The following is a 288,358-nucleotide window of genomic DNA, read 5'->3' as shown; positions in this document are numbered from 1 at the left end:
TCTGCAATCCAAATGGCAGAGGCAGACTATGGGTCCATTTGGATAGAACTTATTGCTGAAAACTGAAAACATTGTAGCAAAATAATTTTTAAATGTGTGAATAGTGCCGTGAGATCCATTTTTAATGAAAAAGTTGCTGAAAAGTGAAATTTGTGGGTCTCATGAACAGTTCACGGTGCACTGTTCACAGGAGAATTGGTTAACAACTGCTGCTACTGTTCATGAACAGTGCATGAACAGTAGCCGTAAGTGAAAAAGTTGTCGTGCCAAAAGAAAAGGAAGAAGAAGGAAACGCGCGTGTATCCAAACGGATACTATTTCTCCTTTGTTGTATTTATTTTGAACCTCATAGTAAATAGGCTTCTAGATACACAATGTCCCTATTGCCATACTCTTGAGTTGGATCAATAATATCTGGTCGACAAGCATTGCATTCAACCTTGGTGGGGTCCATCTTGTTGAGTTATAGTCCTTGCATGTTAGCAATAGCTCCTCTTTTTATTCTTCAGTCTGTTTGCACACATGCTCTCAAAGACAAGAATTATTATTAACAATCATAGGCTATCATTTGGGTTTCCTGTTTATTTTATTTGAGTTTAATTGCTTTGTTCATTTCCATTTACAAAACCGATTAGTAATTAGGTTGATCTGATCCTGATATATTCTATGACTACATTTGTTACCTCAACAGGTGGAATTGATCCTCACACGCACCTAGCTGTGGAGCATAGGGGTTTGGAATCAATTGATGACTTCTTCAGTGGTCAGGCAGCAGCATTAGCTGGTGGAACAACAATGCACATTGACTTTGTTTTTCCAGTCCGTGATAGTTTAACGGCAGGTTTTGAAGCCTATGAAAAGAAAGCAAAAAAATCTTGCATGGATTATGGTTTCCATATGACAATTACAAAATGGGATGAAGTTGTTTCAAAAGAAATGGAAATCATGGTTAAGGAAAAAGGTTGCTTTTCTTATATTTTCTGTTTGTATTGTACAGATTTCATCTTACATTGGACCTTTGTGAACACTTCTTTAATTTTCTTTTTGTCCATTTCACACGAAATCTGTTTAAGTTTTCATGTATGTGCCAACTTATAGGTATAAACTCTTTCAAGTTCTTCATGGCCTACAAGGGGGCAGTTATGATTAATGATGAGATTCTATTAGAAGGATTGAAGAAGTGCAAGTCCCTTGGTGCTTTGGCTATGGTCCATGCGGAAAATGGAGATGCTGTATATGAAGGACAGAAAAGAATGATAGAACTTGGCATTATTGGTCCAGAGGGACATGCTCTTTCGAGACCGCCCATGGTAACTTTTAGAATTATGTTCTATATATATATATATATATATATATGTACCATGGAAGCTATTTTCTTTCTTAAATGTCTAATGGAAAAATATCGATGTACCATGAATATCTTTGAAGAGATTCTCTTTGCATGATTTGGCTTTAATACCTTTACAGCTGGAAGGAGAGGCAACTTCTCGGGCAATTCGTTTGGCAGGTTTTGTGAATACTCCTCTCTATGTGGTTCATGTAATGAGCATTGATGCTATGGAAGAAATAGCTACAGCTCGAAAACAAGGTCTTAAACTATCTTATCTTTAAATTTTATTTGATTTTATAAATTTATTTGATGGCAGAATTAAGCTACAATTATGGAGAATCATAAATACATACATATGTATGTAATTAATATTGGAATCTTTTTTTACCTCGTAGAAATATAATACAAGTAGGAGAAGAGGCTAATTCTTATTGCAATTATAAATTTTCAATTAAGCATTAGTAACACAGTTCCCCTTAGTTGGAATCTGATAGCCTCAAACTTATTGCATCCCACAATGTTCAAAAGAGCAAGAACAGACAACAGGATTATGAAGATTTAATACAATTATTTGGTCCTTTTTTGTTTCACTTATATAATACATTTTGATTCTTAAATAGCACGATAGAGGAACATTCCAATTGAATTTTGAGATAGAGAAGATGTACATAAATTAAAGATTTAACTTTATGCTTTGGCTGTAAGGAGAGGAGGAGACAAGATAGGTTTTATCATTTTAGATATAGTTGGTCTTAAGATAACTTTCTACAATGAAAGATAAGCTTGGTATATGATGTGAATGCTATTTCCAAAATTAAAATTCCTCCACTAAACAGCCTAGTTAGGAACCTACAGCATTATGGGCTAATATCATTTTCCATTGCAGCTTGTTGATTGCATAAAATAGCCCTAATAATGATGAAAAAAATACCCATAGAATTCTCTTGAAGAAGCCATGATATCACCTGTACATATTCTGCTGACTTGATTTCAGCCTCATGGAGGCTCTTACTAGCCCATATTTCTTGAACGCATTGATTTGATCCCATAAGCAGGACTGCCACCCCATAGCATGCTGCTGCCAGAGGTTCAGTTGTTGTTCCACTTTGACCCACAGAAACTTCTTTGATCAATTTATTTCCCCTGTTGTTAAGGTGGAGAATTGAACCAAGAGTTCTCTTTCTTTATTGCTAACCAAATTCCAATTGAAATGAAATGTTTATGATGAATCAATGCTATTTAGGAGGACCTTATAATAGTTCATTAATTCAAATCCTTGATTTTCAAAGTTAAGGGATGCTTATATTGGCAAACTTCAAGATGCTATTCATGTCCTGTGACAACCTCATAGGGTGATACAAGTTGAGATGAGTGTAGATAAGTGTTTGCCATTGATTTGGATAGAAGGAAAATATGAGAAAGAAGGAAATGGAATTAAGAGTTACACACCCTCTTTGACCATGGATCTATTTCTTTTAATAAATCAGGAGTGCCTTAATTATGAATTAGTTCCTTAATTGCAATGTTATCGAATGGTGCAAATATTGCAATAAGTCCCAAATAACTTAAATATTCAATTAATTGTGCTCTGCTGAACTTCTGGCCATTCAACCCTATTTGAAGCCATATATTTCGTTTAAATCTTTGACAAACTGACTCTTTCATTTCTTTTAGCCCTTTTCACAACAGTCAAGTTGAATAATTTTTTCTCCCATCAGTGCCAACATAGCTTTTCTGAAAGTGATTGGACCACTTGATATTACTTTCCTTCAAATTAACCTAGATTGGCGCCACTACCTCTACCCTCTTAAGAATTTCTTCATTTTTATTCCTACTTTTCCTTTTGTTACCATGTATCACCATCTTATTACTGTCATTTGTCGACGTGGTTTTTCAATCGGCCAACATCTGCACGTTAGATTATATCTAACCTTTAGCAGTCCTGAAATTTATTCCTTACTTTATGAGTTTTCTACAATCACACAATACTCCAAATTTTCTCCATTTCATTCACTTTTTTTTAATCCTAGGGGTAACATTCTCTGCAATCTTCCCTTAACAAAATATTAATCTAAAACACCAAAGATGATTGTCATAGGATGTGACTATAAGTTTAACATCAGTTGTTAACATGCCAGAATCATCCTCCTCAATATGGCCAGAAAGGCTGACGTTGAAAGAAATGAGAAATACAGACACAGACACTGATATAGACGTTCTCTCAAACAGGCCGAAAAATATGATATGTTGGCTTTCAGTTCTAAAACTTATCAGTGCTGATCTCCTGATGCTTTTTCTTTTCTCTAGATGATTTATTGTTTAAAGAAGATTAATTACTTGTGTTTAAACTGCAGGGCAGAGGGTTATTGGAGAGCCGATAGTTTCTGGGTTAGCCCTTGATGAATCTGGGCTTTGGGATCCTGACTTCGTCACTGCAGCAAAGCAAGAACCCATTTTACTTTCATTTTTGTTTTATTTTTATTGTCTTTTCAATCTTTGGATAGATTCTTTCAGCTTTAAGAAATTCAAACAATATGATCTTACTTGTTTCAGGTTTGTCATGAGTCCCCCTATTAGAGCATCTGGACATGACAAGGCCCTTCAAGCTGCCCTCTCAACAGGAATTTTGCAGGTTTCTACCTCATCATTAGAGAAGATAGTGCAATCATAGCTTCTAGGACCTGAAAGACGTGAACATTTTGTTTATTAAGTAATATGAAAGTTAAGAAAGTCTGCCAGGAAGAATATTGGTGTTCTTATCCGTTTAATACACATGCAGTCTCCAAAATTTTGGCTTATAACTACGTGCTACTAGCAGACTATATATCCTTGGATTCAGAATATTTTTTTTTGATTGTCAGATTGCCTAAGCTGTGACCTTTAGTATATTGGTTTTATGGAGATCTTTGAACTTGTTTCTCATGAAACCTTTTCATTTCGCAGCTTGTAGGAACTGATCATGCTACCTATAATTCTACACAGAAAGCTCTAGGGATTGATGATTTCCGAAAAATTCCAAATGGTGTAAATGGTAATCATGTATTTAGTTCCCTGCAATTCCTGAAATGATGTATGGTTCTTAGTCATTATTTGGGGCCAATTTATGCTATTCTACTTTGTAATGCTTCTCTGTCGCATTTGGTAATTTTCAGGTATTGAGGAGAGAATGCATTTGGTATGGGATATAATGGTGGTAAGTTGCAATGGATTTCTTGCTCATTCCTTCAAAATATTCAGCTTAAATTAGAAGCTATTCTAGAAATTGCTCCTTTTCTCAGATTTGTGTATTCATGCAGGAATCTGGCCAAATGTCTGCCACTGATTATGTTCGGATAACAAGCACAGAATGGTATGCTCTCTGGCTATTTAGATAATGTAAGAAAACTGAATGAGTATGTATGGGATTATGCATTTTATGATCTAATCCCCACTAAGTTTTCGGACATATGTCAAGTTATCTCACCATCTGCAATTTTTTCAGTGCTAGAATTTTCAATATATATCCAAGGAAAGGAGCGATTTTTCCTGGATCTGATGCAGATATAATCATACTCAACCCAAACTCGAGCTTTGAAATAACTGCGAAGTCCCACCACTCTAGATCAGATACAAATGTTTATGAGGGAAGGAGAGGAAAGGTAATATTTGTATCTTTAATGTAGTTGATCTGTTGATAACGAATGCATTATGAAATAGGTTAGCAATTGTAATGTGAGAAAGATCTAATATCAGTTTGATTCTTATTTTATTTGCACGTATCATTTGTAGACACAATAACTCACAAAACAGCCTTATACCTGTCCTGGTGACTTGATAGTATTGAACATATCACATATGTCTTATTGTATTTGGAAATATATTTTTGCAAGCAAAAGAAGAATAAATGGTAAGAAGGTGATGAAAGTAATTATTATGTTGAGTTACTAGACAAAATATGTAACACACTCGTAATTCTGCCGAGCATATGACAATGAGAATTGCTGAAGTTTGAAACAAATGTAACTCTGAAATTCTTTTGAGTTTATGAATGAGTGTTGGGCACCAGTGGCATGATTGTCACATCTTTAAATGCCTGACATGCCAAATTTTCAATTATTGAACAATCCTAAAATAATGGGTTTGCGCTTATGAAGGCAAGGGCAGTGAGTTATATAATCTGTGGACAAATACACAATTGTTTGCCTGTCATGGACATGGCAACTTTCAACAATATCGATAGGGCTATATGTATGTACAGATTGTGTTTCTGAAACCTTTGCAAGTAATCTTACCACCTAATGCTTTTCAGTTGTCCCCTAAAAATAATAAAAAAAGGTGTCTAGAATGAATGGATGAATAGTTAAGACGAGATGATTGATGTTTCCAATATGATTTTTGGTTTATTTGAAAAATTATGCTGTCATGTGAGGGTGCAGAGTGTTGGCAGATTCACTTACATTGATGTGAAATGAAGATGCTTGAATTTTGAACAACTTATTAAAGGGCTATGATATGACCATCAAATTTGATTGTGTTAAGGGATCTTTTATAGATTCCATATTATTCAATGGGTTAGCCAATGAGAGTAACCACGAGCTTTGCTAGTCAAGAGTTGGTTTCCTCCTTTATAATAAGTAGGAGAGCTTGGGTTAGTTACTGTATGATTTGGCCAAAGAAAACAAAAGAACTATAATAAGACAATAATGTTACTTTTACAATTCCCCAGTCCCCACTGCCATTTCTTATACTATGTAAGGACCAAAGCTTATTTCATGATCAGTTACCATGAGATATAGATTAAAACTTAACATATGTTTTACATTTTTCTGTATTTTCATTGATATTGGGGTAATCTTTGCATATTTGGTGGTTTAAGCATATCCATTTGTCTCTATTTCTTTTTTTACTTCCTAATGCAGAAACATGACTGCAAAGTCATGCCATTGCAATGTTCAACAACTACTACTATAAATGAATGTATATGTATGCATATACCACTAGAAATTGCAGTTTAAAAGACTCAATCTAATATTTAGTCTTGTCAACCATATTTTTTAACTACACTTCAACTTGGTTATTAATTCTTGCAGACCATCTTTTCCTTAAATAATCCTGTATATTTTGCACTCCCATCAGAACTTCTCTGGTCACAATTAACTGGTCCATATTTGCTTGAATTTGTAAAATTTTAGAGTCCCCTCTCTCTCACTGTGAGAGCATGCACATTCATATATCCTCCTAAACTTTGCCATTTTATGTAAGGTTTCTAAAAGTACATATTTGTTCTCTTAGGGAAAGGTTGAAGTGACAATTGCTGGCGGAAGAATTGTTTGGGAAAATGATGAGCTGAAGGTTGTTCCTGGTTCTGGAAAGTATCTAGAAATGCCACCTTTCAGTTATCTATTTAATGGAATTGACCAGGGAGATGCTAAGTACCTGTCTTCCCTCCAAGCTCCAGTAAAGCGATTTAAATTCACAGATTAAATTGCACTTTCTATCATTTTTATGATCTTTTTACTTTCTTATTGCCTGGAGGGTAAAGAATACACAATACTCAAGTATATATGGCCTTGAGTTTGTATAAAAGAAAAATAAATGAGAACATTCTACTAGCATCACCTCACTGGGCGAAATGTATATCTATGGATGTACAATTAATGAAACTCTAATATTACTGTTTCTGATTTTCTTATATTCTGATTTCGTTTCTTTATTTTGCCAAATCTGAAGAACTATAAGCATGGGAATCTGGCTTATGTGGCACACTTAGATTACATAGTATATAGCATATATAGCACGCTTCGATTACAGATTTTTTTGAAGAAAAAGAGAAATTACAACAGGTGCCATCTATAAATTTATCGGCCAGAACCCAAAATTTAGTTTGATGGTACAAGATTGAAAGGCTTGTGTCCTTAGAAATCAAGGCCTAATGCAGCAATTGATGTAGGTCAGAATCTTCTTTTTCCTCTGCATGGCAATACAAATAGAATGATCAGAAAGAAGAATGTGAGGATTGCATCAGAACCATGATTTTATTGTTGCCAATTAAAGTCTCAAACTTATGAAACAGTTTCATTTTGAATCCTCTGTCCATCTCTACTATTCATTTTTGCTATTGTGCATTAATGAGCAGAGGAAATGGGAAAACATTTTATTATTCTTTGTATTTAACCAAGTAACCAGTTTCAATTTTCTGGCAATCATACACACCAAGAGCTTTCTAAATAGAGCTTTCTCTTTTTACCATTTTTGTTCGGTAGTTGCCAAATTGATTTATGAACAACCTTAGATGAAACACAGGGTTAAATCAAGTATTTCCTACATTTCTTTGCTCCATTATTGCTTAGATTAATGGAGATGAGTAGTGGTATAAATTCTGGATCTTTTTATGTCGTTTTCACAATTTATTTGCTTTGTGAGGGCATACTCTATTAATGTAATGATCCATGTGCATTGACCATATGGACCAAAACAAGGTGAATATGATATATTCCTTTCTTTTTATTTTGGAATGTGAGTATGGTATTTGCCCAACTAAGAAAACATATTCCCTTTGCAATGAGTGATAGTGAAAAAGAAAGACTAAATAACAATCATTCTATAATTACCTGTCTGGAAAAGAAGATCATTCTATAACTTTGATTCAGTAAAATGGAGACTCACCATAACCGGATCATCCTGATGATGATGATGATGATGATGATTATTAGCATTAATGAGCTCTCTTTCATTTTCAAGGTTTGATCTCAAGTCACTCAAGTCTGTCTTCAGATGCTTTCTATTCGCGCGAGCTTGAGAAAATACCACCGAATAGTTGGGAGAAGTTGGGGCCTTTTTATCCCATCCACCAAATTCAGGAACAGACAACCAGAGATTCTTCTGCAAATGGAGAATAGAAAGAAACTCATATGAGCAACAAGGCTATCAAGGAGCATCATGTTGATATTGCAATTACAAAGCAATTTCTTCTTTAAAAACAAGGAGCAAGATCAAGTGCAATAATTGATGGTTGAGATTGAGAGTTCAAAAAAGCAACTTTCAATTGCAATTATTGAATAAAAAAAGTGAGAAAAGGTTAAAAAATGAAAGTAGTAAAAATGATATGTGAATGGAGAGGAGTAATTGCACCAGGTGAGTATTGCACTTGATCCTAATCCTAAAAGCAATTTGTACGTCATCTTGAGATTGCATTGGGCAACATCCCCTTGGTCAACACACATTGACCAATACATATTATAATTATAAAACAATTTCTTCTAACATTAAAAAAAAAAAAAAAAAAAACTTCTTTAAAAAACAATTTGTATGCCATCTTGAGATTGTTCCTCAATTGCTAAATATTTTTTGTCAAAATAACATTACATTGAGCAAAAATAAGAAACAATTCAGATACAACTAGTCATAGCGACAATATGACATTGAGTTGGAAACTGGCTTAACGAAGACAATTTACAAAAGTAGGAAGTAAGCTGTTGGTACATATTTAGGTGAATTAGAAGATTGTTTCTTAATCATTGAAGACTTAGAAGATTGTTTTCAGCACTGAGCACCACACCCACTTTGGTATGGTGGTAAAGACCATACCCACCTCCATCTTCCCTCCCTCCCTCCCTTTCCATTCAAAAAAATGAAGATAAAAATAGCAACTTAAAATGCAACTCATTTTGTAACTCTTGTTGTATTGCTTAAACAATGAAATGTGGTTGGACAACTGCTTCATGAAGATGAAGAGGCATGTTACTAGTCTGAGCAAGTGGGGCTTTAATAGTTTTATGTACAGCTTGGCCAGAGCTTCGAAGTTCAGATTTTAGCTTTTATGTACATTTTTTAAAAACTTTAGTTTTTCTTATTTTTTCAAAATACAAATATATTTTAACATACTTTCAGCAAAAAATTAATAAGCTGTGAATAAGTGTAGATGAAGAATTTGAACTCAAATTCTATGGGTAATGTCACCAAGATACAATGTTGCTTACTATGTATACTTTCTTGTAAATCCTAAATATTTACCCAAAAATAGCATTTTTGTGTGCCCGCATGCCAAAATTTTCAAAAAGAAAAGGAGAGAAGAGTACATGTTTATATGCTTTGATTTATTAATACCTTTCTTTCTTCAGATTAATAAGTAGGCACTTTGTTTCAATCTTAGAGCAAAAGTAAAATGGAATACATCGTTCATCTCATGCATAGAGAGAGAGAGAGAGAGAGAGAGAGAGAGAGAGAGAGAGAGAGAGAGAGAGAGAGAGATGATTTTCATTTTAATGAATTGCCCGCATGAAAATGAGTGTCATCACAGAAATTGAAGATGAAAATGGCAGGAAACCCCTTAAAATGGGGATAAAGCAAAACAAAGATCTGAAAATTAAAGAAAAAAACTTCGGCATGTTAACATTACATGTGAAAGCTTTATCAATATTTTGTAGTTGTGTAAATGGATTTGACATGAAAAGCATCACACTTACATAAATACACACAGATTTAACAACAAGAAACACCACCTTGACAACAAGAAAAAAATTATAACACAGATTTTAATTTTAATCTTTTCATTCTAGCTTACGCGTTGGAAATGTATACACACTAGAAAATGCATCCATATTTCTAAAGAATCAAAATCTTAACTATAATATCTAAAAAAAAAAAATTAGGGAACAATTAAAAAAAGTTTTGAAAATTTTTCGTTTCTTTTCCAACATTATTGGAGATGGGGAAAATCTTGACACACTCGCTATTGGACACGATTTCAAAGAAAATATGTATAGAGTATAAAATAATGAACGTGTGATAATCATTATTCGTTAAGATAATCAAAAGAGTCTTTGATGCGAATATTGCCAAAATATGCTACAACAAGAAAGAGACACAAACTAGCCTAATAGATAATTAAAAAAAAAAAAAGAAAAAAAAAAGACTAAATGCTGGTTGAAAACTAAGCAATCAGAAACTCAAACAAAAGGAAAAAAGATATGTTTTTGTGTTTTTAGCTTTTGAACATAATTTTGGGGCGTACCTCCTTCCGATCACTCATTGTTGAGTCCAGAGGAGAAGGTAGAGGGATTGGCACAGATTGTATTGCTTGGTAATTATAGTTTTCACAAATCTATATTTATAAAATGTGTGTGTTATGCAGAGAGAAATACTGAAAGTTGCTCTACAACATGGCATGGTGTTATTGGGCAGAATGAACATCAATTTTATTTTTAGCCATTCACATAACGCAATTTCAGTTAGAAACTCTTGGTAAGTACGAGGCAACAGAGAGAGAGAGAGATCCAAAGCCAATGAAATTGTGGCTAGACAGCCAATGCAGTTGCATGAGATCTGTTAGAACTATTTGTTTAATTGTCAGATGTCCAATAAATAGATAAATGACCAAACTTAGATCTTGAATAAGTATATTTTAATGTTTGTCAGTTGTCACACACACACAAAATAAATAAATAACATATATATATATATAGAGAGAGAGTTCAAATAATTTTTAATTAAAGGAAAATGTTTATTTTTACAAAAAAAAAAAATTCTATTTACAATTTTTTTAATAGAAAGTACAGAAACTCTTACAATAAGACACATATAATAAGGGCAATAGTATCTTGTGAGCCTAGCGCATGAGACTTATTTTTCACTAACATGTGGACCCTATTGGTGTGGGGTCCACATGTCTTTTAGAGATTTAATTATGTACATGGTTCCACATTATCTAAAATCTCATTTTATCAAACAAAGAGTAAATTTTTGGAAACTTTACTATTAAGTTGATCATTTATCTTTCAGAGACAAATGGATCTTTATCTCTATTCCAAGATCCATCTCATATGAGGATCACTAGTGGACCAAGATTTTATGGTGAAAAATTATCAGGTACTCTTGAAGTGCAAAGTAACATAATATTCTCTCATTTCACGTGAATGATAGATTCTATTATAAATTTAATTAGTATGATCTAATATCATGTGAAAGGAGAGAGTACTATGTCATTGTAGTCTCAAAGGCATTGGATAATTACTAAAATGTAAAGATTATGGATTGTAATTAAAGGAAACACGTCTCATCAAGTATGATACCCCAAAATTTTGGGTTGATTCTTTATGAATAAGGGTGATAATATTTTTTTTTTTTTTGAGAAACTAAGGGTGATAATATTTGACACAACTAGTGAATACAATATGAATTTTTGTAGGTTAATGTTTAGTGTAAGTTTCATTTTAGGTCTAATTTTAAAATGGGTTGAAATGAGTCATCTTCAAATTAAGCCAATAAATGTTTATTAAATGAATTGTGTCTATGTCAACCTAACATAACCTATAAATTAAAAAGAAAATGTTAAAGGTATTAGAAATTTTACAATATAAAAGTTACAAATTGATATAACAATGAATATAATCAGTGTACTTCAACCATCAAATGAATGAATCCTTGATTTTTTTTTTTGGTGATTTGTGACATAGCTTTTTATTTTTTATTTTATTTTTATAAATACAATAGAATGTCAACCTATGAGGTTTGTTTCATGATAACTACTCTTTATTATATGATCAAGACATCAATTGATTTTTGGTATAATTGAGGTTTAAACTAAAGGTCTCTTATTCAATAACAAAAGATTTTATCAATTAACCTAATTTTAAAAAAAAATTTATTATAATAAACTTATAAGTATAATGTAATTTGGACTCCATTGGAACACTAAAAAATGCCAAGTGACAATCATTAGGCTAAAAGACTCTTGGGTATCGATTTAGTTAAATAAAGCATACTATTTGTAAAATATTATCAATTTATGAATAATTAATTGGTTGCCTTAGTGGTAAAACTTGGACCAACATGCCTTTATTGGAGATTGTAATATGGGGATAAGCCTTACGCTCAAGTACGGAAGTCACACTGATCACCTTACTCTTAACAATTTTATAAATTTCTCAACAAAAAAAAAAAAAGCTTGTTAGTGGACCCTTAAGTATGTCGGTTATGATTGGGTCCAACTCCAAAGCCCAATTGCTAGATATAATAAAGAAGCAAAAAAAATCCAACTCCTAAAAACTCTTCAGCCAGAGAAGGCCGAAAACCAAAAAGCAAGCAACAATGGCGAGCATAAGCCTTCGCAAGGGAAACACGCGGCTACCACCGGAGGTGAACCGCGTGCTCTACGTTCGGAACCTGCCGTTCAACATATCGAGCGAAGAGATGTACGACATATTCGGCAAGTACGGCGCCATTCGGCAGATCCGAGTCGGCACGAGCAAGGACACTCGCGGCACCGCCTTCGTCGTCTACGAGGACATCTACGACGCCAAGACCGCCGTCGATCACCTCTCCGGCTTCAACGTCGCCAACCGCTACCTCATCGTGCTGTACTACCAGCAAGCCAAGATGAGCAAGAAGTTCGATCACAAGAAGAAGGAGGACGAGATTACCAAGCTTCAGGAAAAGTATGGTGTCTCCACCAAAGATAAGTAGTACTTTGTACCCTTATACGCTGTCTTATTTTCTGGAAATTTGAAATCTAGGGTTTTTGTTTCTTGTATGTGGACACTGAATTGAAATTTTAGGGTTTTTGTTTATTGTATGTGGATGTGTTTCGTATTTACTGTTGTTCGATGTGTATTTGGTTTCCATTTCGTGGGATTGATTGTTTATTTTTATATGTCTTTAATTTCTAACTCTGTAGAATTAGGGTTTTGTTTTGGGTTAAATTTTATTTGGGAAAGTTTAATAGTGAAGTTTTATGTAGTGGCATTAGTTAAGTGGATGATATTATCAGATTAATGGGACATTATTTTATGGGGAATGGTTTTGTGATATGGGTATGACTTACTTTTTCTATGTGTAATGAAAAATTGAATCTTTTTTAAGCTACAACGTGCATAAGAAAATGGCCTGGTTTTGTTGGATTTCCTGCAAACCAGTTCTGATGTATTATGCTGCAAGATAGTCTGTTATTGATTTGATATATTTATGTGGTTTGCGTGATTCATTGTATGATCACCTGTTGTATACTCCTGTATAATTGCTCTATTTTTTATGTCAGTAAAATTATATTACTTATCAAACAGGTATTATGCTGCAAAATAGTTGCTTTGCTCCAATTTGCAAATTTCCTTATAATTATCCTTCACTTTGAGGTACAAAAGGTAAATCCTATGCTACTTTGACATTGCCATTTCTTAAATAAGCATTCGACTGATCAACTAAATTCACAGCTCTTTTAAAATGAAGATGGAAGTCCAATAAAAGATGGTTTTGACCCATTCAACTGCTTAGACATTTGTGACAATGAAGCCTTAACACCATAGTTTGCCTCCACAAATTTCTTAAATACTGCCTCCCAAGGTTGAGAACCAATTTTTTTTTTGGCAACTCAACGGATTTATTAAATGTTGCTTCCACAGGGCTTGAGACCTAACTTTTCTAGAAATTGGATATGTCAAGTACTCCTCCATGTCAAGAGCCACTTGGAATGCATGTTCCACTCTAGAAATAGATTGTCTAGGCATCTCCCCTTGTGTATCATCCCTATCTTAAATCGAGCTAGTGTTTGGCAAGGCTCCTTAACAATTTGTGTATACCCAGGCATTGACATGTTGCCTTGTTTCAAGTTAGCAAGTTGTTAACACTACTTATTACTCTAATTAGATGGCATATACTTCTCTCAAAGTTTTGCCTTCATATCTTGCCTTGTGTCTATGGGTGGTTGTCTCAATCTCCTCATATTGTTTCCAACACACTCGGCCACCACACTTTTGTCAGGCATACAAGCACCATCTTAGCAAACCTTACTCTCTAATCGTATCAAAATACTATCTGCAAATAACCAACCATACCTTTGAAATTTGAAAGTTCCATCTTAACATTCTTTGTGATGTCACCAGCTATATCATATGGTTCAAACCGCCTTCTTTTTAAAAGGAATTAGATCTTGTAGCACTCCATGGGCACAATACCCATTGAATTGGCAGATGACAGGAGAGTAAAGCTTGTTGGCTTGGGGACTCACATCTAGTGGCTCTCTCCCGATGTTTATAGATTCCCTTTGTTCTTGTATATAGTCTTGAGTCTTTACTGTATGTTTTTGGCTACTGCATGTTCCTTTCCATGAAGTAGTATTTTTTTCTGAAAATTTATCTTACCTATTAAAAAAAAAAGCTCGTAGGCTTGGCAAAACTGTGGTGGTTTGGTGTTGAAAACAATATGAGGAGATTGGGGCAATCACCATAGGTACATGTCAAGAGATGAAGTTTAAACTTTGAGAGAAGATTATGCTATCATCATGATTTGATGAATTAAAGGCTAGGGTATCTTTTTTATTATTTTATTATTTTATTATTTTTTATTTTTTTAAGTAAGACTAGGGTAAAGTAGTTAAAGAGCCTTGCCAAACACTAATTTGATTTAAGATTGGTTTAAGAGCTGATATGCTGAGGGATATGCTTAGACAACCTGTTGATAGTGTGGAAAATGCATTTCAAATGGCTCTTGACATAGAATATTACTTGAGATTCCAATTGCTAGAAAAATTGGGTCTCAAGCTGAAGAGGCAGCCTCGCTGCCTTGGAACGGCCTTGAAACAACCTCAAATACCCCCACAAAGAGCCAAAAGGCCATTTACGGTTACTGTTCATAGCCTTGGAACAATAATTTAAATCTTAGTTTTCCCCCTTTATATCATCCCAAGTCCTATGATTCCTTTTCACCCTTAGAAACCGTATATTCTGTTTTATAAAAAATAAAAAAATAAAAGAAGAAGAAGAAGAAGAAGAAGAAGAAGAAAGTAACCCTATATTCTGTACTACATTCTAACCAGTTTCCTACAAAACACTAACTCTAATTCCTTAAAGATCTCAGCTGCCCAGATATGATTTTGATTTGTTCCTATTTGTCCTAGGCCAGCTCTTCCATGAGACTTTTTTTTTTTTAGCAGATCTATGAGACTTTGTTAACTGTTGTTCAATTCTTTTGTTCAATTCTTTTTTACTGAGACTATGCCTTCAATTCCATTCAATGTTTCCTTTAGTCACAATATTTTTGTTCCACCTAACCTAACATGTATTTAGTAGTCCCACAATTCCCTTCAATGTTACCTTTACATGCAATATTCTTGCTCTGTCTAACCTGACATATATTTTATAGCCCGGCTTCACTCATTTGAGTAAGAGCTTTTGTTTACCATGCTAGACCCTGCTAGTCTCTCAAATCTCAATCATCATTTGAGTAAGAGCTTTTGTTTACTATGTAAGTAGAGGGCCGAAATAGGTGCTAGACCCTGCTAGTCTCTCAATCATAGATGATCTTTGGGATTTAAAACAACCTTGAGTTTCATTTTGGTAAATGATTTAGTTGAAATATTGTTTTGTGCCTTCTTTTATTTATATTTTATTTATGTTCATGGATGCTAGTTTTATTTTTCATATATAAATGTATCCTACAATCTTAATATATTCCTCATTCTTGAACAGTGAATATTTTATTTTATTTTTATGATTTGGACCCAAAAATGAAATCTTAGTTTGGCGGCTGCTATGGGATGAGAATAGGGATTAATATGTTGCTCCCCTTATGGATGCAGTGGGCACAACTGTGCAATGCCCTATGATCTTTTAAAAAAAAAAGGATAGTTAGGGGAGAAGATATTTGAACTCTAAACATTTTTCATTCGAAGCACGAGATACCAATTAAGCTATAAAATTTTTGGCTTCTCTAACTCATTTTGCTACTTTGAGTAATTACAAATTTTGAAGTTCCACTCTTTTTTCTTTAAAAAAATTAAAATTAAAATTTTGGCTAAAATGCAAATTGTGCTCTTTAGTTTGATTGAAATTCATTTTACTTTGATTCAATTGAGTTCTCTAAGTTTCAAATTTATTTAATTGATTCAATAGACTTCTTTAAGTTTCAATTTCGTTAGAAAATTGCCATTAAATTTTTTTTTTTTCACATGAAAAAAACTATAAAATTATTAAAAATTTCTTATAGAATTTTTTATGTGAGATTTGTTTAAATGAAAAAAATATATTTTTTCAGTTAATTGCATATTTACGGCAATTCTAGAATTGGACAAAAAAATCTAATTAAATAAATTTGAAATTTAAAGAACTAAATTTGCATTTAAGCTTAAAATTTTCAAACTAAATAAGATTTTTTAAAAATAAAAATAAAATCAATGCACGCCATGAATTAAAGAATACTTTGTGCTATGCATCAAGCATCTCATTTATTATTAATGATATTCTCAACCCCTCCCCGCCCCCAACCAAAAAAATTATTCCCCCCTCCATCTAGTGTTTGATTTATAAAAGCCTATTCATTTTGGGGACTAGAAAATGTGTAACTGGCTTGCTTATCCTAAGATTTTGAAAACTAGATTATTCGCTCACTTGAGTAATATTAATTAAAGATGCAAATACAATAGCTTTCATTGCCCATGATATGGCCTAATTCTATGGTACTCCTTTTTTCTGGGTACCGTACCCATTAGTTGATAACTTGGTACGGCAGATGATCAAAACATCATATTGTGACGATTTTATCTTCATATTGTGTAGTTTTAACATCACATGTGACAGTTCTTTTATTACATTTGGTGGTTCTTTTATTTATTTTTTTTTTCATATTTGACGGTTTCATTCTTATATTGGGCAATTTCAATATTGCATGCGACTGTTTTTTTGTCACATTTGGTAGTTTTTTTTTCTCACATTTGATGGTTTCATTATCACATTTAGCAATACTAACATCACATTTAGCAGTACTAACATCACATTTGACAGTACTTTTGTCACATTCAATGCTTTCTTCATTTTTTTCTCACATTTGATAGTTCCATTGTCACATTAGGCAGTACTAATATTACATATAATCGTATTTTTATCACATTCAGTAGTATTTTGATTTTTTTTTTCACACATTTGACAGTTCTATTGTCACATTATGCAATATCAACATTACATGTGACCGTACTTTTGTCACATTTGATGTTCCAATGTCACATTAGGTAGTATTAACATCACATATGACTGTATTTTTGCCACATTTGACCGTTCTATTGTCATATTGTGTAATACCAACAATACATGTGACTGTACTTTTGTCACATTTGATGTTCCAATGTTACATTAGGTGGTACTAACATTACATATGACTGTACTTTTGCCACATTTAGTTGTTTATTTATTTATTTTTCTTACATTTGACAATTTCATTGTCAAATTGAGCAGTAGCAAAATCATATGTGACTGTGCTTTTGTCACATTTGATTATTCTCTTATTTTTTACTCACATTTAACAGTTTCATCGTCATATTAAGTAGTATCAACATCGCATATAGGCATAGCCAACCCAACTCAACCTTACTAAATTACTTAATAATCAATGAATATATATAACAAAAATACTCCTAAAACCTCTAAATTTTTTGAAATATCATTAAATATACTAAAATTACCAAAACACATCCTATCACTTAAAAATGACCAATATAACCCCGAAACTCTAAAAAATTACTAGGATATCAAATCTAAAAAATGATTAAAATGACCCTAAAACTTAAAAAATGACTAAAATACTTTCTAAACTTAAAAAATGATCGAAATTTTATTAGAACCTAAAAAAATGACTTAAATGACCTTATAACTTAAAAACTTACTATAATGCCTTTAGAACCTAAAAAACGACCGTTATGTACCTTAAAATTAAAAAATGGCCAAAATACCCATTGAACCTTAAAAATGACCAAAATGACATAGAAACCTTAGAAAATTACCGAAATACTCATTAATCCAAGAAAATGACCGAAGGACCCTTGAAATATAAAAATGATCAAAATACCCCTTGAAACCTCTAGTTGCAAGACCAAAATGACAATAAAAATTTTATATAACCACTCTATTTGATTGATTTGAAACGCATTAGTTTTCAAATTAATGGATTTAAAAACCTTGATTTGAAATCTATTGATTTTTAAATTCCTTGTTTGGGTCTTTTTATATAATGAAGGATTTGAAATTCCGTTGTTTGGATACTTAAATTTGGATTTGGATTTAGATTTAAGATCAATAAAATATGTTTTTTTCAATTATTATTTTCTTAAACCTTCTACATTTTAATTTTGGTAACAGTTTTTAATAAATACATAAGGTAATGAAAAAACTATTGATAACCAATTGACAAAGATGATGACTAAAAATTTGTCATCATAGCCAACTAAAAAAATGTCTTATCAACTATTGTCAACTAAAATGTTCTATATCAATAGAAAGAGAGAACCCTAATACATGAGTTTTTTCACAATATTTAAAATCTCAAACTAAAAAATTGTTTCGAAGTTCTTAATTACTAAAAAGTTAGATATCAAGAGAGATGATAAAATACCCAAAATATGTCTTTTACATGAAATTTTAAAAAACAAACTAGCACTCAAAATATGTGTCATCATCAAGTTACTCTTGTCTTGTTTTGGATTCAAAACATAGAACAAAATTTATAAGCATTATGTAACACAAATTTCAATTCTTCTTCTTTTCTTTTTTTTTTTTGAAAAAAAAATTACAAAGTACCCTACAATAGGAACATCAAACAAAAATCCAAGTCCGCTTTCTTCGTCACTGTTTCTTTGAAGAATTCCATCATTCAATTCAATTGGGAAGCTTATATTTTCCACATTTTCACATACCATCATTTGAAACATAGTTAATCTCTAATGGCTTGATGTATTGCTCCTTCATATCCCAATAACACCTCATTCTCTTATTTGGAATGCCAAACTTGTCCAATATTTGCCATGACATTATTCAGGATTTTGGAATTTAGCCATAACTTGCAATTGATTCAAGGATAAATTCTTTGTCCAATTTGCAGCTAGGTTGCATCGACGCACCATTTTTGGCTCGGTACCGATGTCCGAGCAGTGTGTGTTGTATTTTTTTCTTTTTTTTTTTCCGCTTCTCTGACTCGGCGTTGACGCGGCTCCGACATGGTGGACATGCCAGTAGTGAAAAAAAAAAACAAAAAATCACAAATTTTGACAAATGGACAAATCTATACCATTGATTTTGTGATATACCCTAAAACAAAAAAGCTTGAGTCTGAGAAAACATTACTATGAAAGTTGAAACCCACAGAACAGCCCAACCTTCTCTTCAGTCTTCTCCCTCTACTTGCTGCCCTCTGTCCCTCGCCGATGCTAGATTAGACTGATCGGCGAGTTGTCGTGCCCTCTGCCCCTCTGTCCCTTCCGATCTCTCTTTCTCTCGGCGTGGACAAGTTTTTCTCTTCTCTTTCTGTTTCGCGATTTCTCATTTATCTTCCTTTTTTCTTCTTCTTTCTTTTATGTTTTATCTGCTTTGGGCGTGTTACTTATAAATTATAAGTAACATGCCACAATACACTACACTTTTTTTTAATCCCACTCTCACTGACTCACTGCTTTGGGCGTGTTTGGGGTATATTTTTAATTTCTTTTGTTTCTTTACTCTGCCTTTTGCCTTATAAATTATAATGTTTATTATGAATTCAGAGATTTTTGTTTTTGTGTCCTGCTATAGTTTTATTTATTTATTAAAGTTAAATATTGTAGGTGATTTTACTAAAATGAGTATTGAAAAATTAACTGAGTCAGCTACTCCTCTATGAAAAATTGGAAATATATTACTAAGTTAGAAAAGGCAAGTGGTGGTGGTGAGAATGTTACTTTTAGATGTAAATATTGTGAAAAAACTTTCAAGGGGTCTTATGTGTATTATTATACTATTTTAGATGTTAGTTTACTTATTTGTAGTTTTTACATAATTTAAATTCTAGACATAAACGTATTTTATGTCTAAAGATATTAAAAAAATGTCTAAATATAAAATTTAATTAATTATTTAATTGCCGTATCCACGCTGTGTCGTACTTTTATTTTTCAAAAATTTATATACCCCTACATCCGTATCCGTGTCGTATCTATACCTATGTCTTTGTCCGTGTCCGTGTAACTTAGATTTGCAGCTGTTCTAGTAGCATCCCCTTGCTTATAATTCGCAGGCTAAAGATACCAGGTTCACATGAAATAGGAACTTTGAATAAATTTCTGTCATTTGATTGACTTCTGGTGCACATCTCAACTTGAGATCCATTAACTTTTATCTCGTACAAAATCCAATGGGTTTTTGACCTTCTATCTTAAGCTACATCCGTTAGTATCTAAAATAATACCACGGTCCTTCTAGCAGCCAAGGCTTCCATGACTTCAATGCTGTTAGGAAAAACAATGTTCTAGCTCATTGCAAGCCAGCCGAATATGCCAACAGCAAAAGGAACAAATAACCAATAATTATAAATATAAATTACTAAGACTTCAGTCACTGGAATATCACTGGAATATTCAGTCAGCAGAACCAGAACTTCTATTTATAATTAAGGACTGAACATATTTTTTATTCAATTCAAAAATTAAAAGGGGTACCAAAGTGGTAAGACAGTCACGCTGCTCATCTGATAGATATCATTTATATAAGAAAACCTATTGCAAGATAGAAAACATAAGATTTTTGAAATAAGTGAGCTTCAATTTAATTGTTCCTCCAAAAAGACATAATCGAAGACTCTATCATTATATGCAAAGCTCTACGAATACAACCAAGGACGGAGCCAGGAGTTTTATTGAGGGGGGGGGGGGGGGGGGGGGGAGTATAAAAACATTTTTTTTTCTTGAAAATTCAAACTAGCATCCATTTAGTATAACAAATGGAAGATGCAAATAATTATTTTTTTAATAAATTACGAAACAATTATATATCAAAAAGGAATATAGCCTTCTTGTAAATCTAAAAAATCATCATAAGTAAAATAATTATTTCAAACCAAGCATGACAATTTTCAACCATAAATTTATAATTTGGAATAGCTTGAGCAAAGCATCAAACACCACTTCCTTGTACATAAAAAATCTCATTAGAAACGTTAGTAATTGTGTCTGTGTGCATCAACCATTGAACAATGTGTAGTGTGTCATGATTCATGACTCGCTTCGGTGTGGCATTTTTAATCTTACTATCTACTAATTGCTAGACATAACAGTAACCATTCCACTAAACAAAAAGACAAAACATCTCAACTGAATTAATTGTTCAATTGCAACAGAGCAACTCCCAAAACGCATTATACACCACTTTATAACTATTAAAAAAAAATTCATTTCAAAGTCGAATAAAGTGAAGTAGTAATAATGCCGTTCAGAGAAAGATATTAGACAATAAGAAATTAAACGACACAAAAAGAAGCAGAGAGTAACACAGCCAAAAAAAGGGTAAAAACTAGAGTCAGAGCAACTTAGCAGATAGGAGATTGGACACACAGTCTCACTGATGAAGTAGAAATGGCGGCAGTGTCATGAGTGGATCAAAGAGGGCAAAATCACACACACTCTCTCTTTGTTCGACTGGTATTTGTATTATCTTTTTTAGGAAATTTTTTCTTTAAAATTAATAGAGCTGAAATTGAACTGTTGATTTGAAGATCTGATTAATTTAGATCTAATAAAATTATTAAGTGCTTTTTTCTTGTTTATTTGGGCTTTACTTTTTATGTTGTTTGGGCTACTTTTTCTTGAATGTTGTTTGGGTTAATTTTTTTTGGTTAAAGAGGTCAAGGTTATATTTTCAGTGGGTAGAAGGGGGGGGGGGGGGGGGGAAGAACAATTTACTTAAGCCCAAATTCAAAAAACTCATAAAATATTATATACTTCTTTTTTGTTTTATAAATTCCAGGGGGGGCCATTGCCCCCCAAGGTCATCAAATAGCCCATATTTGCAATTTTTTTTTTAAAGTGAACTATCAGAAAATTTTATTTAGATCTTTGAACGGCTTTATCAGTTTTAAGCACTCCACTTGGTCTAACATGCAAAAGCAGCCAACTTAATAGTAGTCATGCTCATTGATTTGCTAATACAATTCACACACTAACAACCAAAAAACTGCTACAACAAACCATATCTATGACATTAACCAAAAATTAAAAAGAGAGATTGAAGTACCTGAGCTTGGTAATTATGTAGATAGAGTGTGAGACGTTACAAATGTTGATCCACCAAGAACAAAACTGGGAGGTCCCCTATTCTCTTGTCCTCTGTTAGAGACCAATCTTCCCTGACATTTATGAGAAAAGCCACACTCCCATCCTTGGTACAAAGTACAAACCAACCATGTCTCGCCTGCAAGCTCACCTGTCCTTCCCAAAATTTTATCACCTTCCTACCATTGCAATTGTCTTGTAGGCCTTCAAAACCAAAATCAGAACAAACCCAGAAGTCTAGCACATTGTCATCCTCGTACACCATATCAAATAGACAAAAATCATTTAAAAAATTAAAAATTAAAAATCAGAAAGACAAAACTTATCTCTCCCTCAATTCTTCCTATACCCAAAATAATCATTTTACTACCTTCACAATTGCTGTTAGAGATCTGTGACTTTTCCTAATATGGGGTGTTGCATTGACATGCTTGACATACCTTATAACATTAAGGAACAGAGTTGCAGAACTCTTTTATGAGGTAAGCTCTAGCAACCATTCATCATCTAATGATGCATCAAGCAACTGCCACACTAGTGAAAAGATGAACTCAACCACAAATAGTCCCAAGTTCACTATTTTTAAGAGCAAATATCAGGGAGAGCTGAAGAATAGTATCTATTGATTGCATAACACAGTATAGAAAGATACACTAGTAATCATAAATGAAAAACCAGAATGAGTGCAATGATTTATATAATGTGTGGGGAGTAAAAGGACCCAAGCGGACATTTGGGCTTTTGGGCTCTAGCAAGGAGGGCCGATTTGTTTTTGAGCTAAGAATTTGTTAGTACTGCGAATCGGCCCATACGCCGAGGGTCCGAGGACACATCCGAGGGTGAGTTTCTCCTCGGACAGACCCCAGAGAACTCGGAGATTCACTACGAAGGTCAAGGCAGAATTTCGGAAAGACTGTTGGTTAAGAGGGGGAAACCCTGAACCTTCTAGATACACCGGTGTTAGAAAAATATCATGAGCAAAGGCTGCCACCTCCACATTAAAGACTCTGCACCTACCTCCCTAGCCGCATTAATGGGGAAGTGACCCCTGAACAGTAGAACTGAAACTTCTGGTTACTATTCAAAGGCACTAAGAGAAGAAATATCTAGAGGGGAGGGGATTTGAGCAACACGTGGATAAAGCATCAGGAGAAGAAGCATTTAGGGGGGGCAGTCTGTAACCAAGAGGGGAGGAATAATTGTAATCTTTGAGAAAGAAAGAGAAATAATACAGAAGTAGTCCTCGGCTCACGTCCGAGGAGGTCCTTTTGCAATTATCATTCATTATTTACAAGTGTTTGCACACTATAGTCTGTTATCAAGTTCTCAGTACCTCTAATCTAGATTTCAAGCCCACACTCTACAAATTTTATTGTTTAAGGCTCATTGGGCCTGAGCCCATAATTGTCTTTGGGTCCAGGTGCAATTGTGCACTTACATAATGAAAACAAATTTTCTATATAAGAAATGAATACGTAAAAATTAAAGTTTCACATTACACATTTGCTGAAGGATTCTTCAAAGGAAAGTTTTCACAATTGCAAGTGACTTGGTTTGCAGTTTGAATCTACCTATTACGAAATTTTAGTTCATATTTCACAACATTCCTAATGCTAGTGCTCCAAAATACCTAGAGAAAAAAAAAAAACTATCAAATAGGCCCAAAATAAATAATAGAAAAACTTTTGTTAAACCTACTATGAGTTGAGCTTGATAGAGAGTGAAGAAAGATAGAGACTACATAAAGGAACTTTCACTCGAAATAAATCATTAAACCTACTATTCAAAACCCCAAATCTCGATGATAAATTCAAGGAAAAGGGATGAAGAATGGCTACTTGAGATTTTTACGCAAATGTGGTGAAGATCGGCGAAGAACTATGAGGAGGAGCAGAATCGAAAGGATGCAAGATATCGATGGAACATAAGAGAAGTAGAGAATAGAGAGTGAGAACGTGAGATGGTGAGAGAGAAAAGAGACTTCTGTTTTTAGTGTTTAATTTTATACATTACTTGCTTAACCGGTAACTGGTATTTCATTAAAATAACATACACGGCTAGGATTAAAACAGGTGAAACCAATGGCTAGATCAATAAGTGACTATCGTACTTACAAAAAAAATAGATGGATACCGTAGGATGACCCAAACGTGAAATCTTAGGTTGACGGCTAAAATGGGATGAGAATAGGGATTAATAGGTTGCCCCCCTTATGGATGCAATGGGCACAATTGTGCAATGCCCTATGATCTTTTAATAAAACTTTTAGATATTTGAACTCTAAACATTTTTCATTCAAAACATGAGGTACCAGTTAAGCTATAAACTTTTTGGACTCATTTTGTCACTTTGACTAGTTACAATTTTTGAAGTTCCACTTTTTTATTTTTTCAAAAAAGTAAAATTTTGGCTAAAATGTAAATTGTACTCTCTAAATTTAACTGAAATTCATTTTAGTTTACTTTGGTTTTCAAATTTATTCAATTGGTTCAGTTGACTTCTCTAAGTTCTGATTTTGTTAAAAAATTGCTATTAAAAAAAATTCTCACATAAAAAAAAACTATAAAATTAATAAAAATATCTTATAGATTTTTTTACATGAGAATTTTTTTAAAATGTTTTTCATTTAATTGCATGTTAATGGCAATTCCCAAACTGAACAAAAAACCTTAATTGAATAAACTTGAAATTTAAAGGACTAAATTTGCATTTGATTTAAGCCTAAAATTTTCAATCTAAATAAGTTTTTAAAAAATAAAAATAAAATCAATACACACTTGTAGGTACTGCATTTTGTACCCGTTACGACTCGAGTCCCTATTCCCCAATGATGTTGAATTTTAAGACCTTAGGTTGGTTTAGGGCCCAATCAGATGTCAAATTGACTTGAGAAATGTTAAAATGAAAAATATAACTTTTAATGAGCAAGTAAATCTATTTTTGGAAAAAAAAAAAAAAAAACAAGGAAACCCTCGCTATGCTCACGCAAGAATCAGCCTGCGCACGCAGCTTTCTGCATGCGTACGCAGACCCGATCTTGCGCACGCATAGCAAGTTCCAGAATTCTATTTTACATGATATATCATATTGTCAAATTGATATGACTGAGGGGAACGGTCAAAAAATAAAGCTTGAAGAGCTTTTGTTTGAGATATTAGTCTAAACTTTTCCTTTCCTTTATTATTATTATTTTTTTTTTTAACGCTTTAATCTTTTTGTTTGCCTTAGTTTCTTGTTGTAATATGCTTTAATCTTTCTGCTTGCCTTAGTTTCTTGTTACAATATGCTTTAATATGTTTATCTAACTTAGGTTTATGTAGTTGTATGTTTTAAAAACATGTTAGGATGTAAGATTTATCATTTTGAAGTTATGTTGTATTTCTAGGGTTTCTGGGCAGAAACTCACGTGCGCATAACCTTTCTTGCGCACACACTCTTGATTATGCGCATGCACATTTACGTGTGCGCATGAACTTGCCCAGAAACCCTAATTTTTATTTATTTGTTTTTGTTTCTGCTTTCACATGTATATTTCTATATAGCCTCTTTGCCACGTTTTATGCTTTTAAAGCATCTGTTTCACATGTTTGATTGCTTGTTTGCTCTCACATGTTAAAATTAGGGTTTTATTGTTTTAATGCTATAAACATGCATTCACATACTTATGCATAATGTCATAGGTGCTGAGTTGCTGCAAGGTAAGTAAAGGTAAGTCATGCATTCGTAATGTACATGCATTTGTGATATGATTTCACTTAGGTCTGATATTATGATTGTGATCCTGATGCCCTGGATGATGACATGTTTGGTTAGCTTTTTTTTTTTTACCTTTGATCTTAATGCTCACATGTTTTTGCCTTGGATAGCTATGATATGGTGATAGGGTTTGTAATGAAGTATGATTAGATGTATGATTAGGGTTTTGTGTTGTGATGAATGTCTTGATGCCATAACATGTATGCTAGATGTATGATAGGTTGTTTGTTAGATGAATGCTAGGGTATGCCATGATAAGGTGTATGGTTAAGGATGTTTGATGCCATGTTGATTGTTAGATGTATGTTAGTGTGTGTGTGTGTGTGTGTGTGTGTGTGTGTGTGAGTTAGAATAACAATATTGAGTGTGTCTTCAATAGGGTTAAGACATAAGACACAATGATGGGAAGCCAACCTTAGGGTTGAGTGATTTTGGGTGCCTAACACCTTCTCAAGACCGTACCTTAACTCCAAACCCATATCTCTGGTAGTAAGATCAAAAGGTCCTTCCTCGAGAGGATGCTATATATATGATTCCTAGGCCATTGCAAAAACTAGGTAGTGACTCCTAAACCCGTTGTGTCCATAAGGCTATAAATTAAAGAATACTTTGTGCTATGCATTAAGCATCTCATTTATTATCTATGATATTCTCAACCCTTCCTCACCCCCCTTGAACCAAAAAAAAATTCGCCCCCCCCCCCATCTTGTGTATGATTTATAAAAGCCTATTCATTTTGGGGGACTCGAAAAAGTATAACTAGCTTGCTTATTCTAAGATATTGAAAATGTAGATTATTAGCTCACTTGAGTAATATTAATAAGGGATGCAAATACAACAGCTTTCATAACCGATGATATTATATATTACAATTGGAACCCTTGTCCATTATTGATAACAAGAACAGGTCCTTGGAGCTTTCTCCACAACTAATGCCATTGGTTATGGTTCCATAGTGTCTCCAGAGTTTGATTCTTAGGGAAACTATTTGCAGTTAAAGCATCTTTTCTTAGCCTTTCCTGTAGCATGCATGAAGTCCAACCCAAGGCATTTCTTCTCCATATACTTTTTTTTTTTTTTTTTTTGTTGAGAAAATCCTCCATATACTTCTTTGTACAGAAAAATGGGATTACATTTTTTATTATGTGCAAATTACTATGAGTGAAAAAAGCTATCTTTATTTATTGATTATTTTTTCATAAACATGAAAAGATATGAAATGAAAGCTAACAGAACATACAATATTGCTATGATGTGCATGGTTTTAAAAACCGGATCGAATCAGCCGATTCAACTGGTCTAACCGTGAACTAGTATGTATAACGGTTTAGTTATCAAGGTCAAACTGTTTTCCAACGGTTCTCTAACTTAGCTACAAAACCATGGTTTTAAAAATCGGTACGGTGAAAGAACCAAAAAAGGAGCTAATTACCGGTTTTATGGTCAGACCGAGATTCGACCAATAGTCGAACCAGTGACTTCATAAATAATTTAATTATTATTTATTAACATTATACAAATAATTAATAATTTTTTTAATATACTAAAACTAACAAACCAATAGCAATAAATATGTTTCCTATAAAAAAATACAAGTATATAAGTATATAACATCTTTTTAAAGAATTTAACATAATAACATTACAAAACACTTATCCTTAACATAATAAACTTTCAACAAAAACTAATTAAAATAGTTTTTTAGTCATTACATTTACATCCAAATGGAAAATAAAAATAATGCTCTATAAATCAAATCCACAACATACACAAAATCCACAACATACTCTGTAAACTAATAATTGAAAGGAGAGTTAATGATAGAAGTTACTACTTACCAGTGAAGTCATGGAACAAAGAACCTGAGATGAAGCCGAGAACATTAACGGAGAATCGGAGCTGAAGCCGAGAGAAATGAAAAAAAAGGAAAAAAAAAGAAAAAAAAGAGCAGAGCTAATGAAGCCAAGACATATAAAAAAAACAAAAACAAAGAGCAGAGTTGATGAAGCCGAGAAGCAAAGTGCAGAATCAAAATCAAAATCAAAAGAAAAGAATATTACCTGATGAAGCCGAGAAGCAGAGAGCAGAGACGAGAGCTCAGAGGGAGAGGGTGAAATCGAGAAGGAAAAAAGAAAAACCTTCGGATTTAGAGATTTTGGTTGATTTTGTCTGTGGCTTTGACGAGGAAGAAGATAGGGTTGTTGGGGTCTTCGGATTTAGAGATGAGAGTGGAGTGGTTGATCGTTGATGAGAGTGAGTTTGAGTTAAGCTTGAGTGAGGCAAAGAGGCAGAGAGTGAGGCGTGACTGCGTGTGCATGAGATGAGGTTGAGGGCTTGAGGCGTGAGATGATGAGAGTGTGAGAGTGTTTAGTCAGCTAGGCTTTAGGGTTAGTTTTTATGTTTTAGCCAAAACGACGTAGTTTTAGGCTGGAAAAGGACAAAATATCCCAACCGGTTAGTAACTGGTTCGACCATGCCGATTCCCGGTTCTCAGGTTGAACTGGCCGGTTTTCACAATTTCCTGGTTTTTAAGCTATTTTCGATTTTTTGCCATAACCAGACCGGATTAAAGGCTAGTTCCTGGTAAAACTGACCGGTCCGATCCAGTTTTTAAAACCATGTACAAAACTACTTAAAAAAAATTACCAAGCCAACATCGCCACCACCTCAAGAAAAATGAGTAGATTAGAACTTGGGTCTAATGTCTTTGACTAAAAGATATTTGTGCAAAGCTTTCAAGTTTCAAGCTATACAGAGAAAAAAAAAAAGGTTTTGAGGGAAGAAAAAGAAGGTTGTGAAAACTTGGGTCTTAGTACCGTACTTGCACTTGTGAAAAAGTCAAAAAACAACCCAGGGGTGTTTGGTACACCCACTCAAACACACATTTTCAATTTTTAAATAACATTATACGCATTTCTATATACTTTTTAACCCACACATATTTTCACACATGTTTTCAAACATATTTTCAAACACATGTATCAAAGACCTTGAAAAACTCAAAACCCAAGTATCAATGAAAGGCATAAAAGGCCATCTATTAAAGTATTAATGCTTGGCAGTTGGCACTTGGGAATTGGGTTGGGTACTTTGGGAGATGTACAACCATGCATGTTAGCCAAGTGTTTCATTTTTTTATCTTTAGTGTGTACCGTACGTTTGTGTTACTTCTGTTTTTTTTTTGCTGAATAACTTTGTGTTAATAACTTAATTTTGATTAATAAAGGGATACAGATACATAACATAGTTTTTAAACAAAAAAAGAATGATTTGTATTTTAACAATTAGGCTACTATCATCTAATTAAACACCCTTTTATTTAGAATATATCTTTAAAGTGAAATTAAATTACTTATTCTTAATACCGTTGTTAAAAAAATGATAAATAAAACAAAAAAAAGATATAACATTGCTATTATTTTTGTAATATTAATTTTGATTATTTATACTTTCTTTCCCTCTCCCATCTAATATAAGATATGAAATTCATTTATAATTATATATATATATATATATATATTTGTTTGGATATATTTGATGAGTTATTATTTATTTTATAATTTAAAATAATTAATTAAATTATTTATGGCATCATCAGTTTGACCATTGGTTTGACCTTGGTCAGATCAGAAAACTGAGAACTACTACCTTTTTTGGTTCCGTCACCGTTCTGAGTTTTAAAACCATGGTGATGTGTCCACAATTCCTGTATTGTCTTTTGTTTCTCAAAAAAAGAAAAAAGAAGAAGAAGAAAATTCTAAATTAAATGATCAATACAACATCATATTTCACAAAGCAATTGCTATATTATTTCTTTATGGCTTATGGTCGCATGGAAGAAAAATTAATATATATATATATATAGCATGTTTTCATTTTAAAATAATAAAGTGTCATTATACATCTCCAATTTGCAACGGTACAATCTCTCAAATTCAGCAAAATATAAAACTAAAGGGTTTCTCCTGTTGTTACATACTTAGTGATAGTACTGTAGGCAAAAAAAAATTTTGAAATTAGATTGTGATTAGTAAAATATCACTTTCGAGAAAATATATCTTTTGCGTCTTTCTTATGGAGCATGCTTCTCAAAAGCTTGTGAATGATTAATAAGATACCACTCGCACATGAGAAAAAATATCTCATGTATTTGTCCAATGAAGCGCACTTCTCACAAGCTTGTGAGTGATTAGTAAAATACTACTCTCACATCAGAAAAATTATCTTTTAAGCTCATCCAATGATAATTAGTAAAATACCATTGATATTACTTTTAAGATATACCAATTATGTTTCACCTAAATAATTATGACTAAAGGTAGGAAAAATTCCATCTGTCACTTTAGCTTAAGCATCATATTTTTATAATTTTTGTTAGACAATCATTTCAACCCCCCACCCACCCAAATCAAATCAACAACTAATCGGAACTCCAAATCATCCAATAATTCAACAAACAACAAACTCAATTTCTAACCAACATTCAAAAGATTATATATATACATACAAATTTTACAACTAAAGCCAAACATATTATCATTAATTCATTATTGAACTCAAAAAGAAGAAATAAAGAAATATTGGACGAATGTGTGGATTTGAATTCACCATACTATTCAAAGATCCAAAACTTCAATCATTCACTTTAGGATGACTTGAAAGGAGCATAGGAGAGGGCAAGCTTCTTTTTTTATTTTTTTATACTCTGAGATAGAATTTTACTTTAGCCTAATCTAAATGTGTAAGCGTATAAAACTCCTTCTTGGAGACTTAAACTCTGACCCTTTCCCTTCATACTCCACAAGTCCTTATATTTGTGAAGTGGTCATCAATGGTGCGCAGTGGTGAGACAGGGCAAGCTTCTTAATCTTTAGTGAGATTGGTAGTCCTCCTAGTCACATGAAGACTGAGAGATACCAAGGTCTTATCTCGCTACCATTCGAGCTCCATTAAGCTACCATCAAATCCATTCCACCTACTAGCCTTTGAAGTCAATAGATCCTCATCCTTGTGCCATCATGAGTGAGAGAAATGAGCAGGAAGAGAGAAGGTGTCTAATGCATCTAACATATACATCATCATTCTCACACTATATGGATCTCATACAGTTGTGGACCATATATAATATGAGAGGAATGATGTATTTTATATATAAAATGTATAAGATAATTAGTTGAATGGGAGAATCCAACTGAGAAATGAAAAAGTAGAAAATGGGAAAGTGTTTGCGTGTGTAATGTGTATAAAAAAAGAAAGAATAAATAGATATTTAAATAAACTAGAGAACAAATAAAGAGTCTATTGAGTGTGAATGTTTTTTTTTTTTTTTTTTTTAAATTTTATTTCAAGAAAGCATGTGGCAAAAGTAGAAAAAGCCATTTGACTAAAATTGAGGTGAAATTTTGACTAACCAGCTAAAAAAAAAGACCTCTTGGTTTAAGGCACTGCTTAAATAAGCCCCAGCAAAAAAATAACAACATCATAAGTTATTTTTATGATTTAATGATAGAGGTCTATATATTTTCAAAAAATATTTAAAGGAGGCCTTCTTTATTAAAAAGAAGTTGGAGGGAGGGCGGGGGGTTAAAGTTAGTTGGTTATTATTATACGATCTTATACAAAAGTTGTGATTTTTTTTTTTTGGTTGGTTGAAGACATTATTAAGTGTTAGGCTTAATTAATTGCAAATAGTGATGAAAGGTCCCTGAAAGCCTTGAAAAAGAGAAGAATAGATCAGAAAGGTAATTATAGGATTTTTTAATTTATTAAATAAAACAGTATATTCAAAAGTTTTGTAACTCAACTGAGGCGTGCTAATATTTTTATTAAGACATTTGATGCACATAAAATATATGCAATAAAGTATTTTCATATTTTCATATTTAGTCCTTTTTCTATGTTAATTTGTTATTGATTATAAAATATCTTTATTTTATAGGCTATAAAGGCTTTATATGCTAATGACAATTAGTAGAAGACAAAGAAAGAAAAAAAGCAGCTATTCTCACAATAAGTAAAAATTAAAGAAAGGGGTCCAGTATGCAAGAGTGAGAGTGAAAGCAAAAGAAAAAGTGACAGTTATTTTGGGTTAAGTAACTAAAACATGGTTTAGCACCAAAAAAAAAAGTAACTAAAACATGTCAATGAGTGTCACTTTTCTGCCAATAAGTGACTATAACATGTCAATAATTCTAGAATCACAACATATTACACAACAAATTTTATCACTAAAAATAACTATATGTAATAAGTTATTAATGATGAATAATAAAGTAGTGTTATTTGTGAGTCTTGACTCACAAGTGACAATTATTATAAAGTTCATTGCGAAAAATGTTGTTTACTGAGCATCCCTTGCAGTAACAAAATTAATCCGTCTAGAAACCAATAGTTGAGTGATCTAAGGGGACCCAAGGGACTACCTCTGCACCATTAACCGTCAAATTCATTATTTACTCTCATCTTTTATGGTCCCTTCTGCCAAATTGTGACAATGGGACCTTGTCCAGGAACTTCATCTTGTCTCTGAACACAGGGACGATCAAAACTACTGGACCAAATGGATACTATAGTCTATACATGCCCAGATGTTGGATTATCCTCGTACAGGAAACAGTATAGCCATGTAATAACTAGGCTATGAAGCACTTGACACTCCCTGTTTGGTAACGGTGTTTAAATAACGAAAACTGTTATTTAAACACCACAACATGTATTTCCACATTTTTTCATACATACGTATTTTCACAAAACTTAAACAACGTTATTAGAAATCTTTTACCAAATGGGCCATTGGACCAAATGGCTATACATGCCTAGAAGTTAGAATCTTAGTACAGGAAACATTTTAGGCATTTAACTAGCAAGGCTAGGAGTAAACTTAGTACTGCTAGAGTACAGAGAATAGTGCTCACTCCTCTTACATTCATGGTGAGATTTACTTATTAAATTTATGGTGGGGTCCATTATAAATATAAGAGAAGGGAGTACTATTTATCCATGCTCCAGGAATACTTAAAAATTTTCCCTCGGTTGGAGCCCTTGACATTGATTTACGAGTAATGCTACGTCTACAATATTTTCATGACAAATTTTAGGTGTTAGGTTGTTATTAGTTTAAATCTGGGATTACCATTCATAGACTGACATTATTTTTTTTTTATCTACCAATAACAATTTGTTAACTAAGATTTGTTATGATTTATGAAATTGTTGTAAAAATATTACGGACGCAAATTCCTATTCATATATTGGACTATTCAATTCTACAAAATAAATAAATGTTGTTTCAGCCACCATGATTGCGGTTGTTTTGCGCCTTCACTTTCAGGTGGTGGGAGACAACAAGACAAAACTTTAAAAAAAAAAAATTGATTATTATTATTAATAAAAAATTAATTATTAAAAAATTTATAAAAGTCATGGAAGGAAAATTTGTGTTAAGACTGTTAGGAATAGCAATAGCATGCATGCCTTCACCTAAACATGAATATGCTTTTTGACTAGTAGTCGAGGAAGCGATGGCACGTTACTATTTATAGTAATGCAATTGATAGATTTCTGTATTTGCCTTTCCACAGTCTTTTATTTCCCGCCCCCCCGGTTCTACCATAGAAAATTTTCTTGTTTTGAAGTTCTACCGTAGAACTTGAAAGTGATAGATAGATTTCTGTTTTTGCCTTTCCACAGTTTTTTATTTTTTCCCCCCCGGTTCTACCATATATAGAAAATTTTCTTTTTTTGATGAAAATTTCTACCGTAGAACTTGAAAGCGATAGATTTCTATATTTGTCTTTCCACAGCTTTTTTATTCCCCCCCCCCCCCCCCCCCCCCCCGGTTCTACCTTAGATTTTTTTTTTAATTTTTTTTTTAATTTTATGAAAAGTTCTACCGAATTAGGTGAAATGTGAGGCTATAGCTAAGAGCATCCACATCAGTATGTGCAAATTTTTTTTTATTTTGCACATCTAAAACCTTTTTTTTTACACACTTATTTTTACAAAATACTCACATCAGTTTGTTTATTATACACATATATTCAAATAAAATATTCATTTATTTAACACTGTGAACAGTAACCGTGAGAGTGAGGTGAGAAAGGAAATGAGAAAAAGACTGATGTGGGGGGTTTTTGGGTTAAAGTGTGCAAAATTGAACACTTTTGTATTTTAGAAGACTATCCACGAGCTGGTGTGGTTACTCTAATGCCCTATGGTCCCTATCTTTCGAAAAAATGGCTTATTCTTGGAATTAATAAAACTATTTTTTTTTGTTTTTATTTTTGACCCTCCAAAGTTATGAGTTCTCCATTAAAATAAATATATACTTCTCTTACATTCAAAATTTGAAATTTCGAAGAAGCAAAAATTATGTCATAAAAAAAACTATAGATGTATTATTTAAACCTTAAAAAATGTCAAACTAATTTCATAAGTTAAGTGAGTATTATATTACAAATTTTCAATACAAACTTTTAATATATGTTATAATTCATTTAATACAGGTTACCAGAAAAAATTCATTTCATACAAACTTATAATTTAATTATATTTTTTACCACTGCACACCCTTGGTGTGATGGTCACTTCACAAGTTCAAGTGCTTGCGGGGTGTGAAGGGCAAAAGTTTCACACATATATATACATAGATTAGGCTATAGTAGAATTTCTATCTTGTATAAAATATATATATAGATATTAAAGTATGGCCGTCCAAGCAAACAGTTGTGGTTTTGAATAGTTGGTTGCATATATAATTAGTTTGAACTTTAAGAGTTTGTTCGATTTAGCTTATTATTTGTCCTATGTATAGTTTTTAGAACTGTATTTTTTTTTCTAAGTACAATTATTTTTGTTCAGTTTATTTTTTAAACAAAATAAACCAATGAAAATAAATAAGTCAAAGATAAAAGTTGGTTAATCCTTATAGCATGGATTTAAATATTTTTGGCTTCTCGTAATATCTCAATGTTAATAATAAAAAATGAGATGAAATATTAAAAATATTATTAAAAATTGCATTGGTAGATGTTTCACCTTTATCAGCAAAAAAAAGAAAAAAAAGATCACAGATATCATAAAATAAAAATAAGAAAATAAACAAAACATATGGGTTGAACATATGAAGTTTTTTGGGTAATAATATTGGGTTTACTTGTTTATTTTTTTTATGTGAAGATTATGAATTTTTTCATTAAGGAAAAAAATAGAGAAAGTACATCGTGGAGAAGAGTTTATTCTAAGAAAAAAGAACTTTATGCAATTCAAGCAAAAAAAATTATCAATACTTATGGCATTTTTGGCTAAAAAATGTGCAAGGTTATTATCTTGCGTGGGTACATGAAAGAAGATAACCGTACGAAAGTCATATAAGGTCGACAAAATGTCATAAATAACCAGAGCCACTGAAAGTGGGGAAGGAGTTTGTTCATTCAAAGCCACAAATTTCCTGAATGTCCACATCTTTAGCAAATTGGAAACCAGCTTCAAAAAGCCTTTGCTTCCAAACTTATATAAGGAAATACCAAAATAATATACAATCAAATATTGGTCATTATGAAAATGATCTAAATTCAGTAAGTTTTCTTAATTTGTAAAACTTTATGCTTACACATTTCACATATTCTAAATGTATCAAGGAACTAACAGGTCAACAAAATGTCATAAATAACCAGAGCCACTGAAAGTGGGGAAGGAGTTTGCTCATTCAAAGCCACAAATTTCCTGAATGTCCACATCTTTAGCAAATTGGAAACCAGCTTCAAAAAGCCTTTGCTTCCAAACTTATATAAGGAAATACCAAAATAATATACAATCAAATATTAGTCATTATGAAAATGATTTAAATTCAGTAAGTTTTCTTAATTTGTAAAACTTTATGCTTACACATTTCATATATTCTAAATGTATCAAGGAACTAATTGCTTCACTAAAGGTCTTATTAGTTGAATTGGCACCTCCTCATGTATAAAATGCTTAGGAGTTTAGGGGAAAATAATTCGAGTTACGAGATTACCAGCATGTTATAATTATCTCTAAAAAAAAAAAAAAAAAAAAACTAACAGCTTCTTTCCAACGTAGTTGCTTGTAAAGTAAAGGAATACTTTATTCTAAATTTATTGCTGGCCTCAAACAAGAGAAAGAAACAAACATAAACATTTCCATGAGTGACTTCACATGAACATTAATTAACCTATCTTGGATCTAGCCTTATCTACCACGGTCCAACAAGTGAGGTAGGCAGATTCATGTATTTGGGTATACCCTTGTCTCCTTTATTTAACTAAATATCAATGAGACGGGCTAGCTGGTCCTCCAATTTTTGGGTACTTTTTTCTTCTTTATTCAGGGAATACAAAAAAAAGTTTACATGGTGGGCGATGTTTATTTCGCACTACACGTCGTACACATATATCAATTGAAAAAAAAATAGAGGGTGAATTATGTATTTGATTCTAATCATTTATATCTATTTTAATTTGGTTTCTAACTTTCAATTGTGTCGATTTGATTATTAATATTTCAGTATTGTATTAATTTAGTCTCTGTCATTATTTTATAGATGGAAATTGTTCACGTGACTAATATCTAATATCTAAAATAAAAAATTAGTTTTAGTTGATGTGATAATAAACTAATTTTTTATTTTGGCTATTTGTCATGTCATCAATTTCAATCCAATAAATAACATCAAATACTAAATTGATACAATATTAAAAGGTTAGGAACTAAATTGACACAATTGAAAAGTTATGGACTAAATCAGTAATAGCTCTAGGATTTTTTTCTAGGGAGGTCAGCAATGGTGAAGCTATAAATTTATCATGGGGGCAAATTAAAAAAAAAAAAAAAAATTTTTTTTACATGTTAAATTTCCATATTACATACATTATACAATAATCTAAAATAGTATTTTAAATATAATTTAATATAAATATCAATAAGAAAACAACCATTGAATGCATAAACAAATATAATTATATAACTAATAATACACGTGGTCAATCTCTTAGAGCTAGACTAATGGTAAATGTGAAACTAAGAAGAAAATAATAGTAACAGATATAAGTTTAAACTTTTGAAGTGTATGACTTCTTAAACATATATGTGGCCAGTTTCTTGAAATTGGAGCAAGCACTAAAAGACTTTTAGGATTTGAAAATATGTAAAGCATTTATCAAATTATTTGATCAAATAGAGAGAAAAACTAAGAAAACATAGAAGGGAAAAAGAAAGATAGAGAAAATGAGGTAAGAATCACATATATAGATACAGATCTGTTGGTTTTAACAATGGTGTACTTTTTTTATTGATGAAGAAGAGAAGTGCAAGGAAAAACAACTTTTTTTTTTCCTGTCAATGGAAAAGTAAGCCAAAGTCTTGGGAAAAAGTTTTTCTTTTTTTAAAAAAAATGAATGAGCAAGAATTTGAAACATTTTTCTTTCTTTCTTATAAAATTAAATATTTTAAGAGTAGTGTTTTTGACACAACACTTTCACAACAAAACCTATGTGTCAAGTTGTTGAAGGTAGGAAAAAAGTGAGGTTAGTTGTAGATCCTAATAAAAACTAGTTACAACTTGTCACTTTACTTTTATTGTTAAATTATCGTGAAAATATTGTAAAAGTAGCATTAAGATGGTCATATTCAAACTTATATTAGTTGGGTTTAAATGAAATTTAGGATCAGGAGGTTCAAAATTTTATTTTACGGGTTAAAAAAATTTATTAAAAATTATATATATATATATATATATATATATATATATATATATATATATATATATATATATATATATATATGTGAAAAAAATTATGGTCTAGTCAGAGGGTTCATTACTTCATTTGACCCTTTTGGCCTTAAGCTAAAACTGCCTCTAGACTAAATTGAAATATGTTGTAAATGATAAAGATCAAATATATAGTTTATCCAAAAATAAATTATGTACTATATATTTAATATCGTTTGTGCACTAATGATTACCCTTTCATTTACTAATGCGGTTTGGTTTTTGACCTTCACAATGTGGTAGGTGGGTGGAACGTGGTGATCTTGGTTGATAGGTGAAAGAGACGAACATCTTGTTTTTTTTTTTTTTTGATGAGAAGGAACCTCTTGTTCATAATTCATACTTTCAATAGCCTAATAGCCTAAGAAACCAGGCACAAAGTGATCGTGATTATACCTCGATTTGAAAGTTTTCATTTATTCACATTTTAAGTGGAGAGAGGGATTCGAACGTGTCTTTTTTTTTTTTTACACACATTGAACGTGTCTTGGTTGAATATATATAATGGATTATTTTAACACGATTAGTTGGGATAAATTTGGATAATGTTTAATATGAGATCACCTATTATATTATGATAAAACAGGCCGACCAATATAGAAATATATTGTCTTGATTCAATTTGAAATCCTTTGAAATTTACTTATTGGATTTAAAAAACAAAAAAGTTTAATAAAAGTATAATGGTTTCCGGTAGCAGCTGTTAAGCATTATTAGTCCTTAATTAACGGGGCTGGATAAAATATGATAATAATTTTTTTTTCTTCTTTATATATACACACACACACAATATTTCTAGCATATATTGTAATATAAAAGAATACTATAAAATAATTTAAAATGTAATTTAATTACTTTATAAATCAATATATGTATTATAAAAAATATATTTATTAGACTTGATAAATTGTGCTAATACTTAGAAATTAACCTATCTTTAATCTGTGGGTACTTAAGATTTTCACCTCGGACCAAGGGCTAGCCTTGTAATCTCGTAGGCTTGACACCTTTGTGTCCCACATCGAAGAGAATTTCCTCCACTTTCTGCCTTATAAGCTCTGAAGCAAAGGGGTAGTTATTTGACAACTACATAATAATAACTAGTCTCCGAGCATGCACGCTATTCTTTTGGGGTAAAAGTTAATAATTTGTATAAATTATAATTGGAGATTAATATGTTTTTCAGTCCCAAAAAAATCTAGAAGGTGTGATAAGTGTTAAGCATTTATAGTGAAATAATTTTATATGATGTGAGTAGTTTTTTTTAAAAATTTTTATGAAGTTTTTATTTTATTTTATTGGAATCGTTGGTAGTTTTATATATATAGGAGCTGTGGGTGAGTAGCCTTTTTTTCTTATTTTTGGTTAGAAACGTGGGGTTGGGAAGTAGGAAGTGTGAGGGTAGTGGAAAAATTTTAGTTAATTTACCATCTTAACCTTATTTCTCTTTTTAAGGAATAAGAATAGTTTAATTAAATTTGGAGTATTTTTTACAGTAAAAATAATAATATTTAATTTTTTGAATCCTTTTAATATATACAGATAATAATACAAAATCTACATTTATATGTGTTTATTATAATTTTATGAATGTTTTTTTTTTTTTTTTTGGAAGAAAATTATGCATTGTCCAATTATTTTAAGTATTTAATTTATACAATATATCACTAATGAGATTGCAATGAATATAAATAACGTTGACCCCAATTTAGATATATATTAGTCAATAAACTTAAATAAACTAATATATATATATCAATTAGTATTAGTTATTTGAGGAAGAACCTATCGTAATTTTATTAAGTAAAACCAGCTATGTCAATCAATACAACACGAATTAAAAGTGGTGAAACATCTTCCATCCATACCAAAATATCTAAAACACAAATAACATAACGAGCTAACTTGTGAGCAACAATATTACCCTCTCTCTTTACATTGGAGTAGTGTAATTCATTAAAAAAATTAACCTTATCATCTAGCACTAAACCCACAGCAGATAGGAACTTCATGTCATCACGCAAGGCCTTCACTAGCACAAGCGAGTCAGTCTCAAGGATGGCTTGATTGAATCCCAGGTCCGCAGCAAATTGCACTGCTGTGTTGACAGCCATCGCTTCAATTTCCAGAGGGCTGTATGCATGGGAAATTTGCTTGGATAGTGAGCCCAATACCATACCTTCACTGTCCCGAATGACTACCCAACTCCTGCTCTGTTTTCCTTTGCAAACCTGGCACCGTCGCAATTAATTTTTACCATCCCCTGTTCTGGCTGCACCGAGGAATGGACAGCTCGAAGAGATTGAGGGAGCAGATTAACAGCTTGGAATTCCCTTAGGCGTTCCATTGCAAGTGAGGGAATAGAGTGCGATCTACAGCTGGGTTTATTTAGCCGGATCTGGTTCCGTTGTGTCCAGATAGACCATGTCGTGACTGCAAAGAGCTCCAGGTGGTGCTGGTGTTTGGTCAGTCATGACAGCAACTCTTTTAAGGTGATGAAACTCAGTGAATTTCGGCAGCTCCACACGGACAAGTCCTCCCAAACTACATCCAGCTCACCACACGACCACAACGGATGTTAATTTGAATTATTCTTACATGTACTGATGTGTAACATGACTTTGAACATAGTTACATATTTTGGTTTGAAAAGAAAGTCTATTTCTTATAAAAAGTAATGCATTCATTGTCAAAGAAAAGTAGTCAATATTTCTTGTTCACTAAGGAAAAAGATTTTGAAAGCTTATAGTATCATAGTACAGTAAAAGGCTTGATAATATTGGCTTAAGGACGCTCCCATATGTGAAAGAAAAGAAATTGAAAAAAAAAAGAGAAAACTTTAAGAAGAAGAATTTCTCTTGATAGAAGAGAAGACTCTTAGAAAAATGATAATTTGATAGTTCCTCTGAGGTTGAAAGGATACTCATGGTGAGAGCTATGTAACTATAGGTAAGATTAGGCGTTTTAATCTTTATTGAATATAGTTGATTTGATTTCTTTCGTTACATGGAGGTAGATTGTTTATCGAACTACAAAAACTCTTGTGTTCTCTACATTTGCATGTGCTTGTTGATTTATTTACCTTTTCTACTATTTGTTAAAATCCATGAGGTTATTGTATATCAAGTGATATCACAGTATCGCACAACATTAATCAATGCCCCACGAAACTAGATAAGGTGAATAAATTTGTCAATATTTTTTTTTTCCTCTCAAAAATGTCAATATCTTTAATGGGTATCAAAGCGTGACTGACAAGCTGATAGCTACTGGTTATCTCTAACAATTTCCCGAATCTTCAATATATAAAAATCCAATCACACGTCATATATAGGTTATTCACTTATTTTAGTCCTTAATTTATATATAATTTTTTAAAGTCTAATAAAAATATACTCCTCCAAACACAAGCTAAAACTTTCACGGAAAAATATTGTGCGATTACTTTTTACTACTAGGCTAACAGGGTTTGTATTTAGATTTGAACTCAATTTCCTTATTTAAAGACAAGATTTTATCAATTGAGATTACTAGAATACAAGTTCTTGCCAATGAAGAGTGTCGATATAAAGTTCACATAGTTCTCAAATTAAAAGCAGAAGGAATTCAAATTTTTACAATACTTTTTATGATTCATGAAGAAACATAACATTACAATAAGATAGGCATAGATAAAGCAGCATGATGATCATAAAGCCACGTGACTTTTTTCAACAAAAAAAAAAAGAAAAAAAAAAGAGAAATTATGGAAGATCAGTAGATCGACTTATTAGGCTGACATAAATATAGAGACTAGAGAGCATGCTTAAGCTAAAGCTTAGGATGATGAGGATAACCCATGACTTGACTCTAAATAATTAAGCTTAAAAAGCATATGCACTTAAAGACAACCTTGGACTAACGATAGCCGAAAGGGGTACTGCTTTTTGCAATGCAAGTCCGAAGGCCTCATCCATATTTAGCTCAACAACCCCATTTGGCAATTTCCAATCAAATGAGTGCACTAATGTGCCAAGAATGTACTCTACTAGCACAATTCCCATCCTAGTCCCAGCACAAATCCTCCTTCCAGCTCCAAATGGAATTAATTCGAAATCATTTCCCCTTGGATCAATTTTTGCATATTTCCCACTTAAAAATCTTTCTGGTGTGAAATCTAATGGGTTTTCCCATACATCAGGGTCACGACCTATTGCCCATATGTTCACACTAAGCCTAGTGTTCTTTGGAATGTAATAGCCATTCACTTCACATGCCTCGGTTGAGACTCTAGGTAAGTTTAGTGGTGTGGAGGGGTGCTTTCGCATTGTTTCTTTGCATATGGCTTGAAGATATGGGAGCTTTGCTATGTCTGCTTCCTCTAGACGTCGATTTCTTCCAATTACTTGATCCATTTCATCATGTGCCCGCTTGAGGATGCTAGGGTTCTTCAACATCTCCGTAAGTGCCCATTCAATTATGCTTGATGATGTGTCGGTGCCCGCCGTGAACAAGTTCTTCAAAAACATAAAGAAATTCATCAGAAATAGAAGGAATAAAAAATAGTGGTTTTATTCAATACAATAATAGTAGAGACACTACCAATTTTATTTTATAAACCATATAAATTGATGCGTCAAATTTTTTAAATATAAAACAAAAAAGTAATTAAAAAAGTATTTATTATGTTATTGAAATTGCATCAATCATATTTATTGCTATGTTATTTTGTAAGTCTTTTCTAGTAGAATTGATAATAACTTTAACATTTTCTTTTAAGCCAACATCGGACAATATAAAAAAATCATATTATTATTTTTATGACACGATATCATAAATATATAATTTGAACCTTGAAATAAATCCATCTCAAATTAAGATGACCTTTTGCCAAAAGAGGGAATGGGAGGGGAGGTGTAAGAGAGTTTATAATATCTTTTAGGTGTCATAGAAAGATTTTATACGTGATTTTATATTCTTTTATTTTTATAGATAGTATTTTGAACCAAGACATTAGTTAGTTTTTGGTGTCAATGTGGATTGAATCACAAATCTTTTATTTGACGAAAAGAAATTTTACCAGTTGAATTAGCTGGAACTTAAAGTTTATAATTATTTTTCATAATATGTTAATATGACAGGTTGTGATTAGCAAAACATCACTTTCACAGCCTACCAACTCAATCACACACTTTGATATGCATGTTAAAAATATAAAGAATATGCAATTCAATAGTTAAGTTTTCAAAATATGTAATTATGTTAATTAATTTAAATAGTGGGTGCTAGAAGTAAACTTTGTTTTTATGAATTGTGTATGAAATAATAGATATCAATTAACTAGCGTGAAAAAACATTTTCATACGATAGTGTTAGAAATACTAGTTTATATATAGTACTGTCATTATGCATTCTACTTCACATGTTTATGGTCGAACAAAACCTTGATTAGTGTAATGTGATTATTTTGGCAAAAACAAAGTGTTATGTGATTATAATAGTAGTCAATAGTCATCGACAGTCAACAGTGGACTGCACGAGTCTTGCTTTGATTGGCGTTATGTGACTATAAAAATAGTCAACCATCTGTGAGTCCTGTTTTTAAAAGGCATATACCGCATGACCCAAAGACAGAAAGAATCGCTTTCCTGAAATAGAGAGATGCATACCTGAAAGATTACAGAATACTTTATGTAATAAAAGGAATTAATACAGTATATACTATACCAATAGAAGTGCCTTAATGTTGGTCAAATTAAGCCTTTCTCCGTCGGAATTGTCTTGATTAGCCACAACAACGTCTAAGAAATCTGGCTTCCCCTTACGCTCATGAGCAGAAGCTGTGTGCTCCTCAATCATCTTTGTCAATAACACATCGAACCGTTTATGCAACTTCTTCATTCCACGCTCAATACCTTGCAAGTCCAGCCACGCAATGGATGGTATAAAATCACCAATGTTGAAGAACCCAGCTGAAGTCATGAGCTCCACAACCATGTCCTTAAACTCATTAGACTCCTCACCATGTGTCACAAACACACGGCGACTTAGTATCACTTGGCCTATCATGTTCGCCATGGCATAAGTCAGCAATTCTGGCACCACCACTGGCTCACCTTGTTTGCTAGACTCATACATGGCTTGAACCATGTGTCCTAGCTCAACAACACGAACTTGAGCCCAATCATCAAGAGCTTTCCCACCAAGCATGTGTAAGTTGCTTAATTTTCTAAGCAACTTCCACCTTGGTCCATAATGAGCAAAAACCATGTCCTGAGCATCATAGGCTAAATGGGTAGCACCAGCATTTGGGGGCCTATTAGAGAAATTGATATCAAGGGTCTTGAGAAATGCTCGTGCTGCATCTGGTGTAGATGCTACGGCCATGTCACAAGTACCCATTTTAAGGTACATAACAGGTCCATATTGCTTTGCCATTTTAGCAAGAGCAACATGAGGCATGGTTCCTAGAAGTGGAAGTGCACCTACAATAGGCCAGCCTTTAGGGCCTGGTGGGAGTTTCCTAGAAGGGTTTTTGAAGAGTAAACGAATGGAAAAGCGGGTGATAAAGAAGACAACAATGGCAGCAACTAGTTCTCTGAGAAGAAATGTATCTAAGGCCATGGTGTGTGTGTAGTGAAGGGCTTCGTCACAATACTACAATGAGTATTAGGATTGGGTTGTGTGACAAAAGGTGGTGCCTCAATGCATTACATATATAGCAGCCTAGGTGTGTTAGGTGATGAATTACACGTGACTTACCGTGTGACTTCTCAGCTACTTCTCTATCCACTAGAATATATATTCTTTATATTCGTAGTTGAGAAGCTAACATTTCTTTATAAAATATATATTTTTTATAAAAAAAAATATATACTTTATAAAAAAATATATATTTCATAAAGAAATGTAGCAAAATTTAAGGGCCATTTGGTAACATTATTCTAGTAATGTTGTTTGTATTTTTTGAAAATATGTGTGAGTGAAAAAATGTGTAAAAAAATGTGTAATACTGTTTAAAAACTGAAAACATGTATTTCAACACGTGTATCAAACGGGCCCTTAATATGAATTTTTACTGTATTCTTTGCTTTATTGATTTAAAGTAATGCTAAGTTCACAATATTTTTACAATAAATCTTAAGTGTTTAATTGTTACTAATTCTAATCTAGGTTCGCATTAACATCATTTTTTTTATTTACTATCAATAATTTGTTGTAAACTTATCATTATTCTTCGTATATATACGTATATGGGTTGGGTTCAAGTTGCACTTGATGTAACTTTAAATAATGTTACATTATCTAATAACTTGTTATAAAATTTAAATTTTAAAAATCTCATCGTTAAATTACATGTTATATATATTCTTAACATTCATGTAAATTGGATGTTATTTACCATTTGATCTATAAACTCATCTTTTATGCATTATTTTAAACTAAAAAGCTCGAATTTAAACAATTGAATGATAACATGGCTATTAATCTTTGATCACCTTGAAATTTTTCAACCATGAATAATATACGAAAATAATGTAATTTATTAGTAGATTTGTCAAAATTTGCATAAAATAAAAAAAATATCAAGTGGTGTAATATTATTTAAAATTATACCAAGTATATATATAGGGTACGGTCCGGTTAATAAGAAACTTTTTAAGTCCTTTATGGCATATATTAATTATCTATTTTAAAAAAAAAATTGTAAAAAATTGTCAAAAAAATTAGTCATTTTTTCTACAAAAAATTTTCTAAAATATTTTAGGAATATATGTTTTAAGGACATATGTTAGTAATACCTATATAACACAGATACTATCTATGAGGATAAGATTAACACGTCATAATTAATTATTTTAAAAAAAAATGTAAGTAACACATCATGGTTTTTTTTTTTTTTTTTTTTTTTTTTAGACAAACGTCATGATGTTGAAACTTGAACAAAATTTGTTATTTTATATCAAGAGGGTGAGATAAGTCGAAACCATTTTGATTGTTTTCATGACTCTCGCAAGTGGCACCACTTTGTTATTGCTGAATAGGTGGCTGAAATTAATAAACGAGACTCATCCATTTTATTTATATATATTCTTTCGGTCCATGTGCCATTAATTATCATGGGGCAACAATGAACAATCGTTTTTGGATATACGTATTATTGGATATTGACCGATGGTAAAGTAGTCACTAAGTTACTTGCTTTTATATTTGTTAGAAAGAGAACTCTAGAATGGAATTTATTGGAGAGAGAAGAAAAAAAAAACTTTTAAGGCCCAAATTTTAGGTATTGTTATTCAAAATGATGTGAAGATTGTGGTTTAAAAAGTGTTATGAAAACATGTGTTTATAGTACTCATAATGCAATAAATCATTGGTTTTAGAGAGGTAATTTGTTAATTACGCTGAATACATACATTCTTTCTTCATACCCTATTACTTGTTAGTTTAGTATATTGTATTAAATCATTGGTTTTGGAGAGGTAATTTGTTAATTACGCTGATTACATACATTCTTTCTTCATACCCTATTACTTGTTAGTTTAGTATATTGTATTAAATCATTGGTTTTGGAGAGGTAATTTGTTAATTACGCTAATTACATACATTCTTTCTTCATACCCTATTACTTGTTAGTTTAATTTATTGGTTTTGGAGAGGTAATTTGTTAATTACGCTAATTACATACATTCTTTCTTCATACCCTATTACTTGTTAGTTTAGTATAATGCAATAAATCATTGGTTTTGGAGAGGTAATTTGTTAATTACCCTAGTTACAAACATTATTTCTTCATACCCTATTACTTGTTAGTTTAGTATAATTTGGATACTTATATGCTTTTAGTTTGGATTTTCAAATTTTATTATTATTTGTAAGTAGTTATAACCTATACAAACATACTTTTTTGGGTGCATGTTTCATCCAACAAATTAACTCATCCAATCCCATGGGGTTGATGGTTGACCTATTGACTTTAGCAAATATCTCGGAATCATACTAAGGGATTTCTCCTTTAATTATTTGGTATATGTGGAACGGAAGGACCACACACACACACATATATATATATATATACACACACTCGGAATACTAGATTTTCTTATAATATGATATGTGCTCTCGCCATTTCCATCATCTCTCCCCACCTAACCCTCTCTCTCTCTCTCTCTAGAAAGGAGATTTTTTTCCTCACAATGGTTAATTTTTTGCTTTGCTCACTTATCAAATGCAGCGTTCAAATGTTTTAACTCACTAATATGAGTGCTCAACAACAACAACAAAAAAAAAACATTGTTCAAAAGGGTCTTCACATTTTTTAAGATAGGTAATAGATTTTATTTTTAGTAAGACAGTTGAAATAATGTAACGTTAAACTATTTTAAAATTCTTAACATTTAAATAAATAAATTTTAAAAATTAACGATATATATTTTAAATTCGATAGTTATAATAAAGGAAGATGATTTGAACATTAAGTGTTTTTATTAGATATATTAGGAAATGTCAATTGAACTATAAGATTCTTGACAACAATATGTAATCTAACTATCTTTTTTTTTTGTTTTTGAGGAATTAATTGTTTTTATTTTGGAGAAAGTGAAATTAATTGTATTTGTTTTAATTAGAGGAATCATTGCCAAAAAATAATGGGGTTAGTCGAATCCAAAGTCTAAAGCCTAAAGTAAAGGAAAATTCTTAGGTGCTCCTGGAATACGGAGAAATGGTGCTTTCTCTTTTCACATTCATAGTGGACTCCACCATAAATTTAATGAGTGGACTCCACCGTGAATGTAAGAGGGGGAAACATCATTCTTTGTACTCTGGGAGCACCTAAGAATTACTCAAAGTAAACTTACCTCTTCAGTACAGTCCAAGCGTTTGCTGGCTTGGCGTTATTGAATAGTTAAACTTTTTTAAGTTTTTATTTTTTTTCAGGAAAGTAATGTATATACTTTCATATAACATTTCCATATCAATTCCTTTCTTCCATTCCTTCTCAAAAAAAAAAAATTCTTTTCTTCCATAAAAACCCTTTATTTCTTTGTCTACATTAATGGGAGAGGTCTTTATCAATTGTCAATTACGATGGGAGCATCTTGAGATGCAGCATGTTGTTGGCAAAACTTAAAAGTCATTTTATTTTACTGGGTCATGCTAATAAATGTTCTTAAAGCATTAGTTAATCATCTATTTTAGAAAAGTTTTGGCTCTACTTTTATGAAAAATGAAAAAAACTGTCAAAACATTAATTGGTTTTTTTCTTTTCTCATAAAAACTTTGTTTAAATAGATTATTAACCAATACTTTAAGAGCATTCGTTAGCATTTCCTTTTTACTATTCAATTTATTTTTACAACTATTTATGGGCCTCATTGCACTTTTTGGTATTATTCATAAGTTTTACTGTATTATTTCAGCTAATTTTTACCTTTATTTACAAGACTTTCAGCAAAAAAAATTCAATTTTAGCAAAAGAAGCAGATCCAAATAGTTAGCTTTAGTACGTTTTTCTCAAAAAATAACGTTGGCTTAGTTCCTATAATACCAGAAGTATATGGAAGGATGTAATTTGACATTTTTGCAATGGACATTTTCAAAAATGGGCAAAAAAAAAAAAACATAAAAAGGAAAACAATACTTGTAATGAATCATGATTTTGAAAACTGAATTGCGATGATGTCATAATTATTTAAAATATAAATAAATATATTAAAGTAATAGAAATAGATTAAAATAATCCAAATAAACATAAAAACTATCTTTCAAATGTATTTTTTACATCACAACTTTCATTATAATGTTTCAAAAATCAATATAATATTAACAATTGTTAAAAAACACCAATAATATTAATAAATTAGTAGTTTACATTATACTCCTGTCAATATAAGATTTATATTATAGACTAAACAAAAATGTACAATATTTTAAGCATTTATTTAATCAACAATGCAAATCCTAAATATACCAATGGGTGCATTTGCAAAATTGCAGGTGTAAGGAAACAATTTGAGCCCGAACTCACAGTCAAAAGGGAATGGGCCTAAAAGGCATTTTACAAAAAAATTTATAGAGAGTGAGCTTAAAATCTAGGTTCTAATGATGTTAGATAACAACAATGATGGACTTTGATCACAAAGATATACACAAGGAACTGTTTCTATGAAAGAATCTTCTCCTCGGACACAAGCCGATGATGATTTATATTACCTCTTCCTAATACAGATTACAATTATGGATAATGAGGTCTACAATATTTTTTCTCCCTTTCTCCCGATCTCCTCTCCTCAAGATCCCTTCCCCATTTTAGATCCCCTCCTTCTCCTCTTTTTCATGCTCCACGTCAAGGTTAGATTGCTAGTTTAGATACTTATCCCATCCACCTCTCTTGAAATCTTTGGAGACAGGAGACAAGAGCCAAGTTAAACTTTGATGCTCAGGTCTCACTAAGATAAAACTGTTACCACTGCCCCCACATTGAATACTCTGCGATCAAAATAGTGGTAACAGTTTTATCTTAGATATTCCACCGCCCTTCTTTTTATCTTCCATATTTACCATGTTTACCCTTACCTATAGGATTTTCTAGAACATAGCTTGTGGATGTTAACTAGCCCTTCTTCTACCTCGGCTATGTATAGGTGAGGACATAATCTTTCTCGGACTCTCTTCTTGAACATACTTGCTCAGACATCATTTCTTTTTTATTTAGTTTTGCTTTAGGAATTAACATTCATACATCCTCGGACTATTCAGTGTCCTCGGATTGGGCTTTTAGCCTAAACAATACTTTTGGGCCACCCTACACATATTCCCGAGCCAAATGACACTACAGCAAGTATTAAGAAGTAATGTTAGAGCATCCACAGCAGATGTTGCAAAAAAATGTCATTTTGCAACACCAAAACTCTACTTTATTATTTTACCACATCATTTTACAACATCCCATTTATCAAATGTTGTAAAATTCAATTCTATACATTAAATTAATATTTACTACACAATAAAATAATATATTATCTATACCTATTATCATCAACGACAACAACAACATCGACAGCAACAACACCAACAATCCAACACCAACAAATCAACAACAACAACACCAACAACACCAGCAAATTTCAAATCCAAAAACCTCAAAAAAAGAGGGGAAAAAAAAACTCAAACAGACTCAAACTCAAACAACGATCTGAAGATCGGCGATGAGGGCTGTGGATTTCGGTGGCGAGCGCTGGAGCATGAGGTGGCGAGATCAGCGGCAAGCTGTGGAGAATGAGGCGGCGAGATCAGCGGCAAGGACTGGCAAGATCGGCGGCGAGGACTGGAAAGTGAGGCAGCGAGGACTAGAAAGTGAGGTGGTAAGATCGAGATCGGCAGGGAGGAGCTGACAGAGGCGAGATCAAGATTGATATCAACGAGATCGAGACTGAGATCGGCGAGATCGAGATCGGTAGGGAAGATTTTTGAGTTTAATTTAAGGTGCAAAGAGAGAGAGACGTTTGAGGTTGAGGGAGGAGCTGATCTGATCTGAAGAGGGAAAGAGAGACCAGTTGGGAGAGAGAGAGTGAGAGACAGATTGTGAGGAGAGAAAAAAAAATCAATTAAATAACTGAGAGGAGAGAGAAAAGTCAATAATATAAAAAACCCATTTGCCACATTCGTCCGTACCATGGCAAAAATGCAATAGTATGTTCACTGTTGTATAAATATGGCACATTTGACACATCTGATAATACTTCGTTTTTGTATTTAGTGTGTCAAATGCGCCAAATATTTAGCATTTGTCACATTTGCAACAACTGCTACAGATGCTCTTAGTGTACAATTTTAGTCATAATTTGTAGAGTCCAAATCTTTTATTTCACTTTTCTTGCTCCACTCTATACTCCACCAATAAAAACTTGCCATGTGTTACCTAATTAATTAAATACTATCATTATTGACTTATTAATGTTATCAATTAGGTGAACACGTGGTAAATTTTTATTGGTGGAGTATAGAGTGGAGCAGGAAAAGTAGGACAGAAGATTTGGACTCTAATTTGTGATGTATTGAGTTATGTGTGATGAAAAAAAATTGGTGAATTTATGAGGTTAATTATTTCAGCACTTACAACTTCACACATGGGACCACTTGTGGTAAAAGTTATGAAATTTGGTGTCACACCAGCTTAAGAAGACTAAATTACAGACTATCATCGGAAAAAATAATAATAATAATAATAATACTGGATCACATCTTTCAAAGTCAATTTTTCAAAGTCACGTTAATACCAATACATAAAGCAATCATATGAAAGAAGACGGTGCAGACACGGCCAGATGTCCAACTCTTCACATGGGGAGGGGTGTTAGACATGACAACTCATTGAAAATTTGGGCTTGAAGCTTGTCTTTTAGTTTTGGGCACTGAACAGAAGGAAGAAGGAAGAAGGAAGAATGTGAAAAGAAAAGGTTTGTCCTTTTCATTCTATTTTATTCTATGCGAATTTAGTATCCAGATACTGTTTATTTGTCAAAAATTAAAATTTTATTGTTAAAAATACTATAGTAAATCATTTTTAAAGATGTAAATAATATGGTGAGATTCAAAAATGTATTAATATAAGTGTTTTTTCCTGAATCGTGAACAGTGCCATGGTTGTTATGTGTGCTAAAAAAGAAACAATTTAAAAATATATATGAAAAATTAATATTTTAATGAAATGTAAGGTAAAATAAATAATTTAAAGTATAATTTTTTGAAAAGTAACCAAGTATAATAGAAAAAATAGTTCTTATTAGGGGCGACTCCAAAAACAGCCTAGGGAGTTCAAATAAACCCCTTTGGTCCAAAATAAATATTATATATAATCTAAAAATATTAATCAATAATAATAACAAAATAAATAAAAAATTGTAACTTCAAGTATATCTTTCATATTATTAAAACAAAGAAATAAAAATAATCAATCATAGTTACTAAAAACCAGAGTGAGAAATTAATTTAAATACATAAAATTTAGACATAATTTGATTGCTTAAAATAAATAAATCAATCTACAAAAGTTAACTATAGAACCTATTAATTGAATTGTCGTACAAACATAATTTTTTCACAATAAATTTTAAAATTGTTAAAATAGTGGACGGTGAGTTGTGAAGAAAATAAAGTGGTTGGTCCATCAATGTAAGTTGTTTACCCTTCACAATTAACCATTTTCACAATTGTGAAATTTATTGTGAGAAATATTATGTATATAGTATTATAATTATAATAAGAAAAGAAAATAAAAATTAGAATAGGGAAGAAAAGTACTGTAAACAGTATAATGGATGGGACAAGATCAAAACTACTTGAAATAAATACTATTTAAGAATAATAAAATAGGTGAAAGTGTGATTATTGTGTGAGGTAATTGAGAAGGTTTTTTTTTTTTTTTTTCCATTCTTTCTTTCCGGTGTCAAGGCTGTTTCATAATAGTGGGAGTGTTTTTTCTATTTTTTACACTAACAAAGGGCAAAGTACTTAAATGCACATCGCATAGTAGGTATCAAGGCATTTCTTAAAGGAGTGGGGGGCAATTGCCCCCTCTCCCCCCCCCCCCGCTCTTGGCTCCGCCCCTGTGTCTACCCTGCCGATAAATTTCTGGCTTTGCTATTATTGACCTTCTTAAAAAAAAATTCTAGAGCCACCATTGGTTCTTGTGCTAAAATAAATAAAAATATTTATATGAACCAATGTGAATGATTATGCAACGGTGGAAACAAGGCTTAAAATTTAGAAATAAACTATAAAGTAATATTAGGATATTAGGATTTAGGCCTGCATGTGTTTTGAGTCTTTTGACCTTTAGAATGGTAGGGTGCAGTAAGCCAGTAACTAGGGTACTTGTGCTCTTATGGTGTGGAGATTTTTGTTTTGGGTAATGCTAAGTTACAATATTTTTCATAAAAATTTTATTTGTTTTAGAATTATTTTTCATACCAATTAGTTGACAAACTTGTCAGGTGGCATAATCTAAATTATCCCAAATTTTAAAGTGCACGTAATTTGCAATTTAATATAACTTCAAGTTATTCTGACTTCTGAGCAAGTCGGGTACCCGATTGGATTCAAGTCAAAAACTTAGTTGGCTGAAACAAGTCGCTATTCCTATAACATGAACATATTTATATCCTATGTTTTTACTTTTTAGTTCAAAGTTCGGATGGTCCAAATCCAATTCTTCTCTTTGGAGTCCATATTACAATGTACAAAGTACAAACTCACTTTCTTGAGATTCAGCAAAGAAGAAAAAAAAAAAACTCACTTTCTTAAGGAAAGTAATTGTAATATGTAAGTTTGCTGTGACAATTTCAAATCAAACCTTCTATTATTTTTGGAGTTATTTGCATTTGTGTAATTTTGGTATTGATTTGTCAGTTGTGAAGTTGGGTTTTACCGTTTTACTGAAATTTTTAACAAATTTCAGTCGTTGTCGTCACTCGGTAACAAAATTCATTACCAACGGTCATGTCATGTGCTCTTTTAATTTGTTGAAGAAATTATTATGTGAGTAGGGCATGAGTGATTTCAGTAATTTTTTATTTATTATATTTTTTTTCATTGATAAATTAGTTTTTTTTTTTTATTTATTAGAAATCTAGATAGAACTTCATTAGACCGAAACATGATACAAATTTGTTACATCTTTGAGCACTTGGTCAGCAATAATGGGCGGAGTATCTTCTACCTATATTTTACAATCCACAATAGATTTGGCCATCCTAGCCATCACATGAGCTGCTACATTTCCTTTTCTGCTAACATGGGATGCAGTCCACGCCTTAAAGCAGCTAAGGCTTTGCAAACAGCCCTCAATTATTTTCTAGATAGACCACGGGCAAGACTCAGGATTTAGCAAGGCTTTGATAACTACTTGGGCGTCTCCTTCAATTATGATCTCCCTCAACCCCAGCTCCCATGCTAGCTAAACCCCTTCCTACATTGCCCTTGCCTCTGTTTCCTAGGCCTTCAGAGGTAGCTCCACCCGTTTGCTCATAGCTCCCATCATCAGCCCCCCTTCATTCCTTATGACCACCCCCACCCCGCAGCTTCCGGTCTCCATAAAAACAGCCCCATCCACATTTATTTTATACCAACCACACCTAGGGGGAGACCAGTGAGACTTAGGGGGAATTGAAGGCTTACTTGGGCTTTGATTTTTCTGCCTAAACTCCTTTACATATTCTGATACTTCTTTTGTAATTCTGTTTGCATCCTTACGCAAACCCCCATGCTTAAGTGCAATTCTATGGTTCCAAAGGCTCCAAGCCGTGACTGCAAAAGTATCCCAATCAATGTCTAGTTTCCTCTCTTTAATTTCCCATACTATGTCGAGGAACTCTTGCGGCTGGTTGGGTATTGCTGGCAGCTTGAGCCTTGAATTACCCCAAACCTCCTCAGCAAACTTACACCCCCACAATACATGCCCAGTTGATTCACCCATCCCACAAAGCTCACAGCCAACCTCAATGTTAATTCCTTTCGCTTTCAGACGTTGCTTTGTTGGAAGGATGTCCCTACACGATCTCCACATGAATTGCTTGATTTTGTTGGGGCATTCTAACTTCCAAATTAAGTTCCAGAGGGATCTCATCTTATGGTTTTTCGACACACCCCCAGCATCCACTTTGAGACACCTCTCCTTCAAGCATTTTTGGGCAACCTTGTATGCACTCTTCACCGAGAACCTCCCATTAGTTGTCCAAGCCCAAATTAAGGAGTCATTCAGCCAGCGAGGACTCATGGATATCCCCAGAATAGTTTTAGTTTCATGGGGGAGGAAGGAACTTCTCACTTTGCTCACATTCCACGACCTCTTCTCCCTATCTAGCAACCAGGCAACTTTGCCTGACTCAAGAGGGATCTTCGGGCTGACGACCTTGAAGGAATCCAGGCTGGGCAACCACTTATCCTCCCAGATATCAATTTTTTCACCATTTCCCATAACCCACCTAGATCCCGAAACCACAACATCCTTGGCTACAAGAATGCTACGCCAAGCGTATAAGGGCCTCCTTCCTAGCACAGCCTCCTTGAAAGGTCTATCCGCAAAGTATCTTGCTTTGAATACCCTGTGGAGTAAAGAATGAGGATGTTGGATTCTCAATCCTTGTTTTGCTAGGAGAGCAAGATTGAAAGCTCTCAAGTCTCTAAAGCCCATGCCCCCCTCTTCTTTTGGAACACTAAGCTTTTCCCATGCTATCCGCGCCATTTTTCTCTCCTTATCTTTCTGCCCCCACCAAAAGCTGCTCAACATTGCATTTAATTCCTTACAAAGCGAATCCGGCAACTTGAAACAACTCATCGTGTACGTGGGAGTGGCTTGGGCAACGACTTTGATTAAGATCTCCCTACCGGCACTTGAGAGCAATTTCCCTTCCACCCCGCAATCTTCTTGCCCACTTGGTCCTTAATGCGGTTAAAAGCCTTCCTTTTCCCCTTCCCCACTAGAGGGGGCAAGCCAAGGTACCTCTCATGATGTTGGATGATTTGAGCCCCAAAGATCAACTTTATTTGTTCTTGAACCTCTCTCTTTGCATTCTTGCTGAAAAATAAAGAAGTTTTATCCTTATTTAATTTTTGCCCCGACTCCACCTCGTAATCCTCCAAAACTTTAAATATTTCCGTTAGAAATAATAAAAGATATCGATTGAGATACAAGACTGTAGGTAATTTTTTCTATTTTTTGTTTTTTATTTTATTTTTTTCTTAATTCAATAGTTACATTATGATAGGAGAATTTGAACTCTATATAAGTAGATAAGAGCTATGTCCACAATATTTTCACAACAAATCATAAGTAGTTAGAGCAATTGTATCAGTGGGTGTATAAGTGTGTATAATAGAAAAAGTGCTCAAATTTACACATTTTTGTTCAAAAACAACCCACATCAGTGGGTGCATACGTGTGTATATTTACACATTTGCTACAGTAACCGTGTAAATATACACGATTACTGTAACTTTGTAAATCAATATTTTATACTATTTTCTTGTCACTAGTTAGATCCCTCTTCTTTCTCATTTCACTCTCTCCCTCCCTTTCCCTCTCTTCATCTAAATTGGCACAACCGATCAACCATCCACCCACCACCACAATCCAGTACCACCCCACCACCACCATTACAACACATAATAATCCAACCAAAAAATCAATGGAAAATCAAACAAAAAATCAACAGAAATGGAACCCAAAATCAATGAAAAAATCAAACCAAAACCCATGCCAAAGCTGCTATCACCGCTGCCATGGAAGCTTGGGTGGAGTGTTCGCTGCTGCCATGAGAGAGTGCAGATTTGGACCACTGTTTATGGCGGTGTTGCAGTTGATCTTTGCTGCCACCGATGATGGCATGGCGAAAGATTTGGGGCTCTCGGCCCTAGACAGAGCTCAAGGTGAGCTCTGGCTATGGCTGATCGTGAGAGAGGGGGGAGTTTGGCAACAAAGGATATGGCTGATCGTGAGAGAAGAGAATGTTGTTCTGAAAAATGAGAAAAATAGGGAGGGAGACCATGTGTGGTGGATATTGTGGGTAGTAGGTGGGTAAGTTAAATAGTAAAATGATATATTAAATGATTATTTAAAGAAAAGATAGTGTATAATAGATGATCAGATGTGGATGTTTGTAAAAATGTTGTAAATATAACATTTCTCATATAAATATGATATTATTGTGTCAACAAAACTGTGATACCATCTTGTTACATTAACACTTTGTTTCGATATGCTAGAAGAGAAGAGAAGAGAATGGATTAGAAAGGAAATGACTCAATTTCCGTTGTTTGGTAAGAATGATGGAAGGGCAGCAGAGACAAAAAGAAAGGATTGTGTTTCTCTTGGGCCCACAAAATTGTGTCCTCCCAAAATGGAAGGAAATGGAGGGAAGGGTGAAATTGTGTGGGGTTGGTTTTAAATGAATTACTAAAATGCCCATGTTTTCTCTAGAAACAAAATTCAAAATTCAAAACTGACTCTCCCTATATAATAAGAAGGTGGACACTAGCAAAGCAGAACACACACAACAGTGACAGCCTGCAAAGAGAGAAAGAAGCAGAACACACACAACACACAAAGAAAGAAAGAGCTAGTTCAATCTCACATTCATCATCCAACTCTATCTCTCTCTAAACTAGTCACTTCATTATGTAATTTTATCTTTTGTGATTGTGCATTTGAAATTAATGAAGAGCTTTCATTTTATCTTAATATTATTTACTCATAATTGCTAGGTGTTGGAATGGGTAAAATGAGATTGGGGTTCTAGTTTTTTTTTTTTTTTTTTTTTTTTTTTTTTTTTTTTTTTAAATTTTGCAATACCCAAACCAACAATTGATTGCATGGTAGATAGAATGAAGAAATGAGGTTTAGGGCATGGACTGAGATTGGGCTTTAAAATTTTTTTTTAATTAGTTACAATTAACGATATGATGTGTAAATCTCAAAGCACTTGTAAAGCTTATTTTCCTTTCTTTTTTTCTTTTTTTGGTAAACTTATTTTCCTATTTGTTGTTAAGTTGTATATGTTGCAAGGGCCACTGAAACAAAAACCCAATCCTTATAGGGATGGATTGGGTTTTGTTTTAAAAAAATAGCTATAGTTAATGATATGTGGTTGTAAATTTGAATGCATTTCTAAAGCTTATTTTCCTATTTGATGTTAAGTAGTATATGTTATAAGAGCAAGACTTGGGTACAGTACTTAGTTGTCATTCCTTAGGTTCTCCTTTTAAAATTCTGTCGATTTTTATCATAGGATAGAAGTGTATTTTTTTAATTAAGTAGCCACATGGCTAAATCTTAAGAGGGAAATCTAAGGAACAATACCTATAGTACTGTACCTAAGTTTTGTCCATGTTGCAAGTATGAAGAAAGAATAATATCTTAGGTCCCTGAAGTTAAGAAATAAAAAAGGTTAAATTTTTTCTGGAAAAAAAGAAAAAGAGAGAGAGAGAGAAGTAACCTAATAAGAGAGTAGTAAATATGAGAAAGAGAAAAAGAAAGAGAGATAAATTGGTCTCCAGTATTAGTACTTGGTAATTACTGCAAATGTATTTTAGTTTAATTTCATAATTACAAACTAATAATAAAAATTTATTTTGGAGTGTTTACTATTTGCTTTTGTAGTTATTACTTTTCAATGTTATATCCTGCAAGTCTTGTAGATGTTAGTTTTCAATATTATTCTTTTCTTATTTTTCATTTTATACTAAAAATATTATTTTATTTATTGGCTAATATTTGGGTTTGCTTAATACTATTACAATGAAAAAAAAAATCCTATTGATTAAAATTTGAGGGCCTTTTTATTATTATTATTACTTAGGGCCTTAAGCAATCACATCAATTGCTTATATAAAGAAGCTGGCACTATGTATTTTTTGTATATTGAATTCTAGAATAGGTTAGGTTTGTATCTAGTTATTGTAATACTATTTAGATATAACAAGTATTATGTGTACTTATCAAATAAGCCTATTTTGTGTCTTGCTAATGTTATGGAACAAGGATGGCCACGTTGTTATTCTGAAGAAGAAATATTTACTGGGTAGAAAAATATTGGAGTTCCTGATCACCTTTGGATTGAAGCCTTTCTTTTCTTGATTGACTCTTAATCTAAAATGAGAGAATTTTTTGGTTGCTCAGGTGAACAATGCAGGGAATTACTACTTTGTATGATGTATGGTTTAACAGCTGCTTGACTTCAATATAATAGGTGGTAAGACATGAAATTTGATGAATTGTATTTTTTGAATAGATAGTGCTGGAATGAACATCTAGGATTGATCTTTTGATAGAGGCTTGACTAAATGGGACCTTTTGAATGTATATAACTGGATATGGTCCCTTTTGGAGGTAGGTGTTGTAAGTTCCTTTTGGATATTGATAGTATAAAGACACTAATGACTAAACCTACGGTTCCTTTTGTGAAGTTATGGATTAATGTAAATGCATTATTACAATATGCTCCTAAAGGAATGTAAATATAGTGTAAAGAAAGTGAACCTATGGTTCGTTTTTTGACATTTTGGATGGATCTAAGTGTATTAGAAAAATATGCTTTTGAAGGAATATATATATATATATATATATATATATATATATATATATATATATATATATATTGTTGTGTATTGTAATGTAAAATAATCACACAATTTGTGTTATTAACTTATTATGTGTATATATTTTGGACATATCACCTAATGAAGTGTAAAATATTCTAGAACATTCACAATATTTGCCATCGTAAATGCTAAGTTCCCAATATTATATATACAACTATTAGACTACATAACTCAGTGCAGTGACTTGGGCATATTGATAGGAAACAATTTATTCTTTCCTATTCTATTGTACATTAGCTTGTATATATATTCATATTAACGGTCAATAGAATACACACTTTTTAGTCAAACTGTCATATATGATTGTCCTCTGGCATCAAAAAATGTTTACAATGATGGTTTTTTTTTTTTATAACAATTAGTTAACAAATGATATGCTTTACAAAAAATTAATTTCAAATTAAATAAAAATGTTTAGAATGATGATTTAAAAAAAAAAAAAAAAAATTGTGTCACAATTTGCACCTAAACCCAAAAGAGGGAAGGAAATAGGCTCAAAAAGCCCAATACAATGAATTTGTAGAGAATGGATTGAAATCTAAGTTCTAATAAGTTATATATTAATTGCAGTGGGTCAAGATGACTATAAAATAAGAATGAAGCAATTTATGTAAGGTAAATCGTCCTCAGACCTAATTCGATGAGGCTAATGCTTCTATATATCTCACTTAATGATTAATTACAAATATTGTTCTTTGGTCTACATTGTTTTTCTCTCCTTCTTCACTGATCCCCCATCTTAGGTGTCTCCTCTCCTTTTTATACCATCCTTCCTCCTCTCTCTAGCCTCCACGTATGGGTCAGATTGTTGGTTTGAATATTTGTCTCATCAGCACCTTCCTGAAGCTTTTAGAAGTAGCTGTAAGGCTGAACATTGCTACTTAGGCATCACTTCCTCATTAATGCAGCTAAAGAGTCAGCTGCAAAGCATTCAATGCGATGGTAGCATTGCATTGAAAGTAACCCTTCCTTGTCCTGTATTCTCACGATGTATATTCATATTAACAGGATCTCCTAGAACATTGCTTTTGGGTGGCAAACCGCACCTTCCAACCTCGGCTTTGCTTAGCCAAGGAAGTAACCCTCCTTGGACCATCTTCTTGGATGATCTTGATCAGACTTTACCTCTTTACTTACCAACACGGATTCTTAAAAAGATATTTTCCCGTCCTCGGACTACTTAATGTCCTTAGATTGGGTCTCTGGCCCAATAAATATATAGATATGTACTCTTGGGTCTATCACCCCGACAAAAACAATTGGTTAAAAAATGATGGTCTTTTTAAAAAAAAATTAATTTCAAAGTAAATAAATATAATGATCAATCATATAACCAAACACAAAATTCGAAAAAAAAAAAAAGGGTCAAGAACTTGCAAAAAATTATATCATAAAAAGTGGGAAAATGTCAAAAATAAATAAGGGTATAAATGTAAAAATACACAAACTTCTTTTCCCTCTCCTTCTTAAACCAAACAAAGGAAAGGAAGGAAATTCTTTCCTTTCTTTCCTTTCTTTCCTATATCCAAACACACCCAAGGAAGCTCATTTTCCCTACCCTTTCTGTTCTCTTTCCCTTCCCTCTCTTTTTTTCCTCTCTTTTCCCTTCCTATAACTACAACCAAATAGCGTATAAATTTCTGTAGATGTGAATTAATTAATTAACCTCGAAAATAATAAAATAAGTTTTATATATATATATATATATATATATATATATATATATATATATATATATATATATATATTACAATCATTAGATTAAGTTACCGTTTAGATATAGATTGAATGCATACTTACTCTCTAAACTACTCAAATTTTCCACCACATTGGAAAGTATTTACTTCCATTATCTTGATGGCTTACCATTATGTGCTTTTTTTTATTTTTTTATTAGGTAAGAGATAGAAAATGGCTTACCAATATGTAATTGGTCAGTTTCTCAACAAAAAAAAAAATGTAATTGGTCAAACTTCAAGAATTAATATGTTGAATTTTAATCGACTTAAATATTTTTTGACTTTTGATTGCCATATTTGGGAATCTAAAATTTGTTTAAATAAGAATACATATTTTGGCCATAATCTTCGATTACAGCTGTATAATTAGGATTTAGCTGCATTTTATTTATTTTTATTTGATTGCTTCAAATGGATCCGTCAATTTTTCGGGAATAAATTTTTTATATTTCAATCCTAAGAATTTTTTTTGGATAAATATCTAGTAGGGTATTTATTTTATTCACACAGACCCATCAATTTTGTGAATCTAAAATTTTGTCCATAAGGATCCCGTACTGTAATATTAGGATTTAGCTAGCTGCATATTGATTGCCCGAATCAAGTTGGGCAAATTGATACTCCATTTGCAACAATTGTGAACTATTCATACTCAACTGAATGAAGATGGTCTTCTTCTTCTTCTTCTTCTTTTTTTCTTTTTTTGACTGAGAATGAAGATGGTTTTTATTTCAATGTAAATTGAGAGAATCTATTACATGGTGAAAGTGTAGTTTTTAATATTTCAATACAAAATAAGAGGAAATCAATTTCATGATTAAATGGTAATTTTTTCAAACACGCCTATAGGTCCTCCTTAATATATATATTATTCGGCTGGACCTATAGTTACATTTTTAAAACATGGCAATAGGCCCTATCCACAAAAAAAAACAAAAAAAAAAAACAAAAAACAAAAAAAAAGCTACTGAAAATACTTACGAACGGGACTATAAAATTAACCTATAGCTACAGTTTAAAAACACGGCTATATGTCAGAGTTTAAGCTGCATTTCTTAAAAACACAGCTATAGGGTTAGCTATGGCCGTGTTTTTTTTTTTTAAACATAGCTAAAACAACGCGACTATATTAATTATTTATTATTTAGAATTCGGATAATATGTGCCCTTAAGGCATATATTAATCATATATTTTGGGAAATTTTATAAAAAATTTAAAAAGTTGTCAAAAAAAAATCAATCATTTTTTCATAAAACACTTCCTAAAACAGTTTACTAATGCATGCCATACGGTTTGAAAAATCCTATTATTTAAACCACAGTACTTAGAGTAGAGTAATTGCAATCTGTAGTTTGTTGTAACAATTTCATATCATATTCATACCACACTTTTACAGGAGAGTGATTTCATATCAAACCGCACTTCTTATTCTTAAGGAGTGTAATTGTAATCTGTTGTTTGTTGTGACAATTTCCATATCATAACACACTATTTCTGCAGCGTAATTGCCATCTACAGGTTTGTTGGGACAATTTATTATCAATCATACCCTCAATTTTTTTTGGAGTTAATCTATCAGTTGTCAAATTTCATTTTCCTTAAAATCAGGTTTTAGTGAATTTTGTCAACAAATTTAAATCCTCGTACGTCAATGTCATCATTTGGTGACAAAATTCATTACCAACGGTCATCTCATGTGATCTTTTGTTGAAGAAATTATTATGTGGGTTGAGCATGGGTGGACTGCATTAATTTCAGTCCATCTTTTTATTTAATAATTTTTTTCCTTTGATAAATTAGTTACAGTAGACTCTACAGTTGGAGGAAGATTTAAATTCTAGTCATCTCCGTTAAAAATACCGAGATACAAGTACAAGAATGTACAAAGCTTTTGGTAATTTTGTCAATTATTTGTTGTTTTTTTCCCCCTAAATTCTATAGTTACAATAAAAAATTGAGATTTGAACCTTATATATCTTCACTTGAGATATCAAGAATTGTCAATCAATTGAGTTACAACTTACCAGGCTATTTCATTCTTAAAAAAAAAAAAAAAAATTACAAGGCTATTAAATTCGTCCGTTATTTGAAAACTTTATAAATATGATATTATTATGTCAAGTGTCAACGTAACTCCAATATCATCTTCTTACATTAAATTATTGTATAAATAGGTTATATAAATATTACAGTTGTTAAATTAAATTAAATTGCCGTCTACATAAAGATTGAATTAATTAAATAACCTAAAAAAATGAAATAAAATTAGATTAGAATACTATCTACACTTTACAATTAGATTACATTAATTAAAATCTTAAACAGTGCTTTTGAAAACCAAAAAAATAAGCATTAAGTCCCTAAAATTTGGGTTGGATTCTATTTTAATTCTCGAAATTTAGTTTTTTTTTTCTTGATAATTCGATAGTTACAATATAAGATAGAGGATTTAAACCTTAAACATCTTTATTGAAAACATTATAAGATGTTAATTGAACTACAAAACTCTTAACTTGAAAATCTTATGTTTAGTTCTCAAAAAAACTGTAAACGTATCATCCTTCCATAACTTTACCCTTATAATTCTTACTTACATGGCAAAATTAGACAAAAACATTCACTCAATTATCTAGCCGATAAGTACTTGTGTGGTGTGGGGAATATTAAAGGTCAGGGTTCAAGTCTCCCGGAAGAAACTTCACACACATATACACTTATTAGATTATGATAGAGTAGAACTTCTAACTTGTATAAAATTTAAATAAAAAAACAAAAAACAAAAAACAAAACAAAACAAATAAACTTCTAGGTTATAAGATATGTTTAAGGTTTTTATTTTTAGGCATTATACCTAACCAACTAAATGGTCTAAAATTTTAGCAAAACTTCACCATCATGGCATCATACATTAAAAAAAGCGTGAAATCGTCCTACCAAAATTTCTGCCTTACCAAAAATAAATGTCTTAATTCAGTTTTTGTTTGTCCTTTAGTTCTTGTCTAGGTCACTATTAATTACCAAAAGAAAAAAAAAAATTTACCATTCTTTTTTTGTATTAGACTAATTTTCCTTCACACTGGAAGAGATTTCCTCCAATCCATTATGTATAGATTTATAAAACTATACATACATATTAAATTGCCTGTTCCTTTAAATAATACAAGTAGATTGTCTTTCAAACTGCCTCGTGATAAGTTGTACAATTTTTTTTTTCAAACTAGTTTAGAGAAAACTGATTGGATTTACTTCTATTATCCAGACAGCTTACCAATATATAATTGGTCAAACTTCAGATCTAATATTTTGACTTTTAATTGGTTAATTATTATTTGATTGCTTCAGATGGACTCGTCAATTTTTGGGAATCAAATTTATTTATTTATTCTTTAGCCACAATCTCTTATTCTCCTTTTTTTATTGGGATAAATATGGGATCATTTGGTAACGTTGTTCTAATAACGTTGTTTGTATTTTTTAAAAATGCGTGTGAGTGAAAAAATATGTAAAAATACATTTAATATTGTTTAAAAACTGAAAACATGTATTTAAACAAATGTACCAAACAGACCCTATTTAGTTGTGTATTTATTTTATTGTTATTCACATGGACCCATCAATTTTTCGAATCTAAAATTTCGTAAATAAGGATCTCGTAGCTGTAATATTATAATTTAGCTAGCTGCATATTGATTGCCCGAATCGAGTTGGCCAAATTGATACTCTATTTGCAACAATTGTGAACTATTTATATACTCAAATGAATGAAGATGGTCTTTATTTCAATGTAAATTGAGAGAATCTATTACATGATGAAAGAGTAGTTTTTTTTTTCTTTTTCTTTTTTTCCATTTCAATACAAAGTGGGAGGAAATCAATTTCATGATGAAATTGTAATTTTTTCCCATAGTTATCAGAATAATATGGAGTGGTGTGACGATGTCATTGGTTCAACTATTACTATTGTGGGGAGTAGAAGAACCTAAATGGATATTTGGGCCTTGGGCTTTATCAATGGGCGCTAGTTCGTTCTTGACTAAAGGCTTTTAGAGCCATGAGTTGGCTCACAAGCCGAGGGCCCGAGGATTCATCCGAGGAAGAGTCACTCCTCGGACAGACCAGTGACTACTTGGAGATTCACTAGAAAGATCAGGGCAGAGTTCTAAAAGGACTGTAGGTTACAGGGGAAATCGAAATACCCTCTAGACATTTCGGTGTAAGAGAAATATCTCAGGAAAAGGCTGCTGCCTCCACATTAAAGACACTGCACCTGTCTCCCTGACCGCATTAATGAGGAAGTGACCTTTGAACAATGGAGTTCAGCCTTCTAACTAGTATTTAAAGATTTCAAGAAGATGGTAGAAGAAGATTTTGGGGTGACACGTGGATAAAGGGAGAAGGAAATGAAGTATTTAAGGGGAGAAGGGGGTAGCAGAGAAGGGAGGCTTTTGGAAAAAGAACTGAAGAATTACTAGAAGCTGTAATCTTTATAAGAAAAAAAGAGAAATAATATACAAAGAGTCCTCGGCCTACATCCGAGGAGGTTCATTTTTCTCTATTTGTCCATTGTTTATAAATATTGTAATAATTTGGCATGTTCATCAAGTTTCGAGCACCATCGAATTAGATTACGAACCCACACTCTACAAATTGAATTGTTTAAGGCTCATTGGGCCTGAACTCACGTATATTTTTGGGTCCAGGTGCAATTGCGCACTCACAACTATTAAATTATGGATTAATTTATTTTTATATAAGAAAAGTAAAAATACAATCTACGCTGGTGAAGAATGGTTATAACTTGAGACTACAACTTTACTCAATAAAATAAATATTACTACATATTTTGAAATCTAATCGTTGAATTACATGTTCTTTACGCTCTTAATATACATGTTAAATTTTGTGTCAATCAGATATTATTTACTATATGATTTATAAATTTATATTTTATGCATAATTACAAATTACAAAAATTTGCAATTTAAACAATTTATTAATGATATAGTTATTGATCTTTAATTTTCTAGAAATTTTGCAAGCATAGAGTATATAAAAAGAAAATATAATTCAGTGGTGAATTTGTCAAAATTCACTTCCAATAAAAAAATATTGAGTAAGTTGTAGCCTAAGGCTACAATATTACTCAATAAAATAAATATTACTACTTATTTTAAAATTTTAATTGTTGAATTCTAGGTTCTTTACTCTCTTAATACATATGTCAAATTTTTTATCAATCGAATATTATTTACTATAGGATCTATAAGCTTCTATTTTATGCACAATTTTAAATTACAAAATTTTGGAATTTAAACAATTTATTGATAACATAAGTTTTGATCTTTAATTTTCTATAGATTTTGCAAGCGTGAAAGATATATAAAAATAAATAAATAAATAAATAAATAAACGTAATCTAATGGTGAATTTGTTAAAATTCACCTCCAATAAAAAGTTATTAAGTAAGGTTATACCCTAATTTGTAACTAAATTTTGTCATAATATATATTAACCTTCTAATGGACTCATTCAATTTGTTTTGAAAAGGAGATGATAATTTTCTAAGAGAAACATTTTTATTCAAAAGAAATTTTAAGTAAATTTCACATAATTTCGAGCCAAAGTTTGAAATTTGTATAACTCATTTGCATTAGAAGCCACAAAAATTTATCAAAATAGAAACTTTAAAATTACAAAACAAAATGTGATAAACCCTTAAGTTAAGTTTATTCTAAGTCCAACAGATTAACCTAAAAGCTTCATATCTCCTTCTTTCTTTTTTTGTTTTTTCTTTTTTCTTTTTTATGCCAAAGCTTCATATCTATAAGTAAAACAGTAAAACAAAATGCTACACATAAAGGAAGATTGAGATAAATGATCATAGCATTAGTAGAACTCACTAATCACAGCTTAAGGGACAAGTCCAGTTCTTGCAGTTCTCCTTCAAAACATTCGTGACCAACCTCTCCATTGTTAGCAGTATTGGCATGAAAATCACTGAAACTCATAATCTCATTGCTACACTGAAGATTTCCAATTACTCCATTTCTCTCTGTGGCAGGTTGTGAGCTCACCATAACATAAGTAGGTTGCTTGGTCACGAAAACTGGACAAGGATTTAGATTCATCATAGATGATGGAATTTGATGTGCACCATGGCCGTACCAGGAATTAAGCTTGATGGGTTTATGAATCTTAGACTTGGGATGGACCCCTAGGGTTGATCTATTGAAAGGCATGTGAGAAGTAGTAGTTGTTGGAAAATATGGCTAAATAAACAAGTTTTTATTCAACAATACAAACCCTAAAAATTTAGCAATGACAAAATTAAATAGATAGAGTTAGAAAGATCTCACAAACTATAGAATCACGTAAAATGCGTTGTCTTTAAAGGTTGATTCGTGCCACTCGGAGTAGAACTCGGTGTGAATGGCTCTCTTGGCCGAACAACCCCCAAGATTAGACTATAGTAATTTCTTCAGGTTGATCACACACTCAAGCAAGAAGAACTAGGAACAACCTTACTTGCCTTTCCTTTCTTTAAGAAAAATGAAGCTGAAATTTTCTATGCAGCCACAAAAAAAAACAGAACAGAACAGAGAGAAAGAGAGCTGCTATGGCTGGAGAAGATGAGAAGAAAATGTGATGAATAGTGGTGTTTTGTAGGGTTTATAAACTACTTTGATGGGAGGGCTGGGGGTGCAGCACAATTAATGCCCCAACAGGCTGAATATTAAATGCCACCCAAGAATCAATTAACAAACCCAAGCCCAAGTCAACACCTAGCCCATTATGTTCCAACTTTACCACCTAAGATGTGCAAAGTCTTATAAACTCATATAACAAGACTTATTCCTAACCAATGTGGGACACAAAACAAATGTTAAGTGTTTTGAAACACACTCACTCTAACAGTAGTACGTGCCACAATATTTGTGTTATAATTGGCATATAAATCTCTATAACCCAATATTTCCAGTGCTTGCTTTTGCTTTTGCTTTTGTAGTAGTATTCTCTCTTGCTCATCATCTGGTATAATGATCATACGTGATGTTGTGGGGAAGTTGGACAAGAGGTGTTTGACATGTTCATGTTAGGATTATGCTTGTCATGGAGTGTTCCAAAAGCCATTATTTCCATGGCTCGCCTCTGTCGTTGCAATAATCTCTCCAATTTATCATCGCGGTACGCGATCATATTTGATTTTGCTGAGAAGTTGAAGTTGGGTTTGAAAGAACTAGTATAATTTGTCATTGCTCTGGCTATATGTATATGAAATTGTGTGAGTATATAATGTTTAAAGTGATGGTGCTGGCAATTGTGATTGAAAAAGAATGAAAGGCTTTTATATATATATATATATATATATACACACACACACACAAAGGCAAAAGCGGGAAAATCTTTTTCTTTTTGGAAGAATTTATATGATTAAATTCTGTGACACTGTAATACATTCATTAGATATGGACGTATTAGTAAACTACCGAAAATTAGAGTTAAAATTGCTTGATGACAAAGAAAGTTTAATGGGACAACTGTCATGACTTTTATATGGAAAATATTGTAAATAATAAATCCCACAACTAAAAGAAGGTATTTTTTCTCTTTTTCTTTTTTTGAAATTCACTAATTAGGGAATGTCTTTTTTTTTTTTTCTTTTTTTATATATAAGATAGAATTTCTACTCTAACATAATCTAAGTGTATATGTGTGTGAAGCTCCCTTTTGGAGATTTGAACCCCGGCCCTTACCCTCCACACCCTACAAGTATTTATATGTATGGAATGACCACCGTACCAAAGGTGCGCGGTGGTACTAATTAGGGAATGTCTTAATAGTTGATACCATAGGGATTTTACTCATTGACCTTAATATCAAGAAACTGCGGTGTTTTATTAACTGCTTGATTCATAAAGGGAATGGTTCTATAACTATGCTATAAAGTTTTTTCTTTTCTAATTATACACTCTATTTTCTCTTACTTTGATCCTTCATTCATCATATTCTCGTTGTCATTTAGAAAAGGAAAAACACAATGATGCTAACTGGCTAACTGCTAGGAGTAAAGATGCGCCATAAATAAGATTTTTTTTTTATAGAATATTAAGTATTTTTTCAAAAAAAAAAAAAGGGTATTTTTAACACACACATATTGAAATAAACTCAAGTACATCTTTAATTTTAGGAAACATGTATGATATCTTATGTGATACCTAATACTTTCATCCGAGCACGTACTAGTAAACCATCGAAAAGTAGTGTTCAAATTGTGAAACTGCTTGATGACAAAGAAAGGATAAAGGGACAACTTCGTCATGACTCTTATATGCAAACAAAAAAAAGGGTGTAAATAAGAACACCACAGAAATTAAAGAATTACCAATGAAAATGTTCAATATATATGTCGTGTAATAGGAAAATGCTAAAATATCTATTAAAAAAGCTTAGCTATTATAAATTTTATAAGATTAATTTGTATTTGTATTGGTTTATTAAAACTTACATATCTTTTTTAATAAAACAAATAATAATAATAAAACAAATAACACCATCATCGTTTCATTAGTTTATAAAGTGATGCTTAGTGACACTAGCATTTTTTTTTGTTAAAAAAAATTCTGCATTGGTGCTTTGTTAATTTCAAGCAAAAACAATTGTGGAGTTTGATGTACTTTATATCAAATCATGATAAACAAGGCTTCCAAATAGGCTCATGTATTTATTTGAGGAAACACACACACATATATATATATATACACACACACACACGTTAGACATAAAACACACTTGGAAGCTCACAATCATTGAACTTTAGAAATATCATACAAAGAATATCAACTCTCATTAATTAGCAAGTCATCAACAATAACAGTAATTATGCCTACACTAATGGCGTATAAGAAAGATACACTAGAAAAGGCCCATAGAATTAGCAAGCCTGACTTTTCTGGAAGGTCACAATTTCACAATAGGGAGAGAATTGACCAAACCAAACCCTTTTCAAACTTCGTAACCCTCAAAATGCCACCAATATATTTGTTCTTGAGCCACTCCTCAACCCATAACCCCCTCACATTTCCTTCACCTATCCAAAGATAATGTGCATGACCTTCCATCAAAATTGAAATTTCACCCACTTTGCTTCTCCAAAAATACCAACAAAAAAATAATAATAAATAACTAGGGTGACACAAATGGCAATCTTTCTCTTTTCCTCACCATGGACCATTGCAAATTCAAAGATTTAGATTATCGCGTCGCTTCTTCGGGTTTGCTTCTGGGTTTCCTTTTCTCATCATTGCCACAAATTCATCATAGTTGATATGGCCATCCTGCAAGCATTGGTATAAATAAATATATAAAAATATTTAGAACATTAATCAAGAGAAGAAATTTAATACTTTAGCAATAGAAGGTTTTCCCTTTGCTACTTACATTATCGGCATCAACTTCAGAAATGATTTCCTTTATGTCTCTTCCATCATGCATGCCATACTCGTGGAGAGCTTGCTCTAGCTCATCAATTGTGATGTACCTGAATATTTCACAGTTATAACATGAATGACCTCCATATATTGTTTTAAAAATTAGAAAATGCTAAAGTTTCAATTAAAATGTGTTATTAATATCATGTCAATAACATAATAAATAATTTTCTTTATTCTGTATTTAAAAAATAGTTCATCAATTAAAATGTTATATAATAAAATCTATAACAGTTATAGCATATCACTCATAAAAATTATAATTTGAATTTTACATAGGTTGTGAAATTAATGAATGATATATTTACCCGCTGTTATCCTTGTCAAAGTATTGGAAGGCAGTATAAAGATGCTCTTCTCTATCCATCCTGTTCATGTGCATCGTTGCTGTGATGAACTCATCATAATCTATAGTCCCATTACCATCAGCATCAGCCTGATTTTCATTAAATAAAAAATAAAAAAATTAAAGCGCCTTTAATTCCACAAGAAATATTCTTATAAAAATTATACATAATTACCTTTGCAGCAACAATGCTAATTAATTGGAGTTTAAAAATAAAGCAGAAAGTTGCAAAAAGTGAATAAATAAAATAGAAAAGAGAACTTACAGCTTCCATTAATTGTTTGACCTCATATTCAGATAATTTTGTCCCTTGCTTAGCAAGTCCATGCTTTAGCTCTTCAAGTGTTATGGTTCCACTGTTGTCAGTATCTATACCCCTGAACATTTCTTTCAATCCTATGATTTCTTCCTCTGATAAACAACCAGCAATGACCTACAAAATTTGACAAAATAAGCAATATGATGATGAACAACAAATAAATTCAAATAGCAAGTAGCCTTAGTTTAATTAGGTCCAATTGTCAAAACATGTCCACGCGCATACATGATGAGTAGTACTATGATTTTGGGATTAAGGTTTGGTTGTCGTTGTAATGGAATTAATCAAAATCCCAAGCTTTAACATACTTGCTTATTTCAAATAGAGAAATAAAGCTAGAATACCCGAAGAGCAACTTTCTTGAACTTATTCATAGCTCTGAACTGTTTCAGTCTATTCAGCACTGCATTGTCAAGAGGAGTATCAGGAGCTTCTCCATCCTCTTTGATCCATGGATGATCTAGAAAACACCAAATAAACATGCTAATTTATCAGTTACATTTGTAAGAACTTAGCAATACATATATGACATTTTGTGCAATAATGATCACTTTTTAGAATTTCAAGTATACTTACTGAGAACTTGGAAGGCTGTCAACCTTTGCTTGGGGTCTGAATTCAGCATTTTCCTGACAAGGTCTTTAGCTGCAGGTGAAATGGAGGGCCATGGGTCGCTTGTAAAATCAATGTGGCCACGCAAGATAGCATTGAAAATACCCTGTTCCGCTTCTGTGATCAAACCAATCTTCTCTTAATTAGTTTCAATCTAAATACAATTCCATAGCTGGGGTAATGGTGGCCAAAGAAAGAAAAACATATAAAGAAGAAAATGACTTACCAGCCCAAAAAGGAGGGACACCACATAGAAGGATATACAGCATGACACCAACACTCCATATATCCACTTCTGGTCCATATCTCCTCTTCAAGACCTCAGGTGCAATGTAATATGCGCTACCAACAATGTCTTTGAATACTTCTCCTGTAAAAAATTGGATAAAGCATTGTTATTAAATGTTGCAAGTTGCACCATCTGCAGTCTCATCCTTTGTCAAATATTTGCCCTGGTTACTATTTCTTTTATTGTATTCACATAAGAATTCATGTGCTTATTTTAATCCTATTGGTCATTTGGGATTTTTTAACTTGTTAAATAGGAGGTATAGTGAGACACGATTCAAACTTAGCACCATCTTACTATGATAACTTGTTAAGAAAATGTGAACATAATCAAACATTTATTCTAATACACCCACCGGACCATTACGACTATAATTTTTTGAGATACCAAAAAAAAATGACCTCCAATTTAGATTACTATCAACCAAGCATTTGGTCAATTTAAACATTTCATACTTATATATAGACATTAAAATACTTACATGGTCATGATTCTATATGCTAAAAGTTAACTTAATTAGAGACTTTTTTTTTTTTTTTTCTAAAAAAACCTAAAGGAGTCTTGGATTCAAATCCTCCTCCCAACAGTTATATAAATAAATAAAAAAATAATGATTCCATATCACTAAATTCAGCATCAATTACCAATTAGCCTAAACAAAAAATTTTCTTTCATTCATCATTCACTAGTTGCCCCTAAGATATTTCTCCTACCATCAGAAAAAGGGGATTGTGATTTTCACTCATTAAAAAACCAAAAATCTAATTCAAAATATGAGAAAAAAAATTCAGGATATGTGAGAGATGATTAAATTTTATGTAACCTTGTTTGTAGAAAACAGATAGACCGAAATCCGTAGCCTTGAGTGGTGAATTCTCGTCCTTATTCAGCAAGAGGAAATTCTCAGGTTTGAGATCCCTATGGATGACTCCCATGCAATGACAAGTGTGCACGATTTGAACAATTGTTCTAAGCAACGATGCTGCAGCACGTTCAGTGTAATGACCCTTTGCAATAATACGATCAAAAAGTTCTCCTCCAGCACACAACTCCATGACCAAATGGACATTATGCTTATCTTCATAAGCACCTTTGAGTTCCACAATATTAGGCTGACCCGTCAAGTGGTGCATGATTTGAACCTCTCTTCTAACATCCTCAATATCTTCCTTATTCACAAGTTTCCTCTTGGCTATGGTCTTACAAGCTAGTTGCTCGCCTGTCGCCTTGTTAGTACACAAATGCGTGACACCAAATTGACCTCGGCCCAGTTCTTTTCCAATGGTGTACAAGGACCGGACATCTTCCATAGGCCGGCCTAACACAGGGCCTATCGGGGCAGCCTTAGGAGGCGCCGGAGGAGTTCCCGGGGCAATAGAAGAAACAGGCTTTGCATGGCTTGTTGTGGAGTTTGTGCCATTGATGCCTACATTGTTCTGATTGTTACTTGGGATGGATTCTCCCTTTTCGATCTTGGGTGGGGCATCATTGTTCTTGCCTTGAGAGCAACAGTTGCCCATTGCATTCAAAAAAGAGAGAAAAAAAGAAGATTGGTGTGGAGTTGCCAGGGCAGGCAGTATTGGGTTTTAGGGAGATGAAGAATGTTTGTTTAGAAAGAGATGAAAAGAAAAAAAAAATGAAAGAGAAAATTTTTTTTTTGTGGAATATGATATAAGGTACAGCTGGGATTGTTGAGAGGAATTACAGAGGGATTGATTGTGAGGAATTGTAGGGGTAGGTTTGTTTTGAAATAGTCTTTGGCTTGTCTTAGATGTGGGAGACCAGCTAGGGTTTCTCTTTTGTTTTTGGTTTTTCTTTTGGCACAAGGATTCAGAGGATTTATAGGAGGGGAAAACGTACGGTTTGTTTGTCTGTTGGTGATTGGCTATAACAAGGTGTAACGGTAAAGTGGTTTGCAGATACAAAGACGTATTCTTAGAATAATCTTTTGATGTCCAGGGGAATTAATAGATTTACAAGTCATCCACACCTGTGAGTGAATTTTATGTATAAACTATAAAATAAAATAATGTGCAAGTCCCAGGTCTCAACCAACTTAAATATGTACCCAAAAAAATTTTATTTTAAAAATTATTTACCAAAATCAAAGTGAATGGAAAAAAAATATCTACCAAAAAATAAAGATAAAGACAAGAAGAATTTCATGGATTACTTAGAACCCGTTTGAATAGGTTGTTGTAAAAGCCTTAGCACACGTTTTTAGTTATATTTGCGTTTTTAAAATAATATATTTTTGCAATTTAGGAAAATAAACTTATTTATACCTATTTAGATATGCCTGATTTGTAAATTTTTACGTTTTTACACTGCTTCTTTAGAAAAACACTGGTTTTGACAACAACCTATGCAAACAGACCTTTAGTAATAATAGGAAGTTTGAATTACCTCCAACACTTTTTTATCAGGACATCTCTTGTTGTTTTAAATATACAATGGTAATATATTTTAATTTTCACATTTTATTTACTTAGTGGGTAATGTGGCAATTTCTCATTAAAATAAAAAGAAATTCCAATTAAGAAAGTATTAGATGTAAGCTAAATCCAAAAAAAAATAAAAATGGAAGAGATATGTTAGAACTATTCTGACGTTTTATTCTCACGTGTATGGGAACCAATAGACTTTTTCAAAAATCAAACTGCATCTTCCTCTTAAACTTTACGGGACTATGTTTTAATCTTTTTCTTATGAGAAAAGGAAAAATATGATGACATTCTTTCTTTTTGGCAACTAAACTTTAGTGACTTTTAATTATGTTATGTCATGAATTTTTGAAATATTAGAAATGATGGTAAAGGCTATAATTTAAAACTTTTATGATTTCTCATTAGCAAAAACTGAAATTGAAATGGATCCTCTTCCTCAATTCACAAGGTATGTATCATCCCATCTACTCTCCTCCTTAGCTTACCATTATCTACTTAAACTTAATCCCGCATTTTTATTATTATAATAATTTATTAGTTACTATGTTAGCTACAAAAATGGAAAATGAGGATTTTAACCCTACAATTAAAAATCACAAAATAAGAAATGTTAGTTGAGTTAAAAAGTCTTAACTAATCCTGAAGCAACAGGACTTTGGGTGAGTTTATTTTAAGCTTAAACAAACTTTTATTGAGACGAAGCTTCAAGGTAATAGTATTCTCACCTTACATTTGACATCTAAGGTTTGGGCAAAAATAAAAGTATGAAGATTTTATCCAAAAGATAAACCCTACACACATAGGATATGCGAGCAATTTTATGAGTAATGCATCATCAGTTTCTCTTTGTGTTGAGTAATAATGCAGAAATCGGATCAATTAAAGCTTATTTGGTTAGCTAAAAAGAGCATTGTTTTTTGTTTTCATTTTCAATTTCTAGTGGGTCCCACCACTAAAAAACTCGCTTGGTTTTAGCATGTGCACGTATTCAGTTTCCATTTTCATTATCCTAAAAATTGAATTTGAATACAAAAAAAGAATACAACTTTTCAACATTTTCATTTTCAGTAAGTACAAATATAGTGACAAATCGTAAATGTTTTGAATACACAAAGTTACTTTTTTTTACGATATGATCTATTTGAGTGAAAAAAGTTACTATTTAAAAAATAAATAGAAAACAAATAAACAATGATCAAACCTAGTTATAATATATTCTATACTCAAATTATGTATTCAAAACAACTTATCCAACATTACCACATGTGCAAATAAGTATTTTTTTTTCTATATTCAAAATTAAGAATTTGAATATAGAATAAAGAAAATAAAAAGTAGATACACCACTTTTTAAAAACTGTAATATTTTATTTTACTTTAATGGATTAGATAAATGAACCTGACCAACCGTATACATTGCTTTTCTATGGAATAAAAATTCCGATATATTCTAATATTAGTTAGAGGAAGGTGGACAAGTTCAAAAGAGGAAGATAAGAGGAAGAAGAAATTAAGGGATAAATTTACCTACAAAATCTTAAATATGCAAATATGTAAATTTGAACGAAGTCTTAACAATTCCACTTTAAGAAATCTTTCTATTTTAAGAAATTCAAGTATAGTATTTGAAAATTTGTAAACTAAATTAGCAAACTGTAATGGTACGTAAATCTCATAGGATAAATTGTAATAGTTTTATTTTTATTTTATTTTTTTGGGATTTTTAATAAGGTTTATTGATATAATTTTTTTTCCCATATACCCTCAAGTATACATGAAGTATTCCTAAAAATTAGGAAGAAAGAGATTTACAAACGAGTAATACTACCGCTACAAACTATTTTACATCCAAGGTCATGACTGTCATCACTTTTTAACTTACCAATAACCACTTACTATATCAACAATTTGTAAAAGTTCATGTAAAAAAAAAAATAACTTTAGCATTTTCCTTTACAAACAAAATGAAAAAGAATCAATGAATTCTACAGCATAATTTCCCTCCCTAGGACCCAACAAACAGGACCGATGAAAAAATGATTTTTTGACACAAAGGCTTCAAGCCAAGATCTCTACATGTTCAAAAGTTCAATGACTCCTATCTTAAATTCCAAACAAAAGACAAATGTTTACCAAACCAATTCCTCCATGATAGATCAGCTACACTCTTTGCATAAACCAAATGAATCCCAAATTCAGGTAAAACCAAAAAACAAAGGAACACATTTCATATGCAATGTCTAGTGCAAAAGAAAAACGGTCCACACTCTCATCACTTCTCTTACACGTGCAGCCCCAGCATATTATAGTAATTACCCTATTGAGATTATTCCATATTAAAATCTTCCCTCACATGTTCACATAAAGAATGCAACTTTTGGAGCCTTGGTGACTCAAACTTTTCCAAGAGGGAAAGTTACATCATTGAGGTATCTAAATGCCTCATGGTAAGAGTGAACACCAAACTTGTAGTACGTTCAGATTAGTTTTTTTCCTGTTACTTATTATTGTCAATTTTCAGCAAATATCAAACAACCAATCCACCCACTACATTTCCCAATATTAAAATTACAACAACAACAACAACAAAAATTTGATGTTCCATGATCTTGTCCTCCCTCCTTTGTGGCTTCCTAAATAGGTATTATAATTGAGGTTAAGTACTCGTTTTAAGGACTGTTTGGATTTAACACTTACAAACTCTATCCACCCGCCTACTTCTTTAATACCAAGCAAGAAACTCATCAAATAAATCCAATACTAAGAAATTAAATCCCAGACAAGATAATTGTTGGTTAGAGTGCAGGTTAGATCCATCAAAATCCAAGAAAAACCAGAAGAGCACAAAGAAATCATAACTGCTGCATATGCAAAAATGAAAAGAAATGAGTGATTGCATAAATTATTACTTCATAACTCATAAGGGATGTTGACAAAATTTCAGAACATGTATTTAGAATACATAATGTAGAAAGAGGAAGACGGGGGGGAGGGGGGAGAGATAGAGAGAGAGAACCAATGAAGGTGAAAAAGGCAACTCCTTTGATGTAAGGCAAATGAATATTCTCAATAAGTAGGAATGGACTGATCAGCCTTGACAGCATATGCATGGATTCCCCCGGATACATTAAATATTCTTTTAAAACCCTGAAAAATTGAAACTAAATAAATGAAGGGGCATAGTACATTTAAATAGTTTATTTCTACTTTATAGGCAGCATATCATAATCATATATATAAAAAATTAGCTAATGACCTTTAAGTAATGTCCTAATGTGTCCTGAATACTTGGTTTTAAAAACCGAACCGGGCATCGAACCGTTTTTAAAAATCCGGTTCAACCCCGGTTGTTGACCAATTTTGGAGGTTTTTAACCGGACCGGACTGGACTGGCTTCCGTTTCTTGGTTGAACCGACCGGTCCGGTCTGGTTTTTAAAACTATGCCTGAATATGCAAGTAGAAATTAGGTGCTATAAGGCAATGAAATTGAAACCACGATTCCATTTTCATGAGGTACCCAAAGAACTGAAAAAATAAATAAATAAATAAAAATAAAAAATTCAGTCACAGTAAATGACTACAAAAGAAAAGGTTGTACCTGTGTCTGCAACCACTTGGCAACCTGTAATGATCGCATGCCATGGTGACACTGCAGTCCAAGACATGATTTGTTAGTACTCTATAAACAGATGCTGTTATGAAGCAAGCAAGGATTCACATTCAATGATAATGGACGACGAAAAGAACATGTAAACTTAAACTCATCCTTGGAATGGATCACACTGGGTTATTCCTTAAAAGATGAAAGTTGAGAAACTCATATGAAGCAATTTTAGAAGGGATCATTACCCAGTGCTGAGAATTAAAATAAAATAAAATATAAAAAAAATGGAAGTCTTTGCTGTCCGTTAACCAAAGGGAATAACACTCAATCCTCCAGGCTTGGAAGTAGGAACTGAGTGTGCAAAAGGATGAGCCTCTTCACATTGGTGCAATCTGAAACCTAGAAGTGAAGCATTTAGATCTTCACATTGGTACTCTTCACTATCACATACACCACTACAAAACATAGATCAGCACCTAGCCACGTTGCACACACCATGCACTGAGCCTGTTTCAGTCATGTTCGTTGAAGGCCCTCTGATATAGCATTGGTAATTTAATGGTCATAGGGTTTATTTCATATCTATTTTAAAATTTCTTACAGGCCTTTTTTATGCTATTTAGGAGCATTTAACATCAATCGATCTCCCTAAACTTCTGATATTTTTCTGTACCTACTCTTGCCCTGACCAAATATACATGCTGGCTCTATGCTCCCTTTTGCCTCCATAATAATTAAAACATAAATATAGAGAGGTTCCAACTGGATCAACACCCATGATAACAGTCAATGACTGAAAAATCAAGATGTGAATCAGAAACCCATATAATAATAATAGAGATGCAAACAACCTAGCTAAAGCATCAGACTGATAAATTTTGTATTTCTAAGCAATGGTGCAAGTTCTTGAGAACGGGAGTAATCAGCTCTTCCTATTTCCATTATTTCTTGATTTTTTCCTTTTCAATTTTTCATTCTTTTCTTTGAGTGGCATGAAGGAGGAAATACTGGAGCATAGGAAATAAACCCTCATTCTTCCCTTCTCATATTATCTTTTTTTTAAACATATTTTATATTTTGACAAAGTCTAAAGCATAGCAAAATGCCAAACCACTTTACTGATGAGACTATAGGGAATCAGGATAAAAGGAGGAGTGGCTACCTCACCTGCAGGACCACTAGTGAGGCATCAAGTGCTACAACATAGAGCATCACTTCTTTTTTTTTTTTGATAGATAATCAGGAAATTTTTATAAAAGATAGAAAAGAGAGGAATACAAGAAATTCATGATGATGAATAGCAAGCAGAAAAAGGAACAAACAGCACAACAAACATACAGAATCAGGAAACTAAGCTAAGGAAGGACAAAAACTCAGAGAAAGAAGAGCGATTAGTGAAACCCCAACACCGAGACCACTCAAAAAGACTACGATGGCATAAAAGCTTTAACTCATCCAACGTCTTCCCTTTGTCCTCAAAGGATCGACGATTTCGTTCCAACCACACAATCCACATTAAGCACCCCGGAACCAAGTTCCAAAAGTTCTACTCTACATACAAGAGTAGACATCATCCTCCACTTTTTATTGAAGAAATTGGAGGAAATATTTTGCATTCAATTATGAAAAGTCCGTATAGCTTTTTTGTATGTTATTATGTGCTACATAACTTCTCACATCTGAACTATGGTGACTATTTGTAAATAATCCAAACTACAGTGTCAACATACCATAACTTTTTGCATCTGAAAATGTCTACATACCATAACATAAGTATCCTTTTGAGGATCCAACTTGGTAGTTATCTCAGGTCCCCAGATTCCAAATTGTTGGAGAGGAAAAACCTGAAAACCTGGCAAAGAAGCTCGGGCCCTGTCAAAGAGAGGAGACAGAGCAGTGAAAACACAAACACGTGGCTAGAAATATAGAGAGATAATATGCACTACCAAAGCCAAGAGCTCCTTGATTATTATTCTATTATTGTGAAGGAAAATTATTTCAACCCTACAAGAATAGTGTTGCTTAGTCGATTTGACTATAAACATTCATGACTTATTTTAGATAAGTTATAAATACTCATGAATTATGCTAAAAAAAGGTAGTGCCACCAGGTTTGCATAGAATTGAAATACGTTAAAGAATCAGCTATTGAATACCAACTTTTCTTTTCCTTTTTTGATATGTAATAATTTTTATATACAGAGAAGATCACTTCATGTTCACGATGATGAACACAAAGTATCTTAACGAATACCAACTTTTCTTGTCACTTACTAACTTCCAAAATTCTGAAAACAACACCATACTGTGACTATTTGTAAATAATCCAAACTATAGTGTCAACATGCTGATTGCATTTAGTCAGTTATAGAACTTCAAAAGAAATAAAAAAATAACGATTCTCTAGCTAGTAAGCGTACACTTCATCAGGTTCTCGAACATCAATCAATTGTGCCTCTTCCAAGAAATTGGGATCTTGCATTTTTGCATGAAACTCCTCGGTTTGAATATCTTGGAGTAAGGATTCTTCCCTAATAGGACAAGGTGCAAATACATAAGAAAATAGGGGCATGCCAAATGAGAACCAACACTTGCAACCATATGCAACTAGAGATGGGTTTTTGGAACATACCTCTCAGAGAGAACTTGCAACAAGTGCCATCCAAATTTTGTTTTACACCTTACAACTTTGTTTAAAGGTGCATTAAATGCAGCCTCCTCAAACTCCGGCACCTAGTACATTCCATCATCAAAGATCTGGCAGATCACTTTGGTGAAGGCAACAAAATATCAAATGCAAAATGAATTCTATATTCCAATCCACACATTGAAATTTTACATTATGCATCATCCTTTTCGGTGTCAGATAGTAACATATCAATATATCATCATCATGGTCATTTGGCATGCATGCCATCAACTACTAAAGTACAATTACAAAATATCAAGGCAGTGCTCTTCTGATCTAAGCAGCAAACAAAATTAATTCCACTTGCAATGAAGATTGACTAGATTCTGATGTTACAATTACCAAGTTCATTCTAATAATAAATTTTGCAAAAAGTTTCTTCAGTTATTTTCTTTTATTTGTACAGTGCTGCACATATTGTACTCCAAATATATGGGAGAAAACGAAATGCGAGACAAAGGATATCCTACCTAGCCTTAAATAACTATTAGAAAACAAGATTTATCATGGATATGCCTTTTAGGTGGCTATAATTGTATTCAAAAATTTGACATTGATTTTCACTAAGGCTTTTTAAAACAAGTAAATAAAATGACAAATATATATATACACACATCTTGCACTCTCAAAGAAAAGTGAACTCCTAAGCTACTTAAATATTGCAAAATCTCAAATCCAAAATAGTTACACATCAGTAACATCACGCAACTCCATGGCATTATCCAAATGTACCTAAGATAACCACAAGTGTACACAAAGAAATGTTCCCCAATTTACTCAAGGTTTTGTCCCTTATGATCTAGAAGTATTTGCAAGACAATTATATATTTCATCAGCATACCATTTGCCCCTTTCTCACCCAACCAAGCATTCCTCCCTCTTCTTTAGATGGACAAATTGAGTACTCCACAGCAAGATCACTAAGGTCTTCACCTAAATGTAAAAAATGGCAATAGCAACATTGTAGCGTAAGAAAGATAAATCTAGAAAACAACATCCAAAAAAACTGTACAAAAACAACAACTTCCAAGCCTTAGTCCCAAAACTTTGAGGTCAACTATAAATCCTCAAAATACAATATCCAAAACAACTCTAAACTTTAAAAATATCAGTCTAATAATCAAATAATTAATTGCTTTTATTTTGATTAGGAGTTCAGATCTCCAGAGCCAAATGTAATATCCAACATTCGTGTATTAGACAGTGATTGAATTTTGATTTAATTGGACAACAACTGCATAGAAACAAACCTCCTGAAACTCTCTGCTGAAGATCCAACAAAAGCTTTTGGTCATCTTCTTTAACAAGCAAGTGCTGCACCAATATCTCCCTGCTGCCTTCAGAGTTACCCCCAGCACTAAATGAAGCTGAAAGGGAATAGAATATATAACTCCTTGGTTTCAGAAAAGGAAAAAAGTTTGGCTACAAACTTGGTTGTAGCCAATGACTACAACTCCTTCAATATCTTGTTGTTGAATGTGAATTTAGACAAATTCCCCATTAGATTACATTTTCTTCTTATATACTTCATGCTTGCAAAATTTCTAGAAGCTCAAAGATCAACAACTATGTCATCAATCAAATATTTAAATTTCAAGTTTTTGTATTCTAAAATTATGTATAAAAAATAAGTTTATGGATTAGGCGTGTGTGCTAAGAACATAAAAAACATGTAATCCAACAATTAGATTTTCAAAATACCGTAGCCATATTAATTTTTAAGTGGGGTTGTTGTTGTAGCCATGTGGGTAAAACCAAGTTTGTGGTCAAACTTTGTCCTTCAAAAAATTACAAAATTACATACAGTCGAAGTTTTTAATTTTTTTCATCAAACAGTGATAGATTAAAAAAAGTTACAAATGCAATACTTTTTTTGGTGGAGAATCCAACAATCCCTACACCTTACTTATCAGAAGAAAGAAGCAAATGAGGAAATGGGATTGAAATAATACATAGAATTACCAAAGATAACTCACTTATACAATGTGTACCGCTAATACCATTGGCTTTTTAAGCATATTGTAAAATAACCGCTAAAATATATTAATCAATCATGGAAAATGACCCAACTCTTCTCTTTGCACCTTTTACACACCAAACAATATATAAAAAAAGATACTAAATTTAATAATAGAAAGCACAATCCTCAACCCATAAAAAAAAAACAACTTTATCAGATTCTGAGAAATTTAAGCAACAACACCAAACATAAGATAGATAACAAGAACAATGAAAGCAACAGAGACTGAAAAACCATGAAGTAAATTGTGGGTTTTGATAGAATGACAGACCTGCGCCCTTGGGGCATGGATGACCCTGCATGGGAAAGACCCGCTTCAAGCTCCAAGGAGAAAGATAAGGCGAAGTGGGTGTGAAGGTTTGGGGGACAGAGGTTTGAAATGGTGCTAATGTTGAGGCTTTGTGAAGGTTTGAAGGTGAAGAGAGATGGAGAGAAGGAATCAAAGAGAGTCTAAGAGCACACAGAGCTGGAGTTGCTATTGGTGGGAAATGACAAGCTCTCAACATTGCTTCCTTTGATTCTTTTTTCAGAGAAATAGAGGGGTTGTATGAGCAAATTGCAGGAGCTGGTTCTTTAGCAAGCAGTGAAGAAATTGGATGAACAAAATAACTGGGTGTGGGTTTTGGGTTAAATAGTATTATTTCAAAAAAACCCCAAAAATAATAATAATAATAATGTTAATTTCTTTAAGTCAAAATTGTTTTTAAAATTAAGAAATTAAAAAAGCTGTCAAAAAAAATTTTCAATTTTTTCATTAAAAATTTCCTAAAATTAATTATTAATGTATACCTTAATGTATACATTACTCATACCCTTAAAATTATTTGCAAAAATATGTGTGTTTTTATTATTATTAATGTTAAGGCTATTTTTAAAAGTGTGTGTCACTTGTTTCAGGAAATAGACTAACAGTAACACTAATAGCATCATTTGTTGATGTCTCATCTAAACTTGATCTCCTCCTCTCCTATTATCCTCTATAAAACTCAAAATGTGTGATTTTTAGTTTATCTCATAATATTTTTATTTTTTTGAAAAAAAAATTCATTAATTACAACGAAAAGGGAGAATTTGTCAAATGGAAACATGAATCTCTTATAAATATAAGGAAATGCTGACCAATTGAGCTACAAGAGTCTTAATTGCTATATATCTTTTTGAGTTATATATATTTAAACTCTCGATTAGAACCTTGCTAGGTACATTTTCTTTAAACAATATAATAAATAGTTTTATATACAAACATAATTTTAATAAATTATTATTAATAACTATCATATTTAGAACCTTGCCATATCATATATTTCTTTAAATGATGTAATAAATAGTTCTATATACAAACATAATTACAATAAATATTTATTAATAATTATCATAATTAGATATGTAATAGTCGCATATAAAAATATAATCATAATAAAGACCTATTAATAACTATCATAATTATCAAACTTCATATATAATCATTCATTAACAAACACAACCAAAATAAATGTCAATTAATAACTATTATAATTATCAAATTTCATATTTATATGTATATAATAAGAGAGAGAAAATCAATTTTATCATATTGCATGGATTACTAACTAATATTGTGTGGAGTCTATGGCGGAGGCGGAATTGAATTCGGGAAAATCAAGGGACTTGGCCAATGTACAGAGTTGGAGATAGGGCTAAGGCTTTGGTAGTGGAGTTGGAAGCGGACAAACATATATGCATTCCAAGCTCGAGATGGGAAGCACGTTGGTCGCCTCCACCGGAGAATTGCTATAAGGTAAATTTTGGCAGCTCTTTTTGATTGTTATGGGTTGTGTAGGCATCAGGGTGGTAGTTCGAGATCAATGAGGAGATGTTATGGTAGCACTGAGCCAAAAAATTGCTCTCCCGCAGTTCTTTGGCAAAGGCACAGACTACCCATAGAGCAGTCACCTTTGCTCAAGAAATGTGTTTTTTTCGTATTCAGGTATAAGGGGATTGTGTTGGGGTTATTCACGCTTTGCAATCTCAAGCACGATGCAATACCTTGTACAAGCATGTGGTTGATGATACTCGGAGATTAGGATTTGCCTTACAGTCTTGTTAGTTCCATCATATTCAAAGGGAAGAAAATAAGTTAGCTCATGAATTAGCTAGAAGAGGAGCAATTTTATCTGTAGATACTAATGTATGGGTAGAAGATTTGGATGTTGTATTCCGATCTGATTTTTATTAATGAAATTTTCTTATGGTTTTCTCAAACAAAAAAACTAATATTAAATAAATTCATTGCATCGTAACAAAAATTACATGAATAACTAAAATTTAAAAAAAAAAAAAATCATACAAATAAGTCAACAATCTACGGCTCTCTCTTTTTTGCTATTTTTTACACAATTTTTTCACAAGTGACAAAATTTTGCGTATTAAACAAAGGCACATATAATATAATATTGTATTTATTAAATGCATTAAGGATCATAAGATGGTTTTGAATAAAATTTGCCTGCATTGTCAACTGAAGTTTTGAACAAATAAAATAATTAAATAACTGAAACTATGGGGAAAGTGGTATCGGGGAAAGTGGTATCGTGAAAAGTGAAGAAAAGTAAACATTTATATAAATATAATTGATAGTTTGATTTCTGTATGGATATGTACATAGAATGGAACTAGGTAGAAATGTATCCAATTTACAATATATATAAATAAATAAAAGGTATTGTGCTTTAGCTCTGGAGAATTATGATCTCTCCCTCTTAGCAAAGAGGTTGGTATTTTCATTGTTTATTTATTTTTATAAAATTTAGTTATTTGAAGCACTCAATTTTGTTTGATAGTTTTCATTGAGCTTTTATACAATATTACATAAAAGAATGATTTCATATTGAAAATATTATGTTAACAAAGTCTAAATTAGAAATTGTATGCGAGTAACTTTCCATGTGGTGTTAGTATTTTGGAGATGTGAATTAAAATGAGAGTTTACTTAGATTGAGAGATTGAAGAGGATGTGAAATATATGATAAGAGTGGGGTGTATAAAGTGGAGAAATGTATTTAGATTGAGAGATTGAAGATAATGTGAAATATATGATAAAAGTGGGTTATAGTGGAGAAATATATCAAGAATTTTGTGTTTGTAAAATACCTAATATGTTAATAGCGAAAGTTTTATAAAATTGCTATTAGACTAGTTTTGTTCTAACTAAATGCTATGTTGTTAAAAAAAAAAAAACAATATGTTCATATAACAAGTGTAGCTGAAATTAAAATTTTAAGCTAGATAAGTGAAAACATAAGTAAACATAACATTTGAAATGATGAAATTCATTGAAAAATATGGTAGCCCCCTATTGATGGAAAATAGGGGGATAATTACTAGAGATAGTTTGGTTTTTTGTGGAGGAAAATGATTAATGCACTAGTAAAAAAGAGTAAAAAATGACATAACATTTTGTATGAAAAATGATAGACGAAGACCTAACATAACATTAGTAGAAAGTAGTAAAAAATAACATGTCAATTAAGGAGGTAATATAATGTATAACTTTGGATATAATAGAATGATGTAAAAGAATACATGTGACCGGTCATGATTAGTTTGTTGAGGATCCATAGCCAAACCCAAGATTTTAGAACTAAGATTGTTGTTGTTGCTAAACAAGGCATATCAATGGCTTGAAGTTGACTCCAAATATGTTTCATAATAGAGAATGTGTGTGCTACTCTATATATATATTCTGTTGAAATTATCCATAATTGCCTTCTAAATGCATTGTATAGGAGTTAAGGACTTTGTTGCACAACTAGTTGACAATTCCCAATGCCTTCAATATTCAGAGTTCAAATTTTCCCTCCCCAACTATTAAAAAGAAAAGAAAAAATCCAGTACGCACTGTCCTTTCTCCTAGCTTGAGTATTGAAATCTTGTTATTCAATCTTGTTTTATTCACCAACATATGAAAATTATTTGGTGTTTCTATCCGCATTCCGTTAAGTATTCAGGTCTTCCTTACTACACCACCACAATCATGACGCAACATCCACATTGCCTCAAACTTGAAGGGTCTCCTCTTCCTCCTAAAAGGCAACAATTTCAACATGCCCAAGAATCAAGATCATAGGAGCATGTTCTAAAACAGTATTTGGGAATGCAGTGATACATGCATCTTTTATTTGTTCTTTTATTTATTTATTTATTAATTTATTAATTTTTGTGAATTGGATAACATTAAAAACAAAATAGAAATAACAGAGATAGGCCAGAGCCTGTCATAGTACACGCACAAAGCATCATAAAACAGAAATACACCAACATCCACAGGAGGATTAATAGAAACAACGAAATCTTCATGGTTTTGGGCTCCTTTTTTAGCCAAGTCATCATTAACTTAGCTGGTAATGCTTGTCCTTCACCCTTTGGTATAGATGGTTTAGAAGGTTCTTGAGAAGCATGATGTAAGTTGCTATTAAGTGTTTCAGTAATCAAATAAAAAATAAACCAAGCGTCACCTTCAATCTCAACCGCCCCTAAATTTAGATTGTCACAAATCCTCAGCCATCTTTTTAGTGCTCACAACTCTGCATCTAACACTAGTTGCAACACCTATGAACCGAGTAAAGCCTCTCACTCAATGCCCATCGTGGTTCCAAATGACTCCCCCTACACTAGCTAGGCCTGAAGTTTCCCAAAGAGAACCCGTCGTCAGCATTAAGCTTATACTACCTGTAAGGACCAAAAACTCATAAAACTAGCTTAAAAACGTTGCTGCTTCTTTATTCACTTAAGGTCCTCATACAATACATTTGGTAGAGAGGGTTCAACAACAAAAATCCCTTCTCTATAGTGTCCTGACTCTTATTTATACTATTTGCTCCTTTCATCATGGCCCTACACCTCACAATCTACTATGTTTTTCCCTCTGACACTTGTCTGTCGGTAATGGAGTAGAGTTCTAACTTTGCGTTCAACACTGTTCAGGTCATATCCACATTAATGCAACGGATTGAACTGGTATCTTCCAATTAATGCGGCCAGAATGGTTGTTGCCGGGCATTTAATGCATCCCTCTAAATTAGCCTACCACCTTCGGATATTTGTAACCCTTATGTCAGCAATGCCCATGCCACATCATCTTCGAGTATTTTCAGGTAACTTCCCTTACTCCTTTGCTCCATCTTACCTACTGCATGTTGACCTTCCCTTCTTCGGGTCTTCGGGTTCTTGGGTCCTCGGAACCTCACAATAGCCCCTTTAACACTTGAGTTATTAATGATTAGTTAATAACCAAGTTTTAACACCTTACACACGCTTCTTACCTTCCCTTTGTTTTCACACGTATAGTCGTCTTTTCGCTGCCCCATGACCCGCGTCTGGCGCCTCGTATCCCACGATGGAGCATTTATGGAACCTGGCGTTTCTTTTTCCCGCGCACGTTCTACGGCTGGATGGGTAATGTACGGTTCAGATCCCGCTTTCAATTATGAGCGGGAAAGTTACCGCTCTTATTTCTTTTACCCCTCCCCTATAAAAGCACACCCTTTGGCTGGATGTGGCTCATTTTGGCATTTTGAAGGATTGAAAGAAGAGTGAGCTCCCGAGGACCATCTTTAAGCGATCTTCAGAGGTGTGTTCCTTTTCCTTTCATTTCTCTCTATTTGCTTGCTTCTCTTCTCTTACCGCGGGGATTAATGGGTAGGTACGCTAAGCTAGTAAACACGGATGAGGCAAAGGCTGCCTTTAAAAACCGGTATAGGATCCCTGATGACGTAAACATCACGTATTGTGAGGAAGAAGAAATTCCACTCGCACCTCGCCCCCCTGAGTCCGTTTTAATTCCCATGATTGCGTTCATCGAGGGGGGCATGGAAATTCCTATGGGTAGGGTAACCAGAGATTTTTTAATAAACTACAGGCTTACCCCCTCACAATGTTCCCCAAACGTCCTTAGAATCTTAGGATGCGTAGACGCGCTTAACCGAAAGATGGGGACCAATTTGACATGGCAAGATGTAAACTGGGTGTACAACTGCCAAAAAGGGGATAGGACTAAATACTACATGAAATGTAGATTTCCTTCCGTTAGGTTGATCTCAGCTACCCGATTCGAGTAAAGGGATGGACGAAGATTACCTTGTCGTCTCGGCAACCGGCACGATGGCTTACACTGCCCAACCCGAGAAGGGACGCCAGGTAGTACTCCCGAAGACTGACCTGGCACTTAGGAATGACCAAAATTTTCATATGTTCTGCTTTGCTTAACTTATTCATTCTAACCATTTCATTCCTTATTGCAGACGATTTCCATACTGCTCCGAATTTATCTGCTGTAAATCGAGCTGATCTAAACCGGATTCTTCGGTCAGAGATATTTGTACACCGGGACGGACAACTCCGAGCAGCCCACATTATCCTCGGGTACACACCATCCACTAAACGTTTCCAAAGCCCGAAGAACGTAATCAGAGCAAGAGATCTACGCTTAGCTCGGATTGACGTTGCGGCCCCTGGATTCCTACTGCTCGCACCTCCTCCTGCAGGAACTCAAGACGCACAGCTTCCAGCTCCTCTTGCGGCCCAGTTACTTTATCCCCCCTTGGACCAGGCTACTAATCTTGTAGCTGAGGAAAGAGTTGATACGCCCGAGCCAAATCCTCCCGAGGTGACCGAGAAGGATTTTGAGGTGTTCTACCGTCCAGACGCTCCTTCCAGCTCCAATCCGTCAACCAGCGAAATGGGTTTTCAAGAGAAGGAGCCCGACTTGTTGGCCTTGCTGCAGGCGCACGCAGGCGACTCTTCACCGGCGGTTCCGGTCCCACCTCGTCCGATCACTCCAGCTACTACCCGTGCACCTTCCTCGGAGGCGAGGAATAAGAAACGGAAAAGGGGCCAAAGTAGCAAGCATGTGATAGAAATCGAAGAAGGGGAGAATCTCGACCCTTCCGTTAAAGATACCAGGGCTGCGAAAGCCCTTTCCAAGAAAGTTGCTCCTACTGGTTCGTCTAAGGACCCCAGTAGTGAGCCTACAAAGAAGGCGTCAGCCTGGCGACCCAACTTCACTCTCAGTTCGGGCAGCCCTGTTATGGATGACGCGAACCTGAGGGACCCGAAGAAGGGAAGCTCGAGCCTGGTGGCCGAGTGTCTAGAGAATGCTCTATGCCTTCCAGAGGATATGGCAGAATTACGATCCTTCCGTAAGAGGGAGGTTTTCTTGTCTTTGAAGCAGGACTTAGCCAAGGTATTTTTTTAAGCCTTTGCACAGTTTATACATGAGTTTAACTCTTTATTATGACTAACTCTTTTTTTTTTTTTACTCGAATACATCATAGGCGGTCCAAGCTTCATTTATGGCTGAAGAATGGGTAGATCACTCACTGGATCTTGCCCGAAAAGCTGATCAGAATGCCGAGGCGGCAGTGAGGGCACAAAAAGAAGCTGAGCTGAACTTGAAAGAGACCCTCACTCACCTGTCCGAGGTAGAAAAAGCTCACAAGAATGCTGAGTCGGCCCTGAAAAGCTACGAGACACAAGCAAACCTTGCTCTTGAGGCTCAAAAACAAGCTCAAAGTAGACTCGCTCTTACTGTCGTTGAGCTTAAGCAAACGCAAGAGAAACTGGCCGCCAAGGAGCAGGAACAGGCCGTAGCGGAACAAGCAGCATACGATGCAGGAATGAAAAAGGCTTCGGATAGCTTGGCCGCCCAACTCAAAGGTGTTGCTAGGGCGTTTTGCTTGGAGGTATGGGGTCATGCCTTGGACGCTGCTGGGGTAGCTGCCGATGCTGAACTTCGAGCTCCAGATAGTGTTTACTATCCTACAGCATTACGGCTTGCCCCTGATCCCCCCATGCCACCAAGTGAACCAGCTGAGCCTGTTCCTGTTCCTGATCCTTCTGATGCAGCAGCCTCCAAAGGCCCTTCTCCCCCAGCTCAGTCCGTGGAAGGGGTAGTTGAGGGTGATGTGGCTGAAGAGCCAAAAAAGAAGAAAAAAGATAAAGAACCAGAGAAAAGGAAGGACAAGCAGCCTGTTGCCTAGTCATTCTATCATCTTCTTTTTGTTGTTTCCTTACTTTTTTTTTTTAACGGATGTAAGGGGCTACATGATTGCCCCAATTTTGTAACGGGTATTTGTTAAGAAATTAATATTTAGTCCTTCTCTTTTGTTTCATACACAAGTCTTATTTCAATGCGCTACCATCCACCTGTCACTTTATACGCATTCAGAAGCTTACTAAAAAAAATCATAATATTACTTTAATTTGTTCGTTATACTTGTGATTTTAAGAAACGCGAAAAGCTTAACCTAAGTTCCATAACTTCATTACTCAACCTTTTGACGTTTGAGCGAGAAGGCATGAAATCCAATATGATAACGAGCAACGAGACTTAATGATTTATTTATGCTACTGCTTTAGATGTTTGAGATTCTTTAGCCGTGATCTTGTTGGATTTATAATTCCTGTGTTATGGTCCGAGGAACCAAAAAAGAACGAGAGTCAGTTTAGCACTTATGTTTTCGCAAGCGCTTAATTTTTTAGACTGGTGGTCCGAGAAGTCGAACAAGAGCTAAGGACAGCTTAACACTTGTGTTTTGCAAGTGATTAATTTCTCTTAGACTTGTGGCCCGAGGAGCCGAACATGCACTAAGGTCAGTTTAACACTTAGGTTTTTTGTAAGTGATTAATTTATCTTAGACTTATGGCCCGAGGAGCCGAACAAGCACTAAGGTCAGTTTAACACTTAGGTTTTTTGCAAGTGATTAATTTCTCTTAGACTTGTGGCCCGAGGAGCCGAACAAGCACTAAGGTCAGTTTAACACTTATGTTTTTTGCAAGTGATTAATTTCTCTTAGACTTGTGGCCCGAGGAGCCGAACAAGCACTAAGGTCAGTTTAACACTTATGCTTTTTGCAAGTGATTAATTTCTCTTAGACTTGTGGCCCGAGGAACCGAACAAGCACTAAGGTCAGTTTAACACTTATGCTTTTTGCAAGTGATTAATTTCTCTTAGACTTGTGGCCCGAGGAGCCGAACAAGCACTAAGGTCAGTTTAACACTTAGGTTTTTTGCAAGTGATTAATTTCTCTTAGACTTGTGGCCCGAGGAGCCGAACAAGCACTAAGGTCAGTTTAACACTTAGGTTTTTTGCAAGTGATTAATTTATCTTAGACTTGTGGCCCGAGGAGCCGAACAAGCACTAAGGTCAGTTTAACACTTATGTTTTTTGCAAGTGATTAATTTCTCTTAGACTTGTGGCCCGAGGAGCCGAACAAGCACTAAGGTCAGTTTAACACTTATACTTTTTGCAAGTGATTAATTTCTCTTAGACTTGTGGCCCGAGGAACCGAACAAGCACTAAGGTCAGTTTAACACTTATGCTTTTTACAAGTGATTAATTTCTCTTAGACTTGTGGCCCGAGGAGCCGAACAAGCACTAAGGTCAGTTTAACACTTATACTTTTTGCAAGTGATTAATTTCTCTTAGACTTGTGGCCCGAGGAGCCGAACAAGCACTAAGGTCAGTTTAACACTTATGCTTTTTGCAAGTGATTAATTTCTCTTAGACTTGTGGCCCGAGGAGCCGAACAAGCACTAAGGTCAGTTTAACACTTATGCTTTTTGTAAGTGATTAATTTCTCTTAGACTTGTGGCCCGAGGAGCCGAACAAGCACTAAGGTCAGTTTAACACTTATGCTTTTTGCAAGTGATTAATTTCTCTTAGACTTGTGGCCCGAGGAGCCGAACAAGCACTAAGGTCAGTTTAACACTTGTATTTTTGCAAGTGATTAATTTCTCTTAGACTTGTGGCCCGAGGAGCCGAACAAGCACTAAGGTCAGTTTAACACTTATGCTTTTTGCAAGTGATTAATTTCTCTTAGACTTGTGGCCCGAGGAGCCGAACAAGCACTAAGGTCAGTTTAACACTTATACTTTTGTTGATGCAGAATTGATACAAATGGGAACCATGCACACACATCTTTAGCACAAAAGGAAACTCTTTTCTTAATAATAATAACGTCGTAAGTTATTTACATTCCAAGGGCGAGGAACCACCCCTCCATCCAGATCTTCCAAACGGTAAGCCCCTATACCTGCTACTGAGGTAATTCTATATGGCCCCTCCCAATTAGGACCCAACTTTCCCCAAGCCGGATTTCTTACTACCCCCACTACTTTTCTTAGCACCAAATCACCTGGTACCAAGGGTTTGGATCTAACTCCCTTGTCGTACGCCCGCTTGAGCTTTTGCTGATAACTGCCCATTTTCACACTGGCCACTTCTCTCCTTTCCTCAATAGTATTCAAACAATCATATATCTTCTCATGATTGCTCACTTCGTTATACTGGTCGGACCTCAGAGTGGGAAAGCCTGACTCTAATGGTATTACAGCTTCCATTCCATACGTCATTGAAAAGGGAGTCTCGCCTGTCGATCTTCGGGGTGTAGTGCGATAAGCCCATAGCACATGAGGCAATTCGTCTACCCAGCCTCCTTTGGCATCGTCCAATCGTTTCTTCAAACCTGCCAAGATGACTTTATTTGTTGCTTCGGCCTGACCATTTCCTTGAGGATAGGACGGTGTTGAATATCCATTTCTTATTCCCATTTCTGCGCAGTACCGTCGAAAAGCCTTGCTATCAAATTGGAGCCCATTATCAGAAATCAAAGTATGAGGGACTCCGAAGCGAGTTATGATATTTTTCCAGATGAACTTCCTCGCATCCACATCCCTCATATTGGCTAATGGCTCGGCCTCCACCCACTTCGTAAAATAATCTGTGCCGACAATGAGCCATCTCCTATTACCTGGTGCCCGAGGAAAAGGTCCGACGATATCTAAACCCCACTTAGCAAAGGGCCATGGGCTGGATAACGGGTTTAAGTTACCTCCTGGTTGATGTATGCTAGGCGCAAACCTTTGACATTGATCACATTTCTTGGCATAATCTTGAGAGGTTCTCTGCATGCTTGGCCACCAATACCCTTGGGTCATGGCTCTATGAGCTAGTGATCTTCCTCCAGTATGACTCCCACACACACCTTCATGCAACTCCTCCAGCAGAGGTTCCACGGCTTCAGGATGTACGCAGAGCAGGTACGGCCTTGTGTAGGAACGTCTATAGAGTTTTTTCTCCTCTGATAGCCAATAACGGGGAGCGCTTCTTCGTACCTTCTCGGCAACTGTTCTATCTTCAAGTAGTATTCCGTGCTGCAAGAAAGTTACAATTGGGTCCATCCAACTTGGACCAACATGAACGCTGTGAACCCGTACTGCCGAAACGTTGGTCAAGCTAGAAGTCAGTAAATTCTCCACCATGACCATACGTGGTAACTCCGAACCCAGTGAAGTGGCCAACATTGCTAATGAGTCAGCATGAGAGTTATGTCCCCTTGGGACTTGTTGTACCTTGAAACTTTCAAACAAACCCAACACCCCTTGAACTCGCTTGAGATAGCTTTTCATTCGCTCATCTTTTGCTTCAAATTCCCCATTAACTTGCCCTACTACTAATCGGGAATCACAATACAACCTCACTACTTTTCCTCCCAAGTGTTTAACCATTTGGGAGCCCACCAGGAGAGCCTCGTACTCGGCCTCATTATTAGTGGCTGGGAATCCCAACCTTAATGACTTTTCAATAACTAGTTTCTCGGGAGATATTAACACAACTCCAACCCCGGCTCCCTTTCGATTTGACGCCCCATCCGTGTAGACTTCCCATGGAGTGACATTTTCCAGCCCAATGGACATTACTGTCATCATGGTACCTTCGTGGTTAATCTGACCTTCCGTGAACTCGGCCACGAAGTCGGCAAGGATTTGCCCTTTGATAGCTGTCCGAGGCATATACTTGATGTCATAAGCTCCCAGTTTGGTTCCCCACTTTGCTACACGACCCGTGTAATCCGACTTCCTCATGATAGCTTGCAAAGGCAATTGTGTGAGTATTACCACGGTGTGAGCTTGGAAGTAATGGGGTAATTTCCTTGTCGCATGCACCACAGCTAGAAGTGCTTTTTCCAAAAGTAGGTATCGCTGTTCTACTTCCTGTAAGGACTTGCCGACATAATATATCGGTTTCTGAACCCCATCATCATTCCGTATTAAGACGAGACTTACGGAGTGATTTGTGACGGCTAGGTAAGCATATAACACTTCTTCCTTCTCGGGCGTTGATAATATCGGTGGTCTAGATAGGTATTTTTTTAAGTCCTCAAAGGCCAAGTTGCATTCATTAGTCCACCGGAAATCTTTCCACTTGTGCAAAAGGCGATAAAATGGGCGGCACCTATCTGCGGACCGAGATATAAACCTGTTCAAGGCTGCAATCATACCAGCTAACTTCTGCACTTCTTTCAGATTCTGAGGGGGATGCAAGTCTAAGACAGCTTTAATTTGATCAGGATTAACTTCAATTCCCCGATGAGTAATCATGTACCCTAAAAACTTTCCCGATCCCACGCCGAAGGAACACTTTGATGCATTCAAGCGTAACTTATACTTTCTTAACACCGAGAAGGTTTCCTGCAAATCTATCAAATGTTCTTCTGTCCTCTTACTCTTAATGACCATGTCATCGATATAAGCTTCCATATTACGCCCCAACTGCGCATCAAACATTCTGGTCACCATTCGTTGATAAGTAGACCCTGCATTCTTTAGACCAAAGGGCATCACTCGGTAATGGTAGTTACCATTAGGGGCACGAAAAGCCGTCCTCTCCTGATCATTCAATGACAAAGGGATTTGATGATACCCTTGGAATGCATCCAAGAAGCTCATTCGGGGGTGCCCCACAGTTGCATCCACCAATTGATCAATTCGGGGTATAGGGAAAGGATCCTTGGGACATGCCTTATTCAGATCTGTAAAGTCAACACAGACTCTCCATTTCCCATTCTTCTTTTTTACCACGACAGTATTGGCCAGCCACTCAGGATAGAAGATCTCCTTGATCGCACCAGCTTGCTTTAGCTTACCAACCTCCTCTTTAACTGCCTCGGCGTGTTCTTGAGATGCTCGCCGAGGAGGCTGCTGTCTAGGCGTCGCATGGGGGTTAATATTCAAATGGTGGCAGATAACTTCTGGATCAATTCCTGGTACGTCATAAGTCGTCCATGCAAAAACATCCATATTGTCCCGCAAGAATTGAATCAACTCTTCTCTTTCCTGTACCGGCAGCTTGGACCCGACTTGAAAATATTTCTCTTCATCTTCCCCAATAATTACCTTGGTTAGCTGCTCGGCAGAGCCTTCACCCTCACCTAGGCTGACTTCCCGAGCAACCTCTTTTAATTGCTATGATGTCCCAAGAACTTCACCTTCCAACGAACCTCGGCCTGTATGAATAGTGGCAGACGTTAGACACTGCCTGGCTACCATTTGACTACCATGTAATACTCCCACGCTTCCTCGTATAGGGTACTTCACCATCACATGTAAAGTAGATGAAACTGCCTCCATTGCATGCAGCCATGGTCTAGCCAAAATGGCCGTGTACGGAGAATATGCCATAACAACTATGAAGTTTACCTGTACTTCGGAACCCTCCACCTGCACGGGCAGCCTAATCATTCCTCGCGGGATCACCTGGTTTCCATCAAAACCGACCAACGGATGGTCGTATTTTTCCAAGTCCTCCTCTTTCAACTTTAATCCATTGAATAGGTCCGGATACATAATCTCGGCACCACTTCCATCATCCACCAAGACTCGTTTCACATCATATCCCCCGATACGAACGGTGACGACCAAGGCATCATCGTGGGGTTGAAACGTTCCCTCTTTATCCTTATCAGAAAAGCCCAAAATAGGCGTCGCCGAGGATCTCATTCTTTTGTTTGTTTGATGATTTTCTTCCACGTCCTCATTCCCACACTTGTTTTGAACGGTCATGACCCGAGAAGGTTTCCCATAGTCTCCTCTCGGCTGGGTCAAGATGACGTTAATAGTGCCTAGAGGTGGTTGAGGGGCCTGACCCCAATATTTCCGAGTATCGAGTTGTTCTTGATTCCCATTCGGCGTTGCCAGTAAGTGATTGATCTTCCCGGCCCTAATCAATTGATTCAAATGGTCGCGCAGTGTCCTGCACTTCTCCGTGGTGTGTCCCTTATCCTGATGGTAATGGCAGTGAAGGTTTTGGTTTCTCGTGGATGCATCTCCACTCATTTTGTTTGGTGGCCTAAAATATGGCTCATGCCGAATTTTCTCCAGTATGTGATGCACGGGTTCCTTAAATAATGAGTTAACTAGAGGAGACTCGGCGGTCCTCGGATGGCTTGTAAAGTCTCGTCTGGGCCGAATACCTTGAAACCCCCCTACCCGAAGATCCTTCCTCTCCAGATACCCTTTCATCTTGCCTTTGCTTTGCATCTGATCCTCTTCTACCCGTTTATATTTATCTATCCGGTCCATAAGCTGACGCATGTCTATCGCGGCCTTCATTGTCAAAGACTTCCTTAACCCATGCTCCGTGGGAAGACCCACCTTGAAAGTTCTCACGGCTACACTTTCCACATCCCCATCAATCTCATTATACGTTTCCCAGTATCGGTCAGAATAGGTTTTGAGTGTTTCACCTTCCCTCATAGACATAGACAGTAGAGCATCCAAAGGTTTTGGAATCCTAGTACAAGTTATGAACCTTGCTCCAAATGCCCTAGTCAATTCCTCAAAAGACCTCAGGGAACCTTCTGCCAAAGCATCAAACCACCTCATAGCCACGGGCCCCAAACTAGAGGGAAAAACTCTACACATCAATGCCTCATTATTCGAATAAACGGTCATCTTCTGACTAAAATGACTAACGTGCTCTACAGGGTCAATCCTCCCGTTATACATAGTAAAAATGGGTTGAGAAAACCTACGAGGTAGCTTTGCCCTGTTTATCTTTGCCACAAAAGGGGATTTGGCAATTTGTCTCAGGGCTTTACCCATTGCATCACTCCCGTCATCGCGATATATCCCATCAGTATCAGGCATCCTCGTCTCCTTCTGCTGTTTTGCCCTAACGCCCGAAGACACACTGGCATGGGTCACACTTCGAGTAGGCTCAAACATTGGGGGATGAATTCCTCCTGGGTTTGCTTCCGAACTATCACTGGAAGAGCTAGCATTACCCTTACGTCTTCGCTTCTTACTATTCACGCACTTGCGTAAGTACGCTATCTCAGATTGCATCTGTCGCAATACATCGTCGCGAGACATATGCCCTTCAGTTAACGATCGTTGCTCAGCCCCCTGACCGCCATCATATGCTTTCACCACCCCCGAAGTATGTCCCTTCCCCTTGTCACGCTGGAGACTCACAGCTACGTCCCTGCTTCGTGAACTTACTGATTCCTCCCCTTCTAGATACACCTCCGCCATACACTTCTAAATGGAATGTGTTACGTTGTTGTTGTTCCCACAGACGACGCCAATTATAAGGACCAAAAACTCATAAAACTAGCTTAAAAACGTTGCTGCTTCTTTATTCACTTAAGGTCCTCATACAATACATTTGGTAGAGAGGGTTCAACAACAAAAATCCCTTCTCTATAGTGTCCCGACTCTTATTTATACTATTTGCTCCTTTCATCATGGCCCTACACCTCACAATCTACTATGTTTTTCCCTCTGACACCTGTCTGTCGGTAATGGAGCAGAGTTCTAACTTTGCGTTTAACACTGTTCAGGTCATATCCACATTAATGCAACGGATTGAACTGGTATCTTCCAATTAATGCGGCCAGAATGGTTGTTGCCGGGCATTTAATGCATCCCTCTAAATTAGCCTACCACCTTCGGATATTTGTAACCCTTATGTCAGCAATGCCCATGCCACATCATCTTCGGGTATTTTCAGGTAACTTCCCTTATTCCTTTGCTCCATCTTACCTACTGCATGTCGACCTTCCCTTCTTCGGGTCTTCGGGTTCTTGGGTCCTCGGAACCTCACACTACCGATTCCAGTTTCTCCCCCCTCATTGCATCTTTCTATTTGTTCAATGCATGAAAAATTAGCCAGCATCCCATCTATCTAAAATACAGCCTATTGGGCCCTGCCTATTTTTTTGTCTATGTAAAGAACACCCCTTTTGCATCCATTAGGATTAGCCCCAGTTGATTAGCACACTCCCTGAAAACTCAGGTTGTATGAAAATAAAAATATAACTCATCCTCAGGTTGGAGGACTTGATTGTCTTTGCACACCTCTTGCTAGACCTCAACATTTATTTATACTACTATCTAAGGGGCTTATCCTGTTTGAAAACATCATTTTTTTTGTTCAAAAATATCCCTACACCTCTATGTTTAAGTAGAGACAAAACTAAAAAAATATTATGTAAAAATACAACTATAATTCACACTAAAACGTTGCTTAAAAAATATGACTACTCTCTTATTGATTTATAAATTGTTTTATCTACTTATAAACTAAAATTTTAAAATAAAAATTATATATATAAAATAAAAACACAGTTTTTTTTTTCCTACACTTCGATTGTATTAGTAGTTTTAAATACGTAAAATTAATGAGAAAATATGTAAACTTCAAATTGGAATGAATAAAAAATTATGATACTATAAAAAAAACTCATTGCACTCGTAAAAGCGTGTGTGATGAGGCTAGTATGTATAATGTAAGTCACCCTTGATTGATTTTTTTTTTTTTTTGGGTAAGGAAAAGATTTAATTTTATACTTGGTCATTTGCTCTCTCTCTCTTTCTCTTGTTTTTTGGACAAAAAACTGTTTTAATTATATCTCTAAAAAGATTTTACATAGAAAAGGAGACCATGGACTGGGTTTTTTATTTATTTATTTATTTTATTTTACCATGGACTGAGTCATACACACAGTCCTTGCTACATTGTCATGAAAGGTACAATAATATATGCCTTCCCAGGTTGAATACCAATTCTTATTCTTCCTCGTCGACCACGACCTGCAGGCACCAGATGTGTAAGAAACTCAAAATTGTGGCGATCACATTGTGGACTTATTACACGCTTTGAAAACGAGTCATCATATATAAATAAATAATATTGCGTGTTTCTATTACCAAAAAAAAAAAAAAAACTCAATATATAATAATAATAATTTAATATTATTTGAGGCATAATTTTTTTATTTATTATTAAGATTTTATTTTGAAGACACATACAAACTTACAAAGCTTGTACTCCTATTACATTACAGTGACTCGTAAGTATATTCCGATCTTCCATTATTGTTATTATTATTATTATTATTATTATTATTTATTTAAGGATAAAATTTAGTTATAAAATTAATTGTAATTTTAAGCTACAATCTTACTTAATATATTTTTATTGGAGGTGAATTTTGATAAATTTACTATTTGATTACATTTTCTTCTTATATCCTTCGTACTTATAAAATTTTTAAAAATTTAAAAATTAATAACTATATTATCAATAAACTATTTAAATTATAAATTTTTTAGTTTAAAATTGTTGATAAAATATAATCTTAGATTATATAACAAATAATATTCTATTGACACAAAAATTAATAAGCATATTAAGAGTATAAATAAAATGTAATTTAAAAGTTAAATTATCAAAATATATAATAATATTAAATAAAATTTTGTAAGTAGATTTTTTATCCATAGAAACAAGTTGCATTACTTTCTGAAGAAAAAAAAAAGGCAAAAATAGAAAGTGGGTCCCATTTTTCCTTTATTTTGCTGTCGTGGCGGACACACGGTTCAAGCCCACCTACCGAAAGCGTAGATTTTTCGAACCGTATATAAACCGAAAAAGTCCACTTCTACCGTCTCCCTTTTTACACTTCTTCTTTCTCCTTCTTCCTCCTCATTTTCACTACAATTTTCAAGGAGTCTGGTTAATCTATCTATCATTCAAAATTCGAAATTCATAATGGCTAAGAAATCGAAGACGAAAATGAGAATCCCGAGCTGCACGATATGCCAGACTCAGTACAACGACGACTCGCACGCGCCTCTCTTGCTCCAATGCGGCCATTGCTTCTGCAAGCACTGCCTCTCCCACATGTTCGCCGCATCGGCGCCGCCGCGCCCCACTCTCTCTTGCCCTAAGTGCCGCCACCTCTCCACTCTCGGTAACTCCGTCCTCTCTCTCCCCAAAAACTACTCCCTCCTCCCCATACTATCTTCCGATGATGACGACGACGACAGCGGCGATGAATCGGACTCGGAATCGGTGTCGGCGGCGGCGGCGTCGTCGTCGAGGTGCCGAGGCGGTGGCGGAGGAGGAGGAGGAGGAGGAGGGACGGGAGTGGTGAGGAGTTTGTGTTCGGATCACGAGATGAGGTTGGTGAAGGGGATTGGGGAGGACAGGTGGTTAGGGGAGCTGAGGAAGGTGAGCAAGCGGTGTAGGCATAAGGTGGTGGTGAAGAGAGTGGAGGTTGGCGACGTGGCGGACTGTGATTGGGTGGAAGGTGAGCTCGAGAAGCTTCGATTGGCTTCGGTGTGGTGTAGGAACGTGTGCGCCTTTCATGGAGTGGTGAGAGAGAAAGATCATCTCTGCCTTGTTATGGAGAGATGTTACGGTTCGGTTCAATCGGAGATGCGACGGAGCGGTGGCCGCCTTACTCTTCAGCAAATCCTCAAGTAATTGCTCTCAGTTTCGTTGTTTTGATCTTATTTTGTGTTTTGTTGAGCTTAGTTTATGTGTTTGAAACCTTTGGATTTGATCTGAAAAAAAAAAAAAAAAAAAAAATATATATATATATATATATATATATATATATATATATATATATATTGAATTTTGGTATGTAGCTTATGCATAGCTATTCTTGAAAGTTACTTGTGAATTAGGTTATTTACAAAGCTCTCCCTTACATGCTTGCTTGGATAAAATTTAGCGAGGATAGTTTTAGTTGTGTTCTAATTGCAATTTCAGTTGGATTACCATTTCGTAACGGCTTAAGTTTGTGAAACAACCGATAATTTATCAGTTTGGAACAAAAATTTCAGCTTTGATAATTTTTCAGAAATTGCTTGTATCACTGGGTCGCACCTGTAATTGTATCAGTTTCCGTGCTTCCTAGGTTACAGTGCACTGGCATAAAATCTATTAGAATTCCTTTACCATAGATAGCATCCCAAATAGCTTTTTTCAGTAGGAACACAACACTTTTTAGGGAGTATGAATCCCTTGCATTAATCAATAACAAAACAGTAGGGGTGGGGATATGCTTGGATCCAATTCTTGGGGCATCAAGGAAATTCCATTTGCCCTAGTGTAGTGAGATATGGATAGTTCCAAGGTTAATACTACAATAGTTGGGGTTCTAAATTTTTTTAATTTAGGACCGATAAATGGCTCTAGCTTTTGAAATTTGTATTAGTCTGGGACCCTGGTTTTAACAACATTGGTTATATATGATGAAAAACCTGTATAAAAAGAAATATGCTTCACTCAAAACTTGGCAGTTTTATCATGAACAATTTAATTTGCATTAATACCTGTTTGACTCCGGACAGTTCTTGATCTTGTAAATTTGCGTGCTGAAGAGTTTTACCAATGAGAAGATAGAAGAATATAGAATTAACACGGATTTATTCGAATATAGTTACTTTAAAACTTGACGCCATTTGTTTAAGGTACCTTTTGCTTTGTATAAAATTTATATATTAGATTGAAGGAGGATATGTTTTAGCAGAAAAAGTTTAATGAAGCTCTTGAGAGATTTGTTTTGTTGGGTGCAGTTATGACAGAAATTTTACATAATGCTTTTGTGTGAATTTTACATTGAATTTCTAGTTTTTGCTAATGGCTGGCCGGTGAATTATTGCCTTTTCTTTTATTTTATTCTGGAATCTTTTACAATTATAAATTACTGTACTGTTTTTTGTCATTTCCATTTTATAATTTTTTGGAAAATATTTTATTGAATTCCTGCTTCAAATTTACAAAAGTCATTTCTCATAATTACAGATATTTATTTATCCTTTCAATCTATCCAGGATTACTTTAAATTACTGGTTACTATTTGGTATCATTGTTTTTCTTTGAATTTCTTATATGCAGATATGGGGCAGACATTGCACGTGGTGTGGCTGAACTCCATGCAGCAGGTGTTGTTTGCATGAACCTAAAGCCATCCAATTTTCTTCTGGATGCAAGTGGCCGTGCAGTGGTTTCTGATTATGGGCTTCCAATAATTTTGAAGAAACCTTCTTGCCGAAAAGCTCGACCTGGTCCAGAGGTTGAGTTCTCAAAAATGCATTGGTGTATTGATTGTACATTATTGAGTCCACATTACACAGCTCCAGAGGTGTGGGAGCCTTTAAAGAAGTCACTGCACTTATTCAGGGATGATGTGAGTCATATATCTGCAGAATCAGATGCCTGGAGTTTTGGTTGTGCCCTGGTTGAGATGTGCACTGGTTCCATTCCGTATGTGTTGTTATAATTTCCTGTAACTCATTTGATGTAAGAATTCTCTTTACTTACCTAACATGATATGTGCAGGTGGGATGGTTTAAGTTCTGAAGAAATTTATCGTGCTGTTGTCAAGGAAGGCAGGCCACCTCCACAATACTCAAGTGTTGTAGGTGTAGGGATTCCTAGAGATTTGTGGAAAATGATTGGTGAGTGCTTACAGTTCAAGGCATCAAAAAGACCAACATTTCATGCAATGCTTGCTATATTTCTTCGGCATCTGCAACGAATACCTCATTGTCCTGCAAATCAGAATAAGTAAGCGATCTCACCATCCTGCATTGTTATTGATGCTTCAAGGTTTATCCATTGAAATTCTTTTTGTATAATAAAAAGAAAGAAAGAAAAGAAGATGGTAAATTCTAATGAGTAGTTGAAGTTGCTGAAGCATAAGCCAGGGCAACAACGAACCCATTGAGTACCATGTCATGAAAGTACCAACAGTCTTGTGCTACCATTGGTGATTGAGTCCATTAAATACACTATATGAATCATAATGAGTATAAAACATCAAATCTAGATAGGACCATGAAAGATACATCAATGGCGTAGGATCAAAATGCAAGGGCTTCATGTGAAAGTTATGTTATTTGTCTATTTTGACATAACTATCTCACTTTAAGTTTTCTGAAGATATGCTGCAAAGATGGAAATTGTGTGTGGGCTTTTGTTTGCCTGGATTTTATGAATTTTGTACTCTAGGTGTGAGCATGTGTGTTTATGTTTTACCTTGAGTCTAAAGAATGTGTACTCTGGTTATATGAAACCTGTTTTTATTGTTTTTTCTTTTTGTGGAATCCAGCGAAACAGCTAATAGTCCTGGAATAGATATGTTGGAACTGTCCCCTACATCTGTTTTGGACATTTCCAGCGTTAAAAGCAACCATCTGCATCAACTTGTATCTGAAGGGAATCTGGATGGTGTTAGGTTAGTCAATTTTGATACACACTTCTTTACTGTAGTCTATATGTATGCACTTAAGAATCATTGTCATTGTTCAGAACCTCCGATGTCTTCTTCTCTGCATATGTAGGGATCTGCTTGCTAAGTCTGCATCAGGGAATAATAGTAGTTCAATCATTTCTCTGCTGGAAGCACATAATTCTGATGGTCAAACTGCTCTGCACTTGGCTTGTAGACGGGGTTGCCCTCAGATTGTTGATGCTATTTTGGAGTATGGAAATGTGGATGTGGATGTCCCTGATGAAAATGGGAATCCTCCAATAGTGTTTGCTTTAGCAGTTGGGTCCTCAGAATGTGTACGCGCTCTCATCAGAAAATCAGCTAATGCCATATCTAGGTCAATGGAAGGCTTTGGTCGATCTGTTGCTCATGTTTGTGCATATTATGGGCAACCGGATTGTATGCGTGTAAGTTTTCACTTAGCCAGCGATGGTTTAAGAGTACTTACTCCTTTTATATTGCTTCTATATTTTCTCAAATGTTCCATGACAATCACAGGAATTACTATTGGCGGGAGCTGATCCCAACGCAGTGGATGATGATGGTGAAACTGTACTGCATATTGCCGTCTCCAAAAAATTTACAGACTGTGCTATTGTAATACTAGAAAATGGGGGCTGCAAATCAATGGGTGCTCTGAATTCAAAAGGATTAACGTAAGAATCAAAGCTTTGAAACTTGCTATATGCCTTTACGGATATAATAACAAAATGGTGATGTACGATATGCTATCTTAAGTAGGGAACACTTTGTCAAGATTCTAAATGATTATGCATGCATAAAATTTCCTTTATTATAATGCTAGTAGAATAGGAAAATACCTGCAAATCTAGAACATAATGTCTATTTCTTCTTGATTGTCAATTTTATAAGAAAAACAAAGAGTATCCCCTTTCCCTATCATTGTAAGATGTCCCCATGTTCATGGTTTGAATCTCCTTTTGCACTTTATTTTATTACATATATATATTTTTTAATTTTAATAAATATAGAATCAGGTACACTTTTTCATCATGTTGCTAATAGCTTTATAAGTAGTGATTTTATTGGTATTTGTGATTTATCATTCAGTTCTTTATAAAGATTGATTTGTAATTTTACCCAGTTAAGATTATTTTTGGAGCGTGCGCCCGGGGGGGGGGGGGGGATGTGGGGGACTTCATCTTTATACAGTGCTTGATGGCGTTCAAGAAAATCCAGAGTATTGATAAAATTTCTAAAACTATCAATTGTCATATCATCTCATTTCCCTACCATGTTGGAAGATACCAATTTTCCTTTATTTAATACATCCAAATTCACAAGAATTTTCTCATCTAAATGGTTTGTTAGAATCAGAGCTGAAACTGAACTTGATAGATAAAAAGTGGTTGAGCAAGCGGTGGGGAAACAGTGGACCACTTCTCCATTGTGATGTTGTGTATGCTTTGTGGAGTGAAGTCTTTCAGATGTTTAAGGTTCAATGGGTGATGCCTTAAACAATAATATACCTTCTATTTGGTTGGAGGAATCGACTTGGAAAACATTCGTCAGACATTTGAAATATGAAGATGTCATGTTTGATGTGGTTAGCGTGGAAGGAACGAAATTCTCTCACATTTGAAGACTCCGAGTGATCCATAGAGTAATTGAAATCTTAATGCATAATTAGCCTATTCAAGAGGGCTTGGGCTTGGTGTTTTGCACATTGTACTTCCATTTTTGAGCTCTTAGGTTTTTTGTTTGATTCTTTGTATTAGATTCTTTGTGTTCATCATTGTGAACATGAAGTAATCCTCTTTTCCCAACAAAAAGAAAACAGAAAATAAAAACTATGTACAAGAACCCTTTTTCTAATAAAACTTCAATCTTATTAAAAAAAAGGGGGGGAGGGGGGGGTTGAGGTTTTCTGTTCATGTTTATCTAATGGAAAAGGCAATACTCACATTTTTAGATGTAGAAAATCTTGAGGTTTTGAAATCCCTGACAAGTTCTGGTATTTTTTTGTGGTCTGTGAGTTGGGGAAAGTTCTTACTGTAGACAACTTAATGATGAGGGGTATGGTGCTGGCAAATTGGTGTGTCATGTGTAAGAACAGTGAGGAAACTGTGGATGATTTGCCACTTCATTGTCCTATGGAATTATTGATCTTAATATTCCTAGTCTTTGGAGTGAATTGGGTAATGCCTAAGATGGTGAAAGATCTGCTTCAAGGTTGGGAACATAGTCCAAAAACTTTCAGAAATAAAGTATGGAATGTGTTTCATGGTTGCTTTATGCGACATATTTGGAGGGAGATGAATAGGAGGTCATTTGAAGATCAAGGAGCATCTGTACAGGGGTTTAAATCTCAACTCATAGGATCATTATTCTATTGATTGTCACTGGATCCGAGTGCACCGCCTATATTAAATGATTTTATTGATTATCTTTTTAGATGATTTCCGTAAGGAATCTTTGGTAAAATACCTGTATACTTATTAGATTCCTCTTTTTTTTTTAACATTTGTTTCTTTAATTAAAGTTTATATTACCCATCAAAAAACAACAACAATGCTAGCTCTAGGTATTTTAATAGAATAGATATTTTTTATTATAATGTTTTTTTTTTTTCATTTTGTTGGTCTTCCCTACTATTAGATTTTGATATTTACCTTTTTTTTTTTTCCAGTCCTCTACACTTGTGTATAGCAACTCTAAATGTGGCTGTAGTTAAGAGGTGGGCAGAAATCACATCACCCAGAGAGATTTCTGAAGCGATCGACATTCCAAGTCCAGCTGGGACTGCACTATGTCTGGCAGCTGCTCTAAAGAAAGATCGCGAGACAGGTAAAAGTGATTTGACATGGTTTGCTGTTTTTGAACACTCTTAAATTCTTATGTTGTTGAGCCTTCTATCAAGTTCTATTTGGAGCCTTCTTCTTTCCTCTTAAGTTCTGCAAATTACTTGAAATGTTTTTATTTATTTTTTATTTATAGAGGTTTCTTTGCTGTCTTCAAATAAGCTCTCTTCTACATTGTTTTTGCTTATTGTAATAAGTCTTGATGGAACAAGTAATGTGTTGTATGTGTGCTAATCTAATATGCAATGGAAGCTGTAGCTTGCCTTCTTTTTAGAGTTGGGGAAAACTTCTGATAAATTTCTTTTATGGTCTTCCCCACTTCTTGTGATCTTTAGTTGAATTAAGCATCAGAATGAATATATTATATGAAGCTTTTTTCAATTTTCTTTCTACTAAGCAACTGCTATGTGCTGTGTATGAGATGAGGGTTATTTTCATTTACTCGTATATTTAATATTGTATCACTTACGTGTCTATTGTTAATATTCTGTGTAGAGGGCAGAGAGCTGGTAAGGATACTGCTTGCAGCTGGAGCAAACCCAACTGCCCAAGACACGCAACAGTATCGAACAGCTTTGCATACAGCTGCCATGGCCAATGATGTTGAGTTGGTTAAGGTGATTTGATGGGCTTCTTCACCATCTCTATGTTTGTTTTAGTATATGTCGTGGCGTAAGTTAAAAAATGTACTTAAGGACATTTCTGCCTTAAAGATAGCATAGGATTTCTTTTAGTTAAGTGAAGCTTTCTGGGATCATTTGTGAATCTTGAAATAAGGCAACCAAGATACATGATGCAAAAACTTATTGAAGTTTGGTTGGAAGCTTAATTTACTGGACAAATAACTGTTTGGCAGGAAAAGAGTGCAACATAACTTTTGGTTGCTGGACTTTTCCCTGGCATAGGAATTTGAGGGAAATTAGGGGTTGTTTGGGTTACAATTTTGAGGTAAAACAGGCTGGGTTAAGGTTTAATCATGGAATAATAAGATGTGTATGTTTTTTGGAGCTCCAAACAGTAAAAAAAAAAATTCTGGTTCATAGCTATTAATTGTGACTTTTGAATAACAATAGACTTGTTTTGAGGGATTGAGGTGAATAATAGATGGGTTGTGTCAGTACTTTATTCTGAGGATTTCAGGATTCTTTTGGTGATAAATTAAGGTTGGGCTTTATCACTTGAAGGCTGGATGAACTGCTGGAAATTAGAGAGACAAGAAGAAAAATATAATTCTAGGCATCACACCTAGGGTTTCCTTGGCATTATACTGCGCGTTATACCTCAGCGGGGGGAAAAAAAACCCTGAATTTGAAGCTTCATAGTTTCTGATATTTTAGCAAAATGTGTCCATGGAATTAAATTCATTACATCCATATAAATAAACACCTAATACCTAACTCTAATTTAAGATACCCATAATATGACCAATGGATTAAAACTAAAGTTGATTCTATAAATCTAAAGTGACACCAGTCGTGTGGGTTTAAGACCCACTAGGTGAGTGTATAACTAACCAGTGAAAAAATAAATATACTTGACCCATGTTGGACTTGTAGTCTTGAACTCTATGAGCTTTGACTTCATAGTCCATACTAGGTAATTATTAGAATAACATAAATAATGTTGAACCTTAACAACGCCCCCCCGCAACCCCCCTTTCTCTCCTCAACAAACACCAAAAACCCAATGGAGCTAGCCCATGCTAGAAAGCTGAAAATTATAGAAATAGCCCTAACACTTAAATTAAAATGAAAGCAGCTCATGGCTTCTTTCTTCAAATTGCTTGTAAAGTTTCAGTTTAACGTGTTTTGTGGTACTCAATTTGTAAACTTTTCTCAAAGTGGTTGCTTTGCTTTTGTGTAGATTATCCTGGACGCTGGAGTTGATGTGAACATCAGGAACGTGCACAATACAATACCCCTTCATTTGGCACTGGCAAAAGGTGCCAAACCATGTGTCAAATTACTCTTGTCAGCTGGTGCAAATTGTAATTTGCAGGTTGGTCCTCATATTTCTAAATGTTATGATAAGTTTGTTTCCATTATTTATGCAATTTAGCAAAAACTTAATCTTTGTTGCTTGTAATGTTTTTCTATAAAAGATGGTAAAGATGCTCGCATTCCCTGTGTATGTAGTCAGAGTTTAACCAAATCATTGGATGAATATCTAAATGTGTCCAAAATGCTCACATCCCCTGCATTCTTATTGGATATGCCTTAGAAAATGTATAAAATAGGACTAATTATAGCAAAATATAAATGCGGTTTATTTTTAACAAAATAAATTTAATTCTTGATTCTCTTTACAATTCATGAGAATTGTGTAATAAATGTGAAGAATGACTATGCTTGTTGCATGTAACATAACTCTCTCTCTCTCTCTCTCTCTAGATAGCAATTGCAGCCATTCTTTTTCAAAATAGCTGTTACGGTAATCTTACTAGTGTCCTGCTGAGGTCAATGTACTCAGCTATAGTAAGCTAGTTCCTTGCAAATATAGTATCACTCACATAGCATAAAAGAAGAATCAACCAGCAGTGTTGAACATTTCAGCCTAAGAAAAAATTAAAAGCAAAAACAAAAAGGGGAACTCACCATCTAGTGAGTCCCATTTGGTGTGTGACAGAAAATTCTTGCTTTAATTATGTTAGTGATTCACTTCAGTTGAATTATTTCACAATGTAGAATCATTTAAGGATGTTAAACAAAACTGTCTTATGATCCAGTTGTGATTACCTGGCAGAGGCTGAATTATACAACAATAGCTTTTATAAAATCTTGGGAATCTTATTTCCAAAATTTCATGGTTTCAGCTAAACTTGATTCCCTTTTTTTCTTAAAAAAATGATGAAATCTTAAATAAAAGACCTTGTGCGGTTTCAGCAAAATCTTATATGTCAAATGTATACTTTTATCCTTGCATGAGAGCTTGAATTTCTTTTCTTCTATAGTATGCATTTCATATGGCTTGCTTATAAACTTCCACTTTGTTTTTTCTTTTTGAATTATCCTTTGTTCATTTCCCATGTACTAGATTCCATGCCTTGTCGCACTTTTAAATAAATTCTTTCCTTTAATTAAAAAATGGATGAACTGATTTTTTTTTGTTTTGGCAACGATGATTAGGATGATGATGGTGACAATGCTTTTCATATAGCTGCTGATGCAGCGAAGTTGATACGTGAATGTCTTGAGTGCATTGTAGTTATGTTGCAGTGTCCAGGTGCTGCTATTGAAGTAAGGAACCACAGGCAAGTATTAACAAATTAGAGTTGTTTGATTCAGTTTTCTTCTCAAGGCAATGCTCAAGATTCTTGCCAGTCAAAAAATGAAATTAAAAGAAAAAAAAAAATCAAATAGTGATTATCAAGATTCTTGGCATGTATGTAATTTCAAGTAAATCGTATATAGTTGAAGCATTGTTACCAAATGTAATGTTGAGTTGTGCTAAATAACTGTTAAATTATTATGTTTCTGATTGGTTGCAGTGGTAAGACATTGCATGATCTATTGGAAGCCCTACCACGAGAATGGATTTCTGAAGATCTTATGGAAGCACTTATGAATAAGGGACTTCATCTGTCTCCAACAATGTGAGTACAGTATTAATTTGAAAATTGATGGATGATGCTTGATATACTAGTATCATTGTTAAGCTCCTTAGAGCATGTTAAATTTAGGGACTTATCTTGTATTTTGGTTTATATTTTTAGATTTCAAGTGGGGGAATGGGTGAAATTTAAAAGAAGCGTGAAAACCCCTGCACATGGTTGGCAAGGTGCAAGGCATGGGAGTGTTGGCTTTGTACAGTATGTCCAAAACAGTGACAGCCTTGATGTATCATTTTGCACCGGATTAGCTCATGTCTTAGCAAATGAAGTTATAAAAGTTCTCTCTTTGGAAAGGGGACAGCTTGTGCGACTCAAAGCTGACATTGAAAAGCCAAGGTTTGATGCATTACTTTAACTAGCATAAAATTTTAAGCTTGTTGCTTCATGGTTGGTCATTCTTTCCTGGTACAGTCATTGTTGAAATTTGCAAATAATTTTTTGTCATGAGAAAATTGTTATTAATAGGAATTATAGGCTGCAAATACAGTAAGGCATCATCCACCATCTTGCCCAATAATTTAATGTGGATTATTTTTACTCTTTTATCTTTCTTAAACATTTAAATTGAGCAATGGAGGATCATGGCTTTAACCATTAAAAATTACATTATAAAAAGCATCCCAAAGCTAATTCTAATATCCAAGTATTAATTTGACACATGTCAGATGATGCCAAGGTTTCTTGGGAGCTCGAATAGAATTTCTAGCAAATCGTGTGTGTTTATTTGTCATGTCTTTTCTTTGAGCATCAATTCGTTTCTGGTCAGATTTCTTTAGTTTTATTTATTTATATAAGTATTGTGGGAATTTTTTCTGGTTTCCGGACATGGGCTGTTCTGTGGTCCATTCGGTCTTATTTTGGGTTTTATTTGAGTTTAGTTATTTAGTTTGGGCTTAGTGGTATAAGCTCAAGGAGTCCCAGTTTTATTAGGTTTTCAAAATGTCCATGTTCTACTAGGATCAGGTGTCTTAAGTTCTATTGATATTATGTTTAAGAAGAGTTCGGCTACTATTGCTATTACATATTATGTGATGCAACCCTTTCCAAGGAGTGATGCCAAGGAATCCTAGCTGTGATGCTTAAGTAATGATTTTACTAAGAGATAGCATTGTAGTCATGAAGCTGGCAGAGGCAGGATTCCATATGTGCATTTACCTCTTATAAAGATCAGCTATGTTTTTAGCTTTAAAGCCTTATTGTAGTAGAATAATGTCTGACATCATGTGCACTTTTAACTATTACAAAGTTTAAAGAATATACTTTCATGTTGTCAGGTATGAGTTGCGCGGACAATCATCTGACAGCATTGGAACTGTCCTGTGTGTTGATGATGATGATGGAATTATACGTATTGGATTTACTGGTGCATCTAGGGGATGGCAAGCTGATCCAGCAGATTTTGAAAGGGTTGAAGAGTTCAAGGTTGGTGACTGGGTTCGTGTTCGTCACAATCTTCCCTTCGCAAAGCATGGTTTTGGAGCTGTGACCCCAGGCAGTATTGGGGTAGTGTATGGTATTAGACCTGATAGTAGTCTTCTGATAGAATTTAGCTACTTAGCAAGCCCATGGCTTTGTGAACCAGAGGAAGTGGAGTCGTTCAGCCCATTTAGGGTGAGGAAATTATTATTTTTCTTTATATTGAAGTTGATTTTTACACCTCCTCCACCACCCTGGCTGCATGCACGGGGAAAAACCTTGCTATTCTTAGAATTAATATGTTTTGTACTAATACAGATTGGCGATCAAGTATGTGTAAAGAGATCTGTTGCGGAGCCCAGATTTCCTTGGGATGGTGAGACACATCATAGTGTTGGAAAAATAAGCGACATAGAGAGTAATGGTCTCCTGATAATTGAAACACCAAATCGGCACATACCATGGAAAGCTGATCCATCAGACATGGAAAAGGTGGAGGATTTCAAGGTAATATCCATTACTTAGCCCCAACTTGTACACTCAAACTCTCACGGAAATTTCTGTGGTGAGTGATTTTTTTTCCCTGTTCCAAAATGAGCAGGTTGGTGATTGGGTTAGAGTCAAAGCTTCAGTACCTTCTCCAAAATATGGGTGGGAAGATGTCAACAGGACAAGTATAGGAATAATTCGTAGCTTGGAGGAGGATGGTGATATGGGAATTGCATTTTGTTTCAGAAGCAAGATTTTCTCATGCTCTGTGACAGACATGGAGAAGGTGTCACCTTTTGAAGTGGATCAAGAGATTCGAGTGATGCCATCTATCACAGAGCCATTACTTGGATGGTCAAATGAAACGCCATCTACCTCAGGGAAAATTGCAAGGATTGACATGGATGGGACCCTTAATGTGAGTATGCTTATTGTTCTTATAATTTTATTGTTGTTATTATTAATTTTTGGTGTAGAATTTGCTGGTATTGAGTTTCTGACTCTTAAATTCTTGGTATTGGTTTGGAATATCTTTCTAGGTAAGAGTGGCTGGCAGAGTGAGCTTGTGGAAAGTTTCACCAAGCGATGCAGAAAGGTTATCAGGATTGGCAGTTGGTGACTGGGTTCGGTTGAAGCAATGTATGGGAACACGACCAAATTATGAATGGAATAGTGTTGGGAGAGACAGTGTAGCAGTAGTGCACAACATACAGGATTACTCTTATTTAGAGCTGGTTTCTTGTTTTCGAACGGGTAGGTTCATTGCTCACTGCACTGAAGTTGAAAAGGTTTCACCCTTTAAAATTGGGCAGCACGTTAGGTTCCGTACTGGATTGAAAGAACCAAGATGGGGGTGGAGAGAAGCTTGCCCCAATTCAAGAGGTGTCGTAACTGCTGTAAATGCTGATGGAGAAATAAGAGTTTCATTCTTCAATTTGTCAGGTTTGTGGAGAGGAGATCCTGCAGATTTTGAGGTAGAGGAGATGTTTGAGGTTGGAGAATGGGTAAAACTTAAAAATGATGCTAGTAAATGGAAATCTCTGCAACCTGGAAGCATTGGTGTTGTACAAGGACTAGGGTATAAAAAAGATGTATGGGATGGCACTGTCCTTGTTGGGTTCTGTGGGGAATCAGAATTATGGGCAGGGCAGACTGCCAAGCTAGAAAGAGTGGATAGGATTAAAACTGGGCAACGGGTGAGAGTGAAGACCAATGGAAAAAATCCACGATTTGGGTGGTCAGGTCATACACATGCCAGCATCGTTAGCATAATAGCAGTTGATGCAGATGGAAAACTAAGAACTCACACTCCTGCTGGCTCAAAGGCATGGATGCTTGACCCATCAGAAGTGGAACTGGTGGAGGAAGAGGTATTAAAAATTGGAGATTGGATAAGGGTCAAATCATCTGTGGCAACACCAGTTTACCACTGGGGAGAAGTGACTCACAAGAGTGTCGGGGTGGTTTTCCGCTTGGAGGAAGGAGAGCTGTGGGTCTCATTTTGCTTTATGGAGCGCCCTTGGATATGCAAGGAATGGGAGGTAGAGAAGGTGAGAGCATTTAAAGTGGGTGACACTGTCAAATTTAGAGAAGGATTAGTAACCCCAAGATGGGGTTGGGGAATGGAGACACATGCTAGTAAGGGCGAGGTAGTTGGAGTGGATGCTAATGGGAAGCTAAGAATTCAGTTTAAATGGAGAGAAGGCCGGCCCTGGATTGGAGACCCAGCTGATATTGTTCTTGACAACAGCTCCAGTAGGGATACAATGGGAATGTAAACCCTTTGGTTGTACTAAATTAAAAGATGTTTTAGATGGAAGATACTGATTTGGCCTCATCAAGCTTACAGAGCAGTGCAAAGATGGATTTTAAGTTATGACAACATTTTAGCAGAGAAGCTCATCCTGCCTAAATGATACATACAAAAATAGCGGCCAGTGCATTTGCAGTATGATTTAATTACATGATAGATGACCTTGAGCGTATACAGCAGGGTGGTTCCTGTATGGTGGGCTGAATACATTATTGTCGTAAATTAGGTTCTGTAGATTACCATGCTTGTAGGCGATCAATGTTATTTGTATTTGAAAAAAAAAAGGCACAATACGTAGTGAATTAGTTATGTAAATATACAACTCTCATTTCAGAAAATTCTATATAGATGATGAGTATGTTAGGGTGCGCTCATTTGTTGTGTTTAGCTTTTTGCAGTTCAGTGGCACGGTCTCCCTGCGGAGAGAACCTATCAATCCCCGGTGGGGAAAAAATTTCTGTCGTCGTATCTCTGTATATATTTTCATGGTAAGCAAATTGCTGTCTTCATATCTCTTTATATATTTTCATGGTTAGCAAATCTCAGTTTGAAATTCAGAAGATGGCTAAAACTAGAAGCCTAGAATAGTTATGAAGAAGAAATTGTATCTCGTGCTGCTTATATACTGGGTTTGAGGTGGGACTGATAAAATTTTAAGAATAACAAGGAGAATATGAGCATTCCTATTCAGCCAATGTCATCAAAGCAACAAGTTAAATGGATTTCATAAAACAAATGACATGGATTTATACATACTCCTTCGGTTTAATTTATAATTTTTAAAGGGATATCAATGATAACCTAGTGGTAATAACTAATAACATCTTCTATGGTAATATGTGATAACATCTTCTGTGATGTTCCATATTTGTGGTTTGAATTCCACCTCTCTTTTTTTATTAATTATTTGATTTTTTTTCCCCTTTTAACTCACTTTACTTTTTTTAATTTATCATGTATAAAGAATTCTTAACAGAGCATATAATTATATGAGGAGGAAAGATCAAGTAAGTGAATGGAGAAATTTTGGTTATCCAATTTTTGATTTAGAAGATAATTAAGGATTTAAGGGAGACAAAAAAATTTAAAGTTCATATTTGGAAATTTCTAAGAACATCATCAAAGATATAAATGCCTATAATTATGGTAGTAATTACTCGTTAGTGTAAGACAAACTCATTAGGTGCCTTAATTTTCGAAAAAATAAAAAGGAGAGCACACCACATGACCCTAATGTTCACAGTTCACCCACCAGTTACAGCTTACAAACAAACAAGAGTAAGACTTAGGTATAGTACTTATATGTTATTCCTTAGGTTTTTTTCTTAAAATTCTGCCACGTGGCTTTTTTCTCATTGATGAAAGTGTATTTTTTAACTTAAGTAGTCATATAGCAAAATCTTAAGAGATGAACCTAAGAAGTAGCATCTAAAGTACTGTACATAAATTTTGTCCAATAATCAATATGAGTGGATTCCATAGAAACGTACTCTTATTGTTTTTTATTGTGCTGTTTATAATAATTGCAAAAGCCGAACATATTGATGTGTATAATGAATTGGGTGAAGGTTTGGTGTTACCGTCCATTGTAAATCCAACAATGTTGGTGCTCATGTAATTTGCCAATGCAGTAGGCCAATATGGGTTCGACTTTGATCGAAATGTTTCGGGAAATTCAATTTTTTTCATGTACTTTTCAATGGTGCTTACCAATCATTTCTACCAACTATATAAAAATGCCAATTGCCTCAATCTACAGTCATTTTTTATTTATTCAATTGGATGAGGCAAAACTCACCCTTTTGCTTGAGCCGGTCTTTTTTATTTTATTTTATTTATCTTTTCATAGTATGCTTGGTTTATGCTCTTTTTGTTTTGTTTTTTCCTTTTAAATATTATATGTGCTGACACATTAATATTGCGAGTCAAAATATTCTTACAATATTTTCACAATTATTGAGGTATTAATTTCTTATAATTCAAAATAAAATAATAAAATATAAGATTGAAATCAACCACAACTGAAAATACATGTATTGTGAAAATATTATAATATCTTGTTATTGTCACGATATTTATACAATTGCTAAGATCTCAGATCTTTATAGATCAAAATAAAATTTAAAAAAAATGCTAAGTTTACAACATTTTCACGATAATTTACAACAAATTGTAAGTGGTAAGGTATTTTTGATAGATAAAAAAGCGATATCAATAATGGGCCCAGCTTAAAACCGATAACAATTTGTCATCAAAAATTTGTTATTAAAATATGGTGGAAGTAACATTTCTCTAAAATAAAATAATAAAATATCAAATCAAGATCTACCATAGTTGAAAATAATGGTATTGTGAAAATATTATTACATTTTGTTGTGTTTTTAGACTTCTTCTTTATTTTAGTCAATTTAGGTGAGTCAAAATTCATTATTTCACGCACAGTTTTCTTGTGCTAGTTTTTTGTTTTTAATACACAATTTAAAGTGGGTGGTTCCAATTTGAAACCATTAGCAATTTGTCACTTAAGATTTGTCATGAAATTTTTGTGGATATAAAAAATAAAATATCAGACCAAGTCACCAAGACCTACCACAACTGGAAAGAAAAGATATTGTAAAAATGTTGTGATATTTTATTGTGTTCCTAGACTTCTTTTTTGGTTCAATAAAATTTGGGAAGCCAAAATTCACTATTTCGAGCACAATTTTCTTCAATTGGCTTTTTGTTTGTATTTTAAATGCACAGTTTAAAACCAATAACAATTTACCATCTAAGATTTTTTGTAAAAATATTATGGACATAGCATTACTCTAAAATAAAATAATAAAATATTAGACTAGGACCCACCATAGCTAAAAATAAAGGTATTGTAAAAATATCGTGAAATTTTGTTGTGTTACTAAATTTTTTTTTTTTTTTTTGGATTAGTCAATTTGTTGAATCGAAATTCATTGTTTTATGCACATTTTTCCTGGGCTAACTTTTTTTTAACACATTGTTTAATGTTAAAAAAACACACACAGACAGTTTTACATACACACTCATATAATAATAATAATAATAATAATAATAAAGAGAGGCAAAAAAAGCACTTTCACCCTTTATGTTTGGGGTAGTTTCATTCCTTCCCTAAACTAAAGTTGAAAATTTTCCTCTATGTTTTGAAAAGTAGTATATACCCCAACTGTTACACTCTTTGATAAACCCTAACAAAATCTCATGATTTCTAAAATATTCTATCGTGCAATGTCTAAATTACACCCCACTAAATTTTAATGTTTCAAAAATTTTCTTCGTGTATTTTGAATTTTATGTGATAGTCATGCCTGTTGTAAGTGCACAAGTGCACCTGGCCCCAAGAACAGTTACGGGCCCAGGCCCAATGAGCCTTAAACAATATGAATTTGTAGAGTGTGGGCTTGAAACCCAGGTTAGAAATATGTGGGGATTAAATGACAAACTGAGGATTGCGAATACTTGGAAACAATAAGGAATATTGTAAATTGGCCTCCTCGGACGTAAGCTGAGAGCTGTTCTTATATTATATCCCTTTCTTAGTCTTTTCTTTCTTTTTAGGTTACCAAAAGTCCTCCATTTTCTATTCCAGGTTTCTTCTTAAATACTCCTCTTTTGAACACTTTGTACACGTGTTGCCCCACCTCCCCCTTAGCCTAGATATTTCCCTTCTCAGTGCCTTTGAATAGTAACCAGAAGTTTCTCTTCTACTGTTCAGGTGTCACTTCCCCATAAATGCGGCCAGGGTGGTAGGTGCAGGGTCTTTAATGTGGAGGTAGCAGCCTTTATCTTTGACATTTCTTCAACATCGGTACTTCTGGGGCGTTCTAGGATTCCCCCCTTTTAACCATTGGCCTTAACCATGTCATCCCCTAATCTTTACTATGAAATCCCGAGTTCTTCAATGTTCATCCGAGGATAAGGTCACCCTCGGCTGGATCCTCGGATCCTCGGCGTATGGGCCGACCCATAGTACTAACAATTTCTAAACCCAGGATCAGGTCGGCCTTCCTTAACACGGCCCAAAAGGCCCACGTTCCCATCAGGATCTTTTTGCCCCCCACAATAGCCCCTCAAAACTCTAATTTTCAACGTCCGAGGAGAAAAATAGGGTTTTGATCCGACGAGAACCTACTTCAATCATTTTGTGAGTAATGGCACGTGTGGAAATCGTTTCGCGTCCCAGAAGATGCCATTTGGCGGTTTTATTTTGAACAACGCGCGTATTTAATACTGCCAGTTACACTTTGTCCCTCACGTTCAACGGTGAGATGGGCATCCAACGACCCTCATTACTCCACGAAATTTTAGGCGGGACAAATATAATTTCGAGGCCGCCTTTTCGCACGTCGTGACGCTTCGGGAACCTGCGCCTTCATTTAATTCCTCTGGGGGTAATCCCATCAAGACATCAGCCATCATTCCTTACTTGCAGAAAACCGTGGAAATTTGAGCTCCTTCAACCTTGTAAGTTCTTGCTCCTATTCTTAACCTTTTTCTCCCTGATATTTGTCCTCGGCTATCACTACAAACACTATCCCTTTTAGAGTTTAGTCTATCGTTCCTCTGTAATGGGAAAATTCAAGTGTCTAGTTGATACCGCCGCTGGGATGGAAGGCTTTAGAGCCAAATACCGTATTCCCAGCGACGTAGGGTTAGAATATTGCCCGGCAACAGCCGTGGCCGGTTCTAGGAAAGAGGGAGAGGTTATCATTCCTATGATAGCCTTTCTAGAGGGTGGGATGACCCTTCCAATGAAACCTGTAACTAGGGAGTACCTTCGCAACCACCGGTTGTGTCCCGATCAATGCCTCCCAAACGTTTTTAGAGTTCTAGGTAGTGTAGATGCTCTAAACGAGCAGATGGGTTTAAACCTCACATGGCACGATGTCGTGTTCCTATATGAGTCCCATAAACTTTCTAAAGTAGGTTATTACATTAAATCTCGGTCCAGCACCGTTAGGCTAATCTCCTGTCTGCCCAAATCAAACAAAGGCATGAAGGACGACTACTTGATCGTGTCTGGGAACTGGCACGACGGCTTCCACTGCCCAGTTGAGTGGGGGGATCCAGGTGTGACGCCGTAGGATTAATCTCCCCACAACACAACTTCTCCTAACACACACACAGAAATGCGTATTCGTACTTACTTAAATTTGTTAAACATCTATGTAAATCTGACCAAGTTTGTTTGTTTTGACGTCTTTTTTGCAGATAAGCGACACGTGCGTCCTCGTCTGAGTCACTGTAACATCGCAGATCTAAACCGGGTACTTCGCTCCGAGGTGTTCGTTAGTGAAGACCTACAACTCCGGGCTGCTCACCTTATTCTTGGGTACACCCCCCTTTCCAAAGACTTCCAGGAGATAGAGAACGCCATAATTGCGGGCGACCGAAGACAAAAGAGGATAAACGTAGCTCGGCCCCACTTTTTGGACGACCGTGACCTCCCGGACGCTCCTAACACCATTTTGTACAACCGGCCGATAGCAGCAGTCCCCCTTGTCGTGCACTCACAAGCAACTGTCGTTCCAGAAGAGCAGGTGTCTTCTTCACACACACTTGACGACGAGATAGACCAATTCCATCTCGAAGACACCGAGAGACCTCACGGGAACCAGTTTGTGGTACTTTCCGACGAGGAGGAAGAAGCCATCGAGGCCTCTGGAATTGCTGGGCTTGTGGTTGCCCTTCCCGAAGACGAATTAGAAGAAGACATGGGAAGAATGGAGGGTCTCCTCACCAATAGGGCTGCTAAGGTCGCAGAGAAAAAGAAAACGGGGACGTCCCAAGTTCCCCCAACTTTACCTCCTCCTCCTCCTCCAGCTGAGCCAAAACTGCCAGCCGAGGATCCCAAGAAGAAGAGGAAGGGGGATAATGAGGGGACGATTAATAAAGACCCCAAGAAACCACGCCAACAACTCCCACCGGCCCAGCAGCAGAAGCTGGACAAGGGCAAGGGTAGAGCCCGTTCGGTTGAAATCGGGGAATTCAGGGACGAGGCTGAAGTGCGCCGAGCACCGACCACCTGGTCCCCCGATCTAAGGCTGGACGGCGCACCCATCTCCTGCCAGTCCAGTATAAGGGCAGTTCAACAAGGCCACGCCCACCACCTGGCCGAGGTCTTGGAACGCCCTCTTCTGCTGCCCAAGGACATGGAGACCTTGGAAAAGATGGGCCAGCCACAACTATTCCTCTCACTAAAAAGAGACTTAGCGTTGGTAAGTTTTTCTCCTTTTTTAGGGAGATTCCACTTTTAATAATATTTATAGGTAAGTTTGTTTCTTATTATTCCTAACTCCATCATACTTTACTACAGGCTATTCAGGAGGTCTTCGTAGTTGAGAAGTTTATTGAAGACACTCGAAAAATAGCCAGGACTGAGCTCGAAATCAGGATGGAAACTGAGAAGTCCTTGGGCACAGCCCTTGCTGCGCATGAGAAGTTGACCTCGGAGGTGGCTGATCTGAGGAGAGAGAAAAATGGGGTCGAGTCAAACTTGAAGACCATGAAGACCCAGATAGAAGGACAGCGCAAGCTCCTTCATGAAAGAGATGAAGAACTCTCCCAAGCTCAAAGGGAGTGCTCGGATCTGAAGAAGCAACTGGCTCTGATGAAGGAAGAAGCCAGCTCCTTCCAACTCTCTCTTCAAGCTGCAAGCAGGCAAGTTTCGATGAAGGGGTAGCAGCCACAGAGGAGCAGCTGACAGAGGAGTTCGCGGCTTTATGCCGTGAATACTGTCAAAAAGTATGGGGGGAAGCTTTAAACGTAGCAGGAGTTCCCCAATCTTCGGATTTGAGGAAGTCCGAGAATGTTTGGCTTCCCCTAGAAATACAGGAGATTGAAGAGGCTCCTGCTGCTACTCCTATCCCCGAGACAACTCCTCCTGCTCTACCTCCGGTGGTCCCACAGCAAATTCCTGATCCTACAGAACCTTCTGGTTCCAATAAAGAAAAGGAAGGAGGAGTGGATGCAGAGAAGGACTTGAACCAGACAGTGGAACCCAACGTCCTTCCAACAAAGACAGCGGATAAAGGAAAGCAGGTTATGACTCCTTTTGAGCTGGAGTTGAGAAAGACCGAGGGCACTAGTACCTCTCAGCAAGATCCTCCTCCAACAGCTTAGGACTTAGCTTAGGGCTTCTCTTTTTCCATTTTTTTTTTGTTTTTGAATTATATATTGTAATGCATACTCAACTGATTAATGAAGAACGATTTCGTTTACTTTTCACTTGGATTGTATCTGTTTTTACTTTATTCTTTTTGTACTTATTACAAAAGTTTCCCATTAAGTCATATCAAAAGTTTCTCAGAGTATAAAAATCTAACTCCAAGGATTGCACAATCATAACTTCCACATAATCATGCGTATATTATTAAAGATTTAATACAAGGTGACATGGTTAATTCATTTGAACAATGCCTCGATTAAGAAGAAGAGAGGGCCTCATAAGAAGAAGAGAGGGCCTCATATAACGATTAAACCCTTGTAATGCGTAGCTCTGTTTCTAGTAAGATGTAAGATCCGAGGACCATTCCTTACACAATCAGAAGTTAACTTTACGATTTGAATTAATAAACAGTAACGTATTAACATCCAGACACAATCAGAAGTTAACTTTAATCAAAGTCGTAGTCCGAAGATAAATATTAAGCAATCTTTCGTTTGATTCTTAAAAATGATAACTTCAAATGTTAATTTTCCCAAAGTAGGAGGTCCGAAGACCCGGCATAACTAAGGTTCTGTTTAACAAATGATAAGACATCAATTTCCACAAGGTTTGTGGTCCGAGGACTGCACTTAACCAAGTTTCTGTTTGATTCTTTAGAACAATAACTTCAAATGTTAATTTTCCCAAAGTAGGAGGTCCGAGGACCCGGCATAACTAAGGTTCTGTTTAACAAATGACAAGACATCAATTTCCACAAGGTTTGTGGTCCGAGGACTGCACTTAACCAAGTTTCTGTTTGATTCTTAAAATTGTAACTTCAAATGTTAATTTTCCCAAAGTAGGAGGTCCGAAGACCCGACATGACTAAGGTTCTGTTTAACAAATGAAAAGACATCAATTTCCACAAGGTTTGTGGTCCGAGGACTGCACTTAACCAAGTTTCTGTTTGATTCTTTAGAACAATAACTTCAAATGTTAATTTTCCCAAAGTAGGAGGTCCGAGGACCCGGCATAACTAAGGTTCTGTTTAACAAATGACAAGACATCAATTTCCACAAGGTTTGTGGTCCGAGGACTGCACTTAACCAAGTTTCTGTTTGATTCTTAAAATTGATAATTGCGAGCGTCAGAGCTACTCATAACTTTGAAATACAAACTGACAAAAGCTCATTTCATTAATAATAATACCTTCTAAGATTATTTACATTCCATGGACGTGGAACAATTCGTTCGTCTAGATCAGCTAGCCTATATGACCCTATGCCTGCTACTGAAACAATGCGATAGGGGCCTTCCCAGTTAGGTCCCAGCTTACCCCAAGCTGGGTTCTTAGAAGTGCCTACAACTTTTCTTAATACAAGATCACCAGGTGCAAGTGGTCTTAGCTTCACATGGGCATCATATCCTCGTTTTAGCTTCTGCTGATAATAAGCCATTTGGACCATAGCTGCCTCACGTCGTTCCTCAAGTAAATCAAGATCTTCCTCTAGAAGTCCCTTGTTATTCTCTGGGCTAAAAGAACTTGTCTTTAAAGTAGGAAAACCAGATTCCAATGGTATCACCGCCTCGGCACCATACGTCATAGAGAATGGCGTTTCTCCAGTGGACCTGTGCGGTGTGGTCCGATACGTCCACAGGACATGAGGGAGCTCTTCTACCCATCTGCCTTTCGCATCGTCCAACCTCTTCTTGAGCCCGTTAACTATGACCTTGTTAACTGCCTCGGCTTGTCCATCTCCTTGAGGGTAAACTGGGGTGGAATATCTGTTTATGATACCCATGTCACCACAATACTTCCTAAAAGCCCGACTATCGAACTGGACACCATTATCAGAGATGAGTGTGTGCGGTATTCCGAATCTAGTGACAATATTTTTCCATATAAATTTCTTGGAATCAACATCTCGTATATTGGCTAAGGGCTCAGCTTCAACCCATTTAGTGAAGTAGTCTGTTCCCACGAGCAGCCATCTTTTGATGCCAGCAGCTCTCGGAAATGGCCCTACAATGTCCAAGCCCCATTGTGCGAAAGGCCAAGGGGTGGAGAGAGGGTTAAGAACCCCTCCAGGTTGGTGGATATTAGGGGCGAACCTCTGACATTGATCACATTTTCTGGCATAGTCCTGAGCCTCCCTCTGCATATTGGGCCACCAATAACCCTGAGTCAGGGCTCTATGGGCTAAGGACCTTCCCCCAGTGTGGCTCCCACAAATTCCCTCATGCAATTCCTCCAATAATGCTTCTGTTGATTCAGGGTGTACACACAACAAGTACGGTCCTGAAAAGGATCGTTTGTATAGCTTGTGGTCCTCGGACAACCAGAAACGCGGCGCCTTTCGACGTACCTTTTCTGCTTCAGCCTTGGCTTCGGGAAGAATGTCATTTTTAAGAAAAGATATGATCGAATCCATCCAACTAGGACCAGGCCTTATTAGATGGATGCGAGATGCGTTAGCAGTTACAAGAGAAGGTTCTACCAAATCCTGAACGAGAATAACCCTTGGTAAACCTTGAGCCGAGGATGTTGCCAACGTAGCCAAGGAATCTGCATGAGTGTTTCCACTCCTAGAAACGTGAGCTAAGGCAAAGGAGTCAAATTCGGCCGCCGGCGTTTGACACGGGCCAAATACTCCCGCATTCCGGGGTCTCTAGCCTCCATGGTTCCCATGACCTGGCCGACCACTAACCGAGAGTCCGAGAACACGTGGATTTCCTTGCCACCCATCTTACGTACCATTTGCATGCCTACCAGATCGCTTCATACTCGGCCTCGTTATTAGTAGCCGAGAAGGCCAATCTCAAAGATTTTTCGAAGACAATTCCTTCAGGGGACATTAGAACAAGTCCAACACCAGACCCTTTTTGATTAGCAGCCCCATCCACATAAACTCTCCAAACCGAGGGCGATACGTCTGTGATCACACCAACTGATTTTTCACCCATGTGTGCTTCTTTTGAAGTTTCTTCTAACAATGGTTCAGTAAACTCTGCCACCAAATCAGCGAGGACCTGTCCCTTTACCGATGTGCGAGGCCTGTATTTAACATCAAAGGCTCCCAAAATGGTTCCCCATTTTGCCACCCTGCCAGAGTAATCAGCACTACGCAACACAGCCTTAAGAGGCAACTGGGTCAAAACAACCACAGTATGAGATTGGAAATAATGAGGAAGTTTGCGCGTGGCGTGGACTACAGCCAGAAGTGCTTTTTCCAAGGGCAGATAGCGCACCTCGGCCTCATTCAAGGACTTACTAACGTAGTAGATCGGTCTCTGTACTCCGCTTTCATTCCTTATAAGGACTAAGCTCACCGCGTGAATAGCCACGGCCAGATAAGCGAATAAAACCTCGTCCACCTCAGGGCGAGATAAAATAGGTGGCCGAGAAAGATATTGCTTAAGCTGTTGGAAAGCTAATTCGCGATCCTCGGTCCATTGAAACCCTTTCCACTTGTGCAACAACCGAAAGAAAGGACGACACCGGTCGGCGACCGAGAAATAAATCTATTCAACGCAAAGCAATCATTCCGATCAATTTCGAATCTCTTTTGGGTTCCTAGGCGGCTGCAAATTCGAATAGCCTTAACTTGCACTGGGTTTACCTCTATGCCCCTATGAGTATTCATAAATCCCAAGAACTTCCCAGATCCCACGCCAAAAGAACACTTGGAGGCGTTAAGGCGCAATTTATACTTCCTTAGCATCTGGAAGGTGTCGGCCAGATCTGTCATGTGTGAAGGTACCGTCTTACTCTTCACCACCATATCATCCACGTACACTTCGATGGTTTTCCCCGATTCTGTTCAAACATTCGGGTCATCATTCTTTGATAAGTAGCCCCGGCATTTTTTAATCCAAATGGCATGACCTTATAATGATAGTTCCCGGTTGGAGTAATGAAAGCGTCTTCTCCCCGATCCTCTAACGCCAAGGGAATTTGGTGGTAACCCCGGAAGGCGTCCAAGAAACTCATCCGAGGATGTCCAACGCAGCATCTACCGGTTGATCAATCCGTGGCATTGGGAACGAATCTTTAGGACAGGCCTTGTTCAGATCAGTAAAGTCCACACATACTCTCCACTTGCCGTTCTTCTTCTTAACAACAACAGTATGAGCCAACCATTCAGGGTAGAAAACCTCTTTGATAGCCCCCGCCCTTTTGAGTTTAAGAACTTCTTCCTTCACAGCTTCAGAATGTTCTCGGGAAGATCGCCGAGGTGGCTGCCTTCTCGGAACAATGGCAGGATTGACGTTTAAACGATGACAAATAAAGTTCGGATCTACGCCTGGAGCCTCATAGGGGTCCCACGCAAAAACATCTAAATTATCTTTTAGAAATTTCAACAACTCCATCTTCTCTTGGTGTGGCAAAAGTATGCCAACTTGGAAAAACCTCTCTGGATCATCTGTTATTACAAACTTCTCTAACTCCTCACAAATAGCCTCGTCTCCTGTCATCGCTCCAGGTGCCTCCGGAGCTGTTAATTGCTATGACTCCCGGATGGGCAAGGTTGATGACTCAATTTCTGACTGACGAAGCACCGCAGCCGATATGCATTGCCTAGCCACTACCTGGCTGCCGAGGATTTCCTCAACATGCTCCCCTGAGGGGAATTTCACCTTAACATGTAAGGTAGAGGAGACAGCTCCCAAGGCGTGCAACCATGGCCTGACGAGGATGGCTGTATATGGAGAGTACGCGTCAACTACAATGAAATCTACCTCAACCGTTTCTGTGCCGGATTGAACGGGTAAACGGATCTGTCCCTTCGGCACAACGGCCCTTCCTTCGAAGCTTATAAGTGGGGAGTCGTAAGGGGTTAAATCTTCCAACTCCAATCTTAGCCCTTTAAATAGATCAGGGTACATGATATCCGCACCGCCGCCCGATCTATCATCACCCTCCTCACATCATAGTTCCCTATCCCGAGGGTAACCACAAGAGCATCGTCATGGGGTTGGATAGTCCCTACTTTATCCTCCTCGAGAGAAACCCAAGACAGGGTAAAGTACACTTTAATCTCTTCGGCTCGCTACCTACATCCTCGGCCGCGGATGGGAAACCGCCATCACCCTAGTGGGACCTGAGCCGGTCCTACCGGGTGCAGCAAAGATAACATTAATTGTTCCCAATGATGGCCGAGATGAACTGTTCCTTTGGTTGTTTGAAACAACTTGACTGACCTGCCCAGTGGGCTGACACAAGTGCTGCTTTAACTTTCCCTCACCGACGAGCTGCTCTAGATGGTTCCACAGGGTCCGACAGTTCTCAGTAGTGTGACCCACATCCTGATGATACTGACAGAAAAGGTTTTGATTTCTTCTCGCAGGGTCCCCTGCCATCTTGCCGGGCCATCTGAAGAAGGGCTCCTTACGAACCTTTTCTAATAACTGATGCACTGGTTCTCGGAACACAGTATTTACAGCCTGGGTGCTGCCGAGCCGGATTGTCCAAAGTAATCCCTCCTCGGCTTATTGTGATATCTGTCCGACCTGAAATCCCTTCTCTCCTGTGGGATAACCTTCTCCTTTCCTTTCCCCTGCTGCTGGTCTTCCTCTACTCTCTTATATTCATCAATACGATCCATAAGACGGCGTACACTGCGGACGGGCTTTTTCGTCAAAGACTTTCTCAGGTCGTGATCAGTAGGGAGGCCCACCTTAAAGGTATTAAGCGCCACCTCATCAAAGTCGCCGTCTATTTCATTAAACATCTCCCAGTATCTGTCGGAGTATGCTTTCAGTGTCTCCCCTTCCTTCATGACCATGGATAGCAACGAGTCCAATGGCCGAGGGACTCTGCTACACGTAATGAACCGCGAAGCAAATGCCCTAGTTAGCTCCCCAAATGACCCTACAGATCCCGATTTGAGACCGTTAAACCATCTCATAGCCACAGGTCCCAAGCTGGAGGGGAAGACTTTACACATCAAAGTCTCGTTGTGAGAGTGTACTGCCATCCTTTGGTTGAAGTGACTCACATGCTCCACCGGATCAGTCCGGCCATTATAGATGGTAAAGGTGGGCTGGGTGAACCTCCTGGGAAGCCTCCCCCTCTCAATCCTCCGTGAAAACGGAGATTTAGAGAGTTGGTGCAATGCCCTACTCATGGTACCGTTGCCTAAGCCCCTAGAACGAAGCTTCTTACGTCTGCGGGTTGGCCGGTCGTCCTCCTCACCGGAGGATGTTGCGCTGGTGGGGGAACATGACCTTGAACTGTACCCAACTCCCCTATCCTTCTCTGAGGAAGAACCAGACGAGGACGGGGAAACCTTACGCTTCGCGCGGCGTAACTTCCTCTTCAAACGATTGATTTCCCTCTGCATGGATTTAGAACCCTCATCATGGGTAATGCTACCCCCTCCATGAGTATGGCTAGCCCCTGGGTATTCTGTATGGACGCTTCCCTCACGATCCCTACGATGTTCAAGACGTTGGAAATGATCTTCCGGTTGTGATCCTTGTGACTCTGCATGGTGAGAGCCTAAGCCCGTCATAATATCCCTACCTCTTCTAGACTAGATTCCCCACAGGCGGCGCCAATTGTAAGTGCACAAGTGCACCTGGCCCCAAGAACAGTTACGGGCCCAGGCCCAATGAGCCTTAAACAATATGAATTTGTAGAGTGTGGGCTTGAAACCCAGGTTAGAAATATGTGGGGATTAAATGACAAACTGAGGATTGCGAATACTTGGAAACAATAAGGAATATTGTAAATTGGCCTCCTCGGACGTAAGCCGAGAGCTGTTCTTATATTATATCCCTTTCTTAGTCTTTTCTTTCTTTTTAGGTTACAAAAAGTCCTCCCTTTTCTATTCCAGGTTTCTTCTTAAATACTCCTCTTTTGAACACTTTGTACACGTGTTGCCCCACCTCCCCCTTAGCCTAGATATTTCCCTTCTCAGTGCCTTTGAATAGTAACCAGAAGTTTCTCTTCTACTGTTCAGGTGTCACTTCCCCATAAATGCGGCCAGGGTGGTAGGTGCAGGGTCTTTAATGTGGAGGTAGCAGCCTTTATCTTTGACATTTCTTCAACATCGGTACTTCTGGGGCGTTCTAGGATTCCCCCCTTTTAACCATTGGCCTTAACCATGTCATCCCCTAATCTTTACTATGAAATCCCGAGTTCTTCAATGTTCATCCGAGGATAAGGTCACCCTCAGCTGGATCCTCGGATCCTCGGCGTATGGGCCGACCCATAGTACTAACAATTTCTAAACCCAGGATCAGGTCGGCCTTCCTTAACACGGCCCAAAAGGCCCACGTTATGGCAGGCTTAGGCTCTCACCATGCAGAGTCACAAGGATCACAACCGGAAGATCATTTCCAACGTCTTGAACATCGTAGGGATCGTGAGGGAAGCGTCCATACAGAATACCCAGGGGCTAGCCATACTCATGGAGGGGGTAGCACTACCCATGATGAGGGTTCTAAATCCATGCAGAGGGAAATCAATCGTTTGAAGAGGAAGTTATGCCGCGCGAAGCGTAAGGTTTCCCCGTCCTCGTCTGGTTCTTCCTCAGAGAAGGATAGGGGAGTTAGGTACAGTTCAAGGTCATGTTCCCCCACCAGCGCAACATCCTCCGGTGAGGAGGACGACCGGCCAACCCGCAGACGTAAGAAGCTTCGTTCTAGGGGCTTAGGCAACGATACCATGAGTAGGGCGTTGCACCAACTCTCTAAATCTCCGTTTTCACGGAGGATTGAGAGGGGGAGGCTTCCCAGGAGGTTCACCCAGCCCACCTTTACCATCTATAATGGCCGGACTGATCCGGTGGAGCATGTGAGTCACTTCAACCAAAGGATGGCAGTACACTCTCACAACGAGACTTTGATGTGTAAAGTCTTCCCCTCCAGCTTGGGACCTGTGGCTATGAGATGGTTTAACGGTCTCAAATCGGGATCTGTAGGGTCATTTGGGGAGCTAACTAGGGCATTTGCTTCGCGGTTCATTACGTGTAGCAGAGTCCTTCGGCCATTGGACTCGTTGCTATCCATGGTCATGAAGGAAGGGGAGACACTGAAAGCATACTCCGACAGATACTGGGAGATGTTTAATGAAATAGACGGCGACTTTGATAAGGTGGCGCTTAATACCTTTAAGGTGGGCCTCCCTACTGATCACGACCTGAGAAAGTCTTTGACGAAAAAGCCCGTCCGCAAGTGTACGCCGTCTTATGGATCGTATTGATGAATATAAGAGAGTAGAGGAAGACCAGCAGCAGGGGAAAGGAAAGGAGAAGGTTATCCCACAGGAGAGAAGGGATTTCAGGTCGGACAGATATCACAATAAGCCGAGGAGGGATTACTTTGGACAATCCGGCTCGGCAGCACCCAGGCTGTAAATACTGTGTTCCGAGAACCAGTGCATCAGTTATTAGAAAAGGTTCGTAAGGAGCCCTTCTTCAGATGGCCCGGCAAGATGGCAGGGGACCCTGCGAGAAGAAATCAAAACCTTTTCTCGTCGCATCATCAGGATGTGGGTCACACTACTGAGAACTGTCGGACCCTGTGGAACCATCTAGAGCAGCTCGTCGGTGAGGGAAAGTTAAAGCAGCACTTGTGTCAGCCCACTGGGCAGGTCAGTCAAGTTGTTTCAAACAACCAAAGGAACAGTTCATCTCGGCCATCATTGGGAACAATTAATGTTATCTTTGCTGCACCCGGTAGGACCGGCTCAGGTCCCACTAGGGTGATGGCGGTTTCCCATCCGCAGGCCGAGGATGTAGGTAGCAGGCCGAAGAGATTAAAGTGTACTTTACCTGTCTTGGGTTTCTCTGAGGAGGATAAAGTAGGGACTATCCAACCCCATGACGATGCTCTTGTGGTTACCCTCAGGATAGGGAACTATGATGTGAGGAGGGTGATGATAGATCAGGGCAGCAGTGCAGATATCATGTACCCTGATCTATTTAAAGGGCTAAGATTGGAGTTGGAAGATTTAACCCCTTACGACTCCCCACTTATAAGCTTCGAAGGAAGGGCCGTTGTGCCGAAGGGACAGATCCGTTTACCCGTTCAATCCGGCACAGAAACGGTTGAGGTAGATTTCATTGTAGTTGACGCGTACTCTCCATATACAGCCATCCTCGTCAGGCCATGGTTGCACGCCTTGGGAGCTGTCTCCTCTACCTTACATGTTAAGGTGAAATTCCCCTCAGGGGAGCATGTTGAGGAAATCCTCGGCAGCCAGGTAGTGGCTAGGCAATGCATATCGGCTGCGGTGCTTCGTCGCCGAAATTGAGTCATCAACCTTGCCCATCCGGAGTCATAGCAATTAACGACTCGGAGGCACCTGGAGCGATGACAGGAGACGAGGCTATTTGTGAGGAGTTAGAGAAGTTTGTAATAACAGATGATCCAGAGAGGTTTTTCCAAGTTGGCATACTTTTGCCACACCAAGAGAAGATGGAGTTGTTGAAATTTCTAAAAGATAATTTAGATGTTTTTGCGTGGGACCCCTATGAGGCTCCAGGCGTAGATCCGAACTTTATTTGTCATCGTTTAAACGTCAATCCTGCCATTGTTCCGAGAAGGCAGCCACCTCGGCGATCTTCCCGAGAACATTCTGAAGCTGTGAAGGAAGAAGTTCTTAAACTCAAAAGGGCGGGGGCTATCAAAGAGGTTTTCTACCCTGAATGGTTGGCTCATACTGTTGTTGTTAAGAAGAAGAACGGCAAGTGGAGAGTATGTGTGGACTTTACTGATCTGAACAAGGCCTGTCCTAAAGATTCGTTCCCAATGCCACGGATTGATCAACTGGTAGATGCTACTGTTGGACATCCTCGGATGAGTTTCTTGGACGCCTTCCAGGGTTACCACCAAATTCCCTTGGCGTTAGAGGATCAGAGAAGATCGCTTTCATTACTCCAACCGGAACTATCATTATAAGGTCATGCCATTTGGATTAAAAAATGCCGGGGCTACTTATCAAAGAATGATGACCCGAATGTTTGAACAAAGAATCGGGGAAAACCATCGAAGTGTACGTGGATGATATGGTGGTGAAGAGTAAGACGGTACCTTCACACATGACAGATCTGGCCGACACCTTCCAGATGCTAAGGAAGTATAAATTGCGCCTTAACGCCTCCAAGTGTTCTTTTGGCGTGGGATCTGGGAAGTTCTTGGGATTTATGATTACTCATAGGGGCATAGAGGTAAACCCAGTGCAAGTTAAGGCTATTCAGAATTTGCAGCCGCCTAGGAACCCAAAAGAGATTCAGAAATTGACTGGAATGATTGCCGCGTTGAATAGATTTATTTCTCGGTCGAGTGACCGGTGTCGTCCTTTCTTTCAGTTGTTGCACAAGTGGAAAGGGTTTCAATGGACCGAGGACTGCGAATTAGCTTTCCAACAGCTTAAGCAATATCTTTCTCGGCCACCTATTTTATCTCGCCCTGAGGTGGACGAGGTTTTATTCGCTTATCTGGCCGTGGCTATTCACGCGGTGAGCTTAGTCCTTATAAGGAATGAAAGCGGAGTACGAGAGACCGATCTACTACGTTAGTAAGTCCTTGAATGAGGCCGAGGTGCGCTATCCGCCCTTGGAAAAAGCACTTCCGGCCGTAGTCCACGCCACGCGCAAACTTCCTCATTATTTCCAATCTCATACTGTGGTTGTTTTGACCCAGTTGCCTCTTAAGGCTGTGTTGCGTAGTGCTGATTACTCTAGCAGGGTGGCAAAATGGGGAACCATTTTGGGAGCCTTTGATGTTAAATACAGGCCTCGCACATCGGTAAAGGGACAGGTCCTCGCTGATTTGGTGGCAGAGTTTACTGAACCATTGTTAGAAGAAACTTCAAAAGAAGCACACATGGGTGAAAACTCAGTTGGTGTGATCACAGACGTATCGCCCTCGGTTTGGAGAGTTTATGTGGATGGGGCTGCTAATCAAAAAGGGTCTGGTGTTGGACTTGTTCTAATGTCCCCTGAAGGAATTGTCTTCGAAAAATCTTTGAGATTGGCCTTCTCGGCTACTAATAACGAGGCCGAGTATGAAGCGATCCGGTAGGCATGCAAATGGTACGTAAGATGGGTGGCAAGGAAATCCACGTGTTCTCGGACTCTCGGTTAGTGGTCGGCCAGGTCATGGGAACCATGGAGGCTAGAGACCCCGGAATGCGGGAGTATTTGGCCCAGTCAAATGCCAGGCCGAATTTGACTCCTTTGCCTTAGCTCACGTTTCTAGGAGTGGAAACACTCATGCATTCCTTGGCTACGTTGGCAACATCCTCGGCTCAAGGTTTACCAAGGGTTATCCTCGTTCGGGATTTGGTAGAACCTTCTCTTGTAATCGTTAACGCATCTCGCATCCATCTAATAAGGCCTGGTCCTAGTTGGATGGATTCGATCATATCATTTCTTAAAAATGACATTCTTCCCGAAGCCAAGGCCGAAGCGTAAAAGGTACGTCGAAAGGCGCCGCGTTTCTGGTTGTCCGAGGACCACAAGCTATACAAACGATCCTTTTCAGGACCGTACTTGTTGTGTGTACACCCTGAATCAACAGAAGCATTATTGGAGGAATTGCATGAGGGAATTTGTGGGAGCCACACTGGGGGAAGGTCCTTAGCCCATAGAGCCCTGACTCAGGATTATTGGTGGCCCAATACGCAGAGGGAGGCTCAGGACTATGCTAGAAAATGTGATCAATGTCAGAGGTTCGCCCCTAATATCCACCAACCTGGAGGGGTTCTTAACCCTCTCTCCAGCCCTTGGCCTTTCGCACAATGGGGCTTGGACATTGTAGGGCCATTTTCGAGAGCTGCTGGCAACAAAAGATGGCTGCTCGTGGGAACAGACTACTTCACTAAATGGGTTGAAGCTGAGCCCTTAGCCAATATACGAGATGTTGATTCCAAGAAATTTATATGGAAAAATATTGTCACTAGATTCGGAATACCGCACACACTCATCTCTGATAATGGTGTCCAGTTCGATAGTGGGGCTTTTAGGAAGTATTGTGGTGACATGGGTATCATAAACAGATATTCCACCCCAGTTTACCCTCAAGGAAATGGACAAGCCGAGGCAGTTAACAAGGTCATAGTTAACGGGCTCAAGAAGAGGTTGGACGATGCGAAAGGCAGATGGGTAGAAGAGCTCCCTCATGTCCTGTGGACGTATTGGACCACACCGCGCAGGTCCACTGGAGAAACGCCATTCTCTATGACGTATGGTGCCGAGGCGGTGATACCATTGGAATCTGGTTTTCCTACTCTAAAGACAAGTTCTTTTAGCCCAGAGAATAACAAGGGACTTCTAGAGAAAGATCTTGATTTACTTGAGGAACGACGTGAGGCAGCTATGGTCCAAATGGCTTATTATCAGCAGAAGCTAAAACGAGGATATGATGCCCATGTGAAGCTAAGACCACTTGCACCTGGTGATCTTGTATTAAGGAAAGTTGTAGGCACTTCTAAGAACCCAGCTTGGGGTAAGCTGGGACCTAACTAGGAAGGCCCCTATCGCATTGTTTCGATGAGGCATAGGGTCATATAGGCTAGCCGATCTAGACGAACGAATTTTTCCACGTCCATGGAATGTAAATAATCTTAGAAGGTATTATTATTAATGAAATGAGCTTTTGTCAGGTTGTATTTCAAAGTTATGAGTAGCTCTGACGCTCGCAATTATCAATTTTAAGAATCAAACAGAAACTTGGTTAAGTGCGGTCCTCGGACCACAAACCTTGTGGAAATTGATGTCTTGTCATTTGTTAAACGTAACCTTAGTTATGCCGGGTCCTCGTAACTCATACTTTGGGAAAAGTAACTATCGAATTTATTGTTCTAAAGAATCAAACAGAAACTCGGTTAAGTGCAGTCCTCGGACCACAAACCTTGTGGAAATTGATGTCTTGTCATTTGTTAAACAGAACCTTAGTTATGCCGGGTCCTCGGACCTCCTACTTTGGGAAAATTAACATTTGAAGTTATTGTTCTAAAGAATCAAATAGAAACTTGGTTAAGTGCAGTCCTCGGACCACAAACCTTGTGGAAATTGATGTCTTGTCATTTGTTAAACAGAACCTTAGTTATGCCGGGTCCTCGGACCTCCTACTTTGGAAAAATTAACATTTGAAGTTATTGTTCTAAAGAATCAAACAGAAACTTGGTTAAGTGCAGTCCTCGGACCACAAACCTTGTGGAAATTGATGTCTTGTCATTTGTTAAACAGAACCTTAGTTATGTCGGGTCTTCGGACCTCCTACTTTGGGAAAATTAACATTTGAAGTTACAATTTTAAGAATCAAACAGAAACTTGGTTAAGTGCAGTCCTCGGACCACAAACCTTGTGAAAATTGATGTCTTTTCATTTGTTAAACAGAACCTTAGTTATGTCGGGTCTTCGGACCTCCTACTTTGGGAAAATTAACATTTGAAGTTACAATTTTAAGAATCAAACAGAAACTTGGTTAAGTGCAGTCCTTGGACCACAAACCTTGTGGAAATTGATGTCTTGTCATTTGTTAAACAGAACCTTAGTTATGCCGGGTCCTCGGACCTCCTACTTTGGGAAAATTAACATTTGAAGTTATTGTTCTAAAGAATCAAACAGAAACTTGGTTAAGTGCAGTCCTCGGACCACAAACCTTGTGGAAATTGATGTCTTTTCATTTGTTAAACAGAACCTTAGTCATGTCGGGTCTTCGGACCTCCTACTTTGGGAAAATTAACATTTGAAGTTACAATTTTAAGAATCAAACAGAAACTTGGTTAAGTGCAGTCCTCGGACCACAAACCTTGTGGAAATTGATGTCTTGTCATTTGTTAAACATAACCTTAGTTATGCCGGGTCCTCGGACCTCCTACTTTGGGAAAATTAACATTTGAAGTTATTGTTCTAAAGAATCAAACAGAAACTTGGTTAAGTGCAGTCCTCGGACCACAAACCTTGTGGAAATTGATGTCTTTTCATTTGTTAAACAGAACCTTAGTCATGTCGGGTCTTCGGACCTCCTACTTTGGGAAAATTAACATTTGAAGTTACAATTTTAAGAATCAAACAGAAACTTGGTTAAGTGCAGTCCTCGGACCACAAACCTTGTGGAAATTGATGTCTTGTCATTTGTTAAACAGAACCTTAGTTATGCCGGGTCCTCGGACCTCCTACTTTGGGAAAATTAACATTTGAAGTTATTGTTCTAAAGAATCAAACAGAAACTTGGTTAAGTGCAGTCCTCGGACCACAAACCTTGTGGAAATTGATGTCTTATCATTTGTTAAACAGAACCTTAGTTATGCCGGGTCTTCGGACCTCCTACTTTGGGAAAATTAACATTTGAAGTTATCATTTTTAAGAATCAAACGAAAGATTGCTTAATATTTATCTTCGGACTACGACTTTGATTAAAGTTAACTTCTGATTGTGTCTGGATGTTAATACGTTACTGTTTATTAATTCAAATCGTAAAGTTAACTTCTGATTGTGTAAGGAATGGTCCTCGGATCTTACATCTTACTAGAAACAGAGCTACGCATTACAAGGGTTTAATCGTTATATGAGGCCCTCTCTTCTTCTTATGAGGCCCTCTCTTCTTCTTAATCGAGGCATTGTTCAAATGAATTAACCATGTCACCTTGTATTAAATCTTTAATAATATACGCATGATTATGTGGAAGTTATGATTGTGCAATCCTTGGAGTTAGATTTTTATACTCTGAGAAACTTTTGATATGACTTAATGGGAAACTTTTGTAATAAGTACAAAAAGAATAAAGTAAAAACAGATACAATCCAAGTGAAAAGTAAACGAAATCGTTCTTCATTAATCATTTGAGCATGCATTACAATATATAATTCAAAAACAAAAACAAAAAAAAATGGAAAAAGAGAAGCCCTAAGCTAAGTCCTAAGCTGTTGGAGGAGGATCTTGCTGAGAGGTACTAGTGCCCTCGGTCTTTCTCAACTCCAGCTCAAAAGGAGTCATAACCTGCTTTCCTTTATCCGCTGTCTTTGTTGGAAGGACGTTGGGTTCCACTGTCTGGTTCAAGTCCTTCTCTGCATCCACTCCTCCTTCCTTTTCTTTATTGGAACCAGAAGGTTCTGTAGGATCAGGAATTTGCTGTGGGACCACCGGAGGTAGAGCAGGAGGAGTTGTCTCGGGGATAGGAGTAGCAGCAGGAGCCTCTTCAATCTCCTGTATTTCTAGGGGAAACCAAACATTCTCGGACTTCCTCAAATCCGAAGATTGGGGAACTCCCGCTACGTTTAAAGCTTCCCCCATACTTTTTGACGCATTCACGGCATAAAGCCGCGAACTCCTCCGTCACCGCTCCTCCGTGGCCGCTACCCCTTCATCGAAACTTGCCTCGCTTGGCGCCTTGAAGAGAGAGTTGGAAGGAGCCGGCTTCTTCCTTCATCGAGCGCTGCTTCTTCGCATCCGAGCACTCCCTTTGAGCTTGGGAGAGTTCTTCATCTCTTTCATGAAGGAGCTTGCGCCGTCCTTCTATCCGGGTCTTCATGGTCTTCAAGTTTGACTCGACCCCATTTTTCTCTCTCCTCGGATCAGCCACCTCCGAGGTCAACTTCTCATTCGCGCAAGGGCCGTGCCCAAGGACTTCTCGCCTTCCATCCCGATTTCGAGCTCGCCCCGGCTATTTTTCGAGTGTCTTCAATAAACTTCTCGCCTACGAAGACCTCCCGAATAGCCCGTAGTAAAGTATGATGGAGTTAGGAATAATAAGAAACAAACTTACCTATAAATATTATTAAAAGTGGAATCTCCCTAAAAAAGGAGAAAAACTTACCAACGCTAAGTCTCTTTTTAGTGAGAGGAATAGTTGTGGCCGGCCCATCTTTTCCAAGGTCTCCATGTCCTCGGGCGGCGAAGAGGGCGTTCCAAGACCTCGGCCAGGTGGTGGGCGTGGCCTTGTTGAACCGCCCTTATACCGGACCGGCAGGAGATGGGTGCGCCGTCCGGCCTTAGATCGGGGACCAGGTGGTCGTTGCTCGGCGCACTACAGCCTCGTCCCTGAATTCCCCGATTTCAACCGAACGGGCTCTACCCTTGCCCTTGTCCAGCTTCTGCTGCTGGGCCGGTGGGAGTTGTTGGCGTGGTTTCTTGGGGTCTTTATTAATCGTCCCCTCATTATCCCCCTTCCTCTTCTTCTTGGGATCCTCGGCTGGCAGTTTTGGCTCAGCTGGAGGAGGAGGAGGAGGTAAAGTTGGGGGAACTTGGGACGTCCCCGTTTTCTTTTTCTCTGCGACCTTAGCAGCCCTATTGGTGAGGAGACCCTCCATTCTTCCCATGTCTTCTTCTAATTCGTCTTCGGGAAGGGCAACCACAAGCCCAGCAATTCCAGAGGCCTCGGTGGCTTCTTCCTCCTCGTCGGAAAGTACCACAAACTGGTTCCCGCGAGGTCTCTCGGTGTCTTCGAGATGGAATTGGTCTATCTCGTCGTCAAGTGTGTGTGAAGAAGACACCTGCTCTTCTGGAACGACAGTTGCTTATGAGTGCACGGCAAGGGGGACTGCTGCTATCGGCCGGTTGTACAAAATGGTGTTAGGAGCGTCCGGGAGGTCACGGTCGTCCAAAAAGTGGGGCCGAGCTACGTTTATCCTCTTTTGTCTTCGGTCGCCCGCAATTATGGCGTTCTCTATCTCCTGGAAGTCTTTGGAAAGGGGGGTGTACCCAAGAATAAGGTGAGCAGCCCGGAGTTGTAGGTCTTCACTAACGAACACCTCGGAGCGAAGTACCCGGTTTAGATCTGCGATGTTACAGTGACTCAAACGAGGACGCACGTGTCGCTTATCTGCAAAAAAGACGTCAAAACAAACAAACTTGGTCAGATTTACATAGATGTTTAACAAATTTAAGTAAGTACGAATAGGCATTTCTGTGTGTGTGTTAGGAGAAGTTGTGTTGTGGGGAGATTAATCCTACGGCGTCACACCTGGATCCCCCCACTCAACTGGGCAAAGGGAAGCCGTCGTGCCAGTTCCCAGACACGATCAAGTAGTCGTCCTTCATGCCTTTGTTTGATTTGGGCAGACAGGAGATTAGCCTAACGGTGCTGGACCGAGATTTAATGTAATAACCTACTTTAGAAAGTTTATGGGACTCATATAGGAACACGACATCGTGCCATGTGAGGTTTAAACCCATCTGCTCGTTTAGAGCATCTACACTACCTAGAACTCTAAAAACATTTGGGAGGCATTGATCGGGACACAACCGGTGGTTGCGAAGGTACTCCCTAGTTACAGGTTTCATTGGAAGGGTCATCCCACCCTCTAGAAAGGCTATCATAGGAATGATAACCTCTCCCTCTTTCCTAGAACCGGCCACGGCTGTTGCCGGGCAATATTCTAACCCTACGTCGCTGGGAATACGGTATTTGGCTCTAAAGCCTTCCATCCCAGCGGCGGTATCGACTAGACACTTGAATTTTCCCATTACAGAGGAACGATAGACTAAACTCTAAAAGGGATAGTGTTTGTAGTGATAGCCGAGGACAAATATCAGGGAGAAAAAGGTTAAGAATAGGAGCAAGAACTTACAAGGTTGAAGGAGCTCAAATTTCCACGGTTTTCTGCAAGTAAGGAATGATGGCTGATGTCTTGATGGGATTACCCCCAGAGGAATTAAATGAAGGCGCAGGTTCCCGAAGCGTCACGACGTGGGAAAAGGCGGCCTCGAAATTATATTTGTCCCGCCTAAAATTTCGTGGAGTAATGAGGGCCGTTGGATGCCCATCTCACCGTTGAACGTGAGGGACAAAGTGTAACTGGCAGTATTAAATACGCGCGTTGTTCAAAATAAAACCGCCAAATGGCATCTTTTGGGACGCGAAACGATTTCCACACGTGCCATTACTCACAAAATGATTGAAGTAGGTTCTCGTCGGATCAAAACCCTATTTTTCTCCTCGGACGTTGAAAATTAGAGTTTTGAGGGGCTATTGTGGGGGGCAAAAAGATCCTGATGGGAACGTGGGCCTTTTGGGCCGTGTTAAGGAAGGCCGACCTGATCCTGGGTTTAGAAATTGTTAGTACTATGGGTCGGCCCATACGCCGAGGATCCGAGGATCCAGCCGAGGGTGACCTTATCCTCGGATGAACATTGAAGAACTCGGGATTTCATAGTAAAGATTAGGGGATGACATGGTTAAGGCCAATGGTTAAAAGGGGGGAATCCTAGAACGCCCCAGAAGTACCGATGTTGAAGAAATGTCAAAGATAAAGGCTGCTACCTCCACATTAAAGACCCCGCACCTACCACCCCGGCCGCATTTATGGGGAAGTGACACTCGAACAGTAGAAGAGAAACTTCTGGTTACTATTCAAAGGCACTGAGAAGGGAAATATCTAGGCTAAGGGGGAGGTGGGGCAACACGTGTACAAAGTGTTCAAAAGAGGAGTATTTAAGAAGAAACCTGGAATAGAAAAGGGAGGACTTTTTGTAACCTAAAAAGAAAGAAAAGACTAAGAAAGGGATATAATATAAGAACAGCTCTCGGCTTACGTCCGAGGAGGCCAATTTACAATATTCCTTATTGTTTCCAAGTATTCGCAATCCTCAGTTTGTCATTTAATCCCCACATATTTCTAACCTGGGTTTCAAGCCCACACTCTACAAATTCATATTGTTTAAGGCTCATTGGGCCTGGGCCCGTAACTGTTCTTGGGGCCAGGTGCACTTGTGCACTTACAACACTCATGATAGCGTTCCTTATTGAAAAAATATTTGGGATAGAATGTATGACTATGTCCAGCAAAAATTTTCACTAGAACTTTTTTTTTTACTTTGAGATAGAATTCTATTTTAGCCTAATCTATGTGTATCTGCGTGAAACTTCCTCCTGAAGACTCTCATAAGGCTATATCAATTTAAAAAAAATTAGTGAAAGGAAATGTCAAAGATGGTATATTTATAATCAAAATGGCTCAGGAGTCATTGCTTTGACATCTATGTATATAACACAGCAACATGCCTGGTGCAAATTTTGGCATGCAAATAAAGAAGGACAATCGCAACTTAAATTTCTTATCATAAATGCGAGGAGTATTTATATTGTTTCCAAGTAAAATATGTCTTAACACAAATAAAGTGTAAGGAGGTGTCAATTAAGCTATAAGGCCTTTGACTATCTTGCATTATACACATTGATAATTTATATCGTTATGGATCATGAGAAGTCAAATTCTTGTTAATTGTTGCAATAAAATATAGCGTAAATTACCTATTGGTCCCTAATTTTTGTCCAATATGTCAGAATGATCCATAATGTTTTAAATGTATCAATTTAGTTCTTAATTTTTTAATATTGTGTTAAAATAGTCTATGTTGTTAAGTGGTGGATGGAAAACTAATGTGGCTAATGATAAAATATAAATAATGATTTTGATGTTGATTGCATATCACATAGACCTTTATTAAAATAAATTATAAAACATTTTTTATAATACTTTTTTATAAAACAATATTTTTCATTCTTCTTTTTTTGCTATGTAGTAAACAAATTGTCATTTTAAAAAATGATTAATGCCGAAACAAACTTAAATTAGTAGGTTTTAGTTTTTACATAAATTAGTTCTAATTAGCTTAAATGATAAAATCATTTGACATTCAATAAGGGACTTAGTTTCAAATTAAGCTTACATAAAAAATCAATTTCTTTCTTGATAAAGAGTAAACATCATGAAACTCTACTTGTAGTTTCCAATTAATTGAACTCAACAAGTAAAGTTTATTGTGGTTTAATAAGAGATTTAGTGTTCAAACTCTTGAAATTTTATCCTATTATAAAAAAAATAAAAATAAAAAGTAAATATCATGAAGTAAACGTTATAAATTCAAATCTTATTATATACTTAAGATTTAATTGATAAATATTATTGTTCAAAAACTTTATCCAAACAGAATTAAATAATTTTTTGAATTAAAATGACTAAAAATATGACACTTGAATTTTTAGATCTAACTTAGTCAAGTTGATTTAAGTTTAATTACTTATATAGGTTTCAATTAGCTCAACTGGTAAAGTCTCTAATGGTTAAATAAGAAATCTGAGATTCAATTCCCGTCTATTAAAAAAAAAAAACAATTGGTGTTTTGGTTTATTGATAAAGAGCACAATCATCAAAAGCGGACACCATAAGTTAAAACCGTGGCAATTATCTAATAGAGAGTTTAAATATAGAATAGAATTTTAACTTAATTAAAATATATTTATTGATAGATATATTTTATTCAACAATAAGATTTACTGGTTAAACAAATTATAACCCGCTAATTAATATATATTTATATATGACATGTGAATTTGTGAGACCTTAATCTGTGCAATGCATAAGAAAGTTTAATAAAAACTTTCTCTTTTATAATTATGATAATTATTAATGTAAATTTACTATAATTTTGTTTGTGTATGAAATATTAATTATGATAATTACAATGAGTAATGCAATAAATACAAACTTTTTTTACAAATTTTTTTACAAACTGTTGTGTAGTGAATGATTATTGGTAAATGAAAAAAATGATGTTAGTCATGGGCTTAGATGACAACCGGTAAGAAGTTGGCCAAATTAACAATTTGTAAAAATGTTGTAAAATATTTTGTAGTTGTAGCATTACTCAATTACAATAGTCATTAATATGTATTAATTATGATTTTTTAATATTGAAACTTAAATAATAATTATGGTAATAATCAAAAGGTATTTATTATGATTGTGCTTTTCTACTAAATTATTAAATATATAAGTATGATAATCACTAATAAGTAATTATTATGGGCTATTTGTATATAAAATTATACTTATTCTACTCCATTTGTCCCAATTTTTTAGGCATTTTAGAAAATCCAATTTTTGAGGGAATATCATTTAATATTCCATTGCAAAATATAGGTACACATTTCCAAAGCTACCATTCTTAAATAAAATTTTAGTGAAAAATGAGTATTGACTTAAGCGGTTATTAGTAAGTGAAAATGTGATATTAGTGGTGGACACGAATGAAAACCAGTAAAAATGTTGTAAAATATTTTCTGGATGTAGCATTACCCAACTTGTAAACAGATATTATATATTGTTTTTCCTTAATAAACATTAAAATCATTGCCATGTTTTCTTAATTAAGTCAAATAAAGTAAACACCCCCCAAAATTTGGGCTAACACCAACCAATAGTGTTATTTATAATCAATAAATAAAATAATATTTTTTTATCAAATGAAAAAAAAACAAAAAAGAAAGAAAAATGCTACGTCCACAATATTTTTCACAACACATTTACAACAAATGCTAAATAATAGGTTGTTACAGCCTGTTATTGATGGCAAAAAATTAGTTATAGTGGTGTTTTCAAATAGAAAACAAGAAGCAACTTAAAACTTAGGATTTGTTGTGAAAAATATTGTGAATGTTGCACTTCTAAAAAATAAAATAATAATAAGAGTTGAGTTAGCAAATTTTTACTAATTTTCATCTAAGTCTACCATTAACCCCATTCTTTTACTTACTACTATCAATCTACCACATCAACAAGTGTTGAAAGTTTTGTCAAATTTTTTGTGTCTATAAAATTTCTAAAAAAAGAAAAAATTCTACATGTTAATTAGTAGTAATTTTGCATCTAAAACAATATAAACAATTTTCACCTTAGGCCCCTAAATGCATCAAGTCGCCCCTGCTTGAACTCTAGGCTAAGAACTAGTAAGAATTGGTCACATCGACTATCTGAAAAATGTTATAAAATAGTTTTTGGATATTGCATTACCTAACTTGTAAACAAATATTATATTTTTTTTGACTTAATAAACATTAAAAGCATTGCCATGTTTTCTTAATTAAGTCAAATACAGTAAACTCTTCCCTCCCTAGCTAGATCCCCCCAAGCACTTTGTGCATAGGGAGATGTTTATTCAGCTACAAGGCATTTGACATACCAACCAAACTTCAGTTGTCAACTATATTTTATCCTTTTTCTAAAAGCAAAATGAAACTACATATCTACAGCCACACTATAAATAAAGAACATGTTAACAACTCTGTTTTGCACCCACCACCAATTATACATTTACAGAAAAACAAATGAGTCCTTTCAATAAAAAATTTTTACCATTGTTGTTGCTTGCACTGTTTATAATTGTCATTACTTTCTCTATGAATACAGAAGCTGCAAAAGTTGCTACCTATAATTACGTGAGTCGTCAGGGTGAAATTGCCTACACGTGAAATTGCCTATGGTGACAAATTGGAAATCCTTACTGATATACGAGTCGCCTGCGATTTCAAATGGCAAGGGGGAAGACTCAGCTACCACATGATGTTCGGTCCTGCTTATGACACATGCAATCCTAGTCTTTATATGCTTTTAGACCTAATGGTCTATGTTTTGTTTATGAAGGTGGTGAAAAATGTTATAAATACGATTAGCTATTTTTTTCCATGGTGTATTGTAATAAAGAAGATTCATCTACAATAGTGTTCTCCTTCTGGGCTTTAGAAGATTAAAATAATAATGTTTGGGGTATTATGAATGTATGCTCTTGTGAAACAACAATTTCAACAAGATTCTTATAAATATGTATGTTTGAGTTTGGATGAATCATATGAAAAAACTCTGAGGCCTAAAATAGTCGGTTAGGATCGTGCCTCATGAAATAGTTGTCACTAATTTGAGTTTGAGAGAAGACTAATGCATTTGTGTCTGGGCTGAGATCTGTTGGTTCAGGCCAGGTTTACGCCCACCCGAACTCTGACCCGATAAAAATCAAGTTTGGTAGGAAGGACACTAACCCAACATAAATATTCGGGTATAAGGTAAGGTGATCGGGTCTCTTCTCTCTGTCTTTTTTTTTTTTTAAATTTAATTTTTAAGTATGTTCGGGTATTTGCTTTCAAACTTGCCCTTTAAAATTTGTCATTCTTTTATTATTGTTTTCAAACTTCCATATATTGATCACCGCACACCTTTGGTGCGTTGGTCACTCCACAAGTATAAGTGCTTGTGGGGTGTGGGGGGTAAGGGTCGAGGTTCAAGTCTCTAGGAGGAAGCTTCACACACATATACACTTAGATTAAGCTAGAGTAAAAATTCTATCTTGTATCAAAAAAAAAACTTCCATATATTGGAAGGATTTCCACCCATTATGGTAAAAAATGTTAATGCATTTTTTCTTTATTAAGTTAATGCATGATTAGACATATTTTGTAACTATTTTTGTTTCAAAAACTTAACTTTTTAATTGAATGTCATTTAATGTCTAGTCTCCCTTATTAAAAGGTTATTAAAGGTATAAACTTAACTTTTTAATTGAATGTCATTTAATGTATGCCGAGGCTTTTTTTTTTAAGTTTAGTGAAATGATGTTTAAAAGTAATATAGAGATAGTGTCTTAATTTTTAGGATTTTTCTCCATGTGAGAGTTGATAAAAGTTTGAAACATACTCTAGCCTAATCTAAATGTATATGTGTGTAAAATTTCCTTCTAGGGACTTAAACCCCGGCCCTTGCCCCCCACACCCCACAAGCACTTATATTTCTGGAGTGACCATTACACCAAGAGTGTTCATTTGTTAGTTTGTGTTATTAAATTTAAAATTATCTAACTGAAAGATGGGGGTATTTTAGAGAGTTTAAGAATTTGTGTGTGTGTGTGTGTGTGTGTGTGAGAGAGAGAGAGAGAGAGAGAGAGAGGAATACTAAATCTACAATTACACAGTACAAAAAAACGGCTCTTTACCAAAACTAACTCCTAGCATTTTTGGAATTCTTTGATAAGTCAAATACAAATTTGTAACACATCCTCTCAATCAAATTTGAAAACTTACTGTTTCTCAAAAAAAAAAAAAAAATGAAAAACCCACTACTACCACAATACAAAAACTATTGGCTCCATGCATTTTGAATTACTTTTAAGGCGAAACTACAAAATTAGTCCCTCAAGTTTACCCTGTGTGCGCAATTGGTCCCTCACGTTTCAACTAAGCACAATTAGTCCTTCAAGTTTATAAAATGAGTTGTATTAGTCTTTTTACTAACTGCAGTTAGTGATGTTACTTACGTGGCTAACGGAGCAATGACTTGGCATGTTTTTAAATGACATAGCATTTTTTAAATTAAAAAATTGCAATAACTAATTTCCACATCAGATTTTAGTGACCCAGTTGAAATCAAATTTTAAATTATAACCCGGTTACAAATTAAACTAAACCCATTTTATCATCTAATGCACGGCGGCGCTAAGGAGAGAAAGGGGAAGGAGAGATTGATGCTAGCCTGCCGTGACACTGCCTCCCTCTGACTCGCCGCCGGTGGAGACCCAAGCCCTAGCCACCGCCGGCGGGCCATACAACATGGGGAATCAAGGGATCTTGGTTCTGATGAAGATGAGAGCGTGTTCTGGGAAAGTTTCATTTATGACAGATCTTCTAGAATTTCAATGTTGCTTTGATTCTCATAGAGGAAAATATTTGATTTTTGGTGGTCATTATGTCAATGGTAGTTGATGGGTTTTAGGAAGTTTGGTTTCTGGAGCTTTGAAATCCATATAGAATTGTTTCTGGGTACACACCCAATTGCTTTTGACCCTTCTTCTCAGCTTAGAGGAGGAGAAAGTAGAGGGTTTTGTGTGTATAAGGTCTTTTAGGATTTGAAGGTGCTTGTTTGACAAAGAAAAAAAAAATGGGGGAAGAGGCTAATTCCTAGATTAGGAGAGCAAAGTTTTCTCATACTGTGTGTCATAGGTCGGACTCTTCAAGATTGGCCTCTGTTCCATTTTCAATTCGGCCTGAACGAATTTCAAGTTTGAAATCAAGGCCTGGAGCAACTTCTTCTAGTGAGAAATCAACTACTATTTATAACAAGCAGAGATCTTTGTCCCCTCTACCTAAAACTAGGCTCAATGATGTGTTTAAGGAAGCGAGGTTTGAGAGGAAGAGATTCATGGCTCCATTACCTCGGAGAAGGGAACAGGCAAAAGGGGTCATGGGAAAGTTTGTGAATAGGGATTTTCAAGAAGTTAAGGCCTCCAATTCGAAGTCTACGGTAGATACAAGCCCACTTAGGCACTTGGCTTCCTTGAAAGGCAATGATAAATTGAAGAATTGGAAGGAGTCATCATGGGCAAAGTATTTTGATCATGGTGGAGGAAGGGTTAATGCTGTGGAACCATTTGACGAATGGACTGTCGATCTGTCTAAGTTGTTTCTTGGGCTAAAGTTTGCTCATGGCGCTCATAGTCGGCTTTACCATGGTCTATACAATGATGAATCAACTTGATCAGGTCACAAATCGAAATTCATTTAGGCTGTCGCCGGCGGTGGCTAGGGCTTGGGTCTCCACCGGCGGCGGGTCAGAGGGAGGCGGCGTCACCACAGGCTAGCGTCAATCTCTCCTTCCCCTTTCTCTCCCTGGCGCTGTCATGCATTAGATGATAAAATGGGTTTAGTTTAATTTGTAATTGGGTTATAATTTAAAATTCGATTTTAACCGGTTCACTAAAATCTGATGTGAAAATTAGTTATTGCAATTTTTTTAATTTGAAAAATGCCATGTCATTTAAAAAAATGTCAAGTCATTGCTCCATTAGCCACGTAAATAACATCACTAACGGCAGTTAGTAAAAGGACTACTACAACTCATTTTATAAACTTAAAGGACCAATTGTGCTCAGTTGAAATTTAAGGGACCAATTGCGCACACATGGTAAACTTGAGGGACTAATATTGTAGTTTCGCCTACTTTTAAATTCAAATACAAATTCTAGCTTATCTTTTTAATCAAATCTTAAAAACCTAATACTTCTAAAGTACAAACTTTATTGGCTCCAAGCTGTGATTGGATTAATTTTTGGGGAAATTACACTTTACCCGCTTGTGGTTTGCTCAAAAAATACTTTACCCACCTGTGGTTTAAAAATTGGCACTTTACCTACCTGTGCTTTAATCTGTTAACCCAATGTTACCCACCTCTGTGTCTGCTGTTACTCTAACACCATTCCACTCAAAAAAACAATAGCAATTGGATCAAAACACTTTCCTTTGAGGAAAAAAAAAAAAAAAACCCCTTTACCCGTATACCCTCTATTCAAGATTGTGGTCCTCTCCATCAAGATCAACCCGTGAAATTCTCAGCATCAAGAGAAGATGGCAGTCCAATCAAAACCCATGTGAAGGATATTGAAGATTTTCTCTCTTCATATAAACAACAGGTGTGATTTTGATAGTTAGGGTTCTTGATTTCTTTTTCAAAAATTGCTGGTAGATTTTTTTATTTTTTTATTCATTACTGGTAGGTTACTTGATAGAAAAATACTGAGAGTTTCTGCTTTGATAACCGCTTTACAGTGAAATAGAAAAACACGTAGAGATGGAAAACGTAAAAACAGAGAAGTATTTTTTTTTTTTCACTAGGAAATAGAACAATGAATAAAGAAAAAAGATCTATTAACCGCTTTAAAGTGAAATTTTCTTGTAGATTTTTTTTTTTAATATGCATATTCCGTTAGGAACTTGTAGAAATTTTCAACTGCTGAAAATAAGTTTAGGTAAGTACACTGAATTTGACTAAATGGACCGAAGTGATATAAAATGGACTAAATTAAACCAAATGGACCGTATATACCGAATTGGACAGATGTGGGACAAATAAACCGAATAGACCGAAGTGGATTGAATTGTATCCAAATGAACCAAAGTGGACCAAATTGGACCCAAGTGAATGAAGTAGATTGAATGGACCGAATTGAACTGAATTGGACCGAAATAGACCAAACTAGATCAAATGGACGGAAGTAGACTGAACAGGACCGATTTGATATGTTTCCTTTTTTTTTTTCTTTACAACTAAAGTTTTAAGTTTCAAATTTTTTATTCAAATTCAATTACCACTTCCAAATTAACTGAGTATTAACTCAAAAAAAAATAAAAAAAATCAAACCAAAGCTATAAGAGGAAGAGAGACTACCTGTAATGAGGAACTAGAAAAATACAACACCAATACGTATTAACCTAAAATAGAGTTTCAAGAGAGAATATGAGAGAGATTAAAAAAATTATAGAAAATAAGACAAGAAAAAGGGTAAAAATAAAAGATATAGTGATAAATATATTTAGGTGTATTTTATCTTTATTTTAAGTATAGGGACTTTGGAGTGTCTGTGTATCTTAGGCTATAGATTTTTAGAGGGTCGGCCATGTATTCTTTTCTGCCATTCTAAATTGTTCGTTCTTAATATTTTGTTTTTTCTACTTTTGAATTGATGTCATGTGTTGTGGTGATGTAAGGGCTGAGGTTGATGATGAAGATACAGCAATGATGAGCATTATCAGGTCTGATGATTGGGTACACTCTCAAACATGATTTGGTTAGGTCACTATTAAACTATCTTGCTCTTATTTTGTGCTAGTTAAGTGCATTTTGATTTGCGCAAAAAAGAGAAAAAAGGAATTGCTTTTGAGACTATCTGGATGAACATTGGTTTTGTTTATCTGCTCCAACATTTTTCTTTGATTTTTTTCTTTGCTGGTATTGTTCTTCTATTTATCTGGATGTTGTGTGTTTAGTTGTTTATGCAAAGAAGAATGCTTACAAACCAACCCCATTTCCTAGTAAACTACTTCATAAAATCTCATAGACCTAAGTTTTCTGATTCAGAAAGTCTTGTGCCGAGTCTGCCGACTGATCAGATAATGAAGTCAAAGTGTTGTCTTTGCTGAACCTATTACCAACAATTTGTCTTGACTTGCTGAGAATTTAAAGTTCAAATTTGGGCTATATTAGTATATGAACTAATGTCACTTAGGGGTTCATCTACTTCAGGACTTCAACTAGATAATCTATTGCGGTGCCGTGCCACATCTTCTGTATATTCCATTTGCTTGTTTGTGTTGCTTTTGGACATACTCTCCATATAAAATATTCAAATAAATTTTGGATATAAATAATAATTGGATATTATTTGACTCGGTCTGAGTTCCTATACTGTTCAAGAGTGGTTGAAGTTAAATTTAAGTTGAGAACCAATAGCTCAAATTAGCACCTTCTCCTCTTGTGAGAGCAAGCTGGAGAGTGAGTTCATGGGTTCAAGACCCACTAGATAGTAGATATGTTTGTAACTGACCAATCAAAAATACTAAACCAAAAAAAACTTACCAATTAAAAATGGCATAGAATCAAGTATATTGTAATGTGAAGGGGTGTGGAAGGATAAAAGTATACAAGACGTAAGAAAAGAAAGCAGAATATTCCAATGTTTAGGCTTATTATCCTCAAATGTAAAATTGTAAATACATTAACATGTGAATAAATATGCAAAAGTAACTCAGTGCCTTGGGAGACTTGGTTGCCTGGTTACTTTAGGCCTCACTGTCTGATGTACATATCCATTACTATTAGCTAGTGACTCCTAATGAACAATATAAATGGGTGTTGTGATTGCAAACTGCTTGTATGCACTCATGCATGGCATTTGAACATGATTTTGTTTGCCAATTAGTTCTCTAGAGCTTACTGATTATTTATTCCCTACCTGAATCAACTGAACTCAACTCATTTCAAGCTGTACTAGTCTGTCTGTGTGGTATTTTAAATGCATATATTTTAATATACCAAGACAACATTGTTTCGACTCTCTGACCATGTAATTATATTACTTGCTGAATTTTCTATAGTAAGTCCATTACTCAAATGCTTTGGAAAAGGAAGTAGCATGAATTTATTTCCACGGGCCTTGTAAATGCTGCTTTAAACTGTTGCAAGAAGGTTTGCAGCTTGTTCTTACATCTATGTTCTATAATCATGTACTTTTAGGCTGTGATGTTGGATGAGAATGGACAAGATATTGGGTCTGAGCAGATGGCTGAGTTGGTGGGGGATGCAGGGAATACAGTATGAGCTACCTCAACTTTGATGCTTCTACAATTGGCCATCTTTATAATTCTTTTCAAAATATGAGCAGCATATGACTCTCTTTTCTTCTCTCATTTGTATAGGCATTGATGCATCCCAACCTGGTGATGATTCTATGATGTTTTAGTATTTGGATATCTCATTATGGTGCCCATTTTGTGTTTTTAAAAATTTGCGTTTCTCCAACAATGTGAACTCCTAATTCCTAATTGTTGATTTCATCAATATTATAAAATGTTCTCTGATATATCTTGGGTCACTTTAACTTGACTGTGCTATTCGAGCTTAGCTCTTTGAAATGTTTAAGATTATTATCTTTTAGGCTAAAATATATGCATTGTAGTGCGTGTGCTTCTACTTTGACCTAATCAAATTAGAATTCTATACCAAGAGTGTTTCCTTTCTTAGTTACTCCTTTTTTTAATGAGAAATAAAAGGATATCAGGTCCAGTTACTGTGGTGACCTAAAAGTTGATATATATATATATATATATATATAAGTTTTGTTTTATTTATTTCTATGCAAAATTCAATTGAATTTTTCTCCTAGGTGGTTCATAATTTTTATTTATATTTTGATAAGTAATAAGTTCTATTGATAATAAAAAGGAACACCCTAGTACACAGGGAGTGTACAAGGGGTCAACAATGATGACTCAAACTCTAGCACTTAAACAACATTCTTGATTTCCAATGTCTTGTATGTGTAACTTGAACTTGGCATTTATATAATATTTGGATTGATTATATTTTCTCTCTCTGTCTCTCTTTGATAGGGAGCTTCTAGATTATCATTTTGCATAGGTGGACCTTATGGTCATGGACGACAACTGCGTGAGCGAGCTAACATATCAATCAAGTTGTCTACGTTGGTCTTAAATCATCAGATTGCATTGCTAGTGCTGATGGAACAACTATTAGGTAGGGATATTCTGTTCTCCTATTGCATTTGGAATTCTATGTTACAAAGTTCCTGATTACTGAAATGTAGTCTTTTCTTTTCCCCTTGAATAGTTGTATGTGAATAGATAGGGAATTTTAAACTAATAAGGCCTGCTTGCTTTAAATTAAGATGATTGTCTATCACTATGTTTAAGCAATTGTGTTCATTTAAAAGTAAGCATTCTTTGCAAGTGCAGTTTGTAGCAATTCGGAAGCCTCTAGCATGGTGAGCTTTGAATTTCCTATTTGATGGCTGCATCTTAGGCTACGACCATTATTGACTATCACTATTGTTTCCATCACCACTCAAAACCAACTATTTCCACAACCATTTCTATCATCATGAATAAGCAATGGTGTCCATTTAAAAGTACACATTTTTCCCCCCACAAATATAGCAATTTGGAATCCTTAACAGTGGTGGGTTTTAAATTTTTCCATAGTGCTGGTTGCAATTTAGGCTGCAACTGTTGTTCAGTGTCGTTATATTTCTGTCACCATTCAAAACCAACAATTTCCGTAACCACCATTATAAAACACCACTGTCATGCTCTTGAAAATTATGTAGTCTATTAAATTAGAAGTATAACTCATGCTTCTTTGTCTGATTTTTAGGTCGTGGACTATTCTGAAAGGACAAAAATACCATCATTAGCCATTCTTTCATGATCTGAATCATGTCTGATTGGTATTACTGGGATTGACACGATCTTTTCTGCTCCCCCCCCCCCCCCCCTTTTCTTTAATGCGACGCTATAGTATGATGATTAAAATGCTTTGTCTACTTTTATCTGTTGAAATTTGCATCTTCAATTTGTTTGTGGACTGGCTAAGTCTTGTTGCCAAACCTGTTGATTTTAGTAGTTGCCTATGTTTGATTTTGTCTTGTTTAAAGATCTTTTTTCTGGATGTCTGTCTTGCTTTGCTGGACTGGCTAAGTTTTGCTGGATGCCTCAAATATTAGGAGCTAGTTTTTCTTCTTTATGATTGTGCGCTCCAAAATAAGGCTGCTGGGCCTCAAAGGAATTTGGGCTCACAATCTATTTGTATAGTGGGCTTTTGGATTTCCTACCACGGGTGGTGTTATGCTCGGCAGGCCCGTATACTGGGCCTCCTTCCTTTCCTCACTATCTCTTCCCTCTCTTCCTTGGGGAGAATTGATATCGCTCTCTCTCTCTCGTCTTTTCTCCCTCAAATTGCCAACCTTCATTACTGAGTCTTCCCTGCCTATTTATAGCCAAACTTAGTGGAACAGTCATGATTGTTCCCCTGGTGGGTGGAAGGAGGGGTCCAATACTATTATCCATAAGTGGGGGTTTAATTGGGAGTGGGAGGAAATGAGAGTGGCATTAGAACTGGCTTCACCGCTGGGTTTGTTTCTCGGCAGGGGCGTTCCCTAGGCAATGGAAGGGAGGTCCAATGCCGTTTCGTCTAAGTTGATGTTTGGTGGCGAGAATGAGATAATGATAGTGGCGTTGGGACTAGCCCCGCACGTATGTTATGTGCTCGGCAAGGGCACGTCACAGGTTGCTTTGAGCACTCCGAGCTCATAACTCTCGGACGGCACGTGCGTTACAATGTGTGATCAGCGCGGGGCTCCTATAAGAGTTGGTTTTCATGGGCCCTAGGGCGATTGGGCTTGACAAGAGGGGTAGGGTCCGTACAATAGCCCCCCTTGATTCATGTTCTGCTTCAGGCGATGAATCAAGGATCCAGGGCAAGTCGTAGTGATGGCTTCCCGCGGACGTATACTCTCGGCACGCGGCCAGGGCGATCGTCTCGGCCGATTTTTCGAGAATGGCGCTGTATCAGGTCGTCACGTCAATAATTAATATTGGGTAGTTGGCGAACCGCTCGACGGTTCGTGAACCGTGCCCACGCGTGTGGGGGGTTATCCAAGAAAAGGATTTGGGAGGGTTGTTTTTCCCGCCCTTGGCCTCATTAAACGCTTCAAGGCCCTATAAGTAGCCCATTCTGGACTTCCTCTCCACTTTTCGTGTTTCTCCTGCTCTCAACCCCTCCTTTGCCGAGCATTCTTCTTCTGCACCAAAAACCTCCTCAGTTCTCCACTCTCTAGAGCTCCAAGTAAGTTCCTTCTACCTCTCTCTCTTTTTCGATTCTCTTCCATTTCATACTATAGTAATGCGATTTTCTCACTTGCTTACCCTTGGGGCTGCCTTGGCTAGTTTTAGAGAGACCTTTGGCATCCCAGGGGATGTCGACGTTGCGTATTGCAACGTGGGCGACCTCGAACTTCAGAGGGCTGCTGATTCGAACGCAGCGTTCTTCCCACTGATGTCGATACTCGAGGGTGGGGTTAGGTTCCCTGTAAACCCTCTCGTCATAGGTACCCTAGGGTTTTATGGCCTGTGCCCCGACCAGTTTCCCCCTAACTTTTATAAGGTTGTTAGCTGTGTCGTCCGATTAAACCACATGTTCGGGCTGCAGTTGAACCAGCACGACATAAACTTCATGTATAAGTTGTGCGGCAACTTCGCCCGTGGTTATTACTTGAAAACTAGAGATACCCGAGTCCGGCTCATATCCTGCCTGCCCGACTCTAATAGGAACTTGGCCGAAGAGTTCGTTCGGATGCGTGGTAACTGGCATGCCAGTGAGCTTCTTTGCCCGCTCTCACCACGTGAAGTTGGTCGGTACTGACAACCTCCCTTTGATTTGTTCTTGCATCCTTTATATATATACTATATTGTTATTGTTATTGTTATTGTTATTATTATTTTTTTTTTTAGTTGATCGGTTTGTTCCCGGACTTATTGCAGAATCCAGAAAGTTCTTCCCGGACAGTCGAGTTATACACGCACGAGACCTCAACTTCGTTCTTAGGTTGGAGAGCTTCGTGCACGATGATGGGTAGCTTAGGGCGTTTCATTTGATCCTCGGCGTCAACCCCGTGTACACCACTTGGCAAAACTTCGGCCAGGCACTCTTGGTAGACAGCCCACTCCTATCGTATATCGACGTGCGGTACAAGACCTTCCTTCCCCCCGGGCTCACCACAGGCGAGGCTCGAGGAAGTGGCCCACACTATACCACTGCCGACGACATCGCGCCGGTGAGGGACGGCTCTGCCGAGCGAGTGTCGCAGAGTCGACGAAGGCACGAAGCGATCGGACAGCCAGAGGACGCTGCCCCCATAGCCGAGGAACCCGCTGCCGCCCAAGCAGAGAGAATGGTGAAGCATAGGGAGATGACCCTTTCCTGATTCATCCCCAGCGCCGGTCCTACGGCTCAAACCTAGTCCCCAAGAGGAACGAGTCAAACTCCTCCCCGAGGAAAGAGCAGGAAGAGAAAAAGGGTTGCCCAGAATAACCCTCCTATACCGGGTGACGCTTTGCCGAAGACCCCTCCCCATGCAACGGGCAGTTCCAGGCTTCCGAAGGGGCCGGCGGTGACACCCCCCGTGGTGCAAGCAAGAACAAACGTGGCATCCTCTTCACGGCAGGTGGCCGGTTGGCAGCACACCTTTCAGTTAGGTGACGAGTGTTTGCCAGAAATCGCCAGCGTCCGGCTATGGGACAGGGGCGCAGGGGGCGAGTGGCCCAAAGCTTGGCACAAGGCCTTATGCTGCCCGAGGATGTGCACTACTATGCGCAGGGCAATGACGAGACACTTGCCACGCGACTACAATGGCACTCCATCGAGGTAACGCTCTATCCCCCTTGACTGTGTGCATTGCATTGAGTGTTTCTCTCTTTTCTTTTCTAATTTCGTCATTTGGTTACTATCCTATCTCCAGGCCGCGCAGATGACAAGCGTTGTGACCGAGCGGCTGAAAGATGCGGCCGAGGCCTTGGAGGGGGAGAAGGCGCTGAAGGCTGTTGCTGAGGCCACGGCCAGGGAAAAGGGGGAGGCTGCCGCGGCATCGGAGAGGAAAGCGGTAGACACCGAGAAAGCCCGGCAAGCCGCCGAGGGGAAGCTGACCTCCCTGGAGACGAAGCTCAGGGAGACCGAGCTTAAGTTAGCGACGGTGGACAGCTTGAGCCTAGCCCAGGCTAATGAGATCGCCAGCCTGAACGAGTCCCTCGAAGCCTGCGAGGAGAAATGGTACAACGTCGGCTTCTGGGATGTTGAAAACTCCGCGGAGCCGATCATTCACCAAGCTCGGCACCATGGCTTCGGGGAGGGATGGCTAGCTGCCCTTCAGGCGATGGGGGTGGCCGCGGACTCTCCGCTGTGGAACCCCGAGTATATCCCCTACCCGGCCCCTCCTCCACCTGCCGTTTAGAGTCGGACTGAGGCATCAGGCGAAGAGGAGACTCCGAGCATGATCGACCTCGTACGGGACATTGACGCTCATATGGAGGCAGCCGACCTGGAGGTCACAAGCAATGTCCGTGCGGGGGCCGAAACTGCACCAGACCAGGTTTTACCGACAACTGTGAGCGGAACCGAGCAGCCTGTGCCTCCGCCCCCACCAGCCAACCTTGCAGTTTGATAATCCAGCCCTTCTTTGTCTCTCTACTTTTTCTTTTTGTTTTATTGCTGTTATTATTTTTTCTTTGACGTTCGAAGAGCTTAAATCCCCGGGTTGTGGCGATAGAACAATTTCCCTGTCTGCCAGACAGTTATAATTTATGTTTTTTAGATATCATTGTTTCAATTTATGTCGTTTATATGCCGCTTGTGCTTCTTTATTGCTTGCCTGATAACCGCCAATTCTGTATGCGATTACTTTCTTAATGTTAATGTCGTTGGTAAATGCCATCATATCTTACTTTCTCGCTTTAGTGAACGGGTCCCTACACCTACGTGAGACTAGCGTAAGGTTTTCACCTGCTCGGTGATAGGGCTCGAACCGAGGGCAGGTTTCTGTCCTTAGATGGAAAATAGCGTAAGGTTTTCACCTGCTCGGTGATAGGGCTCAAACCGAGGGCAGGTTTCTGACCTTAGATAAAAATAGCGTAAGGTTTTCACCTGCACGGTAATAGGGCTCGAACCGAGGGCAGGTTTCTGTCCTTAGATAAAAATAGCGTAAGGTTTTCACCTGCTCGGTGATAGGGCTCGAACCGAGGGCAGGTTTCTGTCCTTAGATGGAAAATGGCATAAGGTTTTCACCTGCTCGATGATAGGGCTCGAACCGAGGGCAGGTTTCTGTCCTTGCCGTGAATGAGTTGCCTTTAACCTCGCGATTCTCTTTATAATTCTTGCTTGGCGATAATAACTTGAAATGAGAGAAATAAGGGGGGCGCTAAATCAAGGTCTTCATATTAAACATGCAGTGATGCCCGGTTACATCAAGTTTATATCTTTGGAGGGTGTCCGGTTACTGATAAAAAATTTTCAAATTGCGAACATTCCATGGCCGGGGAAGTGGTTTCTCCTCCAAATCCTCCAGATAGTATGCCCCTGCTCTGGCAATAGCAGTCACACGGTAGGGCCCCTCCCAGGTCAGGGCTAGCTTTCCCGCGCTCGAGTCTCGCGTATTCCCCACTACCTTTCAGAGTACCAGATCTCCCGCGGCAAACTCTCTCCTCCTGACAGCTCTATTGTACCCCCGGGCAAGCTTCTGTTGATACTCTGCCAACCGAATGATGGCCATATCTTGGTGCTCTTCCAGCAAGTCCAGCTCCCTAGCCATCAACTCCTCGTTCTCGTCAGAAGCGAATCCCGCAACTCGGGCGCTACACAGGTTTACTTCAGCAGGGATGACCACCTCCGCCCCGTAAGTTAGAGAGAACGGCATTTCTCCAGTGGATCTCCTCGGAGTAGTTCGGTATGCCCATAGGACACTTGGCAACTCCTCGGCCCATCTACCCTTGGCGCCCTCCAATCTTTTCTTCAGGCCGCTCACGATAGCCTTGTTTATCGCTCCTACCTGGCCGTTACTCTGCGGGTAGGCCGGCGTTGAGTATAGGTTCCGGATACCAAAGCCCTCGCAGAACTCCCGAAAAGCTCTACTGTCGAACTGCAGGCCATTGTTCGATATTAAGGATTCCGGCATGCCGAACCTTGTTATAATGTTCCTCCATACAAATCTCTTAACATCAACGTCTCGGATGTTGGCCAGCGCCTCAGCCTCTGCCCACTTTATGAAGTAGTCTACTGCCACCAGCACGAACCTTTGGTTGTCCGTTGCTCGGAGAAAAGGCCCGACTATATCCAGCCCCCAGCGGGCGAATGGCCACAGGCTGCAAATTGGGTTCAAGTTCCCGGCCGGTTGGTAGATCATCGGCGCGTGAACCTGACACTGTTCACACCTCTGAGCATACTTGGTGGCTTCCTTCCTCATCTGTGGCCACCAGAAACCTTGGGTCATTGCTCGGTGCGCCAGCGAGCGCCCCCCACGTGGCTACCGCAGACTCCCTCGTGCAGTTCGACTAACAGCTCCTTAGCCTAGCCAGGGTGAAGACACTGCAGGTATGGCCCTTCGAATGATCTGTGATTTAGCTTCCGGTCGGCAGATAACCAGTACCGAGCCAAAGTTCGCCGTACTCTGGCTGCCTCCTTCTCATCTTCCGGGGCTCAATCCTCTGAAAGGAAGTCGATGATCGGATCCATCCAGCACTTCTCGGCTTCAGTGATGTACAATCAATGCCCTGGCGGCAATACTTGGCTCGGGCACCAGCTCCACCCTGATCAGCTGAGGTACCTCATCAGCTATTGATGATGCTAGAGTTGCCAAAGAATCGGCGTGCCGGTTTTGTCCCCAGGCTATCCGCTCGATCTTGATTGTCTCAAAGTTACCCATCATCTGCTTTGCTAGCCGCAAGTATTCTATCACCCGGGGATCCTTGGCCTCGAAGTTCCCTTGGGCCTGACTAACCACGAGGAGGGAGTCCGAGTATACCTCCACCTCCTTTGCCCCCAGATCCATGACAACCCTTAGTCCTGCCAGCAGAGCCTCGTATTCGACCTCATTATTAGAAGCCCTGAAGCCTAACCTGAATGACTGTTCTAGCTTCAGATCTTCCGGGGTGATGACCACGATCCCTGCCCTCGCTCCAGCCGCATTGGACACTTCGTCCACAAACACCCTCCATGGCCTGACTTCTAGCACATCGGTCATGCTTTTAGCTCTCGGCGAGAACTCGGCAATAAAATCCACAAGTACTTGTCCCTTCACAGAGTTCCTCAACTTGTATCTGATGTCCAAGGAGCCCAGCCGAGTCCCCCACTTGGCTATCCTCCCCGTAAAGTCAGATCTCCTCAACAGTGACTGGAGCGGGTACTCAGTCAAGACGTGGACAGTGTGGGCCTGAAAATAATGAGGTAGTTTTCAGGTGGAGTGCACGAGTGCCAGCACCAGTTTTTCCAATGGTAAGTACCTGGTCTCCGCATCGACTAGCGTCTTGCTGATGTAATAAACCGGGCGCTGTGCACCGTTATCCCTTAATTGTACGGCGCTCGCTACATGCTCGGATACGGAGAGGTACATGTAGAAGTCTTCTCCCAGTTCTAGGGCTGACAACGTTGGTGCCCGGCCAAGGTAATCCTTTAGATCTTAGAAGGCCCTGTCACACTCCTCGTCCCACTGGAACCCCTTCCACCTCTTCAGAAGTTGGTAAAAAGGCTGGCACCGATCGACGAACTTGGAAATAAATCGGTTAAGAGCAGCCAGCATACCCGTCAGCTTTTGAACCTCTTTCGGATCGCCCGGCGGTCTGAGACATTTTACGGCTTCAATTTGATCGGGGCTGACTTCTATCCCCCGTTCAGTAATCAAATAACCCAGGAACCTGCCGGATCCAACCCCAAATGCACACTTATCGGCGTTGAGGCGCAGCCGGTGTCGTCGGAGTATTTCAAACACTTCTTTCAGGTCGCCAACGTGCTGTCCTTCTTGCTTGCTCTTTATCACCATGTCATCAATGTATACTTCCACCGTCCGTCCAATCTTATCCCTAAACATCCTTGTCATCATTCGTTGATAAGTGGCTCCCGCGTTCTTCAAATCGAACGGCATCACGGTATAGTGGTAGTTAGCATCGGGCGTTAAGAATGCCGTCTTCTCCTGGTCTTCGGCGGCTAGGGCAATTTGGTGATAGCCCTGGAAGGCATCGAGGAAACTCATTCTCGGGTGCCAGCACGTAGCGTCCACTAATTGGTCGATTTTCGGCATTGGAAACGGATCCTTCGGACATGCTCGGTTCAGATCGGAAAAATCAACACAAACTCTCCACTTGCCGCTCTTCTTTTTCACGACTACCATGTTTGCGAGCCATTCCGGAAAGAACGTTTCCTTTATAGCCCCCACTTCTCTCAGCCTCCCAACTTTCTGTCTGACGGCTTCCACATGCTCCTTAGCAGACCTTCTCGATCTCTGTTTCTTGGGGGGGCACAAAGGATCCACATTCAGCTTGTGGACTATGAACTCGGGGTCGACGCCGAGCACCTCATATGGATTCCATGCAAACACATCCACGTTTTGTATGAGGAATAATAGTAGCTGCACCCTTTCACCATCATTCAAGCATGCCCCTATCTGAAAACTCCTTTCACTTCCCGGTAAGATCTTTAAGCTTACCAAATCCTCGGTAGCGCTGGTCCCCTCCACCTAGGGATGCTGTAATTGCTATAGAGGTGTCTTCTCGGTTGATTCCTTCTGCTCTGTTTGTTTGATTGCCGCGGCTACCAAACATTGTCTGGCTGCCTGCTGATCACCCCTTATTACTGTAATCCCTTCATCAGTTTGGAATTTGACTTTTACGTGCAAGGTGGACGGCACAACCCCCATGTCATGTATCCATGGCCTTCCGAATATTGCCGTGTATAGTGAGAAAGAGGCGACCACTATGAACATCACAATTACTTCCCGGCCTCCAATGATAACTGGGAGCGAAATCTACCCCTCTAGAATCACCATGTGCCCGTCGAATCCCATTAAAGGTGTATCATACTTGGACAAGTCCCCCTTTTTCAGGCTGAGCCCCCTGTATAGGTCCGGGTACATCACATCTGCGCCACTCCCCTAATCTATCATTATTCTCTTCACTATAAATCCCCTTATTCAGGCCATGACTATTAAAGCATCGTGGTGGGGCTGAGCAATACCTTCCAGATCGTCGTCGTCGAACGCGATGGGTTGTCTACTGTACCTCGGCTTCTTCCCCAGGGGTTGTTCGCTTGCGCTTCCTTCCGCTGACACCACGGTCAATACCCCTTTTGCTGTGGGCGCTCTAATCGCCCTGGGTGCAGCGTGGATGACCTCTAACACTCCCAAAGGGGGTGGGAGAGGGTTTCGACGCAACCAATCAGCCTGTCCGGTCTCCTGATTCCCTGTCTCCACCAGAAACTCCTTCAAATGCCCCGCCTTCACCAACTGCTCCAGGTGATCTTTCAACACCCTACACTACTCGGTGGTGTGCCCTTTATCTCTGTGATAGGAGCAATACAAATTCTGGTTTCTCTTTTACGGGTCGCCCGCCATCCTGTTCGACCTCTTAAAATACGGCTAATTTTTTATCCTATCAATGATGCGGTGTACGGGCTCCTTGAACGTCGCGTTGACTCCCCCAACCGCCGGGCCGGGCTCTTGAATTCTCAAACCCTTCCCGTGTCTGGGGTTGAAACCGTGGTTCCGAGGATAACTGATTATCGGTTCCTTCCCTTTGGACTGCAGCCGATCATCTTCTAAGCGCTTGTACTCCTCGATACGCCTCATCAACTGCCTCATATCCTCGGAAGGTTTTAAGGTAAACGATTCTCTCAGCCCAGATTCTTCGGGTAGGCCCATCCGAAAAGTGCTCGCAGCGATCTTTTCATTACCCCCGCCAATCTCGTTGTACAACTCCCAATACCGACTAGCGTAGTTGCGAAGGGTCTCTCCAGCCCCCATCTTCATTGATAGCAACACGTCCACGGGCTGCGGCACCCGGCTGCAAGTCATGAACCGCACTCCAAATTCCTAGATCAGTTCCGAAAAACTATGGATCGAGCCCTTCTTCAACCCGTTAAACCACCTCAAAGCAGTAGGCCCAAGGCTCGAGGGGAAAACCTTACACATCAATGCGTCGTTATGGGAGTGTAAGGACATCATCTGAATATAGTGACTTACGTGTTCCACCGGGTCTGTCTTCCCGGTGTAGGAATTGAACGGTGGCCATGCGAACCGGCTCGGCATAGGCGCACTCTCGATATCTCTAGAGAACGGAGACCGAGCGGCCTGACGGAGTGCTCGACTCATGGTATCCATGGCCGCGTTACGTGGTCGCTCCGCGTCGGGGGAAGTCGATTCACGGTCCGCATATTCTCGCGAGCGGTCGCGGTGCCTACGAGACCCGGATTGATGAGATCCTGCCTCACGGCGATTCCCCACACTTACTGACCTTTCCCTTCATTCTCCCACGTCCCTTCTCATGCGTCGGCCCCGTGCTTGCAACTCCAAATCCCTGACCGCCCTGTGCAGGCGCTCGAGCTCTTAGTCCCTCCGTTCAAGCTCTTGATCTCTCCTGTCAAGGCAGCTGCGGCCTGAGGTGTCAGACATTGTCCGAAGGGTTTGGTATGACCCTTCTCCGGGCCCAGACTCTTCTACCTCCTCGTGCCTTTTGTCCTCCTGCCTTTTTTGCCTCCTTTCTCGCCATGTAGATCCCCGCGACGACCCTCTAGTGCCGCTCTCTGCATGGCTTCTCTGTCTACTTCCGAACATCCTTACGAGCGCGCCAAGATAGCACCACAATTACGTAGGAGATCCCCACAAACGGCGCCAATTGTGCGCTCCAAAATAAGGCTGCTGGGCCTCGAAGAAATTTGGGCTCACAATCTATTTGTATAGTGGGCTTTTGGATTTCCTACCACGGGTGGTGTTATGCTCGGCAGGCCCGTATACTGGGCCTCCTTCCTTTCCTCACTATCTCTTCCCTCTCTTCCTTGAGGAGAATTGATATCGCTCTCTCTCTCGTCTTTTCTCCCTCAAATTACCAACCTTCATTACTGAGTCTTCCCTGCCTATTTATAGCCAAACTTAGTGGAACAGTCATGATTGTTCCCCTGGTGGGTGGAAGGAGGGGTCCAATATTATTATCCATAAGTGGGGGTTTAGTTGGGAGTGGGAGGAAATGAGAGTGGCATTGGAACTGGCTCCACCGCTGGGTTTGTTTCTCGGCAGGGGTGTTCCCTAGGCAATGGAAGGGAGGTCCAATGCTGTTTCGTCTAAGTTGATGTTTGGTGGCGAGAAAGAGATAATGATAGTGGCGTTGGGACTAGCCCCGCATGTATGTTATGTGCTCGGCAGGGGCACATCACAGGTTGCTTTGAGCACTCCGAGCTCATAACTCTCAAACGGCATGTGCGTTACAATGTGTGATCAGCGCGGAGCTCCTATAAGAGTTGGTTTTCATGGGCCCTAGGGCGATTGGGCTTGACAGGGGGTAGGGCCCATACAATGATCTTTTCTTTTGCCTCTTTTTTGCCTCAAAAATTGTTTCTCTTGCATACTTCTTATGTTTAAGGTTTGTGTCCTCCCTCTGTGCTTTTGAAGAAATGTTGCATGTATTCAAGCAAAAATAAATAAAAGACCATTTAATATAGTATAAATGAATTAAATATTGAAATTTATTGTTCTATTGACAGGGATTGTTCAATATTGCAGACCTGGTTATTAACTGGTTGCAACAAGGTTCTCTAATGGTGTAGGATCTGACATTGATTACATATTTGGATGCAACCCAATCCTCTCTTGAGCAGAAGTTACCCAGCTGCTATCTTTCCTTAGATTTTTATTTTGATTTGACAGTTTGGTAAATTATATGAGAGCGTTTCATTAAATAGTCTTGGTGGATTATTATAATAGTAATTTGAAGTTGTGCTTTGTTGGAATTGGAAGCTGCATCAGGACTGAATCGTTCCAGCATGTAGTCTATAGGACTTGTGAAGATGGAATGAAATTTCTTATCAGATGCAGCTCCTTACATGTAGTCTATAGGACTGAATTTTTTTTTCTAATGCCTATTTGGACTGAAATTGATCGAATTAGACCTAAATGGACTAAATGAGACAAAAGTAGACCAAATTATATCGAAATGGACCAAAATGCTACGATGATGTGATTCAAAATGATATTATATAGATATAGCTATAAATTATTAGATCATTAATAAGTCATGCAAAATTCCCTTGTTCAATACTTGTTGCGGATTTGTAAATGCTAAATACCAACAATCACTGACTTAACTTTATGCGACTAACCGTTTGACACTACTATAATAAGGACGATGTTTACTCCACACGAGAGAGCCGTATAATAATTTCCAGTACGACAGTCGTCTACTGTAGCGGCTTGGTTTCGTAAATAGGAACAAACCAGAATGAATCAAAACAAACTCGTCCATTGGCTGCCATAAAGCCACGTCATACAAAACTCCCACGCCAACGTGTCGCTTTCTCAACTGCTTAAACTAACTATCTCTCTCTCTCCAAAACCCAAACTGCATACATGTCACTATGACTATTCCCCGTTACTCAGTCCCAACTCTTCCCCTGAAAAAGCTCATAATCCCATCAAATTCAATATTCACGAACTCAACTCTCTTGGAAAAATTTGCCCAACAGTACCATTCTGGAAATATTTTATGCAGATAGCATGCGTTCAAAGTTTATTAGTTAGTTGGACTCTTTTTGGAAGTCGAATTTAACAAACTCGACTTCAAGACAAAATAGACCCATCTTCCACTAGATAAATAAGTCTAACTTGGATTAAAAAAAAAAATCACGTGGAAGTCAAGTTCAATAAACTCGACTTCTATTGAAAGTCGAGTATAGCAAACTCGACTTCAAGCTTAGGTTAACAAAGAGGAAACTCACGTAGACCATATAAAATCGAGTATAGTATACTCGACTTTCACTAAAAGTTGAGTATAGCATACTCGACTTCCAGGCTAGTGATTACACCACCTACCCCACCTAAGTCAGTTATACGAGCATGGTAAAAAAAAAATTAAATGGAACTCGATTCTATCAAACTCAAGTTCCAATAAATTTTACACCAACCTCAACCGTCTCAGATATAAACTCTCGGATACACTTATACACTTTTCATCTCCCAACTCTCACTTCTCCCAGCTCTTTCCCACGCCCAAACTCTCCCTTTCACACACATTGATCATTCTACAAATTAAAAAGCTTTTCTTCTTCTTCAATTTGTAGGTAAATATTCAAACCTTTTTATTTTTTTTATTTTTGGTTAGACCTGGCTAATATATATACTCACTTTTTCATGGTGTAAATGCACTTTTAGTCCCTACATTTTGGCTTTTTTCTATTTTAGTTCCTACATTTTAATTTTACCACTTTTAGTCCCTAAATCAATTAACGCGTTCCATTTTGGTCATTTCTGTTAGCCCACTAACGGAAATTGCTTAGATGGCAAACTGAGTGCATTGCTAGCACATTAAATGTTGATGTGGCCAATTAAAAAATAATAAAAAATTTTAATTAGCATTTAAAAAAATGCCATGTGAGTTTCTAAATATAAAAAAAAAATTATTAATCAATTTTAACGAAATTAAAAAAGAAATAACAAAATTAAAAACAATAAAATACATCAATTCAAATCTAATTCATTTTGAACAAGAACACAATCACAGATTTAAACAGCAACACAATAACATAGAAGCACAAACCCAGAACCAAATACAAACTCAAATTTAAATACACAAAGAACACAATAACAAACAAAAAAGAAGGAATTCAAAATCCCAAAATGGCAGAATTCCTGGAACTAGAATCCCAAGACGAGTTTGAATGCCATGGAACGTGATCCCAGGCACGAAGCAAGAATCCTCGAACTGCGTCATCCCAGTCTCCGCCATCTACTCTCCAATCAAACCTTTCCTGAACATCACCCTCCTCCCTTACTCCCCTCTCCGCTGCCGCACATGTCGCTCCGTCCTCAACCCCTTCGCCATCATCGACTTTGCCGCCAAGATTTAAATCTGCCCTTTCTGCTTCCAGCGCAACCACTTCCCTTCCAACTACGCCTCCATCTTCGACGACAACCTCCCCACCGAGCTCTTCCCTCATTACACCACCATCGAGTACCCCCAAGACAACCAAATCGACCAGTCGTCGCTGCAACCGCCGCTTGTTTTCTTGTTTGTGATCAATTCCTGTCTCATTAAGGAAGAGATGGGGTTTCTGAAGTCTCCGATCTACAAGCTAAGAGCATCTTGAACGGCACTTGATCCACAAAAATGAGATGTGGAGGTTAAAAGGCAAAACAAAGGGTAAGTGTTGGGTATATGTTTCGAGGCTTTGTGAGCATGTAACATGTGTAATAACACACACACCCAGATCAGGTTGGTTAGGTTTGATGGCTGCACCAGATTGGTGGAGGTGGAGATCATGGTGGCCGGGTCAGATCAGTGGTGTTGATTCAGTTTTTTTGGGTCGCGGGTGGTGGGTAGATCTGGGTTTTCTGGGTCTAGATTGGCTAGATCCATTGTGGGTTTGTTCAATTTTGTGGGTATTTTGTTAATGATTGTATTGATTTAATTTTCAGATTTAAATCTATTTTTTCTTTTGGATAATTTGGTTTGTGTATATATATATGGATTGATTTTTTTTTTTTTGTACAATATTCTTTTATGATTTTTCTCACATGGTACCCGTCAAGTAGAAATTGAGACGTATGAGAACTGAATGGTTTCTTAAGATCAAAGAGGAAGTCACAAAACAGTTGAAAATAGGGTTCATCAAACCTGTGTACCAAGCCGAATGTATAACCAATGTGATGCATGTACCCAAGAAGGATGGGAAAGTAAGAATGTATGTGGATTTTAGAGATCTAAACAAAGCTTGTCCTAAGGACGACTTCCCTTTTCCTCACATAGATGTCTTAATGGATTACACTAGGGATGGCAATGAGGCGAGACGGGTCCGAAGGATGGGGTCTTCACCACCGCACCGCATGGTTTTGTCTTATCTCATCCCCGCCCCACCCCGCATGACGGGAAAAATTTTCTTACCCCATCCCCGCCCCTTAGGGCCTTGCGAAGACCTGCCTCACCCCGTAAAACTCTACTTCTTGTTAATTTGCCCATAACTATTACAATTATTTTTAATAAAACTTGTTTCGTTAATAAAAATATACTTGAAATTACAAATAAATTTATCCCATCAAATCAAAGTAATTTTTAGCAAAAATTGAAAAATATTATTAAAGTGTTTAACAAGACAATATCCCAACAAAAACAAAAATCTTATAATACTAAATCAATGATTCAATAATATATAAAGTTGTTTATAATTAAGACAAAAGAAAATGTTAAACTTGGTACCTTATTTCCAACCTTGCTAGAGAAAAACAAAAAGAGGTAGCAAGCCTTGTTAGGTAGAATAAAATAAGCTAGTGATGTGTTTGTTTAAATAGTAGGGTTTTAGGGTATAAAAAATTTACAATTTAACCCTTATCAATGTGAGGCGGGGTGGGGATGGGTTGGGGTGGGGCGGGTGGGTCTAAAAAATCTAAACTCATCCCCGTGGTGCAGGGCTAAAATCTTGCCCCATCCCCGCCGCATTACCTTTGCAGGGCGGGGAAAAATTGACATCCCTGATTACACCGCTGGTAGTGCTTTAATGTCCTTTATGGATGGTTTCTCAGGATATAGCCAGATCAAGAATCAAGATGACTCCTTCACAAAATTAATATTTTAAACATTTTCTAGGTAAAAGTAAATGGTAATTGTCAATATTACAAAAATGTTAATGGTATAGTTGTCTTTTTTTGGCGAAGTAATAGGAGAGAGGCAGGTGGGATTTGAACCCTAATACCCACTACGGGAGTTGTTGGAATCACTACACTATCTCTCAAATCCATAATAGTATGATTGTCTGATTTATTGCACCACCACCTTATTCTATTTTCATTATTTAGATTAACTAGTATTTCATATTGTTTCTAACGGAAACGGCCGAAGTTCGATCCCCTTCCCCCACTTAAAATACATAATCATAGAAAAATAAAAACGAAAGTGCAGAAGGCAATATTTTCTCAATTATCCAACCATTATGGTTCTTTCTTCTTTGCTCTTTCTTTGGCATTAAAATTACACCAAATTCTCAACCCCCCCCCCCCCCCCCAACTACCTACTTTCACCAAAAAAAGAAACCCCAAAATGCAAATTTTCATTTCCATGCAACAAAATTACAATTACAGATAGCATTTGTCTCTCTTCCTCAAATTTTTCCTGTTGCACTTATGAGCAACAATGGCTGTAGTAATAATGATCATAATCTAATTGGGAAGCGATGGCGAGGCGCTAGTGGACACTGATGGTGTCCAAGCATAGATGAGCAAGCCCATAACGAGAATTATGGCACCTGCAACAAAGCCTGTAGGAAGAGATGATGCAACGCCAAGGTAGGGTAGCGGCAACGTGAACACATAAACAGATATTGGCACTGCCATAAAAAATAAAAACCAAGATGAGGCCAACATATTAATTAAAATTATTCATTAAGTACAATATGTTCAGTGTTTCACAAGCAAACATTCCTTGTGAAACAGAACTTCGCTATTTTTGAGGATTTGGGTATGAGATTGACTTCTGTTTAAGCTTGGACAATTCTAGAGAAGGGAAAAAGTGGGAATATTGCTCAAGTCAAGAGGGTCCTCAGGGATATTTGCTATGGAGTGTACTTAATGCAACTAAAAATCACTAACTAATGCTTTATGACTCCCAGATGACTTTGAGATGACTAATGCATTTGCGTCTAGTTCTTGTTTTTACCATGCTACATTAGTGGTCTCAGATAATGCACCCTCTGGAGCAATTACTGTCGGGCTTACTGACCTTGTACAAGACTTGTGTTGACAAAACAAATGACATACCTGAAAATGTGGAAGCAAGGCAAGAAACTACAGCAGAAGAGATCTTGAGCAGATAGAGCAATGATATGTTATAACCCATGTTGACAACAATAAACAGCAAAGGTAGCAGTGGAGCACCATCACATCCTGCAGCCAGAAATTTGAACGTAATTGAATGAATCACTTCATTTAAAATGTTAATTGGCAATGTTGCTACATGCAGGACTCCACCCCATATCTTTAAAAGCCTAATAGTCTAGCAGAAATTTCGGATTCAACTCAGCGAACACCAAGGTTTGATGTTTAAAAGAGATTCTATAAGATTTCCATCTTTATAAAGAAGAAGTTTCACTCTAGAGAAGAGAGAGATCAGACCTTGGTGGTGGCAAGTACCCTTCCCAAGAAATGGTTCATGAGTTTGAGTCCAAGAATCAACCTCTCCAAAACTTGGGAGTAAGGCTGCCTACCAAGAACCTCTCCCATACCCAGAAAAAGCACAATCCACTGTACAAGACCTTATTTTCTTTGTCAAAATTAACTCAGGTTCTATTTTGCATTAGTTTGGCTTTGAGATATTAATCTTGTTTAATTCCTTAACAGATGTCAAGAGAGGGAGTGTATTGATAGAGTTGAATGAGGTGTATTTATCTGCCTTCTTTTGCTTGCTAATAGATTTAGGAAGATAATTTTGCAAATAAAATGTAGCTTACCACTTGACAAAGTTCCAATGTTCAGAAAGCAAGCAGCACCATCTTTAAGATAATTTGGCAGTTGACTAAATGGAATACCCCATAATTTTGACAGGAAAGGTAAAAGAAGGCAGATAAAGAAGGCCTGCACTAAACATAGATCCAAGCACCTTAGGCTACCATTTAGTTATGACAATGAAAATAGTTTTGAAAAAAGAGAGATAATGATCCCATATGACCATAAGATACCTACTTGGAAGGCAGATCCATAGGAATTTACAACAAATAGGTCTACTGAACCTCCCTATAACAGGAAAAATGGAATTGTATCAACATAACTAAACTTTTAGAGAAATAACTAATAATTACAAACATATCAGAAAGTTTAAAATTACAACATCAACAACATGCATACAATTGGGTAGCTTCTGAATCTTGCATGAGAAAAATAAAATAAAAAATCATTTCTGTTTGACTGAGAAATTGAAAAAGTCATCTCATATTTCCTTGACTGTGTAAGGTTACTTTTGGTCATGCAATATATTTTACCCCTTCGATATGTTGTCATCATTTGATGATGGTTCAAAATGATATAAAAGTTGGTAATGAGAAATACTTTCAATCTAGAAACATATAAGATTAAAAGAGCCCACCATACAGACCTTTAGACGTTGGGCAGCATCTGAAAAGATTACTTCCTACAAATGATAAAAATGTTGCCTGTTACTGCAGAACAATACAAGGTAGAAAACTGGGAAAATTCAATAATCAGTCAGAAAAGCCAACAACCTTTAGCACTGTATCAGCCGCTTGAAATAAAAATGAAACTACCATCAAAACACTCCAAAATATACCAGCTTCCTTCAATGAATGTCCGGCACTAGATCCACTGAGAAGTAAACAGAGTCAAGCAATCAACAAGTAAAATTGTAAGGCATTTGTAATAACAATTATTATGAGCAAATGGATTTTGGTTTGGGGTTTACTACTTTACTTTGTAAAGATTCTAAAGATTACCATATGTAGTATACTTGAAGTTAGTAAAAATGTTCATTAATTTACAAGTTGGATTCTAATTTAGTTTATCTGGTCAAGCATTCTTCCTAAGATTTCTTCTTAGTCACCATTCACCAATAAAGGATTTACTGTAATAAGGGCAATTGAATTATTAATAAGACACAACCAGCCCTTTGCTTCAGTTCATTTCAAACTTTTGAAAGGAGTTCAGCAAAATTACTTAGAAAATGTTTCAACCATCTGATCCAATGGCAAAGATGATGTGCGAACCATGAAGGAAATTATATTCTAATTTATTGTTATTTAATTTCTGGAGTCAATTATCATTTTACTGGTTGATTATATTTTATTTTAGGTCTAGTTAATTAGGTAATTAGTACTTTATATGATTCCTAAAGTCTAGGTTATTTTTGTAATTCAATAATTGGGATTTTCCAAGACATTTATAATAAGGTTTCCTAAGTCTCTTTTTTTTTTTTAGAATCAGGTTTCCTAAGTCAATTAGAATTAAACTTAGCGTTTAGTCCTAGGTAGCCTATATAAGCACAGTATTGTACTCCTATACAGATGATGGATAACAATATTGATTAATAATATTTCTCTTGGAGTTTTCCAATTGTCTAACTCCAACCAACCTTAGGTGCTGACTCCTATATTTGTTCTCTCCTACTTGATGCTTACTCCTACATTTTCTATCTTGCTTGGTTCTGCCTCCTGGCAACCTTAGGTGCTAACTCTTATGTTAATTTTATTGTTTTGTACTTCAATTTCTGTCCTGCATCAAGTTTTAGTTTCAACCTGCGTCAATAGATGAAGATGTCAAACCATTTTCAATAACAATGCTAACCAGTTTTAGAGTCTGAAACTCTTTATACCATAGTCTCTCAGCATATCTCACCCATATCTTGGTCCAATAGGACCTAAGATGTGTTGCATGTTATTAGATTACAATCCCATGAATCATGAATGAGACAGTCAATAAACTTGCGAGCTTGCCCACTTTATATTACTGCCTCAAGGTCTTTTTTCTTAAACCTATACTCTCAAACTTTATGATCATCTATAGCTAATAGATGAGCATCAACATGAGACAATAATCTTAATTGACGATATATACACACACACACACACATATGGCTTACCTTGCCACTGTTATGATTACACCAATGGCTACAAGAAAGCATCCAAGTAGTTGGTTGACTCTATATCTCCTTCCAAGAAAAGCAGTTGACAGAATAATTTGCCACACAAGAAAGGTCTGCAAAATAATTCAGGATCATTTTCAAGTTCAGTGTTACCTTTTGAAAAGGAAACATTGTCGGTTGGTCTCAAGCCTGTATGAGCTATTGGGAATATGAATACTAGATTTTGCATAAATAAATATGGAACCAGAGCAAAAGCGTTATTGCATTCTACATTTTGAGCCAATCCACTCCAGATAGATTTTCAGTTACACTATGCTTGTGCCCATCATCACCATTCTTTATATTATTTTTATGTAGTGCTACAAAACACAGAACAACCCAACTGGGTATTCCAGAGAAAAACTTCGCCACCAGAATTCAGTGGATACTGGGTTCCTGAACTGCTGAATGATTAATTATGCAACCTGGTAGCATATAAAAACTATTAAACATGTATGGTATGCACTATATTAGTGCTTGTATTCACTTATATATACTAAAGTAATTTTAAAGTATAAATTTTTACTTCCATTTTTCTTTTCCACGTATATATTGTCCCTATTAAAGACACAAAATGAACAATTATATTTCTGTCATGCAATCCATCTGGCTGGAACACTTGTTAAACCACAAAGTGCAAGCTTTAGCCATTCAGATTCAAAACAACATGTTTTAACACAACACTACGACTAGAGAACTCAGAGCAATTTATCAATATATTTAATAATTATTATATATACGGTGTGTCATGTGTGCATGAATTATTTCTTCTACTTGAATAAAAATTTTTGCTTGTCAAAAAATATGTAAAACAAAATTAAGAAAGTTATCATTAGTGCCTCTTACCTGAGACAAAATTGGGATTGATGCTCCAGAAAGAATTGCTGATCCAAGGACAAGAAATAATATATATGATATTTTAATGACTATTGTATGCGGAATAAAAGCATAACACAACTCAATTATCTTAGCAAAAACCAAGAAGTAATAGATAGCTGTCAAAGATAAATTTACATGCATCCTTTGAATTGAATCCCTATCATATGCACTTAAACAAAAAGTAAAATATAAGAAAACTAAACGAACAAGAAGCATTATAGAGAGAACCACAAGCCCACAAAGATGAGGCCCCCGCAGTAGATAAGGATTTCATTACGCAATCAACAAAAAAAATAGAAATTTAAATGTTAAGACAAAAGCAATGTGCATATACTGATGCTTAATTGACAATGAAAAAAATCTATATATAAGATCTTCAAGCAATGGATAATATATGAATATAGGAAATTTGGAGTAAATTAATTTTCAAAGCCTACACTAGAGCAGTTGTTTCTTCACCTACTATGTTGAACTCCCAAAGTTGGGTAAATTTGATAGAACATTGTGCACGGTCAAAGTAAAAACTCCCTTGTCCTGCCCTCTTCTACGGTGACAACAGCCTCTCGTATAAAAGAATCCTTAAACTCCTGTTCCTTCTTAATAGGATGTTGAGCAAGGTGCTTTGCTATGGCCCTCCCCTTGACAGACTTTTTGGTTACAACACTTGGCCTTGCGCAAAAAAGAGCCTTACATAGCTTCTATAATCTACCCATCTTATCTAGCCTTTCTTTGGTATTTCTGTCGAGTAAGGCAATGGCTTCTTGAAGTGCAGGATTTATCAAATAACTAGGATGTGTTTTTCTTTTTTGAATTTCTAATTCTCAAGCAAACAGAATGTTTGATGGAAAGACAGAAGGACTATAAGATCATATAGAGCAAAACATTTAGAATTTGGCAACCAAGAATGTCCATAGATATAATCCCAAGAAGCAAATATAAGCATAATGAAATGGGCATTACCTCCAGCTGCCATTCCAGTAGCAGCACCAAGGGCTTCCAAGAGACCAACAGCAAGGAATGGAGCTTTTGGCAAGGAAAGCATCTCATCTGTAACAATGCCAGCATGGTATCGGAGATACAATATGGAGAAGTATACAATTACATATCTGAAAAACAAAATTTACAGTAAAACACAACTTAGTCCATAGTAGTGAAGGCAAAGTATTTAATCCTTCCTCTGAGTAATTCCATTAATTACATTAAAAAAAAAAAACTCACAACCTTAATTAATTACATAAACTAGTTATAGAAAACAAGGAGTCAGGATCAATTTATAAGAAATCAGAGTAAAGAAGAATTCAAAGGTGTAGGAAGGGACTTATGTCACCACAAACAAAGATCAAAGCAAGATTAATTACAATGTATAAATATAAAAAGCACAACCACTGAACCACCTTTTATATATATATATATGTGTGTGTGTGTGTGTGTGTGTGTGTGTGTGTGTATTTAAAACTTTAAAAGCCATGTAGTTAAAACTTAAAAGATCAATTATTGACAATTTTCCCTTTTTTCTTTCTCATATAATTTTTGTTCATATTTTTATTTAGGTTTTTATTAATTAGTAAACTATTTTAGAAAAATTTTATGAGAAAATAAAAAAGCTGTTTTTTTGACATTGTATGTGTCATGAATTATTATCTAGAAAAAAAAAAAAAACACAAAAATTGCTACAAAATTTGCAACAAAATTTGCCACAAAATTTGCTACAAAATTTGCCACATAAGATTTACAAACTAACATAATAATGAATATAATTGGTGAATTCAACCAAATAAATATATATATTTTTTTTTTTTTGAATGTTCTAAATTACTTCCTTTTTTTTTTCCTTTTTATTATAATACCTAAATTTGTAAAGCTTATTTTAGTAAAATTTGTTAGTATCCTAACTAACATCACTCTTCTAGAAAACTAATGGGGAAGAACCAAAAGAATAAGGACTTTAATTGTAATTTGTAGAATCTCAGGAGGGTATTATGCAAATTGGCCAAAATTGAATGTGACTCTCTTTTGCCGGACGGCAGCAAAAAGCCAAAAACACAAGGGTCTAACAAAATCAAAAGCTAAAAACACAAGAGTCTAAGAAATAGAGAAACACGTGGCAGATTCTATTGTTGGAATTTTCCACGTGGCCCACCAGAAAACTATGGTAACCATCAAAATCTAAAGGCAGAAAGTAACCGCAGGTCATTATATCACATCTCTCCCTAGTCCCCTACCAACCTTTTATAAGTGGGCTTTTGACCTTACTAAAATTGAGAGACTCCTTTTCCAAAATTTAGGCCCACCATGCCTCACCATAGATCTATGGATTCTATTGAAGTTGGGCCCTCCACTAAATTTGGACTTTTAACACTTCGCGGTCGCTGCGTCTTTCTTTTTAAAACTTTTTTTCTCAAATGTTCTTTTCTTTTCTTTTCTTTTTCTTTATGTGCCAAATAGAACAACAAAAAGAGTTTGAACCTTTTAATTTACTTCTTCTTTTTTTTTCTTTTTCTGAATTGTTCAACCTTTTTACCTTTTCTATGTTTCCGTATATACCATGACAATAATGGAAGATTTTTTAAAGCCACAGCCACGTATCTACTACCCATTTGTACTAATACGTGTGAAATAAGTTTATATATACACCAAATTATTGAAAAGATTGACATCTACTAGTAATTGTTTATAGCAGGTGACTATTGGAATCTACTAATAAAAATTAACACTAACATAATTATTTTAATTAATAAACAATAGTTGCAATACTAGTATTTTTTAACGTTTTTTCTAATGTTTTTCTAATTAATTCTAACTAATTTTATTTAATATTATCGATGTGATGAGCATAAATATCTCCATCACAGACTTTTCCGCGTTATTACACCACAACTCCCATTGAATACGAAACTTTTTTCTTTTTTTTTGATAAGCATGTATATAGATAGCATGAGAGCTTATGCTTATTGTAAATTAGAGAGGGCAATGCAGCTAGTAAAGCGTGGAGTTTAAAATTGAGGTAGGAGTCGGGAAATTGGGCACGGCAGCCCACGGCAAAAGACAAATGGAAATTCGAAAACAGAAATGTAGCGTGCAAATCATGGATTTTAAAATTTGGCCGCCGGGGATGATGGCAACTTTGAATCGAATGCTGCGGTCACATAATAAATAATAACAAGAAGAAGAAAAAGGCCAAATTTTAATATTTGTCTGATTCACTTGATTTTAAAAACATATTATTGCCCATCAGGAAAAAAAAAAAAAAATTAGTTCACAAATCACATTATAAAACTTCAAATAAAAATCACATTATAAGGTGAGAATTTAGAATGGTGTAACAATTATATATAACATCATCTCTCGCATAGAAGTGAATCCTATACTTGAGGGACTCATCTATGTAAGTATCATTACATGTGTAACAGTAATATAAAACAACAGTTCACCTTAGATGAAAGTGGTAGCGTAATAATTATATACAAAATCGTCTGTCACATGGAGTGGATTTTATGCTTGGTTTTATGCATGTTATACAAGATAACAAATCCTTTGGCCCTTAGGTGTGTGGCTTCAAAAGATTCAATTAGATTAATAAATAATTACTTTAGATATGCTATATATGCTAAGGTGGCAGGTAAGAATATAATAATATAACTTTTAATAAAAAATTTTAAAAAAAAATTACCATCTTAGCTACCAGACACAGTCATTTTTAGCTGTGCACTATAGCTCAACAGTCAATTTTTTTGACTTTCTCTCTACCATTGCAGCATACTTTTTAGTATTGTTGGTGCTAAAAATAGCAATATGGTTTTTTAGCACCACTAATACTAATGCTCTGATTAATAAATTAAAGAAATAGCAATGTGCTAATCTCAAATGGCATCTCTCTTTTTGTAAGAACAAATTAGATAATGAGTGAAGCGAAAAGTTTATTAATTATGGAAAATTATTAGGTGATCCCGGAGTATCATAAATGCGTACTCCTTTCTCTTACATAAATAATAGGTCCCACTATGAATCTAATTAGTGAAACTCACAATTCATATGAGAGAAAAGAGTATACATTTATAGTATTATGAAAGTACACAATAATTTTTCATTATAAAAAATTATAATAGTAGTAAGAAGAAAAATTCTATGAACCAAATGGCAAGTGCGGCTGCAATATTCTTTTAGTAAAAAAAGAAGAGACGTGCGAACGCTTTGACACAAATGGTCACAAATCAATCATATTAGTTTCAACTTTAAAGCTTTTTGCTTTTTATTAAAACTCACGGTTAAAAAAAAAACCGTGATTATAAGTATATATAAATAATTTTTTCAAAACCACGTAATGGGTTGTATAAAAATTCCTACAACCGGTAGCATAAAAATCTTTTCCTCTTAAATCCCACCTATAGATGGATCACTATCTGTCTATTTCATTTCTGGCTGTATGGGTTTGTTTGTCCACAGGTTGTGTATAAGTTTTCTCTTTAATATAATGAAGTCAATATTTTCCACAAACAAAACATAAATAAAAAAATTACAATGTATATAATATTATATAAGCTTTTTTTTAAAAAATCAATCTATACTTGAATATAAAAGCTCAAGCACCCAAGTCTCAAATTATACATAATAAAACCAATAAACCTAAGGGCATAGGTTAGTCAAGCCCAATTATTTATATATATATGTACAAAAGTTTTCTTAGCTTACGACATGGATGGAAATAATAACAAGCAATAATTATCTAATTCATTTTTAATAGTGTTTTCACAAAGCATGGGACCTAAAACACACTTATTAAATCCATACGTAATAATTATAACTGGAATATGAGACCCAGTTTCCAAAATAAACGAAATAATATGCCATAGAGTATGTTAGTACTTAGTACTTAGTCCGATCTAAATCTCCCGCCACAACCGTTTAATCCGACGATCAAGATTTCTTGTAAGTGTTTTTATTTTTATTTTGTCTTAATTAAAAATTAAATTTAAGTACTAGTCTAGAATCTAGATTGAAAATATTTTTTTAAATGAGTTATTACGCATTGATTTTCACTCGAGGTTTCAAACTAGTAAAATTCCAAAATGAGCTTCGAAAGTACGTAGTAACTATCAGGATTCAGGGAAAAAAAAAAAAAAAGATGTTATGAAAGAAAGAAAAGAAGAGAAGAGAAGAGAAGAGAATAGAAGAAGTACCCGAAAGTGGCGAGCTGAGCGAGAAAAAACGGGTACTGCTTCAACGGAACCAAGGCCAGTTTATACATCACCCGATTCCCTACTCCCATCACCACCGTCACCGCCGCTGCCACCGCCACCTTCACCGTCTGACTCTGCTCCATTTTCTTATTCTTCTTCTCTCCATTCTCCTCCTTTGATTCCATTTCCGCAGTCCGATCCTGATCGCTCTCGCTCTCGCTCTCCTCCGTCGTCAACGACGACAAATCCTCCACCGCGTACGCGCACGGCCCCGCCGCCGCCGCCTTGTCCTCCCCATCGCCGCACGGTCCCACAGCCTCCACCACCGCCGCTGCTCTAATAATCTTCCTCGATCTCAACACCATTCTTGACCGTTGTTGATGATGATTCGAGTTCGAGCAATAATTCTGAGGGAGCCGCGAAATCTCAACCGTCCGTGACGATGACGTCGTCATCCTGCTCAGCCGAATCGGTCGGTTCGACAAACCCGCCCCGGCAGTTATCCGGTAACAATATGACGTCATAATTTTTATTTTCAATTATGTAAAAAAACCAAAACAAAACAAAAACAAAATAAAATAAAATTCAAATCCCTTTCAGAGAGAGAGAGAGAGATGAGTTTTTGTGACACAATCGCTGTCTCAATAATGTTTTTCTTTCTTGCTTTTTTTATGTTGGATGGGTTCTGATTTCAATCGAGTGTTTTTTTTTTTTTTTTGGGGTTGTGTGGCAATCATATAGGGCCAAATCTAAACGTGTTGCCACGTGTACTTGTGATTATTGGTTGGAATTTTGTGCACGTATTGTAAACGAAGGGACCGTTTTGTTTCAAGCCAATGAGGGATTGACAGCTTGTCGGAGATTCTGCACAGGTCGGCTTGGTTGTAGTGCTGACGTGGCCTAACATTTTTTTTTTTTTTAATAATCTAAGTTTATAATAATTTTGGGCTTTTGCCAAAAGCAAAACAAAACAATGGGTGCTGAGTTGTAATCTCAATTAAATCGACATTTATTATGAATTCTTATGATCTCATTAACAACTCATTAGGATTAGTCACATTTATACTTTTGTTTTTGGTTATATTGTTCTAATTAATATAATTCTGTGCTCTCAAAAAAAAAAAATTTAATATATTTTTGTCGTTTCTCTAATTAACACTAGATAAGATAACAAAGTCATTCGTGTCTCTAAGTCAATAAAGTTTTTTTTCTTTTTCTCTCTTTCATTGTTCATGTCTTAATCCTCAACATTACATGTATATTGTTTTGTAATTAAATTTACTATAGATTCATGTCATTTTTCATAGCATACCTGACAAATCAAGAGGTGTTTAATGCAATTATTTATAATATTTCTAACAAAATGGGAGGTGTGGTCATATACAATAGCACCAGTTTGTATATGTGCATTGACCGAGTGCACTGGTCCATTTCTACCTTCATCAGAAATAGTTTAGAAATTAGTAAGAATTTTTTTTAGTTGTAAATTTTGCTAAATTAGTAGACTGTAATGGTATAGCCCATACTTCTGCTAAGTTTTTTTTTTTTTTTTGAGAAGGATACTTCTGCTAAGTTGGTTGGTAGTTTTAGAGTGCGTTTGGAGAGGGGCTGAAACGCCCAACATCTGCGTTTCAGCCCCTTTCTTTTTCTTTTTCTTTTTTTTTTCTCTCTAGGACGCGCTTTGTTCACTGTTCATTGGAAATGAACAGTGATTTTAGGCGTGAACAATTATTTTTACCCATTTAAAAATTATTTTGATACAGTATTTTTCAGTTTTTAGTTTTCAGTTTTCAGTTTCAGCTGCATCCAAACGGACCCTTAGAAAGGCTTTTTTCTTATAATAACCCAACTTCCTTGTTGTTATTTCTAATATTTGCAAAGTTGATTGCTATTCTGCTGTTCCTTAGTTTTTTTTTTTTTCCCCTTTAATGAAACTCCAGATTATCAAAAAATACATAAAATTGTTGACCTTTTTCTTCCCAAAAGTATCTTTACAATTTAAGACACGTTCCATAGAAATATGGAACAATGGTGTGCATAGGTCAGGTTGGTTAGATTTAGGAGATTTTCCAACCCAACTCACTCTCATTGGGTTGAGCAATCTTCAACACAATCCATGCTAAATTTAAAAATCAACCCATCCCAAAAGGATCAAGTTGGGTCGGTTCATTAGCTTTGGAGCTAATTTGGTTGTCCTAATAATAATAAAAATGGTTTTCAATCAATAAATAAATACAATTTACTCAATTGAGCATAATATTCAATTTCATAAAATTTAGAATTAAAAATTAAAATAAACTAAACTAATAAATTCAAACTAAATCCTTAAATTTAAATTAAATCAAACTAACAAATTTAAAATATAATTTTATTTAACTATTAATATAATGGGTTGGATTGTGTAACTTGGGTTGAAAACTTTGTCTACCCAACCCAAAACCTCAAAATAAACTTATAACCTAACCCAATTCATCAACTTATAAAAGGCCATCTTGAAAGAGTCCAAATCTTCTGTCTCATCAATTGTGCTCTACTTCATGCTTCACCAATAAAACTTGGATAACTAACCCCTCTCATTAAATGAGATAACTCTGATTTTAACACTACTGGCGTTAATGTTAGAATCCCTTTCTTTTCTTTTTTCTTCCGCAGCTTTTGTTTCTTCTCTCTGTTTCCGGCTTTTGGTTTTCTTTTTCTTTTTTCTCTTCACCATGTGGTTGAAGTTAATAAGAAAGAGACTTTGAGTTTTGTCTCTTGCTGCAGCTTTTGTTTTTGATTTGGACTCTTCCCTTTTTTCTTTTTTCTTTTTTTTTGGTAAACTTTGGACTCTTGCTGCAGCTTTCTCCCAAAGTTTTAGTCCACTGCCACAGAGGTTCCTTTTGTTGAAATTCTTAAATTAGTACCAACCACATTTTCAATCTTTTATAGGACAAAAGAAATCTTATTCTTACGCCTAGAATCAGAATTATTGATAAGAGGAAAGGTATTGAGCTTGACGGATTTGATGCCATAGTATAGTAGGTTTGTGAGTGTTCAGATAGTCACAGTTGAACGCCATTTTAAAGTACTAAGAGCATTCACAGCAGTGGAGCTAAAAATTTAGCAATTTAGCTCCACTAAAAGTTACTTTATCTATTTTACCTACACACATGCTGCAGCAGTGGATCTATTTTAGCTTTCAACACAATAAAATAATATAAACATCACAATAAAATAATATATCTACCACAATAAAATAATACATTTCACTACAATAAAAACACCACAATAAAAAAGGTAATGTGAACACAAAATAAAAAATTAATTTTTTTTATTTCATGAACGTGCACATCTATCTATAGATGTGCACTGTAGCAATGAGCTAAAAAAATATAGATTTAGTTCCACTGCTGCATGCTTCTTTTTGGTGTTTTGGTGGAACTAAAATAGCTATATAGCTATTTAGCTCCACTGCTGCAAGTGCTCTAAAGTTTGATTCTATAAGCTGGAAATTATACACCAAAATTTAAGAATAGTTAAAATTTTTGAGGGAGTTATTTGGGAGACTGTGCTTTTGTTGTATGGATTGCTTGACAAATACCCCTCATGGTTTCAAGGGACTCTTATAGCTGCAGATAGATACCTTCCCTCATAATGTGGCTTTTCCCATGTTTAAGAGTGAGTGAGTGTGGCTTTTGAGTTTGTGAGAGTACAATTACAATTACATAGAACTGAACAAGCACTCACCTCCCGGACCCTCTTCTCGTTCTTGTTTTTTTTCTTCTTTTTACTTTCTCACATTATGTCTGTGGAATTAATGCATAGCTGTGAAAGTGAATTCCTTTTAGCTTTTCTTCGATATTCTTAGCTGGTTTCTCAAATGGATTTTGCTCATTTCTCAATTTTGAGATCTGGATTCTGAATTTTTTTTTTCTTCAAAGGTTCTTAATTTTTGTGTTACTTTTTCAATTTGAGGTTCCAAGTTCCAAACTTTAATGGCTCCAAGATTGGACTTTTCTAACTGGTGGGCAAAAGATGCCTGTAAAGGAAACCCAGTGGTAGTAACAATGGAGAACCCAAATTTCTCAGTTGTGAAGATTGATGGTTTAGACTCTGCCTTCAGGCCTGTAGAGAAAAGTAGAGGCAAGAATGCAAAGCAAGTGACATAGGTGTTGCTTCTCAAGGGAAGAGTCCAAAATTTACCACAAAAACTGCAGCAAGAGACAAAACTCAAAGTCCCTTTCTTGTTAATAGGGTGCATGGGTTGGGTTGGGTCAAGTTGAGGGAATTTTTTTACCCAACCCACCATGGTGGGTTAAAAAAAATTCAACCCAACCCAAACCAACTCATATGGGTTGGGTTGAATCCATGAGTTAGACAATTTTTTTTATTACTATTATTATTAAATTGAGCAGAAAAAAAAATATCACACCTGCCACCTGAATTGATAAACAAACTATACATTAATATATGAACTAATATTCCAACTCAGTTATACATAAGGGCGTGCATGGATCGGGTTGGGTCAGGTTGAGAGGATTTTTTGACCCAACCCACCATGGTGGTTTAAAAAAAATTCAACCCAACTCAACCCAACCCAACCCACATGAATCGAGTTGAACCCATGGATTGGACAATGTTTTATATTACTATTATTATTAAATTGAGCAGAAAAAAATATATCATACCTACCACCTAAGTTGATAAACAAAATATACATTAATATATGAACTAATATTTCAACTCAATTATATATTAATATATGAACTAATATACATTAATATTGGCTTTTATATAGGATAGGAGGAAGAGCTGATTATTTATAATAAAAAAATATTAATTATATAATATATTTTAAATATATGGGTGGGTCGGGTCGGGTTTGGAATTTTATGATCCGAACCCAAACCGACCCACTATCAAAAAAAATTTTGTAACCCAATCCAACCTATCAAGTCCTAAAAACTGACCCAACCCTGTGGGTTGGGTTGGGTCGGGTCGGTTTTGGCAGGTTGAGAGGTTGGTTGCACACCCCTACTTGTTAACGTCAACCACATGGAGAAAGAGGAAAAAAAAAAAAGAAGGGATTCTAACATTAATGTCAGTAACGTGAGTGTTAAAGTCAGAGTAATCTCATTTAATGAGAGAGGCCAACTGTCCAAGTTTTATTGGTGGAGTATGAAGTGGAGCACAATTGATGAGACAAAAGATTTGGACTCACTCCTGAAGCACCAAAGAGATTAGCTTGGGTTGGGTATGGATGGTGACTTAAATACAAACCCCTATTTGAGGTTTGATTAATATATATATATGGGTTCGGTTAATGTGTGCCACATTAAGCCATCCATTTTTTGTAAAATTTTAAAGAAAATTGAAAAAACTGTCAATACTTTTTTAATTCTCGAGAAATTTTTTTTCAAAAATGATTAATTATTGTGTGCCCTAAGGGTACACATTAACAAAATCCTATATATATATATATATATATATATATATATATATATATATATATATATATATATGGCCTCTGGTGCAAACTTGGTAGGCTAACAATTTGAGTGTTAATATTCCAGTTGTGTTAAGCTAAGACGTAGTATAGTTGCTGTGTAGGCTAGCAATTTTAGTGTTAAAATTCCAGATGCGGTAAGCTAACATATAGTCTAGTTGCTGTGGCACAAATAAGAGAAACATTTGACGAAAAGTATCTAGACTCATGCCCATGTTGTAAGAGGTCAGGGAGAGTTTTTTTTTTATTTTTCAATTATAAAACTACATGTTACAGTTCGTTTGAGATTTTTTTAAAGAATGCTTCATTCATTCTCTTATTTGGAAGTTTAATAGAAAGGATTAAAATGGTTAGAAGATAATGCCCATTCCATTCCGTTCCTACAATCCTCTCAAAAGTAGGAGGAACACTCATTCCTTCATAATGAATGAAGGTAAACTTGATTTTATCCTTATTCATGGGGAAAAACAAATATAAGTTGAACGGTAACAATAAAACTATATATTTCTTAACTTTCAACACCTCCATATAACTTCTCAAAACAAATTATAGAAAATACACCATATTCCAATTTATTCCATGGTATTATTTTATAAATTCTCTCTTCCATGTCATTTCAAAAGGAGTGCTCTACGTCTCTATTCTGAGACCCTTATAAGACAACTCAAATATGCAACTCCCTCCATAACAATGAACCAATATAGGAATTAGGAATATGATATATTGCCCACAAGGAGATTTGTAAAAATTAGATATTGACTTATATGTCCAAGCTACCTTGAGAATTAAAAACCTGCTCTTTAAGTCTTTAACCTCTATTCTAATTCGCATTGCTCCAGCAATAGAATCTTTTCTTCTTGTTAACTGCGTTTATAATTTCTTCTATCATACACTATCTATACACAAAACAGCAAAATACCATAAGAAATGTAAAAGTAATATGATTCAACATACACCTTCAACCAAGTCACTCAAAATTGCATCACGAGTCATGAACCAATTCATGCGCTGAGGAGTTCTATAAAGGCTATCCCTCAATCCTCACATCACTGCATGCCATGAAAAGTCAGACTCCGAAAGACCATGAATGAGCTTTTACAGCATTGAGGAGCACATCAACAATGATAAATCACCAACAACTGCACCAAGTTATCACAGGCATCTGATTGCTTCTCGTCATTGCCAATGGCAACCTTCCCTAGGGAAGAGTAGTCTCCAGTGGAGTCAACATAATGAGCACATAAGCAGCAGCACCATCTAATCATCTTCACTCTCCCTTCGCCAATCTTGATCTTCAAACAAGTCTTCAGGTGGGTCATACACAACCATACCAGGAAAAAGTTCTAAGAAGTCATCTTTCACCTTCTCTCTCAACTCAGGGTATGGAATGAGCCCTTTCAATATCACCCGAAAAGGCAATGAGATTGGAGGATCAGGAGATTGTCTCATTTCCTCATATATTTCCATTGCCTCTGAGGGCAATCCACTATCTGAAAAGGCCCTAATAAGATCTCCAAATGTATGTTGATCAAAGAGAACCTCTTCTCTCTTCAGGTCTTCCCAAACCCTTTTTGCTTCATCGACATTTTTGTTCCTCGCAAGCATCATAAGCATGTCCCTGTAAAAGAACATGTCTGGCCGATACCAAATTTCTTTTCGCACCACATCATATAACTGTGGAGCATATATTACAAGATAGTCACACATTGTGCACTCTTTTTTTTGGGGGGGGGGGGGAGGATTTTAAATCAACCAATGAAACATTAAAAAAGGCACAATACATGAGTTCTAGCTAAATGGCACCACCTCCACTCCTTAAAAGAATGGGGTAAAGGGTGAAATTATGAATTTTCAAGAACTACTGAATGCTTAGAGAGAGAGAGAGAGAGAGGAGCAGCTAGCAATTCAGATCACTTTTTCTTATGAGTTACTTTGATTTGTGGCAACTTGTCGTGCATAGAAACAATTAGCTCAGCAGCTTAGAAAATGCAGCAAATAGCCTAAATAACTATTGTGAAGTGGATTATCAAAAAATAAAATAAAAAACTATTGTGAAGTGTGCTTGCAGGGAAGCTTATACCTCAATTACAAAGCTATGAGATGTCAAATACTATGAGTTAGAGATAACAAAACCATCAAGGAAATGAAAGACGCTAGTTAAGTTACTGCATTTGTTATTAGCATAGTACAAGTCATGCAAGAGATTGATTAGATGAGTATTGTTCCACTGCTTTTAAAAGAATTGTTGTTACTAAACCTGACTAATACAACAACCACACTACCTTTGAAACCAACCAGCTGTATTTATCTTACTATTGTGAACACATAAGGGCTAGAAGCCTATAACACTGCATTCAAAGATCACTATGTAACATAAGGAATCAGAAATCTTACAAAGGTCATCACTTTAATTAACAAATGAACTTACTAGTTAGTACTTAGTATGCTATGCTCTTCTATATCTGGTAAGACAAATTGAAATTTAATAGAGGTATAGATTTTGAATCCATTCTTAAATTTTCCCTTTTCCTACATTTTGTCAAAAATCAAGCAGAGGAAGAGCAATTCTTCAAAAATATAAACTTTCCCATTTCCCCATTTCCAAAATCTCACATTTATCAATAACCAAACAAAACATGACCCAATAAAAACAACCCCCCAGTAATGCAATAGATGGAATACGAATCCGAAATTAAAAGTATTGAAACAGCAAAAAAAAATTATCTATTCCTAAACTTTCTTGGCAACCAAACAGAACCATTGTTAAACTTACCTTCATGCAGAGGAAGACCTGGTCTTGTCTCTGGAACTCGGCGAGAACGGCGAAGAGATCAGACTTGAGCAAGCGAGAGACATGGGAGCGAATGAAGCGGTCGAGTCGGACCGAGTTAGAGCGGAGCCTCTTGAGCTCTTTGGCCACAATGAGACCCTCCTTGCCCATCTCCTTCTTTCTTCTCCATATCGATAAGCTCGGGCTCGAGGCCAACCCTGAAACATGTCGAAACAACCATTGTTGTTGTGTGTTTTTCGAGATAGAGAAAGTGTTTTCGAAAAGCAAAAAAGGGTTTTGTTTTGGGAAATTAGGAGAGGATGAGGATGAAGATGAAGAGGGTTTTCTAAGGAGAAGTCGAGCGTGACGCAGCATTTAAGGTTTGTTCGACTTCGATGCTCGCTCTGTTCTCTCTGGAAACCTGGGATTGGTTTTCTGGTCATTGAGAGTGAATATAAGTAATAAATAAATAAATTTTGAGTAATATTCTGATTTAAATTATCAATTTTTTTTTTTAAGGTTTCATATTGGGGTAGAAATAGCTTTTAGAATAAATTACTAACAGGTCAACTATTGTTAAATGTTTAATTTGGTTATTAACTAGTATTAATTGAGTTAATTTGGTTTCTAAACTTTCAAAATCGAAATCATTATTATTTTATTTTTTATAATTCGATATTTAGGAGTGAGGTTTTTAATCGGATAGATTTGAATGGTAATGTTTCAACTTTCAATTGAAAATATTATGTGTCAATTAAGTCACAAAACTCTTGGCAATTAGGATCATTATTTTGAAAATAAATTATTTTTACTTTTTTAGATCATGCTACTAATTTCATTAAATATTGATACTAAAAAAAAAGTTTATTATGTATGCCCCTTAATAAACAATTTTATGAAATTTTTTATGAGAAAATGTAAAAGTGATTAACTTTGTAACAACTTTTTCAAATTTCTTACAAAACGTTTCCTATAATGGATGATTAATATATGTCCTAAAGGCATGCATTAACTAAACCAAAAAATAAAATAAAATAAAACTATCAATTATATCAAAATCTCTCTAACTTTTAAAACCAAGTCAACACATTTTTTTCTTCTCAAAAAATAAAATAAAATAAAGTCAACACATTTTCATACTTAAATTTTAGGGCAAACTACATTTTTTTTTCTAAAAAAAAAAATGTATCAATTTGGACATTTATGACGTGGTTAACAGTCAAAATAAAAAATTAGTTTTCGTTGATATGGTAACAAATTAATTTTTTACTTTGGCCATTTGTCACTTCAGCAATTTTTGTCCAAAAGACAGTGGCAAAGAGTAAAGACTAAATTGTCATGTCACTGAAAAGTTATGGAACAAATTAAAATATGGTGTAAAGGATAAAGATTAAATATGTAACTTACCCTAAATTTTAACGTAATTAATAGTTTTTTTAATATAAGATATAATTAATAGTTGCAATTGCCTTAATTTTGCAATAGTTACATTTTTTATAATAATTTTTTAATGTATGTATATATTATAGAAATTTTTAATGTATACAGTACACCTTATAAATGTTGGGAATAATACACAAAGTAATAAGGGAAGAGCAATGATAACACAAAAAACAAACAAAAATAAATAACTTGGAGTCACAATATTTGCCCCCACACTCATGTTACTAAAGGGTTATCGCAAACTTGTCTCCGAAATGCAATCAAGTTGTTAGGTTCTACAAATAACAATTTTTGATGATAACCACAAGATCAAGTGAACATAAGTCTCTATTTATACCTATAGAGTTATATTTCATCAAAAGACACATATGGAGAATCAAAATATTTCATAAAACCATTCACAATGCTTGAAAACTCTTTAAACATTCAGAACAATTACCAAAAAAAATTATGTAGAAAACTCAGTTTTATGAGTTTTGGTTGGTCTAGAGTTCCTTTCGATCGATCGAATTCTTTTTTCGATCGATTGAATAGGAATCAAATAGCGATCGAATCATCCAGTGACTCCAATATTATTTTCTTCATTATTTCGATCGATCGAAAATCCTTTAGTTTGAATTTCACTTATCAAATTCCAGAACTGGAATTTTCACTTTATGAAACAATACTCTCCAAACTCAAACATCATTATTACAACCTATCCATGTATATACCTAGATACACAACAATAAATAGAATTAGAGTATAATATGTGCTTACGTACATAAACATTTAACAATAGTAATGATAAGTTGGTATTGCCTAAATGAGTGAGGTGGTCATCTTCACATTTGCACTAATATTGGTATCGATCGAGCAAAAGTTTCGACCAATCGAAAATCTTTAATTCGAATTTCACTTAGAAAATTTCATAACTTGAATTTTCATTTTATGAAACAATACTCTCTAAACTCAAGTATCATTATTACAACTTATCAATGTATATACCTGTATATACAACAATAAATAGAATTAAAGTATAATATGTGCTTACGTACATAAACATTTAACAATAGTAACAATAAGTTGGTATTACCTAAATGAGTGAGGCGGTCACGTTTGCACTAATATTGGTATTGGTTTCACAATTAAACTAAAACACAAAGTTTCAAATAGGGGTGTGCAACCAATCTACCAACCCACCAAAACCAACTTGACCCAACCTAACCTGTCGGTTTGGGTCAGTTTGTAGGGCTTGGTGGGTTGGGTTGGGTTACAAATTTTTTTTTATAGCGGGTCGGGTTGGGTTTGGGTCATAAAATTCCAAACCCACCAAACCCGACCCGACCCACCCATATATTTAATATATATTTAAAATATATTATATAATTAATAAAATTTTTAAAATAACTAGCTATTCCTGTCTTATATAAAAACCAATTAATTCACACAAACTCTAGTAAATTACTATTGTTGTTTAGTCATTAGTGTTGTTTGCCTTTAAAGAGTTACATTGATACTAATCTTTGAGTTTTTTTTAAAAAAATATATATTTATACTTATATTTTTTCTACTCAATTTAATAATAATAATAAAAATTTGTCCAACCTATGGATTCAACCAAACCCATGTGAGTTGGGTTGGGTTGGACTTATGTGATGGGTTGGGTTTGGTTGAATTTTGTTGACTCACCATGGTGGGTTGGGTCAAAAAATCTCCTTAACCCGACCCATGCACACCCCTAGTTTCAATGAATTTATCTGTTTTTGAAAGATAATGTTTGTATTTTGTTAGTCTGTAATTATGTGTTTGAATTTAATTATATAATATAATGTATAACTAAGTTTCGACTTATTTTCTTTAATAATAATAATAATAAAGAAGACAAAAATTTCCTCAAAACCAGTTTTGAAAGATCTTCACCAACACATGATTCATTAGCTTCAAATCAATTATGAGTTATTTTTCCAACCACCACGTAACGATTCTTAAGATTGATTTATAAGACTAATAATTTGTAATATTTAAACAAATCACATTATTCATTAAAAAAAATCTTATGACTAAAGTTATATATGTGAGGTTTATTTAATTTTCATGTCATAGGCTTGAGCAAAATAGCTCCAAACATGTTTAGAGTCAAACTTTTTTTCCTTTAAAAATGGATAAAGTTTAGCTACAAATTTTGTTGTAGCATAAGGTTATAACCAACGATAAGAAAATGACAGGTGTTAATCACTTAAGGGGCTAATTGTTTGAGCATAAGAGAAAACATGAGCAAAAAAAAAGGGTGGGAGTGTGTGTTTGGTTGGAGGGAGTCATTTTGGGGGAGAATTGTTTTCTCTCGAAGTTTACATTTTGTGAATGTTTTGATTGCTTCCTAAATTGAATTTGGAGATAAAATGGGCTTAAGATGAGATATTGCCCATCTGCCTTTTCTCTCCTTCAAGAAATTTGGGCTAATTAGCTTCATTTAGCACCAAATAGCTCCCTTTTTAAATATTTAGGGTAGTAGTCCTCTTTATGAACTTGATGTTTGTAAAATCAAGTTCTCCATCACTAAATTCGACTAAGGTGACAATGATTGGTGTAGTTATTTCCCGAAAAATTATCTGAGTTTTCATAGTATTACAAACAAACTCACAACTTTTGCTGCAACTCTCTTATTTAACAGTCAATCTCTTCCATATAATAAACTCATTATTTTTTCTCCACCATGGCAAAAATTATGCATTTAACTATGGTACCAAATTCTCATAAATAGCTTTTTGGTTGCTCTTAATTGAGATTGATGCTAAAACTGTGGTTACAATTCTTACATCCCATGATTCTCAAATTGTTATGTCTTATCTTTATAGTGTTTTGATCTTTGATTGCAGATCCCTCTCCTAGCTTTTTGAGGAAGCTCACATCTACCATACCTTTCGTGAAGGGAATCAATTTGCGAACATTTTGGCTAAGGAAGGGTTTTCTCCTAGTGATAGTTTTGCTTTGTATTCGCACCATCTTTTATGTATTTTGCACCAATTATTAACTGATACTTGGGTAGTTTTTTATCTTAGACTTTCTATTCTGTTTAATTTATGTTCCCTTCCAAAAAAAATAAAAATAAAGAGAGAAAAAGGCGCGTGCCTACTCACTATTCTGGTTCTGATCGAGAGACTCTCTCCGATTTCCAAACCCGACCCATTCCATTCTATTTGGGTTTGACCACATTAAATTCCCAACGAAGCGCGTGTCCACCACGCACGGTCTTTAACTGTCTCTCTCTCTTTCCATTTATACACTACTTCCCGACCAAGAAACAGCGTTATCTCTCAATCTCAAAACAAAAACAACTTGAGTCTGAGAGTTTTTAGACTTTGGAGGAGTAGCAAAACCCCATGATTTTTCTTCTACTACCATCATCATATAGAAAAGAAAAGAAGAAGAAGAATGGTTGAGAAAACCAATAATAATACTAATACTAATAAGAAGCACAAGACATCCTCGTTAACCCAAGATGACATCTCCAATCTTCTTCAAAGGTTTCAACTTTTTTCTTTCTTTTTTTCTTTTGTTATTGTTTTCAAGATTTTCTCTCTTGGGTTTTTTTTTTAATATTAAATTCTTATTGGGGTTTGGGTTGGTCTCAGGTATAACGCTACGACTGTGCTGACGTTGCTTCAAGAAGTGGCTCATTGTGCGGACTCGAAAATTGATTGGGACGCTTTGGTTAAGAATACTTCAACTGGGATTTCTGATGCTAGGGAGTATCACATGTTATGGCGCCATTTAGCTTATCACCACGCTTTGCTTGATTCTTTCCAATATGCCCCTCACCCTCTGGTTAGTCTCTCACTTTTTATTGTATGCAAACTATATTTGAGTGCAAACTATATTTGAGTGCTGAAGGTAAAAAATTTGGTGGGTGTAGTAGTTTGTTGTCACTATTTATAAATGGGGTTTGTGGGAATACAGTTATGATTGCTAGTGTTGAAGTTTATGTTTTGTTTTTTTGATTGTTTTGTGTTAATTTGGTTGAGTTTGATGCAGAATTATTGTTGAATACTAGTTGTATTGGCATGTGGTTGACAGAGGGTGTGATTTTGGGTTATATATAGGAGAATGGTAGTGAAGAATTCTTGAGGTCAATCTCAATTAGTCTGTTGAGGATCCATAATGGATACTAGATCTTTGGGGCTAAGGTCTTGTTGTTGTATTGGCATGTGCTAGGCCGTTAAATATGTAATTTGTTTTAGGTTTTGGGGAAATCTGTGAAGAGCATCATTATTTTTTTGGGTATTAAATGGCATAGCGTTTGGATCTATAATTTAACTTAAATATGATGTTATGTTATCTGTGGGTACTTTGAAAATTACAACAGCCCAAATTGGTGATTTGTCTTGGATTGCCAGCAATAGATGGCCAACTTATAATCATATTTTGGTTAGATACTTAAGTTTCTGCTTGTTTTGGAAATACCATATGGAGTGTTCTAAATTTCTAATCATGAGACAAAGCATTGCAACGAAAATGTGTTTGGTTGGAGATTTATGAGATGATAGTGATTCAATCCAATCACAGCAGTTTTTGCCCCTAATTTTATATACTATTCACTAACGTATTCTTTAGAAATTTTCTTTTAAGTATTAATTATGAATATATTATAGCTTTGCTAACTTGACTTAGAAATTTATTATCTTTTGCACACCCATGTACTCAAAGTGCTAATCAAGTCTAGTCCAATTATGGAATAACAGAATACTTGTCCTGTGCATAGATGTGCAATTATCATAGAACTTTTTCATAATTCAGATAAATATTAACACCCACCTCTTGCAGGAGAGACATATCCACAAATTATCTTGCAAGCTTGTGATTTTCTTGAAACAAAAAATTCAACACATGCTCATCATTATATTTGAGATACACATATTTTTCATAGCACAATGGTGTTAAAATTGGCTTGCAGGATGATGACAGTGATTTAGAATATGAAGTGGAAGCTTTTCCCTCTGTTGGTGGTGAAGCTTCGACTGAGGCGGCAGCATGTGTGAAGGTATGTTAAATAAATTGCATAATAAATGAATGATTGGCTTTTTAGAATTCTTCATTTGCATTTTCTAGGTAAACTCTTCTAATGAGTGGGGTCAGCTAGATGAATTTCATTTTTCTATTTGCACTTATGTTGATGGCCAAATAGCCTTAGCAATTCTTTGTTTGGAATTATTCTTTCTCGAAACAAAAAAAAAAAATTCTATCATCCAATCTAGACGTGTGTATGTTTCTAGAAGTAATTAGAAACTTTTTGATGTAGTAAATATCATTGTTTTGAATTACAGTAGGAGAGTAATTTTTTAAATTTATTTAAGGTATACATACTAGCTCGAGTAGGTTCTGAATAACTGCCAGTGACTTGCTAATTTTGATATGCACATATTCTGCGTAGAGGTTTTAAAATTTGCAAAAAAATATAAGCTTAGACAGTACAAAAATTATGGCCAGAGTCCGGGGTATGTGACATCAATTAAGGGCCAAAGGACCAAGCCACAAATGTTGCCCCTAACCCAACCCACTCCCAAATCTGTACCATGTATAAAGGGTGAAACTTGTCTTCTGTAGATTGTAAATTATCTTATTGGCAATGTGCCTTAAGTGGGTGGGGCTACAGCTGAGCTTTTACTCAAAAAAGATTTGATTATAGGTATTTATGACAATTTGATTGATTGCATTATATTGAGCATGGTTATATTAACTCTATAGTTCAGCTCCGATCCATCTGACTAACTTCTGGAGTATGCCAAGAAGGCAGAACATCATTTATCTGTTCAGTAATTAGATAAAATACATTGTCTGGCTTATCATATTTCACTTCTGATACGGGTTTGATGTTTCTGAATAATTGTAGCGCTTGAATTATTTTCTGATGTTAAAGTTCCATTCGTTCTAATCCCTCCTGCTTATTTTCTAAGGGTGGTTGCTTTGTACAGGTGCTGATTGCTTCTGGTTTACCAAGTGACTCTAGTCTCCCAAACAGCTCAATAGTTGAGGCTCCAATAACTATAAATATACCTAATGGGCTGTCATCTAGAGCTCCTCTGGAAAATTCAGAAGCAACTTGTTCAATGCAGGGTACAAACATTACTATTCCTGTTTTCGTTCAGAAAATGCCACTTCCTGCAGCTACACCTACACCTGCTGAAGTTTTGGATGGAAATGGACCAGCCAGTGGCAACTTTCCTCCTCGAAGGAAAAGAAAACCATGGTCAGAGGCAGAGGATAAGGAACTGATTGCTGCTGTGCAGAAATGTGGTGAAGGAAATTGGGCAAATATTTTAAAGGGAGACTTCAAGGGCGATAGAACAGCTTCACAGCTATCTCAGGTTGTTTTCCTTAGCCCACCTAACCCTTTTTAACCATTTCTATGTATTTTTCATCAATGCCTTTTCTTTATCCTAGTGAGTACTGCGTCACATAGACATCAATGAACACTCCTCATGCATTAGTAACCATTAGATTAGTAATTAATTGAATTTTTCTACGGTATACCTATTTCCAATTTAGTTGCTCTATGTGGTTTTGCTGAACCACTTTGGATGAGGGATGGATGATGGTTGTTTCATTTCTAAGGAAATCACTGAGATGTGCTGTCTGGTAGATAGGCTACTAAGCACTTTACTTCAGCTGGATGCATTTACAGTGGTTCCTGCTTGTCTGTAAATATCATTTGCTAATAAACTGCATAAGCTGGGACTCACCTGATTTGACATTAGGGCCATATGATATGTTAATACATATTTTTAACACTTTGAAAATTCTTTGTAAAATGAGTCACAAGTTGCAGTTTTAATTTTCACCATATGAATGTTTTATTTTTAATAATATTAGGCCCTGGTCCTCAATTTTAATTTTAGAAAATAACTTTTGTGTATGGATTGCTATCAAAGAGTAGGTGGATGGTCTGTATCATCCACCCACCACTTCTCATACTTTCCACACAAAGGAAAAACGAATTAAATTGTATTGAATGATCCATGAGTTTGACTAGTGTCAATCGTGTTCCTTGAAGGAAAAAATAAAAGGGACTCTTCTCTACCTGCCCCCAAGTTCAGGGTGATCAGGATCTCAAAATCAAAATGGACTACAATAAATTGGTATTAACTTGATGGTTTATTTGGAAGACTTACGAAACTTACAGCTTCCTGTTGTGTTTTAAACAATTGACCTCAGTACAAACTAATTCTCTAATGGGGCCCTAGGAATCTGCCACACAAATTGGTCTTTCATATTCAAATTTGTGGCTTTTTATGGAATCCTAGAATTTATCTCCTGCCTATATGTTTTGATGATGACATCAAATTTCTTCAATAACTGTCCTTTGACTTTTTTGTAATGCAATAATAAGCCCCCAAAGTTCCATGTGATGGCTTGACAGCTGACAATACCCTAATACTTGTGTATATTTACGTTAACTTAATCTTTACACAATTAAAAAGTACATTTTTTTTGGTCACTGATTACCACTAGCAAAGACATTGCTAGGGAGGAATTGAGTAAATGCTATAAAAACTGGAATTGCACTCTCATACTTATTGGTCTGTGAATTTTCCTATCTGTATACAGTTGTTGTTCTGTTCAAAATCATGTCTGTAAAAAGATCATGGGAAAAGAGTTGCAATGCATTGGATTTTAAGGATCCTTTTATCTCATCTCATGTAATAGATAAGTAATAATATTGTAGAGCAGTTTTGTTGTTCTCTGCATCAAAGTAGATAAATAGACTTTCAACTTGTGTGTTTGACTGGCAAATATAAATTAATTTATTCCCACTTTTGGGTGGCTATAAATTATGAAATACAAAGTGTGTATGTATATATAAAGGAAATGAGAAAAATCGAGGATTTAACAACTGTGTTGTCTGGGACATTCTAGAATAAGATATAAAATGACTGGTATTGTCTTTCATCATCATCATCTTTAATATTGTTGCTATCATGAGATTTGAAAATATCATGTGTAGATTTTGAAGGGTCTTGACTCTAGACACTTTTTATTATTTCCAATAGTTAGGCTGTATCTTAACAATATATTTTTATTGTAGTCTTAAAACTAATATTTTTAGTATGTAGTTGGATAATGTAATAGCAGAACTTATTATTTGCAAATGTGACTCGCTTTTTTACCTTCCTTATTTCTATGTCATTGATGGGTTTTGTCAATTGCACTGATTGAAATTTAGTTACTATACAACACAAATCCGTTGTCATCTAGTCTGGTCAGGATGTCTGGGTTTCACCCAGTTTTCCCGGGTTCAAATCCCGGCAATGGATGTTTTGCATCTGCTATCAGTTTTGTTTGATTTTCATTAGTGGATACTGTGAATTGTCCATTTGGTGATCTTAAGAATAAGGTAAGTTGTGCATTTACCTCTTGGTGATAGTTTTGCAGTCATAGTTTTCCTTACCTTTTTTCAACTAATGATCAAGGTAATTATCTGAACCTGTGGTAGGGTGTAGGTCATACCAGTGAAACTCAACCTCTGATCTCTATCTCTCTCCCTCTCTCTTAGGTTTTTTATTTTTCTTTTTCTTTTTCTTTTTCTTTTCTAGTGCTTGTTATGGATTTTTGCAACATATGCAGAGGTGGAACATTATTAGGAAAAAAATGGGCAACCTGAATGTGGAATCCAACTCCACTGGCTCACAACTTTCTGAGGCACGGCGAGCAGCTCATCATGCAATGTCCCTAGCCCTTGATATGCCAGTTAAAAACTTAACATCAACACGCCCTGGTAATTTTCTTCTCCATTGTATTCTGTTTTTAGTTTATTGAAATGCCTGGCCAAAAAAAATTATGAAATATTCTAGCACTGCATGATTTATTGATTTTTTCCATCTTTCATTCTTGTTGGATCCATTTGTGGTACTACTTGGTGAGCACATCACGTCTTTCATGGGGGACAGTGTGTTTGAAAACCTCCATAAGCTGTTAATTAACACTAAGGCTGTGGTGGAAGGTCAATAGACAATAACAGTTGCTATAGTTTCCTCATCATAGACTTTTTTGTCGAGTTAATGCCATGTTTTGAAGCTTCTTTGGTGATAGCTTCAACAATTAGCTGTGTTTGAATTACCTTTTTTCCCAATTGGAGAAAGATCAAGTATTTTGGATCTAATAAATGTCCACAATGACTGATTAGATAAGATTTTGACAAGGTGACCGGATGATGATTCCTGAGATGATCAGATAAATTATGCACAGTTCTTAAAGCTCTAATATTACTACTTTAGCTGAACTCACAAATTTACAAAGTTTATTTAATTTGATTATCTTAATTTACATGATTGACTGTCTACTATGTTTTTCTTTCTGATTTGTTTAACGCAATTAGTTTTTGGTACTTATTTGTTCCATATTTGGATGACTCTTCTTGAATATGGAACAGCTGTCACAAATACAGCAAGTAAATCTGTGCTTCCTACTACAACAGCTGAAGCTGCTAAGGTTGGCAGCAGCTCTATACAAGCCCAAGGCCTCTCTCAACAAGGCTCGATCCCTATAAAGCCACCTCCCATAGGATCATTGGGCCCCACAGCAAAATCTCAAGTATCTTCAAAAAAATCTTCAATGCAGCCTACTATTGGTTCAGATTCTGTGTTAAGAGCAACTGCAGTTGCAGCTGGTGCCCGCATTGTTTCTCCATCAGCTGCTGCATCATTTTTCAAGGCTACTCAGACAAAAAATGTTGTCCATTTCAAACCCACAGGTGGTTCTTCAACCAAATCATCCATGCCTGCTGGTGTGTCGACTCACTCGGAGACCCAAACTAATGTACACTATGTTTCTACTGGCCCAAAAGCCATGCAATGTTCCTCCTCTCCTGCTGTTACTGTTGCACCTACCGTTTCACATCCTAGTTCAGTGAAAGCTGCCTCATCAACTGTTCAGTGTACTGCATCTGCTTTCCCCACATCATCAATTACATCATCGGAACCAGCTAATTCTATTGGCTCTGGTCTGCCCTCTGAACTTTTGGTAAAGCAAGAAATAAAGAAGGCAGAAGAGATTAAAGTTTCTGAGTCACGTAGTGCAACTAAAGAGCAACTTCAAGGAGATGGAGTTTGTGTCTCAGCAAATGCACGTATTGAACAAATTCAAGAAGATAAAGCAGCCTCAGCAGACATGGAAGTGGAGTTCGAAAAACAAGGTTCTTTGGACACGATGACAGCTGAAAGTAATCACAAAGCTGTCATTGAGAGACACGCTGAAGCTAGACAAAATGCAAATGATAATGAAATGAGGGGTTCACCGGTTAGAAATGACAATCAATCTGCCCCTAGGGTGGAATCTGAGAATGAAGGCACAAATGAGAAACAGGCAGATTTGCCAAGCATGGTAGCAGATGGATGCAATGAAAAGCCGGAGGTTTTAATCAAAGAGTCTGGCAATGAGATTGAAGAGGAGAAAGTTAAGTAACTTGTGCAAATTGACAGAATTGTTTTGGGTCCTATTTTGCGTTTTTTTAGGAAATTTTGTTGGTGTAAATTTAAACGTTAAAATTATATTGTGGAAATTAAATTATGGGCGAGTAACTGTATGGTGCAAGTTTTTTTCCCCCATTTTTTTCAGGGTGATGGTATTGCTGGGGATGCATTTGAGCACAGTCAACAGGAATATCCTTTTAGACCTTTCTGCAAGAAGCTGTTAATGAAACTAGTGTTTTCAAATAAGTAAATAGCTTAAATTTAGGCCCTAAAGAATTGCCATCAACCTGGAATTGCAGGAAGCAGGAGTTACAATTTACAAATTGCAATCTCCAATTAGAAATGCACCAATAGTAAACATGACATTTTGTTACAAATAGAATTTATAAGAAGACTAATGTTGATTTATATTTCTAAAAGGGTTTGCGATCACACAGTTGACCATCTGTTATTGTAGATTTAATACGGGCTTTTATTTTTCGGGATTATGTTGGTTGCTCTTCAAACGGTCGAGGTGTTTATATGTTGAACAAAAGTGTTTACACACGAGCAATGCAATTTGGAATGCTTTTAAATAAAATAAAATAAATTATGCCTGATGTTTGTGTATTTTGAAAGAAATAAATGCCTAGGTTATTTCAATAAATACAATACATAGGCACCATTACTAGATTAAAAATCGTGATCTCACTCTTCCTCCTGATTCTGAGACCTCCTCAATCGTGGCCTACAATTGTGTGCCTTACTCCATTTTTCAGATATGTTTATATGTATAATTTTTTGTCTTAATTTTAAGCATTTCTCATATATACTTGCGTAGTAAGGTAGCATCCTTCCATCTTTCATTTAGAAATCAAGAATGTAAACAAAAGAATAAAAACTCTAGGCACTTCAAGGTGGTGCAAACATGTGCAAGGGATTCTCACCTTCAAGATTTCATGTTTACGATTCAAAGAGTAACAGATAGATTAGCGGTTATAACAATTTTGACCTGTTATCAATCAACAGTTAAAAGAGTGTCCAAATTTATCCTCTTCCTAAACTTTTGGGGCATAGTAGAACCAAACTCGAGTCATGTGAACTGCATAATCATGTTTTTCACATATGAATATACACTTCTGGAAAGCCATGGGAAGATAAAAATATTAGCATACAAAAAACAAGACATGCAGAGTTGTTCATTTCACTGAAACGAAAGGGGAGATCGTATTAAGGAAGGGGATCTTTACTCATAAACCGTATATTCATAAGGAAGAAGAAACCATATATTTATACAACAACTCTTATAAGGAAGCGTATTTTCTTTGGTTATACACCAAAACAACAAGAGCAACAATAACCTCTAATTTGTACCAACAAAAGTACCATCAGAATCAAGAAAGATTCCAACCAATAATTTCTGAAACACAAGAAATAAATAATATAAAGCAAAACAAGACCGGAAAGTCTAATCTACATATTCCAGCTGCCAGATTGCTGTATTGCTTTTGCAATGACGGATCCACACATGAGAATATTATTGGCTTTGCACTTCTTCAACTTAACCCCCAACGAGAAAGAAACAAAAGGGAATTCGAGCCTGACTTGTTAAGAGTTTATTTGACACTGAAATTCTACATTCCTCGTCTGATTGCACTAGTATCTTTGCAATGTCAACCTTCAGTACTCTCACAAAATTGAGGCTTGCTTGTAGTTAATTTGGAAACCTTGTTGTTCTCCTGTTTTATGTTGAGAACCTCACCTTGAAACTCTGCAGCCTGATATTCAGTAAGCTGTCTTCCTGCTATGGAAACTGCATTTGAGATTCTTGATATCTCATCTTTAATGCTTCATATGGATAAGAATCTACTCAAAATTCCATCTTTCAGTAGTGCATTATGTTCCAACCACAATAATAGTTGTCTCCCTCTCAGTTGGCTATATATTGGTCAGACATTTGATTTTAATTTTTAAACATTGGTGTTTACCGCCTTATTCTTCCTTCTTACCCTTTAGTTTTGGCAACTCTGCATGCAAATCCTGGATTGAAGTATGGTATTTTTGCACCAGTTGAACTGAAGTGCTAAACCTCATCCAGAACCTTCCAATGCTCAACATTCAGATATGATGAGGATACCAAGTTATTTCTTGTTCAGAACCAAAGTTCTCACTACAGCACAACTGAACCTTCTCAGAGCTTAAGACCCTGTCACAGAAAACATATAGAATGTAATGGGTAAAGCAGCACCAGCATACATTAAATGAGAGAGGAATCTACTCAATTAAGTCATAATGGTTTGCAGATGATGTAATGCTACTATTTAATTCACAGAACCATTGGAGTTTGTTTTTCTTCCTTTTAAGGTCAAAATCGTTTGCTTAACCAATGCATTAGACAACAAAATAAACAGAATAAATTCCTTACAACACTATCTGGTATAAACAGAATGGAAAGAAGCAATGCTGGGAGGCGCAAATGATTGAATATGCGAAGAAACAAAATAACCTGAACGAACCAAATGCAATATCGTTGAAATATATCCCAACTAAAAAAATCAAATATTTGTGACCTACTATAATTTATACGTCATTTTAATAAATCTTGCATCTCAGAAGAAATCCTCATAAGAAAGCTTTTGGCTATGTATTCACAATATACCAGATGAGGTGGAGGTTGAATGCTAATGGAAGGTTTGATGTTCTCTCTTATCTTGAGGCCTTGAGAGGATTGAGTGATATATACTTCCCTTGGAAGTGTTTGATGTTTCAAGCATCAAAAAGGGTTGCTTTCTTTGAGTGGACAATAGCTTGGGGAAAAATTCTAACATGTGATAATCTCATGAATAGAGGAATTGCTCTAGTATATTGGTGCAGCATGTGTAGATGCAGTGATGAGACTGTGGATCACTTCCTATTACATGGTGATATTGCATATGCTTTGCGGACATGTTTTCTCCAAGTTTGGAGTCCTATGGATGTACCTAAAGGGAAAATTTTCTTATGAAACAATCTCATGAAACCCACACATGATGTGAGAGGGTGGTCCCATGAGATACCACCTCCTAATCAAAAAGTGTTGGTGATCTTTTGTTTGGTTGGAGAAATTGGTTTGGCATGTTTCTTTAGTTCGGAATCTAGCCCCCCCATGCTTGTTGTGGACATTGTTGAGAGAGGAGAACCACTGCACATTTGAAAATGGGGGAAAACTCGGCAGTTCTAATGTATACATAGTTCAGTAGATCATTGTTTGAATGATCACATGCTTTGGGTCCTAGTGATACTCATTCCTTTGTAGAATTCACTTATTCCCTCACATTTCAATTGTAATTCACATTTTTCATACTTCTTTAGGCTAACTTTTTGTATACACCCTATGTAGTAGATCCTTAATTCCAATAAATTTTATCACTTATAAAAAAATGTACAGAGCATGCTGACCAAAAAAAAAAAAGTGCTTTAAAGGAAAAGGTTGCATAAAGACTTACTTAATAGAGCATTTTTGGAGATCTATTTTGGCATCAGCAAACCTGTCTTGAGATGGAGAATATCATGCAGCACATAACTTAAGTTCTGGGTGAGACTTATTCAGTTTTGATAAAAGCTTATCGCATGAAATGCTTGCTTCTTTTGATGCGTCTAAGGAAAAATTTGGCAGAATCTCCATAACATCAAGATCTTCTGACATATCACAAAGGCATGTCAAGATGGTAGAAATGATTTCTGAGTCAAGAACAACACCTTTATCTGCCATTTGACGAAGTAAGTCAATGATTTCCTTGGTTTTTCCCTTTGAGGCAAATCCCTTTAGTAAAGAATCATATACAAAGGTGTCTGGTGTAAAACCACTAGCTATCATTTTCTCAAAAACACTTTTAGCCTCATCCAATTGACCAAGTTTTGACAATCTACTTATCAATGAGGAAAAGGTCATATAATCAGGAGCTAAACCCATTCCAAGCATGTCCATTAGCAATTCCTTGGCAGATTGAAAATCTCCTGCTTTGAGAGCTCCATCAATTATTGTAGTAAATGATACAACATCTGGTCCATGAGTTGCATTTCTCAGTTCTTGAAACAGCCCCCTAGCTTGCCCCAAACTACCTTCCTTGCACAAGGATGCCATCAGTGTATTGTAATCAATCACCATAGGACTAAGCCCACAAGCTTTCATTTTACTAAAAAGTCCTTTAGCAAAACTAAGCATATGCATTTTGCAAAACCCATTAATCATAATACTATAGGTAGTCGAGTTTGGAGCAAATCCTAAGTTCAGTACATGTTTCCAGAGTTCCAAGGCGTCATCAATTATTCCTGCCTTCAGATACCCCCCAATCAAGAAATTATAAGTTACCATGCTACCTGAGATCCCCCTTTCAACCATCATATGATAGACCTCCAAAGCCCCATCAAGGAAGCCTTCCTTATAGAATCCTTGGATTAATGAGTTAAATATCGTAACATCTGGTTCAACAAAGTTCTCATCCTTCAACATCAACTTCAAAAGTTTCATTGCCTCATCAACCTGCCCATCAGCACAAAGACCTACCAGCAGTGTATTGTAAGTAACCACATCTGGCTTCTTCCCCTTCTTAGTCATCATTTCCAGTATCTTAAAGGCATCTCCAACCCCGCCCTCCTTGCATAGTCCATTAATTATAACATTATATGTTACAGTATTAGGCTCTACACCCTTCTTAAGCATCAAATCCAACAAATCCATGGCTTGTGTAGCTCTCCCATTTTTGCAAAGCCCATCAATTAGCCCTGTATAAGTAACAACATCTGGGCGAATTCCATGTTCTGTCATGTCATTCAGCATTGCAGTGGCTTCTTTCCATCGCCCCATCTTACAAAGGCAATGCATCAAACAAGTATAGGTAATTACATTGGGGAAAATTCCCTTTGCCAACATCTCATCAAAAAGCTCTTTCCCTCTATCAAAACTCCCTTCATTACAAAGGCCACTTATAAGTGCACTATACAAAACAACGTCTGCATCCAAACCTTTCTTCTTCATCTCCTCCAACAAACCCACCGCTTCATCAGCTCTACCATCCTTACAAAGACCATCCACCAATGTTGTGTATGTCACCAAATTTGGGTGACAACCCGCCGCCTCCATCTCAACAAACATATGTACCGCCTTTTTCAATTTCTTTGCCTTGCAAAGTCCATTTATAACGACATTGTAACTAAAAATATCCAGTGATACACAATTTCTCCCCACTTCACGAAACAAAACCATCGCTTTCCCAACCTTATTATTTTGACACAACCCCTTTAATATGAGATTCACACCAAACACATTAACCCTATAACCACGCTTCACCATCAACCCCAATACCCCAATCGCAAATTCAGGCTTACGGATACTCAAAAAACATTCAATTAAACCACTCAAAGATATAAAACTCGGTGAAACACCAACTTGGGTCATCTTACTATAAACCAAAAAGGCCAAGTCAAAATTTTTCGACTTTGTAAGGGCATCAATAAGGAAATTGCAGGTTGACCCAGAAGGCAATAGGCTAGAATCAACCGCACGGTGAAATAGTGAAACGGCCTCAGAGAATTGAGAATTGGGTTTTTCACAGAGGGACCTTAATTGGGTTTCTATGTCAGTTTGTGAAGGAGTAAGAGCTGGCATTGAAGAAAAGAGCTTGAACTTGAAGTAAACATTGAGAGCATAAATATCAGACGGGATATGTGTATAAGACTTGGAGTGAGGGTTTAACAGTGTTTTTGTGATCATTTTGAGTGTACAACGAAATTTCCTAGTGGTAGTATTAACTAGGATGAACAAATATAAAAATGCGTTGGAGTTGTGAGGAAAAGAAGAAAACTTCTTTACCTCTTGTGTTGTTTGAGGAAGAAGATGAAGCTGTAGCAGTGGCAGTTGCAGGGCTCCGGAGCTTAGAGAATATCCTTCAAAAACTTGGGGATTCCTCAACCCATGCTACAAAGTCTTGTATTGATTTTCGCATGATGGGCTAAGGATGCTTGATGTTGATGAGTGTTATTTCAGTCCGGCGGAGACGGTGAAGATGTAACAGTGTTCCGGCTATGGCATTATCTAGGCCTTGGGGTGCAACTAATGTTGTTAGCTGTGAGTATCCGTGTAACACGCATCAACTCGAAATCCAAAGAGTGATTTTGGTGTTTGGTTAGCATTTGCCACGCCAATTAGGGCTGTAGGCTTACCATGAATCTTTTTTTTTTTTTTAGATACAACTTATGATGTCGGCTTGATAACTCTTTATCATCAGATCAAGACGCCAATTAATTTTTAGTATAGTCGGAGATTGAACCTCAGATTTCTTATACAACCCTCAGAGCCTTTAACAATTGAGCTAACTTGAACTCACTTTACTCGAAGGAAAAAACTCTTCCGATCACACATAATAACCAATTAAGTATATCAAATCTATGTACAAAAAATAGCAAACTTGATTACAAAAATTTGAAGAAATTCATCCAATTAAAAAAAAAAAAAGGATGAAATGCTTTTTTTTTTTAAAAAATTAATAAATACAATAGGGGGAGAGGATTTGAACCCTAATGTCTATAATGAAATCATTAAGATGTGTTACTTGAATTGCAAGGTTTTGGGTGAGAAATACCATTTCAAAGGCTCTCAACTTTTCTTCCAAGTTGACCAACGGTCTATCATCTCCTTTTGAATTTTTGCATTTTATGTGTTTTGGTTTTGCTTGGATCATACATGTCCTTATGGTTGTTTATCTTTGAGGGTGGGGGTGTCTCTCAACAATGTTGGTCCATAATTTTAAGGATTTGTGGAAGTCGATCAAAGTAGTTTTGTTTTAGGCTATAAAATGAATTGAACTATATATGAACAACTTGAGTTCAACTTGGGGAGGTGGGGGGACAAAAGCAAAAATTAAAAACCCATTTATATATTTTTGTTTAACAAACAAATCAAGTTCAAATCAAAGTTTATACTTGACTTTTAAACAAGTCAAATTCAAACATAACATTGTTTTAGTGAATAAACTTGTGAGTATGAATCCTTTTATATATATATATATATATATATATATAGAGAGAGAGAGAGAGAGAGAGAGAGAGAGAGAGAGAGAGAGAGAGAGAGAGAGAGAGGATAATACATATAGTCTACATTTTAATCAAGATTGTATATCTTTTAACAATATAAGTTTGGTAAATCTAATTTTCATAAGCTCACAATTGAATATAATTCTATATAATTATATGTAGGGGGAATCCAAGGGTACTAGCCTAGTTGGGCCAAGTCTAAAGAGTATGCAAGCCTAATTGATAGTCAACTTGATCCAAATGAGCCAAGATACCTTAGAAGAAGAGCTTTATGGCGAGGAGCTAGATAGCCCGAGGAAGACCTTTAGGTGAGGACCACCCGAAGAAGATGAGATGAAGATCACACAAAACTATAATGTAGGAAAAAGGAAAGCTACAGTGACAAGTGTGGATAAGGGGGAAGGGAAACTTTCCAAGGAAGCATCCATCACTTCTGCATTGAATAACCATGCATAACACATTAATGGTTGAATAACACCTGAACAGTGCCAATACAACATGTATTGTACTCAGCACATCCTCCAAAGGGAAGATGGGACAAGTATTTTGGGGGAGATCAACTACCCTTCATGTGAAGGGTTAGGATGAGAGCTAGGTCACTATAAAAGGGAGAAGATTCACAGTGAACAAGGATCGGAACCTAGTAATTAGAGAAAGAATAACTGTCAAACTTGTAACACCCCAACTGTAACTGGGCTCCTCGCCTATTTCGAGGAAAGACAAACATGCTCATTTGTCCTTGATTAACCTTGTTGAACTTAGTATTTTTTGTCTTGATTTGTTTATTTTCTATGATTCATTAGTTAGGAAGCCCAAGTGTTGGTCTACACACCTATCTCCAAAAATTAATTATAGTGGGCCCTGATCAAAGCCCAATCTTTTATTGGGCCTCAATTTTTTACCCCACACAATATAATTTTAGCAATAATCTAGTTATTATTTATTAACATAGATTCATGAATGGATAAAAAAAGTTAGTAGTGATGTTTACTATATATGAGAAAATAATAAGTTAATCAAATAACTCATTAACAAGGTCATATTTGTTTGACAAGAGAATGAACTAATAGTGAACACGTAGTTTTGTTTTGTGTTTGTATTATTTTTATTTTTATTTTTTATAGTTTGATGGATGAGATAGAAATGAATTTAAACCCTAAAAGTTTTTATTAGAAATACAAGGAGATCTGATCTGGAGTTTAATCTCCGCCTATATCAAAAACTGGTTGGTATTTTAGTCTGATGATAAATAACTATTATTAGGAGCGAATGTCATAAATTAAAACTATCTAAAAGAAAAAAGAAAAAGAAAAAGAAACACAAGGAGGTATCAATAAAGGTGCAAAACACTTGACAACGTGTAATTTTATTCAGTAATATGCTTGAATCTATTTGGAATAAAATTAAAGCAATAATTATAAACTTTTAATGCTAGGTTATGCCACTATGGCGGCCTTTAATGGCTCTTGTGCTCAGCTACTTCATGGTGACTTCGAGTCACATTTGAAACTTCAACGTGCCTAACCCAATCACAACCCATACGCACAACCAAACCCCTAATCCACAATAACAATTTTTTCTAACTAAATCCTATGCTTCAACCACCCACATTCTCAACTATAAAATCAAAAGATAAAGTTGAAAATGGGAATGCACGTCCATTAAGACACATCACTCATATATATCATATGTCGCAAAATTACTAAATATTAAAATGGAATTAGATGAATGGATCAATATGAAAATAGAATCAAATATAATGTGTCAAAATGAAAATTTCAAAATAAAATGATAAGAATTAAAACAATGCAAAATTTAAGGACAATAAAAGTACTTTAGAAAATTATATTCAAGCACATAATACATTGAGTATAATTATTATTAAGGAAAAATAACACCTCAAGGCTTGTAGCTCAATTGACACTCTTTACGGTCTGTTTAATTGGGGGTGCAACAGGGAGGATATGAAATAAAAGGTCCCTTATCGACATAAATTTTATTTTTAATGAATTTGGGTGATTGCCTTTTTTTTTTGGTTGGTTGTTTGCTACTTTTTTTTTTGTTTTAATTGAGCATAATTTTTTAATAAGGTGTATAAGTAAATTTATACGAACTCATTTTTTTCATCTCTTCACTTTTCTACTCCCAACAAAACATAAATGAGAGAAATTAAAATCTCTTCTATCCTTTTATTTTTTCATCTCTCCAACGAAATAAACCTTTAATGTTTTAAACAAAGATATCTCACCATTAACTATTGACGTATAAAAAAATTATTTATAAGAAATATAACACTATATATGTGTAGCATGGCCAAAATTGGAAATTAACACTGTTTGCCAAACAATATAATTAGTAGACACTTTTTTAAACTATATTTTTTACTAACATCTCAAGTTTAAAAGACTCAATTTTGGGCCTAAAAATCGAGTATTTGAGGGTCGATTTTCATGTTTTGATCACGTCTGATGTGCCATTTTTTCCACGTGGCGTCTACCTGGAAATCGAGTCTTTAAGACTTGATTTATTTCTGTAAAACACTACCTTCACATTGCTTTTCTTATTTTCCTTCTTTTTTCTGCGTTTCATTTTCCTCCGTGCATTTTGTTCTCCGTGTCTCTCTCCCCACTACCTCGTCATCTGTTTCTTTCTTCCTCCACGCTGATTTGCACAAGCTCAGTCGCCACAGACCTATCGTCGCCGACCCACGCTGACCCATCTTGGCCTTTCTTCTCTGTTTTCAGCATTTGTGCTTGTGTTTCGGAGTGGATTTCGGGCTAAGTTTTGGGTTGTGTTTGTGTTTCGGGCTGGGTTTTTGTTTCGGGCATGGGTTTGGGTTTGGGTTTGTGTTTCGGGCATGGGTTTCGGCCTCTCTCTTGTGTTTCGGGCGTGGGTTTTCAGCCTCTCGATTTTTGTTTCAGGCATGGTTTTTGCTGGTTGTTGTTGATCTGTGGGTTTTGGCCTCTCAGTTTGTGTTTCTGATCTGGGTTGTTGTCGATCTGCTCTTTTTTTATGGTTTTTTTGCTTTCTTTTTTTGTTCATCTTCACTTGTTTTTTATGGGCATTGGTTACAGTGGCGGGCTTGTGGCTATGCAATGATTTTTATCGCTTTGACGGTGGTTGGTTATGATCAGGTACGGCGGCGTGAGAAAACGAGAGAGAGAGCGAGAGAGAGATACCGATCATAACAAATGCAGGCTTAAAACATTTATGAATCGAGTCTTATAGACTCGATTTTCAGGTAGATGCCACGTGAAAAAAACGCCACATCAAACCTGATCAGACACATGAAAAACGATCCTCAAATACTCGATTTTTAGGCCTAAAATTGAGTCTTTTAAACTCGAGATGTTAGTAAAAATATAGTTTAAAAATAGTGCCTACTAATTATATTGTTTGACAAACAGTATTAATTTTCAATTTTGGCCGTGTAGCATTGCACAATATAACTGTATATTTGAATTTAATTGAAAATCATATATAATAACTCTACATAACCTTTACTGGTAAAATTATAGCTTTTAGTCAGTTGGATCAAAAATAAAAGTATAGCTATAAATATATATATTGTGGGGAGTAAAAAGACCCAAGCGGGCATTTGGGCCCTTGGGCTCTAGCAAGGAGGGCCGATCTGTTATTGTGCTAAGAATTTGTTAGTACTGCGGATCGACCCATACGCCGAGGGTCCGAGAACACATCCGAGGATGAGTTTATCCTCGGACATACCCAAGAAAACTCGTAGATTCAGTACGAAAGTCAAGGCAGAACTCTGGAAAGACTGTTGGTTAAGAGGGGGAAACCCTGAACCTTCTAGATACACCGATGTTATAAAAGTATCATGAGCCAATGCTACTACCTCCACATTAAAGACTCTGCACCTACCTCCCTGGCCGCATTAATGGGGAAGTGACTCCTGAACAGTAGAGCTGAAACTTTTGGTCACTATTCAAAGGCACTAAGGGAAGAAATATCTAGAGGGGAGGGGGTTTGAGCAACATGTGGATAAAGTGTCAGGAAAGGAAGTATTTAAAGGGGGCCAGTCTGTAACTAGAGGGGGGGATTTAAGAATTGTAATCTTGAAGAAAGAAAGAGAAATAATATAACAGTAGTCCTCGGCTCACGTCCGAGGAGGTCCATCGGCAATTATCATTCATTATTTACAAGTATTTGCACACCAAAGCCTGTTATCAAGTTCTCAGTACCTTTAATCTAGATTTCAAGCCCACGCTCTATAAATTTTATTGTTTAAGGCTCATTGGGCCTGAGCCCATAATTTTCTTTGGGTCCAGGTACAATTGTGCACTTACATATATATATATTATTTTTAATGTATGTTGTCAAAATTTAGCTTAACAAAGAAGTATTGTACTAGATTATCAAAAAAGAAAAAAAAGTATTGTACTTTTTTTAGTCTTTGAGTAGAATTATATTAAGCTAAAACCGGCAGAAAACTGGGCACCCACAACAAAAGTATTGATGAGTCCATTTTAATTTTGTAGGCTTGCAATGCAAGTGACACAAAATATGGGGGAGGCATCAGCACCGTCCATTACGCATCGACAGCCGTAAAAGTCTAACCGGTTATTCAAACCACCCCCAACGCTCAAAGACAATGCGTCAAGGACATTTCAATTATGTTCCAACCGAAGTTGACAAAAGTCTAGTAGACAACCATTAATTGTCTTTTTTTTGTTTTCCCTTGATTAAAAAGAGTACGCGGATTCATAAACCTCACATCATGTGCCGAAATGAAAGTAATATCATGTATATCAGTCAATCATTAGGGGCATAACATATCTATTGAAGCGTCGCTATTTAAAATGCTCAATTCTAATTAACTAGTATCATACAAACCAGATCCGCAATGGTCACCATTAAAGTTTGTTTTTTTGGCTAAACAAAACTTCTCGACCCCACCCCACTTTGCGACGACAATAGACAATAACACGTGTAGCGCGGTTACAATCTAATAAACCAGCAAATGCTACTTAGTATTATAAAACAAACATCTACCTAGCACGTATATTCCCTCAACGTCCTCTCCACTCACTCTGTTAACATGTGGTCCCTCGTCCCCCTGAGCTGTTACTGCTCCCCTCGTGACTGTGTCGCGTGTTCACGCGTTATAATCGAGAGTGTGTGATTGCGATAACCTGGGTCCAACGTAATATTTTGTTAACGTTGTCGTGTTTTTGTGGATCTATTTGGACAGCGGTACTTTTAATTAGGTACTAATTTTCTCTTCCAGTTGATGTGGTGCTCTTCTATACTGTATGTAACTGTGTCTCTGTCCGCGTGTCCTACATTCTGAATTATGGCCAACAGACCAGACCAATAAATAGTTTTTTCTTTGATAGGAGACCAATAAATAGTTTATTTATGTGTATCAGTTTGCTTCAATTATTAATCCTAGCCACCTTAATTTAATATACAATATATATATGTGCACCTTTCCACCTTCTGTTCATGGGTCCATTTAATGGAATTAGGTGTACCATAAATTATACCATTTAAATGTCTCCCAACTCTCTAGCTCTTTTACTATTGTTTTGGCTAACTTTTAGTTTCATGTAAATACTTCCTCTCAAATTTTGTATCCACATTACTTCAATTATAGTGTGATTCATCTAAGCTTGTCCTATCTAGTAAATAATTAGGGTAAGACTAAACCCCAAAATCATAGCAACAACTCAATGATTAAAACCATTGTATTAACCCCTCCAAAGCTCCAAAATATAGAACCCAAAAAACCCCTTTTTTTCCTATCCAAGAATAGGATAGAAAGCTTCCTCTTTTTTACTATCACACCAAAAAAACCTAGCAAAGTCCCATCCTCTTTTTCATTTACTCAGCAACTACAGCAACGATATAGTTTCATAAAAAAAAGTCTCTCAAATATAATACATTTAAGTTTCTTTGTTAAATTCAGCTATACATTTAAGAAATAATAATTAAGGATTCATTTATGAAAAATTTATCTAACTTTCTGCTAAAAATTTTGTACTAAAAATGTTAAATTATAATTACTTTGAAAAAATTTAAAAAATTGTACATAAAAAAGAAGAAGAATAAAATGGATAAAATGAAGAAGAAAACTCTAGATTCTCCTCCTCCATTTCAAAGTGGTAATATTCCCTCTAAAACAAACAAGAAAAATTATAAGAGCTCTGAAACTTGTGACATTTGTCTACGTGGCACTTCATGATTGGGGAATTACCACAGTAGGACTAGAACTTGGACTGTACAAGACCAAACCTCTTCTCTCCTTCTCACACACACTACTCCTACTACTACTACTACTACAACTCCAACAACACCCTCTCAGCATAACTGAGCATATCCCCATTCTCACAGAGTAGGTGAAAAGCAAAAACAAACCCAAATATTATTACTCATCAGCCCCAAAATTTCAACCACTATAGCTTTTCTCACTTCCTTCTCCACCTAATCTATACTCCCCCAAAAAAAAAACAAAAAAAAATCAAACATTTTTTTTTTTTTTACTTCCTGTTCTTCCTTCTGGGAAAAGCAAAATCAGTGAAAGATAGAGAATTTATAATATTATTTTATATATAAAATTGAAGTGAGAGAGAAGGTTTTATACTTGTTCAGTTTTGGTTGTTGGTGAGTCTTTATCAGGTATCGAAATCGCAAACCCTAGAAAGAAAGAAAAAAAAAAAGGTATTTAACTTACTTGCTCGCTCGCTCGCTTTCGCTTCAGATCGCGGCGATTCTCTGACTCGGCCGATCTGACTCAATGGAGTGGTTCGATTGCTTCGAGTGCTGAGTGAAGAATGTAGCTCCGGCGATAATCGGCGGCGAAAATGTCGGCTCCTGTAGCGGCTTTCGAGCGGCCCCGCCCTGGGCTTAATACGGTATTATGACCTTTTCCTGTTTGGTTACCGAAAAAATTTTTAGAATTGGAAGGAAAAGTTTAGGTTTTTTTAAAATTTTTTTTTAATCTCTTATTTAGAAAATCCGAAAATATGAAAATTGTAGGAAATGTATTTTACTTAAATTGGTTGTTTTCTGTGAGAAACTAAAGAAGAGAAAGTAATTGAAGATTGAAGTCCGAACAGGGTCCTTGTTAAATTAAATTGTTGATGTTAGGCTTAGTTAAGGTTGACGATTTAGCGTTTAATTGGATCCGTGTTAATGAAAAATTTTAAGAAATTTTGAAAGTTCGATGACTTTCTTCTTGCTAAATTTGATAATGTATTTTTGATATTGTGTTTATTAATGTAATATTGCTGTAGTATATTTATTTTTAATTGGATTGTATTGTTATTAACTGATTTTTATGGGACTGATGTGGATGATATGACTCGCGGGTCTTACAATGTTGGTGCGGAGAATTTTTAGGAATGAATGTTCAGTTTGAGGTTTCTAGTGTGGCACCAAGGGGCTTTTACTAGCTAGGATTGGTATTAGCTTCCCTAATAATATGTGAGAAAATTTGTTATGCTTCATACTAAAAATAGGTATCAAGATGTGATGAGCCTTATTGGGGGAAAAAAAAGTTGGGTCCAAAATCTGTGGTTTTCAATTAATTTGTCATTTGGACAAAATTAAAAAATAATAAAAACAATTTTTCATAAGAGAACTGCTAACATCTGTCTGTGATGTGTGGGTGTGTGTTTGCCTCTGTCTGTGTTCACTGTTCATGCACATACATAGGTGCGACCTCATCGTTTTTTTACCACTTGTTATGTCTTTTAGTGACTTGGGAAGGAAAATTAGGAAAATTTTCTAGTTAAAATTTAGAAAGTACAAGTAAATGAGGATTTAGAGAGGACTCCGGTGAATAAAAATTTGATGTTGTTGGATGTCAAAAAGTTATTTGGGTTTTTGTACACTTTGCTAGAATTTCAAAGTTACTTAGGTTATTGTTTTTGTTCACCATATCCCAATGGGTACTATACTGAGCTCTGATTATTAAATGCCTCACACATGTAGGCCATTCTTAATTCATTTGAAAAACCAAGTATGTCATTAAGCTCTCAAACTGTTTTCTGTAAGCTTTTAACATCGTTAACTGAACCTGTCCAACCCCAAACTATTTGGCTTATGTAGTAGGATATCTTTTGAAAAACAACTAACTTTTATGAGGGTTTTCCCTGCTTTTCAAATGGCGGTTAATTTAATAATTCCCTAAATCATTCTAGCTTAACTTTTAATTATTTGGATTTTATTGATGGGTTTGGTAATGCATGCTTTGTTAACTAATTAAATCATAATAGGTGCTCTAAGCATGTAAATTTTTTTTTCCATCCCCTTTGTAATGCTAAATTTAGCTTCATTCAGCACTAGGTATGCAGTGATTGTTCATGGTTTCTAACTCATCAGATATTTTGACAGGTTTTCAAGAGTGGCCCTCTTTTCATATCTTCAAAAGGTCGGTAAAGAAATTTTTTTTGCCTTTTCTTTCATTAATTTTATTTGTTCAGGTTCTCCAGCATTTATATTTGTTGTGATTGTTATCACATATACCTTTAATTACATGGCTTTTGTATGATAATGGAGTAGAAGTAATCATAAAGGATTATTAAATAAAAAAGTAATAGGGAAAAAGAAGCACATGGATTGAAAGTATTTTTATGATTATGGGGTAAAAGTATATTAGAGTTTTTTTTTTCCTAAAATATTTTTGATAGCTTTTGAAAAATTTGTTGTTTTCAGTAGTTGGAGCTTCGCTAATGAGCTCTAGCTCAAATTGTATTTCCTCTCTTCATAAGAACTAGGGGGAGGACAAGATCATGGATTCGAGACTCATTGGGTTCATTTGTAACTTGCTAGTAGAAAAAAGTAGTTTAAAGAAGGAATTAATTTTCTTTGTTGCTGCGTGGCTTGTGTGGAAAAAATAAAAATTAGAATATCTTTGATGTGTTGGAATCTACTATCTTAAGAAGAGGTTAGCATATCAGATTTACTAGACTGGTTCAAGATTGGGAGTTAGAATTGGTTGCATCCTTGATGGACCTTATATATTCTGGATCTTGGAGAAGGAATGGGGTGGATAAAATGTATTGGAAACTCTCTCCTAGGGTTGTTTTTGATGTTCGTTCTTATTATAGGGCCTCACAATCCCCAAACCTCAATTTGTTTCCATGGAAACCAAAAGTGCCTACAAATGGTTAGTTTCTTTATTTGGACAATGGCTTTGGGGAAAGTTTTAACCATTGATAAGTTAAGGAGGTGAAAGGTGGCAGTGGTGGATTGGTGTTGCATGTGTAAGAGGAACGGGGAGGCCACTGACCATTTCCTCCTACACTGCCCAGTAGCTCAAGAGTTGTGGAACATGGAGTGTTCACTATTTGAGGTTCTTTGGGTCATGCCGTGTAGTGTTGTGGAACGTGGTTTGCTTCCCTGTCAAATTTGGAGGTTTAGGGATCCTGAGGCCAGTTGTCTTTAACCAAGCTCTTTAAGGGAAGCTGCTTTGGCGTTATGCTACTGAGAGGGATTATCTTTTGAGAAAAGGTTGTGGGGGCTAAATATGGGGAAGGGGTCTTACAGGGTAACTGTGAGGAAGTATATTAGAGGGTGAGGGTGACTCTGTGGAAGTATATTAGAAGATGATGGAATATATTTTCAAACAATGTGAAATTCATTGTTGGGGATGGTAATCTTATTCAGGGGATCGAAATTGTATTCAGTTTTAGATGATGTGTGGTGTGGTGATGAACCTCTTAGAAATGTCCTCCCCGATTTTTATGATAGCTTACCAATTTTCCAAAAAACTTAATTAGTTAGGAAATGGTGAATATAACATAATAAATATTATAACACTCTTCCTTGTGTGGGCCCATACTTCCCCTTAATAAGTGGCCCAACACTTGAGATTTTTAAGTTCTTAAATGGGAGTTAGAGAGAAGACAGGTTTTGATTTTAGGACCAGCTACTCTAATAATACCATGATAGATTATTCTCCTAAAGTTTAAGTTGTTAAGAAATGGTGAATTTATTCATTTATTGTCTCCCATCAATGTTTAATCTTTCAATTAGTGTTGGGATTGTTTTGGACTATGAATTAGTCCTAAAAAATAACATTGTTTCACCCATTGGCTCCATCTTCTTATAAAATAGTTCATGTTAATGGTTTCTTTGTTGTTGCAGTTGGAGTTTTCCCATTGTATGAAGTTCTTTGTTCTTTTTACAGATAATTGTATATGCTCGTTATATTACTTTCACATAAAAGTTGTTTGGTATTGCTTATGCTATGCTTTATTGAACTTCTGCAGGAATAGGCTGGAAATCTTGGAAGAAGCGGTGGTTTATCCTCACACGCACTTCCCTAGTTTTCTTCAAAAGTGATCCTGTTAGTAGTAGTAGATGACCTCTCTCTCTCTTTCTGCTTTGAATTATGTTCATATGGTTTATTTACTTTACCAATTCTTAATTAATTTATTTTTAATTGTTCTAAATTATTGGAGGATGCTTCTAGCTGCAATTTGTTGCATGAGTATTTTATTTTTGGTGGATTGTGTATCCTTTTTGCATTACTAGGAATGCATTATTGGAAATGTTGTAAAGTGGCATATTTGGCATGAATTGCTGAATCCCATAAACACATCATCAAGTCCTGGAATGTAAGTTGTGCCCATAGCCATTCATTCAAAGGCATGTCTGCCTTTTATTTTTTTTTTTTTCCTGAATGAGTATCATAAATCTTAATTTTGATTTGAAAAACTACCATAAGCTTATACATGTTGCCAACCAGACAAAGGGAGACCTGCTCGACAGTTACCCTGATTTTCCCTCCCCCACAAAGGATATGTAGTAGGACCTCATTTAGTTAAACTGGCTGTAGAGGATCAAATCCATTTTTTAATGGCTGCAGTTTAATATTTTACCTATTGTCAAACCTTGCAAGGATCGCTGCTGTGCAGGATATGCATAAATAGTGATGGGGACCATCTCTCTCTTACCCTCTGGTGCCTGCTGCAAACAGAAGCCCCTTCTAGAAAGGAGGCACAATATGTTATTGCCTCTCCACTGGGTTCTGCAATGTAGATTGACTGCAAAGAAACACTGCACATCATTTTTAATGTCCTCTTATGTTTTCTCTTTCATCTTTGCTGCCAACTTTGAGACTTATTTTTAGATTAAGAGATTCACACCTATATATATCGTTCAAAGCTTTAGTCCTTTAAAGCTTAGAATATGCCCAGACCTATGTTTTCTGAGCTCCTCAAGAGAAGATGCAGTATTCTACTTTGTCAATGGTTGTTGAAACTCAATTTTTTCCCTGCCAAAAGGGATCCCTCTGCAGCTTTAAATTGTGGTATCAACATCAGTCCTCCAATTACCAACGCTCTGGCTGTTGAGTTGCATATATTCTTCCATTACTGGTTACAACCCTCTTTCTGGGCAATCAAATTTGGTTTTCCTTCATGATATAAGGAACCCCTTTCACCCCCCTCTCAGCTTTCACATTGGGAACATCATTTGTTGGTATGGATTTCTTATTTAATTCCTGGATAATCCAATAGTTATTTTTGGGAGGCACTCTGCAAAGCATTATTAAACTAATTTTCTAACTTGTTGTGAGAAGGGATTTAGAAATGTAGTTTAAGTTAAGAACGAGAGTTAGCATAAAGTGTGACTTTATCTAACTGCTTTCCATCCCTTCATATATGATAAAAGGTGAGGACCAAATATAAAGCTGAACAGTGAGGAGATCTTCCTGTCTCTTCTCTCATTGCATGCAAAGAAATTAAAAACTTTATGCTCTTTTTTTTTTTTCTGTCTTTTTTAAATGCTAGTCTTTATTAGTGGTTAGTGCTGCTAGTTTTGTCCTTTGCTTTACTTGTTATCCTTCTTAACAAACCTTGATTGTGAAAGATGTTAAAATTTGGTTTCGTTATCCACTTAATGAACAGAACATAATGGGTAATGAGAGATGATTTGTTAGGCAATAAAATTGTGTTTAGTTATATGGTGTTTCCAGCTTTTTATACACAATTTATGGGACAGTAATAATTTTAAATAAGTTAATTGAAACAAATGCTTTTTTTTTTTTTGTCTTTTAGACTGCACTTCCGCAAAGAGGTGGTGAAGTAAATCTGACTTTGGGAGGCATTGACTTAAACAATTCTGGGAGGTATGCATGATCACTGCTATTATTTTTGTAGAAGTATTATCAACCATGTAGCTTATAGATGTAACTGTTTGCCTTGCAGCGTTGTTGTTAGGGAAGATAAAAAATTGTTGACTGTATTGTTTCCAGATGGGCGTGATGGGCGAGCCTTTACTCTAAAGGTGCTTCATTTACTAGTTTATTATCACTGCTAGTTTCTTCCATAGTGGAAGGAAAATATTTTTGTATCATTACGTCTCACATTCCTGTAAAAATGTTCATTTTCCAAATGCCAGGCTGAGACATCTGAGGATTTGTATGAGTGGAAGACAGCCCTAGAGCACGCCCTTGCACAAGCACCAAGTGCTGCCCTTATTGTTAATGGGATTTTTCGGGGTGACACTAATGATTCAATTGATGGGTCCTTCAATCAATGTTTGTACTTTTTATTAGAAATCTTCATCCTAATATCAGTTAATCTTCTTTGAGTTTTGTGTTTGTGCACATGTTTATTGTGCGTGTGTGCACATAGTTTAATATTACAAGATTCATGTATTTCATCCAGGGAGGGATAAGCGTCCGGTTAAATCCTTGGTTGTTGGAAGACCAATTTTGCTTGCACTAGAAGATATTGATGGAGGTCCATCCTTTCTTGAAAAAGCTCTTCGATTTCTTGAGAAGTACGGTAAGTTGTGATATCAATTGTCTGTTTGTTTCTTTTTTTTAAGTTACTCTACACCAAATGCTTTTTTTCTATGTTGTAAACTTAAGCCTTTTCTATTTTTATTATTCATAAACAATTTTTTTTTGTTAGGCACCTGTCTATGTTATTTCTCTCCCCGGATCCGATTGATCTCATTCCCTTTTCAAGTTTTATGTGTGTGTGAAGCACAGGTGTGGCTTTAGGGCTGCCACACCCGCACCCGACACGCTGTGTAGCTGTCGATATGCCGATTTGCAAGTCCTCTTTTTTTTTTTTTTTTGTTGGATTCGGGCTGATTCAGCCCGATTCCGACGGAAACGAGCGCTGAAACAGGTTGCCACCATGTCGCTGGCCGCCTTTCTTCTGCTTCATGTGGCCTTGTGAGAGAAAAAAGAAAAAAAAGAAAAAGAGAAGGAAGAAGAAGATGAGAAGACACAAAGAAATGGTTAGAACTTAGAAGAGGGTAGGAAGAATAAAGGTTCAGATGAGAAGTTAGGACAAAAGAATATAAATTAAGTAGGTGAGAAAGTCAATTGTTTCACACGGGTGGGCTTGGAAAAGGAGTAAAGGAACATTCTTGGAAGGTGGTTCTTTGTTTACAATTACCAAAAATATTGGTTTTATTAAAAGCAGATCATAAATAATTGTTTTTTCATAATAAACTCTACCCCTTCATTTTGAAATTTTTTATATAAAAAAATATTAGATTCATTATAGAAAAATAATTTAATAATTTATTAAAAACATATCCCACTGCACCTGCACCTTATTTATTCAAAAATTGCTAAATTGCCGCACCCGCACCCAAACCCGAATCCGCACTTGTGCTTCTTAGGGGTGTGTGTGTGTGTGTGTGTTAATTATTTTGTTTCAATTCAAATGACACCCATGCTAGTTGAACTAGCTAGATGTCACATCTTTTTGGTTGCATTGCTGGTACGTATGTCAGGTTGCCTGTTAATGATTTGTGTAAAAAAAAAAAAAAGGCATAGGAAAATGGCATTTGAATGACTCATGACTTGATTTTTAGTTTTCCTAAAACTGCATCTATCTATAAATAATAAGTAGTTTGGATATGTGAAAAATGAAATCTGGCTGATTAATATATGTTAGAAAGTATAATTCTTTTTCATGTCATTGAAGACCAAATCAAGATATTGATTGCCAGAGAAAATAATAGGATTGGTTAATAAATCAAGGGATTGAAGCAATCAATGTGCAATTCAAATGGTCATTGACTTTTGTTTGTAATCTCCATTATAAATATGGATTCTGTTGTAATGTAAGCGTATGAGATAATGTAACCTTTTGGACTCTTGCAACATGGATCTAGGCCACAAGGCTGAACCATGTAAATCATCATGTATTCTCTATTCTCTTTTCTCTCACTCCATCACAAATTTCTACAGTATACTTACCCCTGAAAAAACAAATTCTTGTTGTTTGAAGTGAATGCCAGCTGGATGATACTACATGACCGACTGAGCTACCACAAACAAACATTAGCAAAGGGTTACCCATGTTACTTTGCAACTTTGATGTTCGTGAATTTAGTTTATCTTGAGTATCATCAGTGCAAAGTGTTACATAGAACCATAGTGGAAAAGCAAATTTGGAAATTCAATTAAGGAGAGAAATTAAAATGCAAAGAAAATGTCTTCCTCCTGATCCAACACTTTCTGCTTATTGACCTTGTTTTATTCAACAGGAACTAATGTTGAAGGTATTTTACGACAGTCTGCAGACGTTGAGGAGGTAGACCACAGGGTTCAAGAGTATGAACAAGGTAGCTTTTCTGCTCTAGCAATTACTAAAAGTAGGAAAAAATTATAGATATTATTTTAGTTTTGTTGAATGTGTAGTTTGTTTTGAGTCTATGTTAACTGGTTATACACATACCTTTCTAATTGAGGTTATTCCCTTCCTGATGATCTTATTGTTTTTAGGCAAGACTGAATTTGCTCCTGATGAGGATGCTCATGTTGTTGGAGACTGCGTTAAGGTAATTGCTGACTACTCAATGCCCTTCATGGCCATTAAAGTTTAGAGTTCAATATTCATTGAAACTGTTCAATCTGCAGCATATCCTTCGGGAGTTACCCTCTTCTCCGGTTCCAGCATCCTGCTGCACTGCATTGCTGGAGGCTTACAGTAAGTTCAACTATTATTATTATTTTGTGTCCTTACTATTATATTTTTTCAGAAGGGATGGTTCATGGTTGTAATGATATGTCATTATTTTGTTGTGAAGTCTGTAGTATTTATTTGGGAGATGGTTGTAAAGCAGATTGTAGTCATTAGACTCTTTACTTTAGGTGTGAAAAAAAAAACAAATGAATCAATCATGCAAAAAGGATGATAGTTTAGGAAGCAAGTTGACAAAAGCTAAAGACTTACATCATTAATATATTCAGAGGTCTTTTGTGTGAGTCTCTTGGGTTATGCCAAAGTTGATGTCTTAGATGTTTTACTGTTGGCAAGGAAATTCCATTATCATAGAGGCACTAAGATATGGAAGGTAAATTCGATTGCCATAGCAGTGCTAAAATATGGAAGGTGGTCCTGTTATGTGTTATGTGGGCAATCTGGTGTGAGCATGATGACAAAGCGTTTGAAGGGGTTGAGCATCCTGTCACCAAACAATACTGTGCTGAGATGTTTGTTTGAATGGAAGACAAACCTTGGCAGTATTCCTTCTTGTCATTTTCTTAATTTTATAGAGACTTTGAACTTGAGTTTGTAATCCTCCTGGTGTAGTTTGGTACACAATTATTGCTACTCTTTTTCTTAATAAATTTATTTTACTCAGAAAAAGAAGCTATAGCTCTTATTTTTATTTTATATTTTTGTACTGCCTGCATAAAAGACTAAAGATATGTGTTAATCAAAGGCAAAGTTGCTTTTTAGCATTTGGGATTCTTTCTTATGCTTTTCTTGAGAATGCTATGTTGGAGACTGGATCCTTCCATAGTGCTAGTTGCTCTGTTTCATTGGCTCTAATTGAACGTGGGTTTCCACTTTCCAGCCAGGTTGTATGTCGATATAAATTGATTACGTATAAATAAAGACGCATCTTGGATCATTGACTGAACTTGATGTTTATGCCTCGGAGGAAACAATTCCTATTTATACTACTGTTTGTGATGCAGTATACCAGTTCTAGGGTTAGGTTTCTCTTTTGTATGGAATAGTAAAGTTCTTTATGTTCTGTCAACAGGATTTTGGAACTGGTACACATATATTAAAGAAAGACTATGGATTATGTTCAGATGTTTGGTTTAAATGATTTTCTGTTTTTCAATATATTTTTGTTTTCTAATAAAATTTGGGTGCATAGAATTATCAGCTTATATTTTTATAGTGGATTTGATTGTACACTTATACTTAAAGGGTTAATGCTGTTGCTTTGCTTTTCCTACTATATAAGAAATTGATCGGAAAGAAGTTCGGATAAATGCAATGCGCACAGCAATATTGGAGACATTTCCTGAACCAAACAGGCGCTTATTACAGAGGTAATCGCTTTCTCTCTTTTACATGATGTCTATTTTGAGTGTCTGTAAGGCATATAGCCCCACCCCTGCCAGTGTTGTATCAACTTGACCATCAAAGTGTGAAGATTATGGGTAATATGGTGCCCTGTATAGCTTCTTATCGTGGGAGCAAATTTGAGCTTAGTTGTGCTTTTTTGGGGATCAAATAAAGGAATGCTTATTTTTCTTTATAGCACTTTTCCAAAGATAAGGAAATTTGAAGCATATCCTAGGTCGTCTCTGTCAGCTTTTGGCAATAGAATGGATCTTTCTCTTATTTAAATTTCCTTAGAACTCCCCCACAAGACCGTCTGACTGTGTCCATATTGATCTCTGTTCCATAACACTTGAATTCAACTAACAAACAGAAATTAAGTTATAACAATAATATCCTGGAAGGTTCCATTAAACTTCAAATATTTCTCAAGAGAGGCTGCCAAACCAAACTGGCTGGGATTAATTGGAGGAAGTTGGGGTATTATTGGACATTAAAGCTGTAAAGGAAAATGCACTGTATCTTCTCTAGATTTGTATATATCAACCCATCTATGTCCTCAGGGATGTACAAATTTCTTGCTTCCTGGGTGATAAAAAAAATTCTAACACTGAAGGCAAATCAGAACCAGTATGAAATAAATTCAAAATTTCAATGTTGTAATGGGAGTAGACTGAAACCAACTTGCTTATCTCAGTGGGAAGATCACTCTCCTTTGTGAGCTAAAAATGGAAAAGGATACAATCTACAAATTTTCTGCCTTTTGCTGACTAAGCAAATTTGAGGACAAACAGCACTGATATCCATTTGTTTGAGCATATGTCCTATATTTAAATCTTTAAGGAAAATTCTTTGAGAACTTGGATTTGTTGGATTTGGGATGAACTGTAGACCCAGACATACTGGGTTCGATCCCCACTAGGAGTTCCTCTAGATTACTTGATACATGGTTCTGGCAGGTGTGGTCATGTATCCACGGTTTACTCCGTAGGGGTGAGTCCAGAGGACCCTGCCTTGGTGAGGTTCCACATCATAAAAAAAGAGATAAGAAAAAAAAAAAATCTGATGATTGGATAAGTGAAAAATGTGTCCAAGGCTGGCAATCACAAATTCCTTTGTTAATGAATATAAGAATGAAGGACCTTTTTTTTTACAGAGACCTTTTCTTTTGTTAATAACTACATGAATATATGAAAGGACCTAAAGCTACAAAATTATGAGAAGGGCTGAAGTATTTTCTAAATGATTAAATTCACAATTTTCTAACAATTTCCGAGAGCTTAAATTTTTGGGACAATTAGATATTTATAATGGAATTAGAGTAGAAAATCCTGGGTTCGATCATTTTTTCTACCTCCCATATATAATGTTAATAATCTCATATTTTGGGCATTACTTATTAAGGGGTAGTTTAGGCATGCATGTGAGGAGGAGTATTAGAATTATGGTTTAATGATTAAAGTCACCATTTTCTAATAGTTTAAGTTTTTGGGATAATTCTATCGTTTAGCTTTAAAAAAAAAAGTTTTTGGGACAATTGGTAATTTATCAAAAGTGATAGAAATCAGTGCAAATATATTTTGTGACAACTGTATTATCGTAAGAAGAATATTGGCTATGTAAAGAAGGATTGTTCATCGTTCCCTTTAGAGATAGTTTGGAAAGGGCATCTAAGCTTCTTCCACACAGGCCTTATTTAACAGAAATTTCTTAATTATAAGCTTGGAGTTGCTATTTTAAGAAATCCAATAAAGATTATGTTCTAATTATTTATGTGCTCTACCTTCTAATTAATTCTGAGATAGGCCTAGTATGCATAAACTATTCGAGCATTGTCTTCTTGAGACAATCTCTATTTTATTGGCAAAGATAAATAAGCATTTTGTAAAAACTGATGCTTACATTTCATTAATTGCATGTGGAGTGATGGGCTTTAATAGAAGTTGTTTACTTTGGGTGTACCCTAATCGTATGCTCTAGTAAAATTAAAACAACAGATGCATCTGTGCTTGGTGGCATTCGTGTTTGTCAGTATTGTAAGGTAAATATGATTAAAATATGCATATTTTGTGAATGAAGACTGAAGATGCTAGGGATTCTTCAGTGAAGCTTGTTGCAGGACTATATTTTCTTATTTTGAATGTAGTTACTAACTTCATGACATTTTTCCACAGAATTCTGAAGATGATGCATACTATCTCTTCTCATGCTCATGAGAACCGGATGACTCCATCAGCTGTTGCTGCTTGCATGGCGCCTTTGCTTCTACGCCCTCTATTAGCTGGCGAGTGTGAGTTGGAGGATGACTTTGATATGAATGGTGATAGTTCGGCCCAACTTCTTGCTGCTGCAAATGCTGCTAATAATGCTCAAGCAATTATTACAACTCTCTTGGAGGAGTATGAGAATATTTTTGATGTAAGATACTTTTCATCCAGCAGCCTTCTGATTAAAAGGGTAGAGTTTAAACTGCTTTCTGTGTTTTACCTTTTTCAAAGGTAAAAATTTGGTTTGTGGTTATCATTATTGCAGATTATGTTACATGGACTCGGCAATGTAGCCTAAGTCTCTATTTGGATACAGATGAAAATTATAAATTATTTCACTATTCAGCTCATTTTTGCTACTATTCATGGGCTCCACTGCACTTTTTGGTACTATTCGTGGGTCACACTGTACTATTTCAGTTATCTTTTACCTTTATCTACAGTACTTTTAGTAATAAGTTTTTCAGTTTTAGCAAAATAAGCGGTATCCAAACAGACCCTAACAAGTTATTGATGTCACAATAATGTGTTAGAGTCCTCCTCCCTTCCCTCTTAGTTTTTAGATCTTTTTGCCAGACAGAGTGTTGTCGCAACTCGGGTACCTCAATTTAGACTGCTCAGCCCATGTAACACGCTAGGATGAAGGCCTGATTCTGATTTTACTTTCAAATTTATGTTTGACTTTGTTGTTGTTGGACTCTCAAGCAAGTGCTCTATTGTAACATAATTAAATGGTAATGTGTAGCTACCGTGATCTGTTGTTTCAGGAAGAAAATCTTAACAGATGCTCCATTTCAGCTGATTCTCGGATTGAAAACAGTGGGACTGAAGATTCAACTGATGATGAAAATCTAGATATGAAAGACAATGGATACCATGATGCAGAAAATGAAGTTGATCCAGAAACAGATGATGATCCGGAACGTGTGCACAGTGGAAAATTGAGTGAAAGTAGTGGTTCTGCTGGGAGTGATCTTTATGATTATAAGGTGTTTCTCTCTCTCTCTCTCTCTCTCTCTCTCTCTCTCTCTCTCTCTCTCTCTCTACTGCCACACATGCAGGCAACGCTCATGAGAGAAGCCCAGATTTTTGAATATGTTTATGCATATAGATATTTGCTTCACTTATCAAAAAAAAAAAAATATAGATATTTGCTTTATTCGTGCATGCATTTGTATATACACGTAGAGACATCTAACGAACATTTGATTGCAATCTTGTGTTCTGTTTTGTCTTCAATGGTCTTACCATTGCTGCTTCAAGTTTAAGATAGTAGATATGTCAAATTATGTTTATCTTGTCCTACATGATGTGTTGTAAATGTTATCTTTTGCTTCCAGATGCTGATCTTGGTTTTAATGTTGATGCTTTTGATCTAAATTAGCTATCTTGTTGACTGTTAAGTGAGCTCTCATAAAAGCCTTAAATATTGGCTATCTATCTTAGTTCCCTTTTGAAGATGAAAATACTGAACTTTTTAACAAATATTATAGCTTCGATACAATTATGTGTTAAATTATGGTGGGAAAGGTTCATTGTAATAGGCATCTCCCAGAGTTTTTCTATTGATGAAAGCATCAAAAGTTTGATAATCCTATTTGAATTGAAAGTTGTCTCCTTGTTGATGTGCCTGGAAAAGAAATTAAATCTCACCATTCTAGACATCTGATTTAGTTCTAAGTTAAGCTACTTTTTTTTATGAAGTGATGTTGTCATTTGGGCGTGTGGAAGGTTATAAGGTGTAACCTGTCATAGTACATGTACACATGCGTGTTAGCCACACACGCTCGTGTATACATATGTAAGATTTTTTTTTATTATGGTAGACCACATTTGTTGATGTTTGCTTTCATTCTGTTTGCTTAACAGGCCTTTGTGGGTGACGATTCAGATGTTGGATCCCCTAGTAAAAAGAATCATGCTTTGGCTGAGAGTTCAAATTTATGTGTTGATCATCAACAGATAAGGGATCCTAATGGTCAACTGTCTGAGGAACAAGGCAAGCAGAAGAATGTAAGTGATAACTCCATTAATGAGATTAACACTCCAAGTGTCTCACCTGCTGGAGAGTCTTACCGATCAATGGGAGAGATCCTGTCCTCAATGGATACAGCACATCCTTTGCCCATGCCTGCTTTTGAATCAGGTGCTGGAAAGCCAGTGGGTAAAGTTACAGGGTCCAATGTTAATGCAAAGCGATCATCATTCTGGGGACGGAGCAATGTGAGTTGCCATATGCTTTGTTTTAATAATCATGAGATGTTCTAGTCTACTTTCTACAGATTTGTATCTTCAAGTGCAATGCTAGGAATCTGAATGTCTTATTGATTGTTATGCAGGCCAGAAAGACACCCTCAATGGAATCAGTTGATTCTTCTGGAGAAGAAGAGTAAGATACTTATAATATGCATTAGCACATTGCTTAATCCATGTTGGTCAATGTTTTTTTTTTGTTGAGAAACCATGTAGGTCAGTGTTGAACCTTTATTATTATTATTTCTCTCTCTCTCTCTCTCACACACACACACATGCATAGTCTCACGCACACAGTCTCACTTATGTGATGAGAATGACACTATGGTCAATAACAGTGTGTTATTAGGGAAACATAGACACTGCACATTTTATGGTTTTAACTTTTTAACTTGATTTTTCTTTCATCAGAACCTTTAAACCTTGGGAATACACTGTTTTGGGATTTGGTTGCTACTAGGGAAAAATAGATAATCATTGGCTTCTAGTTTTAATTTGGGCATCTATAAATGCTTGAATGTCATATATATACCCTTTTATATTTTAAAAGTATTTTTGCACGGACTTGTTTTTTTTTTTTTTTAGAAAGCTTTGGCAACTGTACATAAAAAGCTCTTTGTTTAATGTGATTTGCTCAATACAGGTAATCCCATTTGTGTAAAAAATTAATTTGGTGTATTGTTTGTAGGCTTGCTATTCAGAGGCTTGAGATTGCCAAAAATGACTTGCAACACAGAATTGCAAAGGAGGTAACATTGCTTTTGCTGAAACCATTGTATTCTAAATCATAATTGATTTTTTTACTAACAGGATTAATTATCAATATCCACAGGCTAGAGGAAACGCAATTTTACAAGCAAGCTTGGAGAGAAGAAAGCAAGCTTTGCATGAGCGGCGCCTGGCACTTGAACAAGATGTATTTCCTCCTTGCCCGTTAAATATTCACATATTATTTATAAAATAAAACAAGAAGTATTCCAAATATTATGTCAGGATTTGTTGTCTTGATGTTGAATATATTCTTGCTCTTTGGTACGTATGCGATAAACACTGATATTCTTCCTTATATGTTCCTGTTATCTTCTGTATAACCATCTTATTATGCTCAACTTTTTGACAGAAAGCTCCTAAAGTAATTTCACGGTATTCATTACTTAATCCATGCACCGACACTTGTGCGTTAATGCAAGTTTTAATTTAGAATAAACAGGCAATGTAGATGAAAGCCCATACCTACTACCTGTATAATTCTCATGCTTTTTGATTATTCTTGGGTTCACTCTTCCATTTGACTTTTGACACTAGGAATGTTAAAGAGTGCGAGGTCTGTGTGTTTGTGGTAAAGGAGTGTGTGCTACAATCTTTCTAGACATTTTGAATGTGATGGGTTCCTGTCGTGTTATATTTACCTCATTTGATGGTCATTTGAGAATACCTTCTAAGTTATAATCCTCAAAATGTGTTGAGACGACTGTGCATTTAATCTTAGATACAATTGAACTACAAGAACTTTACTTTTTAAAAGAAGCATATTATTGACTGTAATTTTATCAGGCTCAACATTCTGGCATATTGGCATGATAGATGCTAGTGCATTTTGCACAAATTTCTAGAATTTTGTTATTGTATTACGCCTTGGATCTGAGTTCTTCTAGAACAGGTAAAGGGTGGTGCAAAGTTAAGATATTGGAGATTTGTGATAGATAAGTTATCTGTTAATACATTAGTGTTTGAATCTGTTACAATTTAAGCATCTGGCTTATTTTTCAGTTTGAGTTTCCTTAGTATTCCTTTGAAGAAAAGTAATTTTAGCATCAATGTATGACATAAGTAACTATTATTTTTATTTTTTGCATGTTTTTGATACACATGCACTTATATGTTGAAGCCATATTGACCTTGCCTGCTTTCATGTGGAGCATATTTAATACCATAGATTAATTGCACCATCTACTTCGTTTGTGTCTTCTGACTTTTAAATGACTATAGGTTTCAAGATTGCAAGAGCAGTTGCAAGCTGAAAGAGACCTTAGAGCTGCACTTGAAGTCGGTTTGAGCATGTCTTCTGGACAATTTTCCAGTTCACGTGGCATGGATTCGAAGGTTTGTATTGATCTCAAGGTAGTTTTCTTTTCCCTTTCATGTCAAATGCTTGTATAACACATGCTTATGACTTCAAACTAATGTGAAGACAAGGGCTGAGCTAGAGGAGATTGCACTTGCCGAAGCAGATGTGGCCAGGTTGAAGCAGAAAGTTGCAGAACTCCACCATCAACTTAATCAACAGAGACAGCATCACTATGGTTCCCTCTCTGATGCATGTGACCGTTATCAAAATGTCCAAAACCATAATTCCCAACAGTGAGTTTTAGAAAACATGTTATCTTTTTTCTATGGTCAGCTTATGGTGTTAAGTTATAAGTAGTTGCATGCCTTGTTTTTACTCTAGGCCGTAGGGGCTGTTTCTCAAGCTTACTGGTTTGAGTTTTCAATTTGCCTTATATCTTGGCATATATATACCCATGTTATAAGTTGCGCACCAAGGGACCTTTTTTTCTGGCATCATGAAGGTTGATTGCGATCCACATGTGATCTAATTCTATCTAATGTCAACTCTTAATCTGTCAATGCCATTGTAGCAATATGTGTTTTTATGTATGCTTAAGTGCACTGACACGGCCTTTTCAAAAAAAAAAAAAGTGTACTGACACGGAGACAGGAAACACATATGATATGGTACGGGTGTCAATGGGCTCTTGCTCAAATTGCACCTCCTCCTCTTGTAAAAGCAAGATGGTGGGCAAGGTTGTGGGTTCAAGACCCACTCGGTGCGTGTATGTAACTTAACAATGGAAAGAAATATGTGATATGGTACAGATATGGCAATATGTTAATTCTCAAAAATTTGGTATATGACACAACATGAAAGCCTTGATCAGTGATTATATAAATAAATATTCTTAAATTCATACTATGCTAACTTTTAGTTTAAAAACAACAGATGCTGAATGGTGTAAAATATCTCTAAATAATAAAACCAATTAAGAAGCCGTTAGTTTCATAGAGAGAGGGAGAGAAGAAAAAGAAAGTTAAAGACGTATCCCTTTGCATCCAAGAGTACCCATATCAGATTTTGCTGTTCGATATGGCTATGGCTGTTAGTTTAGTTTGACGTATCTGTGCTTGTAGGTTTATATTCGTGTGTATGTTTTTGATAGAGTGATGCTGGAGCAACATAGTGCATGATGAAAATTAAGGATGTTAATACTATTTTAGTTTAATATGGAAATTGCTGCAATATTCTATTCGAAATTTTGTTAACTTACATTCTAGTTTGACCAAATAAGCGTATTTACTGCAGGAGATTTCTTCAGCAAGATTTTGATACAACCCTTGCTTATTGTAATCAAGAAAGGAAACAAAGGACCGAGGTATGTTCTATAAATTTTCAGCATTTTGTCTATATCTCAAATGAGATGAGCATATATGTGGTAGAATTTTGTAAAGTATTGAGGTGCTAATCTTTCCAGTTCATTTATCATCGTCCTATTATTTAATTTCCATTTTCTGTCACTCTTTCAAATCTGTTTAAACTTTCTCTTTCTTTGTTCTTTTGTTGTTTTCTTCCTCATGGTCCTTGGTTATTGGTGTAATTTTGCCTGATACCAAATCAGAAATGGTGGCATCACACTTGTAAACAATTTCACTATTCCTGTTGCTTTCATGGACTCCCTCCCAGTGCAGGGTGAAAGAAAGGGGGTGGGGGATCCCCGCTTGGTGGGCCTAGATGCTATCCTCCTTCACATGAGTGGACATTGAACTTTAGCTTGGTTAACAAATGATATCGCTGTTCTCATCTGAGACCAGTAATTTATGAAGCTTAAGAGGCTAGTAATGAGTACCTGAGCATTAACTAGAATTAGCTACTATAGTTGACTTGGCAAACATCTGGGCCAAGGCTGCTTATCTTTCCTTCATTTATTACATTCAGTTCTTTATGAATTGCTTAATGCTTAACTTCTCTCTCCATAGATATTGGGGGATGAATGATGCAGGGCAAAACCAATATGGATGCAACTATAAAATTGAAGAACAAAAAAAATGAAAAGGTAACCTAGGAATCAACACCTAGGTTTTCTTGAAGTCAGTACCAAGCAAGAGAGAACCATCTTGTGTTGGATGGAGTCGGTATTTGACCATTGGGAAATTTTCTAGAAATTTTATCAATCAAGTAAACAGTCTCCATTGGAGTACAATAGTCAATAGTTTGCTTGAATATACTTTTATGACTAAATCCTAATTGACTTAGAAAGGTCTAATTATTGCATTACAAAGATATCCTTGACTCTAGGAAATTAAATAAAATTTCAATTAACCTAATTGACCAAAAGCCTAAAATAAACAGCAATTGATTTCTAAAATTAAACAAAACTAAATTGAAATGAGAATAGGATGGTCATTTACTTATTAAAAAAAAAGAATGAGAATAGGATGCTCATTAGCCTCAGTCTGCCACTGATGGGGCTACCTCTCTATATCCATGAGTTTGTGTTTTTATCCTTCTGGTATTGGGGTAGGGGTATTTGTTCCTCAGCTAGCTATATATGAAATGGGAAAATCTTGATGCAGAACTCCTAGACCACATTCTGGAGGTAGTCATTATCTGCATTAATTCTGTTTAGCTGATTGGCTGTTGTAGTGCTGTATGTTTCAATTTAAAAATGCGGAAACCAGATTATACATAGGAATGGATTGCCTCACCCAAGCCATCTGGGTGCAGCACATTGATCCTCTTTTTTCCATCGTCTGTTAAATTGATTATAACAGTTGAAAAGAAAATTTGCTAGTTGATCACTACTGTTTGCATCCTTTTTAATCTCTCTCAATTGCCTTTTGAATTTCTACATAATGCATGTTCATATAATGTTGTCCCTTTTAATATCCTGTTTGACCTTTTGCCTCATTTATTTTTTCAAAACTCTTGTTTCAAAGAATGTACATCTTCAATTAACCCATATGCCACAGGAGAGTTTGTTGGGCACAGACTGGAGGAGTATTAAAGGACAAGCATTAGCACCTGGCAGCAGTATCAAGCAGCCTTCTCGAAAGCAATTTATAGATTCAACAAGCCTGAGTGATTCTAAAAGTACAGAGGCTTCGACAAGTATGTCAATGGATGAGCTTTGTGCTGTTGATTCTGCCTCCGTGCCCTCCACTTCCAGAGTAGCAGAGGCAAGACAACACATTCTTACTGTGAATCAATGGCACTTCTATAGCAAAATATTTTGACACATGTTTTGGACTTTTTCTGATAATTAAAGTCTTTCAAATATTTTATTTATTTGATTTGACACCTGAATTTACCTTATCAAATCCAATGATTTGCAAATCATTACAAAGACCCTGATCCCTTTAAAAAAAAAAAATAATAGCATTCTATATGTTGAAATTATTATCAATTTTTAGTTCATAGTATTCACTTAATTTATATCTGCCTTCCCAATTATTGTCTAGATATTGACCATGCAACCTGGTTCCAGGTGATAGAGTATCCAAGACATCCATCTGCAGCATCGTCTACATTAGTAGAATTAACGTCTCGTCTTGATTTCTTCAAGGAAAGGCGTTCTCAGCTTATGGAACAGCTCCACAACCTTGATTTGAACTACGGCACAACATCTTCTCAAGACTTTGTCTATAGACCGTCATCCCCGCCATGGAATTGACTGACTGGAGATGATGCTTCATTGAATGTGTTGGGAAGAAGTTTGCCTTACTTCTTAATGTTGTATATCCTTTGACACCGTCGCGTATATCTGTAGCCTCTGTAATCCAATGTAGTTTGTTTAATATTATTCTCTTTTTCATATTTAAAGTTTCCTTTTTCCCCTTCTCCACATTTGTTAGAGAATGTGATTGGATTTTGGATGAGAAAGTCTTTTTTCTTTTGTTCCTTGGGTTCTTTATTTTATTTTGGTTTTTGGTTATAAACAATGTAAGTAGAGTAAGTATTTTATCTTGTTAATAGTAGGTGGTGGATGTATGTTATTGAACAAACATATTTATAGTGAACAATAGTACTTGAGAAATTTTTACATAAACGTGCATTGCTGAATTACTGCTATGTAACAGACCTTCAAGGCAATTTTAATTATATCTTCTACTTAAATTCTGATACCTGACCTTGCCTTTTTAATATCTGCTACTTCTCGGGGTTTGATCTTTGTTTACTAGTTTATATGGTTATTTAAGTCCACATTCTTTGGGAAAGCAAGCATCTTAGAAGCAATCTCTGAAAGATCAAGTTACAAGTGCTGCAGTGCAGTGAAAATTTATGAAGGGCCTCAAACTATCAAATAAAAAAAGGGAAAGCAAAAACTTCTGATAAACTTTACTAACTTCATTAGGATATTCACAAGGCACTTGACTAACTTTACATGAAAATTAACAAGAAGTATGTCTGTTAAGTATCTTTTCTAAGTTCAAAATAGTGTCTCTGAAATCTATTTTCAAACAACTCAAAACTGGAACAGGCACCTAAATAAGTTTACTTTATTTATATATGTTAAGAAATAATTACTAATTAAATTATCATAATGTTATTGGCTCAACCACCATTGGGACTCCAATTAGATTAGAAAAGAGAGAACCATTTTTTTTTTCAAACTTCTACATTCTCTATATGCTGGGATGCCTTGCTAAACAATGTACTTCCACTCGTGTTTACATTGAAGATGCTCTAATTTTTAAAAGCGCCAAGAGATTTATTTCTCCATCTATGATGTGCCCCACCTTTGAGAGGTTTAGCTCGGTTGCAACTCAAGGCTTTTATTGTTGTAGTGAGAGTCCCTCCATCACAATGTCTTGCACCTTGATATCCCAAGTTGTTAGGATTTTAGTAAGGATTTGGACTATGGATTGGCCTGGAAACATTGTAGTTCGATTGACACTTCTTAGTATTTTTAACGAAGACATTCAAAATTCAAATGCTTTTCTCTCTTTATAACTATCGAATTCATATAATAATAAAAATTACAGATTTGGAGTTTGAAATTATTGTAATAAATGTGATGGCATGTGTTGAATTGGACATCTAAAGTGCACTAGGTCAAACTAGGGGTCAAGTTTAGCTAAATTGAATATTAAACACGAGTTGAATTCGACCTCATCACCAAGTTAGTTTGATAAATAAATTAATATAAATAAGTTATTCTCGAACTAAGATCAAGTTTTATAATTATTTCGTTTAATTTATAGTCTTAATATTAGACTATATAATAAACTATTACAATGGTCTTTAATTTTTTTGGGCTAGAATGTACATGAGATTTAACTTTTACGTAACAGTTTCCTAACCTAAAAATGTGATAAAATAGTATCATAAACAAATTAAATTAAGAAATAAAAAGAGTCCTAATTCTTCCACATACAAAAATAATAATAAATAAATAAAAAGAGTCCTAGTTCTTCCAAAATAAATAAATAAATAAAAAGAATCCTAGTTCTTTGCCCCAAAATCAAGTGGTCATACATTCTAAGTAATGCTATCCACATAACAAATTTTATGAACTTTTTTTTAATTTGTTGAGGTGAAAAATTATGAATGTAACAACCATTTCATTTGATCACATCACAAACACCATTTTTATTGTAAACAAAGTCACTCTTTGACAATTTAACCATTATAAAAAATCATTTTTGAATTTTTTTTAGTATATTTTTATTTTATTTAAAAAAAGAAAAAAAAAGAAAATTTATTCTTTTAGTATATTTTTATTTTATTTTATTTTGAAAATGAAAGTACATTTTTAGTCTACCTTATCCAGTCAAGTCCACATTTGATTTCACCCACAGGAATAAGAAAATAAAAATAAAAATAATATATATATCGAGAAAATTCTCTCTTTAAAAACTTTAAACTCTCTGTCTCTCTCTCTCTCTCCCAACTAAACCCTTTTGAGGACCTCTTTAACTGTCAGTTGTCGATGAATTATCAACAAAAGTAAGTTCTTCCCAAATATACTGATGTATATGCCTCTCTGATTCTTCATTTTTTTTCTTATATATTTGTATCCTTTCGTGTATTACACTTCCATATTCATCTTGGTTGGTTCATAGCTGAGAAAACGCTGGAAAGCAAAAGAATGAAACAACTTTGGAGTTGTATTTTTCTTCTTCTTTGTTTTGATATAATTTAAAGCATATCAACTTCAAATTTACTAGTTTTGTTGAATTCTCTTGTCCTTAACAAGGTTTGAGTGAACAACCTGTTAAAATGATCAAGAATTTGTGAATTTCGTAATTTTCATTAATGATTTGTGACTTGAATGGTGATTTTATTAATTTGAAGGTATACTACCATGTAGAGTAATGATGGGTTGTGATAATTTTTCAACACAATTGAATTTTTTTTATGCAAAGATTTGATTTTTAGCTTAGGTAAGCCTAGAAAATTAATTGGGTTTTTGCTGATTTGTTGACCCATTTCCATATTGGTGGTCTCTTCTTGATATATAGCTGTGTAATATTGGCGGCAGGTTAAAAACTGAATGTGTAAGGTTTCTATTGTGGCTAAAAAATTGTTCAATTTGATGACATCTTGAATTTCTCAACAATGGATTTCGGGTTTCTTGGTGGTCTTCCATGGTTTAAGGCCCAACCAAACAATGATTCAGTGACAACCCTTAGTTCCATGAGTGCCATAGTTGAGCAACCTAAACAAAAAGCTCTTTTTGGTATCAAGTTGTGGCAATGGTCCCTGCTTTCATTTTTTCCATGGGCATTCAATGCTAGAGATAAAATTCGAACACCAACTACTATCAATAGAGGGTTAAAGAGGCGAGCGCAACCCCGCAGGGCTATTGACAATGAAGGCGTTGTGGCTTTACGCTTCAGACCATATGTTTCTAGGGTTCCGTGGCATACAGGTGCAAGAGCATTTCTTTCTCAGTTGTTCCCACGGTATGGACATTATTGTGGACCTAATTGGTCGAGTGGGAAAGACCATGGGTCTCTAGTTTGGGACAAGAGGCCAATTGATTGGTTGGACTTCTGCTGCTATTGTCACGATATTGGTTATGACAGTCATGATCAGGCCGAGCTGCTGAAGGCTGACTTGGTGTTTCTTGAGTGCTTGGAGAGGCCACATATGACTACGAAAGGAGATGCTCGTATTGCTAATCTTTATAAGACGATGTGCATTACAGGTATTCATTTCATAAAAACCCTGTTCTTTAGTATGGTATACATTGCATTATGATTAAGCACACAAAAAAAAAAGACATTTTGTTATGTAATTCTTTGTTGTGGTGGGAGGAGGTTGTTTTCTTTATGGGTATTGATCACTTTGCCTTTTGCTATTGTTCTGATTGTTATGTCCTCATGCTTGGCAGGTCTCAAGAATATACTAATACCTTATAGAAGCCACCTCGTGAAGCTACAGTCTGGACAAGCTGTGATTGATTTTGGATGGCTAAGCAACATAAAATGGAGAAGTCGGAATTTTCAGAAAACTAAAAGATCTGTCATGAGTTCTGAGACATAGTGAGCTATGCGTCACAGTTAACGAGATATGGAATTGAAGCAGATCATCTGTAAAAAGTATACTTGTTCTCATTTTCTAGTCTTTAGTTCGTTCTGAAGCTTTTCTCTGTGAGAGCTACAGAGCAACTTAGGATCATTGTCCTTGTTGGAAAATGTCAAATATCTGAATCTAATTTGGATTTTCCTGAAATACATATAATTTACATAACTGCCTTTACTGCTATTGACATTGCTACCTTATGATTATTAAACATTGAGAGTTAGTAGTCTACGTCCTTTCACTCTACCAATTGGTCTGTGTCCATTCTTAATAGCGTACTTATTTATATATGCTAATTTTACGCTTATGTCAAATGCTGATTTTCATTTAGTGATAAATTGGAGCCTCATAGTTAATATCCTTTTGCTATTTAAAATTTGAAGATGTGAATCATCTTTAGACCATGTCTTTCCACAATCTAATTGTACTGTATGCACTATGTTTGGCTGTAAATATGTGAGCTTTTATTGTACACTTTGTGCGTGAATATGCATTTGCATGTGTTTATGTTTGTGTATTATTGGTCTTTGATAATGTCTCAAGCCTTTGCTTCTTTTCTCTTTCCCTTGCGTTAAAAAGTTAGCTGTTGTCAGCCTAAAGTTCGCTAATTTTAATTTTATGCCAGCATGTCATCTATATGCTGTTTACCAATCTGAGTTGACAATTAAGACAGTGGTGTATTATCTCCCTTGGTGCTGTTACAGCTTTGATTGGTGATCTGAAAAATAATTCAGTGTGGGTGACTTGGATCTAGCTGATTCTAATATCAAAACTCTGATCCAAATTAGTGGATTATGGCTTAGGGAATTTGTAAATAGACTGATGATATAATTTCTCCTTAATGATAAAAGTTTACTAATTTAGGAAGGAGGATCTTAGATCACAACTATGATTTATAGAAGTAGGCTATGATTATATTTTCTTCAATAAAATACGTTATTTATCAACAAAAAAAGAAGAAGCAGGCTATGATTATGATAAAAGCTAAATGAATTTTATCTGGTAGTACAAATTACCACCACTCTGTGCTCTTTTTTTAATTATAGGTATCTCAGGGTCTTTTTTTAGGAGAGAGAGGAAGAGGGGGGGGGGGGGTGTGGAGGATAAATATAGGTCTATCAATTCTATATCATAACCCAGAAATTTTAGAGTTTTTGTCATTTTGTGTGTACTATAAAATCTAGGTAGTAGTTATGCAAAAATAAAATAAATAAAAATCTAGGTAGTCTGTCATTGAGTTCTAGCTCAAATGACACTTTCTTCGGAGACTGATGGAGACTGAGATTATGATAATTTTGATGTTGATATTCGCCTAAGTAAAGCTTTTGCAGTGGTTGTTTGTAGAGACGATTCAGGTGAGTTACTGTTTCTACAATCCAGTTTACTCCATCTGACCCTTTGATTGGTGAAGTTTCAGCTGCTCTATAAGCAGCAAATCTGGCACTTGAAAACAAGCTCAAGTTTGTCTTTTTTGAGGAGACTAAACATCTTTCTGAAGCAGTGCAATATCCATTTCCCCCACTCTTGTCTCTTGAGCCAACTGTCAAAGAAATTTAACCTACTCTCTCTTCTTAACTTTGGTGGGATTTTATTTTTGTTCCACGCGATATAAAGTTTTGACTCACAATTTGACTCGTGGAGTTGGCTTTTCGTAATTGAGAGGGACCCTTACCATCTCTTCCCTACCTTCTTGGGATTTTGTCCTAGAGGTTGGAGATGGAGAGGGTCCTCCCATTCTTCTTTTTTGGGAAATCTATAATGCGTCGGTTATATATATTTACCCTCTCACATGAGAGTGGACCCTATACTTGTGGGACTCACCTCATGTGAGAGGGTGCATGCATGTAGTTGAAACATGTAATACAACCTCATTCTTTTTCTTCTTAATAATACATTATTGGCTAAAATGCAAAACTGACCCTTTAACTTTTTTTCAATTTCATTTCAGTTCTCTAACTTTACTTTCGTTCATTTTAGATTTATTCAATTAAGACATTTCCGTTAACTTTTGTTAAATTTTTTGAAGAAAAAAAATCTAGAAAATATTTTTCAATTATTAATTGATTTTTTTTAATTTACAAAAATTTGAAGAAAAATTTATAAAATTGAAAAATTAATCAAAACGTATAACAAAAGTTGATTGAAAAGCCTTAATTGAATTAATTTGAAAGTTAGAAGACTAAAATGAACAAAAGTAAAGTTAGAGGACTGAAATGAAATTTGAAGAAACTTAGAGGGTCAGTTTTGTATTTTACCCTAGATTATTCTTATTTACTTGATTTGGTTTGGAGGGTATTTTACTTTTTTTGGTTTGATTGATATTTGTACCTAGTGTTCATTTGACTTGATTAGGTTTCATTTTATAGAACATCTAACAGGATTCGACACAAGACATGGAGAGCACAATGAATTTTGAAAAATCATGACAATACAGTGGGGACATGATAATTAACTAATTAATTAATATTTTTAGGCATATTTATATTTATATTTATTTCTTGTTTTAAAAATAATGAATGGCCATCAAAATGTTTGAAAACATCACTTGTACCCATAAGCTGATGTTGAGATTGTAACACACAGAAAATGCATATTTCATGCCTTTGTATTTTGCCCTCTAATCTTTATAATATATATTTTGAAATTATCAGGAAAAAATTATAATATGTTTGACTTTTTAAATCTTGGCTCTGAACATTGCTTCAAACTGCCAATTAATTTCCTGGTAAGTGATGGCAAATACACTCAGGCAAGTATTAATTCATTGAGTAAAACTGATTTTTGATATCATCTTTTTCTTTCTTCTGTCTTAATGTTATATTTTGTTGTGACCATTACTGTAGCAATAGGAGTAAAGACTAAAGAAGGATAGTCAAATAGATAGTGTCAAGAGCATTGATATTCACACGCTGTCGCAGGTGATGTTGTATTAATGTGGGGGTTTAGAGAATTTTAGGATCAAGTAACGTGGGGGTTGATATATAATGATTAATGACTGGCTTTTAATGTCATACCTTTGATCTAAATTAGTGATAAATGGCTTAGGAATAGAGGCTTATTTGTAATCACTTATGTAGCACAGTTCGACCTAGTAAACACCAAATGTGTTACTTAACACATGCTCGCACGACACGCATTTGTTCAAGTCAGTCCACATGCTTGATATACTTAATTAAAATCTAATGCCATGTTTATCTGTAAAGTTGCTCATCAAAGTTCATTCATGAGCTGGAAATCGTAGATTGAGCTTCAACTTGAAGAACAAAGCCATGATTTGTGTATTTGTAGTTGTTAATATGCATATTAATTTGCAGGCTAAACTTTATCGCCTTTCAAGTTGTCCTAAACTTCTTTTTCAAACAAAAAAGTTGTCCTAAACTTAAAAGTTTTCAATCATGCAAGTCACACTAAATCCATCCTGTTTTATCTCATAACCTTAACAGCTACACATGCATTCAACTAAATCGTTCATACTGTTTTGTTTTTTGTTTTAAAATTTGGTTGTTGGCCTCAATGAAGATATGACCAAGCCTTGGATGCTTGATACTTCCTATCATGAGACCTTGCCACAAATATTAATCTTTCTTGTAAAGTTTCTTTCTTTCCACTTCCAATTTAAATTTATTGGGCTAGATCAATCTAGGTCTAGGAGTTGACATGTTTGACTTCTTTGAATGTAAATACTAGTTTGGGAGAGCTTTTTATTTATTTATTGGGTTTTAAAAATAAGTTGGATAATTTAAATATATTTTTAAAATTTTGAATACAATTTTAATATATAATTGTCTGTTTGAAAATAACTTATTTGACTTTTTGCTAAAAATTTTTTACTGAAAATGTGTTAAAATATATTTCTACTTAGAAAAAAAAACAAGAAAACGAAAAAAAGAAAAAAGAAAAAAGAAAAAAGAAGCTATACATAAAAGCTAAAAATTAGCTTATAATCTCTTTCCAAACAAAAGTATATATAAAAATGAGAGAAGAAAAAGCTCCAATGCATAAACATAATGAAAGCATGTAATAATCACTTTAAGACAACATTGGCAAAGAACTTGTAAGTTTTATTTTGTTTTTAATTTTGATATAACATTCCTTCTCCCTTTCTTTTTTTTTTCTTTTTCAATTTTTATCAAAGTTAAGATATTTTTCTACTTTTATTAGTACAAAAATTTCAAATTCTTCGTGCCAACTAGTCTAGTCAGTAGTCATGATATTTTGAAAATAGGGTCTTTCCCTTTTCACGGTTAAGACTTGAGAAACTTTCAAAGTGCTGTCTAACCAAAATTAAGAAAAGTATTACTATGATCGTGAAAAAGAGGGGCAAAAGTCAAAAACACCTATTGTTAGTCTTAGATATTTACATGGTTTTTCAATTTGATTCATTGAGCTTGGAAAGTTCAAGTCATCAACCATGTAAAAAGTCATAACTACATCATTCTGTTAGTAAAATGTGAGCTAAAGTGTTGACAAAACAATATATATGATGTGAGTGAGATATTATATTGTGTGAGTGTGATTAAGATCGTTTATTTTTGTCGAAAGTCTTGTAACTCAATTTATTAACGTTTACTGATATTTTTAACAAAGATATCCAACTTTTAAATCATTTCACCTCTAATTATTGGATTATAAAAAGGAAAAAGAAAAAAGAAAATTTTATTTTCTTGACTTATCATCTATATTGTATTACAGTTGAAGAATAATTAAAATCTAAATTAAATTCAAATTAATTTTTAATTTTTTTCTAATTTAATTTTATTTATTTTTGTACCAAATGATTCATTCATGATACACAGTGAGAAAACCGAGATTATTATCTCATCATTACTACTAGTATTAAATATTTCTGTGCGACCACCGCGCACTTTATTATGATGGTCATTCCACAAACACACACACACATATATATACTTAAACTAAGTTATAGTATAATTTTTAAACTTAACTGTAAGTTTATTGAGATGTTATTATGTGTGGTATAATTTATTGAGTTTTAAGTAAAAACTGATGTGACAATCGCTTATTAGATAATGTAAAACATGAGTTTTATATGTTGTACTTATCGAATTCATACGGTAGATGAGATTATTAGTGACACTATTATTTTTTCTTTCCTCAACTTTACAGTCACAATATTGAGAACGAAACTATCATATAATGATTTCAAAATATAAAAACTTGTAAATTTCATATATTTTGTATGTGTGCGCGCATATATATGTTGACATATTCAAATCATTTTCTTTATCAAATTTTGTATAATTTAAGTTTTTTATTTAATAACGGGTAAAAATATTCCTAAAGCGGTCATTGTCAACCTCCACCAAAACACACGACCGTAGCAAATTTTCTGAGAAAGCTCCATAGTCAGTGTTATGAGTAAATTTCAACCTCAACCTAGGAAGATTAAAATCAAATCAAAACTCATCCACCAAACCAATGACACAAATCCACCATTATTACCAATGGAATGGAGTAAACAAGTCCCTCTCTTCAACTCGACAATTAATGCACAACCCACACTGCCATCGACACAAACCTATCATCACTAATGAAATAATAAACAATGCTGTCTCTCTATCTCAATTATTGCTAAACGAACCCACACCATTAAAGGCTGGCAAGGCATGGGGAAAAAGAAAAACCATTCTAAGCATAAAAAGAATGGGGAAAAAATGTCCCATTTTGAGTGATACATTTTATTATTTACCAATTACAATAACACATTACTATTATATATATTTTTTCTTTACCTATCAAATAACTACATTAAAGGAAAAACAAAAAAGGACAAATGACACATACTATAATTGATTTTATTTTTTAGAGTATGTTTGAAAACAAATGACATTCTATAATTGATAAAATATTAAATGGAATAGAGGATTTTTATTCCGAATTTCATTGGCATTTTGAACATTGTAAAGCTAGCTGCTAGACCAATGAAAACCTTAAATTTGGGCAAATTGATTGAATTGTAGCTAACTCAATGATAATTATCTTAGCTATATGTCTAGTCTAATAATATAAGGCTCTTAGCCATACTATGACAATGCTTTGAGATTTTACTATTCACATATTGTTAAAGAAATGCTTCAATAAGCACAACTTATTTTACAACAAAAATTATATATGTTGAATTGGGAGTATATTATTAATTCTCATTTGAGTTTATCACTGATACTGTTTTATTATTTACCATTAATAACATGCCAATTTAGACAGTTATAAAATTGATTGTCAATTTTGTTGTGCTCTAAACTTATTCATATTGTTTCAACAACTTCATATATTTGATTATTTTCCCATTAACGAAAATAAATATATATACCTTAGTGGGCTAAGAAATAGGACATGATTGTGATAATATAGATGGATATATATATATATATATATATATATATATTTTTTTTTTTTTTATAAATAGATGGATATTATTAGTTGGCTAGACATAGCATCTTCCTTTATCTCTTAACTCTTAACTCTTAAGTAGTCTTACCCAGAACCTTCTCACAAAAAAAAAAAAAAAAAAAAAAAGTAGTCTTACCCAGAAGAGGGGGTGATTACAACGACCTCTAAACTGCACAATCCTGACCGTCCAACTGAAAAGGAAAAGCATTTTGACGGCTGTGATCGTAGCGCTTGGATTACGTACAACTTGCCAACTGAGTAAAGCGCCACGGTTTCAGCAATGCATGTCTTATATGAAAGAATGGACCCACTCATATTCATTCCCACAACTGAGTCAGAGCTTCATAGGACTCTTACGTGATACACACTGCCTTGATAGAGCGTGCAATAGCTACTCTTTTTTATTTGTTTTCCCTTAATAACCATAATATTTACTTTCAAAAAAAAAATAACCATAATATTTTTCTTATTTATGATTTAATTTTTTTTAAGAGAGTTTTTACTTATGACGTCTGCTCATGATGATAACTTATTATCATCATACCAAAACACCAATTAGATTGGATCTCAAATTCCTTATTCAATTATTACAATTTTTAACAGTTAAGCTAATTTAAACCCCCATTTATGACTTAATTAGGGTTGTTCAAAAAAGATGAACTGATTGGTAACCGACCAAAATTGACTATCAACAATGGCTACCAAAGACGTCTACCATGGTGGTTAGGATAAAAAAAAACATAAAAAGCGATGTGTTTCGATTGTCTTAAAAAATGCCTAGTTCTCGTATTGAATGGTATAACTTGATTATTATTTTTTAGATCTTGACCAAGTTAGAGTGGCTATAATCCCCTTCTTAAAATTGTGAAATGCACCACGTACCTATAGAAAATGAATAATGCTAGAGATATAAATTATTTTACAAACTACTGATATGGTGAGTGTTTATTGGTAAATAAAAAAGTGATATTAATGGTGGGTCTAAATGAAAATCAATAAGAGGTTGACTATATTAACATTTTGTAAAAATATTGTAAAATAATTGTGTCTATAGCATTGCTCATAGACAATATAAAATATGAAATCTTATCATTGACAATATAATAAAAGTAATGTCCTAAAATGTTATGCAAGTGTCTATCTTCTGTGAAATAAGTATCATTACACAAGTGGCTACCCTTTTATTAAAATTTTTTTTTAGAGAGTTTTAACTTATGGCGTCCGCTTTTGATGATAGCTCTTATCATCAAACCAAGACACCAGTCGATTTTTGGTGTAGGTAGGAATTGAACCCTAAATTTCTTAAACTTTTAGAGATTTTACCAGTTGAGCTAACTGGAACCTACCTATTTATTAAAAGCTTGAATAAATTACAAACGTTCTAGTAATGTTGACAAATTAAAAGATAAGAACAAGTTAGAAGTATGCCAAAAATAGAATATTTGTAGTTTTCTAAATTTGTTTAAAAACATGGTTTTCATTTCCATTTACGTATAATTATAACTCAAGTAATGATTGTAAATAGTGAAGTGACTCCAAATGAAGACGAGTAATGCTATAAGTACAAACTATTTTATAATATTTTTATAAATTGTTGATGTGACTAGATTCTTATTGGTTTTCATTTAAACTCATTATTAACATCATTTTTTTCATTTGCTAATAATCATTTACTACATCAACAATTTGTAAAAAATTTTGTAAAAAACTTTGTATTCCTGGCATTATTCATATAAAATTGAGTCCTGGCATACCCAACAGAAAAGTCATTAATGATATTATTATTTGAAATGGTTATAAATATATTACTAGCGACTCAAATTAGAGCCCTCCTAATCCCATGCACTAACGAGTTTGGTGGTGTCATTAATGTTATTTTGTTTTTTGTTTAGAACAAATGTGATTTTGTTTTTGTAGCAAGGACAACTACACTTTTATCTATAGAAGGATAAGAGACATTACTATAATATGATGATAATTACTTTAGATAAAGATTGAAGGCTTAGTTCATATCTAAAAACAACCAAAATTAAATACCCAACCTCACAAAATCGGACTCCCGAACAAACCAATACAGGAGCCTGGATTCTCAACATCTCAACATGCAAAAATAGTGTATAATCTCTACCGATCATCAAAAAAAAAAGAAAAAAAAAAAAGAGGGTATAAAATCTACTCGTTGCTTCTGACGTGCAATAGTTTTGGGTCTTTTGGCTAGCATTTTGTATTTTTTAAAAACAGTTATTTATCTCTTTTACTTGAAAAATAAAAGAAAGCTAATTAAGAGTTATGAGAAGGATACGAGAGGATTGATTAAAATAACATAAATTATATATAGTCACAAAAGGTTTAGAGTTGTTTTGGTATTAATTATTAAGAATGTCGTTGTTAGCTCGTGTCATCACTCTCTTTTAAAAGAAAAATTTATCAAGTCTATTATATTAGAAAGTAATAAAAATGAATAAACAAACATTTTTTTAATTGGCTCATACCTTACTATACCAAAAAAAAGAAAAGAAAAAACTAATGGATTACAACAAAAGAAACCCATCTTTAAGTACTACTTTCTTTAAAGAAAAGAAAAATAACAAAAGCTCCCATAAAAAAAAAAAAAAAGAAGCTCATTGGGTTTTCACACTTTTACCTGAACTTGAAAAAAAGAAAATGAAGAAAAAGAAGAAGGAACGGAGGTCATTTTAAAATTTTAAAGATAGGAAAAGCTAAAGAGATCATAAATATTAAAATCATACCACTAGGCGCGTGAACAACATCACCAACACCTATGAGTAGATGAAAAATAAAATTTTATACTCATTAATGTATTAATTTATTTATATACTAGCACTAATTTAGACTTTTTTTTTTTGTTGAGAAAGCACTAATTTAGACTTTAGAGCATACATTTTAGACGACAATTATAATATAATTTATATATATAAATTTATTTTTTGAAATTGTTAGAAATTATTACATTCCAATGTAGTCCTTGTTGCTAGACTGGACAATACACCCTTGCATAGGAGTTACCATTTGGACTTAAACGTTTCAATTTCTATTATATAACGAGGAGTGCTGCGTTTATAATAGTTTCATAATAAATTATATATGGTAAAGTTTCTGATGGTTGTATAAGAGATCTGTGATTCAATCCCCACATATACCGAAAACTTATTAATGTCTTGGTTTGATGATAAAAAGCTATTATTAGGAACGGATACCATAGGTTGAAACTCTCTAAAAAAAAAAATGGTAAATTATTATTGGTTATAATTTGAATCTACAATTTAAATTACATTTTTGCTCACATGTAACAAGTAGTAACAATATGCCATTTAGAATTTATTATGAAAATTTTGTAAAAATATTGTGAACTAGGAGTTATTTTATTTATTATTTTCTAAAGCAAAGGATTAGAAATGTTCACAATTTGAGGCGTGTGCAAATATTGAGACGAATCTAACTGTAGCACAATTTTGATTGGATAAAGATTGTAGCACAAATTAAGGGTCTTTAACAAAAAAAAAAAAAGAAAAAAAAAAGGAAACTGTAAAACGACGTCGTTAAAGTCGTCGCCGCCTGGGACGATCCTATAGGCTATAGCTTAGTAGTACGTATGCTTATATAGTTAGATTTATATGTAATAAAGAGAGAGAAAAGAAAAAGAAAACACATTGAAATTGTAAACCTCATCATCTCCTATTTTCTATTTTCTATTACCAAACCCACCAACACCTCTCTCTCTCTCTCTCTCTCTCTCTCTAACCCAAACCCTAACAAAGACTTTTTGTCTTCCTCATCTTCTTCTCAATCCGATGCTCTGATCTCCTCAAATCTCACACCTTGGATCCGATTCGCTAGGTCAGTTTTCCATTCAATTAATTAATTGAATTTTTTTTTTTTTTTTTTTTTGCTTTTCGGTTTTTGGTTTTGGGATTCTGAAACTCGTATTATTCTCGAGAAAATTTTGGGGATCTTGTTTTATTTCTCTATACTTTTTTCTTTTCTTTCTGTAAATATTTTTGTTTTTTTGTTTTTTATACTATTTTTATTTAACCTTTAGTTTGGATGCCGAGAAAATCGAATACCAAAAAAGAAAGGGTCAAAGAAATTGGAATATTAATTTGTCTAATTAAGTCGAACATTGTATGTCAGGTTCAAGCAGTTTGCTATTTGTTTGGGGGGTTCAGGTAAAAGAAATCATACAAATCCTTGGATTTCTATGATCTTCCCACATTTTCCTGGCAGCCAAACGGTGGGTTTGTGTGGGAAATATGGTGGAAGAGGTTTCTGGAGTTACATCCCGTGCTAAATTGAATTGGGGTTTGTTGGAAAACTTATTGTTGACTTTTTATTTTTATTTTTTTTGTCTCTAGGTTTGTAGACTTGTTGGGTTAGGTGTAATAAATGGTATAAAATATATGTGATTAGCTGTAAACATGTTGCTAAGAGTTTTTTATTTTATTTTTATTTTTAGTTTGTTTGTGTTCTACATTTTGGGTATGGCTTTGATTTTGCTTGTAAAAAGTAATTCTGTTGTTTGTGTTTTCGGATGATTTTTATTTAGAAACGATGTGGAGGTCAAACTAGATTTAGTTTTCTTGCTATTGCAGAGTACGACACAATTTTTTGGCCAGGTTGGGTGTCTGAAGTGTTATGAAATTGAAATTTTGCCGATGGTGTTTATGAAACTTTTAGAAAGTTAGGAATTAGGAACCATTTGTTACAGCTTTAGATATTTCAAGGAGTAAAATGTATAAAATCTTTAAGAAAAAGAAAAGAAAATGATATACTTGTAATCTACTAATCTGATTTAGGATTTTTTGTTCCCTGAAGGAGCTTTAAGAGGCTGTGGTTTTAGTAAGAAAGATGTTTGCTTGCAGTTTTGCAATTCTACTTGTTGAATTAGACCAGACAAAGTGGGAAAAAAGTGTCATGAACAATTTGTGCATGTGCTCAAGTATCTTTAAATGAGGAATTGGTTAAAATTTGATTTTGTTTGTTATTGATGTTGTTGGCTACTTATAAACTCTTTTTACACAATTGATTTGATGTGGATTGTTTCTTTTGGGAATGCATTGTTATTCTTCTCTTTCCTCCTCATCTCTTTATTGAAAAGGTGAATTGTTTTCTTGTTTGTCTTCAAGTTGATGATTGTGTGCCTGTAAAAATTTACAGATTAATGCCTTTTGGAATTACAAGAGCATATTAAATGGATGATGATTGTACAAATGGATAAAATGTCTGCTCCTCCATCAAGGGAGCGTGCCCAACGCCTTTATGAGAAGGTATCTACTTTTCCTGTAGTTTTGGGACTTGACTTATTATCTGTCATAACTTCAACTAATTTATGCTCTTAAAAATTTTAATCGACTTTTCACTTCCAGGACTGTGTGTGTGTGTGTGTGTGAGAGAGAGAGAGAGAGAGAGAGAGAGAGAGAGAGAGAGATTTATGTCTTCTTTAAAATCACACTTGTCCTTTATACAGAATATTGAACTGGAGAATAAGCGTCGGAGGTCTGCCCAGGCACGAATCCCATCAGATCCCAATGCCTGGCAACAGATTCGTGAGAATTATGAGTCAATAATTCTCGAGGATCATGGTTTTTCTGAGCAGCACAACATTGAATATGCTCTATGGCAGCTTCATTACAAGCGGATTGAGGAACTGAGAGGACACTTCAGTTCTGCTCTAGCTTCTGCAGGCTCAAACACATCTCAGGGTGTGAAAGGCCCTGCACGGCCAGACCGAATTACAAAAATAAGATTGCAGTTTAAAACCTTTCTTTCAGAAGCAACTGGGTTTTACCATGAACTCATTTTGAAAATCAGAGACAAGTATGGGCTTCCTCTGGGTTATTTCTCTGAGGAGTCAGAGAATCGAATTGTTATGGAGAAAGATGGGAAAAAATCTGCTGAAATGAAGAAAGGTCTGATATCTTGTCATCGTTGTCTGATATACTTGGGTGACCTTGCACGTTACAAAGGATTATATGGGGAGGGTGACTCCAAAAGTAGGGAGTTTGCAGCAGCTTCAAGTTATTACTTGCAAGCTGCATCTCTTTGGCCATCAAGTGGAAATCCCCATCATCAGGTTTTGCCCTTTACTACCATTTTATCATTGATCCAATCTATTTATATACAGTTGATTTGTTTTTTCTGTTTTATGTTTTTAATGTTGATCTTTCGGTGTGACAAATTCTCTGGTTGTTATCTCAGCTTGCTATATTGGCTTCCTATTCGGGGGATGAGCTGGCAGCTGTTTATCGATATTTCCGGAGTTTGGCAGTGGATAGTCCATTTTCAACTGCAAGGGATAACTTGATTGTTGCATTTGAGAAGGTTTGATGTTTGTATTTATTGGTCTAGAATATATATATTATTTCCCTGAGAATGTGGCCTTTTTTTTTTCTCAAAATGTTTTATGGTATATATAAGGGTTTATCATATTTTTCTTAATGAAAGCTTTCTCTCTAACTGCAACTCATTATGTTGCGGTTCAAGATCATCCATGAATTTTTTGTTTAGATGACTCATTAAATTATCTAAAGCATGTGACTAAAAGTACAAAGGGATGCTCATTTGAGTCGCCATATAGTAATTTAGAAGAACTTTCTTCCAAAATGATTTTGGAGGAAATTTCTGTCCTTTTTTAGTCTTGTATGTGTAGAATTGTCTATTGTGTTGATATGCGTTTTTACTCTCATTCTTTAGTTTTTTAGATGAGGTACTGATTTGTTATGTGAAATGCTTCCCTGGTTATAAATCCTAAAAGTTGACCGCATTAGTATAGAGATAGGAAGTGAGGAAAGTATGGCTATTTTCATTTTCTGTTTAGAAGTTATTGAATATGTAGACAATGTAAAACCAGTTAGATAATTAATAACACGATTGTTGGTTTGGAATCCAATTCGCTGTCTTCATTTGAAAGAAATAGACATAGTAAAACATTTTATTTTGGGATAATATTATTAAGATATAACTCAAATAAACTAAACTAGGCCTTGGTACCACGTAATTGGGGTTGATTACATGGATCCTTTTACCCCACATAAGATCCATGTTCTTAGGATCTGCCACTAAATAATGACACATACAGGGTTATCATGACTTGAAAACAGGTTAAATTCAATGCCACCCACAGGGAACACATACATATTTTGGCACGGAAACCCCATTAAATGATTTTTCAACTGCAATGATACTAATTTCTCAATAAAATAGTCAATTTTTTTTTTTTAGTAATCAAAATAAATCTGGAGAATGTGCTTCTCTGAAGTACTAAATAGTTGTTACTCTTACATGATCAAAGTTTATTCACAGTTTGACATCTTTTGGATCTCCACACATGGAATGAATAGATTGGAAGAATAGTAATGACTGCTTAGAGATTGGCCTTCATTGGGTTTGATCATGCCAATTGGTGGTTAAACAAATTGTTTGATGAAATTGTTGAAGTTCAGCGTAGTGAACTCTCAAGCAAACCTGTATGTTTGGTTATGTTATTGCAAACTAAAAGCTACTTTCTGTGTGATGCCTGTGTCTTGACCTTAGGGTCATCAATCATCATCTCTGATCCGATAAGAAAGTTTGTTTTTATGTTTGACTATGCTTTTTATTATTATCATTATTATTATTATTATTATTCTTGCCAGAATCGTCAGAGTTACTCTCAACTACCTGAGGATGTTAAAGCTTCTGTCGTTAAGGGGTCACCTGTGCGGGTGACTGGCAAAGGAAGAGGGAAAGGGGATGCAAAACTTGTATCAAAAGATATCAACTCAGAAAGTAGCCAGGTTAAGGAGAGAGCATCTGCTGTGCCTGAGACGTATAAATCCTTTTGCATCCGATTTGTTCGTCTAAATGGCATTCTTTTCACACGTACAAGGTATCAAGTGGAATCTTTACTAATTGGATTTTATAATTGACCATGCTTTTTGGACTGACTTTTTCTCATCTTCTATGGATAATGACATTTATTCTGACTTTTCATTTCTAGCCTGGAGACATTTGCAGAAGTTCTCTCTTTGGTTAGCAGTGGTTTATGTGAGCTTCTGTCTTCTGGGCCCGAAGAAGATCTGAATTTTGGTGTGGATGCTCGTGAGAATGGACTTCTCATTGTTAGACTTATTGCCATCCTTGTATTTACAGTTCACAATGTAAGAAAAGAGGCTGAAGGTCAGACTTATGCGGAAATTGTACAGCGTGCTGTTCTACTCCAGAATGCATTTACTGCAGTTTTTGAGTTGATGGGACGCATATTGGAGAGATGTGTGCAGCTACGTGAACCTTCTTCAAGTTGCCTTTTACCTGGCATTCTGGTGTTTGTAGAATGGTTGGCATGTTGCCCGGATATTGCAGCAGGCAGTGATGCGGATGAAAAACAGGCAACGATTAGATCAAAATTTTGGAACCATTGCATTTCTTTCTTAAACAAGCTCTTTTCCAATGGGCCGATGTCCATAGATGATGATGAAGATGAGAGTTGCTTTAATAACATGAGCAGGTATGAAGAAGATGAAACTGAAAACAGGCTTGCTTTGTGGGAGGACCTTGAGTTAAGAGGTTTCGTGCCTCTAATTCCAGCTCAAACCATTTTGGATTTTTCAAGGAAGCATTCCTTTGGAGGTGATGGTAACAAGGAAAGAATGGCTCGTATTAAAAGGATTCTAGCTGCAGGGAAGGCTCTTGCAAATGTGGTTAGGGTTGATCAAGAAACGATACATTTTGATTCAAAAGTGAAGAAATTTGTTATCGGTGTTGAGCCTCAAGGCTTGGATGATCTTGTGCTTCCAACCACTTATTCAGGCATCCCTAATACAAGTAGTATTATGGTTGAAAAACAAATGGAGACATCAAATAATTTGGGTGTCCTGCAGCCAAATCCTGAGCTACTTATGGAAGAGGAAGAGGAGGATGAAGTTATAGTTTTTAAACCAACAGTGGCTGAGAGGCGGACTGACGTGGTTGGTTTAAAATGGGATCAGTATGGGGGCCTGGAGCCTGGTCAAAATGCTTCTGCGGGTGATCTGAATTTTCTTGGTAATTCTGTTTCAGCTCCTCTAGGTAATCTTCAGCAGCAGATTGCTCTTGATGTGGGTTCACAAGTGCCTACATCCTTTGGTAATATAGTCCCCCAGCATTTTCAATCAGCTCAATCTCATGCTTTGAAGTGGCCACTGGAAGGTGAATCTCTTCTTGCTAATGGTTTCAAAGGTCTAAGCTTTGTGGAGAATGGTCATATAATGAAATCCGAGCAACAAGATTTTGGCATGTCCACTCCTCCTGCATTTTCAGCTTCCATCCAGCAAGCTATCGGTCCTAATACTTCTGGTATGTCTTACAGTCTTGCAAAAGTCCCAGAAGCTGTGATACCATCTAAGATTGATGCTTTTGCATCTTCTGGAGCTATGTCTGACAATTTGGCTGTAAAGACATCATCAGCATTGCCAGTAGGTTTGAGAAAAAGTCCAGTTAGTCGGCCTGTTAGACACATTGGGCCTCCACCTGGTTTCAGCCCTGTTCCTTCTAAACAAGTGAATGAACCTATTTCTGGTTCAGATTTGGTGAATGAGAGTCCATTGATGGATGATTATAGCTGGTTGGATGGATATCAGTTGCCAGCATCAGCTAAAGGCTCTATGTCAAATAGTTCGATCAATTACCCATCTTATTCAAACCCCCAGCCCATCAGTATCAGCAATGGCATGAATGGGACAGTCAGTTTTCCATTTCCTGGAAAACAAGTTCCAGCCATGCCATTCTCAGTAGAAAAACAAAAAGGCTGGCAAGAATACCAGATGCTTGAGCAGCTAAACCTACACCATGAACAGCAGTTGCAGTTGCAGCAGCAGCATCAACTTGTCAATGGAAATCAGCACTTTACTCCCCTGCCTGAACAATATAAAGGACAGTCCGTTTGGACAGGTCGTTACTTCGTGTGATGTCGGTATGAGAGTATAAGTGGTAAGATCAATTTATTTATACTTTTTAAGTCGTGGTTGGTAAATATTTGGTATTCTTATTATTATTAGAAGAAACTGGTTCTGATCTGACATTCTGACATTTCTCAGGTCCTCAAGAATGATTCTGGTGAATGTACTGCATCCTTTTGCTACCAAATTTGAACTCCAACTTTGCAGCCTTGTCAATGTTGAATTTTTGTTGGAGCTTGGGTGGCATTGGCTTTGTTGCAGGCACTTGCTATTACACAAGTGAGTATATATATATATATATATATATATATATAAGTATTTTTCACATATGCCATTATGTTCGGTTTTCTCATTCCTTCTCTTCAATATCTGGGTATTTGTGGTACATGTTTCCTACTAGTTGTGGTTTTCCATTATTTAGATTGAATCCCCAATATCAATGAGTATGAACCCCTTTCTGGTTCAGATTATATATGTATATATGGACAAAGGTTTCCTCCAGATTTTGGGAATCTCATCCAACCCATATCATTGCAGTTTATAAGACCTTCAATGTGTATTAAATCACTTAAACAAAGTCGCATGACATTAAAACATAGATAATCTTTTAAGTTGCCATGTAGTGGGTTGGAGGAACTTTTTGGAGGAAAACTGCGTCCAATACATACACTCACGCATATTATTTGAACAAATGCTTTATTATATTTTCTTGCTTGGAAATTAGACATTGCAATGGTTTTGGTTAGAGTTGGTTCGTTTTGTCTGATTCAAAATTATCTGTTCCGAGTCTAATGTGGTTGTGGAAATATGTAACTGAATTAGAATACTTAAAAACAGTTTGAACTAATAAATTTTATTTTGTTCAGTAGTATATCTGAGCCTAAATTGAACCAAAACTTCCTTGTTGGGTTGGATATGGGTTGTTTAATGGTTCACCCCGACTTGAATGCTTTCTTTTCTTAGGTGGTACTACTGGGTGGGTCAAAATTTGCTTGCCCATGAGCGAGCAGTTTTGTTGAGATCAGTGTGTTACATTTTGATATATTGGTGGACTTGTAAGGCATAGTTACATAGGCTATATCTTTTAGCTCTTTCCAATTGACTTGCTAAAGGTATAAAAGATGTATTAATTTGCAAAGAAACGGGCTAGGGATAGAATGAAAGATTGTTTTGGTCTCTCTCTCTCTCTGGTTTAGAACCATATCCATCTGATAACTTCCATGGATGGCTCTTTCGCTCTCTCTCTGCTTGTCAGCCACATTTGTGACTGTATATTGCAGTACTACCTGTGATGTGTTTCTACCCCACAATCATAGTTAAAAGTGAGGAAATTTTGACTAGTGTCAATTGAATTTATTTAATGGGATGTGGAGCTTGACCACTTCCATCTTATCCATATACATCATGCACCCAAACACACAGACTAATAAACGGTTCCATGCAATGTACATGCATAGTTTATTGTTTGTTTGGGGCCAGAATCAGAATTCGTGGCTTTCTTTTTCTAATTTTCTTTGCTTGGGAGTGAAGTGTGGTATTAATTGTACCTTGATTGCCTTAATTTTAACAGATTTCGTCAAGCTCTCCAGCCCGGAGGAAGAGAAATATGGAAACATCTATTATGATGCGAGTTCATAAGAAGTAAATGCCTTGTCTGGTTACTTGGGATGGATAGAACGTGTTAATAAGATCATCTGTTGGTGTTGGGACTTATGTCTCAGTCATCTAACTGGTGGAATAAAGAAATGCTCCTCATTATACTTAACTGTTAAGACAGTCTAGCTGTCAAAAATCACTGTAATGGTCTTTCAGCTAGCTGCTGATAATAAATAATGCTACTCCGATTTCTTCGCTTGTGAAGCTTTGGAGAGCTCCAGTGGTTGCTGGTTATGATCTTTGTTTTGGTATCAGCAAGTTGGATAGTGCGATCTGGTAATGACGACAAGAAGGGTATATTTGGGTGAGTGCCGGTGTGGTGTCTCTGGTCTTTGTTTAAAGATCTTTTATGTTATATTTATCATCTACTGGGTTTGAGTATATGATAGGGTCATAATTCAATAACACTTTGGTGTTGAAGTCGGGATTGTCTCGAACTTTTTTTTATTATGAAAATAATCTGTGGAATATACCTCCCCTGTTAAAGTGATTATATCTCATGGTATATTGGCTTTTCGTTGCTTTGATTTCTTACTAATTGTTTGGCAAGTTTGGCTTTCGTTTTGCTTTCTTTTTTCCCCCAACCATTTTTGTTGGGGAGTTGTCTTGTGGCTTTTATTCCAAGCGTGAGTTTGGCATTCTCAATTTTTGATAGCTTATTTGCTAAAAATGAGACGAAAGGAAATAAGTTGGAATATAATTTTTTTAATTAAAAAAATAGTTTATTTGTTTGTTTGGGGGGGGGGGGGGGGGGGGGGAAGAAGTGAGACAAAAAGTACTGAAATCTAGCAAAAAAGACAAGTTGGCAAACGAACACTAAAACTTGTTGGGCCTGGGGCAGTGGTGCCACACACAAACGTATGCCGTCCTTCAACAAGAGTAATTTTGCAACATTTCGGGAGTAGGTCCTTAAGCAAGAGTAATTATGCAACATTTTGGGTGCAAACGTTGCTTAATTATGAATTTAACTAATTAAATCAATAGTAAGACCTACTGTTTATGTGAGGAGAGGGAGAGGAAGTATTGCTTCAGAGTTTTGAGTAATTTTGCCTCTACACAAATGATTTGGACCTTTGGTGACACACAGATGTACTTGCTTCTAAATAGGAGTAATTATTCAATATTCTAGTGGCAAGAGCAAGGGTTGTTTCATTATACATAATAATTAATTCGACTAATTAAATATATGGTGGGCTCATTATTTATGTGAGAAGAGGAAGGATTGCTTTAGTGTATTAAATAATTTGCCTTTACACAAAAATGATGAGGTAAATCGTTTTCCATAGTTTTGAGCTTGCTTCTCAATGTTGTCCATTTCGGTTATGTTTTTATAGTTGGACCTTTTGGTTTCTCTTTTCAAAACGGTTTTTTGGCAAAAATAGCAAATTAGCTCTAACTTTCTAACTATATAATTAGCAGTTCTCGTTTACAAACTATATTTTTTACTAGCATCTCGAGTCTTAGAGGCTCGATTTTGGGCCAAAAATCGAGTTTTTGAGGGTCGATTTTTAATGTCTGATGTGACATTTTTTCCACGTGGAATCTACTTAGAAATTGAGTCTCTAATACTCGATTTACAAACCCATAATAAAAAAATCTAAGTCTTTTACCATCTGAAATCCACAACAACCATCAAAATCCACAACAACCATCAAAATTCATCCACTACCATGAGAAGATCAAGACTGAACAGGATCCAGCATGCACAAAAAAAAAAAAAAAAACCAATGCCCTAGATCCACGGCTGCGCATGGGTCGGCGGCGGCTGGGCTTGTGCAGGAGGAGGAGGAAGAAAGAAGCAGATTGAGAGTAGTGAGGAAGAAAAATGGAAAAAATAAGAAGAAAATAGGAATAGATATAACATATAAATCGAGTTTCTAAGACTCGATTTCCAACTAGACGCCAGGTGGAAAATATGTCACATCAGACAGAATTAGACCATAAAAATCGCCCCTTAAAGACTCGATTTATAGGCCCAAAATCGAGTTTTTTTAGACTCGAGATGCTAATAAAAAATATAGTTTGGAATTAGTAACTGCTAATTATATTGTTTGAAACTTAAGGCTAAGTTGCTATTTTCGCCCGGTTTTTTTGTAGATGAGAGAGAGAGAGATAGAGAGAGAGAGAGAGAGAGAGAGAGAGAGAGAGACTATCGTTTTAATGGCATTTAATAGCTAAATCAGCGATGGAGATAAATGGAATGACCATTTTGAAAATATTATCGAACTTATGGAAAAAAAAAAAATGAAAAGTCCAAAACTTAAGGAATTAAAATGAAATAATCATGAACTTTAATGTTTAAAAGTGTAATTCGGTTAAAAAAATTTGTCTAAACATTCGTCATGATAATTAGCAAAAACTTACTAATAAGCAAAAAAATTACAAGGAGCATATATTTTGACGGGCATGGTAAGGGTTCGGACATTGCTAATGAGGGTGAATTATTCTATTTCAATATTCTCTCTCATTAATTCTATCATCAATATATATACCTAACTCGTGAGATTTAAGAGAGGTACGTAAGATTTGAATGTAATTTTTTTTTTATATACAAAATACAAATTCTACTTTAGCTTAATTTAAATATATGTGTGTGGATCTCCCTCCTAGAAACTTGAATCCTGGCACTTGTTCCCACACCTCATAAACACTTATACTTGTGGAATGATTATCATACCAAGTATAAAATCTTTTTTTAACTCAAAAATAATTTGTCCCAAATATTTAAAGCCTTAAAAACAAAGAAGAAAGTGTTTGTTTAACGATAGTGATCGCTTGCAAACGCCAAAGTCTTTCACATTGTTGCAATAATGTATTTTATATATTCCTGTCCTTGCATGTCTCATACAATAAAATCAAACTTCCATCTCTAATTATTTTTTGGGTCATGCTAATAGGTGCCCTTAGGGTAATGATTAACAATTTATTTTAGGAAAGTTTTGACACTACTTTTATGGAAAATAAAAAAAGCTGTCAAAACATTAATTATTTTTTTTCTATAAAACTTTCTTTAAATAGATTATTAACCATTTCTTTTAAAGGATCGGTAGCATTTCCCTTATTTTTTAAATATTACAAGAGCAAATAGTTGACTATTATATGAGGAAAGAAATATATAAGTACTTAAATATTATACGTTTAAAGTTCGCACATATGACTAATATACAAGAAAGAAATATAATTACATTTACATGGCTTAAATCTCAATGTTTTTCTTGCAGAAGATATATCTACGGACACTAATTTGTCTCTACTTGAATTTTTATTTTGTGTAGGCCATATATATAACATTTCTCTCACGTGGCTTTGGATCTCACAATTGTGGAACCTATTCCACAGCATAAGAGAAGATGTTTTATATTCTCGTTACACCAAATATTGCCTTCACTTAGTAATTGTTTACTTATTACTGTACTCTTTTAGTGCGATGGTCACTCAATAAGTATAAGTACTTGTGGGGGTGTGGAGGATAAGAGTCGAGTTCAAGTCTTTAAGAAGGAGCTTCATACTCATATACACTTAAATTAGGTTAGAATAAAATTCTACCCGGTAAAAAAAAAGAAAAGAAAAAGTAATTGGCCACTTGGTTGTATTTTACCATCAAGTCAAAACTAGTAATTGGCCACCTGGTTGTATTTTACCACCAAGTCAAAACGTGTGGATTTGTAATCATTTCAACCGACATAAAAGAGTTATTACCATTAATAACAAAAACAGATATAAAAAGGGAAGAATAAAGCATAGAGGATAGAATATGCCACTCCAAATTAGTAGTATGATATAATACCCAGCAAACCAAACTACCAAAGTATCAAGTTAATTTAATTAATCAAAATCCTTGTTTGAGCTCGGACTCCAACCTCGTATGAACATGAAGAAAAACATAAGTTTAGAGTAACGTGGAAGATGAAAGCTCGGTCGCAATCAGATTGGCTGCATTTATAAATTGTCGCACTCAGCATGCCTTATGGGGAGCATGTGCCTTTAATTTTCATTGACATTGATGTAGTAATATCTTTTTAACAGTTTGCTTATGTGGTTGGTAGTTGTCACCAGCTAATCTTCAAGCAAGTCCGTGGCAGCAAAGGACATAATCTACCTTCATTTCAACATTTTCTACTTTGTCTTCTAACTTTAAATTTGTCAACTTCTGCCTGTTAAAATAGAAAAAGAAAAGAAACGGGATAGAGAGCCTAAGCATTAATATCCGGAATGCAAAAAAGTATCTATAATTCAATAAAATAAAGATAAATTGTAAATTATACTCTTAATATTTGGTAATATATGGATTTTACACCCTAAAATTTCAAAATTTGAAATTTACCTCTAGAAGTTTGGAGGTGTTTAGATTTTATACCATGACGCTTTGGAATTTGGATTTAACTCCTTAAAGTTTGATAGTGTTTAGATTTTACACCCCAAATTTTGAAACTTTAGAGTATAAAATCTAAACACACCCAAAATTTAGGAAGCAAAATCCAAACATTCATTTAAGGGGGTAAAATCCAAATTCTAAAACATTAGGGCGTAAAATCCAAATATCACCAAACTTTAAGGGGTAAAATCGAAATTTTGAAATTTCAGGGTGTAAAATTCAAATACCCCAAACTTTAGGAAGTAAAATCCAAACATTCCTAAAATTAACAGGGTAAAATCCAAATTCTGAAACGTTAGGATGTAAAATCCAAACATCTCTAAATTTCAAGGGGTAAAATCTAAATTCCGAAACTTTAGGGTGTAAAATCCAAACACCCTTAAACTTTAGGGGTGTAATTTGCAATTTAAAATTAAAATAATATAAACTATACTAACAAATAATATAAATAAATCAATTCTTTCTATTCTTTCCCATCTCTCTCTTCCCTCTTTTCTTCTATTCCTCTCTCACTCCAATAAAATATGTATTTTTATTTTTACAACTCATGAATAGTAGGGTTGTTCATACTGGGCAAAAAATTTTAGGTACCCACCCAAGTAAAGCCCTTTTCTACTTTCTTGGTTGGTAAAATAGGAATTAAAGGGGGGGGGGGGGGGGTTACAACCCCCAATGCTAATGCTTAATAGAGTGTAGTCTTTTGAATTAATAGATTTTTTATCTTATATTATTTTTTATAATTTAATACTTGGAAGTGTGAGGGATTTTGACCTTGGATTTGCTTCTATTTAGATTAAAAATAGGTGTCAGTCGAGATGCAAGGCTCTTGACAAAATTAATAGAGTTTACATTTATCTTGTTAAAAAAAGGGAAAGTGATAAATAAAATCTAAGTGGCTGCATATTCTATTGTTTGAAAAAATAAATGGTGGAATATGCTTTGTTATTGTTGACAAATAAATGAAATCGTAGACAAAATGTTCATATATAGAGCCTAAATGGAGATTTTTTTTTGATACAAGGTAGAATTTTTACTCTAGCTTAATCTAAGTATATATGCGTGTGAAGCTCCCTCTTGGAGACTTGAATCCCGACCCTTGCTCCCACACCCCACAAGCACTTATATTTGTGGAGTGACTATCGCATCAAGAGTGTACGGTGGTAAATGGAGATTAATTTCAAGTACTCGAACTTGGATTAAGTTGTATTTAATTCTAAAAAAAAAGTTATATTTAATATTTATTCACCTATACTAGGTATATATCTCTTAAATCAATATGGTTTCTCAAAAAAAAAAAAAAAATCTTAAATCAATATAGGTTGTTAAATAAAAAATATAACTTGTCACTAAGTTAGTATGTGTTGATTTTCTCAAAAAAAAAAAAAAAAAGTTAGTGTGTGCTGGTACTTGTTATTAATACGGCTGAAAATTGAATTATGGCTCATATTAAATCTAGTATCAACTTACCATCTAAAATTTGTTATAAAAATGTTATAAACATATCATTTTTCATAATATTAATAATAAAGAAATACTTTGTTATTATTAATTATTATCAATAAATAAAAAGAGAAATAATCATAGAAGGAAGGAGCTTGGCTTCTAAGTTCTAACTAGACAACTAGTTGTGGCCCTTGTGGGTTTCCATTAGTTTAACTGGTAAAGTCTCTGATGGTTGAATAACAGATCTGGAGTTCAATTCCCACCTATATCAAAAATCGATTAGTGTTTTGGCTGATGATAAAGAGTTATAATCAGGAGCGGACATCATAGATTGAAACTCTCTCTCAAAAAAAAAAAAAAAAAACTAGATAACTTGTGAGTAGTGACCATTTTCGACGATAAATTATGGTAGTTGGGATTATCTTCTAACATGACATCTCTGCAATTGTTGTGCTGCCACAATTTGGAATTTATTTCCTTACCAAAAAGAGAGAGTCTATTACTCCTAAAACAGTGCTCTAAAATAATTTGTTAATTAACAAAAAATGTTTCATTTATAATAAGTAATTTTGTAGTAAAAACAAAGGCGTCAAGAATGGATTTTGTTAGATACAAACTTAAAAGGTTAAATGAAAATATATTTGATTTCTCAAAAAATAAAAGAAAAGAGAATATATCTGAAAAGGACTTATTAGTTTTTAGTACAATGAAAATATTTTAAAATATAATTGTTTCAATAATATAAAAATAATTTCTTATGTGAATTTAAAATTTTCAATTGTGGGCAATGCCCAGGATTTGGATAGCATTGAATTTATGGCTGTGAGGTGAGCTATCAATTTGGCAATTGAGACAAGATTCAAGGAACGTCAATTATCATCATATATAGAGAGAGTGGTTCACTATCAGTACTAACAGCACAGCGTAGTGAAACAGAAAAATCTGTCACCAATTAGCCCTATGATTGAAGATGCAAAACATTTTGTTATGCCCTTTTTTTTTTTTGCTGAATAACATTTTGCTATGCCCTTGGGTGAGTGCATGGGCTTTTGAACATGTGAAGAGGCAAGCAAATAATGCAGCTCACACGGTGGCTTAAGTCGTAATGCTTTGTTCTTCTTTTCTATTTATTTTAAAGATAAGACAGTATTTTAAATTTATAATATTGGTTTTATAATGATAAAAAATAGCCGAACATGTAGATAGACTAATAGAGGACTCATCAATTTGTACTGTTGCTATTATTACTAAGGAAGCATTGTAATCTATTCTACATTGACATTAATGAAATGATACATTTGGTTCCCAAAAAAAAGAAAAAGAAAAAGGAACGTCCATACAAATTCACACGATTACTTCATTTCAAATTAGATTGATAAATGGCCTTGATAATCTTTCCGTCTCAAATTCTTGAAAAAAAAGAAGAAGAAGAAGCTAGATTTAATCAACATTCTCAATCGGATAATTATCCCAATTCCCAATGAAACTTCTTTGTCTTGTCCATATCAAAAGGAAAAAAGCCCCTTTAGCAACAAAACAAAAAAATAAGGAAAAATATCCATAAAATTTTGGAACTAGATTTTGGCACTTACAAAAAACAATGTAGTCATGTACTCATTATGCTTCTTTTTTTTTTTTTTTAAGCAAATCATTATGCTTTCTTTGTCCACCCAAAAAAGGGTAAAATTATATTAAATCTCTAACGGAATTTTTACTTGTTCGTGATCGTGGCCTCATATATAATTCCCTTTCAAGTCTATGAATGTTTCATTGTCAATTCCTCACTGCCCATACAATCAGGACAAACAAAAATACGACAAGAGTACTGTGTATCTTCCTTGTCGCATGTACCATGCCACGTTTCCGTATAGCGATTTTTTACACAAGTAATGCAATAAATACTTATACTTCGTTTATTTCAATAGAGAAGTAAAGATAGTTTATTTGTGTTTTTCTGTTTTTGAATATAAAAAAAAATTAGATCAAAGGAAACTATTTTTTGACTTTTATTATTTAGCTTGGCATAAGATAAAGTTATTTTTTACTTAAATTTTCTATAAAACAACTTTATCTCACACCAAATGAAATAAAAAAAGTTAAAAGATAATTTTTTAATTCATTTTAAGGTTGCTATTAAATATATGAAAATGAGACAATTTTCTAAAAATTTCCTTTTGAAAAATGATTCATTTTTCGAAAAAATGTTAATATTTTAACTCTTATACTCTACTAGACAAATACTTTATGCTGACACCTTTTACTCTCTTGGCTTTTACATATTAGCTATTAGTACTTTCTTTGCATTTACATATTATTTTGAGTCTTCTCTTTCTTCTCCATATATATATATATATAAAATATTTATCATAAATTTTATTAAATTTAAATGGTAAGAAAATAAAATTATTTATAGTAAAATTACATTGATAATTTTTTTTGAACATTACATAGATCATGTAAATCCTTGCTTAGATAGAAGTTTAAATGGATATAAATTGAGTAAAAACTTTACATAGGTGAAAGGTTAAAGAGTGACACAGTGGTAATTAGAAGATGATAAATTTGAAGGTTAAATGAAAAAATTCTCTAAAAATGTGTTGTGGGGACACTTTTTAGCTTCTGTTCAAGTAAGTGTTGCACTTGTACTTGGTTTTGGCTTTTTTCATGAATCCCACATCGAAGAAATACTTCCCCACTTTCTGCCTTATAAGCGTGAGTCGAAGAAAAGAGTGAACCATCAGTTATTAATAACCCACTATTTCAACACGTCGAATTAGATAAACTCAATTTTATATGGATCCTTCGCTTTTTTCACACCATTTACAACCCACTATTTCAACACGTCAAATTAGAATTAAACTTGTTTATAAAATTGTTGTAAAACAATAAGATAAATGATTTTTTATTTGAAAAGAATTGAATAATATGAGGACAATTTATCACATGGTAAATTGTGAATGGTAAATATATAAACCTACTATTTTTTTTCCCACCAATTATAACCTTTATTTTTTTTTATTTTTGTTGATAGGAACCAATTATAACATGGTATGTAGCCATTTGTGGTAGAAGTTGAAAACTTTGATATGATACTGGCATTTTTCAAAGAATTTCGATGGTCACCTGTCACCACTAGTTGTCCTTAAAGGAGCTCACAAGAGCCGCAAGACAAGCTCACGGGCTCTATCTCTCTTTCTTGGACTTAGCCAAGTTCCACACAAACATACTCACATTACTGTTCTGTCTCTCTCTCTCTCTATCTCTCTAAAAAAAAAAAAGGGTACCAAAAGAACTACTCCAATGGCTACCAAAATGTTTTACATCTTATCCATGCTCCTCCTCCTCCTCCACAGCCCAATTCATGCAAGTCCCATCAAAACCATTGTTGTCCTTGTGATGGAGAACAGGTCCTTTGATCACATGCTGGGTTGGATGAAGAAACTGAACCCAGAAATCAATGGTGTCACTGGCTCTGAATGGAATGCACTCTCTGTCACTGACCCAAACTCCAAGCGATTCTACTTCAACAACAAGTCCCAATACGTGGACCCTGACCCAGGCCACTCTTTCCAAGCCATACGTGAACAAGTGTTTGGGTCTGGTGACACCTCAGCTAACCCACCTCCCATGAATGGCTTTGTTCAACAAGCTTTCGCTATGGATAACACTACCACCATGTCTCAAGATGTCATGAATGGCTTTGAACCCGACACCGTTCCTGTGTACAAAGCTCTCGTCTCTGAGTTTGCAGTGTTTGACAGGTAATTGATTGATTTTTTTTTTTTTGGTTTATGGGACAAAATTAAAAGATATTCTAGAAGTTCACATGCATGGTTTGCTTTCAATTTTCAAATTAAGCTTCTTAATTTTTTAATCATTATTGATCACGATCACCGCCACATAATTAATCACATATATGCATAACCATCTAGCTTCCTCAATTTTATTTTTCAAACTTTTGGACTTCTAGATCCCTTTAATTTTCTGAATTAATTGAATTCTAGTGAAATGAATTCTTTCAAATTAGTGGAACAAATCCACTCAACCTTATAAACTGACCTTGTGTTTGGACTTTGGATAGAGGATTTGGAGCAGGAATTTAGGGAGGTACTAGAATTTGAAAATGTCATTTAACAAGTCCTAGGTTTGGATAACTATTTGAGGAAATTTCAAGTTTCTGCGTAGGACTTTTATCTAGAATCTAGCATTTATTCACAACAAGAAACTAATTTAATTTTGACATATGCCAAAGAAAAAAAAATATAGCTTTTGTGAGAAATTTATTTATTGATTTTTATGAAAAGAAAAAAACATTTTCTTTCCCTTCCCTTTCCATCCAAAAAAGTTCTGTTAAAAAAAAAGAGAGAAAAGAATAATTCCTTAATTTTTTCAATGTGCCATATATGATAACTTCGTAAGTTCCAATTATAACCTTATCTCTTTTCACCAGTCACACTCACATATTAATTTATCCATAAGTTATTCTTTAATTATTGTATAAAGAAGAATAATAGAAATATTACAAATTTGACCTCTTAACCTTAATAAACCAATCACAGCAAAATACATGAAATATTTGTTTATTATTATCGACATAGATATCAATTATACGTTAATTTGTATGTATCTTAGGTGGTTTGCTTCGATACCCACCTCGACACAGCCGAACAGGCTTTACGTGCATTCAGGAACTTCAGCTGGATTAACAAGCAACATCGCCGCAGAACTAGAAAAGGGACTCCCACAAAGAACAACCTTTGAAGACCTTGCCGACGCCGGAATATCCTTCGGAATATACTACCAGTCTCTACCCACTGTCCTTTTCTACAGAAACCTAAGGAAGCTCAAGTACGTGGGCAACTTCCATGAATACGGCTTGTCGTTTAAGAATGATGCAAAAAAAGGCAAGCTCCCAGGTTATGTTGTGGTGGAACAGCGTTACTTTGACAATAAATTGAATCCAGCCAATGATGATCATCCATCACACGATGTGTACAATGGTCAAATGTTTGTGAAGGAGGTGTATGAGACACTGAGGGCTAGCCCACAGTGGAATGAAACCCTTTTGGTGATCACGTACGACGAGCATGGTGGGTTCTATGATCATGTGCCTACACCAGTGAGTGGGGTCCCTAATCCTGATGGGATTGTGGGACCTGAACCTTTTAATTTCAAGTTTGATCGTCTGGGTGTTAGGGTCCCTACCATTGTCATCTCTCCTTGGATTGAAAAGGGCACTGGTAAGTAATTAAAGTCTTACCCATTTTTGCTTTGTTTGTGTATAAATCTGTAAATCTTGTTGCACACGACTTATTACGCGTATATTAGGGTATATATTTTTTTGAATTTTTAAAATACAATATTAGCCTGCGTGGAACAGCTACGGTGTGATAATCATTACCCAATTTTTAATTTTTTTAAGATCATATAATTATACTTTGAAAAAATGTTCAATAAAAACTAATCTAAATGCACCCTTTTTTATTAATGAAATGACAGTTAATCCAAATGTACGTTAATGAAGGTAAGACTAATATACTATGAACTTTACAATGACATCCATGTTTTGTGCAAAAGTCATTTTAGTAGACATTTGGTTTTTGTGTTTTACTAGGAAATGGGAGGAAAGTCATGCCTCTTCTAGACGAAAAATATCTTAATGTTCTTGGTGTATATGATTTCCCACTATTTGTTTTAAAAGTTAATTTATTTACTTACTTGTTAAGAGTTAATAAAGTACAAATATACTTAAAAAATTTGAGGCTTTAATAATTGTACATGAACAAATAATATAGTAATAAATTAACCGAAAGAAAAGCTATAATCTCAAAGAAGAAGAAGAAGATATTCGTAGGCATAAAATGTCTTTTCCCCAATGGAGAAAAGTCTCTTTATTTTGTTGTTATATCTAATGGTTGTCAACATCACCATCCACAATCATATCTATACAAAAGCATAAGTCTTATCTAAGGCAAGTGAAATATTGGACCACTCACCAATCACCAATATGAAATAAAGAACGTATGCAACTCCCTAACAACATATCGTCCTTTACTTTACAATCCTTTTTGAATATTTTGGGTGTAATTAAGTTGATACTTTGAGTTGTTGTATACCATTTGTCTTGTATTATTTGTATTTTATTCTTGTTTGTAAGAGTTTCTGCGAAATACAATTTTTAATTCACATGCTATATATTAGTCACAGTCCTCTGACAAAAATCATGTATCTTTTCCAATTTGTATTACTTCAATATATTATATAATTACATATTTGTACTGTAGTTTGTAGCATTAGATTAATCAATTTCATGATGAACCTCATTTTCTTGGCACTATCTTTAAGATCTTCTGGTTACCATTATGTCTTGCTTTCAGCTAGGCCCAAGTCATAAATAGGAGCTTCCATTTTCACACTGCTTTTTAAGAATAGTATAAATGGCAGACATTGGAATAATTAACGGGAACCTCACCCTTTACTTTTTCGTTTTTAACTGTTTTGTCCAAAAGCATGGTGTGAAACCCTAGTCATTATTATTATACTGATATTTTTGGTGTATAGTTTATAACTTTTGATGGTCGTAATGATACAGTTGTCCATGGGCCCAATGGTTCACCGTTTCCAACATCAGAATATGAACACTCATCCATCCCAGCAACAGTGAAGAAGCTTTTCAACTTGTCCTCACCCTTTCTAACCAAGAGGGTTGAATGGGCTGGCTCCTTTGAAGGACTTGTCCAAACAAGAATAGAACCCAGAACTGATTGCCCAGGTTAGTCATTTTAAGAGCACCTCAGCGCATGTAAACTTTTGCAAATTTAAACTGTTGCTACAGTAAATATAATTACTATTATACATATAAATCTATTTTTAATACTTTTTACACATATATAGATAAAAATGATTTGAGAGAACAATAAAAAAATTGATAAAAAAATAATATTTTTGTGAAATTTAGTGGAAAATAGATAATATGACGTAAATATTTTTGAAAAGCAATTATATATAAAAAAACAAGTTCTTATGTTAAAATAAACATGAATTTTTGCATGAGCTGATGTAAATGCTAAATAAACCAATTAGAGAAACATTGTGATGCATAGTGAAAAAAACCCACAATTGTAAATGCTAGTGAGTAGTTACATATTTTGTTTTTTCAAAATTGCTGACATGACATATTGTAAAATTTTAATTACAGTAACATTGCATTTATTTACCTGACATTCTAATGCTGTTAGTACTTTTATTATGTACCAATTAAGATAGGTCATGTTGATAGTTGTGAAAATTATTGTTTCCATAAGACTTACTTTTGTAAATTTCTTGACCTATCGTGGTCTCTTAGAATTAATCACAATATTTTCTCTTGCTATATCAATAGATCAACTTCCTACTCCAGTGAAGATTAGGAGTACTGAGGCTAATGAAGAGGCCAAGGTGACTGAATTCCAGCAAGAGCTATTGCAGCTAGCGGCTGTCCTAAAAGGAGAAAATGTCTTCACAAGTTTCCCAGACAAAATAGGGAAGGGAATGAATGTTAGGCAAGGGAAGGAGTATGTAGATGATGCTGTAAAACGCTTCTTTGAGGCTGGGCTTTATGCCAAGAAAATGGGAGTCGATGAAGAACAAATTGTCCAAATGAGGCCCTCTCTCACTACAAGGCCATCAAAATCTCCAAGCAAAAATCCATAAGAAGGATGATGCTAAATGAAAAAAAGTGATAGAAATATTTGTTGAGAAAACTGGTAGTGTACTTACATATGTACAAAACCACTACTAGTTCTCTGTATCTATTCAAATTAAAAGAAAGGCGAAAAAAAAGATAAGTAGATTGCTGAATAAAACTATTTATTCTTTACAAGGCAGTTCTGGTTCAGTGGTGCTAAGTTGTTAAACAATTGATTATGTGCCTAGACCTTACAAAGATTAGCACTTCTAATTTTTTATGAGGTGAATTAGTAATTGTCTACTTGAGCCAACTACATTTGGGCAAGGGGCACTAGTGAGTTATAGCGATAGGTACTGGTCCTTAAGCCCAATTTGCATTTTTATCTAGATCCTTTGGTGAAGATAGCCAAATACCACCATTTTGCAAAATTTGTTGCAATTTAGCACTGTTTCGGAACTAATTAGGAATTTACCACTTTTCTAGTACTCGAGTTTCTCAAACTTGAGTTCTAAATGGTACTTGAGTTTAAGAAACTCGAGTTACTAGTGTGCATGCCACCGTGGTGCTGGTTGAGCAAGATTTTTGGGCATTAAAAAATGCCAGCTAGTACTCGAGTTTCACAAACTCGAGTACTGTGCACTATGAACTCGAGTCTGGTGGACTCGAGTACTGTGTTATTTAAATACATAGTACCCGAGCTTAGTAAACTCGAGTATGGCTCAGGTTGATTACCTCCATGATCCAGACTCATACTTGAGTTTAGTGAACTCGGGTATGGCTTGGGTTCCAACCTTAAATTGAAAACAATTTTTCGCCCTTGTTTTTAACACCCATGCTTAACTCTTTGAATCTCCTTCTCTCCCACTCAGTCTTACTCTTTCATCACTCTCACTTTCTCAATCTCCCTCTCACTCTCTCAATCTCGCTATCATCTTGCTCTCACTCTCCCACACGCTCTCAATCTCCCTCTCAGTCTCGCTCTCACTCTCAGTCTCCCTCTCAGTCTCGCTCTCGCTCTTGCTCTGTACTCTCCCTCTTGCTCACACTCTGTACTCTCACTCTTGATATACATCTTCAATTTGGAATCACAAGGTACATTCTCCTCATCTCAATATTTGTTTGAGCATTTGGGGGTTAGGGTTATTTGTGGGTATATGTCGGTTATTGGGATTGGGATTAACTTGTGGGTAATTTGTGGCTATGCAAACTTGTTAGGGCTTCATCACATTGATGCATTATATTATGATGTTGTTCTAATTAACAATTTCAATATTTTATTCAATTGTTGTGATTTTGATAACATGATAGGTTTGCACTTTCTTTAGTGATGGTTGCTCTATTTTGTTTGTTGAGAGAAATTTTGTTGGCAAAATTCATTGTCCACTGCTAGGGGAAGTGAGGGAATGACCAATTTCGTATATTTAGGAAAACAATATATAATTTGGGAAATTTGTTGAGATTTTAAAATTTTAGATATGTATCAATATCTCTTTTCAATCCTTTTGGTTTCCATATTTATCCTGTGTTCGGGTTGGCTTCTAGGATGCATATTGTTGTATTTGATTGCTTTTAAGTACAATGGGCCATTAATTACCTTTAATTTATGCTAGATATGGATCTACATGGAGCGGGACCCTCTGTCCAACCTTTGTTGACGAGGCAGCTTGTGCATTGTTCAAGTTCGCGTTGGGATGTTCCTTTGGTAGGTGAGGTATGCATTTGTCCAAAATTGTAATGTAGTAGAAAGATTTTTCTTACTATGCACTTGTTGTTAGCATTGTCATTTATGTTTGAAGCATATTTATTACCTGTTTAGTGAATGCTATTATTAATACAATACTGCTCCATTTGCAGGAAGTATCAAGTGTACTGACTTGTCGTCACCGATTTATAAGTGTGCCTGAAGGTGGGTTAGATCCACAAATTTCTGCTTATATCGCAGATGTGGGGTTAGAGGGGCTACTTCGGGTTCCAAATATAGACCTTGACCATGCATTGATCACGACGTTGGTGGAGAGATGGCAGCTAGAGACACACTCATTCCACTTGCCCCATGGTGAGATGGCCATCATGCTACAAGACATGGAGGTTATAATAAGGGTACTTGTAGATGACTTGCCGGTGGTGGGATTTACCCATATGCAAGATTGGGGCAACCTCTGCGCTGAATTGCTAGGGCATAGGCTGCCAAACAGAAAAGTCGGTGCTAGTAAGAACATCGCAGTGATGGAAGGGCTGAGGGTAAAAGTGTGTTAGCTCGAGGATCGGTTTAGCAACCCTTTCCTGGCTGACGCCACCGAGGTGCTTGTGTAGTAGTATGCTCGGTTTTATATACTAGGGATGTTGGGTGGTATGCTGTTTATGGACAAGTCTGGCGAACGACTCTCAATTATGTATCTACAATTTTTCAATCCAATCAGCAATGGAAAGAATTATAGTTGGGGTAGTGCAGCACTAAGTTGGCTATATAGACACCTTTGTAACGCATCAAGAAGACAGCCAAGCAGATTGGTGGTGCATTGCTATTGGTGCAGTTGTGGGCATGAGCGAGGTTTCCAGACATATGTCTTGTGATGAGGCATCCATACCAAGCACTACCCCCAGGTTCACTTGCTGTCAGGTATGTAAGATCTTAGATAGTTACTGTTTTACATTTCCGCATTAAATTTTTTGCATGAGAATTATGTAAGTAACTAATATGAAGGTTATGTTTGTGTTGTTTGCTAGATGGAAAGGGGCTAAGTGCACAACTGAATATCCAATGCACGTCTTACGCGCCTATCGTATGTCGCTTGCTTCACTACGGCTAAATCAGGTATTGTGCCTTTGTTGGGGACCGCTTTGGCATGTAGTTGTTGTACTTACAATTAGCTTTGGAATGAATAAACATTTTTTTTTTAAATTTTCGAGTTAAAAATTGTTGGCATGTATTGTTCACATTCGTTACACATTTAAAAAAAAAATTATATTGTTAATATGGTTGTTTGCATCTATTGGATCATTGCAGATTATCTAGGAGCCATACAAATTTGTTTTGGGTTCCCTGCCCGCATATTGTACAGCAGGCCAACACATATGGAGGTCTATTGTGCCGCTCATACATTTTTTGGTGGTTGAAGGCCAACACCCCGAATGTGTTCTCCGACAGTTTGGGATGAAGCAAGGCATACCGGTTGATGTTGATATTTCAACTGAACTTCACAAGATAACACTCCAGGGCAAGCTAGACAGAAATCGGGCTCCAGTACATGCCATACATATTGCTAGATAGGATGCGCACGCCACAATTGCTGATGCACCACCCTTTCATGGGGAGATGAGCTACAATGATGAGTATATGGTGTGGTTTCATCCCCGCACTCTACGCCATATTACAAAAGAGACCTCGTACGGGGACACTTTGGTAAGTTTACAAGATTGTTCTGTTACAAAAGTACCTTGATTTGCATAGTTTAGTTTAACCTACTAACACTACTTTTGTATACTTCTGATAGGTTGAATCACAGCTGAAGATTATGGTGAAGTGCGAACCAGGTTTCGAGATCTACACCGATTGTATTGCTGCCTTGAAAGTTGTTGAAGAGATCGGTCGGTTGACCTAAGACAATGCATGCGTTGCGGGCAACACGAGTGAACCGGCTGCACTAGCTACAGGGTGTGGTCAGCAAGCAGGTGGACATCGAGGGCGTGGAGGAGGCTGTCAATCTGGTCGGCATCACACACCCGTGCATGGCCACATCATGGAGGAGGCAAGTCAGGCAGTAGATGAGTCTGATGAGATGTGTTTGGACCAATCGACATCCTCTACTACATCTCCATTGCCCACCACTCGTACGTCTCCCCCACCGACCATTGGCACTGCCCCCACAAACGTACATGGTAGAGATGAGAAGAGATTCATGCCCACCCCTGGTGCTGTCCCCCCTGAGTTTGTCTATACAGAGTTCATCCAGACAGAGATACCCACCCCCCCACCAGAGGCTTCACCCATTAAGGATCGGCCGTGAAGGCCGTAGCAGACACGGACATATCCTTCTAACTATGGGACTAGAGATGGTACTATACTTCGATTCAATACTGATTTTGGGCAAGGTAAGACTAGTCAAGGAACCAGTGAAGAGAAGAAAACGGGAATGATTTTCGATATCAAATGGCATGGGTGGAACCAAAAATGGTGCCTTCCAAGTGGTGTGTTTCTCTTAAGAATACTATTTTGAATTCAACTGTGGGCATTTCTTAAAGGGGTAGAAAAACCATCTTGAGAACATATTGCTATCCTTTAGCCATATCTATGCAAAGTTGAGATGATGTTACCCATATGGGTGAAATTAAGTGATATCTTTTTTGTCAAGTAGGAAATAATTGAACTCAAAGATTCCCACTTGTAAGAGTTTTTGACATCCTCATTCAGAGTTGGTGCATGCTTACTCAAGGTTGTGAATGTTTTAGCTTTTCTAATTCACTTTTACACCCATTTGATCAAGTTATGGGGGTCTTAACAACAAGCAAACCATAGCTAGTAGGCAAGTGAAACTGCAGGACTTGATAAGAACTTTGCAAGAATGAGGACGCATAAAATAATGTCTTAGTAAGTGGACTTGAAGCACTCATGACGGGTGTATTGAAAATAGTAATTTGAGAGGCAATATCTCATGTCTAAACAGTCAATTGACATTTGAAGATACATTTCATAGTTGTGTTTAGTACTAGGTGTTGTTTTTTCCAGCTGCAACAATATCTATCTCTTTTCAATTATGAAATTGGGAAAACAAAACTTTTTTCTGAGACATTACAAAGAAAAGCAGTTACTTACCTAAAGAGTTGATAAGTTTGATTATTAACTCAATTAGATTATGCTTTGCCAATTGTTTTTTTTTTTTTGAAAAGTACTCTGCTAATACCAATTCTTGTGGTTGGTCTTTTGGTGATTGCTTTAGCAACCAGCCATTAGAATGACACTGTGGAAAGTACTGGTAAGCCATTAGAAATCTTGAATTAGTGTATCTTCACATGTTTTGTTCTGGAGCATTACAAATATAGGATTGAGTTTGATGTGTTCATTTTTCATGTTGCAGCTCAACAAGTTTAAGAATCAGTGCTGCTTTGGGCTTGCAATAGTATAGGATCTTTTTGTGATGTATAGGATCTTTTTGTCCTTTGGTGATAAATTTTTCCTAGCACATATATTTTGGCAATGAACTTGAAGATTTGGGCTTACAAGCTAATATATTTTTTGTTGGTAACGTGCAAAATTCTGGCAATGAACTTCAAAAATTTCCATTGCAGACCTATAGATACCCTATAGCCATGTTTTTAAAACGTGCCCAAAACATGGTCTATAGCAGCGTTTTTAAAAACACAACTGTAAGTCTCAGCTTATAGCCTTGTTTTCAAAAACGCAGCTATAGGTCTTAGCCTGTAGCCGCCTTAAAAAAAAAAGGGCTATAGACTTGTTGGACCTATAGTCGCGGAAAATAGGCTGCAAGTGTAAATGTGCGGGGTGTATTTCATTTTCAGGTTGTTTCTGCGATGGTGAACAATGATCTCTTGAGCCTTGTAAATACAAGGCCCCTGAAATTCTGGAAAGAAACACTTGCTCTTCTCTGTAGTGTAAATTTTTTTACTCCTGGCAAAGATAGAGTTCTTTTTATGACATTCTAGTGCATTGTTTACGATTTGGTCAAGGAGTCTTAGAACTGAGTGTGGAGGGAAATCCTATGTTGAGCTTCTGCAGGTTAATTTGGTATTTGTAGAGGTGTATTTTGACCTGTATATTCTGTCCACAATACTTATTTCTTTTTTTAATCGTTTGATTAGGATTTGATGGAAAAGACTATTGTCCTTGGCTTGGCAACTGGGCAGAAGCGATTTAGTGCATCTTTGTGTAAGCTTGTTGAAAAATATGCTGAAAATTTAGCAAGTCAAGGGCATTTAACAACAACAATGGAGTACCTTAACCTTTGGGATCTGATGAATTGTCACCTGAACTTGTGATCTCAAGGGATCGCATTGCACTCACTACAGAACCTGGTATGTGATTTTGGTAATGTCTTGGATTTAATGTATTAGTCTATTTTCCTCATCTGTAGCTGGTTGTCACATCGGCTCAGCTTCTTGTAACAGATAATGATTTTAGGGACAGAGCTTTTAGAAATCAACTTAGTGAAACTGTATAGTCATATTAGCTCTCAAGGTTATTCCAATTTTCAATGAAAATGATGCAGTTAGCACTAGGAGAGCTCCATATGAGGTATGTTACCATTTTTAACTACTTTGTTTCTTGCTTGGAAGTAAATTTTACTATTATTGTCAAGAAATAGCAGCATGTATAAGAAGCCATTCAGCCAAGAGCCTAATGGCTCAACTTGCACTTCTTGGTGTTCCAAAGGAGGCCTCTAGGGTTCAAATCCCCCCTCCCCCAACTATTGAATTCTTATTTTTTTTAAAAAAAAATGTATGTAAGACCTCCTCTTTCATGTCTGAGATGTACTTGATCAAGTTGTTTAAACAGACTCTTACAATACTTATATTTTCTAGAGACCTCCTCTTTCATCTCCAAGCTGTATTGTCTTTGGTTGGCATCAATTATGTCCTAGTTTTTGCTTTTATGAATCTTTTTGGACTTTATGGCCTTAGGGTTTTTCCTTTTAATCGGTTTCAACTTTCAATTCAGTTGCTTTTAAGACTTAGTAGTGTTGAGTATAGGCTGTTACACTTTATGCATATATAAAAAAAAATATAGGCTGTTACACTTTATATAATAATTTTTTTTACTAGAGTAAAGAGGGAACCTTATGTACACAATCCTGATGAGTTTAGCTTGTCAAGAAATGGAGACAATGTTTAGGATTGCATTCTTATCTTTTTATACATTAAACTGTTTGGCTTTTGCCATATGACTATATGAGGCAAATATACTTGCATGTGTGCGCTGACCCCTATACCAGCAAGAGTACTTTTGGGTTGGGGTACCAAGAGGGAAGGATGGTAGATTCAGGCATTTACCCTTGATTTATTGGAAATCAGTATATTGTATCTTTTTGGTATGTAGGACGAGTTTGAATATGTGTTTCCTAGACTCTCTCAACTTATCTCAGTATTTAATGTGCCATTTACCCGTGGTTCTGATTAAGACCTTTCTTGTGCAGGATTCTTCTGGTTATTTTGGGATAATGACACTTTGGCTGCTCTGCTAACTTTGGAGCTAAAGGCTAATCTTCTTGTTTTGTTGAGTGATGTAGAGGGTGTCTATAATGGCCCTCCAAGTGACCCAAAGTCAAAGCTAATCCATACATATGTTAAGGAAAAACATCAAGGTGGAATTACCTTTGGAGACAAGTCAAGGGTGGGAAGAGGGGGCATGACTGGAAAAGTAAAAGCTGCTGTCAGTGCAGCTTATGCTGGCATCCCTGTTGTTATCACCAAGTATGCTTTTGTCCTAGAACCCTGTCCTTCAATACTTGGTTAAACACAATGCAAGGACAAATGTTACATCTGGGAATATTTTTATTTAGGTGATTGTCCAATTTATCAGAACATTTTTGGGCCATGTGATTACAAGAAAATAAAAAGACTTTCTGAAAAAAATAATTTTCTAATTTATAGAAATATCAAACAATATTAAATATCTATTTTAGATAAAATATTAATGTCATTTACTTTTTTTTTTTACTCTATCTTGCTCATGTACTACAGGTCTTCTATTTAACAAGTTTAGATTAAAAAAATTATAGCCCTCTACTTCCTCCCTCCCCCGCCCTCTTTCTCATGTCTGGTATCTTATTCCAACAACTTAAATAACTAGTATAACTTTTCAGTCAAGGGAATGAAAAATTCAGCTGGACATAGCTGATGCCCTAGAAGCAAATGAAAAACTGATTAAAACAGAAAATGAAGCTGATGTTGCTACTGCACAACAGGCAGGGTATGAAAAGTCCTTGATAGCTCGGCCGGCTTTAAAGCTTGGGAAGGCAAGACGTGCAAAATAACATAAGTTTGACTCTATTGCAATATTAATATATTTCTCTTTTAAAATTCCTTCAACTGCCTATCACTTTGGATTCTGTCCATCTTTATTTTGATCCTGTAGAAATGGTGCCATGTGGGTGTAATGGATGGTGAGATGGATGGTGAGGTCATGGGTTCAGACTTCAAAACCCATGAGGCGTGTGTATAATTCCAATATAAAATTACTATTAAGTGCCATTTCAATTAATTTAGATGCTTAAAAATCCATAATGAAATTGCTAATATTCATGTGAGGTTTAGAGATACCTCCTTATCCTCCTTATCATCCTTATCATTTACTTTGTTCTTATCCCACATTTTTGCATTCATGGCAAGATAGACATCTTTTTGAATTGGCAAAGGGTTAGCATCCCATGGAAATGAGATCATTTATGCAGGAACAAAGATGAGTCTATTTTGTGATCTATTACATATTAATTGAGTCCTTAGCATGGTGTAATCATGTATATCATAGTTTTAGCACACAACTTATGACACCATTAAGTTTCTTATACTCATATTCAGGTGAGGCCCTATGCATCCTCATTTTGCTTTTGTTGCAACTCCTACGGATGTGCATGCTCCTCCAAAGGCTATTAGGGAAATTGTTTTTAGAATCATTTCAATACTTAGAAATCTTTGGGGAAAAAAAACTCTCTTCTTTTTGAAAGTCTGTTACAAATTTTGCTCATCTGTGATCCAGGTGTCTTGTGGAGGCACGCATTCAGTTGCACTTACACGTGATGGGCATATATTCTCAGTATGTATTTTGAACACTCTTTCACGACAATGCTGTGACAAGAAGACTGATATTTGAATATAAAAAATGAACATGTATTCAAAAAAAGAATAAGAAAAAAAGCAGGAATTAAAAATTTTTTTTTTTGAACATGCATTATTAGCTCACCTTGGTGGGTTTTGTTGGCGTTTGTACCATACAAGTGTTAAGATACTGAAAGTTTTGTTTCCTTGGATTATGGTTCTATGGAGCAATTTGTTTAGAACCTTAGGTGATGGAATACCTTAACACCCTCCATTAATCTTGGACATAGATAGTGGAAAAGCTGTCCCATTGATTTCTCTATCTAGTTGTCAAAATGTGTTTTGACATCCCAAATGTGCAATTTTGAAACATGTTATAAATTGATTGAGAAGTCCAATCCCAATATTTTAATTTCTACTAAAAGTATGCCTGAGGTAAAGTGCACCTTTTGTTTGATGTAAGAATTTATTAGTTAATTATGAAGCTTTTAGTTAAACTTGTCGCACTAGTTTTGTGCAGGAATTTGTGGTAATTGACAGAAAGGAGCTGGCTCCACTTCAAGAGTTTATAAAATCCATTATTCTTCCTTACTAAAGGGGTCTGCATATCTTGCCGAAGATTATATACAAGGGAAACGCAATTAAAAAAAATAAAAAAAAACATTGGTCCTGACTGTAGAGTTATCCTAAATTGCTTTATATTACAAATTCCTGTGAATGTGCTGTAAGTGTTGCTATGCCAGCAATTCTCACTTTTTAATTTTATTTTTTCTCTTTGTGGATCAAGAAAATGCTAAGAGCGCATGAGCAGTCATTGGTGTCAAGACTGCGGTTGTGAAAATGGCTGAAGGCCATCAATTGATATGTATGTAGCTTGAAAGACATTTGAGTTGAAATCTTGTGCGTTTGCTGTCGTGGCAATCCAAACTGTAAGGGAATGTAACTCGTACCCTTATATTTTTTTTCAGAGAACCTGCAGTAGTGCTTATTTGCATACAACATCGCAGAGTCGCCTTTAAAATTCAGTTGTACTATTCGAGTAGTAACTTGTTCAGTTGTTCATATCCCATGTTATGTTTTCTTTTTCTTTTTTATTAAAATATATTTTGGTGCCAACCTGAGCGAATGTGTACCAAATTGTAAATAGTGCCTGTAGAGTTTAAATAATAATAAGTATGTATATAAATTGCTTTGGAATATTTTGGTGCAATAAGACGATCTCTCTCTCTCTCTCTCTCTCTCTCCCTCGAAAGAAATGGACTTTCATTTGTTAACCGGCTTTTTCGTTAGATAGTGAAGTTACACTATGCCATGTTGTTTAATATTAATTGGTGCTAAGAATTTGTATTTCGGTCGAACTAGTATCTTTCTTTGACTTGGGTAAGTAAAATAAATTGATGTGGTATTAAATTTAATCATAAGTTTTATAGTTTTCTGCTCAATTAATAAAATATTTAAATAAAAAATTCACATAAATTGTGTCTAGTATTTGCCATAGTAGTTTTTAGTTTGTTGAAATTAATGTTGGGCAGAAATTGCCAATTAATGCTGTTCAGAGATTTCATGGAAGGAACTCAAGTACGTACGAAGTACAGTACTTGAGTTTGACGAACTCGAGCTCTATACTTATTACCCACACCAACATACTAGCGTCAACCACCTTAATTAATGCATAATGAATGGTACTCGATACCTGTAAACACGAGTACTATTAATTTTAAGGACTTGAGTTTCTTAAACTTGAGTACCGCTTAACATTGCACACCCTCAATATCTCTGAACCATTTTTAGCCGACCATTCCCATGTTACACTTTATTTCCTTTGGAGAAGCAGAAGGCTAACTTGCAATTGGGTCACCATCTGCAAGTCTTGGGTTTTTAGTTTCAATGTCTCCATCCAAGACCAACGTGTTGTCGAATTTCACCTTTGGGTCAACCCTGTTGTGATCAATACATAGAGGTAATAGTTAAATGCTTAGTCAGATTGTGTTTGTATGTGGTTCGTATAATATTTTTATGCATGGGGTGTATTTCATGTAATGAGTTTTGCAATATTAACTATGTACAACTGCTGACACACACACACACACATATACATATACATACATATATATATATATATATATATATATATATATATATATATATATATGTTGCAATATATACATATAACTTTTTTGTTTATATATATATATATATATATATATATATATATATATGTTGCAATATATACATATAACTTTTTTGTCAAAACAAATGGAGCACAAATATAAAATTTTGCAAATCCTTTGAAAATATTCATGCTAATTAGCATTTAGTAGCAAACAAAAGCATGGTAACTCATCACATTGGATAGAGACCAATATCAAGATTTGCAATGCCTATATCTAGAAACTATAAAGGTCATAAAACCAAGTCACTAGTTTAGTCCTCCGGTTATAAATTGAATATGGGCTCAATCTAACAACACCTTTAGAATAAGCAAGTGCTAGAACTACATAGTATATATATATATATACACATATATTAATAAATGTTAGTTGAATTCCCAATTAGTGACAAGTATAGTTCATGTGTGGCTTAATTGTATAAAACTCATGGGTTGATAGATAGAGGTAATATGATATTCTATTCACTTTTACAGTAATATGGGTGTTCATAGTAATATGAATTCATTACTCAACGAAAAAATTGGCTTCATAAAATAAAGTTTGCCTATGGTTGAGTTTTAATTATTTATAAGTTTGCAAAATATATATGGTTAAGTGCAGATTATGTCTATGTGTATAAATTATTTGAATGATCAAGATTCAGTTATTTATATGTCTATGCACAAAGAGGCTTTTGGTCGAGTTTGAATATAAATTGTTTTTATCGTACACCTAATTTATCTAAGTGGTTATAGATTATGACAACTATAATATTCTTTGAATAGGTCAATGATGGGTTTTTACTATTTCTATGTGTACTATGATGGAGAGACATATTATCATGAGTTGTATGGGTTGTCATACCAAGGCCCGAGCCAAAAGCATAAATTTGTTAAGGTGAAGCATAGGATAAGCATTAGGAACTTGCAATGAAGAATATTGAAGGTGATGGGGTTAGACCACTCTAGGCATAACATTTCCATTGTGTATCGAGCACCTCAACGAGTTGTAGACACCCAGGTTTTCTACAATTCACTACAGTTTTCGGGTGGCGCCGAAGTGAAGAGGATGTGGGAAGTTGTTGAACAAATGGTGGTGAAGGGATTCATTGCTTTGGATCTCTATGTCACTGTTGAGCCCACCATAGTAAAGGCTGGAGATGGTTCACAACATACTATTTTGGATGAAACTGTAGATGAGCACATCGACGTAATACCATTACAGTCTTATCAAGGGTGTGCAGAGAACACAGGAGATGGGTATGGTAGTGAACTGTGGCAAACATTTCCGCATGTGAACTTGATTGAGGAGGAGGAAGGGCCCCAGAAAGTGCATGAAAGAGAGCATTTATCTCATGATGAGGTGTATGAAGGAGAGCATTTATCTCATGATCAAGTGCATGGGGGCACATTTGAAAATGAAGATGATCATGGACTTGGTAAGGATGCAACCCATATTAATGTTACTAGGGATGAGTTCGAGGAGCTCCTAGATACTATGGGTGAACATGAGGATGTTGATCATATCGAAGAGGTGGTTGTAGGAGAGAATAGAGACACATGCCCCGGTCCCGATCCTATGCCAGAATAGTTCACCAAAAACACTTGTGATAATATGTTTGATCCATCACTGGTTATGCAAACGGAAGTATCAAGTTGGACTTTTGGGGAGCAGCTAATGAAGGGATGGTATTCCCCACTAAATTAGCGGTGCGACATGCGTTGACCTGGTATGCAGTACGGGAGAATTTCAGCTTCAAAAATGAGCATTCAGACTCAGAGAGACTTATGGTGAGTTGCGAGGATGATTCTTGTCCATGGTCAGTTTGTGCGATTTGTTGCAAGGGAGACAATTTTTGGAAGAACGCAAAATGCAAGGGCCCCCACACATGCGACAAAATTCAGAATGCTCATGATGGTCAGATGCTTGATTCGGTGTTCCTAGCATACATACTTGAGCGATATATATGAGAAGACCCCGCGTATAAGATAAAGAACTTATGGCACCTTGTTTTGGCAGACTTAAAACACGAAGTATCTCACTACAAGGTATTCTTTAACTTGCATTCTTTTTTTAATACAATGTAGAGACATCAGTCTTCATGGAAGTATAAGCATGATCTTTTTTACCAACACCCATGAATACCTTATATTATGAAAAATGAAATTGAAAAAAAGAAAAGAAAAAAGGAATAAAGAGAAAGAAATATTATCTTCATCTTATAGCCTTACAATTCTTGATTTGTTTTCTTCAACTATAATTATTTAACTTGTATTCATTTCTAACGTAATCATTATGGTTCACGTACAAGGTATGGGATGCCAAAAAAAAGGCTGTTGCTGCTATATACAGGGATTTTAAGGAGTTTTGTGCAAAGTTGCCCCGTTTTTTGGCAGTACTTAAGGATACCAGTTCGGGTACAAAGTATAAGTTACTAGTGGACGATAATTATGAATGGGGAACTTGTCCATTCAACTCCATATTTTGGGCGTTTCATCCGTGTATTGTTGGGTTCAAACACTGTAGGCCTGTGATCAGCATTGATGCAACCCACCTCTATGGAAAATATAAAGGGAAATTGATGATTGCAATGGTGACAGATGCTAATAGTAAGATTTATCCACTAGCCTTCGCCATTGTCGAGAGCGAGAGCACAGAGACTTGAGGTTGGTTCTTGGCTTGTATAAGAAGGAATGTTACCAATTGGAGCAAGCTGTGTGTCCTAGCTGACAGACACCCTGGGATACAAGCTGTCTTTAGAGACACTACTTGAGACTTTTTGCAGCTTCCTATGACAGAACATCGTTACAAGCTGTCTTTACTGTATAGATGACGAAGGCAGTAGCGTCAACCCTAGATGGAATAATGAAACTTTAAAGAATCTAGTACGAAGGGAAACAAGTGCTACCTAGGAGCAAAAGTTCAATGTCATCTTCGAATTAATTGAGAATGTCAATCGGGATGTGCACCAATATCTCAAGGATGTGCCTAAAGACAAATGGGCTATAACTTTTGACAAGGGTTACCGTTATGGGGAGATGACCACAAACGTCTCTGAGTGCTTCAATGGTGTTCTAAAGGGTGTTCACAGCTTGCCCATTATGGCAAACTGAATGCTTACTTCGATGATCGTCGCAATAAGAGCATAGAGTAGTTAAATTCGGGGAAAAAATGGTGTAAGTATGCCTTGGATATCTTCATGAGAAATAAGGCAAAGGCGGAGCATCACAAGGTGACGAGATTGAGCGCGCAACAACAATCATATCAAGTAGATACATCGCATAATCCAGGGATTGCTAGACATGGGGATCACACACATGGAGTTAATCTGTTGCAAAGAACTTACACATGCCAGAAATGGAAATTGTATGAGATACCATGTTCACATGACATTGCAGTTTGTATTAGGTCTCAACATGATGCAGAGCAGTACACTGACCCATGCTATAGCGTGAATGCACTGTTCCGCAGCTATGCTCCTATTTTCCCTGCGTTGAAAGATAGATTATCATGGCCGGATCCTAAAGAAACTCGAAGGGTCATCCCAAACCCCCAATTGATTTGAGAGAAAGGTTGCCTTGTCTCAACACGAATTAGGAATGAGATGGACGAGGGTGGGAAATGGCCGAGAACCACATTATGGAAGTAGGGGGGGAGGAAGGTGCAATGCGGGTTGTGTAATCAAAAGGGGCATTATCGAAGAACATGCCCTAAGCAGAACAAGGTACTGACGAGTGGTGGTCTTGTAGACTAGGTACGCTAAGTTTGAACCGTGACGTCTTTCTAAATGCAACTTGAAACAAAATGCATGATATATGCCATTAGATCAAAATGCGTGCTATATGCCATTCAATTATGTATTTTTGAAACTTGAGAAAAATTGGATAAAATTTTGAGGACCAAATATGGCATTTATACTATAAGCTACTTTCCCTATAGGATGTGTAAGTACACAATTGCACCTGGACCCAAAGACAATCGCGGGCTCAGGCCCAATGAGCCTTAAAAAATAAAATTTGTAGAGCGTGGGCTTGAAACCTAGGTTAGAAGTACTGGGAGCTCGATATCAGACTTTTATAAACCAATACAGGTAAATAACGAACAATAATTGCAACCAATCTCCTCGGACTCTAGCCGAGGATTACTTCTTTATTATTTCTCTTCCTTCCCTCAAGATTACAATTTCTCACTTTCTTTCTTAACTACTACCCCCCCACAATTTTTGGCCTTTACCCCACTTTTATACTTCCTTCCCTGATACTCTTTGAACAGTGACTAGTAGTTTCCACCTCACTGTTCAAGGGTCACCTTCCCATTAATGCGGCTAGGGAGGTAGGTGTAGAGCCTTTAATGCGGAGGTGGCAGCCTTTACCCTTAATATTTTCTTTAATACTAGTGCACCTAGAAGATTCAGGATGTCCCCTTTTATCCACTAGTCTTTCCAGAGTTGTACCTTGACCTTTATAATGAAATCTTGAATTCTCTAGGATCTGTCCGAAGTGAAACTCTCCCTCGGCTGTATCCTCGGACCCTCGGCGTATGGGCCAACTCATAGAGTTTAATCCTAGAGTAGGTCGACCCTTCATGTTACAGCCCAAAGGCCCATATGCCTATTCGGGCCCTTTTACTCCCCACAGGATGCATACGAAAAGTCATTAGCATTGCCATTTGGTTTGTTGCAAAAATTGCATACTAATTGTTTAATGTAATGTAATGTGTAACTGCCCTATGTGTATTGTAATGTTTTTCATTTTTTTTTCTTTCTCTGAAGGGTGTTAGGTCATTTGTGGGTTGGCCAAAATTTCACTTTTCCACTTTTAACCTTTTGGATATTAGAAGTTTTCTCTAATTTCATATTTTACAATTATGAAGGCACTCTCCTTAGCATGATCATCTTCAAGAACCCTACCATTAAGGGTGTTAACTTTGACTTGGCCTCTGTTAACATGATCATCTTCAAGTACCCTACCATTCAAGTACATTGCTAATTAAGGGTGTCAAATTTTTATGCTCACAACCAATTAGTCATACAGTTGTAATACACAATTTTAAGGCGAAAAATTGTAATTTTAGATATATATATATATATATACACACACACACACTGTGTATAGTTTATGTTTTGGGATTTTTTATGTAATCAATTATATGATCTTAGTTAATACTGTTTATTTGTGTCATGTTATGACACTAGGAGGCTGAACAACAATAACTTGTCTGGGCCTTTTCTTATGTTTTTGGCCCTTCAGCTTGCTTCTTGTAAGTATGGTTTTCGTTGTTTCTCACTTTATGTTCATCAATTTATTTGTTTGTCATCAGTATGTCTTGAAAACTGAAATTTCCTTTTACTTTAGGCAACCTTATGGATGCTTTTTTCTTCCCATTTACAAGCTGCATTTCTCAAAAAATATGTACTTGATGAGTTTTGAGGAGGCTCTTCGGTAACATTTTTAGATCTTTAAAATTGCTATGAGACTATTTGATTTGTATGTTTATCCACTGTCACTGTCTCAATCTGTGATTGGTTCAACAAAATTTGGCACTAAGTATGAAATTTATTACTGACAGCAAGAAGTTCAGTTTACTACTATTTACTACTTCTATTATAGTGATTTCTTTGCTTGTGAAGAAGTTCAGTTTTAGTTATGTGTGATTTCTCTGGTTCTAATTAGCTTGATTTAGGTTATATTTAAACAACTACTTTTCATTGTAGATATTGAGAAAGGGCTAGGGTCAGATATGGAGAATAATATGAAAGCATTTTGACACAAGTCTAGAATAGACCTATGCATCCAAGTCCAAAACAGACCTATGCATCAGTAAAATTCAGAGGGAAAGAGAAGCTCATGAGCTTTATATTGAAGCTAGGGAGAAACTTAAGAGGGTTAGAGAGAGTGAGAGAATATATAAGCTAGTTTTGTCATGGTTATTTTTTATGTTTGTAATGTTGTTGGTGTGTTTTGCCTCAGTGAACAACAATATGGGTGAAGAACCTTAGTTTGCCATGAAGAATCTTATTGTATCTATCTTTTGAAATACAAAGTGTGGTTTTTGTGCAAATGTTCTGTAGTTTAATTTTTTACTTCATTCTGGGGTTTGGATATATATTGCCACAAAGTGGTATGACAAACATGCATAATGATAAAAGAGATAGCTATGGTACTCGAGCATATTTCCAATGAAAGCCCAAAGATGAATATCTTAATACTTATAAAAAGCTAAAGGACAAAATATTTTATCATAGAATGGTGAAAGTGTATACTCATGGATAAGTGGTGAAAGTGAATTTGAGCATTACTATATTAGAAAGCAACCTACTGCCAAGCAATTGGGTATGTATCCTCTGTTCTTGATAGGAAAAAAAATATGATAAGCATGATAGTTCCACTGTACATGACAACACTAAAGGTGTATAAGTGGAAGCCATTATGCTGTACCAAGAGGTATATCTAAAGACCAAACTTAAGTTTGTAGAACTTGGGTACTGTATGTAAGATTACATAGTACTCGAGTCCACCAAACTCGAGTACAAGTTTGGATCCCGAACCCTAAACCCTAAACCAACATAGCTGAGCCATACTCAAGTTTGTGGAACTCAGGTACAGTTTATGTAAAATTACACAGTACTCAAGTTCCTTGAACTAGAGTACAATTCTGGATAATGGAGCTAGGCAACTCGAGCCATACTCGAGTTTAATGAGCTCGAGTATTGTGGATTTACATTAACACAGTACTCGAGTTCAATGAAATCGAGTATGGCTTGTACAGTACTCGAGGACTATCTGGTATTTTTTAATGCCCAAAATCCAGCTCAGCCAGTGCCACGGTGGAATGCTCACTAGGAACTCTAGTTTACTCAACTTGAGTACCATTTAGAACTCGAGTTTGGTGAACTCGAGTACTAGAAAAGTGGTAAATTGCTAATTAGTTCCGAAATAGTGCTAAATTGCTTCAAATTTTGCAAAATGGTGGTATTTGGCAATTTTCACCTAGATCCCATTACTTACATGTTAAAGAACACAAGCCCAAAAGAGTTTAAAAGGGCATCCATTCTTTTTATAGCCCAATGTGCATCTAATAATTTGACCAATAAATCTATTGTCATTAGTCTCCAAATGTCAGTGAACAGAATGATTTAAATGTCATATTCTTGACAAAAGCAAACAAAGTTCTAGCAAGTTACAATCAATAAAAGTAGAGCCACATAAAGAATTTAAAAAATTGAAGTGTCATGGTTCAAAATAGACCCTTTGGTTTCCTTTTTGAGCTTTGTAGGAAAATACCAGCCTATATAGTACTGTATGTGTGTGTGAAACCATTCAAAGTGTTGAAATATTTTTTAAGGAACAAAGTGTTGAAACTTGAAACTAGTCAAATCGAAATTATGGAATGTGTATGTCATATTGACAATTTCATCTAACTATGAAATCATCTCTACTTTTAACATAGAGGATCTTACATCTCATAAGGGTCCACTTTTGATGGATCTTCATATGACTATTGCCAACCAAGTATTTGATCCAGCACTACCAATCCTTTAGCTAGTACGTAAAGAATATATTGGTGCTATTTTAGATGAATAGATTGTTCCACTAGAGATAGAGAAGTTCAATGCTCTTTAGTTGATTGGAGGTGACGACCATAGTTAGGGTATGTTTGGATGGGGGGAGATGAAAAAAGAGAAGAGGGGAGAGGTAGGATGGTTGGAATATTCACCATCTAAACATAGTGTTAAACCACACGTGAATCACTGAAGATGAGTTGTAAAGAATCCGATGAGTGAATATCATATGGGAATTTATAAACCAATTCTGGAAAAAGAATATAAAATCAAGGCTAAATTACAATGTTGATTCCTCAAGTTTACCTTGTAAGCGCAAATGGTCCTTCGAGTTTCAAGTGAGTGCAATTGGTCCCTTATGTTTTCAAATGAGTTAAAAAAAGGACTTATATCACTCATTTTAAAAACTTGAGGGACTAATTGTACTCAGTTAAAACTTGAGGGACTGATTGCGCTCACATGGTAAGGGACTAACATTGTAGTTTCAACTAAAATTAAATTACAAAACATTCACTCAATAGGTTGTTATATGGTTGACTTAGTATACATAGTATAAGAGAGAGATATATATATATATATATATATATATATATATATATATATATATATATATATATCCCCGTTGATGCTCATTTTGACAAGAAGGCCCAATAGTAGGAAGAAGCCCAACAATATGGGAGGAAAATAGTTAGTAAATTGAGAAGAAAACAATTAAGCCTGAGTGGCAGGAATGATGGATCATAGGCCTCAAAAATGGTAAATAGGCCTTGAAGAAAACAAGCGGGCCTAAAGGAGCCCAGAGAAGAAGTAGTAAACCCATGGGCATTATGAGATATATAAAGCAAGCAAAAATGGGCCAAAGAGGTCTGAAGTGTTGAATTAAGTAAGTAAGGGATTGATGGAAAGGCCATAAACCCCAAAAGTAAGGGATATGAAAATTTGGGTCGAGGAAGCCCAAAAGACTCAGTAAAGGCCTATAGGAATAAAGAATTAGAATAGACTGAGGAAGCTCGAGGAAAGGAAATGGGCTGAGGATACCCAAAAGGATGAAATAGGCTGAGGAAGCCCAGAAGAATGGGCCAAAGAGGCCTGAAGTGATGAATTAAGTAAGTAAGGGGGTTGATGGAAAGCCCATAAACCTCAAAAATAAGGGATATGAAAATTTGGGTCGAGGAAGCCCAAAAGACTTAGTAAAGGCCCACAGGAATAAAGAATTAGAATAGACTGAGGAAGCCCGAGGAAAGGAAATGGGCTGAGGATGCCCAAAAGGATGAAATGGGCCGAGGAAGCCCAGGAGCAATGGAATGGGCCAAGGAAGCCTAGAGTAGCACGAATACTAGCCCAATGATAATACTGGGCCACTGGAATTAAGCAAAGGGAAAGCATACAACAAGCACGAAAGAGGTCTAGCAAGCACGGGGCAAACAATGATGCAGCAGGAATGATAGAATGGTGTGGCAGAAGTACCAACAGGCTCGCTAAAGGGATAAAGAATGAATTGGAGAAAGAAAAGATCACAATCAAGTAAGGACTAGCTTAGGAAGGAAGCAAACTATAAAGAATAAAGGCTCAAAGACCCATTCACGTCACAAGAAGTAAAGAATGAGTAGCAGAATGCACAGACGAGCCTTCAAGTCATGACAAACGCATGAGCAGCAGACAAGCAATGAACACACAAGGAAGTGGAGCATGTACAAGGTTCAGGCACCGCTAACTTATATAGGAGTGGCGGGCCATGGGCTAGAGGTAAGAGAGGGTATGGTTTGGTAGTAGGGAGAAGGGGAGAGCCTATTCTGGGGTTCCCGCTCAAACTCTTTTGGGAGAAATGTCCTACTGGGATGACATATCATCCAAAAGAGGGAAAGATGAGTTCGAATCACTAGGTGCATACCATGAGGGATAGTGAGAGAGAATGCCCACCCATATCCGGATGGGAATGCCACGGTGAGCAAACAAACAAAATAAGACTCTTTGTTTGGTAATGGGATGTGGCACTGCCAGCACAGTTAAGTGGTACTGGCTGGGTAGCTGACAGACCAGTGAGTGGTCTGGAAGGACACCCACACCCAGACAAAAGTGGTTAAGGGGTAAAATAGTAAAAACTATCATGACAGGTAGTATAAAAGGGTACTCCATTGTGCGCAGTGAACAACAAGGGAAGGATCAAGAGAACACAGAACAAGAGAGTAAAAATAAAGTAGAAAACTTAGAAAGAAAGAGAGAAAAACAGAGAGTAGGCAAGAGTGTGGTAGCAGACATGCACCAATAGGCTAATCCATTCTCTCTCTCTAAAAGCCTACCCTCTAGTGAGGATTAAGGAATTTGAGCATTAGCCATATAGGCTCATTCTCTCAATGTGGGCAATTTCCGTGGTAGGATCTCTCCGTGAGGTTACTTACATTGAAGAAGTGGTTCCCTTCTTGGACTTAACTTTGTAAGGCAACTAAGCACGGTAGACTGACCATCGTTTCTTTCATTTTATTGATTAAGCATTGATGTTATTTCCCTTTATTTATTATTACCGTCATATTTATATTGTATCTATATCGTTGCACTACTTCTTCCTCACTTCACTCAGTATTCCCTGTTTTCTGGCTGATAGCAAACATACTTCCTTTTATCGTTGTTATATTACACCTACCTGCCATAATTTTCTTGTAACAGTTTTATCTGCCATGGGTGAGTGATCAAGGTTCCAGCAAAAAGGGGTTGTAGTTTGCGCACAAGCCGGTTTGAGGCAAGTTGTGATTAGGCTAGTCCTGACTCTCTGACCTAGAACCTTTGGGCTGTAGCGTGGCAGGAGGTAGCCCAGCCCACAGTCACAAAAAGGCCCACCACAATCCCAAGATTCAACACTCTTGTTTGATTTGATTAATAAATTATCATTGGATTTTTTTTGGTGGGTATACTTATTTCAATCAACCCTAATTGTTAGCTTCTAGATTTTATCCCTTTTTTTAACTCTTTTTTTCCTAACATTTGGTGTTGATTACTAGGTTTATCATTTTTTTTAAATACCCTTCTTTTTTTGGTTCTTTTATTAGTTTCCCACAAGTCAGGCGTCCCCAAAATTTGCTTTGTGCTGCATCAAAGATATATGATATTCTGGTGCATTTAAGTGGTCAAATCATACTTTTTCACAAGGTACAAGCAACCTGAAATTTTATTGTTAGTTATACACATTGGAAATCATTACTATGCTTTTTTCTTTAACAAGGTGTACTGTTTTGGATTAATGTAGAGGTTTTTAGCATTTTATACTTTTGAGTGCTTATTATAGGTCCTTCCAATAAGACAAAATTGAGTTCTCAACCATGTTATATTGGTGTCGTACTAACAATTTTATGTTATAATTTTTCAAAAATTGTTTGTGTCACCGTATCATACCCATGTATCAATATATGTATCCGTGCTTCTTAGACCAATACATACATCTTTGTCATCTCTACAACAAGTTTAATTCTTATGGTGGGCCTTTTTTTGTGTCTTGGGCTGGGTTGCTTTTGCTATGCCACAACCTTATGATTCCGGGGTAGGAGAGTTGAGACTGGCTTAACTGAGACACACCTTAGGCCAGCTTGTGCACAAGTTGGGCCCTTATTGTGTTGGTGCGTTCTGGCAGGAATCTCAAGTGTGTCACGTGCCCATGACAAGAATAACTGTTACAAGTGTTATAGTAGGAAAATGGCAATACAACAGAATAGCTAAAATACTTTAATCAAGATATTTTTTTTGCTAACAACAATAATACGTGAGCAGTTCCACAAAAGGAAGTATTAATGCGCGATTATGGCAGGAATAGGTTAATAACGAGGTGTCATGTTTATCATTAGTCAATCGTAGCAAAGGAAAAGAGGAATAGTGATAATAGCTTAATTTTGTATATTTATATCATTATTAGAAAGCATTATCATACTTATTTTGAGTGAGTTCATGCATGTTATA

At 35.8% G+C, this 288,358-nt stretch overlaps 20 protein-coding genes across 25 annotated transcripts in view; 12 read left to right on the top strand and 8 right to left on the bottom strand.

Annotated features, from left to right (window-relative positions):
- LOC142607682 (dihydropyrimidinase-like) overlaps positions 1-7,001 on the top strand; it is a 10,131-nt gene extending 3,130 nt beyond the window's left edge. The window contains exons 4-13 of the mRNA XM_075779270.1: positions 692-961; positions 1,099-1,310; positions 1,468-1,588; positions 3,685-3,772; positions 3,884-3,962; positions 4,274-4,361; positions 4,483-4,523; positions 4,627-4,679; positions 4,812-4,968; positions 6,602-7,001. Coding sequence (XP_075635385.1) covers positions 692-961; positions 1,099-1,310; positions 1,468-1,588; positions 3,685-3,772; positions 3,884-3,962; positions 4,274-4,361; positions 4,483-4,523; positions 4,627-4,679; positions 4,812-4,968; positions 6,602-6,793 — 1,301 coding nt within the window. The 3' untranslated portion in view covers positions 6,794-7,001. The remainder of the gene's footprint in view (positions 1-691; positions 962-1,098; positions 1,311-1,467; positions 1,589-3,684; positions 3,773-3,883; positions 3,963-4,273; positions 4,362-4,482; positions 4,524-4,626; positions 4,680-4,811; positions 4,969-6,601) is intronic.
- Positions 7,002-7,049: 48 nt separating this feature from the next.
- On the bottom strand, positions 7,050-10,362 carry LOC142607683 (uncharacterized). Its single transcript, XM_075779271.1, has 3 exons — positions 10,323-10,362; positions 7,976-8,191; positions 7,050-7,279 (listed from the first exon to the last, which is right to left on the bottom strand). Exons 1-3 carry the CDS (start codon positions 10,338-10,340, stop codon positions 7,232-7,234), a joined length of 282 nt encoding a protein of 93 aa, XP_075635386.1. The 5' UTR covers positions 10,341-10,362; the 3' UTR covers positions 7,050-7,231.
- Positions 10,363-12,342: 1,980 nt separating this feature from the next.
- On the top strand, positions 12,343-12,930 carry LOC142608417 (splicing factor 3B subunit 6-like protein). The gene has a single exon (XM_075780190.1). The coding sequence runs from the start codon at positions 12,398-12,400 to the stop codon at positions 12,770-12,772; it is 375 nt and encodes a 124-aa protein (XP_075636305.1). The 5' UTR covers positions 12,343-12,397; the 3' UTR covers positions 12,773-12,930.
- Positions 12,931-41,516: 28,586 nt separating this feature from the next.
- On the bottom strand, positions 41,517-44,573 carry LOC142605739 (flavonoid 3',5'-hydroxylase 2-like). The gene is made up of 2 exons (XM_075777181.1): positions 43,612-44,573; positions 41,517-42,401 (listed from the first exon to the last, which is right to left on the bottom strand). The coding sequence occupies exons 1-2, from the start codon at positions 44,506-44,508 to the stop codon at positions 41,769-41,771; spliced, it is 1,530 nt and encodes a 509-aa protein (XP_075633296.1). The 5' UTR covers positions 44,509-44,573; the 3' UTR covers positions 41,517-41,768.
- Positions 44,574-70,015: 25,442 nt separating this feature from the next.
- LOC142607821 (calcium-dependent protein kinase 17-like) lies at positions 70,016-73,357 on the bottom strand. The gene is made up of 8 exons (XM_075779458.1): positions 72,661-73,357; positions 71,775-71,918; positions 71,513-71,665; positions 71,281-71,396; positions 70,883-71,050; positions 70,580-70,707; positions 70,222-70,321; positions 70,016-70,118 (listed from the first exon to the last, which is right to left on the bottom strand). Exons 1-8 carry the CDS (start codon positions 73,355-73,357, stop codon positions 70,023-70,025), a joined length of 1,602 nt encoding a protein of 533 aa, XP_075635573.1. The 3' UTR covers positions 70,016-70,022.
- A 3,820-nt stretch (positions 73,358-77,177) lies between these two features.
- On the bottom strand, positions 77,178-83,194 carry LOC142606790 (rhodanese-like/PpiC domain-containing protein 12, chloroplastic). Its single transcript, XM_075778132.1, has 8 exons — positions 82,870-83,194; positions 81,829-81,945; positions 81,420-81,511; positions 80,522-80,622; positions 80,310-80,420; positions 79,653-79,761; positions 77,884-77,934; positions 77,178-77,431 (listed from the first exon to the last, which is right to left on the bottom strand). Exons 1-8 carry the CDS (start codon positions 83,102-83,104, stop codon positions 77,351-77,353), a joined length of 897 nt encoding a protein of 298 aa, XP_075634247.1. The 5' UTR covers positions 83,105-83,194; the 3' UTR covers positions 77,178-77,350.
- A 7,561-nt stretch (positions 83,195-90,755) lies between these two features.
- LOC142606333 (uncharacterized) lies at positions 90,756-92,987 on the bottom strand. Its single transcript, XM_075777700.1, has 2 exons — positions 92,610-92,987; positions 90,756-90,779 (listed from the first exon to the last, which is right to left on the bottom strand). The coding sequence occupies exons 1-2, from the start codon at positions 92,985-92,987 to the stop codon at positions 90,756-90,758; spliced, it is 402 nt and encodes a 133-aa protein (XP_075633815.1).
- Positions 92,988-100,385: 7,398 nt separating this feature from the next.
- Positions 100,386-114,506, top strand: LOC142607335 (E3 ubiquitin-protein ligase KEG-like). Its single transcript, XM_075778783.1, has 16 exons — positions 100,386-101,183; positions 102,610-102,978; positions 103,054-103,281; positions 103,826-103,951; positions 104,058-104,394; positions 104,486-104,643; positions 106,638-106,795; positions 107,305-107,426; positions 108,673-108,807; positions 109,935-110,059; positions 110,297-110,401; positions 110,522-110,755; positions 111,694-112,030; positions 112,154-112,342; positions 112,437-112,742; positions 112,864-114,506. The coding sequence occupies exons 1-16, from the start codon at positions 100,471-100,473 to the stop codon at positions 114,100-114,102; spliced, it is 4,881 nt and encodes a 1,626-aa protein (XP_075634898.1). The 5' UTR covers positions 100,386-100,470; the 3' UTR covers positions 114,103-114,506.
- Positions 114,507-145,788: 31,282 nt separating this feature from the next.
- On the top strand, positions 145,789-146,561 carry LOC142606332 (uncharacterized). The gene is made up of 2 exons (XM_075777699.1): positions 145,789-145,904; positions 146,027-146,561. Exons 1-2 carry the CDS (start codon positions 145,789-145,791, stop codon positions 146,559-146,561), a joined length of 651 nt encoding a protein of 216 aa, XP_075633814.1.
- A 1,806-nt stretch (positions 146,562-148,367) lies between these two features.
- On the top strand, positions 148,368-163,006 carry LOC142605589 (putative RNA methyltransferase At5g10620). Its single transcript, XM_075777006.1, has 4 exons — positions 148,368-148,625; positions 150,093-150,170; positions 150,968-151,112; positions 162,663-163,006. Exons 1-4 carry the CDS (start codon positions 148,548-148,550, stop codon positions 162,692-162,694), a joined length of 333 nt encoding a protein of 110 aa, XP_075633121.1. The 5' UTR covers positions 148,368-148,547; the 3' UTR covers positions 162,695-163,006.
- Positions 163,007-167,051: 4,045 nt separating this feature from the next.
- LOC142607797 (protein CLT1, chloroplastic) lies at positions 167,052-177,635 on the bottom strand. Its single transcript, XM_075779427.1, has 10 exons — positions 176,845-177,635; positions 172,628-172,773; positions 171,635-171,672; positions 170,747-170,862; positions 169,377-169,476; positions 169,250-169,285; positions 168,841-168,891; positions 168,609-168,732; positions 167,920-168,045; positions 167,052-167,489 (listed from the first exon to the last, which is right to left on the bottom strand). The coding sequence occupies exons 1-10, from the start codon at positions 177,366-177,368 to the stop codon at positions 167,323-167,325; spliced, it is 1,428 nt and encodes a 475-aa protein (XP_075635542.1). The 5' UTR covers positions 177,369-177,635; the 3' UTR covers positions 167,052-167,322.
- Positions 177,636-183,114: 5,479 nt separating this feature from the next.
- On the bottom strand, positions 183,115-185,555 carry LOC142606850 (pentatricopeptide repeat-containing protein At1g62350). Its single transcript, XM_075778207.1, has 2 exons — positions 185,103-185,555; positions 183,115-184,003 (listed from the first exon to the last, which is right to left on the bottom strand). Exons 1-2 carry the CDS (start codon positions 185,472-185,474, stop codon positions 183,587-183,589), a joined length of 789 nt encoding a protein of 262 aa, XP_075634322.1. The 5' UTR covers positions 185,475-185,555; the 3' UTR covers positions 183,115-183,586.
- Positions 185,556-189,809: 4,254 nt separating this feature from the next.
- On the top strand, positions 189,810-197,095 carry LOC142607881 (uncharacterized). Its single transcript, XM_075779540.1, has 6 exons — positions 189,810-190,048; positions 190,157-190,349; positions 191,476-191,562; positions 192,494-192,886; positions 195,144-195,294; positions 195,949-197,095. The coding sequence occupies exons 1-6, from the start codon at positions 189,957-189,959 to the stop codon at positions 196,977-196,979; spliced, it is 1,947 nt and encodes a 648-aa protein (XP_075635655.1). The 5' UTR covers positions 189,810-189,956; the 3' UTR covers positions 196,980-197,095.
- Positions 197,096-198,251: 1,156 nt separating this feature from the next.
- Positions 198,252-203,122, bottom strand: LOC142605641 (uncharacterized). Its single transcript, XM_075777073.1, has 2 exons — positions 200,452-203,122; positions 198,252-199,172 (listed from the first exon to the last, which is right to left on the bottom strand). The coding sequence occupies exon 1, from the start codon at positions 202,716-202,718 to the stop codon at positions 200,514-200,516; it is 2,205 nt and encodes a 734-aa protein (XP_075633188.1). The 5' UTR covers positions 202,719-203,122; the 3' UTR covers positions 198,252-199,172; positions 200,452-200,513.
- Positions 203,123-210,525: 7,403 nt separating this feature from the next.
- Positions 210,526-230,965, top strand: LOC142606810 (rho GTPase-activating protein 7). Of its 4 annotated transcripts, XM_075778149.1 has the most exons (23): positions 210,535-210,676; positions 210,759-210,912; positions 212,396-212,432; positions 214,276-214,352; positions 216,067-216,137; positions 216,217-216,295; positions 216,410-216,548; positions 216,679-216,798; positions 218,525-218,602; positions 218,763-218,818; positions 218,898-218,967; positions 220,244-220,331; positions 222,519-222,762; positions 223,379-223,600; positions 224,481-224,834; positions 224,951-225,000; positions 225,553-225,613; positions 225,697-225,780; positions 226,854-226,985; positions 227,056-227,225; positions 228,226-228,295; positions 229,890-230,096; positions 230,405-230,965. In XM_075778149.1, exons 2-23 carry the CDS (start codon positions 210,862-210,864, stop codon positions 230,588-230,590), a joined length of 2,646 nt encoding a protein of 881 aa, XP_075634264.1. In that variant the 5' UTR covers positions 210,535-210,676; positions 210,759-210,861; the 3' UTR covers positions 230,591-230,965. The 4 variants fall into 4 exon arrangements, with proteins under 4 accessions (XP_075634265.1, XP_075634263.1, XP_075634266.1 ...); XM_075778150.1 differs by having other exon boundaries at positions 210,526-210,912; positions 226,854-226,967; XM_075778148.1 differs by having other exon boundaries at positions 210,526-210,912.
- A 1,794-nt stretch (positions 230,966-232,759) lies between these two features.
- LOC142606697 (uncharacterized) lies at positions 232,760-234,697 on the top strand. Of its 2 annotated transcripts, none has more exons than XM_075778031.1 (3): positions 232,760-232,866; positions 233,402-234,070; positions 234,257-234,697. In XM_075778031.1, exons 2-3 carry the CDS (start codon positions 233,479-233,481, stop codon positions 234,406-234,408), a joined length of 744 nt encoding a protein of 247 aa, XP_075634146.1. In that variant the 5' UTR covers positions 232,760-232,866; positions 233,402-233,478; the 3' UTR covers positions 234,409-234,697. The 2 variants fall into 2 exon arrangements, with proteins under 2 accessions (XP_075634146.1, XP_075634147.1); XM_075778032.1 differs by having other exon boundaries at positions 232,784-232,866; positions 233,382-234,070.
- Positions 234,698-244,506: 9,809 nt separating this feature from the next.
- LOC142607021 (nonsense-mediated mRNA decay factor SMG7) lies at positions 244,507-252,968 on the top strand. 2 transcript variants are annotated; one of them, XM_075778424.1, is made up of 8 exons: positions 244,507-244,716; positions 246,034-246,143; positions 246,344-246,949; positions 247,075-247,197; positions 248,511-248,743; positions 248,855-250,821; positions 250,929-251,069; positions 252,361-252,968. In XM_075778424.1, the coding sequence occupies exons 2-6, from the start codon at positions 246,072-246,074 to the stop codon at positions 250,797-250,799; spliced, it is 2,979 nt and encodes a 992-aa protein (XP_075634539.1). In that variant the 5' UTR covers positions 244,507-244,716; positions 246,034-246,071; the 3' UTR covers positions 250,800-250,821; positions 250,929-251,069; positions 252,361-252,968. The 2 variants fall into 2 exon arrangements, with proteins under 2 accessions (XP_075634539.1, XP_075634540.1); XM_075778425.1 differs by lacking the exon at positions 244,507-244,716 and adding an exon at positions 245,058-245,178.
- Positions 252,969-261,439: 8,471 nt separating this feature from the next.
- LOC142606959 (non-specific phospholipase C2) lies at positions 261,440-266,129 on the top strand. The gene is made up of 4 exons (XM_075778340.1): positions 261,440-262,025; positions 262,897-263,504; positions 264,857-265,036; positions 265,646-266,129. The coding sequence occupies exons 1-4, from the start codon at positions 261,565-261,567 to the stop codon at positions 265,954-265,956; spliced, it is 1,560 nt and encodes a 519-aa protein (XP_075634455.1). The 5' UTR covers positions 261,440-261,564; the 3' UTR covers positions 265,957-266,129.
- A 141-nt stretch (positions 266,130-266,270) lies between these two features.
- LOC142606960 (serine/threonine-protein phosphatase 7 long form homolog) lies at positions 266,271-270,365 on the top strand. The gene is made up of 6 exons (XM_075778341.1): positions 266,271-267,025; positions 267,544-267,644; positions 267,788-268,553; positions 268,661-268,748; positions 268,941-269,336; positions 269,428-270,365. Exons 2-3 carry the CDS (start codon positions 267,546-267,548, stop codon positions 268,187-268,189), a joined length of 501 nt encoding a protein of 166 aa, XP_075634456.1. The 5' UTR covers positions 266,271-267,025; positions 267,544-267,545; the 3' UTR covers positions 268,190-268,553; positions 268,661-268,748; positions 268,941-269,336; positions 269,428-270,365.
- An 8,172-nt stretch (positions 270,366-278,537) lies between these two features.
- Positions 278,538-279,517, top strand: LOC142606331 (uncharacterized). Its single transcript, XM_075777698.1, has 2 exons — positions 278,538-278,642; positions 279,164-279,517. Exons 1-2 carry the CDS (start codon positions 278,538-278,540, stop codon positions 279,515-279,517), a joined length of 459 nt encoding a protein of 152 aa, XP_075633813.1.
- The last annotated feature ends 8,841 nt before the right edge of the window (positions 279,518-288,358 follow it).

This window comes from Castanea sativa, chromosome 8 (genome assembly GCF_040712315.1).
Source record: "Castanea sativa cultivar Marrone di Chiusa Pesio chromosome 8, ASM4071231v1".
NCBI classification, from domain to species: domain Eukaryota; kingdom Viridiplantae; phylum Streptophyta; class Magnoliopsida; order Fagales; family Fagaceae; genus Castanea; species Castanea sativa.
The sequence above is the reverse complement of the archived record's forward strand: the minus strand, read 5'-3'. Positions and strand labels throughout refer to the sequence as shown.

Coding starts and splice junctions, on each gene's coding strand:
- LOC142606850 (XM_075778207.1), bottom strand. CDS start 185,474: ATGCTGCGTCACGCTCGACTTCTCCTTAGAAAACCCTCTTCATCTTCA. Junction 184,004..185,102: donor AGGTCTTCCTCTGCATGAAG/GTAAGTTTAACA, acceptor TATGCTCCACAG/TTATATGATGTGGTGCGAAA.
- LOC142607881 (XM_075779540.1), top strand. CDS start 189,957: ATGGTTGAGAAAACCAATAATAATACTAATACTAATAAGAAGCACAAG. Junction 190,350..191,475: donor AATATGCCCCTCACCCTCTG/GTTAGTCTCTCA, acceptor ATTGGCTTGCAG/GATGATGACAGTGATTTAGA. Junction 192,887..195,143: donor CAGCTTCACAGCTATCTCAG/GTTGTTTTCCTT, acceptor CAACATATGCAG/AGGTGGAACATTATTAGGAA.
- LOC142606332 (XM_075777699.1), top strand. CDS start 145,789: ATGGGTTTTAGGAAGTTTGGTTTCTGGAGCTTTGAAATCCATATAGAA. Junction 145,905..146,026: donor AGAGGAGGAGAAAGTAGAGG/GTTTTGTGTGTA, acceptor TGTGTGTCATAG/GTCGGACTCTTCAAGATTGG.
- LOC142605589 (XM_075777006.1), top strand. CDS start 148,548: ATGTGTTGTGGTGATGTAAGGGCTGAGGTTGATGATGAAGATACAGCA. Junction 148,626..150,092: donor TTATCAGGTCTGATGATTGG/GTACACTCTCAA, acceptor ATGTACTTTTAG/GCTGTGATGTTGGATGAGAA. Junction 150,171..150,967: donor TGGGGGATGCAGGGAATACA/GTATGAGCTACC, acceptor TCTCTTTGATAG/GGAGCTTCTAGATTATCATT.
- LOC142606959 (XM_075778340.1), top strand. CDS start 261,565: ATGGCTACCAAAATGTTTTACATCTTATCCATGCTCCTCCTCCTCCTC. Junction 262,026..262,896: donor GAGTTTGCAGTGTTTGACAG/GTAATTGATTGA, acceptor TATGTATCTTAG/GTGGTTTGCTTCGATACCCA. Junction 265,037..265,645: donor ACCCAGAACTGATTGCCCAG/GTTAGTCATTTT, acceptor CTATATCAATAG/ATCAACTTCCTACTCCAGTG.
- LOC142606331 (XM_075777698.1), top strand. CDS start 278,538: ATGGTATTCCCCACTAAATTAGCGGTGCGACATGCGTTGACCTGGTAT. Junction 278,643..279,163: donor CAGACTCAGAGAGACTTATG/GTGAGTTGCGAG, acceptor TTCACGTACAAG/GTATGGGATGCCAAAAAAAA.
- LOC142606333 (XM_075777700.1), bottom strand. CDS start 92,987: ATGACGTATGGAATGGAAGCTGTAATACCATTAGAGTCAGGCTTTCCC. Junction 90,780..92,609: donor TGGTTCCTCGCCCTTGGAAT/GTAAATAACTTA, acceptor ATAAAGTGACAG/GTGGATGGTAGCGCATTGAA.
- LOC142608417 (XM_075780190.1), top strand. CDS start 12,398: ATGGCGAGCATAAGCCTTCGCAAGGGAAACACGCGGCTACCACCGGAG.
- LOC142607821 (XM_075779458.1), bottom strand. CDS start 73,357: ATGGGCAACTGTTGCTCTCAAGGCAAGAACAATGATGCCCCACCCAAG. Junction 70,322..70,579: donor TTTGACAAGGATAACAGCGG/GTAAATATATCA, acceptor TGAAATATTCAG/GTACATCACAATTGATGAGC. Junction 70,119..70,221: donor CTGAAGTTGATGCCGATAAT/GTAAGTAGCAAA, acceptor CAATGCTTGCAG/GATGGCCATATCAACTATGA.
- LOC142606960 (XM_075778341.1), top strand. CDS start 267,546: ATGGATCTACATGGAGCGGGACCCTCTGTCCAACCTTTGTTGACGAGG. Junction 267,645..267,787: donor ATGTTCCTTTGGTAGGTGAG/GTATGCATTTGT, acceptor CTCCATTTGCAG/GAAGTATCAAGTGTACTGAC.
- LOC142607021 (XM_075778424.1), top strand. CDS start 246,072: ATGATGATTGTACAAATGGATAAAATGTCTGCTCCTCCATCAAGGGAG. Junction 246,144..246,343: donor CCCAACGCCTTTATGAGAAG/GTATCTACTTTT, acceptor TCCTTTATACAG/AATATTGAACTGGAGAATAA. Junction 248,744..248,854: donor ATTCTTTTCACACGTACAAG/GTATCAAGTGGA, acceptor TTTCATTTCTAG/CCTGGAGACATTTGCAGAAG.
- LOC142607335 (XM_075778783.1), top strand. CDS start 100,471: ATGGCTAAGAAATCGAAGACGAAAATGAGAATCCCGAGCTGCACGATA. Junction 112,343..112,436: donor AAAAGGTGGAGGATTTCAAG/GTAATATCCATT, acceptor CAAAATGAGCAG/GTTGGTGATTGGGTTAGAGT. Junction 112,743..112,863: donor ACATGGATGGGACCCTTAAT/GTGAGTATGCTT, acceptor ATATCTTTCTAG/GTAAGAGTGGCTGGCAGAGT.
- LOC142607683 (XM_075779271.1), bottom strand. Junction 7,280..7,975: donor ATCAGGATGATCCGGTTATG/GTGAGTCTCCAT, acceptor ATTGCCATGCAG/AGGAAAAAGAAGATTCTGAC.
- LOC142606810 (XM_075778148.1), top strand. CDS start 210,862: ATGTCGGCTCCTGTAGCGGCTTTCGAGCGGCCCCGCCCTGGGCTTAAT. Junction 225,001..225,552: donor GATTCTTCTGGAGAAGAAGA/GTAAGATACTTA, acceptor TATTGTTTGTAG/GCTTGCTATTCAGAGGCTTG. Junction 225,614..225,696: donor AACACAGAATTGCAAAGGAG/GTAACATTGCTT, acceptor CAATATCCACAG/GCTAGAGGAAACGCAATTTT.
- LOC142605739 (XM_075777181.1), bottom strand. CDS start 44,508: ATGGCCTTAGATACATTTCTTCTCAGAGAACTAGTTGCTGCCATTGTT. Junction 42,402..43,611: donor ACATTAAGGCACTTCTATTG/GTATAGTATATA, acceptor ATGTTTTTGAAG/AACTTGTTCACGGCGGGCAC.
- LOC142607797 (XM_075779427.1), bottom strand. CDS start 177,368: ATGACGTCATATTGTTACCGGATAACTGCCGGGGCGGGTTTGTCGAAC. Junction 169,477..170,746: donor GTAATCATAACAGTGGCAAG/GTAAGCCATATG, acceptor TTTACTTCTCAG/TGGATCTAGTGCCGGACATT. Junction 169,286..169,376: donor CGGCTGATACAGTGCTAAAG/GTTGTTGGCTTT, acceptor TATCATTTGTAG/GAAGTAATCTTTTCAGATGC.
- LOC142605641 (XM_075777073.1), bottom strand. CDS start 202,718: ATGATCACAAAAACACTGTTAAACCCTCACTCCAAGTCTTATACACAT.
- LOC142606697 (XM_075778031.1), top strand. CDS start 233,479: ATGGATTTCGGGTTTCTTGGTGGTCTTCCATGGTTTAAGGCCCAACCA. Junction 234,071..234,256: donor TAAGACGATGTGCATTACAG/GTATTCATTTCA, acceptor CATGCTTGGCAG/GTCTCAAGAATATACTAATA.
- LOC142606790 (XM_075778132.1), bottom strand. CDS start 83,104: ATGTTGAGAGCTTGTCATTTCCCACCAATAGCAACTCCAGCTCTGTGT. Junction 81,512..81,828: donor TCAGCAGAGAGTTTCAGGAG/GTTTGTTTCTAT, acceptor TTTTACATTTAG/GTGAAGACCTTAGTGATCTT. Junction 80,623..81,419: donor GGGTGAGAAAGGGGCAAATG/GTATGCTGATGA, acceptor GGAATGTACTAG/GTGCCGGAGTTTGAGGAGGC.